The 229,152-nt window shown below is 48.9% G+C and overlaps 1 protein-coding gene across 5 annotated transcripts; it reads left to right on the top strand.

The window, feature by feature from the left end:
- Positions 1-230: 230 nt before the first annotated feature.
- On the top strand, positions 231-127,423 carry LOC122395991 (homeotic protein antennapedia-like). Of its 5 annotated transcripts, none has more exons than XM_043394031.1 (3): positions 231-328; positions 111,956-113,419; positions 126,209-127,423. In XM_043394031.1, exons 2-3 carry the CDS (start codon positions 112,615-112,617, stop codon positions 126,460-126,462), a joined length of 1,059 nt encoding a protein of 352 aa, XP_043249966.1. In that variant the 5' UTR covers positions 231-328; positions 111,956-112,614; the 3' UTR covers positions 126,463-127,423. The 5 variants fall into 5 exon arrangements, with proteins under 5 accessions (XP_043249966.1, XP_043249963.1, XP_043249964.1 ...); XM_043394028.1 differs by lacking the exon at positions 231-328 and adding an exon at positions 79,521-79,635; XM_043394029.1 differs by lacking the exon at positions 231-328 and adding an exon at positions 93,408-93,594.
- The last annotated feature ends 101,729 nt before the right edge of the window (positions 127,424-229,152 follow it).

Genomic DNA, 229,152 nt, shown 5'->3' on the forward strand with positions numbered 1-229,152 from the left:
TCTTTGTACGAGACAAAGTGTGCATCGTTCGCCCCAAAAGTGTTCAACTTTGTCCTTTGCATAGATCGAATACTCGGAACTTCGGAGATTAAATAATCTATCATTTTGCCCTATACTGTGTTTAGATGGCATCGATCGCAGAAGCGTGGAAATGGAACTACATTCAGCGGTTGCCGAAAGTCGGAATTCCAGAGCAATTTGTCAGGACTATCAGCTACGCCCTAATTACGCTGGCTCGTAGTTTCTCGGTTAACATCGTCAAACTCGTTATCAACCTTGTCGACACGTCGTCCAAGCGGCCGATTGTGTACATTGTTTCTTCAGCACGGTACGCTCCACCTGTTCAGGATCTATTAAAAGACTACCCTAATTACTCCTTGTTCCGAGCCTCCTGTTGTCAAACTGTGCACCGCAGGTGTACAATTAACTCACGGGAGTTAAAATTAATTCCTGGGATTGTTATTCGCGTAGAAAATTGATTTGAGTTTCTTGGGTGGTCGCTGGATCGAGGCGCAGCAACGTTGACGCCTTGGTCCAGGTAATACCAGCTCGATTACATCCCGTCCAACGTAGATCATCCCCTTGGCAATGTTCTAATAACCGGAGGAAGAGCATGGTAGGCGCGTGTCGTGCAGCCCGGGCAAGATGCAAAGTAGGCTCTGAACGCGTCCACCTGTTTGAACGCTTGCTATCAACATTAACAACACCCGGTCCGAGTAGTACCAGGCCAATTACATCTCGTCGTTCGTAGATCATTCTTTCAGCAACGTTCTAATAACCAGAACCGTGGTGCACGCGCGTATATAGTCCTGGGAGGACGCAAGGATACATCGGGACCGCGTCCACCTGTCCGCGGAGCGAGCGAGGGACGAATATTAACCGCATCCTCGCGTAGGACAGTGTATCAGCGGCGAGATTATTCGCGAGCTAAGGCACACGTGTACCGTGTAAAGGCGTAAGTGTACCGTACACAGGGACCGGCAATCGGTCGGCTGGTCGCGGTGAGAAAGATAGAAAGAGAGAAAGCGAACGCGCGCGCTGAACGGTCCGGCGGGTTTCTGTTAGCAGTTAGGTTATGTTCACCTGCCTGGACGATCGGTTGGGACTGAGAGTCGGCCCGTAACCGGCTCGGCAGCATGTCACCCTCTTGCGCGGGTGACTCTATGCCTGGTTCCTTTTACTTTGCAGTCTTGTCACGCCTTCCCTTCCATGCCCGCCCGGAGAATACGCCGGAGGATCGAGGCAGAGCGCGACCAAGAGGTACCTTAGGGAACGTTTACACCGACCGTGGCCGTTTTTCGCGTCCGCGAGAATCTCACGCAGCCGCGAGCCGGGCCGGCGACTGATAAGGCAAGATCCCGGATACGAGCATTCCATCTGCGAGTGATTTTTTTCGCGCGTATCCAGCGCGAGTAACTGAATGTAACGGGATCGCTTTAGAGGCGGCCACTTCGGACGTCGTAGATCGTCGGGGACGTTGGCCAAGCGCGCGGCACGAACAGCTGGGGAACTCTCTTCCTAGGTCGACGAGCGCGCCGCTTTCGCGCGCTCGTTCTCTTACCGTGGGATCTTCCGATTGTTTCTCCGGGGGGGGGGCAAATATTTTCAGAAAGAGGTCAGAAAAATGGTAGAACACGATACAAAGTAAAATACAAAAATCTGGTGAGATTAATTAACAATAAAAAGAGCGATCCCATATTTTTGAGCCGCAGCGGGCGTGCAATCGAGTATAATTACCGGGTTTCGATTACGCGGTGTGTGGTCCCCCCTACCCCTGGGACGAAATTATACGAAGGAGGATGAAACGCAAAAAGTCCTCCAACTTTAAACCACAAATTGTTAAGAACCTGAGTCCTTAAATTCGACGCTCTTTGAAGCTCGAAGCCATTTTTCCGGTTACAGCCGGGTTCGTTAGAACTCCGATGACACACTGATACCTGGTACAAAACTTATCGTCTCTTCCCTTTACCGCGATAGAATTTATAACGTAAATTTTGGATCAACGAGGTGGCGATCTCTAACGCAATCACGGCCGTTGATGTCTCGTCGTTCGCGGAAGAACCCCCCCGGCGTGTCCGCCGTCTCGCGGTTATAATTATCCTTTATTTAATTGCGTCCTGCGCGCCCCCTTGTCGCGTGAGAAACGTATTTTTTACTCCTGCCCCGGAGCAGGAAATATGGCGCGCTATTTATGATCGCGAGCCGTGTTCGCGGTAGCGGCGAGCGTCTTCCGCGGCCGGCCGGATGCGCGCGGTTGCTCGCACGAAGCCGCCGCGCGGTACTCGCACCGAAAAGCCGCGATATATCAACCTGCTCCTCCGAGGATACCCGGAGACGAATATTGGCCGGTGGGGCCGTGATAAAATATCGCCTGTGCACCGTCAACTTCCACCAACAAACGCGCTTGGGTCGTTGTACTCGAGCTCTCGACTCTCTCTCTCTTTACTTTGCATTCCTATTTTAATCGTACCGAACAGTCACTTTATAATAATAATTCCTCAATCAGTTCCCCTTTTAACGATGGAGTATCACGAGAGTCTCGAGGACATCCTTTTCTGTTCTTTGTTTCGATTTTCGAACAGTGGGATCGGTTGATCGACGTCCCGATTAATCCAACTTAATTGGATCGGCCCGATAATGTCTATGCGCGCCTGTCGATCCTTTCCCCGTTTATGGAAACATCGTATTTAGAAATTACGCACCGGAGCGTTCACGTGGATGGCGCACGCGGAGCCACGGAGCACACGCGTACCGGTTCCATAACGAGGATTACTTCATCCTCCTCGTCCTTCGAGAAGCCACCGACTCTCGCGCGTCCCAGCTCTCCCAGTCTCTTGGTTAACGTTCCCAGCTGCCGACTATCGGGAAATAATAAACTGGCTTGTATTTTGTTTGCGTTACGTGTCGTCGATCACCGACGGGAGTGCTGTTCGCGTCTCCTCGGAGACCACGATCATGATGCATCGCTCGAAACGGTCACGGACGAAAGAATCCGAAGGAACGAGAACCCATCGGGGATGAAAGAAATGGCGTCCATTTGATATAGCGATGTGTTTACCGGGTGTCTAATTTATACAACGCGTCGGAGCCTTCAACCCCTTAATCTTCACGCCCGTGTCCGACACGGACACGTCCGGCTACTGGGTCGTTACTGATTTGTTTCACCAGTCCGAACGGGCGATTTATTTGGCGGTACTTTGTCTCGCAAAGTATATTTTATCCTATTATACCTTTCGATGTTTATTGGACGGATAAATAATGGCGACTTCGGTGGTCGATCCTCTCGACGTCTCTATCGAAACGCGGTATGTAATTGTTTTAAACGAAATGATCTCGAGGCCTTGAAGATCCGTACAAATAAAATTTCCATGCTAAACGCCTGGAAAAGATTGTCGCGACGAAAGTTCGGTGAGTTTCTTTCGCGCGAAACAAGACGTCCAGCGTCGTTTATCTCTCGAGTAGCCGAGCCAACCCGTTCCACGGCGTACATTCACCGGATCTTGCACACGCGCTCAATGGTCGTGACGAATAGTCCCCGAGGTTCCCGAATTCTTCCCGGTGGACCGTGGTTAGCAGTCGCAGAAGCCAAAGGCTCTCCGGCGACCTGAGAGGACGTAACTCATCGCCACGCCTCTGCAACGTAGCACGTTGCATGAAGCAGTGCTTCCTCCCCGTGCATACGTAACGCTCGCTCCGCTTGCGACAGCTGAGCCTCGCTATTCGCGTGTCCACGCGAGACTTTCTGTATCGACCGACACCCCGACGGCGGTGGTCTGCGTTTCCCACTGGCCGCAGCCAAACCAACGGAATCGACCAACTTTTCTGCCATCGCGCCTTGTAATTCCCGGCTCCTCTGCCGCCGGCCGATTTCACGTCCCGCGTTAATCAAGATAAAGCCCCAAAACCACCCGAGAACCCAAACCTAATTCCACTCGGACCTTGTGTTTCCTTCCAATCGAACTTTCGAACCGGGTCTGCGATGGCCAACAGTCCCAATTTTTGCCTCGGTGCCTCCAAAATTCATTTTGGTGTTGTTGGTACCAGCGATAGGATGAAGGGTTCTGTTATTGAGTATCCATAGCAAAATTTCGATTATCCGGCATACTCGAAACTGGGGCAAAGTCGGATAATTGGACTATTTTTATGGACTTTTTCTCCTTCTTTTCAACTGTTTTAGTATCTCTATATGTTCGTCACCAAAGTATGCGTCGTTTACACTTTGAAACATTAAAATCTTTCAATCCGTCCAGGAATTGTGATTTTTTAAACATACGCATGAAATTTCGGGGAACAATTACTGGTAACGAATTTTTTTCTCGAAAGTGTGTAGGAATTCGGTGATATGTGTATTGACCAAACATGCTTGTAATTAACCCTCGCAACTGAAAATAATTTTTTTAGAACGTTTTGAAATTTTTTAATTTCGTCGAAAATGTCACCACATATTCGAATTTTTTTCTCGGAAGTGCGTAGGAATTCGGTGATATGTGTATTGACCAAAAATGATTATAATTAACCCCCGCAACTAAAAATAATTTTTTTAGAACGATTTGAAATTTTTTAATTTCGTCGAAAATTTCACCACCTATTCGAATTTTTTTCTGGAAAATGGGTAGGATTTCGGGGGTATATGTATTGACCAAAAATGCTTGTAATTGATCCTCGCAACTGAAAATAATTTTTTTAGAACGATTTGAAATTTTTTTTTTCGCCGCAAAATTTAGGCACCTACCCCCTGTCGATTTTTTCTTAAAAATTCATTTTTGATTTTTCATAAATTTGTTTGACGTTTTTGTAGGTACCCATAAGCTCTACTTCAGAAAATAGTTTCATTGAAATATATTCACTATTGTAGGAGTTATGGCTGATTGAAAATTTGACCGTTTTTATGGGGTTTCTCTTGCTTTACGTGATGAAGGAGCAACTTTTCGAATATTTTTTGAATTTCTACATATTCTCCATAAAAATACGCGTAGTTTGCATTTTGAAAAATGAAAATCGTCCAATCCGTTCAGGAATTATGACGTTTTAAAGATTCTCGCCAGAAATTATATTTTCAGTAAGGAATTTTTTTCTCAAAAACGCGTAGGAATTCGGGGGTATGTCTATTCACCAAAAATGATTACAATTGACACCCGCAACTGAAAATAATTTTTTTCAGAACGATTTGAAATTTTTTTTTTGCCGAAAAATTTCGTACCTCCTGTCGATTTTTCTTAAAAATTCGTTTCTGACGTTTGCTAAATTTGTTTGACCGGCTATGGAAATGTTGCGTAAGACATTTCTGTAGGTATCCATGAGCAGTACTTCCTAAATAAATTTCACGTTGCGTCACTGCATTGCGAAAGTCTGCTTCCTCCGTGGCACAACGGACGCTGGAGGATCGTCTCGCGCTATCGTGGCGCAAAAGTTGGGAACGCAAAAAAAAAAAAGAGATGAATTTCGCTTGCAGCAACCTCTGGTACGTTCCCGTCATATTCGTTCGACGCTCGATATTCAGATCACGGCTCAGGAATACCCTCCTTTCTCTTCCATCTCTTTATTCGTTCGGTCGTTTCCGTTCCACCACCGTTGGTTTCCTTCTCCCCGTGCCGTTTCACTGCCCTTCCAAGCCGCTCCGCTCTGGTCTCTTTCGTTCCGAAGGACGACCGCTCCGGGAGAATAAAGCCTATCCATACTCTCAATCTGTCAACCGCCTCCCACCGGCGTACACGGGGCACATCGCGAATCAACCGTTGTTATGTAAATATGGAAAAGGTTGTTGATTCATGCATGAGGAGGGCATGAATCTCGTTGTCTTGTCCGACGAGCCGTGAAACTGATGCATTTGTATCGCTAGGCCCTCGATCCTCCCGCGTATTGTGCCAGCGATACGCGCGCGTTACGCTCGCGTACCTGTTTCCCGCGCGATCCTACACCGGCTTACTCGTGTCGACGCCGATTTTTGCTCCTCGAGCGAAAGAAACGCTAGATTGAAACGCAATCTCGGCAACGAGCTCCAACGAAATCCTTGAAAACATCTCCAGTAACTTCTACACAGAATGTTCCGCTCGAAACGGTTTCGAATCATTACATTCGGACAACAATAATCTCGAGAGTTTTTTTTCGGTGCGATAGAAATCCATAGACAGCGTATATCGAGCCTCGAACTTCCATTTCTGGGTTCAGGAGTTGGGGGCGTTTTATGGAAGCGAACTCGAAGAACTTCCCCCCTCGGCGCCAGCACAAAGAGAGGAACTTCGACATCGCGTTCACGTGCACCTAGAACTCCACACCTCGTGCACACATTTATTTACGATCGTGGCGCGTTTCGGCGCGAGTGTACGCGCTGTTATGTCTTGCAGGATACTTCCAACCAATAGACAGGGCTCCTACGGCCGTGCAAGGATATCCACGGACCCGCAATAAAGCATTTACCCACGCGTTGTGTATGCACATCTATCCTCATCCTCCCCGCGATATCGTTCGCGTATGCTTTCGTGCATACAATTGCATATCGTCCATCTTGGCCGCACATTGCAAATATGTATGAACCTGGCCTGTTACGAGCGCCTCGAAAACGGTTGCTCGTGACGGTCGCTTCATATTCGCCGGAGGCGAAAACCTCGTTTCGGGTAATCTCTGCGGTTAAACGCTTCGCTGCGTTGCCCTCCGTTCGATCCTGGAACGTTTGATGCGCGCAGTAGATTAATCCGACCTACGTCAGACACGGACAGCCTCGATGCACGGGGGCCTTACGAAACCTCCGCGGTCCACTTCGAATTCGCGTCTTCGTAAAGTGGAGAATTTATAAACAAACAGACCCCATCCCTTTCCGCGTATCGCGGTAGTGCAAGGAAAGGAAGAAAAACAGTGATCCCACGTATCGTTTGAATCGCGAAACAGTAGTCTTCCGGTGCCGGCGTAATCTCCGCGCGGAATTTCGCGATCTCCGCGTCCCGGAGTCTGAGGTTCGGGCGTATCTGATCGGAACTCGCGAGTATAATGGAAAAACGTAATATTTGTTCGGCTGATGAGCACGGTGAAATATAGCGTCGGGACTAGGTAACCGTAGGCGTGGGTAAAGCGGGTCGGGGTTCGGGCGGAATGAGACCAACGCGGGCATAAATCAACATTACTCTGCATTAGAGTAGAGTTTCCGGCGTAGGTACCTACTAGAGTTTACCACCGAGGTAAACTCCGGCTAAAGGTGGCCAGGCCGCATTTACGTGTACGTACAAGCGCGCGCGTTCACAACGGCGAACAACGCCGGTCCCCCTCAACATGAGCGCGTGTATCAGCTCTGCGGAGGCGACTCCAACCCCCTAACTTCCAAGTTACTTACCTACTTGCCACTTAGACGCCCCGGCCAGTACCCTACCAGACTCTGCCAGTAATTCACTGTCACGCTTGCCACGCCGGATCGAGACAAAGATGTCTCCCACGTCTTTTTCACGGTTCGTTAATTACCATCGTCTGAAAATCTTAAATATATCGAGATCACTGGGTGCAGAAGTTGAGATTTAACGACAAGTAATCGAGGCACATCAAAATTCATGCAACGTTGCGATTCAATGAGTGTGGTTTTCTTAGGGCGGCGGATGATGTTCGACGGATGGGAACGCGAAAGAAAGTTCGATATCGCGGACGAGGGATAGGTTGCGTCTTCCCCTGGCCGTCTAATTTGCATCCGCCGCGATTAACATAATCTGTATGCCGAATATTTATTTGGAATTAGCCGCGGCTTGCTCGTAACTCATGCAGGAATTAGTTAAGCTCAAGGATTTCGGGCTTACCAATCCCTCCCTCTTTCGCGTCGGTGGTACCTTCGCCTTCGGTTGTGCACCCCCGTTATCGCGCGATCCCTCTCCCGTCCTTTCACCTCCTGTTAACCCTTCGCGGTTCCCACCGGAATGCTGGAACTTCTTTCCGCGACGCGTTTTAAACAATGCTAGATAACTGCTCTCCAAAAACCCCCATGGTATGTTCTATCCGAACAGTACTACTCGAATGAAGTTTGAAATAATAAGTGGTGTAATTATTACGTAATGGAGGATTTATCTATCATAGCCTTGTGTGTCCTGTGACTTTGGCACCAGCCATTTTGGGCGAGCACGATCGCCGGTAAGAATGTCGGTCGGGCCTGATTGGATATGAAATTTCCATGTCGCGAGGGTCAGAAATTCCGGGCGTGGATCGAGGCCGCGTACAGAAATGCGCCCCGGGGCCCGAGCGAGGCGGACCGTGGCGGGAGTAGTCGCGAAACACGGATGATGGATTCCCGTCAATTATGGAGGCAACATCGTATTGTTTTACCGTCCGACGGCAACATTGATTGATCGGTCCCGTAGTCGTGTAGCTACTTGCCTTCTTGCCTTTTTGCCCCGGCTCCGGGGCCAACACATCCTCGTGCACGGTCAGCCTCACCACCACCGTCGTATCCTTTACGTGATCACCAGCGCGACGCTCGCCCGCGGATAAACCCGGGACTCCCAAACTTCTTGCCCACCCGTCCTCTACAAGCCGGACAAGCGCCGCGTCCGATCTCAGCCTCGCGTAAGCCGCGCGAAAACGAATTGCTCCAGCCTCGGTTTCGACCGAATCGATGGAAATCGGAACTCCCATAACTCACCGGGACAAATTTTTACCGGTACACCGGGAGAGGAGGCCTCCGTCTCTCATTTCCACCGAGAGTTAACATCGACCGCTGCGTATTTCTGGTCACGCGAGCACCGCAACGCGTCTTTATTTATTTATTTCATAAACGAGACACACTCTGTTATATTAGAATTACAATATTAGAACGGTCGTCGCAGGCGAGACTAGGAGCGCACAGAATTTTTCTCTGCGCCCAATGACAACGATCCCCGAATTTCTAAATATTTTGATTTCCCGAAAAGGGGCGTCCAACGATCCTCTCGAAAGAAAATCGAGCGGGCTGGCCGACTCTATTTCTGTATGGCAGTCAGAGATGGGCCCCATTCGTCAGCCGACTTGTTAAAGACAGACTCACGGTATTCAGACACAGTTCGCACTTGAAGCAGCTGTCAAGTTGCCAAGGGTTAATAAATATAGTGCCACCCTTGGTAAGAACAGATAGTTGAAATCGCTGACTCGGTCTCGGCCGACACCGAACACGTTGTTGCCCGCCGTATATAACGTAATCATCGGCTGTGACCAGATCTCGAGCTTGTCTTCTTCGATCCGTACAAAGTTTTGAGCATCGACTTTTTCCCCATATTTAAATGGCCTTCCAAAATATTTTACAATTCTTCGAGAATTCCAGGAATGTTACTCGATTGTTCTTTTACCCCTTGCAATTGCGCCACCGGGCGACTTAGCTGGAATTTTCTCTGGTTTGGTAAGGCGTCGTCGCGACGAACACGCGCGAGCTTCGAGCCGATACATTTTGGTCGCGCGCTAACTGAAAATGCGAGGCATTTCGCGTCCGGGCAGCCGCGGTTCATTCTTATTGTTCCCGGTCCCGTTTCCGTGCCAAGTCTCGGTCCCTTCGCCGCCATTCTTCTCCGCGACAACCGCTTCGAGGAATAAACGCAAATTAGGCGTGTCGAGCAATCCCCTCTTTGGTAAAGGACATTCCCTCGCGCCACGATTAGAAATAGATCGAGTTTCGCGCGGAACCACGATGTCGGGTTTATTCTCGTGGTAAAAATGCCATCTCGTCGCTGTCGCCACGGAGAAAAATGCACCGTCGCTTTTAGACCACCGTATATCGTAGAACGTTTTAACGTTTTTCGGGTTCGCAACCGAAATCGACGGGATAAAAGTCTCGCGGTGCCATTGTTTTCGAATTTCTGGGGGACCTTGAAATTCTTGTTCCGACGGTTCGTTTCGGAAGTTTTGTCTGCCGCACCGTTCAGAAGTTTCAACATGCAAAACAGGCGCGGGAACTTTATTAGCACGCTCGCTATGCGCCACGGTGCCAACCGATCTTTCCGTTTACCGTTCCTCCTGCGCATTTTCACATCACACTTCAATCCTAATTGAGCGGATTCGAACACGCGTTTCGTTCCACAGCGTCGTGGCAAAATTGTTCTTTGTTACTAATTCTACCTTTCTTTTTCTGTTTCAGGTAAGTCACGAGCACTTGATACGGACGAAGCCTTATTTACAAAGAAATCGTCGCAGGTATTTCTCACGATCAACTTCCCCTGTCTACCGAACGTTTTAATTTAATCCTCAATTCCGATCGATGAAATTGCTTGGAGCAGTCGAGGCGGAATCGACTTCCGATGGAAATTCTCGTAATGACCGAACACAACGAGACGAAACGCGGTCTCGTTGCTGGTCGATTTCCATAACTTTGCATACGCGTTTTAATAATTCATCTCCGTCTCCGGCCGGCTAGGTACCGGGTGTGGAGGGTGCGTTTACTCGTAAGTAGCGTCGGATAAACATCAAGCGGCCGGTTAATGCAACGGTGAAAAGGATGTTCCCTGCGAGAGACATCAAGCCCCGCGTCGAGTTATTATTCAAGTTCAACGCGATCGCCGCTGACCCGTTTAAGCGGGAGAAAGAAAAACGTGAACGTCGAGCCGGCGCGTTAAAGCCTTTATCGCGCGCGCCGTTCTAAGAAGCGATCTCTCGTTTCTTCGAACGTCATGCTCGACGCGATCCGCCGTTCGTCTTTCCGTTCTAATGACACGGTTTCGACGCTTACGGGAAACGATCCTCTCGTGCGGTAACGGGAGCGCCTATTAAACGCTCTCCCTTTGGCGCCGTTTACAATCGACACCCAATGTCACCCCAGCGATCGTCCATCGTGCGTCACGCGTCTCCGCGACAAAACGGCCGTGCGTTAGCTCGACTTACGCCGCGAGCTATCGCTGCCAAATCTCGAAGAGATACGAGGACGCGGTCGTAAACGTCGGGAATAATGCTCGATCGCGACACCGACGCCGCTCGAAAAACTAGCCAGCGGTTGGGCGGGTGGGTGGTTGGAGGAGGAGGTTGGGTATTAGACGCGGCGGCGGTATCGTGGCATTCGCGTAATAATGCCCGTGATGGACGAGTTTCCAGCGTATTCTTGGCAGAGACTTCGAGGGACCAGAGCCGACCGGCTATCGAACGGAAAGGGGGTAGCTCGGGAGGAAGGGGTGGCACTCGAACTCGACTAAAGCAGCCAGGGTGGTGTGGGTTGTTGGCTGAATCGGCCGCGGATTCGCAGGGCACCGGTAGGAAGCTGCGCGAGCCGTTCTCTCCTCGTCGCGTTTCTGTGCGTGTATATCCGCGCCGAGCCGGAATCAGACACCGCGGTCCCCGACGAGCAAAGCAAATATTTGGAGCCACGCCACTAAAAACTCGAGACGAGCCAACAGACGAGTTGATTTGTTTCCCTGTATCGTCCGCTTTCCTTTGCGTTCTTTTTTCTTCTATCCCCCGTTCGCCTGCCTCCTTCGATCCGCCCCGTCCCCGTCTACGCGCCGGTGCCATCTTCGCGACGCTCGCGGGGCCGAGAGACCGTCTATCCTAAAATGACTCCTATAAGTCAAGTTAAATGTACAAGCGGCCCCCTTTCGCTGTTTATCGGCATACGTCTTTCCCTCCCCGAGGAACTCCTCGCTTCCTGTTGTGCCGCCATCGATCCACGGCCTCGTTTCTTGCCACGTTTTCACGGACTATTATAGACGACGGGGTGAATCCCCATGCCACCTTCGTTAACGCCTCCCAAAAGATCGCTGGGTATATTCAAACCCAGCTCTGATCAGATACACGAACGTTACCAGTTACTTCAACGATAATTAACCCTTGGACTATGCTTCGTGCAAACTCTGGATAAAAATTAAGCGAAATATCTTTCTAACTTTACAACACCTGATATATAATGACACCGTCGTCAATCGCGCGCACCTATGTGATCGACAACCCTAGTAACATTGATCCAGAAGAGATCGACTGGACTTTTTGCGTCCGCAAAAAGATAAACGAAAAGAAAACCAATGACTCAATACATTTATTCGCTTCACTTTCTCGGCGAAACCAGCAAGACCGCGACAACTTTTTCTCAACGTCGAGGCGCAGCAAGTATGGCCGCCAGGCTTACTGCCCGACTTTTTTACGCGCGATAGTTCCTTTTTTCTCGATTCCCTTCAACGACACTTTAGGCGGATTTCTAACGAAGCGGATATCGAGTCCCCCGACAAGCTACGTCTTCGTGACGATGAAACGAACCTTCGAACTATATAAAACGTCAGTCTCCGGTCCCCATTACCAGTGCCTCGCGATACCAGCTTCTCGAACGCTAAAATTGGCTCCCGATCGAGGACTTAAATCGTATTATTCGGAAGCAGGCACGAATCGTCGACGAAAGTTCAAAAGTTCGGCTCGACTTCCGTCAATCCCGTTTACCGGATGTAAATGGCTGAGTTCGACGGGGGTTAATTTCGGTGTACCGTGGCTGGTAGCTGCCTCATTTGCGAGGCGGGTTCGCTTAAAATGTATCCTTTATCTGTAATGAACTAACTTTTTCTCCGCGACGTCCTCCCGGTTCTTTGCACCCTCTGTTCACCCTTCGCGCTCGAGAGGCGTCTTTTCTTTGCCACCGTTAAAAGCTGGAGCCCGTTCGCGTCTCCGCTGGCTCAGCGAATTTTTTCTATTCTTTTTTTTTTTGCGCCAGGCATATGCTTCGCGGGGCGAAAATCTTGCCCGCGTTTTACGCGAGACGGACGCCAGAGGACCGGAAGGACCTCGCGTCGCCGCTCGTTTTCTCTTCAACGCGACACAAAGGTTAGGCGTCCAGCTGTAATTGCAGGAAGCAACCCCGTGCTAAAACTCTGTACCGGCTTAGAGACACGCGGATGTTCATATCGACGATTTATGCGAACTCGTTGATAAACGGCGGCTTCTGCTGGTCCAGCGTCCGGCTGGCCGCTGTGACGAACGGCCACGACCGCTTGAATCGAAACCCGAGACAATCATTTAAATTTAATTAAACCGGAACGAATTTACGCGCGTCGACGGACGGTCGCTTTTAAATTCACACGGACTGTCTGTCTCTTCGCCCGCGGTTATTTACGTTTTCCTACGAACGTTTTCCCTCTTTAAGTTGTTTCGATAATTCGCGCTCGTGTCGTTCGAATAATATACGCGGACTCAAATTCTGAAAGATTTTCTACCTTTAGATGAACCTGGCGATATTTTATCGCACCCTGCTGGTCTTAGAAGTAGCTTTAAATTAAGTAAACGCATCTTGAAAGCATGGAAATCGTCGTCAATGAAATTTTTCATACACTCAGTGTGGTGTGTCCTGTTTACCCGAGCCGAAATGGCGCGTTTTCGGCGCGAGAACACACGATTCCGTAGTCGTGGTCGTTAAACGGAGCCAGACCGACCGAGAGCAGTATCTTTCCGCGTTCGTATCCCGCGTGAAATTAATTAGTTAATTAAGCACCGCGCGATGGTGTCCATCCAATTAAATCCGGCCGGTGAATGCGCAGGCCCGGCAACCGGGAGAAGCTGCTTTACGTCGGCAACTTTCTGGCCACCCTCTTCCGTCTCGTGGCTCGTACGGAGCCCCTCTCTCGTCGTCTTCCGCTTTCATCTTCAGCACACTCCATATCCACGGGTTCGAGTCCCTCATGTGCCGTGCAGTCACGTGAGCCACGTGTCTGCAATACCTTTGCGTGTCCCTTCAACCCTCGACGCCCCGGCTCTCCCGAGACTTCCTCGATTCTCGCGGCGGTGTTCCCCCGTTTACGTGAAAACTTCCGACCTCTGCGAATGCTGGTCGCGTCGGGATCGAGCGCTTAGACATTTTTATGGCATTAATGATCATAAAAGTGATGAATGTAGTTAACACTTTAACAGTCGGCGCGGAAAGACACGCTGGAATTCTTCCTAATTGCGAGGAACGTTTGTGTCACCCTACTTTCCTTGCGTGTTAACCTCAGGTTCTTTTTGTTTCTTTTTTTAAAGCACGAGGTAGCAGAGTTATAACTCAGAATAATTCACCATACACGCGAAAGAACATTGTTGGCGCACATAGCAAAGAAAAATAAATTAACGCAACTTCGGACACGGCGTGTAAAATATGCACGAGGACGGTAGAAGCGTAACTTCGTATCTATGCTTCCTGCGATACGTTCGATGCGCAATCTCCATTACAGAATTTAATTAAATCGAGACAGATCCACGATGCGCTCTGGAAAAGAAAAAATTACGCGGTGTGTCCAGAAATTCGCGTAACCAGGGGACCCGGTTTGTTATTACTTAGGAACGCGTTGTCCGATGCGCGGCATCACAAATCACGCGCACGAACTTTTCCTTCCCCTTTCGAATCCTCTTAATGGAGTGCTCGTCCGTGGCTACGGGCACGGAGATGCATTCCAATTCTCAGCGACGAAGTTGCTTGATTAACGCGCTGTTAATTATTTCTTCCGAAACGTTTTTATGCGAGCCGGTCGGCGGCGTGGCGCGCTCGTCACGCCTCCCGTATTGACGGAAGAGTTATTACTTCATACCATTCCAACCACTTCGAGCACGCTGTACCGCGGGATCGCGATGCTCGCGCGGAATGATCGATCGATGATCCTTAATTATTCCTCTCGACACGGGGGAAAAACGACCACCGTCGCGACGATGAGGTATCCCGCTGAATCGTTCGATAGCCTTCCGGATTTCGATCGCGACGAAGCTGAGGTCTCGCGATGCAACAGTGGCTTTCTAAGTTTTCGAAGGGGTTCTATCCAGAGAATTTAAATGTTCGAATGATCAAAGGTCGCATTAATTGGAAGGATCTTGCTCGTAAAAGCGTGAAGGATCGAAAGTGCGCCCCCGGAGCTGTCAGGGGGGTCTCTTTAAATAACGGAATATTACTCCGAGAGGGATTTAACGGGCAACGAGAAAACGAACGGACGGGCCGGGCGGGGAAAATGATGGGCCCGAATGAAACTCGTGTAAAACAGTGGGTAAATTTTAGCGCGAAGAAACAAAGCGTTTTGCTGCCGGTGGACGAGAAGAGAATGAAGAGCCGGACGAGGGGGGGTGAGGCGGGCCGCGGTAGCGGGAGCGGCACGGGCGGAGAGGTGAATCGGCGGAGCGATTTGTCCCGTCTGTTAATTAGCGAAAAAACGGAGTATGAATCTCGAGCGATCGTATATTACCGCGGCCGTAATGGATGGGATTACAGCTGCTGTGTTAAATTAAACCGACCGGCGGCCGCGACCACGCTACAGTACGTTATGTAGATATAGCTGCACGCTAACCCGTGGCGCAGGGGGGTTAGGTTCCCTTTCTCCGTCCATGTATTACCCATGTACAGCAAGTACAGTTACCTATAGTATTTTCCCCGAGCCCCAACACCCCCTCGCGAACCCCCCTCATCCCTTCTACGCAGAGATACCCTGGTCCGACAGCACCGTGTTCTTCTCCCGACGAATATGATTCTCATTAGAGGGTAGGTGCTCGTATATTCGCCACTGTTTACAATTTCGTCACCCATAAGGAATTCATGAAGCAGAAATGAAATCTGCTGGGGACGGTAAAACGCAGTCTACGAAGAATATAAGAGTTTCTATTTTGAACAGAAGCTTTCGATGCATACATCTATTGTATAGATCCGTAATTAGCAATTTTAAATGTATGCTTGTGTCTTTGTATCCTTTCCAAGAATGGATTTTACGGAACTGTTGCCGTAAATCTTCCGAACCGTAGTTTGGTGGTGTTCGAGACCAGGGGAAATAGTATACGTTAAGATAAAGTTTGCGTATAGGTACGCTCCTATTGATTTACACGCCCCGCATTTTAAACAGCTAATTAACTTTTGCTTCCTAGTTTATGCTTCTTATAGTATTTTTATTTTTATTGCTGTCAACAGGTCAATTATTACTCAACTGTCTTCATTATTCATAATTTTTTTGGAGTATAATTTGATCGTACAAGTTTAACGAACATTGTATACCATTTAAAAACATAACCAAGTTGTGACACAAGATTTATTATTTCCTTGTTTCAAACTAGTGTCAACACTTTTACGTGTTAATTTATTCCAGGAATCAGGTACTGGCTGCGCGTGACGTTTGACAAATTTACTAAACGCGCGGAAGAATCGTAGAAAATTGTAAGAATCGGACTGGCGAAGCACGTGCACCTTATTTGCATTTCTTCCACCACCCTTAGTAGTTTCTTTGTTTGATTACTGCGATGTGGTTTACGATCCTTGTATTTCTTCCCGACTATCCCCCCTTGTTCAGCGTATCCAAAATTTGTGTCTTCGTTACTCTTACCGCTGTCGTAAATTCGACCAGATTACTCCTCTGTTCCAACATTCGGGCTGAATATGCAGCAGAGGTGGATTCTTCGTTTCTGTACAAGGTCCTCCTTTTTAAGTATTGTATTTATTTGCGTTATACCTAACCCAAACTCGTTTAATTTACTCTCCAATTTGTCTACATCTTTCAAGCTTCCTCTTCCTATGCATCTATCTACTATTTCAACATAAAACTCGTTGATTTATCCTTTCCCACGAAGCTGCACTGTTTCCTTTTTTCACAAAGTAACGTTCCAACTTAAACTACAACGATCTTATTCACCGAAACTCGCCCCTTTATCTTGCTTCTATAAGGGCGTTCTGTAAATATGTCACTAACGGTAATGCAGTCATTCTACCGTGAAAAATGCATCGAAAATATAGAGTAGAAATTCTTCGCGCGGGTCTGTTTTCGAGAAATACGACTTCGAATATTTTTCGGCTACACGTGTACACGACTGGCTTGGCACGACGGATTTCGCCGTGGTTTATGGCTGCTCGAGTTTTGTAACAGGTATCGCCACAGAACACACTGTGTTTATAAACACTGTCAACTCGAGTTTGTCACATTTTCAACAATTTATTAATATTGAAATCGAGCTTCGTGTCGAACACGAATCGTCATCGAGCGCCCAATTTTGTAGTGGACTTCGATCCTTGAATTCAGCCAATGAAAATAAATAAATAAATGTATGAAAAGGGGAATAAAATAGCTGAGTTTGCTCGTCGGGCATAATTACTTCCGTCGACGAGTATCGGCGCAGCGGCGCCTCGAAGTTCCAAAGATACGGCGAGATAACGGAGCCGGTAGTGCGGAGGAAATCCGACTCGCTTTCCGGATATCCAGCGGAATTATGCGAACAGAATGAACCCCGGCGCGTTTAGGTAATACCTGTTAACGCGTCCGCGTATTCGGTGGCTGGTTCGTAATTAACGGGTACGAGGCGTACGAGCGGGAAAGACGACGGCGATTCGCGAGAACGAAAAATGGTACCGGTCAGTGGCAGTTTTTCACCCGATAAACTAGTCATAGCGATTCGCCGGTCGGACGGTTTTCCGGTGGAAATGGAACGCGTGAAATATTTCTTCGTCAACGGCGCCGGGAGCGGCGAATTACTTTATTGCAACAATAATGAACGCGGCGCGTTGTTGCGCCGGCCGGCGCGGATATCAGCCATGCATAACGGATGAGAATCCAGTCCCGCGGTGTTCTCTCGCCCGAGAACAATCCGTACGAAGTGGTCTCGCCTCTAGGAGGTCCGATATATTCCGCGTAATTGCGTCCAACGGCGTATCAGTCGTTAGTCACTTGACCGGCTGAAGGATGCGGATGGAAAATGGCGATAAAACAACCCGGCCGAATGGTCCTGGCACTCTTCCGTGCAATTATTGCGCAATAAGAGAGGGTGAAGCACGTGTTGCAGGGTCCCTGCTGTTTTGACCCGTCCGTGATTTACATGCCGCTTACCCGGGAGATATATCCCTCCCAATTAATTAACTAATCAATGGCTTCTACCCCTGCCCGGCCCCTTGTCGCGCGAAAATCTCAACTCGGACGTGCGCCGTCGGGGTCTCTCTTTCCGAAAGGAAACTCGCGGCTCGTTCACGGTTGTTTCGCCGGACATTGATTATTCAGAACCGTAAACTCCGCGACAAGTATGAGAATTTACGGGTCCCCGGAGGCAGAGCCGGAAGTCGTCGCGACTTCGATGCCCTGGAATTCGGAAACCTTTGGCAGCGGATAACGGATCGGTCGCTTATCTCGATAACACAATTAGGCGGCCGCGCGGTAACTCGGACCGGAAGGACAAATCTCTTTTATCTGCGCATGGAAGGGCGGTGGGGGGAGGGGGAGCAGATCGAGGAATTTTCTGGAGGTTCTTCCGGTCCGTGTGGCGCGCGCGCAAGAAGAGGGCTGCTCGAGAGAGGGAACCTGGGAAAAGAAGAGAGAGCCCACGGAGGCAAGGAGAGATAGATTACTCCGCCATTCTTGCAATTTCCCTGTCGTATCGAGGCTCGTAAATTCCCGGTGAAATATGCGAAGGGGCGCCTGGTGCGGGCAGCACGCTGCTGCTCTGCTCTGCTCCGCTCTGCTCCGCTCTCCACTCACCCGCACCACTCGGCCACCCTCCGCCTGCCGCCCTTTACTCCCGCGATAGGGGTTTCCAAGGGGTATGTCTACCGGGGTATAGTCGTGGCCTCGACGTATCACCGGCCCCGGGTGCGAATATATCCGGAATTAGCGTTATCTTCCCGGATCGCCTTGGTGGATCCTGGATTTCGGACGCTTTTATCCCTCGGCCATCGCTGACTATTCGACCAGATAAACGGTCGTTGTTTGCCTCGCCGGGCGTCCGTTTTCGCGCCAAATGTCAGCCTTCCAGCGAATATTGTCAACCATCCAACGCTCGTTCGTCCATCTTAAGAATTATCATTCGTCGATGCCATTTTCACACTAAAATTGATGCTTCGTGGCACAAATTTATTTCCTTCAACGTCTCAACTCGAGAATTAATTGTTTCGGTTCCATAGTGAAGGGGAGAAACCATTCATAATCCACGTATCCACCAGTTTCAATGTCCTCCCGGAAATTTTTAATCTTGATGCATCGAGTCCCTATTGCAAAGGAATGTTCGATTTGCGGTTTCGTCGAAAAGAAATAGCAATTTTTATATTTATGCTATATTCCGAGAGTTCTTCCCTCCGGAGAGTAAATCATTCCGATTGGCTGGATAGCGGATGTTGATACCGGAGGCCCGGTGTTATTGCTTATCCGAAGAGCGGGCTTTTTTTGCGCGCGATAGCGGTTGCCTTCGCCATAGGGCAAGGATCTAAATCGGAGGGTTGGCGAACCGAGTGGCTTTCAGATACAAGGGGGAGGTGTTTGTCAAGACGATAGCAGAGAGGGGAAAGTCTGCGGTGGCAGATAAGGGCGAAAGAAGTAGCGGGAGCGAGCCGAGGGAGTAGAAATGCTAGAACCACTTTTTCCCTGGCGGTGAAGAGCGACGAAGAGGAGCGGTAGCCTATATCACCGCAGCCGCCGCGACTGCAATTCGGCCCCTATATTTAATTTCGCTGGTTTGGGGATCGTGGATGGAATAGGTGGTAGAAACCGGCAGGACGAAGAACCGGGGAGTCGTCGTTTAATCTAACCGCGATCCTATCTTCCTGGAATTTATCATTCGATAAATTGCCTGACCCCACCTCCCACGAAACGTCTTCCAGGCGTTGTTCCGTCGATGCCTCGAAGACTGTCGGTTTGTCTGTCTCGAATCGTCGCGATTTCGTTTTTGGATGGGCCGTTGGTGGCACCGGTCAGGGTATTCGGGGAGCGATGGTCCTTGGAGCACGCCGGGAGGTCCTAGAAAGGGTCAACGGGGTAATTGGCGGTTTATGAATCGTGGTGCGCCACCTCTCGCAGCACCTCTTCCCGTTTCGGCCGTTTCCACCGAGAGCCACGACTATTTCCGTGTAATTCTCACACCCTGCTTTGCTCTTAACTTAATGTTGTTTCCCTCAGTCCATTAAAAGCTACGCCACTCGGCTCGTTTCACTTCCCACACTGCGGTTGCGGCCTTGCGGTCGCACTTGCCCACCTCCTTGCCTTCTCACTCTTTCGCCAGCGCACGAGAAGTCGTGTTCCATTACCCTCTTTGCCAACCTGTTCTTACCTGTTCCTCTTCTTACGATCCGACCAACGAAAGTGTCCTGAACTTTTTGCCCCCGCCGCGCGAACGCTTCTTACACGGGCCGGCTAACTTACGGAGAATAATAGTGTCGTATCACGGAAGGGCTTCCCCCGTTACGCCGCCAGGAATTTAATTAACAGGATTTAATTAAAAAAATTATTCATCGTCGAGCCGGTATCTGATCCAAACGATACTGACTGGGTCCCCATTGTCCACTTCTTCTTAACACTCGCGTTGAACTCCCGTGATAATAACTGAATCTTGAATCCACAACGAATCGCCTGCGGAGGGTCTAGAAAGCTCTTAATTGTGCCTGTTGTTCCATGACGATTCACGCCATGGCCCAGAATTATCAAATCGACGCTTTCCATCTTCATTCCGAGTAGGCTAATTTCAGACGAGATGGCCCACTTTTATTTAAAGTCAGCATATAATCTGGGCCCTCCTTTCCGATCGAGTCTATAATTTAGTAGCAAGGAATCAGGGACGATCGGGAGAGAATTTTATTGCCAGTCTTTGTGCCCCGTCCATCTCGTTATCGTTGGCCCACCCGATAGATCATCGTCGCGTACCGTCGCGCGTACGTTTCAATCACTCAGCGCGATTCGCGATTCTCGCAACCTGTCGGCGAGGTGCGCTCGGGCAATCTGAATCCTCCCAGATCCAGTTCAGAGGCGATGACAGTTATGGATCTCGGCATCGTAGCGCGGTGCCAACCGGTGGACGCCGTTTGTCATCCCCGCCGCCAGCGCCCGCGTCCGCCCCCTCAACACCGCCGCCGATACGGATGTCGGCGGGTAGCAGCGCGCCACCAGCAACCCCCGAAAGCGCGTCAGCATTGTACACGTGCTCGCCTAACCCTGAATACCGAGTTTACCGAGTTTACTGTTACGTAATGCACTGCCACCATATTACCGCTCGGCCAGGTAGGATATCAACCCGACCAACCCCCTTCTGTTTGCCCCGTCCACCTTCCACCTTCTCCCCTCGGCCACCTCAGCCCTGGAACGCTCTCTTCCTCTTCTGCTTGGCCGCGCTACACAGCCGACCAGTCTGACAACCCGACCGGCTACACGGTGTAGTTAATATACTGGTTTCTCGTCGTTAGTCGCAACAACATTACACCCCGGGACCCACGGACGTCGCTGTGTAATTCTAGCCGGGGCCAATCAACCGCTGAGGCGAACCTAGCCGCGAATTCAGATTGATGAGCACGGCTAATTGAGCAGAGGGGTAACTTTGACGCAATATTGCGGTTAATTTCGCGATCCGTCCGGGGAACTGTTCTCGTGCTCGAAAGGGTTCCGAGCGCGCCTCGATTCACGAATTCACGGTTAGGGGGATGATTTTTATTTAACTGGAGAAGCAAAATGAACGAGAAATATCAAACGGGGTGAAATAGTGGGCGAACAAGGTTGCACGGCAATTTAGAGCGCCGAACTCGCAATTTAATTTAAACGCAAGACGAAGGAAAGGAAGCTGTTATTTACAAGTGGAAGAGAGCGTAGGATCATGGGAAACGCGATAGAATAAAGCAACGAACTCGTTTATCATTTTTATTGCGCGTTTCGACCCAGTTTCGGGATCTTCGAGAAAATTACGCGAAATTATGTACGTAACGGAAAATATTGAAATATGGATAAACCGAAAACAAGATAAAATTAAGATTCTGCAACAAAATTGTCGGCGCTTTTTCAACCGGGGCTCGCGCTGCGTTTAATAACCGAGTTTCGTTTTAAAAGTGAAACCATCGGGCGAAATAAGTGATTTATAGCGACGCGGGGAGACGGAGCGAGCGGTTTTACAGAAAATGCAACGCAGTATGGAGCATTAAAAAATTTGCACGCGAGCGTAATCTCGAACTGCGCGCCCTGAGATATATTTTTTACGTCTTCCATTTTTTTTTTTTAAAGTAATACACTCGTGAGAAACCGGGCTTCTCGACGTCCACGTCCCGCTGGTTTCTATCCAAGATGATGATCGGTTGCGCGTAACGATCACTTATCGATTCGATAGTACCGATTCGAAAATTACGGGATTTAGGGGGGCAGCCTTTAACGTGGGAATGCACCAAGTACATAAATTTTGCATTTCACGACACGCGAGCGATCGACTTTCGCTTCTAATGGTAGGAGGTTCACGAACCCTTAGCCCCCGCGGGTCCATCTGGATCAAAAATGTCGGACGTTCAGCGTCTCTCGCGACCTAAATGCGTTCCGTTCGCGTAAAGAAAGGAGGGTGAAAGAATGGACGGTCGAAAGTTCGATTAGACGCGGTCCGATGGCCGAGTAGTTAATTATTCCGTTAATTAAAGTCGGCGAGCGACGGCATTGGAAATCACGGTCTCGTTGCTGAACAGCCATCGGCGCGTTACGAAACCGCGGTGTATTTTAAATAAATTTCTAATAAAACGGTGGAACGATGCCGCTCACGACGAAACTTCGGCTGACAGTGAGTGACGAATGGTGCGCTCGCTGCGCCGACTATGATTGCTTAATTCGCATGCCGATGGCCGAAACCGGCTAGTCAGTTCGTTCTTATCGCGATCTTGCTTCGCAGAATAATAATTAACCGCGACGTTGTATCGACTTCTGGCTGCGGTTCTTATCGTTCTAATAATTTCGGCATGGAGTCGACCGATGGTCGTTCCGTCGAACAACAAAAATTCTCCGCGTGTACGGGGACGTCGCGGAATTCCATTGACCGAAACCTCTCGACGAACCGTTCGTGTGCAAAATGAAGTAGAAGAACTCGAGTCGTGATAAGGTAGTCGCAAAGGTAGACAAAAAAATTTCCTTATTAACGCGCATTAGATACTTGTCAAACATTATATCAGAAGCGAGGAAGGAGCTTTCGTCATCTTCTTGGAACTGTTCTCGCGTTAAGGCTTTGTCGTCCTTACGCGGTGACGCCTCTCAGTCTCCGTCAGAGGATTATCGATTCTAGCCGGTTGTCGATCAATATTAGAGTCATAGAAGTAGGACAATCCGGTGACCAAGTAATAAAGCAGAGTCTGCTAAGAATACCTCATGGCTCGTAGCCCCGATTTACAATACGCGAAAAGTCCGAGAGTAAAGGAGTTCTATTAGAATCTAATATATTATATATCACAGTAAACTGTACAGAAATTGAGACCCCCTCCTGCCAGGAACCCTTCACGCAATCCCACGACGACGAAAACTTAATAATTTACGCCCATTTCACGGGTAAAAAGATCTGTATTATTTGGAACGGTAAATCACAGAACTTCCGATTGATACATGACTGTCCTATTCATCGAATCTCGTCTACTTTTTTGAAATACTGTTCTTAAATTTGTTAACCCTTTTCTCTAGCAACGAATTCGCGTATAGAGAAACGAAACATCCGAGCCTCCGTCTGTTTACAATATGAATTTTCGACCGATTAAGCCCCCATTGTGAACGTTCGAATTAATGCCCCGCAACGAACCGAGACTGGACCGTTTAAAAAACCCTCTGGTAAGAGTTTTGTGAGTGGCGGCTGGGCATATGCGTCGTTTCACTTCGAAGGAAAAGGGTAGCCATCAGTCAGGGACGGCGCTGGCATATAAATGCTATTAATTTACGCAAAGGAGTCCATCGGCCCGTGAAAAGACTGTGCGTGCGGCAGAATAGGAAAAAAAGGAAAATTACGCGACCTTCCTTCTGCTCGCATACCTACGACTGCTCCGTGGGGTTGCACCCCGGGGGCTATTGTCGTCGGATTCCATGGGCCCAGGCACCGGCCATGCAACCATAATCTATTCAGGGGAGGGCTACGAGGTCGTGCCGTGGCCCTAAACTCCGCCCTAACACTTTGGAAAATTGTGAAAAGTGCGCGCCGGGGACGATAAATTTCGTTTCATTAAATATTCTAATACGAGCGTGCCCCTCGCGATCACGACAATATTAAGCTCGGGTTCGAAGAATCCGCGTAATTCAGTCGTCGAATTTAATTCGAAGACGTTGCCCGCCATTGGGGTCCCTTAATAACATACGAAATCGAACGGCGTACAAATATGTCTAAAGTTTCTTTTGTATCCAGGTTTTTATCGAAGTTAAATTGTTCCCACCCTAATAGTGCCGCGAGCAGTATCTTATTACGGCGCTCGGGGTCAGTTAATTGGCGACGAGCATCATCTTTTCGGTAAAATCTTTCCCATGGCTCGCCATAACGTAAGAAATTCCGTATATTGTTATATATTTAATTGGACGGTACGAGGTATACGTACTATTTTATAACGCGACAAAAAGATCGAACGACGCGTCCCGCGTAGAACGGGTAGCTCTAATGGGCTGTTTTCGAGTCGCCGATTTTGCTGTTCTAGACGAGGGCGAACGGTTCTAGGTAAGAGGCGGGAGAAAGAGGAGAGAAACGCCGTCGCGATGCGCCGGATAACGTAATGCAGGAATGTCGCGCTTCTGGTTTTTTTTTCGTCGCCGCTAAGTAAGAATGAAAGCGCGCTGCCAACGTGTAACTATGCCGAGGGAAATGTGGAAGAAGGATTCGCGCTTGCCATTAGAAACGTGCAACACGATAAACGCGAGACTTCGAGCGGAGCTAATTTGCCTATGAGAAATTAGCATAGGCTCACGGAGGAAAAAACGTTTCCACGACGGGATGGAAAATGGGAAGATCTCTGACCTCGAGTGTCGATTATAAACGGGCAATCGGCGCCTCGATTATTCTTAGCGACGAGAAAATATTTAGAAAAGATTTTACTCTTATGTTTCCACGCTGGTTTAACGTGGATGCTTGCCAAGATGCCAGAATCATTTTTTACCGCCTTGTTACAGACGTCATTTTCGCGCTCGACGCGTACGACATATCGCCAGTCACTCCACGCTGAGCACGTCTGACTATTTAATTAGGTTACTCCTGTTTCTTGCTGTTTTAAGTTCACTGTTTTTCCCCCCGAATAACGTCATCGACATTTTTCTCGTATCGTTAGTAAATAAATAAATCACAATGAGATAGGAATAATGTAGTATAGTTTCCAATGTTTTCGAGAATATCCATGGGGGTATTTCGCGTGTTCGATAAATCCTGTTCGAATTTCACGGCGAGGTAGGTTCGACAACAGTTTGGAGGGGAGGACGAAAGAGGGGGGAATAAAAGCGTTCTTATTTACAACGTTGCAATGACGCGTGAAAGACACGAGCGTCGAAATCGCCTCGGGACAATTCCGGTAAGCCCCACCCCGTCAACCCCTACCCCAGTATTCCAACCAGTCCCTCTTTTACCCCCGTCAGAAGATCCCATCATAGGCAGCCGGGTTAGAGCGGGTCCATGGCACGTTGGGTCCACCATAGTAAATCAGGCAGTCGCAGGCGGTCCTTCTGATCCAGCCGAGCGGGCTGCCGTAAGACGCGCGTCAACGTTGGCCCGTCCCACTCAGGACGCCATCCGCCACGGAAAGTAGTGAAATAACTCGTCTAAGTAACTCTATCTACCCCGTGGAATCGCTTATGGCTCATAAACGCCTCGTAACTTAGCCCGGTGGCACGCGCCCTTGAGAAATACGGCCGTACACACGGACTCGTCCTCGGCCCGCGCGCTTTTGCTCAACCAAAACAGAGCCAGTCCGCCTCACGACCGCGCGTACGAAAGTGCATTTTTTTGTTGTGACAAGCCAGTGACCGAGATTTTCGCGAACCGATTCCTTCCGCATGCTGACGCCGAGGATCAACGCTCAGATACCAGGCGATGGAGCGCGCCGTACCGTAATCAGGTAATCAGCGCCATTTTACGACAATCGCGAATCTTTCTTCCAACGTGATGGTTTTGTGTCTTTTTCCCAAATTTTTGTAATCAATAGTACCACTCTTGCGTGCCAGATTTGTATTTTGTCTGTCAAATCGTTTCTCTTTTGTAACGCCTTGAAGATGTGATTTTCACTCTAAGCTCCAAGTTGAATAGATCGACAGAAAAATCGCGCGGATATCCTCGTAACGCAGGTTTAATTAAGCGTGGCACGCACGGAATGATATCTATATGATTACAGGACATACAGGTATGCCTCGTATCGCCGTGTTATGTATAGTCGAGTTGAATTCTGCCGACTGTTCCGTGATTAGCTAAATTTCTTGAGCATTCTTTCCCCCCTCAACGTCTATTTATGCGTTCCATATTGTCGAGGACAAATGGAGTTTAATTTGTACTTTGTCACTCGCAGTTGCGTCACCGAACGTTTGCTGCAGATATTTTTCATTGTTCTCGCTACGTGCGTATCTCTTAATGTGTCTATTTACGACGTCGATGAGTGCCACCATTTTTGGATATTTAACGTCATTTAAAGTGGACACTTTTAAGGACTAATGTCTCGGCTATATCGTCGGGGAGTCTTTTCACTGTTTCCAAATGTGTCGATGACGATGCAATCGTTAGTTCTACTCGTTTTTCATATACGAAGGTAAACAATAAGATGAAACATAAAAAATACGTCACTGGTGCAGACTATCCGGACCGGAAGTCTTCCACTTTCAGTTTCATTCATTGTTAAACGACGGGTGTTTCAAGTATCAAGGTTGCATTTATCGAGGCTTCGCCGTAACCTTTATCCATTAATTTCTTCCACTCATGAAACACTCATTTAGCTGCCATTATAAATCCAGTGTTCCGGGTAAACGCGGCACGCGTGACTCTGCCTTAACGACCGTTCGATTCACGGATTCCAGGCGTAATTCACGAAAGTTCATTTACAATAGATTCGTTAAAAATACGAGGGTAATACCGTTGGCCGAAATTAATCATCGCCGGCTGGCGAACGAAGCCGCTATAGAAATTAATTAAAATTAATGAAGCGTAAACGGAAGTAACGATAACATGACGGACCGGCGCATTTACAAGCAAAACAGCCCCCCTTCCCGCTTCCACCCCCCCCCCTTCGACCGGAATAACGTTAGCGGAGCGGCGCCGAATTTCGCGATAGTTAAATCTCTCTCTATTGACAAAACATCATCGCGGCCCTTCGGGGCGAAAACAAACGTGGCTGTAGACAAACAACCAATTTTTTCGAAACCGTGTCGCCGTCGCTGGCTGCAATTCCAAGTGAAACGAAAACGCATTATTCGTCAATATCGAGACAGAAGGACCGTGGGCAGAGAGTGGGAGTCGTATAGCTCGAGATAAATTCGATTAAAATGGTAGATGGTTCGAGTCAATAGTATGTTCGTTAATAAGTAGAACAAAATTATTGAAAAAAAGATTTAGGAGCCAAATGGGACATGCGAACCTTTTTTATTGTTTTTATGTGCAGAATCCACTGCTGAAGAGGATCCCACGTGCTACGGAACACCCTGTATATCGATGTCATTCAATATTTGAGAATGTATGATAAGCGGAAGAGGAGATATTGAAATAGGGGGTGCCATATTTTGTTTCGTAACGTAGACTCGAGAGGCGGAGTCGGTTTTTCGGCGGGGATGAGCCAACAGGAATGGTTCCGCCTTCGAGGGTCGAGAATCAAATGTATCTGGTTAGAAATTTTCTCTATTAAAATACTCCTGAATTTTTTCCAAACATTCAGAAATCGATTAAACGTTAGGAAGCACATAACCCAGAATATTGCTTTGTCATAGATTAATTGGAATGGCAATAAAAATGAACTTTGCACGTCCAATTTAATGGTCTATAAAAATCAGAAAAGAATCGCGATGGGTACATTTGTCCGCGTTTCGTTGGTAACCCACGTTGGAAGTTTGGAGCGTCAGCCACGAGGGGCGCCCGTGTTCGCGGAGGCACAAACGTCGCGTTTCCGCGTATATAAACGCGATACGTGTCTCGCGTTTACACCGTTGATGTATGTTCTCGGCAGCGATCGATCTCTCTCACACGAACTGCTAATTGTGCGGCATCATAACTCTCTGCGTGTGCCTCATACCTCCACAGTGTCCTGCCTCTCGCCTACTGTCGTAACCCCATGGCACACACGCGACCGTGCGCCATTTTCCGACCCATCTACGCTTTATACATCGTCGCTAGAAACGCGTGTATTATTTCTGCACGTTCGTGCACGCGTACTGTCGAATCTGAATAGAAATTGGGCGAGTTACGCGCGCTATAGTTGCTCTATAATCGACGTACAAAGAGAGATGGGATGACGAACGAGTACTGTATCGTTCCGCGCGGGAGTAAATTACGGTAACGATGTTTCCGAATGTGGCTCGACGGTCTTCCTGTAATCAGTGTCCCGTTTTCCCCTCGAACCCCTTCGAAATAAACTCTTCGTTGGAAACGAACGTTTCGGTAACAATTTGCGTAAGACTCGAGTCGAGTGGAGAACGAAGTCCCGTTTCTTTTCCCGGGGAAAAAGTTCCCGGCGCCTATGAGCGGTCTCAGATAGGAAAAAGAGGGTTGGCTGACAGGAAGAGAGGCAGAAGGAGGTACGCGAATAATAAAAATCGCGCTCGTAACTCAAGCGACGGGTCCTGGCGCGGGATAAGAAAGGGCAGGAGAGGAACGAGCTAGCGAGGAGGGTGCGGGGGAGTTGTGAGCTTCTTATCTCGCCGCGAGGGTGACATTAGCGCTACCACGGTAATTCTCTCTCTCTGGATCGCTTAAAGACGCGCTGCCGCGGCCGTTCGTGCTCGGTCGCGACTTCATCGTCGCTGTACGAGTTCCCATAATTCATGTAATTCGCTCGATGATAGGGTAGCCTAACGGGCGCGATCGCGCTCATTAACGACGCGGAGAAATTGCAGGGACAGATCGAGGGCCTCTCCCTTCGTGTCCTAATCGACAATAGTAACACCGACAGTCCTCGATCGCGTATTAAGAAAGTGGCGCTGCCAATTACCGGCAGATAATCCGGCAATTATTCTCGATCGCCGTGCTTTCCTCATTAACGTTTCCGCGCAAAATTTCAGCGATTTTCCCCGCCGCCGTCGTCGCTGCACGCCGCCCGTCATTACGACGTCCAAGTCGCTTACGTCTTGTTCACAGACCGCTTCTATTGTATTCATAGCAGCGCCGCGACTGAAACGAGCACAATGGATACAGGCAATTGCACAATCGCGCTGTTTATCGACTCCGCGATTCTCCGAAACGATCGAGCCACGTCGAGGAACGGCCAGATTTCGATGTACGCGCGCCCGCGTGTCGGTTCGTCCATCTTCTTTGAGCCGTACTCCAACCGATGATCCTTAAAACGAATCCCAGACGAGACGTCAAAGACGTTTAAAACACGATTTGTACGAAAGACATCCGTCGGCAAAGGATGAGGATTCTTCCTCTTCCCGGTCTTAAGAATCATTATACTTCGACGAAAATTGAGGAAATTGTCTTGCGATTGTATGTAATGAATCCGGAGAGCATCCTCGCGGGTCCACTGGACAATTAAAAGGGACAAACCGTTAAGCAACGCGGCGTCATTTGCGTCGAGTTCTCGCCAGCGGATTTCCAACAAAGAGTTTAAGCATTGCGGTTGACTTGAAAGAGGCCAAATGACGTAACGGCCGGCGGAGCAGTAAATTCTCTGGTGTATTTGTCGCCGGCTGGGAAGAGCGCGTGTGTCTTCCCCGTGGAAAGAGTATCGATGGGCGACCAATGGGCACCCACGAAGTTAGTTCGTGCATCCTCGTAGCCCGACGGACCGCATTCTTCCCCATGACTTTGGGCATTGTTCCTGCTAAAGTTCCCTTCGTTTCCCTTTCCTCTCTTCTCTCTCATTCTCTCTCCGTCCCCCGGAGTCTCCTTTAAGGCCCACCTCACCCCACGGCACGGTCGCCGTCCGGCTAACCGGAGGACCGCTTATAACAAGCCCGGACAGAGCGGACGGAGTTTTTGCCCCGACGCCTCCCTTTTTTCTTCCCTTTCGTTTCTTTTTTTTCCCCTTCTTTTTTGACCTTTTTGGCCTGCCTAGCACAGCCGAAAAACGCCAACCGTTGATTTACGGCCGCAACGATGACCGACTGTTGTCCTCATTCGCTTATGACTACGGGCTCGGCCGACCTTGGCAGGACCACAGGGCCCTCACCTCCCGAAAAAAGTCTTTCGAGATTTGATTATCTCCCATCGCGATAAGTTTACCTGACCCCGGTGCAGCGAAATAATTATCCCGAGGGATATTCGTATCTTATCTCGCGCCGGACTCGTTCATTTCTTTGATTACCGATGCCCACTCGACGAGCCTGATTTATTCCTACGAGCCTGACGCTCCGGAGCGTCGATTTCTAGTCGACCGATAACCGTCCTCAGGAATTCTTCATCGATTCTCCGCCCTTTCCCTTCCGATACAGGACGTCACGGAATCGGAGAATGTTTTTTTTATCCACAAACACTCGGTCCCCGCACAGGACGAGTTAAATCACCCGACAGATATCGTACGACCAAATGCACAAAGCACATTATACGACGTGGTGTTACAAGAGTTAGGCCACTGTTCGCCGTTGCAGCTAGTTCCTGGTTTTAATCATTCCGAGAGGTCGCAGCTCGTATATTTCTGCGCCTTTGAAGCCTTGGATGTTACACTGATTAATCTCAGACGCTGTATTACGCTTATACCCAAGCGAGCATTTAAGCTTCTCGCTTCTTGCCCGTGTATTACTCGACTTGTTGGTAAAATTGAAAAATCGTAGCTCGGTTTAGTTGTCTCGACTCGGGGACTCACGACACTTTTTTCCTCGGGGCCTGGCGCGGTTCTTTCTACCTTTTCGAGCAGGACAAAAGTGCCAAGTGCAGATTTATGGTTTTACAGCGCGCTGCGGTTCATCGTTGCGACTATTGCGTATCCGTTTGACCTTCGAAGCCCCGGTCAACGAGAGGATTTCGAGGGTGGCCCTTTTTAGGCCTCGCTTATCTGCCGTTGCCGGGGTGGGTTTTTTTTTACTGGCCAGTCAGTCCTTTGGCACTTTTTGCGCGTTTACCTGAGGGCAATAAAGTCGACTTCCTCCTTGACTCCTAACGGAGCCAAGGCCTCGCTTATTCAATGCGCTAAAAACCTCGACTTTGGCCCACGATGGTTATTGCCTCTTTTCAAAGGCCTTCGAAATTTATTGTATTGTAGGTAACAAATTTGTACGGGGTTCTGCGTCGAAACTGTCACGATTCGTCCAAATATTACCACGATAATCGTCGTTCTTTCACTGCACTTTATTATTTTAAAGCCATTTCGATGTTTCATTAAATTTAAATGGTACAAAATTACAATGCGTCTGTAAATCGTCCGATCCTGGACCCGCCCCTTGCCTGGAACGTGTTTACTCACGCGTTTTTCGGTGGCATCCGGAGTGCACGTGTGGCTGAGGCTCGCAGCAAAGTGAACCCTTTGCTTTGGAAACAACGAGTCGAACTCAGTGTGAGCTCCTCGCGGCAAAACAAACAATGGCGTGCTGCTAGAAAGTCCAAAGCATTGGACCCGCCTGTAATTCACCGAATACGAACCGACACGTGTTTTCCGTTCGTCCGATCATCGAGAAACTTCAGGAAGAGTTATTCGTTCTTTTCTAATTTGCCATGGAAGGTCACGGGGGGAGGGTGGTGGCACGCGAAATGGAGCACAGGGAAGAACACGGGGCTCTGGTTATCAAGCGGATAAAGATCGTAAAGTGTCCGTAAGTGGAATATTGCCAGCCACTTATCGGCGAACGAATCATTAACGTCGCGAGGGCCCATGAATATACATTATTTTCGCGTCTACGCGCCGGCGAGCGAGTTGTCGGCTTGCACGCGCGGCTACGGTCGTGTTCGACGCGAGTGTTTCTGCTCGACCGGTCGTCGGCGGGAGCGCGGCCGCGCGCGTGCACACACACCGCTCGCAATTAGTCGCAAAAGTTCGTGCTTCGCCTAATAATGGATTTCCTCACGAAGAACAAATTGGTGGAACGATATATCTTTCTGGCGCCCTGGCGAACGTCTGTATTCTTACACGCGAACTGGCTCGGATATTTAATTTGCGTGCACACGAACGCAAACACGTACGGTCGCCGTGGGATGCGCCGTTCGCGATTTCCATGCGGAAACAAGAAAAAAAAGGAGGGGGAGGGGGGGGGGAAGAAAAAAGAACGACGCGATCGAACCCGGGAGTCGCATTTAATTACCCCTTGAGCACTGCATCGATACGCGCACGGATTCCACGGAATTTTTAATCCACGATAAATTTGTAACCGATCCACGGCGTATCCCCGTGTCGCGACGCTCAATCTGGATCGTTACTTGCCCGATCGAGATCAACGATCTCGATCAACCGCGCCGTCGTATTCCTTTTTCGGTTTATTGATGTCTCTGTATCGACGCTGACGCCGCGCTTGTTCCTCCACGTGCCCAACGGGCATCGTTCACTCGGCGTATTTCTGATTCGAATCTTTATTATCCCTTTTCGTCTACTTTCATTAATATTTGCTCCTTTTGTCGTTCGTGTATCGTTTACGGTGAATCAATCGTGAAATATTTGGGGTTCGGTGAAATACAAGTCTAGTTTCCCTAAAATTCGAATTCACTTACAGTTGCATTCGATTTCGATATTTTATAAGAAAAACTAATGATTCTGAACAACATAAAAGTACTAATAATGAAAATATGTTATTTTCTGGCCCTATACTCGAAACGATCGCGTTCGTTGTGTAATGGCGACGCTAAGGCCGTTCAGACACCGTCGGATCAAGCAGTCTGCACCGCACGAGTGTTTAATATACCTTCTGGAATTTCAAATTTCATCCATTTTTCAAGTTAAAAGCCTAGCTTAAATGTACAAAAATTACTTTTGTTACATTTTGGAGCATGAGTACCAAAGTTAAATCTCCCAAGTATTCGGTCTATCGTATGTTTCGGTATGAAGTCATTAAATAAAGGCTAAACGTTTGCATAGAAGTTTTTGACTCGATATATTTCGCCCGGCGAGGCGTACCTACGCGTATTACGGTTCGTTCATCCTAAATGCGTATTTGAGTTATGTGGGCACAAAGCAACGTTGAAACGAGAAGTTACGATCGCGAAGATAGACTCTTCAACGCGTTCGCTCCACGCGTTTCGTTCGCTTTTATACTTATAATTCTCGCTGCTCGTCATAAACACATCCAACACTTTATTTTGGGCACTTGATTACATGACGTATTTCCCGTACCCTCCATTCTCGACGCAAACATATAATTTTTATCGGTGCCAGTCGTTTGGCGAATTAAGTCGTTAAGTAAAAAAAATTTAACCGGTTATTTCGGCGCTCGAATATCCCGAATATCGTACTGCAAGTAGATAAATTGCATACGAACATAGGCAATTGTTTATTTACGCTTCTAATCTCGTTTTGCATAAAAACTGACGATCGTCGTGCTCGATTTTGCTTTCTGCCTCGCCCCCGAGGCCTTTTGTTTTCGATATTGTATTTATTCCGTATGTATGCTCTCTATTAATCCTCTGATTGATTCTACGCCATTCTTCTTGGACCCCGTTTCAAAAGTTATCGGCGGATATTGATGGCGCGTGATATTCGCAATGTAAATTTTTTCGGATAAACTCATAAATATTCGATGGGGATTAAATCGGAGCTTCGGGCACTCCGAAACCTTGAATGCCTGCAAACGCAACGAGCTTCAAACTGATTTTACAGTGTGTTTGGGGTTTCTGTCTTGTTGAAACATTATTTCATCTACAAGACACCGGTAGATTTTCCGCCGTTGTAGAATGTATTTATATGCACGGTGATTCATAATACCATTGTGGCGGCCAAGGCACCACATACGCCTTAGCCGTTCGAAGCCGCTACAATGTATGGTTGCACACGAGACGATGGTTGCACACGAGACGATGGTTGCACACGAGACGACCAGAGCCGCGTGAGCCGAAAAGCCGTTGTCGTCGTCTCTGACCGTCTTTTGTTTTTGAAGGCCTCTTGGTACGGTGGCGATGATCGTACCAGAGAGTCGAGCGTAACCCGCACCACGAGTCACGTCGTTGTACGACAGCAACAATAAAATTGTGCGGAACGGAACAGAGCGGAGTCATTATCTTCCCGATCCCACATTGGTGACCCCGACGTGATCTCGCCGCGCAAGTAAAGTTTTTTTAAGAAAATTTGGACATTTTTCGTATACGGACAATATTAGTTAGTGTAGAGAAATAAGTGTATAGTGTTAAGGACATAAGAAAAGGACACGGTCTGACAAATAGTAAGCGCGGTGTGTGTGTGCGGTGAAACTATTTTTTTTTGTGACCAAGACTGGTAAAATGACTGACCCTAACGTTAACGCAGGGACATCCGCGGGTGTGCCGTTGGCAGTTGATCGCGTCGCTGTACGGATACCCGAGTTTTGTCCGGGAGACCCGGAGATGTGGTTTTCAATGGTAGAGAGAAGTTTTGAGGTATCCAATGTAACGTCGGAGACCACGAAATTCGGGTACATTCTCGGCGCGTTAAGTGCGCGACACGCCGCGGAAGTAAGAGACATTATCATGAATCCCCCGGCCGCGGATCCGTACACGACGCTAAAAAATGAGTTCATTCGCCGGCTTAGTGCGTCGCAGGAACAGAAAACGCGGCGGTTATTGGAACACGAGGAAATCGGGGACAGAAAACCGTCCCAATTTCTTCGTCACCTGCGCGGATTGGCCGGTACGGCTTTTTCGGACGGTGTATTGCGGACGCTTTGGATGGGCCGACTACCTGCTAATATGCAGGTGATTTTAGCCACGCAGCGGGACACCCCGCTGGATAAGGTGGCAGAGTTGGCAGACGCTGTTGCGGATACGATGACACCGCGGGTACACGTCACGGAGGCCGCGATTACGGGCGTATCTGCATCCTGCCAAATACCCCCGCCGGGCCCGAGCATCGAGGCCATGTTAAACATTAAGATGTCACAATTGGCTCTTTCCTTGAGGCAGGAAATTTCTGCCATCCGTGAATCCTTGGTGGACCAGGGGCAATCTTCCCGTCGCAGGTGGACCCACCGAAATCATCCAAACTCGCGCTACCGCAGACGATCTCTATCGCGATCGCGAGAGCGGCCCGCGGGAGGACAAATGGACCATCAAGGGAAATGCTGGTACCATTGGCGGTTCGGTCCGGCCGCGCAGAGGTGCGTTGCACCGTGCAATTGGAACGCCACGGATCAGGGAAACGACCTGGGGAGTCGTTGATGGCGGCCAGCGACACAAATCCAGCATCACGCCGCCTCTTCATCTTAGACAACAGCTCGAAGACGGAATTTTTAGTGGATACCGGGGCCGATTTGTGCGTTTTTCCGCGCCGCCTGCTAGGCGGATTGCGAGAAAGATCGGAGTACCAGCTGGCGGCGGCGAATGGGAGTGTAATTAACACCTACGGGACAGTGTCGTTAAACCTGCACCTCGGCCTACGACGGGATTTCGTGTGGCGATTCGTGGTTGCGGATGTTACAAAACCCATAATCGGGGTAGACTTTCTCGATCACTTCGATCTTATGGTGGACATCCGCAATCGTCGCCTCGTCGATCGGACCACGTCGTTAACGGTCCGCGGAACACGAGCCGAGGATGAAACGCCGTCGGTGAAGACAGTAGCAGGGACTACCGTTTACCACCAGCTCCTGATGCAGATGCCGGAACTTACACGGCCTAGCGGCACCCCGATGAGGACTACGCACCAAACGGTGCATTACATCGAGACAACCCCTGGACCACCCGTTTCCAGCAAGCCGCGGCGGCTTGCACCGGACCGGCTCAGGGCTGCCCAGAAGGAGTTCGACGCGATGGTGAAGATGGGCATCGCTTGTCCTTCGAAGAGCGCGTGGTCAGCACCCCTTCATATGGTTCCGAAGAAGGGCGAAGAAGCTTGGAGGCCTTGCGGTGACTATAGAGCGTTAAACGCACGGACAATTCCCGACCGATACCCCGTGCGTCACATTGAGGATTTTGCGCAACAACTGAGTGGCAAAAAGGTATTTTCCACAATAGATCTCGTCCGAGCTTATAATCAGATTCCGGTTGCGTCGGAAGACGTCGGAAAAACGGCCATTACAACGCCGTTCGGGCTTTTTGAATTCCCGTACATGTCGTTCGGGTTACGAAATGCCGCGCAAACATTTCAGCGCTTTATCGACGAAATTTTACGCGGTTTCGATTTTTGTTACGCGTATATAGACGACATTTTGGTCGCCTCAGAATCCCAAGCCGATCACCTGCGCCATTTAGAATTATTATTTAAACGATTAAAAGATTATGGCATTGTTGTTAATCCGAATAAATGCACGTTCGGACAGGAAGAAGTTAAATTTCTAGGCTATCGGGTAAATGAAAGCGGCACTCAACCTTTGCCCGGCAAGGTACAAGCCATAAAGTCATTTCCCCTTCCGAAAAACGCGAAGGATTTGAGGCAGTACTTGGGAATGCTTAATTTTTACCGCCGTTTTATCCCAGATGCCGCTCGCTTTCAAGCACCCTTGAACGACCTTCTAGCCGGCAATTTAAAGGGCAAGACCCTCGATAGCCTGGACTTCGGAAGCGCGTCAGGCTTTCGAAAATACCAAAAATAGTTTAGCAAACGCAACCCTGCTTTCTCATCCTGCGGTCAACGCTCCATTGTCGGTTACCTGCGATGCTTCTGATTACACCGTAGGAGCTGTTTTACATCAGTGCGTCGGCAACGAACGACAACCATTAGCATTCTTTTCTAAGAAATTAGGATCTGCCGAAAAGAAGTATTCAGCTTACGACCGGGAACTACTTTCTATCTATTTAGCAATAAAACATTTCAAACATATGCTCGAAGGCAGACATTTCACGATTTTTACAGACCATAAACCCATAACTTTCGCTTTCAAACAGAAATTAGATAAATGCTCTCCTCGACAATTCCGATACCTAGATTACATTGCGCAATTCTCTACAGATATTCAACATATTTCCGGTAAAGACAACGTCGTTGCCGATGCACTGTCCAGAGTGGAAACGGTTAACCACTCGATTAATTTCGAAGAATTGGCAAAATCGCAAGCCCAGGATGAGGAGTTGCAGCGGTTGTTGAATAGCGAATCTAGCCTGCGATTACGCAAAGTCTCGTTGCCTGGCACGTCTTCCGAAATTTTTTGCGATATTTCGACTAAGAATGTAAGACCTTATGTCACCCCTCCTTTCCGACGTGCAGTTTTTAATATGTTACATGTATTATCACATCCAGGTATTAACGCGACGATCAAGCTCATAACGCAACGTTATGTTTGGCCGTCGATTAAAAGAGATGTTCGCACGTGGACACGTTGCTGTATACCGTGCCAAAGATCAAAAATTTCCCGTCATGTGACTGCACCATTGGCTACATTTGTTAAACCTTCTGCGCGATTCGAACACATTCATTTAGACATAGTAATTTTACCGGTGTCCGAAGGTTTCAGGTATTGTCTGACCTGTGTAGACAGATATACGCGGTGGCCGGAAGCCTTCCCCATGGTCGATCAGGAGGCCCAAACCGTAGCTCGAACCTTTTATGACGGTTGGGTAGCGCGGTTTGGTGCTCCCGTACGGATTACCACCGATCAGGGTAGGCAGTTCGAATCCAAATTATTTTTTGCGCTGAACAATTTAATTGGATCCACACGCCTTCGCACAACGGCGTATCACCCAGCGGCCAATGGGATGGTAGAGCGTTTTCACCGACAGCTCAAGTCGGCTATAAGGTGCCACGGATCCGACAAGTGGACAGAAATACTTCCGACGGTTCTACTCGGTATTCGTTCCGCCTGGAAAGAAGACCTCGGCGCTACCTCAGCGGAATTAGTTTATGGCGAGCCATTAAGATTACCGGGAGAGTTCTTGTCTTCGCATTCAGCGGAAGGCACAGAAAATGCTTCCGATTTTACTAATAGACTACGCAACCATTTTTCTAAATTGAGTCCCTCTAATGCATCACGCCATTCCGTTAATCGTACATTCGTTTTCAAAGATCTTAGCAGTTCAACACATGTTTTCATCCGAACAGATTCAGCCAAAACTATTTTACAACCCGCTTATGAAGGTCCATACGCCGTAGTGCGCCGAGGCGAAAAAACATTTACAATAAACATTAGAGGTAAGGAAATAAATATATCAATTGAAAGGCTAAAGCCTGCTTATATGCTAGCAGAAAACAGACCGGATCCCGTGAGCATAGAAAATCAGCCGGTCACACAAACAAACGTACCTGACAATGCGCCGGTTATACAGCAACGTGTTACGCGTTCAGGTAGACGCGTACGTTTTCCCGAGCGATTTCAAATTACGCGGTAGTACTTAAGGCTTGCGCATTATTATAATAAGTATCATATACCATTTATTTTTATCCATCACTTTTATGTACTTTCATGTATTTTTAGGTATTACGTATTATATATTAAACTCCATGTAAATTCCTTTTTTTTTCAACTCTGTTCAAATACTGTAATGTAAATCTTAGTTAGGATAACGTATTTTATATAATAGAGTAAATGGTAGTGGTAATGTAGTCGGTCAATTTTTCGTAATTGTGCCAATTACTGGCAGGGGGGTAGTGTGGCGGCCAAGGCACCACATACGCCTTAGCCGTTCGAAGCCGCTACAATGTATGGTTGCACACGAGACGATGGTTGCACACGAGACGATGGTTGCACACGAGACGACCAGAGCCGCGTGAGCCGAAAAGCCGTTGTCGTCGTCTCTGACCGTCTTTTGTTTTTGAAGGCCTCTTGGTACGGTGGCGATGATCGTACCAGAGAGTCGAGCGTAACCCGCACCACGAGTCACGTCGTTGTACGACAGCAACAATAAAATTGTGCGGAACGGAACAGAGCGGAGTCATTATCTTCCCGATCCCACACCATTAATACGATGAATTGCACCTGTCCCATAACGTGTTATACACCCTCGTGTCATGATGGAACCTTCATCATGCTTTAACGTTTGCTTCACATGCTGAGGCTCGAGACCTTCACCCTCCCCTTTCCAGTACCAGGCTCTACCAACCGATGATGTTCGATTGATTTTTGCTTCATTCAACCTTCTATTTATTATAAATTTGACGATACATCAACTCGGTCTATCCTGGCTACCCATCGGTTGCACGCGTCTCGTCCGCGATGCAAAAACGTCAAAGATACAGGAAGTCCTCCTCGGGGCAGGCTGATTAGCAAATTTATAGCGGTCAGAGACAGAAGCGTAAATTAGTGGCGGTTAGGAGCGCGGGGGCGGTCGGGGTGGGGCGGGCAGCGAATCGGAGATCAAAAGCGGAGCTGAAAAGGGCGGTCGCGGGATCTCGATGAAATTTTCACGGGTCAGTTTTCGTTAGTATTTGCCGCAAATAGACGGCGGGTTCTCTATCCGGGCAAATCGACGACAGCGAGACGAGAGGATCGGGCGTAAAGAACGGAGCAGGGGGGGGTGAGGCGGAGGAACGCGCGGCAGAAAGGAGCGCGAAGAGCGTACACGCGCCCGCGGATTAAAGAGTTATTTGAGTCTCGGAGGCGGCCATAACTCTCCCGGGCTATTCCCGTCCCGCGCTCGCTCGCCCACCGGAATATTTTAACATCGGGGGTGGGTGGCTGGCTGGCTGGCGGGTCGGGTTGCTCGTGTGCGCGCGGATGGGTTCAGCTTGGAACACAGAAACCGTGTCCGTAGACGGACTAATACGCGCGCGCGAACCACACACACAACGTCACGTGGAGTAACGGGGAAAGGAGGGTTGGTGGGTGAGACGACAGGGTCCGCAACTCCACGCAGCTGACAGCTGTTTCCTCGGTGGGCCGACCGGTCGGTGGGGAGGATTCAGCCTAGTCGCGCCCCTTCTATAATGGCTCCCTTTTCTTCCTTCCCCTACCTACGCCAGCATGGCTGGCACGAGTTTCTCTCTCTCCTAGGCTCGATTACGTCACAACCACGCCGTCGTTCGTCCCTCTCTATGGGACCGTATGACGTCAGGGTCTCTACGTTTCGTCGGCCCCGTGACGTAGCCGGCGCGGCGTCATCGCCGATACAGACCACTCGTCGATCGAACGCCGACCGCCAGGGGCGCGTCGATCGCCACGCGAAACTGTTACGCCGATCTTGATACTCGATACCGCGCTACCACCGTAAACGCGACACGCTTGATGCATGACCCGGGGATCCCTATTCCTCGGAAGTCTAGATTTTCCACATTTCCGATCGAATCTCTGTGCAAAATGTCCACTATCCATCGAAGAATCTGGGGTACAATAGCGACTTGCTCGAAACAATAAAAATCTATCGATGACCACCAAAACCAGAGGGTTCGGTTAGACACTATAAATCCGACGCGTTGGGTAGAGAAACGTTTTATTTGAAAAATCGAGGGACGCGATTGGTATCGAGAAACGTCGATACCAATTGCACTGTCAACCTCAGCATCCGAGGAAGAGGTGCGAACAGGTTTACGGAAGGCGATAGTACGCAGGGCAGCGATACGGATGGCGGCGTAAGTACTTGCGGCCGCACGGTGGCGGTATCATCAGCGGATAGGCAGCAATCGTAAAACAAGCGTTTTACGATGGTCTATCGTGGTGGGGGCAACTGCCGGTAGAACGGCAAGCGTCGAGTGGGGCTCTCACGGTTTACGAGCGCATAACAGACGCGTTTATGGCCGTGATCACGTGGCCCCCGCATACCTATGGCTATATAACCGGGTCCCATAACCCACTGCGGAGTAAACAAATCGTAAAGCTCGGTTTCGGATTTACTGACCTGGCACAATATACGGAAAGCAATACGGAAAGCCAGCCACTCGGCAAAGATAACCAGTCCCCTACCACGCTTTGCACGACCGAGTGGAGGGGGGACTATCATGAGGTGGCGTGCAATAGAGACATCGTTCGAGGTGCGCGAGGAGAGGGTTATGGCTTCGTAACCGCGACACGTGCGTCAACGATTCCTTCGTATCCGTAAACGTGCATTAAACGCAAGGTCGCGTGCATACGGAATACTATTATTATTTAAAACACTGGTTAAAATAATTGTTACGTTCGTCGAGGAGGTTAAACTTCCAAATTAGTCTCGCAATATAGTCATTTTTATCTACATGATCTCAGATTAAGAGATTATTACCGCCATTTTGTCCTCGTCTATGATTCTTTCTCTAGATAAACTAGATTACAATTATCTGTAGCGTGTATTCGATACACGAGACTGTTTCACATCTTTCCTAATTAAAGTGATCTTAGACACGTATAACCTTAAAACATGAACATCACTTAAAACGTAGCTTCCCTAATCGGTTGGCAACGTGTAAAAATTGTCTTGACCGGCATGTGGGTTAACGAACGAAGAATCAACGGCGTCTAGCGTCGAGTTAACCTTCTTTCGTGCCTAATTGTAATTCTGGTAATCGTGCGTGGTTTACCTTGTATCAATCGACGATTCCGGTTTGCTAGCCTCCGTCGTCGCCATGCAGGAAGAGGGACAGCCGGGTGGATCGTAAAGTTCCTCTTGTAAATCTAAAAATTTGTCTCTGGCCGTTTTTCCACGCTTGCAATATCTTTCGATCAATGGACCATGATGCGCCCGCGCACACAATACTTCGTCTTCCGTGCGTTGTTCCGTTTGTTCTCGCGGATGCCGCCAGATGCCGGCACTGCTTTATGGCTCTCGTAGTGGCCAACAGTTAACGCTTCGATCGTTTTATCTTCCATTTACTCTTCGCCTTTGCAATTGCCGTGACATAATACCCCCCTATTTGCTCGGTGGAAGTTTTGTGAAATATGCGAAATATCATTGGCCCATAAATAAGGAGTATTATTTAGCATTACGTTGTTGTTTTTACACGGATGTTTGCCAAGGCAATTGGCGCGCCCTCCGAAGTATAAAATAAACAGTGAGTACAGAACGGCGTTTAGCCTTAGGTTACACATACTATTGTTTCGAAAAATTAATACCCATTACGACAAATCAAGATAAATGAGAAACGCACGACGATGATTCATCTGTTGCCTCTGCGTACCGTTTACGACTATAAAATAAAAAAAGTAAAAACGTCGATGGTTATAAAATTAATAGAGGTTATAAATTTGCGCGTGATATTTAATTCCGTGCAGCTTCGTATTCTTTCGCGCCGGGTTACGAGTACATCAACGTCGGAGCTTAAGAAACTGAGGCACGGTTTTGCTTTTAATTATAGCCTACCGACACCGCGATCTAACAATTCCCGCGTATCCCCGGCGAATTAGTAGCGCGAACGCAGAGAGCGCTGCACCGTTGTAAAAGAAATTTGAACTCCTTCGAGCGAGGAGACGAGCAACTCTCTGCGTAGCCGTGCAGAGCCACCGAGGTGATTTATTCGAGTTAATTCCAATTCCATTGGAGCCGCGAGGGCAGTCGGTGGGGCGGGCAGGGCGAGAGCGGGTGGGGTAGAGGGTGGATATTCTTATGCAATTTGCCAGAAAGGTTCAAGAACCCGGGAGATCCCGCAATTTATCTTGCCTTATGTTACGCCGAGCCAAGGCAACGGAAGATAGATGGCGTCACTGCTTCCAACCCCTCCTCTCTCGCTCTCTCTCGGTTTCCTCGCCTCTCGGGTCACCCAAACCCCGTACAGACCCCTGCGACCACCCCTTCCCCCAGCCAATGAGGGACGACCGCGGTGGCCATCTTGGATGGAGAGTTATTGAACGAAAAAGATGAGTAAGAAACTTGTTATGGGGGTGCGTTCTCTCTGCGCCGTTGGGACTCTGGAGAGATGGGCGGGGGTGGGCGGCGGCGGGCGGTCGGGCAGACGACGGGGACTGGAAGCTGAAGAAGGGTGGTTACGAGGGGTTGTTGGCGCTATATTGATCAATTGCTTTGCCGTGCTTTGCACTACTTTCGTCCTATAATGTAGAATGCCCCGTGGTGGTGCCACGATACCCAACTGCGTCGTCGAGTGAGACTAATTATATAACGATCGTGTTCTTGGGAATTTCAGTACTTTCAGGCATTCAATCTTCCACGGTCGGCCGTCACTCGCGCTAGATTAATTTCATTCGCACCACGGCTCTGCCGTTTCTTTCGCGACGGCGATTTATCGTTCGCGTTAAGTGTAACAACCGCGCTTCAAAATTCCTTCCTTTTTCCGACGGGTTCTTTCGATTCCTGGCTCTCCTTTCGGTCCGATCGGCGCCCGGAAGCGTACGCGCGCCCCGTTCGGCCGAGAATTTCGATCGTAACGCGGACATCGACGCGCGGGTGGTCCTCCGATCGCATTTCACGAATGCTCGACGCGTCCCCGGTTTATGGACGCGTGTGCGCGAGCTGTCGCGTAACTAAATTTCGCCTTGAGAATTTTAGAAGTCCACCGGGCCGTAGGCACGCATCCCGGCTGCGTTACACTCCGCGCATGCACGACCGCGGATCGTGAGTCGTTTAACAATGCCGCAATTAGGTTGACGAATTGTGACAGGCATTCGCAAGTAATAAACACACGTCGATCGGCCCCCGGCTCGTGTTCCGCCACGCGTTTGTTCGCCCAACATCAGACGGCCACGAAGGAAACCGAAAATTTCAATTTGTATGCAAATAGATTTGTTTGGCGGGGCACGCCGGTCCGCGGAAAACGCGACCGTACCCTCCGTGCGCTCACGCCGCCCGTGCTGAAAGTTTAACAACCTCGGGAATTTGGTCGCGTACCATTACTTATTCATTTTTCAGACTAATCGTCGCCCGTAGTTTACCATCGCGTCCGTTTTCATGCAAAGTTAGAGCCGGCCGACTGCTAATTTCCACTCTCGTTTCATTAATTCAGACGGGGTTTAAACATTCACAAAACGCGCGACGAACAATAGCCCCTCGTAACTCTGTTAGAGTCACGTTTCGCCTCTGTATCGATGCCCCATAAGGAACGGGGAGAATCTGTGTTGCCAACCGATGGAGTTCAAGTGCGAGGTCGCGCCACTTTTCAGATAAAGTCGTCCGCTTCGGACAACTTTAATAAACGAACGCGATCGTCGTCTTAATGCCAGCTACTCGAGTTACAGAATCATAAAATATCACCGCGGCATACGCCAGCGGATTCCCGCCAAACCCTTCATTAACTTCGTTTCGCTAGAGAAACTGCAGCCAATTTTTTACCGACGAGTTTCCTGGCAGCTTCGAGAGATGGCGATGGTGTCATGGCTGTTCGCCGCGCCATCTCTATGGTGCCCATAGAACCTCGTTCGGAGGACCACGTGCGCGCGCCCCACCAGGAGGCGCGAGCCACTGGTCGCTCCGAAGAGCGGGGATTCCCTATGTTGGTGTGCGCGTCGAGCTCACTGGCAAAAGGTAGTGGGGAACGGACACCCATGGCATGCCTGCAACGGCGCAGAATCCCATCGATCATTCGTGCCGTTTCCCCGTGTTTCACGCCGCCGTGTGTTGCACCGTGTAGAGAGAGGAGTCGACCACCGCTGCCCTCCCTCTTCAACCTCCACTCTGCCCCTGACACGTCCACCCATCTCACCCCACCCCCGCGCGAATTCCCCCTACCCATACGACGTGCTGAGTCCGTGACGGTTCGGCGGGCAATGCCGACCAACCATCACGAGGCCTTACCTTCCCTATTATATTTATGTGGCGGCTCGCGGTCGGGAAGGTTTATGCGGTGTCTCCAGTCTGTCTCGTGCCACTCTTTTTTTTCCCGCGTCCTCTTCCTTTTCCTTCTTTCCACGCGTCCTACGTTCCGCGGTGCCATCAATGTTTATCGTTACGTTGCACATCGCTGTCGATGAAATCGTTCCGCCGGCTCTTCTCGGGACCCGAATCTCGATTACGTTCGCCCCCTGTGATCCGATCGTTCTTCGGTGCACCGAGGGTTGCCTGTGATTGTCGGTGGAATCGCGAGAATCCATAGGCGGAACGTTTTCGGGGTGTCGACGCGGCTCGACGCCGGTGTTCTTTTTTGTTCGAATCGCGCGCATAACGAGTAACGTGACAGTGTGTGTCGTGGGCAGACTCCGGTGGCATGTTCGGCGGATCGAAGCCAGCACCACGTGCACAGTGGACCCTGTAAGTGAGAGCGGGTGTCGAACATTGACCAATGAGAATGCAAGGATGCTGGGCCGCGCTACGGATACCGACGAAGATCATTTGCTCCGAAACGTGACCTTACCTTGCGCGCTTTTTAGCGGATTCATTTTCATCCAGCCGGTAACTCTGAACACCATCGCTCCGTTGCTTGGCATCCTCGTGGCATTCTTTACCGAGAGTCCTTAGATAGTGTTCTTAAGAGAAAGTTATAGGTGCATAGATCATTTTGGTAGCTTGTCAAAGCTGGTGTCCATTAATCTCGAGTTAAGATTCTCAAAAATTGTTACAAGTACGAAAATCAGGATCCTCAGGAGTGCGTATTTACGGTAATAATAATATTCGATATCGCGTGATAGGAAGTCTGATCGATAGTGAAATAACCCTTTCCAAAAATCCTGATCGTTATATTTGAATTCCGTCCAGGAGCTTTCTCTCCGGCTGTCCTGTATAAAATAGCAGTCGACGATGCGTGTGGAATACTGTTTCCCGCGCTATGCATATGGCATTCCGTAGAACCCGTTGGATCTTTTGTCTTGTCGCAACGGACGTAATCTCTTTTCCTTTGGCGGAGTTCGTTATGAGAACTAAATTCAGGACAGGCGGATAGACCAGGCAAATCCGCCACTTTGCGCGGGAAGGAAAAGATTCGCGCCCCCCAAGGTGTTCGAGTTGTAAAAGCGAAGGGTTGAGTTTCGTACAATGTATGTTATTTGTGTTAGCTGTAACAAGTTCCATTTACTTGGTGTTGCTAGGTCCCCGTAGCGAAGAGGCTACCAAGGCTTTAAAAGAGACCCGTCGAGCGTCGATGGTTAGTCGAAAACGGGGTCAATCGGTGTTCAGGCGGGCAACAATTGTGCCGATTGCCCCTATAGGTTAGAAAGTTGTACGAAAAGCTATGGAAACTGTTCTCGCGCGTTGATTCGGCGGAAGACATTCACCGGCATTCCCTGTGGTAGGAGTTTCGTAGACACGCGCGTACAGGTGCTCCAGCACACGGGCGGCTGTAAGCACATGTACGCGGGCACGTTACGCAGAGGAGATCGTAAATCAGTCAGTTACCTATATATGCGCATATAATACGTACGCGTAACGTAACGGTATGTAATTTATTGTTTCAGGTAAGTGACGTTGCACCGCCCCAGGCCTCGCGGAGCACATGCGTGCATCTTCCTTTCCCGGCATAATGTAAGCAACCCACTGTATACCTATTACGACCGATGTCAGAGGCGGACGCGGACTCTGGCCGTGGCTCATTCAGGGAAACAATAAACGCTAGACCCGCGGCGGCCTCGTCGACGGCGCGCCGGGACCGCCGATGCCGCGACCCGCTTCCTGCCATTTTTAGTTTTCTCTCTCTCTTTTTTTAACGAAATTTCACCGCCGCGCCGGGAATTTATTGTCCGTCCCGGCACAATGAGTACAGATTTTATCGCGTGGCTATCCGATACACGCGACAACGGTGCTCGCCTCGCGCTCTATCCGCGACGATCGCCGCCGCGACGCGTCCCTTTCGCGTGTCACCGACACGGCCGGACAATTTTTACGCGTCGCGGACGTTGATTGCGCTCTTAATGGACGAAGACCAAGGACATGGCACTTTAGAGACGGGAATAGACCGATGCTACCAAAAGTAGACCTTTCGATAGAGTAACTAGCTAGATATTAATGGATCACAAAGGGTTCCAATTTTGGAACTTGCGTTTCTGGGTGATAAATCGCAGCGAAAACGAGTCGTTTGCGAGCAAAGTGTCGCCGGTTATTAGTCAAGGGGCCCGTAAAGGGGACCGTTCTGGGCTTCCTAATTTTCGAGGCCCCCCCTCCCCAGTGGTGGACTGTCGATACGAAATCCGGTTTCATAGCGATTTCGATTACACCTCCGGCCGATACTCTCGCGGCGATAAGCGGACCATAAAGGCGAGCACCTGTAATACAATATATTACCGTAATGGTGCGTGCTCGGCCGGAATAAGATAAAGGACGCTGGGTACGGTCCTACAGGTGTAAACGGGCCTAAACGAGGTGCGGTTATTAGCGGACACCACGGGAGGGTGGGAGAACAAGAAAATAATAACCCAAAGATGGATGAAAGTGAAAGGACGAGGAACGAGGGGGAGCTGCGGTCGAAGGAGGAGAACCGAGGGACCGAAAGAGGAAGAGAGAGGATCACGGGGGAGTGCTGAGAAATCCTCGTCAACGACGGAGCCGAGATAGGCCACACACCGGCGGCTTGTAAAACACGCGGCGAGATTAAATGCTTCATTAATGTGATTAAAGTAAAAAGCTGCCTGAGTAATGAACCGCGCTGAATCATCCGGCAGTCCTACGGTCTCCGCGACCGGTGCACACGGTTGGCACTCCTGCGTTTTTTGGGAATTACAGGCCCTCTAATAAGAGCACCGTCGACAACTTTTGCTCGAAACCTGGCGGGACCCAAACGCGTTTAAAATATCAATCTTCGTATCAGGAATATGGGAGGATGGTCGCAGGATTTAATAGTTTAGAAGTGTAGAAAATGGAGGATCAAAGCAGCGACGGGAATCCCGACCAATAGCGAAATAATATTTTCCAAAAATTCTGATCACGATATCTGAATTCCATCCGGGGGGCGTCCTCCGCAGCTGTCCAGTATGAAACAGTCGACGATGCGTACGGAATACTCTACCCCTTATTATACACGTACACGGGACATTTTCCGTCCTTGGTCGCATAGAAAATCGAGCACCGAATCGGTAAAAACAAGACGGTGGGAATATATTGAGTTTTAAGTGGCGACAATGAGAGGAGGTATTCGAGATAAAAAAGGGAAGAAACGCTTTGTTGTCGCGGCGATTTCCTCGCTTCTACCTTCGTCGTGGTCCCCCCGGTCGAACAGATTTCGTAAATACTCGTTCGGTAATCCAGCTTGGTCAAATCGATTTCACATGCCGGGGAGGCTGTAGGTTCCTCGGGCCGCTTAGAGGAGAGGCAAGGGCGAGGCGGTCGGACGCGGATACCGGAATATTTTTAAGCCCTCAAAGAAGCGGCTATCTGCTGCCCCGGGAGAATAAAAGTCGCGGCGTTCACAATTGGTAATGCCGATAGAGCTGCCATCGTCTTGCCATACAAACGTCCTCCCGGCCTACATGCACCGGCCTTTCTTCGCTAAACACAACGACCGTTGTGCATTTCTTCGGCACGCGCATCAGAAATGTCCGCCGAGTGACTATAAGATACTTTGTTTCGATCTCGTTCGCCACTGAAAACTGCCACCGGGGCCTCTCGAAGCCGCCCTCATTGTTCCCCGTCATTTTTCCTTCCACGTGTTATCTTCTTCGAAGGCAACTTCGCCATTTAATTCTTTATCGCAATAATTATTTCGAAAACACAGAGGCTATCGGCCAGTAACATGTAAGCCGTATATCAGTAAACACGTGTCCACCATGTCGTTTGCTGTATCGTTCCCAAACGACTTGCAAAAGCAACTGCTGGTCACGGTGTATCATCGAGAGTCGTTTGTCGTAGGGACTGCGATTATTTATGTCCGTCGATACGCAAAAACGAGAAGTACCTAAACGTTGTCGTCAATCTTCACCGACCATCTTCAGGTCCATGGTACAGGATGAATTGCTAGTTCATTGTCGCCAATTTATTTCTCAGTCTACGCGATACGCACCATATAATTATCAGTGTCGTAAAATAACAAGTGCGTTATCGAATATTTGGGAGCATTCTTACGGGGAAGAACGCGATGGAGGAAGGAAAAAGATAAAAATGGACGGGCATCGCGCGGAGACGGGTACAAACGAGCATTACGGTGCGACAAGTAGCGCGGGAAACGGTTGTTTCGTGCTCGGACAGTTGCTGTTTCATAAGTCGTCAATTGGGGTTCTAAAGGCGTCAGCGTTGCGGCAGGCGTGACGCCTCATCGGTGACGGCGTCTCCGCCGACTACACGGGGAACGTCAGGTCGTTACAGCGCAGATACGAGGATCTTTGACGGGGCGGTCGGTCGGTCCGACGTACAAGGTGCTGTGGCTTGACGCAAAGTGCAAGGAGATGCGATCGACGATTATGCACTTACGGTGTTACCGTATATAAACGGGGCCCGTATAAGACTCGCCGGGTATGCACACACCGGCGTACGTATAACGCGGACCAAGCCACGAGAGCAATGTATCTTCCCCGTGACATTGGGGCCCGCACTAATCGCGCGACAATCTTCGCCGCGCTGAGGAGAGAAGGACGAACCCGGAGAACCGGGGACGAAGAGGACGGAGAACGGGCAGGCCGCGCGTACTTCTGTTGGCGACCGCTTCGTGGCGGATAGATACGCGGCAATGGGAGAAATTGGGATTCAAATGGAAGGCGGGAGAAGAATTAACGCCTCGATGCTCCTATACCGGGTGCCTCTACACGCTTTAACCCCTTTTTCCACTCTATGAATCTTTATCGATACGAACAACTAGCAACGCAAATGCAATTTTTGGATTCGACTTCTAAATACCTACAATTCAAATTTTATTCGTATATTTCCTAAATCCAATTTCTGGTACGATGAATTGAAACTTGAATCGAGCTACGGTGATTATGTTTGTCGCCATAGTGGCGCCAGTGGAGTGCACAGGAAGATTTCAATCTCCTGAAAGCTCCCCAACTGTCTTCCCATCCGACATTTTTAAATCGTCTCAGAAAACGTGCGTGTCTTTTCGTTGGGACAAGTTTCCAAATATTGGATTCGACGAACTGTTGCACTACCCCGTAACGCGCTCGAGTAATCTCCAAAATTGTCGCACGCTCGATGGAATTACGCGAAACGGCGATCATCGCGGAAACTTCGGAAATTAGGGGAACCGGAAGAAGGATTAACTTTTAATCGCGGATCGAGACTGTAAATCGAGCAGAACGCGGGAAGTTTCCCGGGGGAAAAAGCTCTTATTCTTTCGCGGTTAGCGAACGGAACGAAGCGCGAAGCGGAGAAAGCAAAATATTGAGAGAGGAAGTGGAAGCGAGCACGCGTGTATCTCGGTCGAGCGAGTATTACTTAAACTGAGGAAGACGGAGTAGGGTGGTTGTCGAGAAGAGGGCAAAAGGAGAACGGCGAACGGCGAGAAGGAAGATAACCGCCCGAGCGAATCGAAAAGACCAGCGAGGAGTTGTAAAGCTGGAAAGGAGAAAGAGGAGAGAGAAGGAGGACGTTCGCGATATCTTGAGGCTCGCGAGGGAACGACAGTCGTATAATTAGGTGTCGTGGCGAACGCCACGCACAATATTGCATTGTACTTATTCAAAAAAGATCTCGAGATCGCGACCGTGGCAACCGTTGACCCTAATTCGGCGTTTCTGGACCTTCGTCGAGTGAAAATAACGCGTCAGAAAATGGCGGAGAGGTCGAAGTCTTAATATCGGTACTTTCCGCGAAGACCGTGCAGGATTATTAGTTGCTTCCCTGGCAGACTTGTCCGCTCCTTCGTTGCCAATTAATCCCAAGTGAACAGGAATCCACATAAATTTTGTTGTATGCGGGTACCGTGTCCGGGTACCTCACATTTGCCAACTTGCATTTTAATTCTCCGTGGTATTTATTTTTGCGAATAACAGTCAAGTCTAAGAGAGTGTTTGCACCGAGTGAATCGGAGCAAGAATTTCTTTTTACCATAGTCGTACGATTCCCTCGAACGTCATGGATGATTGCAAGAGCAATTTGCCCGTGTCAAAGAGAATAGGCTACGACCCACCGCGATAGAGGACGCAAAATGGATGGTCTCGGTGAACGTGTAAGCGTGCGTCTGACCGATTAGAATAGTTGAAAAGGACTATGGTCGTTGCATATGCCGCAGGGACGCGCACAACCATTATTGCGAGACGCTCGCGGCTATCGTCCGGGAATCGGACTGTCCAGCGAGTAATCGATGCTGGAATGCGGGTCGGAATGCTCGAACTGGTCGACAAACGGGATCACCCGGATGCTGGTGTCGCTTTTAACCGCCTCGGAGTACCTAAAAATAAGGCTTTTCGGCGCGTCGTTGTCCGGCAAACGGATATCCTCGCGGATGATCCGCGTCGTCGATCGAACGTCCATTTTCCGCTCAAGGAGCAAGATCGACGTGCTCGACGGGTAAACATCGCGGCGAAATTGAATATTCACGTTGCGTGTCGAAGGCGTAGCGGCTGCGACCCGTCTGAAAATGCTAAGGCTAGATTACATTCGCTGTAATTTTTCCGCACGGCGATACGGATCGGCTGGAAAGTTCACCGACGACCAGATCTAAATGTATTCAGAAAGCTTCTCGAGGACTGCGTGAAGGGTAAAAATGTGACGCACAACCGGAGGTTCCAACATTCGTTGGATACGAGAATTTTTCTTTATCGAAGTTTCAACCCCCTTATCATCGATAATTCAGGGAAGAAATCGAATTACCGTGGAAGTACAGTTATTTTGGCAGATTTATCTATGAGTGAAATAATTCGAGCAGGTTCTCCGATCATCGAGGGCGGCAAAGATGGCGGAGGGCGAGTCGAGCGACGCGCGCGAAATTAGGACAGATAAAAATCGTATAACCGATTGGATTTGGTGACGGGCGACGCGGGTACGGTCGAATTCGGGGTAATCGGTTCGAATTCGGTAGATCGAAACGGTATTCGGGGCCCGATGGCATCGGGGACCTTGAACGAGACGGCGACGGGCGAGGGGGAAAGTGTTTTACCGGTTGCAGCGGTACGCAAATTTATCTCGAGCCGTCGAAAAGTAATTAGCGACGCGTAAACGTATTTATACGAGGCAGGAGTGAAACTCGAGCGTGCCGGGCCACGGTCGTATCGATGACGATAAAAAATTGCGGAAGCCAGCAGCTGCGGTGGCGCTCTCTATCGAACAGAATGCTCAGATACGGATCTATCGAACGAGCCTATGCCGCTATGTGGACTGCACGCACCAAGCAAACCCGTAATTTATTTCCCGGCGGCCGCCTACCTTCCAACTCCAATATAATCATTATAATTATTGTCTCCCCTTCAAATCGAGCTCGATAATCATCGGCTGTATTTGTTACACGCCTCGCATTAACTTGGCACATTCGTATGGCGGCTGTCTATTTCTTCGAACTCCATCTTTCTCGTTCACCGTTTCCATTGTTCGGTGCCCTTTCCGTTTTCGAGACTTGCTCCTCGACGTCTCTGAAACCAACAAATTTCTTTTTTCCCTCCTAAATAGTTTGAAGTCCTCGCGACATTATATTAACCCTCTATTACTAGCTCTCTATCTTCTTCGTATAATACGATTTGTGTTGATATTATACTGTCGATTCAGCATACGTCAACAACCTTTAAGGTCTAAGGGACCAGAAGAGATTCATGTTATAAAAGCCTTGTTCCGACAAAGTTTGTTCAAACTAGGGGACCAGAATGGTCCACAAAGGACGTTGTTGCAAATAAACGGGGCATTTGCTCGATTTTCGCGATCAGTCATTTATCGGGAGTTTTTCGCGCCCGTTTCCGCGATAACCCGCGATGGCGGTCGACCCGCGGTATCGCGTTCTCGTTCGTCGGCCCAGCAACGGCCGCGACATTATAAATTGCGACGATCCATTCACCGTGTTAATTTGTCCGCTTTTCAATTAGCGGCGAACTCGCTCGCTCGGCGGCGGCTGCGAATAAATTGAGCGGCGACGACGTAGGTCGTGAGGCTGTTCGTGACTTTCTAAATTCGCCACGTGCGAGTGTCTCGTGGTCGTGGCCCCCTTCTGGCTAGGGCCACCACTTGTACAATTTTTTCAATTTCAGATTTAAATTCGTTAAATCGTAAAATCTTCCGTGTATTCGAACAGTGGTAACTTGGGCTATAAATCAAGCTAAAGAAATACTAAAAATCCAAGACTATTATTTATACCATTATTTTGTCCCGGAACGTAGGCACTAAATCGTTCAGATGGGTACTAGTTTTGCTCGTTATCGAGGAATGTTTTTAAACAGAGCATTGGATGTCGAAGGGTCACCGGATAATCGAGGCACGTGAAGTTGCGTCGTATTTTTATCGACGTATCCACTCGAAATGGCGTGTTTTCGTGATGGGATTTGATGTATTCGCGGTATTGACACACGTGATAGTAATTTCCATGGTTGTTCGTAATATTCCGTCATTCAAAAACGCAGCGCCGCCACGAAGGGAAAGGTAACTTGGTGCCGGCCACCTGCAGGTAACCTGGGAGCGTCACGACGCCGCCGTCGCGGCGAGTTACGGCCACAAATCACGCAATTCGTAATTGCCGCTACCAACTACGCGATTTCATGCTAGGGGAGGGACGGGCCGCGGGTCTCTGGGTGCACGTGTGGTTGGAAATCCATAAACATCGATTGGCTTCTGCCTTCGCGAAACGTCGAACGTCGACGAAAAGCAATATTTCCGTCTCGTGATCCGGTACAATGAAATCGCGACCAACCTCTTCGAATTTCGTTCCGCGACGCCCCGACGAAAAGTTTCGCGAAACTTGTACGCGGAATAGAGTTGTCAAAAATCTTAAAAACGATACCTCTGGTCCTTCGAGTACTCCTTATAACAAATTTCCGATCGAAGTTTATAGGTTCGAGACGTTGAAAATAGTTTTACCCTCTGTTGCACAATCTCTCCGACCAAGGACCCATTAAAGTTCATGACTTTATGGGCTTTTTATTGGGACATCTTAATAGCTTTACACGATCAGCCACTTACTGTTTAGTTCGAGTATTAATTAATTCATGAATGCATAAATAATCAGGATTTTCTTCTTCAAGTATAAAATAATGTCGTGCAATAAATATTTAAACTGATGCTTCTGGCGATGGCGATGGCGATCGACCGAAGTCGCAGACTGAAAATGGCCGAATTTTATATTTTTCGTCGTCTTATTCTTTACCGCGTATCGTCTTGAAACGGAGTACGATTCAAGATTAGCTTTCAATGGCGAATATTACATTTTACGCGGACTGTTGGGCAGGCGGTCAGGTTTCTAGTTCACAGCATCGCCCCGTTTGTAACACGTGACCCCGGATGGCGTGGGGTGTGAGAGCGCAACATTGTACCAACACACTCCAATTTCCGAGGCGATACATTATGTTCGCGTTCCAAGTGTTACTTCGGCCTCCATCGATGTCGGTAACAACCGACCGTGAGTGGTGAGTTTGATTTCTTGGCACAGCTTCGAAGCCTTTCGCGAGCGCCAGTGTTTTAAAAAAAAGCTGTACGACCACGAAAACCCTATAATTTTGATCCTTCCCCCTCTCCGTGAAACTTCCTCGACTACACGACCGGAAATAAAATCCGAAGAAACATTTGGAAGGTGTAGAAACGTCTGCCGTGGCTCGGGGTTAGGTATATCATGGGGATACACATAATTTTTCGCCGTGCCACGCATAGAAATCGCCGCCGATAATAAGCAACCGTGCGACGCGCGATCACCATTACACGCCATAGATTATTCGTCGTGTTTAACACACCGTAATCAGTAGCTAGTTCGTGTTGTGGCTCTGAATTTACATCGATAAATCTGCTTCGCCGCGCGCGAGACCGAGGCTGAAAACTAAATAAAGATGCTCCTGCGATGGCTGAGTCCTCCAGAATAAAATAAAAGGAATCACAACTTTCGTTTCCCATCAATTATTTGTACAGTAATACGCCACAGTATTCGTAACTTCCAAATTCATCTTCAGAGACTCCGGTACCGCTTCGATTGTCCTAAAGGCTTTCCATCGGACCGTGTCAAGTTTCGTAATTCGCGTTCGCGACCGCTTAGATGCGTACGAAAGTAAAATTCGCGAGGTACAGAAAATTTGAATGTTATCTCGCGTTAGAATCGACTCACACACGTCCACCTTCCCAGCCCACGTCATCGTGCACTATATCACGCACTGCGTCGGAACGTGTTACCATTGTAACACGCTCGTTCCTGGGGCAATACATTATGCTACGTCCACGTCCTCGAGTATTAGCCGGCGTTCCTTTAACACGAGCAGTGGCCCGGTACACCGTTGCTTTTGGCCCCGTCCTCGAAGGCAGGCTAAAAGCTTTCTCCGTTGGTAATTACGGATACGCGACGGTTCCGAAATCGAGAAACGGGGGAACCGACAAACTACAATAGCTACCCAAATCGTCGAACCTTCTGGTCGGAGTAGTCAATGCCAAAAAGAGGAACGATTGCCTAGGAAATCGTAAAAATCAATTTTTTGTTATAAAACGCCTTGAAGGTACAATGACGAGTCTGACTCGTTACAAGTTCTTGATGACAAGTTTCACAATCACGAGGCTACTCATCAAGTCTTATACAGGGTGTTCAGTCACCCCTGGGACAAATTTTCAAGTCAAGAATATCAGTTTGTTGATTGAGGCTTCGTTAAAAAGATATTAACAAAATTAAATTAAAAAGTTTCAAATGATACACGGAAAAATTATTTTCGGTCGCGGGGGTCGATTACAATCATTTTTGGTGAATAGATATACCCCCGAAATTCTACGCACTTTCGAGAAAAAAATTAATTACTGAAAATATGTCTGACCATAACTGTCTGTCACCCTGAAAATTGAAAAGTTTCAAATCATTCTGGAAAAAATTATATCCAGTTGCAGGGATCGACTACAATTATTTTTGGTCAATAGACATACCCTCGAATTCCTACCCAATTTCGAGAAAAAAATTCGAGCAGGTGTGACATTTTTCGACAAAATTAAAAAATTTCAAATCGTTCTAAAAAAATTATTTCTAGATGCAGGGATCAACTACAATTATTTTTGGTCAATAGACACACCCCAGAAATCCTAGCCACTTTCGAAAAAAAAATTCTTTACCGAAAATATTTCTATGACTTTTTAACGAAGCCTCAATCAACAAATTAGTATCCTTGATTTTCGTCTTATTTTGTGTTGTGTGCTTTTCGTGACCATTCCTTGTACGAACAAATTTAAATAGTACACTTTTGACCGCGTTATTTGAAATTAAATCGTACGTCAAGGGGTTAAGACGCTAAAGTTGGAGGATTCGCGTAGCCTCGCAGAAGTCTCGACCGGGATCGTGAGGTTCCCAGAAGATAAACCCTAAAAGGAATGCGGCACGAAACACTGGCGTCTCCGTGAAGGCTACAGAAAACATTGCCTTATTGGTCGTTGCCTTCTCCCAGACATTTGTTCATCCATAATACGCAACTATTAAGTCAAACGTACACACCAGGTTTGCATTGCCCCACGGACAAGTCGAGCATTCCTTTGCTCTCCGCGCTGCCCCACGAGCTCTTTCTTTTCAGAGCCTAACGATACATTCTTCTTCGACTTTAATTATTTTATGCCCCGCAATATACCCTGGTACCAACCGGTAAACGGTCCAGCACCATCGATCGGGTCATCGAAGATTCGAGGAATCGCGCTTTCGATCGTCGCGAATTCTCAAGTCAGAGGCATTGGTACGGTTACATAATTGTCGAAGCATTTTTTCCGAGATTCTCTGAAAGAGGTGGGCGCGTTCGGGCTATCGAGTCAGCCATAGGTGTGTCCGTGCGTTTCCCCGGCGGTTGGTGGAGAGTGTGGGTGCGTCGGTGTGTTTCCCGCGCGCCCTCGCGTTCCTTCCTCCTTCACCGGCGCTGCCTGCCATCGTATCAACATCGCACTTCATAATCCTGGCAGTGTTTCTGCGCGTCTCGATCCGTTACCTCAGCCTGATCGGCTGGTTCCCTGCGCTCCGGTGTTCGAAGCGTACCGATACCGCGTATCGACTAGCTCCTAGTGGCCAATCCCGATGGCTCCGTTCGCGGTGGACCAGCGGTCGTCGAAAGTGCGAATCGGTGCTACGGTTTCCGACAGTGCGGCGTACACGCGACTACCTAGACGGTGCACCGAGGGTATCATTACCTGGCGACCTGCCTCGAGTTTTCAGTAATGGTTGGCTCTCTGTTCGTGCACGAAGTCCTTGCGTTGTCGAGCAGCCGGCCGTAATTGTCAGCGGAGCGCCGATGTCCTGCAGAAACGATCGTGAGATTGCGTTTTCGAAGGTACAGAAGTTCTTGCAAATTTCACGGTGGACGCCACCGGGGGCCCGGGGTGGGGGCAAAAAGTTCGTTAAAGTTTTAGGACGACTTAAAGAGGTTCCCGCCCGAGGGGAGGACCACGACGGTTTTGAGGCGCGCCGAACGTCCAGAATGCTTATCTCGAAATAGATCGCGAGAATTCGGAGGACGAGAGAGGCCTCCGAAGGTACGCGAGCACCGAGGAATGCGCGTCCGACGGTTTTTCCTAGTTGAATCCACTCCCGACGGTTTCTCTCTGCTCGACGGTATATCAAGCGATACGCATTTCTACCGTGCCAAAGTGAAACGCCATTTCTATCCGTCAGGCATCGAGCCAGCGCTCGTCATGCCCCCGGCGCCTCCTCGCTCCGATTTTTTACCACCATCGGTCGATTTCTAGGACCATTTTCGATTTCTAGACGTTCTAGATATCAGATATCTATGAGGCAAGTGTGAAGAAGAATATAATTATTTATTATTATGCTTCTAAGAGCTCGCGGGGCATCTCAAAGAGTAGAGGAATGATCGTGCTACCCGTGGGTTGCAACGATAGTGTAAACACAGCCAGTGGCTGGCTCGAGTAGTGCTGACGTCTGTGTACATTTGTCCGACGTAGTTGCACATTAAGAATGAGCAATATGCTGCGCCCACCAATAGGCAACTCTGTTTGCAGGGGCCCGTTTAGCTGCAGGCGTCACGGAGGCGGCGCTAGTGTACCGCATTCCTCTCAGGATTTTTCTTCCGGAAACCGTACAACGTGCATAATGATTCAACGTCATTAGCACGTTACGTACATACCTGTACACTTATTAAATTACGCAGCGATCGGTAATTATTTACTCAAAGGCCGCACCTTTAAACGATATCATTTTGTATACCCTTTTGGGGCCCTAACATTGGGCCCCCGCGAGTTTCCAAGCCGACCAAGCGAAGAAAATTGAACATTGGACGAAACTTTGTATTCGTAATCGTTCCCGATGAGAAATCGCATCGTCAACAGCAAGGAGGAGGGTAGAAAGGTAGGGTTTGGTGGGAGGCTAGACGCAATTTGCCCTTGGGGCCCTGTGGGTGGTTGCTCGATCCTCGGTTGTGCTGTGCAGGATTGGTCGGACGTCTGACAGTTGACGGATGACGAGGCGGCCTCTCAACTTCTCCCCTTTTACGCCCTCGACGCGCGGCCGTGGTCCCAGGTTCGGTTCCTGGCGCGTCCATTATGCGCCGCGAGGCAAGGCTAAACCGGGCGTAACGGGATTATTAACTGAAATAGGCGTACGAGCCGTGCGTCTTCGTCTTCGTCTTCGTCTTCGTCTTCCCCTGCCCCCGAACTCTCGCCCGTGTCCCTCCGTCTAGCTTTTACACGGTCCGTTCGTGGCAGCCCAGAGGTCTCTTGAAATTAGAGAAATTCCCTGCTCCGCGGCCGCGAGAATTCTCAGCGATGGCCGGCGGATAAGCAACGGCACGCAGCCCCGGAGATGCAAATCTCGTTACCGCTCCGTGAAACATTAAAAATAATTTCTACTTCTCGGTGGGTTTATTCACTCGACGCCGGTCCCCGGGCTCCTCGGCTACACACCGTGCCTCATCTTTCTTATCGCGTCCCGATCGTTATTGCCTATGTACGTACACGGGTAAGTACACGGTGACTTTTCGAGCCGTGAGAAAAGAAAATGACCCTGGTAGCTAGCGGACGCCGCCGGTGGTACTCGACGGGCGATACGTGACGCAAAAGTTAGGTAACGTCGACCCAGACGTCCCGGATCTGACGTGTCCTAGACTCCGAGCATTTCTATTCAGCCACGGTCAATCGACTCTATCGAGCATATAACTACAAGAGAAACACCGTTCTTAATGAAAAAGTGAGCTACCAGACTGTAAAGTAGAATAGGAACAAAACAGTCAGACAATAGCTTCGTTGCAAAGGCGACCACAGGTGAGATAGTAAACAAGGGGTTAACTGGTCGATCGTTAACAGGTGTCAGGGCAACTCAAAGTGAAATAAAGATGGCCCGGTTTAGTGACTTCTTATTCCCACTTAGCTTTCGTTAGGTGATCGCGGGGACGCGGAAGCGGAACGTCGTTCGATCAGTCCCCGGCGTACATCGGGAACATATTTTTCGATAACTGGTGTAAGATCGCTGGCCAGGCGGCGTCCGATAAGCGGTTGTCGGATCGGTATTTTTCGATGCCGTGGCGGCGATAAAACACCTCGGCCGGCGCAATGATGCGGATCTAGAGGCGATGCGCGAAATGTTCAGCAACAGAATCCGCGCTTCGTGGTCGACGTTAAAGCCGCGGTGTGCAAGAGGTACACGCCGGTGTCACGTTTATCAGCACGGCGATCGGTTCGCGCGCAGCGCGATTGCGCGAACCGCTGCGTGGCGCTCAGAAAACCTATACCGAGAGGATACCAGCCGCGCGTGTAACCGGCAAACCGGTTGAACACCTCGCGGTTTCCTGGCGATCTTGTTCCTGGAAAAATACCCCATTTTTCTGCCCCCCGTCGTTGGTTAAAATTCGATTTCTCCACCCGGCCGCGCCCCCGACCGTTCGCCTTGTCCCCGATCGAACACCGGCACCCGGAGATTCGTGCGGAAAATTATACCCTTTCCTCGATGATTTCGTCGTCCGAGATCCCAGATTACGACGATTCCCCCCTCTCCCCCCCGGGGTACCAGCGAACCACCAACTTGGTATCAACGTTTCCAATGCGGCAAATATTCTTTTCGCTCGCGAGCTCTTTTCACGAATCGTTATTGTCGCTAGGATCTCTGCACAGGGCCGTTGCTACTCCTAAAACGAAAGGAGACCTTACAATCACGCGCGTTGATTTATCGATATCGATAATGTATTCATTAGGAAAATAATTTCACTTTTTAAGGGGATTTTTCGAAACCCACGATTTATAGAACCGGTTGCTAAAATTAATTTATTCTTGGGTAAAAAGTTAAACGCGTAACGGGAGGTGTTAAAGATCAAGCCACATATTTTAATATTAATTTCCGGGGGAATTAGCAACGAGATAAGAGACACGAGATTAAATATCTTAAGTGGGTACAATGTTTGCAAATATAATAAGTAGCTATTTTGTTATGACACTATGATTTAGAACGCTTTGCCTTTTAGTAATGTAGTTTTTAACTTAAACGGCGGGACGTGATTCCCTGGAGTACTTTCGCTGATTTTCGTTGACGCTAAAGTTATGTTTTCCTACCAGTTACGATGCGATATTTATCGACCGGGGTTTATCAGATTCCATCGGAGTATTATAGGGTTAATGTACCTACTCGATAAGAAATTTATGTATACGCTTATTAATTTTACCAATAAAACAACACGCTAAATTAATGATAGCTTCGCTGGTATAGATTTAATATTTAGATTCGATATACGTATATCCTCGACTCGTTTAATTCCTGTTGGCTGAGCGGAATGTCATTAGAAGCAAAGTCGAACGAGAACGCCAATGATTGGCGATGCACCGGTTATGCGTTCGCTGTTGTGCGTGCTTCAACTCTGCGTATAAATTTCATGTACTGGGTGTCCCATAGTACACGGTCAAAATGCTCGTATAAAAGTTTGCTCCACTCGACTCGTTCTACTAAACAATTGTACGTCATATCATTCGGAATATAGAATATCACCCGTTTCTATTCCCGGTGAAACAGATCCAGCCATTCTTATTAAGAGATCGCCTCTTCCTTCGGTAGATAATTTCATTATTTTTTACGTTTATGACGTGGAAGCGTCAAGCACGCTAAACACGTTCCGCGAATCGTACGATGTAAATGGGATTACGCGGTAAATGAGAAGCAAATTAATTCCGGTACTCGCGATCGGTGTATATATTTTTTTTTTAACAGGAGGAATGGGCTAACGTGTTTCAACCACTAATTAAGATTATTCCTCGAGTTTATCGCGGTGCTTCGTAAGCGGTGTGTCGACCTCTTATTGTGTAGTTTTGGTGGAAGTTCGTGATGCGTGAGAAAACGGACACGAACCGGCATCCCGGTTCGCGGCGCGATTTAATCTTTCCTTTTCTACGGTTACGTATATATGTACGTACTCGTCGTACTCGTAAAAACGGTTATATGGGCTAATTGGTCGTCGCTCGATCTTTCTTTTTCGCCTTCCTCCGCCTCTTGTTCCACTCGGTATCCGTGGCTCTCCCGCCTTCTTTTTTCCTCCCTCCCCTCTTCGCGTTCGCCTCCGCGGTCGTGTAATCCTTTTTTCTCGTCACATCACAATTTCCTCCCCGCCTCGACGGGGCTTATGAGTTACAGCATCCATGAGGAGTATTACTACCTGTCGAACCCGACTCGTATACTCTGGCCAGGCCTATCATTTATCATCTCATTTTATAGTCAACCGATCGTGCACCTCTCTCCCCGTATAGCCCGTGGCTTTTACGCCCGTGTAAACCTACCAATAATCTTCGGAATCGTGCAACGCGCGTGGAAGGCAACGCGAAAACTCGGTGCGTCTCACGGTTCGCGGTACGCTCGATTTATCGTAGCAAAAAACGTACGCGTCCCCGGTGCGTGTAAAAGTAAAACTAAAAAAAAAATAAAAGAAGTCGTGTTCCGCGTCTCGTAGGACGGGGCGCGCGAAAGCTACGCCCACGTTCCTAAAAATACAATCGAACGATGGACGGTTTAAGTCGTCGTTTCGATGCGCGGCGAGCTGGTTTCGTGGATCGTCTAATCGTTATTCGATCGATGATGCGACACTCGGTCGTCCACGGTGGATGGGGGAAGTCAGGGAGGCTACTCGACGCCAAAACCGGCGTGCCTTCACGCGCGCTCTATTCCAGCCGATCTCTAATAATATACTTTAACACCTCGCTGCTTCCACGGCTGCCAGACCACCCAAATAATCGCTGGCTCTCGCCAACGGTGGGCCTGATTGGCATTGCAAGGAACAACGAGCGCGAACGAACAGTAGGTCGAGCTAGGTGATTGATAGGCAGCGCCACGCGCCGCTCGACGGACAAATACGATCGTTCGCCAGGCGACAGGACCGCCCGCGGACTCCGCTTACTAGTCGCTTACATGGTTCGAGCCTTAATTTTCCCCTAGGGGCTGACTCTAGGGAGGTTTTCAGATACCTACCGGATTTAAAAGCAGAAAAACGTGGTAGTTACAACGTTCGTAACGTCGAAACGATAATTATCGTCGGGAAAAAGAGGCGCGCGTGTGGGTACAATCGGTGGATGACCGGCTACCAGAGCGTACACTATCGCAGAAAAGGCGGCAAGACCGCCCGCGGTGATTCCACGGCCGTACAACGTACGCGACGAACAAGAAAGATCGCGTTTTTCGCATTCTGCGCACGACAACGTGCACCGCTGCTGAAAATATCGCGATCGTTGATTTATCGTTGTCTCGGGAATCCCAGAAATGCGTTCGGCCATCTTTTTGCGAACGCGCGGGGAATCGTTCCGCGGTTCAACGACGAGAATCGTAAAGTTTCGAATTTCGAAATCGTTCGGTCGCGTCTCGAGATCCCCGTTTGTACGGGCGTAGCCTTAATTAACATTTCGTACTAAACGTATGCACAATTTGTCCGATATTTCATGTAAATAACGAACGCCAGAGGCGGCCGCGCGTACGGTGATTTGCATACATGAATATTGAGACACCGATATCGGATTAAGTGACAACTATCCGAGATAGGTAATTGCCTAAAAAAAATAACCGATACAGAGCGCCGCGGTTCGTTCAACGGGCGTAGGGGAAAAGGAAACTTATCGCGAATCACCGTGTTGGCGATTCTTTGTGTCCACGTACATTATGCAAATCGTCGCGGAGCCCGGGGATAGATATTACGGAGGCGCGATCGATCCTCGGAAGATACGAAACGACCACGTGGCGCTCCCTTCCACTCGTGGCTTTCCAAACTTTTCTCCAATTTCCCGCCAAACGCCACCCGGCCACCTATCGAATCCGGAAGGTACCGCGAGGAAACGGATCGTTCCGGAAAAGCATCAGAGATGGCGTGCAGTGTCGTTCGAGGTCGAAACGCCTCCGTTTCCGTGCTGCCACCTTCCGTGGCCCGCGCAAAATGGTGCCGGCACTGACCTGCGCGTGTCCCGCACCATCATAACACAGCCCGAACGCCATGCTGCTCGAAGATTTATGGCCCCGTATCATGGCGCGGCATCTAAACGATTATTTGCTGTTAAACGTAAACGGCTTATAAAAACGAGCCTGCATAATAGAGTAAATATAGGCTCGATGTTCGGCCCCGGTAAATTTATAGATCCACTTAAGACGATCTCGTATCGACGTGCTGACCAATAACCCTTAACCCTGAACAGGAACTGATGCGCGTTCCCAAGGAGTACGCGCAGTACCAACGTACTCGGGAACTTTTGTAATCGAGAAACAGTCCATGTTTCTCTAGTTTAGCCCCGCAATATTGTACATTTGTATAGGGTACCGACGGGAACTTTGCATTTAAATAAAATGAAAATAATAACCGATAATCCGGTGCATTATATATGGAATACAATATCGTTTAAACGACCACCACGATCGCGATACGATAAACCAAATTTTCGATGACTCTGCCACCATAAATCAGTATCTCGCCAATGGCGTCTATGATGTTTGAATTATATCGTAAATGCAACTGATTTCTTTACTTAACTCGTTTAAAACTACACGCGCGTGTTGTAGGAAGGGGAACTAAGAGTTTTGGGAAAGTATGAAAGTGAAATTATCGCTGCATATCTGATGTATCGGAACCAGGACGCGTGGGGTACCCGAGTACCCCGGTTGCTCAAGAACCGTGAACATTTTGGTTACCCACGCGAAGCTCGAGCTGAAATATATCATGTTGACTTTTTAACGGGAAACGTATTCTTCGACGTGGATGAATTGTTGCACTCGTATCGACATCGAATCAATTAATGACAATGGGTCGAGATTTTCTTGTCAGGGAACTGCACGTCGAAGAAAATCGATGACTTTCTAATTGCAAACGTTTCGACATTCGTGGAACCCATATTTAGTGATGTTAAAAGTCAGTGCTCGTTATTTAAATATTATTCCACGTTGTCTGTGGGAGTAACGTATAAATTTGATGCACGACGACGAAATTGACGTCGATGTTGATGGCTGGTAGTTTGATGTAAGGTCAGTGGTTGAAAAGCGACGAGCAAATCTGACGGTCGGCCCGATTAAATATTCAGACGCCTCGATCGTCCCGCTCGTATATTAGACGCGTGTTTAGAAACGCAATCGGGCACCTCCTATGAAGAACAATAATTTATTAAACGGATACGTCATCGCCCTGTTGCGATGCTTCTGCGTTTCCCTCATTGAGAGTCGGAGGAGTGAATCGCGGCATTTGAATAACAAACGGTATGCAAATTCGTTTGCCCTGCAGTCGTTTAGTCCTCGTACGAATTTATCTTTCGCAGGATCCGAAAATATACCGTGTCCATTTTCGAACGGAATCGCGGCAACACGCATCCTCGATCATTCCGCCGTAGCAATTTAATTCCCCATTATTCCGTCACCTCGGAATTTCGGTTAAATTATTCCTTTCGTACGGTCGATAGAAAATTGAAAAATTCGCGACGCGAAATAAAAATCAAGCAAGGTCAATGCGTGCGATTTAATTGCCCGAATGAAATATGTATCCTTGCCTCGCGCTGTGATTAATTTCATGCGTTCTCTGTTTCTTTAAACGGATAAAAATTTGGATAAATCACGATAGCCTGGTAATTACACGCGAATCTGATTAACGGGGGGAACAGGATGATCCCCGAATATATCGAGGCGCAGGAACGCGGAGATTCATCGAGAATTCATCGAAATCGTCGGTACCTTGGTCGGTGTAACAACAATACGGAATAAATTACCATATAAATAGGTTCGCCGTTACACCGTGCCTCCTCGTAGAAACCGGCGCTCTACTCTTCGTTAATCCGGGCGGACTACTCAGAAATACCATCGGCAGGGAAACCTCTTAATGTTCTATTCTTACATCGCGCAGCATCTCCGGGGCCGAGAGTCTGATAGCCTGCCTCCGAGAAGATTTTAATTAAGCCCGCCCTTCCAGTGTTTCGTCTGATTGGACGAGCTAATCCCGTTCGTAGAAAATTTAGGGTTTCCCTCCGCGAGAGAGACAACCCCGGGGCCACCGATGCCCGTTAACATTTTTTCGCGGCCCGCTAAGAAAATTATAATGATTTATGTGCCGATAAATATGCCCAACCAACCCCCCCTTTCACCCGTGGAAACGCGGCATTCATCTTGGCCGGCGACGTTACCGCGTCTTTCGGACAACTTGGTATTTTTAACGACCGCGCTTTGATTCGATTTTAACGGTCGAACGTTTTCTGCTCGAAAACTAGGGCGACCATCGCGCACGGCGCCACTTGTACAGCCCTACGCCGGAGGATCGTTTAATTCGAAGGGAGAACGATGGTCAGCTTCGCTGGGAGGTTACATCATCCCACAAACTGCTTTCGAAGATTCCTGTTCACAAAAATTGTTGGACCGCCGTTGTAGACACGTCGGAATATTTTTAGTCGCTGGATAAATTGATAAACTATTGAAATTTCGATGCAGGCGTCTTCGTATAAATTTTAGTGCGAGTCAGAAACACTGTCATCGTAAAAGATTCCGTCGATAATAACACAATTCGTGATCCGGGTTTACAATTTACGATCTAAAAAAGGAAGGGCCCCTGGACGGCTTCATCGGGTCTGTATTTTTCATCCTGAAGCATCCCCTTTGCGGGCGGCTCGTCCCGTGATGAGTCTTCCAGACGCCTGGTCGGCATTTTTGTCCATCATCGCGGAAGAGCATTTGGGCCCGCCAGTGGGAGGAAAAGTTTGTCCGTGGCTGGAGGGGGGGGGGTGAAAGGAAAGTAGCACGTCAGGGGATGACATCTAAATCTCCCTTTTCGTTTCACGCTGACTGCCCGCCCTTTCGCTGGCTACGCTTGCATCCCTCCCTTTCCTCTTCCTTTCTGTCTTCGGAGGGGTGGGTTCTTTCGGTACATTCGCTCTCAAAAGCTTCCACCTACCCTTCGCGACTCCGATCGATCGATCGAAAGGCCTCGAAATTTATTATACGCTGTTTACTGACAATTTAAAAGGAAAATATTATTAACTATCACTTGCTTGTTGCTAGCAATTAAACCTTAAACGTATAAAAAAAAAAATGTGAATATTTAGAATTTTATATATTATTTTATAATATCATTTCCACTTCAACTTAATGCATCGAAATCGTTAAATAAAGTAAACCACCGATTTTTTCTGTGTTTTTCACCAAAATTGTACGCGACGTTCGCCGCGTAAACAAGGCCGTAACATTGTTCGGGGTCGAAGCAGAGCACGCTCGGACGCAAATTATCGTCGGGGAACGAAAGTGAAATTCTTCGCAGTTTCCAGGCAGCCATAGTGACGACAACATCGCGAACAGCGTCCCGTTCGTAAACAAGAGCACGAAACTCGCATACAGGGTTCATTCTCGAAGGTTCGCCAGCGGCGTCGGTACAGTTTTACGCAGCGACGGGGCTCTTTTATATTTTTATGGCGGTGAAAGTCGACTCGGGGGTTCGTGGAGGCATCTCGCGACCCTAAGTTTCGCCCGGGTGCCGGAAAAACGAGGACAATACGGCCGACGAGTTTCACTTTTGCCCCAACGAGACCCGGGGCCCAGGAAAAACCATTCAAAGAGCGAATCTTCGAGAAAACTGAAGGCTCCAACCACGCTCCGCCACGATCAGTTTCGCTGGATCTTCGAACGTGGATTCCGGGAGGGAATCTCACCGTGTTCAGTGCATAGTGTGCTAGCAATGCTGTTGGATCATTGCAAAAATGGGTATTAGAGAAGTTGTGCTAACCTTTCAACTGGGAAGTCAATTTGTCATGAAGTGGGGAACTTTGAAACACACCTGATCTTCTTTTTACCATGTGGTATGTTTGACATTTATGGACGTACGATTATTTAACGACCGGATAACTCCGAAGATACAAACTCAGGATGATTGCAACGCTGATTTAATAAGAAAGTAATTGGTCTTTTATGCTCGAGGAATAAAGCAGCTGATAGGGAGGAACAGGTGTCTCGCTATCGAGTAAATTTATCCAGAGATCTAGCCTACCGGGTAGATATTTAAAATTAATGTTTCCCGGTTAACGGGGCAACGGTGTCTTCGTTCAGCGAACGATCCTCGTAATTCGGTCGTTCGTTAAAGCGACAGGTGGAAGAGGAAGCGAAAGGATCACGAACGATTACTATCGATGAACACGGAATCCCGTAAACGGTTAATTCGTATTTTATTGACAAGAAACGGTAGTGCTAACGGCCTTGTGTGCCCGCCGGCGAGGAGTTGGACGATGCATTCTGATGGGAAACTCCAGGATCGACTGTCCTTCTGCAACTCGAAAGCGACAAGACGAAGAATTCAATTTCGTTTAAAACAAAAAGTTTAATCCGTGCGTTTGACCTCCGTTCTCCTACGGGAAAAATCAATCGATTCGAACCGTGTCGCCCTCGAATTCAACTTTTATCCGAAATATATTTCGGTGTCATCGGGAACAACCGTGATATTTCAAGCGATAAAGATAGGCGTCCTGTATAAACGTCGACTACAAAAATATCGGACTCCATGAACCGAAACAAAAATTGAATATAATCGATCGTGACAAGTGTCGGTTAACAATTTCCAAAAATAAACATTGCCGGCTTGTTTCGAACGGTCAACGCTATTCCCAAACGGGACTTACTCTCGCGTGTGAAAGTTCAGAATTTTCGACAAATATCGGGAACAATTTCCGTCCCAAAATTCGCTTTATCATATATTGGAATACTTGTTGTACTAACTATTTTGAAGCGTTTGTTAGAGATTCTTAGGAGATCTGAGATTGTAATAGAACAAGTTAATATTTAGATTTTCCTCTTCAGAAGCGATAATGTACGTATGGGACTAAACCGTGTTTTTTACAGCAAAATAGTTTCACCCTCTGTACGAGTAAAACTCGATGTTTGTATAATACTTCTTACACTAACTATTTTGAAGCGTTTGTTAGAGATTCTTAGGAGATCTGAGATTGTAATAGAACAAGTTAATATTTAGATTTTCCTCTTCAGAAGCGATAATGTACGTACGGGGCTAAACCCTGTTTTTTACAGCAAAATAGTTTCACCCTATGTACGAGTAAAACTCGATGTTTGTATAATACTTCTTACACTAACTATTTTGAAGCGTTTGTTAGAGATTCTTAGGAGATCTGAGATTGTAATAGAACAAGTTAATATTTAGATTAACCTCTTCAGAAGCGATAATGTACGTATGGGGCTAAACCCTGTTTTTTACAGCAAAATAGTTTCACCCTATGTACGAGTAAAACTCGATGTTTGTATAATACTTCTTACACTAACTATTTTGAAGCGTTTGTTAGAGATTCTTAGGAGATCTGAGATTGTAATGATACAAGTTAATATTTAGATTTTCCTCTTTAAAAGGGATGCAATTTCGATAATGTACATATGGGACTGAACCCTATATGTTATACCAAAACAGTTTTATCCCCTGTACGAGTAAAATTGGATGTTTGACGCGGGATTCTGTGGCCCTTCGAGAGGGCATAGATCGCGAGAAAACCGCGAAATCGGGTCTAAGCAGATTCGGCGTTTAGTGAATACGCGCGTGAGTCCATAAAACTAGACAGTTAGGGGGAGGTATGGTAAAGGGGGTACGGTATCTTTCCGCTGGAAATGGAAAAAGAAAGGGGAATGGCGAGCGTGGAGCGAGGTGGAATCGCGAAGGGATGGGAAAAAGCGTTGCTGACGGCAGGCTCGGCCGATACGGGCGAAAAGGAGTGGAAGAGGGTGAGACAGAGTAAAAAGGGAGGAAAGGACGGAGCTACCGCGTGGACTGGAAATGAAAGAGCCCAACCCCGAACGGGCGATAATTCATTCGTGAACCGAACGAGGCAGCTGAATCCGGCGTTGCACACGTGCACGATTTCGTAGAATGGGCGGCGCGTTACGTGGAAACTCGCGGCCGGCGTGTTTCGCGAATTTATCCCTCGCAGGCGACTATTTTTTTATTTTTTTTTTTGTCGAATTATCATTTTCGTTCGTTGGCCCGACGACTCGAGCACCCGGAACCGACGTCGGATGCAACTTGAATCGTCCACGAGGGATACAGAGAATCCTAGACTTGCCTCGTGGGTCCAATTGTTTAATTTCGATAAATATTTTTGCATCTGTAAGCGTCCGATTGATCATGTTCGATTAAATTAGCAAGAAATTCGATTGTTCGTTGTTTCCCCGCGTTTGACGAATTTGTTTACCGGATGATAATTTCGAACTTTGAGAAATGGCGTCCGAAAGTTTCGTTCGGGAGGATCTTCGACGAAGAGGGGGAGAACTGGGTCTCGGAACCTCTTTCGGGAGGGCAAACACCCGTCACAACAGCTGCTCCGCTCCGAAGAGCTGAGCGTTTCCAAACTCTTCGCCTGGAACAGTCTACTCCATAAAATTCTCGGTTTCGTCCTTCTTTGTTACGATCAGAGAGTAATCATTTAATATTAGAGGCATTGCTGTTAAAAGATCGAATTATATTTGGTCGAAGATCCAGAGAAAGCGAGTATTTGTTTTGAACGCATTGAGGTTCTCATTGTTGGTGGTTTCTGGGCAAACGTCGAAGGTTGCGTCCCTTCTCCGGAGACGGAGGGTCAGAAACGCGAGGTAGGAGTCAAAGGGAGAAACGCAATCAATCGAGTGTGTTTTCCTTCTGAACAATGGGTTGCAAACTAAGAGGGAGAGAGGGGACGAACTCGAGGGTAAATTGAAATTCCGTGACACGGAAGGAACTTTGATTGGACGAGGGACAGGTCTTGGCAAAATGCAAAGAAACAAAATGATTACTTCCAACTCGTACGTTTCGATTTCATCTTATCAACTACTTCGGTACACTACATAGCACCTAACCCCCTTGACGTACGATTTAATTCCAAATAATTTGTCAAACCTATACTATTTAATTTTGTTCGTACAAGGAATAGCCACGAAAAAGAATAGCTTATAAATATAAAAATGTGTTGATTTTAATATAACGAGTAGCTTCATAATTGTATGCTTGAAAAGGGCTACTTTTCCCCCCCAGTTACCCTCCTCGAAGGAACCTGTATCGATAAAAAAAACTTTATAAATAGCAAAGGTTCAACGTAAACCGACGTTCGGTAAACAATTCTGCGGGGGGGTGTAAAATAAAATTACGCCCTCGAGGTGGAATCAGGCATCGGTTACGGGACCGCAAAGGGCGACCTAAACAAAAAGACAGGAAGAAACAAATTGTCGATCGAAGTAACGAGCGCGACACCCTCGAGCCAGGGGGGGGGTAGGGGGTGGGTCGGGGATGGAAGTTTAATCGAGTAGGAGAGAAGAATAATGGCGGGAAGGAGCGAGGACGCCATCAATTGAATGTTTTCGTTTTGAAGCGTGAGCGCGCGGTCCGATCGAGCAGGAAGAGGAGGGGGAGTCCCGGCCGAAGAGGGTAAATTGGAATTCCGCGACGCGAAGAGTGCCTCGGTTAGCTGCACGGGGCCAAACAGGGGGGTCAGTGGGGTGAAGACGAGGGCAGGAAACCGGGGAAAACGCCGCGAGGAGGTGGAGAAGGAGCGGAGAGAGCACCCAAGGAATATTTACTGCCATCTTCTCTACCACTTACCCACAGAGATTCCCTGCCCGAAGTTGTAAACACCTCTTAACTATATAGAGATAGTATCTCGGTTTCCCTTCTCGTGTAACCTAAGCAGTTACGCGGGCGTTATAACCGAAGGATTATTAATTAGATCGCCGTGCGATTACAACGCGATCCTTTTTTTTTTTTTCAACCCCTGTCCTGTCTTCCTTTTTTTTCTTCCTGTTTTATTTTTTTCCCCCCCCCGTCAGCGATCGCGCACGAGCAAATGCTTCCGTTTCTCGTTCTCCGTCTCCGTCGCGCGTACGCGCACTCGTTGTTTCTCTCTCTGTCGCTCGTTCTGCCGCCGAGAGGTTTAATTGATTCGAACTGCCGCGACTATCGGATTATTAATTGCGCTGTTAATCGGGGACGACGGTAATTAAGCTGTCGACGATTCAGTTTTATGATGCCCCGCCGCCCTCCGCGCTGTACTTCTGTCCTTTGTACGCTCGGGATCGCGGTTCAGTGAAATTCGCTTTGCACGCGCGCTAGAATTTTTACTTTTCTTTCCCCGGCGGGGAAATTGCGATCGTGAAAATTGAAGGTGAAAAGTAAATAATAATTATACGCGTGATGATATACAAATCGGAGTCGATCAAACTGTAATGCGATCCAATTTACCGCGATACGATTACAAGCGATCATACTCCGATTGCGAGAGAAAGTACACGACAATTATACATCATTGCACGTTTTGAAGATTTACAATATGATTACACCGCAATTGGACGATAATTATAGTGTGATTACAGTACGAACACGTGTAATCGATTATACTTTCCCCAACTATATTGCAAACATCACGTAGCAGATTGCTTAAATAATCCTCTCTTACGATGTTATCAAATATTACATGCGTAAGAACTTTCCTCGCGTTTTTATTTCATTTTATCACGTATCGTTTATCTAGCCCGGAACTATTACATTTTCTGCATTCATCGAAAGGCCGTTCTAATATGTTGCAATAGATTTCTATCGCGACGAAAAATTCCTTCGATTCTAGAGTTTTGAAGACTTAGTGTTGCCAGACCTCGTATCGAAGGACTGAAACAACTGTTGGGAATGTTTACGTTAAAAATAAACTGCGCGATAAAATGGCACGATTAGCCTATTTTGTTGTTCGATAAGGAAATGGAAATTGTCCGGGGCTTGTTAACGAGTCGCGGAACGGAATCGGTCGATTCGCGACGCGTAACGATCGCGATTAGCTGTGTCGTCAGCTGTGGCGGCATCGTTCGAATCGAAAGTAAAATTCCCTACAGGACGGCCGGAAAGAGCAAAACCACGCGGAAGCGTCTGGAATTTGTTGGGAATAACGGTAAAACTCGGCCTGGCGATAGCGATGGTCGTTCGACGCGCCGATAATTGCTCGAATTCAATGGAATCGGTACACGCTTCCGACGAACCTATTTGCCGCCGGTCGATTTGCATATCGTTCAGCGTTGTTTTGCAACTCGTTCGCGCACGGAACCGTCGATAGGCGATCCATTTTTCTTCGACGATTCACCTGAACAAACCGACTCGGTTTATTTGTCAACGATAGAGCAAATATTTGACGCCTTCTCGCGAAGAAATTTCACATGCAACGACTTTGCGATTGAAAAATCGAGCCTCCTGCCGTTGGATCTGACCGATCGAGGGGGTTGCGAGCGAAACGATCTCACCCCCTCTGCGCCACACCCATTGTTTGACGTTTAAAAATTTTTAGGGTCGATTACCGATTTAAATTGCAACGAGTCGGTAAAATATTTATCCGACTTTCCGTGGAAACAACTCGATCGCTGGCGATGTCAACACGGAAATCCGCCGGCTTCTATTTTATTCACGGAGAGAGTCAAAGCGAAGAACGTTGTTCGCGTACGTGTGCTGAAAGCGGAAACGCGGAGGATTCGCGAGGACGAGCCGGATGCTCGATGCCTCCAAAGTACTTTATTGCTCGTTCTGTCGCGTGAAAAATGTCGAATGAATTAGTCGCTGGGAAATATCCGCAACCTCGATACGGGTTTCTATAATATTAATAAGAGAAACTTCGTGGGCGAGGACCGTCTCTAGGCAATTTCTGTTACGAAATATTCAATAACACTTCAGTGGTATCGTGTGTTTGCCAGATGCGATAGCAATTGGTATTGCAGGGCATTTTTAGGGGCTGGATGTACCGAATTTCGAGATTGAGTACAATATAGAATCGAGGGTGGCAGAAGATATATTTCAAAATATGAAATTCATCACGAGGCTACTTATTCGCGATCGAGTCTTACATGTTAAAATCAACATATTGTTAAAATTATTTTAATTTAGTTAAATACCTTTACGAGGATTGGTTCCACCCTTAGTAGATTAATCTGGTAATATTTGGGGTATCCATAGTACGATGTTGCCCTCTGGCCCGAAATGTTGGGGAATAAAGAAAGCAGGAGGTAGGAATTGAGATTTAGGTAGATATATTCGGAGTGACGCGAGGCGTCTTGAGGGCATCGGGGCGGCAGAGCGCGAAAGCCAAGAAATCGAAGCCCGGCAACAACGAGCGAGCCGATGCGCCCTCGCAGCCCGTGCAGAGAGACGCCGGAGACGTGGAGGAGATGTAGAACGAGAGAGACAAATAGAAGGAGACGGTGAAACCCACTAAATCAATACTCTGCCATCGCTCCAACTCTGGCTCATCCCCTCGCCACCCCCTTAGCCACCATTTTCCTCGCGCTCTCCGCTGGCTCCGTCCTCCTTCAGCGTCGCTCCTCCGTTCCGTTCTGTTCGTAGCATGCCACCCTTCGTTTCACCCCCGTCACGCTCTCCGGGCGAAACTTCTCTGGCTTCGCTTCCAACGGCTACTCCCGCAGAGAGTTCGCTTCTGCCGGGGTTGGATATTCCCCTTTTACGTCCGACAGCGGCTCGCGAGACGCTCGACGATGAGCAGGAAACAAACCGCGATCCCGCGGCGTCTTTTGCGATTCCCCCGCGTTCTTCCGGCCACGAAGAACCACGGAGCCCGACAGACCGTGTCCAGCCAAAGGGGATTCTTCGCGGTAGGTTCGATTTCAGGATCCGCTCTTTCGAGTCCGTGGCTTGTTACGCGGTCCCTGTTGGTCGTGTCTTTGATGTCCGGCGATGTCCTCGCCCGAGCAATCAGGATGAAAGGCTACGGCGCTGGGGAGCCCCGACGATTAAACGGCCTCTCGATCGATGCCTTCGAGGATTGCCTACAACTATTCTCCGTAGTAGTAAAGTTCGAAATCTCACGATATTAAATCGTACGGATCGCGTTCGAACATTACTTGGAAAAAACAGGCCGAAAGAACTTCTCTGAAACTGCTCGCGTCACGTTGACCAGCGGTATTCAACGCGTTATCTTCGAACAAAACGGTATTACACAATGTATCTAATACGCTATTAAATACGAGCGAGCACATTTCCATCAGATTTCAGATTACAATTAATAATTTCTAATTTATTTCCCTGCTGCCTTTGGAAAATCTTGATAAAAGAGACGCGGTGATTCTATTAATATTATAATATAATTATGCACATGGGGAAAATGAACGTTCGCTATTAAATCTTTTCCGACGATAATTATTTTTTTATGCTGAATATTCTTTCTAACATTACTGTTTCATTAGAGTTTGTTGTATACGTGCTCTATCGCAGAAAATTATTTTCAATTTTAGAAGCGATCGAAACGTTTAATTTATAATAAACTGTACTTACGAGCGCTGCAATTAGCGTATTTTGCGCTAAGATGCCTGGGGCTTTCGCAGCCCGGGTCCTGACAGTTGATATTGGTTGGGGCTTCCAGGGTGTAAGCCGTGTCCTTGGAGGAAATTGCTCCAAAGTTTCGTCAGGACACGGCTTCACCCGAATGCCTCAAATATCAATTAGCTCTATATTCGTAACTATTAATATTTGTTCTGTGCAAAGAATCGTGACACGAGACCCATAGATCATCGAGCTCCAAAATTTTATACTTTCACAAAATAAACATGTCCTAACCTCAGAGCTATAGATCATTGTGCTCCAAATTTTTATCGAATCAAGGTTTCCAAACGGTTGCCATGTGGAGGGATACTTTGATAAAATAAACAGTCGAGTATCCGAATTCGAGGACCATTTCGCTCGCAAGGATGGTTCAAAGGTCTCGAGGCGGCGAATGGTCCACGCGGATATCACGCGCTTCATCAAGAAACTGGGTCACGTAGCTCTGGTGGCACACGCTCGCGCAACCGTCTACCATTTGCGGACCACTGCCGATTCTACGATCGTGAGATACGACCGGCCTCCGAAGAAGTAGGAGGAAGAGGTCACTGATTGCCGGAGGGGCCCTCTTCGAGCCGAGCGTCTCGCCGACGATCGAGCTAAGCTCGTTGGCCCTGCTCCGTAATCGACGAATGAACGGTCAGCTGCCGTTTTGACGGTCACCGGCGCCATTTGCCTCCACATCGTCTCCCTTTTCCTCGCTCAATCTATCCGTGAATCCCCAGACATTGACTCGTCGCTTCAGACGTTTCGTCCAAAAAGAGTTATTCAATTACATACACACAATATCTCACGTGTTCTTTACCTTGCATCTCCTTGCATTTTCCTTGTATTTAATCAAGTGAATAAATAAATAAACATAGCTTATTAAAAACGATACAGTCGCACCGATAAGACAATTTAGAGAGCTTCGTGAGAAAAAGGTTGCTTCTCAGGGTGTTTTGGGGGTAAAATCTCGGTAAAATTTGCAAGGACGGCGAAGTATGGCCGCTAAACGCGACGCAGGGGAGTCGAAGCGCGCCAGCGCGCACGCAACCGATTAAAAGTCTGGATTAGCAAGTAAAAAGGAACGGATCCGCGCCAGTCTGGCAGGTTCTTAAAGGGAGCATCGGAGTCCCGGCGAGTCCAATTACACGGGCAGCGGCTTCTGCTTTGTTTCACGGCCGGTGCCCGTTGTCTGATGCCTTTCCTCGGTCTCTCCTTTTTCCCGTGGCCTCGGCTGCGGACCGCGGCCGTGCTCGAACTTCCGTTGCCGTGAAGTTGCGATCCCGACGATGCCCCGCGCGGGGTCGCAACCACGGTCCTCTGACTTCGCGGCCCCTATCGTTAACTTCGTCGCGATCCACGGCCAGGAGCCGCTCCGAAAATGTAGCACTTTTGGGTTACGCTGTAAATCTTGCCCGTTCGCGATCCTCCCCCCTGCTCGCCGGAAATAGCGTACTCGCCGTCGCGTTAGCGGCACCTAATACGCTCCTTGCGCCCGGCTTATTTATTGGCCTTATTAACTTCGTCCCGTTCAGACGGCCGCAACAGCTAATTAAAAGCGATCGTCGCGCAATTTGCCCGTTTGACGCGGTCCCGGATCTAATCGCGCGGCCATCGCTTCGAAAACTCACTCACAGACCTCCGCCAAAACCAATTTGGTATTACCTCGCGTGAATCCTCGGCTGACAGTAGCAAAAGATATTTACAAATGTTGCATCGTGTGGCCCCCCCCAAAACTAACCCCTCAAGTTTCTCGATGACCAGATTGCAGCGGAGATTGGTTTCTCGAGGCGTTTAAAAAATTTCTAGTTCTTCCGCGGCTCGGTTATTCCCGGCCGAGCGAATCACAGCTCCGCAGGAGAACCGCATACGGTGTTTACGTTTTCCAATTACGCGCTCGAGGATACGCTTTCGCGAGAAACCGCGAGCGCAGTCACGCATTTTACGATCAATTAACGGAACGCCGTGGAGAGATAAGGGTTCGGTTTTTCAAGCAAGCAATTAGAGCCGTAGTAACGTGACGTAACGTGCGTGCACGCGTGCACGCACACGTACCGACGGCGTACGCGGAATCTCGCTAAGCGTGGAGACCTCCGCGAATTAATATCTATAACGTGTAACGCACTCTTTAATAGCGCGTTCCGCGTACGCTGCCCCCGTGTCTGCGATATCCTCGTAATTAATTTCCTCGTTGCATGGCAAACCGCACGGCACTAATTAATCAAATTCCTCTAACTGTTTCAGGTAAGAGCGCTTTGATGTTTCCCCTACGCCTATGCAGTTGAGAGTCATGTCGGTAAGTGTTGATTCCGACGCGCGGTCCTCGCCTCTTGTAAACCGCGATCGGGAATGCGTCGAATCGCAAGAATTTTACGGCTCGCGCGGCGATTTCAAAAAGAAACGTTCGGGACCCGGGGATATTCTATAGTCAGGACGAAGCAGCTTGGTCGCTCAAGGCCGTTTTCCCCGCTGCACTAGCGCGTCTCACGGGACACGGTGAGTAGAATAGAACCACCATTATACGATCGAATAAGGATTTACCAAACTCGTCAGTTTGATGGTTCCGTATTTAGGGTGATAGAACTCGTAAATATTGTTCGTTTGCAATTTATGCTATGAAAGTGACATTTTAATGTGAGTGGTGGGTTTCTTAGAAAGAGAGTTAAAATTCCTAGAGCAATTACCGTCGCACAGATTGTTAGTTGCCTAACATTTACATAGTGATACACAAGTTTGCATCTCGATGATGCAAGAACTGTCAGGAAACAATTAGAAATGATTTTGAGCCCTAAAGAATTCATTGAAATTGACTCGATCGTAGGTATCTGGCTGCAGCATGCGTTTATACTCGACGCAGGTGAATCGAGCGCGCATTCCTCGATCAACATCCGTGCGCGTCTGCGACGTGGTTGCCTATTTATATCATTTCCTGCCTAGTGGGGCGTTTAGAGTTAGATACATCGAGCTCTATTCGCGGCGAGGGCGCTGCCGCCTGAACAAAAGTGAATCCTTACAAAGTGTCACGATTATTCCCTCCCGTAATGTCACCAAGTCATCCCCTCCAATTCCTGAAACCACAGAGCCTCCGGCGTTCGAGGTTGTTCTTCAAAATGTCGATATTCTCGAAATGAACAGGTCCTAATCATGATCATTCGAGTTTCACACGTCTCCCTTTCGTAGTGTCGCAGTTCAAGCACGATCCAGCGACAGTTTGAAAGTTCGCCCGCGTTTGGGCTTCGTTGGGCCTAGTGTCGCGGATCTGTCGATAGGTTTGCGATACTCTGGTGAAAGATTGACGCCCCGTGGACGGGTCTGAGATTTTCTGCAATTTTCCTCGCGATCTGCGCTCGCGCGCTCGTAGGCCGTGCACGTCTCGCCGAGGTTCGAGAGCCTCGCATTCAATTCGATTCGCGTACGCGTACGTTTCTTCGAGGCTCGAACCGCAGACACGTGGCGAGCTCGCACGCGAACCGATCACTCTTCGCCTTTTCGCCGCACTCGAAACCCTCTCTATGCAACGTTCCCCTGACTAACTTTTCCTTTGCATCTATTATGCTGTGAAACAGCAGGTTGGCAATTGAATCAGGTAGATTTTGAGATCTAGGCGGTCGAAGTAAAATTCGGGAATAAATCCAGCCAGCGTCGTCGCGGTCGGGGAAAACATCGGGTGGGTAGACAAGTATTCCGTCGCCGCGTCGCTCGTCGACTGACCAATTTATTTTCACTCCTCCGTTGCGGAACGAACGTCCAATACGGGCACCGAGACGTCCAATACGGGCAATCAAACGCTATCGAGCGTACGCCTCCCTTTGTTGACGCAGAAAGGAACAGCGTGACAGCGCTCCTCCGCCGGCAACCCTCGATCCTTCGTAGCACACGCGGGGGAGAGAAAACAGAAGCGGGAGAAGGAGGCCAGGAGGGAAACCGTGCGACGGATAGAGAAGGACGGGGGGATAAAAGGAGGGAGGACAGGCTGTACGCAACCACCATCGTGCTGGATCACGGGGGCGTAAAGAGAGGAGCCCGAGAAGGTGGCGCGGGGTACGCGGGTGTCGGGGCAGATACAGAGAGAGAGAAAGATAGACTACGAGAGGGAAAGAGAGAGAGAGAGCGCGAAGCTCAACGCATGTGCACAGGGCGCCTCGCGTCGCGGCGCTCTGGTCCCGCCGGTCGGAGGCTGCGAAACCGAGCGGCCGGAATTCGCGGATCAGAGTGGTCGCATCTCTCGCTTCAGATATACGCTCAGCGCAGCCTAGGATCCGCGGTTTTCCATGAAAATCGAGGAACGCGCGGCCTTACCGACGCTGGCCAACGATACCGTACCAGCCGACGCGCGTCCCGATCGTAGACAGGATGCTGCCGCGAGCACGGTTCCATCGGTGACGAACAACGAGGACGACGACGACGACGACGGTGTCCAGGGTTCACGGTCCGATCGCGGCCGCGGAGTGCACGTGCGACATGATCCCACGGATGGGAAGCGTCTAACTCGAGACCCGTGTCCACTGTCCACGTTACGTGCCTCCAGTTAACAAAGACGGTTGCGAGCAATTTCCCTGAACGACACCGGAGGTCCCAGGAGACGCGAATCTTGGTCGCGATGCCGGCTTGAGGCGTCCAAGAGCGAGGACACGGAGCGCGCGTTCGCCGATCTGGGCCCGACAGTAACGCGGAGGACAATCGTATATGACCCACGCGGGTTCATGACTCGCTAAGCCAATCGCTCGCTTATTTTTTATTGTTCTTCATCGGCAGACGGGGCTTGGCCGTGGCTGGCTCTGCTTCGGGCGAACCGTGCGCGTCACAGTGAACCGTTTTCGACTACGCTCGTACCTGAAACGTGGGAACAGTGAGACCGAGCTACGCACGGAGGTGCTTGATCGTCAGAGGGACAACCGAGAGTAACGGAGTGCTGTGGTGAAACGTTGCCGAGCAGGCTCGTACGAGAGAAGGGTGATGGTGATTGGACTCGCATGGTCGCGTCGTCTCGCAGAGCAGAGTAAGTTCCCGCGAAGGACACATGTTTCGTGGAGGGTGTCGGATCGTGTTCATTCCACGGGGAGTCTGGTGCTGGCTGGCCCGGTGACTGTCCGCGATCACGCACGGACGACCAGGAGGCTGCTCGAGGAGGTGGTGGCGCGTGGAGGGAAGAACCAGCCACGACGGGGCCCGGCGCCGGGGCACGGACAAGGCCCCCGGTGCAGGGAAGAAGCCAGGCAGAAGGGGAAACCGGGGCCGGCGTAGCAGCAACGGCCCTGAAACTACGGGGGAACCTAGCTACCCCCTTGCACAGGGGGGAAACCAGGAGGAGACCGCGCCGACGGAGGCGACGGAAAAAGAAGCGACGGAGGTGAGCAACCGTCTTCCCTTTCGACGATCAAACGGACCGTTCTCTATCGTTCTTCTCTCCGCTCTATTCCTGTACGCGTCCCTCTGTTTCTGTCACCTCCGGTCCCTCGGGGCTGACCGCGATCGTTGCATGTTTCCTGGAGGTGTCAAACTTCCAGACCTGTGATGTTTCGGATACTACGTTACGTCTTCCCCTCTGTTACGAGTCCTTTTGTTTCTGTCAGAATCTTCTCAACACTCTATGCAGAGTGTAATCGCTCCAAGTAGCCACGAAAAATATTGTTATGCGTGTGTGTGACGTTTGGAAACATCGATTCGACGACGAGACCCTTTGTTTTTTTCGTAAGGCTCGCGTGGATAGAAGTTGTTGCATGTTTGGTACAAGTATCGATACCAAGAGTCTACTAGATGAAACTTAGGATTACTAGAGTCGTGAATTTGGAAACACCGGTGTCAACGTTAAGAAGAATCGCCTTGGCGTTGAAATTCCGTCTCCGGGGGGGTCTTTTATTTTTATTAGGGTTCCCAAGACCGTAACCGTTGCATGGTCGGTGGAACTGTCTGAATTGTAGCTTCTGTGATGTTACATTTAGAAACTGTGTTTCAACATCGTGACTTCCCGTCTATTACACGCCTCATTATTTCTGTTAGGGTCCTATGTGTTGAGCGTAGACTCTACGTGTAGCTTGCTAACATCGAAACGGACCAGCAACGTGCACCAGTGGATTGACGTTTGGAAACTGCATTCTGTCACTATTCTCTAGCTCGTAAATTTACATTTTTATTTCCATCTCTCACCCGTTCTTTTATTTTTCTCCCACGTCAAACGTTGTATATTTAGCAGACCTGTCAAAGTTGCAATTCGATTTCCCCCGGCAGGATCGAGTGTTTTCTCTCCGCGAACGCGGAAACCGGTGTCCGCGGGTTCTCGGAATTAAAGAAAATGAAGTTCTGCCACGTGCACGCGAAAAATACGGTTGGAAGTGTGTTTCGACGACCAGTTCTTGCACTCTGACGGCCAAGATATCCGGTAGGACGAGTAATAAAACGATGAGTAACGAGTGGAATAGCCGCGATAACACGGTCGACCGGTAGGAAAATAAGGTTGCACGACGGTCGCTGGATTCGACACAATATTCGAGGAATGCATCCGCGATATCGCGGCGACGAACACGCGGAAAAAAAACGCTCGTCGCAGCGAACGAAATTCGTGCGTTTGGTCTTCTCGTGGAGTACGCGAAACGTCCTGCGAATGGAATTCGATGCTCGCGATAACAATGTGCGCCGCGCGTTTATGCGAATTATAATTCGCGGCTCTGATTCACCGGACAATTAGTTCACCGTCTGCCAGCGTGTAATTCAGCGATTCAACTTGGATCCAACGATGATTTCGATTCTATAAAAAATGGGGAAAACGACTTTGCTTCGACGTTAAATTTCCGTACCCGGTGTTCGTGCGTGTTTTTTTTTTTATTTCCAGTGACTTTTATATAAAAAAGAGGTAATCCCGGACGAGACGGTCCGCACGCGTGTCATTTTAATCCTTCGCGGACGGACATTTTGGCGCACGAACATTGCGGAAACGCAAAACGCTAACGCGTATCCGAACGTTATACGACGTACAAATTTTGTTTCAGTTCAGCGAATCGTTGCGTATGTGATACAATTGTATCTAAAGTTGGTTTTCCGATGGAAATAATGCTAAACCATCGTAGATCGCGCGAGTTCCACCCCCTCGGCCCCCGGCGTCCGGTCTTTTACAATTCAAAGTGGTCGAAAGTTTCGTGGAAATTTGAAACTAAATTCCGTTTCGCTGGTCAAATTGTAATTTAAAAGCAGCGTTCCTTAATCACGGATCGTAGTTTATCGGGACCGGGAGGGTCGTGGGGGAGGGAAAAGACGACAAAGCACGGCGAAGTAGCGCGCGTGCGACATAAATCGAAGGGAAACCGAAAGCAGACAGGCACGTCTACGTACAACAGGTCACTCGTTGAATAATTTACCATCGGGAAACGTTCAAATGCAAATGCCAGCCTTTGAATGTCGCCAAGGAGCGACACGAATTTCGCGCGGATCCTGCGCCCGCCTCGCGGTCGGAGGTTTATGATAAAACGTGCGACGTACGAGAGATAACGTGACGTTTAAATTAACGCCGGACCCGCAACGCACGACACGCTTCGAATGTCGCATTACGATACCTCCCCCTGTAACGGTTGATCAACGCTCCCGCCAAAATTCGTTACCGAGTTCCCGCTTATTCATCAAAATTCCCGTATCGATGAAACGTTCCAACGCCGACGAAGTTATCTGATTTTTCCTTTTTTTTCTCTCGCCCGGTTCGTTCGCGTTCTCGAACTGTTCCCGATGAGATCGAGAGCCCGCGCAAAAATAAATGGTGAAATTATTTTACCGAGCAACGGGAATAATAAATTCCAGTTCCTTGGAAACACAAATATGCTCCCAAAACTCCGGGTCGAACTCGTCGATGACGAAATTCATTCACGAATCGACGTCGTGCTACATACCGTGATGGATGGCCCTCCAATTTCTGCACGGTATTTACATATTTTTTTTTTATTCGCTGAACAACGATGGCTGTGTTTACTATTAAAATATTTTCGGAGCATCGTTCCTCAAATAAATGCTTCCTTTTACAAGAATCAGTGGAATAGAAAGATCGTTAGGGACATAGGAAATTCGTAAATACCGGCGAATTTCTGCACAGTATTTACATATTTTTTATTCACCCGGATAACGAACGCAGCGTTTACCGCTATAAATTTCGATCTCTCTTACAAATAAGTAGCTTCTTTTTGCAAGAACTAGTGCCCTCGAATGGCTGGTGCAATGGAAAATTGTAGGTACGCTTTCCCGTGTCGGCACCGTCCAACGACGGGGAATTGCGGTTTCGAAGAAAAGCGCGTAGTCCGCGAGCGATCGGTCCGCGCGCCGCGTGCCTGGGCCATTCGGTAATTCGCTAACCGCTCTTAATTGTAATTGTTCACCGCGGCGGATTCCAGGTCGGGCCCTCGGGTCCCTGTGCAAAAACGCACGGGATTCCAGTGTTAACCTGCAATTCGTTCGAGGTTCTTGCTCCTGTTTCGCGGCGGTCGTCCGACGACGCGTCACAATCCCGTTTTTCGTTCGTCGCGTCAACAAATTTCATCGACGTGCCGATCGGATGCCGAGGACCGCTTTCGATCACCGTCGGTGGCCGCGGAACACGCTTCCCTGGAAGCATTCCATCGGCTCGTTTGTCCCGGCCGCCTAGATCGCTTACCTAGATACCTTTAATGGCCGCTCGTTTTGATTAAATGCCGATAATTGCCGCTGGAAGAAATTCGCCCCGCCGCTACCGGCCAAGCGTTGACGTCCCGGACGCGTTTAGGTTCGCGCCGTGCGAGCCTAACTCTCCCCTCCTCCCTCTGTAATCGCCCGTGTCCGCGATGAAATCGATGGCGCGCGCTCGTAGCTTCGCGGTGAAACCTCTCGCCGCGGCGGAACTTCCCTTTTACGGTATCGTTTCTTCGAGTTTGGACGATCGCGGGGCCTAATGCACGCTCCCAACAATCGAAAGTGTTCCGTGAGAACGAATGATAGCGGTCGCGGCTATGCAAACTGGTTCGCAAGTCGTTCCAGTCAAGAAACTGTTAGCATCGGTTGGAAATATCGAAAATGACCGAATAACTTAAATAAAAGCCTGGCTATTAATGATTTCTAGGTATCGATATTAACGAGACAGGGGTGGAATTATTTGGAATATTATGAAAATTTGAAATTTAGCGTATTAGCTGCCCTAAACATGCAATTAGTTCTAACGACAGTTCCATTGGACATTAGGCTCTAATAATGATATAATAATTTATCGTATGTATGCGCCTGTGACCCCCTAAACGTAGTTCGCGTTTGCTATAAATGTTCGCTAATTGGCGCATCCAGTTCACAAATCTAATTACACGTATCATCTAATGCAGGATGAAAAATTAAAGTAACTCACGGTCGGACATTTTGGAGCACGAACATTAGATAATGGCGGATCTAAAAACAATTTATTCAACGAATCATAGATAGACTAAGCAACCACTTATCCTCCTAAACGAGTGGCCATCAAAGCTTACGCATCGTGCAACAATATTTGTAAGGGAGTCTAGATTCTTGCGACTGACTGTACGTCAATTGCCCATAGCTTCGAGCATCGTCGATGCAACCCTAACACTCGTCGTTCCGTGCACACGGACACCGCGTCGCAATTTTAAACTCGAACTCGTACCGCGATCAAAGTCGCCGAGGCCCCAGTTTCCGAACTTGGACGCGACCCACTGACGGTACTCACCTCGCAATGCATCCTCCGCTGTCGTTTTCTCTCGCGGAGCCCGGCGGAACCATCTGCCCTCTTCGTCGAGGTTTTTCAAAAAACGTCATGGTGGTTTTTTTCCCCCCTCCGTGGAAAGCGACGGGGCCCCTGGGCGCGGCTCGCGCAGAATTCTTAAGCTGAAAGACCGCGACGCTGGTTGGCTGAGGCTCCCCTCGTTCGTATTACGTCCCTTCCGTTCGTGACAGACCGACAACGGCGGAAGGGGGGGATCGGGGGGAGGATTACGAAGGCAGGAAATGAAGGGAACGGCCAGAGGGAGGAGGGGAGGGGGAGGGGGGTGTGATAGGAAAATTTGATGGAGGGTGGCCGCCGGGAGGGGAAACGGCGGGCAAAAGAGGCGGACAAGGAGAGAGCTAGCCGATCAAGGGGAAACAGGAGGAACGGAGGGCTATCAATGACGCGTTAGAGCACGTCACGTCGCGCAACACATCTGCCGCCATGCCCCGTCATATATATTATCTTGACGATACGTCAATTCGGCCACTGATCATTATACTGATTACCTTGGCACGCAAACTGCCCCGCATGTGCGCCCTTTCTCATGACTCGGTTATTAATAAGCGAGGTCGTTGGGATTTTCACGGGATCCTCCGTTTAAAAGGATCTGCAGGCAATCGATGCACCTCTGATCGTATAAAACGTGTCGAGTCACGATCTCAACGGTTGGAAGTCTCGAACGATACAGGAAGGAGTCGACGACGGAAGAAGAAGAATAAAAGAGGAACCAGAGGTAGTAGGCGCTGAAGAGAAGAAGCTCTGGCTGGACTGTGGCAAGGACCCGGTGCGGTCGCCGCCATAAATTTTGATATTATACGCGAGGCCTCGCCGGCTCGAGGAGAAAGAAGAGAAAAGGGGGGAGGGTCGGAGGAATAGTCCGCCGGTGACGCAACCAACAATGGTCTCACGAGGTTTTAACTTTCTTTTTTCGCTCCCTCGGCCCACAATGGCCCGCACGCTCTTGCGCAAACTTTCCCCGATTTCCCCCGAACCCTGGACCGTTCCCTACAAAGGACACCGAGGCCACCGAGAGGATCCTCCGTGGTACTCGTGGTGTTTCGACCTTTTTTTTCCACCCTCCCCTCCCATCCCCCTGTCGCTCATTTCCGCTCACGGCACCTCGTATTCAAGGTCGGGACGTGAAAACGAATTTGCTCTTTTCTTCGACGCGTTGACAATTTCACTCGCCTGGTTACGATTTCTCTTACCGTTCTTCGTTCGAGAAATCGCGTGGACAGTCAACAATTTATTTAACAAAATCATACGTAACTTTATCCTCAACGGCAATTCACGCCCACTGCTTCCGTATCCATTTTCCACGCATGGAACGGAATTTTTTGCTAGCTTTATCTTGAACCCTCCCACGTGCGTAGCATCTTCATCCTGACCCTGTTCTGGATGGTTTCGAGTGGGTGTGAAGGTTCTTCGATCGCAAAGACACGTTCGAAGAGACTTTCACGTAAATAAATGTACCTTTGCGCTACTGTAAAATAACGAACGAATTCGTGATCGTTGTTTCCCTTTGCTGCGGCGGCTTCCGAAGAAGGTAACGCGGCTTTCGCGGCTTGCAATAGAATTCACTAAAATTAGATTACGGTTCAGGCATTGAGTAGGTGCATATGGGATAGCGTGGCTGCTTGCAGTCAATTCTTACATTAATTACTCCGAAAGTGTATATACGCGCGAATGGCGTACGGAAAACCGAGGCCTGGTGGGACTCACGCTCGAATTTAGCGTGGCAGTACAGACGTGCATTGGTCGAAGCTTTAAACGAAAGCAGAGATGGTCAAAATTATTTTCGTCTCGGCGTTTAAACCAAATTGTTACACGTTGGTTTTGCTCCTCGATTTTGCTGGAACGAAGCTTCGTCCATTTTTAACCGGACGAACAATGCTCGCGTGAACGGTAGAATGCGCAGGATGTAAATGGGTACGAGCTACGGGGGTTGATAGAATAGATTAGAAAGGTTGCGGGAAGGCTTGATAAACGTGTGTTTGAGAATTAATAGCGTCGGAGTTAATTACCGGCTTAATTTGTATTTCAGCAGTTCTCTGTTGAATGATTGATATCTCGAGGGTTTATTGGTCGAGAAGATGCGCGGGAGCTTACACTTCGAACCCACCAGGCTTCCTACGAATTAATTGCGTCTGTGTGCGTACGATCTAAATGGATTTTATTGGGAAATAACCAGGCAAGCTATTTTCAACCCTGTCGCACGCTCGGTTCAACCCCCCAGCGCGAATCAATTCGAATCCTCGGCTGGTTTCTCGCTCGGATCGGTCGTCGAGATTAGTCCTCTGGCAAAGATACGGGAAAAACGGTTCGTTAAAGCGTTCCGTCGTAAATCGAAAGCTATTTGTCCCGCGTCGGAGCGTCGAGGCGTCCGCGCGACGGTCGCGTTCGCGCGATCTTTCGGGAGCCCATTTTTATTTCGGGAACGAGCGTGGCGTGCAACGTGCCCCCGGGATCCCTCTTGTTATTTCTCGTACTTTCCATTGCGATAAATCACGGGGCCGCCGACGGAAGGGCTGAGGAAGTAAGACCGACAGAAGAGGGCAACGGTTGTTGCCAGGCGGAAAACCGAAACCGCGCCGTCGCCGCGCAGGAAGTCACCGTGTTCGATAATTTATCGACGCTTGCCCGCGAAATTACCAGCCACGACCGCGTTTTTCAACCCCCCCCCCCGGATTTTAACCGTCGCGGTTTTTAAACGCGAATAAATTTATCCCGGGCGATCTCGTTCGGTCGAAAACCGACGATAAATACGCCCGGGACCGCACAATGGCTACGAAATGGGCGCGCGTTACACGCTCGAGATGTATCTTTAATAGGTTAACGGGGCGCATCGATATCTATTGGAAGAGCGGGCGCCGATGCTGCGTTTTCGTTGCTCCGTCGCGCGGCTGGAAAAACCCTGGAAAAATCGATGGAATTCCCGAACCGTGACTTCTCGATTTCTATTGTCCACCAATCCGCGTTAATCTCCTCTCTCCACCGAATGAAATTTCCACGTTCGATCGTCCGCCGTTCTATTCTTTCCCTCGAAAATATTCCGGCGCGTTTAACGCCATTATTTTATGATCACCCCCCCCCCCCCCCGAACAAATAAAATTGCACATCGTGCCGGAAATCGATGAACTTTTATATCGAAAAACAAAACACTTCATTTACGTGTTTAATTTCCGAGTAATTAATCGTTTCGATGACGGAGCACCCGAAGCAGATTAGTTTTTAACTTTCGCAGTTGGTCGAAAAAGGTCTCCTGGGCGACTGGGTCAAAGGAAGGAGCCTTAATTCGATTTCCCTCCGTTCTGGCGAGGAGGAACGCGGAACGACCGTCGTTAATTTCCCGAAAAACGATAGAGCCATTACGCAACCGGTGAAAACCCGCCCCGTATTGTTTTCGAGCGCGAGCTTCTTAAATTCGAGTTATTTTCGTCTAGCGCGCGGCAAGATGGATGGCGCGTGGGGTTTCTGGCAACATCGTTGCTCCACGCGATGGCAACTGCTAGACAGCGTCGAAGAAGAGGAGGAAGACGAAGAGAGAGTTCGTTCTCCGTTGTAAGTTCTTCTCTCGGCGAACGTCGCGCAGTTGGCGAACGGGAACGCCAACCGCCCCCGTACGTCGACGACGGCTCTTCTTCTGCCCTCGGCCTCCGTCCTCCTCTCCCTTTACTCCGGGCTGCTTTCGTCTCCTGGTACGAGAGAACACCGTGTGACGCCTTCGGGGCGCCGTGTCTCGTTATCCCCGTGATTTACTCCGCGCTAATTGCACCGCGGTGAACAATAACCGAGGTGGTCCGCGTCCACCGATTGTCAAGGCCGGTTCACGCTGGACACTTTTTTTCACCTCTCGCTCTTGGCAGCCTTTCCGCCCGTTTCGAAAATTATTCCTCCTCGTTTTACATTTTTACAAACGTTGGACGACGTGACAGAATGGCGCAAAATTGCCTTAGCAAGCTTAACCACTTGCACTCCAACAACTAATCTTAATAAAAGCAACTACTCGAAGGCAATTTTCTGATGCCATTTTAAAGTATATTAACATTGCCCTTTTTCCTCGGAGAAATTTATAAATGTTTCCAAAGGATTCGAACGCAAAGGCACTTTGTAGTCGAAATACGTGAAGCAAGACCCACCGAAATCGTCAATAACACATGCATATTCAATGATCGAATTTAGAGGAGCGGTGGGGCAAAAGTTGGAATTTCCAGGGGCGTAAAAAAGTCGTCGGGATGAGCGGGGAAATTACGTCGGAGTGATAACGGGCAGTCCGTGCCACGTGGTCCGAATCGGGAAGCGCAGGTATCCACACCTGGTCGGTTCTCATGAATCCTCCGCCATTCCTCGTACGGACGCGGCTTACACGTGTAGCCAGAAACGTTTTACGCGGTGCTTCTGTGTGCACCGGCACGCCGGGTCGTCTGGTTGGTTATGCAAATGACGTCCGCGTATATATTCACACGTAGGCACGCATTCACCGTCGTCGGGCCGAGGCTCGACGCGAGAGCCACAATGGCCTGCCGATTTATTATTGTAAAAGTCAAAAAGCGTGACGCGACGGCGCGTTAAAGAGCGGCCTCGATGTCTCAATACGCGTCCCAGGGGGGGCCGGACGGGCAGCTAAGAGAAAAGAGATCCGTGGCGGGGTCGCGATCTTAATTCCGCCGCGTGGACGCAAATCACCGACGGACCGGGGCTTTTTTCCGTGCGGGCCCGTAATTTATGGCGTGCCGGGGGATGTTTGTTTCGTCTGTTCGCGCGAGCGCGTCACGCTGTAAAATATTTCACCGGTTTGTAACGAGTGTAACGAGCCTCGTCGCGTTTCAGCGTTACATAATCAGCGTTTTTCGACGAGCAACCGACGATATCCGACCGGGCGGTGCACCTCTTTTGCTTTTCGACAATTTATCACGACGCGTTGGAATCCTGTACTCTGCGCGACTCAAGATTGCCCACCAGTGTGAAATTTATCAGGATACTTTCCGATATTCCGTGAAATTTTCTTGGGAGATATAGCGAAAGAGTGCTTAATCGCCGGTAATGATACGGTTCGTTTTTGGTGCACGCGACGGTCAGTCATTAGTTCAGTCAATTTGATCCGCTCACGGGGTCGTTAAAGAAATACTTAGATGATTGTGGCTTGCAGGGGAATCAGCGTAATAAGTGGTCCACGGGGAGTAGTAAAGAAACTACCGTAGCCCTTCGCCCCGATATTTACGACCGCCATTGTCGGGAAGCTCGGGAGTAGGGATTTTCACGAATACGTTGCTTTACGAGGGCTACGAGTCTTCCTTTTGTTTTCTCGCTCCTTCAGCGACTCTGGAAATTGTTTCTTTATTTCACTGAAAGAATCCTCTTCGACGCGTTCGATGATTGTCTCGTGTTTTGCTCTTCGAACGACATTTCTGTGTCGTTAAAAAACGCAAGGAGTTCCATTGCTCGTTAATTTGATTATCGGTTTAATATAAAAATGACCCCTGTCGAGGGAGTAAAATATCCTTGGCAACGAGCGGCGTTAATATCGCCCGGAGAGCTAGAAAAGTTTGAGGGGGAAGATCCTCTGTCTCGAACATCCGTTACCCCGGGTGCCCATCCTGCGTCCGAAGACAAAAAATCAGGATGTTCGGTAGCACAGGCGTCGCGAGGTACCGTAATCGTCACCAGATGGCGGGAATTTCGCGCGTTCGTGATTCGTTCCTCGCAATTTTTCTTCTTCCGCGGCAATTTCGAGGAGGGTCGGAACCCATACTTGGCCGCACTCCCGGAATATCAAAGCGTATCAAAGCGATCGAGGCAATCAAGAGGAACGGGCAACCGATGCTCGGTCGGGCACAGCCTGCTGGCACGTTGTTGTTCGCTGGTCAGCAGGCAGGCAGGATATCATCTACCGATCCTCTCTCGTTCCTTTCGTGCGACGTGCAGGAGGAGGCGGCCATAGGGCAGCATATAATTATCAGGACCGTAATGGCGGTCATAAATCATAGGCGCTTCTCGTCCCCCCTCCTTGGTCGACCAGTTCGTTTCTTTCTTCCCTGGCCTGAGCTCGAATACGCGGCTCTGCCCACGGCTAGACGATGAATACGGATGAGAAATCGGCCGAGTCGATTGGATAGAGTCATCACTCCGCTGCCCCGGACACCGGGTCCAACTCCATTTTCTTTGGAAACGCTTCTGAGGACCCTGCAACCTATCCTCCACAGCCATGGTATCGCTAAGCTCAGCGTTGGAGATGGAATCCAAAAAAGAAGCTAATATGGTTGATCGATAAGGTAGTCAGAGGATAGGTCTAACATCTGTTTTGATACGTTCGACGAGGGGAGAGGTAAATTTAGTTTTTTTTATTAAACCCTAACAAAACTAGGACGAAATTAATTTCTGAATAAAAGTTATAGTCTGACATTTGCCCCATCCTCATCGAGTATAGAAATATCAAATGTAATTTCTGAAGATAATCCGGAGGTTTTAATACGTAAGCCGAGAGCAGGGAGCCAAAACGAAAAGTAGAAAGGTCCGTTTCAGCGACACCCACGTCTCCATTACGTGAAATAGCCCGCGAAGGAAGAGAACGAGGGACAAACGATGGCGTCGTTCGAGTGTAATGAAGTCGTAACGCCGCGGGCCCCATTTTCCTCGTCAGGCAGCGATCTTCGTGCGAAACAATAAGGGGAAACAAAGACCGTGACGGGCGTAATATTTGCACGATCGGTTTAATACGTCCGCGGCGAGTTTCTCGACAAAGAAGCTGCCCCTTCGTCCACGAGGACAAAGGGATCCGTTTCGCTAGTAATCAGGACCCTACGGTTCTCGCCTCCCCAAAGGTCAGCCTCCGGTTGTTCCGCCAATGGCGGACCGTTCAATCGTCTCCCGGGACAAGTTTCTTGGATCCGAGAGTGGTCTGCTCGCACACACTCTCGTGCACGCGTGCACGTATTCGTTCCCAGACGATGGGTATCCGTGAGCTAGGCTCGCGAAGCCAACCCTCCAACCGTCGACTGACATTCCCTGCCCGTGACGACGGGGTGGGCCATGGTCACGGTTCGATAGTGGGGGATGAACAAGAAACCGGGGGAAAACGGAACAGGAAATGGAACTGTACGTCGAACAATAAGTACGGATATATACTGGTCCGCTGTTGAGTTTCGTGGGCGAAGGTTGAAGCCATTATCGGGACGCGGAATTATTTGGCTAAGCTTTTAACGAACGTCTCGCGCCAAAAAGTCGACGTCGGACGCGGAAGAAACGCAAAAACCGACGAGTTCTATTTTGGAGCGGTTCCGGAAAAATTTCAACTCGCCGCGAGACTACTCGATGGAAGCACGCGATGATGTTTTTAATTATTTTCGGAGCGGCGAAAGGCTGCTGTCCTTGGGCAACGGTATGCTGCATCGACGTTTCGCGCGCTCTGCGGCGCAAAAATTTCCATGACTCGTTTGCTCGTTGAAAATGGAAAAATAAAGACGGAGTCGATCGTCCGTTGGATGACAAAGTAAATAGAAATGGCTTCTTTAAACATTTTTTCGGCTTGATGTCTCGCAGTTGGATAGAATTTGGCGGGCGATTTTTACGATCGGTGATTTACAACTTTTCGAACAATTACGGGGGACGCGTCCATCGCGCTCAGGCGACGCGACTACGCCGTCAGTGAGCTGACATTTTATCATGATTATGGGGTGGGTTCCGGTCACGGTCCGTTGCCACGACGAGGGAGGATACGGGCGAAAGTCGAAACCGAAGTAGAAGGGCGAAATGTGGCGGCGGAGACGTGGATGAGGGGAGGAGGATCGGTTGCAACCGCGAGGTAAGCAAGAATTATGATCCATCTACGTCGATGCAAGCGCCAGAGGGTCGCAAATGCTTCGTATTTTGTTCGTAAAGAAGAACATTTACAGTGCGCGTTATTTTCAAAATTCGTGGAAATTACTTTGAAACGACGTCGAGCCGCCGCTTCTCGACGAAGATGACGGCGACTTTCTCCAGAAGTATTTCCGCAAAAGCTCTCAGAACGAGGTCGAATAATATACACGTTGCTCGGGGTAGTCTCGAACCGTAAAAAAAAAGAAAAAAAATTCCCAGCGTTTCCCGTTTCATTCGGTTTTCTTCGATGTCGGTCCGCAGCGGCGGAGGGTTGCAAGGGGCGACGAACGAGCGAGGGAGAGAAAGGAGGGAGGGGGTGAGGCAAGCATAGTCGAGGGAAAGCTCGAACGTGGGGAGGGGGTTCGTGACGGTAGGAGGGGTTGGTTTCGAGGGGGGATTTCGGGGTGGGGTGCGCTGACAGCTCGACGCTCTCGTCCGCTCCACGCTCGACAGGAGGATACGCTTCTCTGCACACATTCTCTCTTGCACGCACACGCGTCAGCGCTCGCGCGAACATACACACGCACACACACGCACACACAGCCACAGACACACGCGTCTCGTCCTTTTTTTCCCTCGTACGCGCGTTTGGCTCGTCTTCGTCTCCTACACGCGCGTACACGCACACTTCCACGCCCGTCACGAGCCTTTCTCTATCTCTTTCTCTCTCTCTCTCCGGCTCTCTCGTTCTCCGCGCGAGTTGGCCACCTCGTGTGCGCGCGTTAGCCGTCACGTTGCGTAGTTTCGTTTCTGTCTGTACTTCTGCCGAGTCAGAAGCTCCGACACGGACGCGGAGTCGCGCTGGCTGCGTCGCTCGCAACCGACACCGAGACGCGGTCTCGTCGCCGATGACAGTTGTGCCACGAAGTGGGATACACGAGCCTAACAGCGATCATGATCGTGCCCGTACTCGCGAACCGTTCGTTCCACGGTGAACCTCGGACACGTGACTCGGAACGTGACGTTCGCCAGCTCCCACGTGTCGTCGCGTGAACCGATGGATCGTTTTCGGTGGCCCGGTGCTCGTCGAAGACACCTTCTGGAGGACTACGAAGGTACCGTTTGGTTTCTCCGCCGCGTACGAGTGCTACGAGATCGCGATTCGATCCTCGATGCGTTTGGACGATAATTAAAAATTCAAGTGAGATCGGTGGCTCGCGCTGTTAAACGCGGAAGCATCGATGCGTTATCGGGACGCGTGCACGCGACTAATTACCGTGGTCTGGCGCGCTTACCGCGGCGGATTTCGAACGGGGCCGCGAAAATTATTCCGCTCTCGACGCGAGGTTCCTCCTGGAGCGCGTGCACCCGGTGAGATCGCGGCTGGCCGACGAGTTCGTTACGTCTCCGCGCGTATCGATAGGTGTTGTCCGCGTGTATACGTAATTGGCGGCGTGTTTGCACAGTCTGGCTGCTGCAGCGGCAGCGGCGTCGTCGGTTTTCGCGGTTGACAACGCGCCGCGATAACGCCGCGACTCGACCTGTCCCGCCGCGCGTAATTGCCATCGGCCTCTCTCTCTTCTAAGCGATTCCAACACGCTGGCTGCCCGTCTGGTTTCGCGTTAATCGTCCGATAGCCACCGCGAAGAAAATCGCGTATCACGCGCGGACGCGCGCGAGTGATCGTTAGTGCCGCGATTCCTGGCTGCGCGGGAATCACCAAGGACGCATCATGGCGGAGACAGGTACGTGCGTTTCACGAAACCACCTCCATTAATCGATCATCCAAAAGTAAGTCGAACGGTCGATAGCAACATGGCGCACGATTTTTCTTACGGTCGAGTTCTGCGATTGTGATAGGAGTTATCGGTTCCTTATTATGAGTACTTAAGGTTATCAGCGTCGGGGAAGCTCGAACAGACGTCTGAAACAGAAGTCTGAGAAGTCTAGATACTAAACTAGTTCTAGTATCGATTACTTAAAGCAGAGTTGGGTGCATTTTTATCCAGATAGCTGGCAACGGGTACGAATAACGTTCTATCCGGATAGACCTCCTGTCATTTCACACTGTGTAAACAAAAAAACCGATATAATTGCAACATTGAAGATTTCTTAAAATAAATTTGGTCGCGCGAGTTGGAGACATGCACTTTGCGTTATCGGTGACGGGGAACCTCTAACAGATGTGAAACACAAGTTTTATTTTGGGATATTACACTAAATTTAGTTTCTAGTTTAACGTCGAACTACTTAAAGATTGTTGCTGAAAGAAATATCGCTGTACGCGTAGAATGACGATTTTTTATCAAACGAGCAGTTTTTCATCATTTCTTAAACCCCAAAGACCATATAGTAAAGTGCAAATCGTAACATGTAGACCACAACAAAGAGCGTCAACGCCAAAGCATCAAAGAGTGTACCTAGGCTATTAAATTCCCCGATTCGAAGATCATAAATATCTCAGGGGGTTTTGGACTCGGAATAACGAGTCCTCTTGTAATAAAGAAACGAGTTTAAGAGTCCCAGACGCAAGGAAGTCCACTCTCCCTTTCGGTGGCACAGAGTTAATTTACATCGACCATATCAAATGCATACTAAATCCACTGGTCACAGTGATTCCTACCCTTTTGGGCAAAGTCACTTAAAAGGGCAAGAATCTGTGGCTACGCGTTTGATACACTCGGTGTGAGAGTCCAATACAGCTCCCCTGGGGACAGGACCCTTGCTAGATTGCAACCTTGATTCTTGATTTGCGTACGCCGGAAGTTCCCCGTATCCACCATTATTAAACCAGCCTTCTCTTTGTTGCGTCCACAAGTAGATCGACATTTTCTACCCCCCCAGATAGAAAAAAAAAATTCGTTTGGAGTGGCTGGTCGGTTCTAAACGGTTATCTTCCCAAACCTGGTGCAACGCGAAGACAAATGTCCCGCTAAGCGCGGCGCCCCCGCGTTATCTCGGATTAAAATCTTAAATGCGGGTCAAACGGTTCGGCGGCCACGTGGCACGGAGGGCTCATTAACGCACGGTAGCAAAAGGACACGCACCGGCTCGCCTCCTTTTACCTGGAACAGATAACAGACTCGTCTTGCATAATCGTCCAGCCCGGACCCGCCATCCTTCTTCGGCTATTTTTAAATCCCCGGCCAGCACGCGACATCTTGCTACCCGGATACGCGAGTCACGGAAAAAACCGCGGATCTTGTTTACTGCTCGACGAAGTCGCGAAAAATTTCCTCGATGTCCTCTATACATATTTTAAAGTTGCATTAACTAATTCAACTTTGTTCTCCGTAATAAGCTATCACTGTACACCATTCATGGAACAGTGCTGGTTCGGAAGCTTACTTTCTCGATAGAGAAGAAGACCGATCGAGCGAAGGGTGGGACCGTTTCGATACGGTATCGCGACTCCATAAATATTTAATGAACCTCCGCAACCCTTCGATCTGACGAGGGTGCGCGGATTAATTCTCCCGAGGATAATCGGCTGCGCGCGTTTCCATTGCGATTAACTCGTGTTAAGTAATGTTTATACCTGTTTCTACGAACTACTTGAGCAGCGTAACTTCAGGATTCTCGTCAGTGCAAGAATGCAACGAAGAATTCTTTCGTGACGATAAACCCGGTTATTCTTAACACCGTCGTCGAAAATAAATGCAGATCAAATTTGAATGCTTCGAACCACCGGGACAGAAATCGCCGGTTACGTAATATTTTTTACAGGAAAAAGTTTACGGTGCACGAATGATAAAAATAGTCGACGACGCCGGGCAACAGGTTCCGCGGGGGAACGCGAAGGCGTAGTATTTTTCTAACGCGTCGAGGCGTTCAATTATGAATTTGTTAAGAGAATACGGGTCTATTACAATGTCTCGTAGAAAGAACACGTTTCGAGCGACCGACGCGCAAATATTCCATTCCATCGGGCGCCGTTTGCAACGTGCAAACAGTCCTCGACTAATCGACCGACACGACTTCTCTTTACACACGCGTGCATGTAACATTACCATTTAAAGTATATGCATCGCCCGCGTTGCAAAGTTACTCCTCCACGTCCCCCCCCCCCCCTCCGCCTATCGTAACGCGTGTTTCGACGTTATTGGTCGACTGACATTTCCCGGACGCATTGTTTGCAACAGCTGGTTCCGCGGCGCAAACTTTGCCGCGTCGAACATTAATAACGTAGACGTTTCTTTTTAATTTTCAATCGTAGTAAATGGTGCTGTGCGCGACGTAACGGGAACGGTATTCGCCGGAAATGCCTCTGAGTGTACCAAACTTCAAACAGTACGTACGAAAAGTAGTGTAGGGAAGTGTCTCTCGAGTTTCATCGACCCTCGAGCGAAACTTTTTACGAATGTCCAGGGTTAAACTAAATTATTATTCTCTTAGTATATTTAAAAATTTCTGTTTTATAAATTGAGGAACCTTATACGACAAATGGAACAAAATTTGCTATTTTTTGTTACTTGGTGAGGCAAGGGGTTAGGGTCTGGGTTAGGTACTGCAACGAGGCATTGGAACGTTGACCTTTCGCTAGTTACCACTTTGTAGACATTGTCGACCAGAGTTTGAACTTTGCCTCACCTTCAGGTGGCAACTACTGCGAAACCCGAATTCGAGGGTGATCCGTGACTACTTCGGGGTGAAGACGCTTCGCTGCGCTTCTGATTTAGTGGATTCGTAGCCACGAGGTCGGTGTTGGGGTGTCTGGTAGCTTAGAGAAGCTTACATCGGGGATGAGGAATGACGGGGAAGCGCGAAGGTCTCGCCAGGTCTGGATGAATTAAAGATTGATAATCCGATCGAGCGTCGAATGCGTTCGATCGCTTCCTACTCTTCCAAACTGTTGATTATGAAAAGTTAGTTGCGGTCACCCTCTGCTGGAGATGATTATTCCACTTCGCGAGGAATTCTCAGAGTTCTGCACGAACTCCCGTGGCGAATATAATTACGTGGATTCGAAGAAATTAATTAAACAACGTTTAATTCGATAAAGTCCGAGTCCGCATATTGAACGCGTCTTTACGGTGTTTACACAAAGTATCTCAGACGCGATCGCGATCTAATTATCTTAATTGCCGGTGGCTGCGATCGCCGGAGCATGGATTGAAATCGTTGCACCGTGGAAATCGATGGAAAACGAATCGCCGGACGTGGCGATTTTCACGGAAGCTTCCCATTTCCTTTCCAGCGACTATTTTCGCGGAGTCGTTCCAGTTTTCCTCGAAACGTTTCCGTTCCGCCTCGACCAAACAAGTTTTTCCAGAAACTGTCATATTCGATGGAACTCGCGCGAGAAAACACGGACCGTTACCGGAAGTCCAGCAACTTCCATGGCGCGCTTAATTCTTTCCCCCTCGATGGTTTCGCTTTCTTGTTTCTCGCTCCAGTAGGATAGCAGTTTGTATAGTCCCGGTAAAACTTTCGTTGTTCGTTTTCTACGTTCACCTCCCGATCCTCCGATACTCCAATAGATTTAGATTCCGTGCTTCCTCGCTGGCAAGGGGGTTATTAGGCACTCGATCGTGTTTTAATGACAGCTGTAATCCGGAGATGGTTCTCGGAACGATCGAGATTGGCGAGGGTTGCTTTAATTCCAGGCCACGGGCGTGTTATTTCGCTGGTTTCTCTTAATTTCGGGGTCTCGGGTACTTCGACAGGAATTCTCCAACCGGTGCCTATAAATTGACACTCCTACGCGCAGCTTCCTCCGCAATACATAACTATTAAAATACTTTTCGCCCACGAGGTCGACTTAAAAAGTTAAAAGCACCTTCCTTTCGATCGATGCTATACCAACAATGAGTAATATTTGCAAAATGCGATGTGGTTCGATGCATTCAGAAGCACGTCATCGCCAAAGTCAACATTCCGCGACAGTTGAGCTCCGATTCCAACGAAGGCGGATCCAGAACTTTAAAATCAACCCTCGTAGGCAGAAACTTTGTTTATCAAAAACACGCAACTAAAAAACAACGAGCTGGGAATGTCTGGTGACGGGGGAGACTGTGGAAGAGGATAGACAGGCGGGATAAAAAAAAAGGTGGGAATAATAGGAACCGTGGCCGTGAACAACTCGAACGATTTTCCACAATGGCATACCGCCGACGGCCGATACCCGTTCGAAGGGCAATAAATATTTCAGCTAACCACCTTGTATAAGGCGTGCTCCGCAAAAGCGTTCCATTCATACCGCGGCATAACTTCGCAGCGATGTACAGACTCTTTCCGCCTTCCCCCTCCACGTCGCTGTTCCCGCCCCCCCCTTCTCCGCTCGCGTGTCCGCATTGATACATATACCCGGGGCCCCCTTACGGTTTACGAGCTGCTAGCATGATTTATCGCGATCGAGAACGCCGCGAGGATCATTAGAAACATCGTTCGAACCGCGGAACGTCGAACCGGGATCGGCGATCGCACGCATTGTACTCTATCGATTCCCTCCGTTCGACACGGTTTGCTCCGGATCCCGCGGATTCATTCATCGCTGGGTCAGGGGGTGGCTTTTAACGAGCAGTAAATTGCAGAGTACGAAAACGGGACGCGCCGAAGATTTGTGGGTATTTTATTAGGTCGCTGAAAGAGGTTTATCGTTTTTACACGAACATCTGCTTTAAATAGACAACCATTTAACGACGATCTAATACCCTGTAGATCCAGGGTGGTTTCACCATATACGCTGGTGTCTTCGCCAATCAGCTTGCATCCAACTACATTCTAAGAATTTTGTTCGCCAAATCAGAGTCCATTAACGGGTCTGTTAAATCGATAAGCTAAGATTTCCGATTCCCTGTTCATCGATTGAATTACGGTACGTATCGGCGTTTACAGCAAAACCAGGCTGGTTACGTCACGTTTACTCTTTTTCCGCCACCCGTACGTGCGAGTTTACCATCGATGAATTGCTCAATCTACAGGTTAAACGTGATTTCGAACGCGACGGCCTAATTTCTGCGCGTTCGTCAAACTTCAATCGGTTCTCTGCGCTGGTTCGCGGTGAAAGCAACAAACGGTGGGTCGAGATAAGGTACGAACCGTTCCGCGATCGCATTCTGTCGGTCTGTTTCGACAAAAATATATTTTCCAACGAATATGCGCGTTCATTTTGCAGCGTCGAATCGCGCCCGTGGTACCGTGTTTTCCAGACGTTCGATGGGAGGGTCGCCGGTTATCTCTCACGGTCTTCCGATTTAATTAAGCACGGTCTCTGCCCGAGCCAGGAACTTTCGATATTAGGCCCGGCCCCGTATCTATCGAGTCGAGCAAGCAAACTCCAACTCGCACACGCACACGCACACGGGGTCCACGGTGGTATGGGTGATCCCGTTTCCAAAGTCCGAGAGAGGCGAGGCGGGGTGAAGCCTTTGTTCACGACGTTGGATCTGCCGGGCTTTCATCCCCCCTGGCCTCACCCTCCCCCTCCCCTGTTCCCGGTAACCCTCCGTCGGACGGTGAGCGTCGCGACGCCTCCTCTACCCACTCTCTCACCGTTTCTCCGTTCCTCTCTGATTCTCCCTCTCGTCTCGCCTTTCCGCCCCTTCCCCTCCTGCGGCTCCGCCGCGGCCTTTGTGCTCTTGTCAACTTGTCAAACTACCCCTACCGTGAGCTTCGCCGAGGCAGCATCCAATACCAACCCCGAACCAACCGCTCCACGCCGCTAGCTAGCCGAATCCTCGCTTCTCACCCTGCCGCCCCGGTCTACTCCACCCAATTTCCTCCTTTTCTCCCTGATCCTACGTCGACCACCCTTTCTCTGCGAGCTCTTTTCTGTCTGTCACGCGACTTCCAACGACAGCCGGCCAACTACCGGAAACGTATTTCCTACGGAGAGGTGGACCCACCGAGGGACGATTCTGTCCCAGACTCTAGGTTCGATCTTACTTCGATCATCGCCCCATCGGAATCGGTAGCTTATTCGTCGCGTTTAACAGAAAAAAACAATCGCCTCCCCCCCCCAGGAAGGAATTTCTGGCTTGGATGGTCGGCTGTGCGCGAAACGTTTCCACTCGTTCGCGGCTTTTGTGCCGCGTATCGGCATCCGATCTATTCGAAATATTCCCATAATATCCTTCACGCACCGCGATCCCGCCTAGGAAATATACCACGGGGGCAAAGAACGGTGTTTCCTCTCGATAAACGATATTAGCATTGAAACGCGCGACGTGCACCGATCCCAGATAATCGACTTCCCATTTAATAATCATATCTGCTAATTGTATAATATCTGCTGAACGCGCGACATGTGTCCCGGCTAAACGTTCCCCCCTCGTACCAACCATTTCCGCGATTATCGCGACGCGATATCAGCTACTCGCCCACGAACGGCCACGTCTTTCGCTCGTTTTGTTTCGCAATCGACCCCCTTTTCCCTTTTTACGCCTCCCGGCGTTTCCTCGAAAGGTCGATTCATAGATCAACGAGAACCGGCGAAGCAAAATTCACTCGATAGGAAATTCGAACGACTGTACACTGAAAGAATAAAATAATTATTATCATATCGATTTCGAAGATGAGATCCTCGAGCGCCAACACGATCCTCGACAACACGAGCCAACCTACCTCCCTGTTCTCGCAGTTTCGCCCCCGGAGGGGGTCGCGATTCACCCTCCGGGCAGCTATCAGCCGAACAGAATTTTTTCACGAGGGTGTCGCGCGTTAATTCGGAAAAAGCGCGTCCCCGTTCCCCCGACGGCGACGGGCCGCAGTCGCGACATAAATTAACTCCGGGGGTAATTATTTCAAAGTCGTGGCGGCCGGGGGGGAACGGGGGGGGGGCGGGGACGACGGAACTGTTGGAATTTTTGACTCACCTTGTACAAGCTGTCTGTGCCGAGAGCGAAGGAGACATACGGTGAGCGAAACTCTCGAGCCGGGGTGAGCCCGTACAACGTTCCGGCCGAGCGAGCCTGGAGCTTGATTTATAGGGTGGCGTCAAAACTTTCCACTCTCCGGCGTGTCTCGACGGTCTTATAGGCAACCCCTCCTCGCCCTCGCGACGAAATAAAGGCTCACCTTCCGTAATTTTAGGTCCGCCATCGGCGTTACCAGCTAAGACGCGAACCCCCCTCGCGTTCCACCCCTTTTCTACCCCCGTGGACCACCGGCTGGGGGAGCGGTTTCACCTTGGAAGGACATCGAAACGGTCACCCTTCGCGTTTAGAGAATTTTAACTTCTGCTTGCACGCAAATTTATTTCGGTAATTATCGAGCCAATGAATATACAATATAAATTGTTGGCGAATAATATTTGTGAGTTCTCGAACTCGGGGGTTAAAAATTGCGATCTTTAATTCGAATCTGTATAATTTATGAACGAAGAAGAGTAGGACAAAACTAAGCGATAAGGAGTGGAACTGGTTATCGGTCATGCTCGGTAAAAACAGGATTACTGTTGGAAACCTGTACCTGCAATCAGTGGTTCTGCATAGACGGGTCCGATCAGACCCGCGGTAAATTTCTCGCTGTCCGCGACAAATTATTTTATTGCACAGTTGGAATTATTCGAGCACCGTTAACTTTCGCAAAATGGCGAGGTTTAAGATCTACGGCACATGGACGTAGCGTAAGGATAGGAAAGATTTATGTATCTTTTCCGATGAGAGTGCTCGAATGCTCAGATCTGTAGGTACATTTGCATGAAAAGTAACGAGACAGGTTATAGAAACATAACGTACTGGTAATTTTATGGCGGTTCCAATGTTTTGCTCGAAGATACCAGCGTAGATCACTTGTGTTCGATATGGGGGCGAACGTGTAAGCGTCGTACATCGAAGATAAATGTCGCCACGTGACACTTTATTTGCTCATAAGTCGTTTGCAATTAATCGATACAATCAATCAAAACAGTTCTTAATTCAATGCTCCGTATTCCCAATCTGTCTTTATTTTTTAAAGAACCCACCCAGGTGTCGAAACCATAAATTTTTTTCACGAACGCGTTTTGATTGCTCAATGTTATGTCTTTTACTTTTACCCTGAAAATACCATAAAATTTCGAGCAGCAGCTAAACACGTACAACCAAGTCGCTCTCGAATTAGGGCCTCGAGGGTTGTTAGTCGCAACGAATGAGCCTTAAGGCATAACGAAGGGTACCCTAGTGTTTTAGGGTACGCGTATAGGTCTCGTCTCATCGGTCAGCCACGCATCCATAAATTATGAATTATACCGCAGCCCTAACCCTTTCAGCCTGTCCCTCTGGAAAGCAACCAGCTTGCATCATGAATTCTAATTACCCTCTTTAAATCGCGAGGCACGCCGTCAAGGTCTCGTTACGAGCGAACCCAGAATCCTATTTCTCGTTTCTTATTCCGCCATCGCAACACCCTCCGCGAGGAACTTGATTTCTCTATCTACGCGCGACTTCTAAAGTGCCTTTAGAAAATTTTTCATTGCCCCTCGATGGCAAGGCGAGATACGACGGTCCTCTTTGGACGGCTATTAACGAAGTAGAATCTAGATTTCGTGGAAACCCGGTGTACGACTTTTAACCTCGTTGCTCGAGTGAAACTCGACGGTTCTCAGGGAATGGGCTAGCCGTGTTTTATATGCACCGGTATGTACGCAATACTCGACCGACTCGAGATCGTATCTGGCCTAGCTTTGTTGCGCTACGAACGCGCATCCGCGTGCCTTCGTTAAAACTTTTACGCATCGAATGTGCTACAACTTCGAAACACTTTCGTCGTGTGGAAGCTCCTCTGGGCAAACGATTGCAATCAAATTGTTGCACGGTCCTCGAAACACTTGGAATCTCAATTTTAAAACGTTTTCTGGCACAAAGAAAGTCTACACTGGTGCACACACCTTGAATAAATCCTCTTGACTTAAGATAGAGAATCATCAGAAGTTTAAAAACATATATTAAAACGTGATAAACGAAACGTGGTCGATTCACCTTGATAAATTATGCAACCCGCATGCTAGTGCCATGTAGGCTAAGTACAGGTACCGGAAAATAATTCCAAGGATATTAGAGACCATCAGGAATTACTGTCAAAGATTAATAAAAATTCCACGACTGTTAAGTGTCGTATTTATGTATTAAAAAACAGTTATACGCGGTGCGGGTTGTATTTTGCTGACTCGAACATGCTGAACCCTGACCCACACAGGTCGGACACGACTATTACGTATAGGGGTCAATAAAATTGATCGGTTGCTACTAAGAACAAAAGCAGTATAGATAACGATAGATGTTACCGAGTGTAAATAAATCGAAGTCGAAACTGGATTCGTTTTCCGAGGGACCGTTTCGACCTTCGAGAACCGTGGGCCCCAAAAGAGAAAGCTGACCGCCCTAAATTTCCGCACAGACCAGGTCCTAGACAAAAAAGTTTTCCCGAAAAAATGTGAAAGTTAGGTAAGATTCCGTGATCCTTGGCTTTTCATGCGAAACCGGCGAAAGTCGAGGAACAGAAGTCAGCCCGGAGCCCTTGTGTTAGGTGTTGGACGTCCCGCTGCGAGGGAGTAGCGCAAAATTCGAGCAGCTCATTTAGGTCAACGAGCGAATTCTCGGGGTTTGCTTTTCCCTGTTCCCAGGTTTCTCTTTCCTCTGTTTACGGTTCCCGAAATCGATCCACGGGTCCGAGTTTTGCGTTCAAGGCTCACTTTTGGCACGCGTCTATAAACTAGTCGCGTGACTCTATCGATTCGTACATGCGATAGAACGTGTACAAGGTACCGTACAATGGATACCTCGATAGTTGCACGCGAGCCTCGTCCGTTACACTGTGTTGACAAGTGGAATGGTCACTTGGCAACAAGTGAAATTGGAAGCAGAAGCGCTCGGGTCGAGATCGATGACGAGGACGGGTCAATTATTACCCCGATTCTGTCTCTAGGTTACGAGTGCTATAACGACGATGAGAAGCTGCTCGACCTGTCAAATAATCTAAGAATCCTCGCTTTTACTAATTTATTAACGCGCGGTATTGTTTTACGCACGATGGCTAGTATCCTTTGAGATCTACAGGATAATTGCACACGTTGTATAGAATAGTTGGCTGCGATGCAATCATTTTCTCCCATTCGTTGTTGCAATTTACGATTAATTACCGTGTTCAGTTATCTCGTTAGAATAAAAAGAGTTTAGCTGTCTTTTAGTTTGACGCGTCTCGTCAGGGTGATTTCCATAAATTATGCGCGAAAATCCAGTATATTCATGCGCCTGTCCGAGGCGTCGTTGTCCTGTCGTACATATTAATGCGATCGTTCGTGGAAGAAACATAACTCATTGCATCGAGCTTGATCCGTGCTCGCGATAATTTCCACACTTCGAACGAGATATGAAAACGTCATACGTTACCTGTCGCCTGATGAAAATTGTTTCGTATTTCTACATCCAATTTATCTCGAAGTGGAGACGGTTTACCGAAATCTGCGGAAGTTATTTTAATAAAAGTGGGGAAAAAGGACGTTTCAATGGCGAGGAACGTCGAGGAGGATGTCCCTTAACGGATTCGAAAAACGGTGAAAAAGGTCGACCGCGCTCGGACCGATAAAGGTTTCATTGAAACGACTATATCCACGAGAACAAAACGTGTTATCGAGCGCGACTGCCTTCGATTCGCGGGCGGAAAACACGGGGAAAAAGCACCGGGGGGTTGAAACCCGTTGAAAAATACGAGCGTTGATAATCTCGAACGCAGAATTGAGAGACGACGAGAAGCAAAAAAAAGTAAATAGAAAACAGAGGTGGTAACTGACGCCGCGGCCGAAGTAAGTTGAAAACGAACAGGGGTGGGAGGGGGTGGGGAAAAAAATACGGTCGTAGAGGGTAGAAAAAAAGGGCCGAGGGTGTAATACATATCGTCGGATAGCAGAACGTCGGTGGAATTTATCTGCGACGTTCATGGCCGACTGTTTCGACCCTCTTCATCCCCCTCCAGACCGTGGCTCCCTCTAAACAGAAATGCTCCGGTTCCCAGAGGTCCGCGAGAACCGCAGAGCGTCTCTGTTTATTAAATACGACGACGCCGTTTTCAGCGCGGCTGTTTACTCCGCCGGCGAAATAATCAACGCCGTCATAATTCTGGAGCTTTTTTGAGAGATCACCGCGAGAAAGTTCGAGAGATTTACACGGCAATTCTCGCCTTCGAGGGATAAAGTCCGGGGACGGTCTTGAAAGCGGGGTGGGAAGCGATTTTTATCTTGAACCGAGGCCGACCGCGTATGGTTCGACGTGGGGAGCTAATGGGATACGTTGTAACTTCAAAGCGACGGCGCTCGAGCCTCGATGCGTATATTGATGCCCTCGACGAGGTTCTTTCGATGAAAATGAGGGCACAATCTTGTTGGAAGACACTTGTATTTTCGAAACTCAAGAATGTTACGGTTTTCGTTGTTGGTAACTTCAAAGCGACGGTGCTCGAGCGTCGATGCGTATATACGATGTACATGCACGATGATGTATACCGTTTTCGATAGATTTGTGGTCGCTGAAATTGAATCTGGCCTTAGAAATGGCGTAACATTAAATCTTCAACGAAATGTTATTAAATTAAAGAGAGTAGCGACATTGGTTTCACGTGTGGATGGTCAATAAGAGAGAACGGGCGTCGAAAAGGAGCAAAAGAGGCGAGCGCGGGATTCCTAGCGGGGCACGTCGTTCCGGTAGATTTCGCAATCAGCCGCGAGAGGCGCGGGGAGCGGTTGGAACACGGTCCTGTTCGGTGTCTTCTCGCGGTCAGCTGACGCGAGGCGACGCTCGCGCCGCGACGGTGGGGGGAAATGGAATTACGGATGCGGCGTGCGTGCCGGTCCGCGGAGAGCGGCATAAGCTATTGGGCGGCCGGCTTTTGAGCGGCCTTGCAAACTGGTTTCCTGCAGGCCGACTCGATTATGCTAATCGCATATGCATGTTAGCATTTGGCTGATCCGCTGGCGTGTCGGTTCTCCGTTCACCGGGCGCTAGTGCGTGCGTGCACGTACACCACGACCACCAGGATAGACGCAGGATATATTGCGTGGAGCGCGATCCTTTTCGATGGAGCAGTCCAGCTCGAAACCTTGATCGCGGTCACCCTTTAATGCCGAGTCGACCTTCCGCCAGCTGGACACCTTCCACCGCGCGTAACGGTATCCCCACGTTGATTTCCCTCGTCGCTGTGCTCCCGCGCTATTCTCCGTTACTCCTCCGATCCTTTTTTTCCTGGATGGCTCCTTGGACTACTTGCTCGCGCCGCGTTCGGATTGTTCCCGCATTCACCGGCTCCCTCGGCGATCCTCCGCACTCCTGACACACAGAAACACACCGTCCACGTACCACGTTCCCTCCAACGAACCGGCCTTTTCTCACAATTCAGATTTCCCGCCTTTGTGAACTTGATTTATACATTAAGGATTATATCCCGTTCGCGTCACACGCGGTGGTCGATTAAAAATTATTCCGGAATAGGAGAGATTTCAATGCGTGCAGGTTGTAGTAAACTATGCATTACCGAAATACAGAAACGGCTGTAATACGAGACCTAAGGCCAACCATTTTCCACCGTTTTTGTATCCTCGATCGCTCAAGTGGGTTTCACACGTCCAATACGCTGAATCTCAATAAGGGCCTTTCTATCGACGGTCCTCCATCGATCTTTTTCAAGTGCTCCGACATAATGCCGTCCTCTTTGCGCAATTTTCAATGCTACCTTCAGAACAGGAGTTTTTTTCCCCCCTCATAGCGGAGAACTACTCTCACAGTTGATTCTATTTTTAAATGGTACGTGAAAAACTACGGGCCTAAAGAAACACGATCCAATGGGTTTCCAGCATAACATGTGGTCAGGATGGTTTCGTATCCGGCCGATTCGAGATATCAGCACGCTCGAAGACGCAAAGAAATGGCGTTCCCCGTTACTCCCGAGAGCTACGCGTTCGCGGTTCTTGAACAACTTGTTTACCGATTACTAAGGTAGTCTGGCTGCACCGTGCGCAATTCTGATTCCTTGGAGTCTCCGTGGAGGCGGGGTAAACTCCTCGAGATATACTCGAGCGTTATGAAACTCGATAACCTTGTTTCGGGTACGGAAACACGGAGAAGTTGACGTCAGTTAACGGGCTCTTAGCGCCCGTGGTGTCTTGGTCACTTTAATCCGACTCCGGGACAGGGTTAATTCGATTCGAGATCGCGTTCTCGGAAAGATTTCGTCTACGTTTACGACGCGCGAAACACTCGCGCCGATAACATCGTTCAGCATTCCATTCTGCTTGTGTCTTCTCGCGTGTACCCGTGGTTTTGTAGATTTATGGGCTCCGTCGAGGTGGCAAGGCATCGCTGCAATGAAGGGATGCAACGATAAGGCAGCCAGCGACTCGCGGTTATCTCGTTCCATTTAATCTCAATTCACCGCAATTCGCGAGCCTATTTCGGTCCGCCTCGCCACGAATCATCGAGACTCTCGCTACGCTCGGATAAACTTCACTCCGTTACCAACGAAAGCCCTAGACATCTCAAGATCACGCGGAGAAGTTGATATTCTTTCTCGCGATGTAAAACGGCGCGAAATGTTGTTTACGATCGGAACTCGCGGAGCTCGAACGCTGAAAATAATCAAAGCTCGACGCGGAGAGGGAATAGATCGTCGAATTAAAATTCCACCGTGTCCTGCCGATTGTCACGATATGCGCGATCGTGTTGCAAACCGGCAATGCATGTTACTTTTTTTGTTCCAACGATTATCGTTTACTCGGTAGCTCCGTGTCGCGAACGCCGTCGAGCAAATGCCTGTGTCAAAGAGGATGGAGGCGAGCTTGATTTCATATCGCGATAACGCGCAGCTGAGCAGCTAATTTGCTACTAATAAAGGCGGTTATTAAGAAACAAAAAACGTCCGGTAATTATTCCCGTTCGAATTGGGTCGCGGCTCGAAACGACGACGAGAATTCTACGGTCATTGCGAGTCACCTCTCCGAACCGGTCTCGCGTAACATTGCATGGTTATTGTAACGCGTATTTTCAATTAGCGACCTACAATTAATTCAGTCGAATACAACCGACGATTAGCTTCTAATTAGATTAAGGATACCGGTTTGCACGCGGGAATTAGTATAAATATTCATCATCTTCGACTCTCTTGTGCTACGCGCTTGTTTACGGTGCGCTATTTGCCACTGGCAGACACTTTTCTTCATGTGCGTCAGCGACATTAATTATCAAACTAAAAAAAAAAAACTGCTACAGTAGGTGTTTAAGACTTTCGAAGTCGAGGGTGCAATCTGACTCAGAAACGTAAACGAAAATTAAGGAAATATAAGGACAGTTTTCTGACGTCTCCTGGAACCTCGATGCCATAGGTGGCCCATTCGAGGGTCCCCGTTTTACGAGCTCCTTCAGTTTTACGACCGTTTTACGGCGTGCAAACGACTGCCACGAGTTACGGGCCCCATAACTGTCAAATCCCGCCACCGTTCGCGGGTGACAATCTTTAGTGGACCAGTCCATCCGCGCGATATCGCGTCGTTTATTTAATCGGCCAGTTTCGTCTGCCTACCGCCTGGACGACTTTGTTATCCCGATTGGCGGCCATTAGTTTATCGCGCCGGGACCTGGAATTTGATCGAGCGTACAAATGTTTCCCCAATCGCGGATCCAACGTTTAAGATAAAGAACAACCGAGAATTCCTCCGTATACGCGTACGCAACGTCGAATAGAAAGTGATCTCTGCTTGTAAAATTCCTGTTTCTTAAGGGAGGTCCAAGAATTTCTAAACTGCTCCGTTTTCCGTCCGCTTGTCTTCGATTCGAACAAGTAGTTTTAATTGCCATTAAACGGGAACCGCTATTATACAGGCTGGGCAGTTCGAGAAACGTTTGTGCAATTGATCGAGAGCAATTGGATCGACGAGTAGACGGAACGAACTCCGCGACAGCCGCTGTTTACGGAAATCGGAGCAACAACGTGCCCCCGGGGCCGCGATAACGGCTACTACGAGGGACAAAGAAATTCCCCGGCGGGAGCCATTTTGTTAACTAGAGGCCATCATAGCTGCCTGACGTCACTTCCATATCCAACTATGGCGTCACGTGACGCTCCACCCTGTTTTCAATCACCTTGGCCCCGAACCCACCCAGCTGTCAGACACGCTCCACCCCGTTTTTTCCAGTTCTTTCTGCTATCGCCGTCGCCATCTGTCGGCTATCACACGAACTCCTTAGACCTTTTAAACGGCTAGCTGGTTTATGCCTCTTCCGGTCGGTGTCACCACCGAACGCCGCCCGATGACCCCGTTTGCCCTCGACCTTGAAGAAACTCTCAACCTCCCGCCGATCGGTCCGCGCGACCCGTCGTTATCGTTTTCCCCGAACGTTTCCCATCGGCAGGAAACGGCTTTCCGTCAGGAGCCAGTTGCCGTGTAATTAAACGCGGGGGGAAAAGGCGGAAAAACGGAACGTTTCGCGGAGGAAAACAATGAAACACGGGACACGTACCCGATAATACCGGGGCGTGACGTTTTCCCATTCCGAGCTGTTTATTACACGGCCGGCGTAACACCGATCGCGTTTATAATCGCGACGGAGTGGTCGGGACGCGGGGTCAACGAGAAAAAAAAAGTTACGAGGGAGGAAGGGTTGCGTCCCAATGGAAACGAGACGCGAGCCCTCTCTATCTCCATCGGTGCAGGAAGGAAGTGAATAAATAAGAAGAAACATACGTTACGTGGAATAGGGCTGTTTCGGGGGAAAGAATACGGTGAAGGCGAGCCCCGTAAAGCGGGAATTGAGTTAAAATCCTGCGAGAGAATTTATACGCGATCCGGGATAGCGGGGAACAAACGGGGGAGGGAGGGGGAGTACGGAGCGCATGGAATCGCTATCGGCGGCCATTCATCAATCCGGGGAATCAATACGCTGGAATTAATGAAAGCGCCGCGCGAACAGCGAGCTAGCGGCCGGAATGTTAATCGCGATCGTCCCGCGTCCGACCCATTCTCGTGTACAGCGAACTCCCAAGGGCCCCACCTCCGCCCGAACCCTTCAACCTGCCGCCCCCCCCCCAACCCTCCCCTGCCTAGCGTTCGATCCCTTGTACATCCGCCCCCGCGACCCTACCCACACTCTCCACCATCACCAACACGACCACCGGGCTGCCCACAATACCGTACGCGCCCGTACATTCTATTCCCTCGTTTCGTAGCCACCTTTTTGCTTTTATCGCTGTCGATAGCCACGGACTTTTGTTCGATCCTCCCTCCCTCTCTCTCTCTCTCTCCCTCACTCGCCATTTTTGAGAAGGACGCCCCGTAATTCGTGACGTTCTCCCTAAAATAACGAGAATATAGCTCGAAATATTATAGAGATTTGGGGAACATCAGGGGTGGTATACCTACAGTGGAACATGATCAAATTATTGTTTTGAAATATTCATAGTCTTGCGCGTGTGTCGAAAATTTGTATACCAAGACGGTTCAAGGAAATTGATCGGACTCGAAAGTTTCGAAAGTTACGGAAAGTTTCGGAGCACTATTCTAAACGACTCGAAAGTTTAGCGGACCAAGCTGATTCGAGTCGGGCTCAGGCCTTCGCTACTTGCTAACAGAGGGAGTGGGGACGGTTTCACGGCCAATTTACCGAATACTATCTCCACCAACTTTCTTCAGTTCCACGGAGTGGTACGAAACAATCGGTACACAGACTCCCGCCTCTTCGCGGAACGCGAGTCAGGCGGCTAACTTTAAACCGACGTTGCTGGACAGACGAGGTACACGAGTAGACCTTACACCATATGGAGTTTCGTCGCCCCATATGACTGCCATACCGACCTGAAAATTCGGAGGTGATTTTAGCGTCCTCTTCTCACGAATGGCGGTCGGATGAGAAACTATTCACTGAGTTAGTATTGCTGGACAGAAAGCTGTGTGTGGGAGGGATTGAAAAAGGCAATCAAGTATTATCGGACCAGTGCCCGAAGGAAACGGCCCCTCCACTCACACATACTAACGCATAGCCACCTTGTATATGAATTCAGACGCTTCGTATAGCTTCGGGGATTCGAGGAAGAAGTATTTGATTCTGATAATCTCCTAGAATAGTGAATATATTCTATAGAAATTTATTTATGGAACAAAACTCATTTAGAAATTTTTGGACGAAATTAAAACATTTCAAATTGTGCTAAAAAAAATATTTTCAGTTGCGGGGGCCAATTATAATCATTTTTTGTGAATACACATACGCCCGAATTTCTACTCACTTTCGAGAAAAAAATTCATTACCGAAAATATGGAATAGAAATGTTTCCCCGTTCCGAAAATATTATTTTTGATTCCGTATACTTCGTCTGTGGTTGCTGCGTGACACACGGTCGGTATGGAAGGGTTCCGGGCGAGGATCGAGAGATCGGTTCTGAAGGTTCGACGAGATGCCGCCCGATAAAGGACCGACGCGTCCTTAATGGAGCTCTTGGATCCACGAACTCCGCGCGAACTTTGAATCATCGAGTATTTTTAAAGCTCTCTCTTACCTCAAAAACTATCCTTAAATCTTTGAATCATTATTATACGTTCTAATATCGATGGTATACGAAAAACTGAGTTGGACTTCGGTCTAAGTAGAAACAGTAAGCGATGGGCAGACACGCTCGAACAATTTTACTCTCAATTTTCGTTTTGTTTCGTCCCCTTCTCGTCTCGACGTTCGACTACCCGGAATTCAAAACGATCGTGCGTTTCTAGTTACGCACTAACGAGACGCGCGAACCCCCCCGGCGGCGGGAGCAACAAAAAAATTAGTAGGTCGCGGGGAATCTCGGCGAAGCGTTCAGTAGCCATGCTGCTTAATGGACGGGAATTTTTCCAAATTTAACGATCGTTTAGCCCGCCCACACAGAAGGCCCCGGGGCAAGTTCGGCGTCTGGGCGATGGCCGTCACCGTGACGAGCACGTGTGTAACTCGCCTTCTGTCACTCAGAGTCAAACTCCGCTCGGTTCGCCCGGTTCGTCGGGCAAAGATCATCGCGCGGAGCTGTCGCTGGTCTCCGCGTCGTGGACTCCGTGTAAAACGTTTCGCGACTACTCGTTCGCTCGAGGTACGGCCAACGGACAAATTCGACACCTTTTTCTTCTGTCCCGTCGTTCCTTCGGCGGAATATCGCGCGTCGCGATCAACGAACGTGCCACGGCAGGAAATTAAAACGCGTCGCCTGTTGTTTGGTGTTGCAGGTGCGGCGCAACTTCGTTAGCAGGGTGGACAGAGGAACGGAACGTGTCTGGTGCGGCTTGGCGCTTTGAACGAAGGTACCACACCGAAGAAGACGAAGAACTCTGATTACCATCTTCCCCCCCTCGTGTACAAGTTTAAACTTCCCCCCCCCCTCTTCCCCCTAAACCCCCTTTATTCCCCCCTATCAAGCCCGCAGCTTGATAACTTACGGTTCTGTAGTGCTCCAGTTTCTGGTTTTTCTTTCTTCGTTGGTGAGCCCCAGTGTGATAGCGGGAGTAAAGGAGAAAGGAATCCGATGATACGCGAGTGATTCGCGACGATGGTGGTGTGATAAAAAAAAAAGAGAAAAAAAAAGAAGGAAAGAGTGTGCCGCGCGTGTCGTCCGAGAGTGCGCGGAGGAGAGTAAACCGAGAGGAATCGCGACCAGGAGGAGGTGATATTGTATGTATAAATAGAATAGGTATACATATATTAATATATATATATGTAAGGACGTGTGACAGTGTGTGTCCGTACGCAGAGAGTACAAAAATAATAGACAGAAAGGAAAAGGAAGTAACGCGGGAGGATTAACCGATCGAGGAGAAAGAGGACGGAGTGTGAGAGTACGCAAAAAGACCGAGGTGGCATTAGCAGGTGGGACAGGTGGGACAGTAGCATGAGTTCGTACTTCGCGAATTCGTACATCCCGGACCTGCGTAATGGCGGGGTGGAACACCCGCATCAGCATCAGCAGCACTACGGTGCCGCCGTCCAGGTGCCCCAGCAAACGCAGTCGGTTCAGCAGCAGTCTCAGCAAGCCGGGGACCCTTGCGACCCTACTCTCCTACGTCAGGGAGTGCCTGGGCACCATTATGGGGCCGCGGGCAGCCAGCAAGATATGCCTTATCCGAGGTTTCCGCCGTACAATCGGATGGATATGCGTAACGCGACCTATTATCAGCATCAGCAGGAGCACGGGAACATCGACGGGATGGGCGGTTACAGGTCGACGTCCCCCAGCCCCGGCATGGGTCACATGGGACACACGCCGACCCCGAACGGACATCCGTCCACTCCTATTGTCTACGCGAGTTGCAAGCTTCAAGCGGCCGCGGTCGATCATCAGGGTAGCGTGCTCGATGGACCGGATAGCCCGCCTCTCGTCGAGTCCCAGATGCACCACCAGATGCACTCCCAGCATCCTCACATGCAGCCGCAGCAACCTCCGCATCAGCAGCAACAGCAGCCCCATCAGCATCTTCAAGCCCAGCAGCAGCACATGATGTACCAGCAGCAACAGCAGACGCAGACGGCGACGCAACAGACCCAACCCGGTATGCATCCCCAGCAACAGCAACCGGCCCCCCAACACCAAGGGGTGGTCGCCTCGCCCCTCAGTCAGCAACAACAGGGTGCTCCTCAAGGCGCGGCAAGCGCCAACCTACCGAGTCCGCTCTATCCCTGGATGAGAAGTCAATTCGGTAAGCAACCCTCTAAAACACCCCTTCTCAACACGTTGACTTGTTACCCTTAATTAGCTCAAGACAGTTCTTGTGCATTACTTTGCAACCCAGAGTGATTAGGAGCTGCTTAACCTGGCGTTTTTAGGACACTCCAGCCTGTGCATTTAGATTAGGATCACTGTGAAATCGTGCAGTTCCCAAATATCCTTTATCTGTTGGACTGTAGCAAAACGCCGATCGGAAATCGCTATCGAGTAAAACTTTTCAAACGCATCGACGCGAGACCGGAATCGCGCTTAACCGGTTCCCGCTTCCCACGGGGAGTAAATTAAATTCAGGAAGAAACTGCGCGGTTTATTAATGCTCGCGCTTGAACGTTATCGACCGTCGAACGAGTTACCGAAAACGACTGTTTACATAAATTAAAAGGAAAAAGAGCTAGAAAGCTGGTCGCGGTAGCGGAGGCCGCGTCGAAACGCGTGCAAGTTATTCCGCGCGCGTTTCTTCGTTCCGCCTCCCGGTGGCGGCCTCCGGAGCCACGCGGAAGACATCAATTTACTTTTAAAAACGAAATCCTTGTATCAGAAAGAGAGGAGGCGGAGGGGGGAAAAATGGGGGAATTATATATTCGCGAGCACGGTAATCGGAACACGTGACGTGGTTCTCGAAAATAGGCTCAAGGCTTCCTCCGGTGCGATCAAAAATGTTTCGTAGAAAGCAAGGTTTCTAGAGAGGACGCCAGGTAGCCGGCCGCTTTCAGATTTATGCAACACAGTAGGTAAAACTAGACCACATTTGTACGGTTCGCAAGCCAAGATTGGCATAATGTCTCCAGTTTCTAGGTATACCGACGTCCCGAGTTATTTATTGCCCTGACCTTTTAGCCCGGTAGTTTCACCACACCGTACACCGTCCTCTGCCCCCCTCCTCCTCACCCCCCCATAAAAGTTATCTTGCTGGCTGCGTTCGCGTTGGCTCCGCAGCTTGGCAGAGCCTCTGCTCATCCACTTTTATTCCCATGATATCTCGTGGTCGCTCGTTTCCGCTCGATGTTGCGTTGAACTAGTTCCCCCGTTTTCACTTTCGGAGGATCCAGCGTCTTTCGACGGTTTCCAGCCACCTTGGACCGTCCTGGACTGGTCGCTCGAACGGGCCACCTGCTCGCTGATCCACAGCACCGGGGGAAAAAGGTTTACCGAAATTTCCTCGAGTCGTGACTGCGAAGAATCGCAGGGGTAATTCCGGTGTAACGAGTTGGAAATTTATGACGGCAATAACGAACCGATAATGGCCGTTCCCCCGTTAACTCCGAGGTATCTGTCCCTGGGTTAGGTAAGAGCACAGGTTTCACCATCCCCCGTTGCCTTTGCTCTTATTTCCTTTCACTCGTGGGTCGTCGTTCTTCAAATCCGAAGCGAGCTTGCAAGGTCGGCTTACGATCGTTTCCTGGATCACCGTTTACCTTGCCACCCTTGCTCTCTCAGTTGTTCAACGAAGTTCGCGAAGACGAGTCGTCTCTTCCAGCCGCGACAAGTTGTTAATTTTCTCGTTAATCTTCGCGAAATAGTGCTCTCGGACATCTCCTCGAACCCTCCCGTAAGTCTTTTTTAATATTCTCTTGCAATCTTGAGTTTATATCGTAGTTAAGTTAACAAATTTAATTAGCAACGATATTTACTTCTCGTATGTTTATATTTAGCCCATAGATATAAAACGGGTATAAAAAAATATGTATTGATTTAACAAGTATAGGTGTAAAGTAGGTTAATTAAATATCTGAGGCTCGTAAAATTTTGGTGATCGATCTCGAAGCTTCAAAGTACGATTTTGCAAGAAAAAAGATTCGTTAAAGGTATTTTCCTATCGAGTATTGTTTAAACTACGAGCCAGATCGCGACCATCTCTCGGTTAGGTTCGGAAGCTGGTACCAAAGCTCTCCGATTCGCCGATAAAAGGTCCAGTTCAGGATGACGATACTGGTCCGTGGAGTGCTGCCAGTCAAAGGAAGAAAGAGGCTCGAGTGCCTGAATCTGCTCACAGATGTCGGCACGTTTAAGTCTTTTCTCGCATCATCAAACAGCATATATTTCTCGCGCTTCTGGCATACGTATCGATCCCTCGCTGTCTGCTTCGTGCTTTTCCCTGCGAGAATGTTAAACAGGAAAAACGATTTCCTTCAATTTTCCCACCCCTAATAACTCTCGAACTCTATAGGGAATCTTCGATCGTTCTAGGGCTACTCAGACATTTTTGTCCTGACCCCGCCGCCATTTTAATATCAGTTCTGGTCTACAGCATCGCCTCTGCTAAATATTTTTTATCCCCGTTTGATTTTCTTTTATGTTATTTTTATTCTATTTCGTACATTCCTATCATCCTCGTTCCAGGTTTCGATGTTAGTTTGATTGTTCATCGATGTAGAACCACTCAACCATCGCTAGTTTATTGTTATATTACTAGTGTACAGCTCTATTTTGAAGTTAGGAACTACCAGATGCTCGATAATTGATCGTACTAAATTTCTCAGTAATTAATTACAATTTATAAGTTGTATATTTATATTTCGACATTCATTTTGAGATCAAACGCCTATGAACATAAAGATGGACGATAAATAGCTGTTAATCTTATCCACCTTGTTCGAAATTTGTACCCAGATAAAAACGTTCGTTCGGAAGGGGTCGATCAGGTGAAATTTATTGCACGCCGTTTCCGTGCGTGCAGTATAATACCCAGTGGAAGCCTATTCGATCGCGTTCCACGTCGGAATAATTCGATTCTCCGCGAACATCCATCGGACCTGGTCTTCGATAATCACCCGATTCTCGATTTTCTTTGGTCCGTTCGCCGGCGTTCTCCTCCAGTTTCCCGCGCTAGCCTCTTTTAACAGTGTCTATTAGTTCCCACTCGATCCTATTACCCTTACCGGGCAACCAATCATGATAAACTTCATATCAATTTATCTGCCTATCCATTCCAGGCCGCGGCTGCCCGTTTCTTTCTACGTTGCAAAACACCCAGCTGAGCTAAGCGCGCTATAAGCAGGACTTCATGAATAATGCATGGCTCAATTTTATAGATGCAGGTGCTCTCCGGGGCATTTGCTCGGTGAAACCGGCGAGATTCCCTGCCACCTTTTGCGGGACATTGGCGTTACATAGGTTAGGAAATTCCGGCGTAGTTGGCTTGGCCCGCGAAACGCCGCGCGTCGGTTCTCTCGTTTTAACGGCGAACGTCACGAGACGCGGTTTCTAATGTCGAGGCCTCTTCTGACGTCTCCTCGATCCGCCATTAACCGACGATCCTCGTTACGCGATCGCGTGCAATATCGGATGCGAATGTTCCCGATATGGCCTAGCAAAATTCGAGTCAAAATATATATTTTTTTTTCCAATTTAATTCGAATCGAACGCACAATCGTCCCGGTTCCGTGCAGAATGGGTTGTCCGGAAGGGAATTTAAACGGTAGTTTGAAATTTGGTGAAAGATTTCGCGAACGAGGCAACAGGGACGAGGTATTCGTCTCTGCCTTGTATTCAGCCAGCCAGAATGCTGCGACAGAGGAGTAATGTGGTCGAATTTACGGGAACAGTAGGAATAACGAAGGACACGAATTTTGGATAGTCGAGAAGAAGGATGGTGGCCGTAAACCGCATCGCAATAATCAAACAAGGAAACCGCCCAGGATCGAGAAAGTATGAGCTTCGAGTGAGTTGACAAAACACGAGGAAAAGGAAATAAACGTGGCGGTTAAAACAACAAGTTGGATCAAACGGTACAGGAACATTTTTTAAAACGGGTTACGCGGTATAGAAATACGAATAAAACTGTCCTGGTGAAGGGGAAATAAAATTAATTAAATCATCTTGAACCGAGTCGAAGTGGAATCATGAAATACCTCTTTTTTGGCTAGTAAAAATTGGGTTAGGTTGTAAAGCAGCCTTATTTGGCGTTCAGAGTACCAAGGATAAATTATGCTTTCACGCTGGTTGAAGCGGTGCAGTTCTCGTAACGTATACTTTGCTCCTTTCTGTTGCTTTTATTTCGTTTATATTCGGTGAATAAAGTCATTAAATAAATTAAATGAAAATAATAACCACACGTGAGCGGTAATAATCGTGTACGCGAGACTGTTACGTCACACGAGATACACACGAAGTACCAGTGCAGAACTGTAAATCTTGCGAGGAAATCTTAATATACGCGGATTAATGATTAACCGATCAAAACTGGGGGCCTCGAAGGCAGATCGTGTTTACTGTTGGAGACTTTCGCAACGCTATTCGTATTACTCATTTATCCCTCGTTAGTCGCTCGAACTAAATAGAATCAATTTCATGCCTACTGACAATTTCGGATATGAATCAGACGACCGCGGTAAATAATTCTGCCAACGCGTTTCAATTTTATTTAAATAATAGAACTATCGAAATATCAAAATATCCGAACAGTTCACTGTTCCAGCCGCTGAAACTCTGTTCCAAGCTCGAGAAAACGGCCACCCAGCGGCTTGAAACGACGGGGGAAGTTAATGGCGGTAATTGTACGTCCCCTTCGCAAGCATTTTAATAGTATGAATGCCTCAAAGGCTACCGATTGCTCTTGAACGGCGACCAACGACCAGTTCGTCCGAACTTGGCGAACGGAAAGTGCGCTGTAATCGGTCGGAACGCGACACCGTGAATTGTTGCGATTTTATCAGTCGGATTTCCAAACGGAAAGAAACCGGAGAGACAATGTGAACGCGTGGTCTTGCATCGAGGCAACGAAAGACAGGAAAAAGGTGCGTATCAACGCGGAGGGAACCATATTTCGTAGGTGAAAAAACGAGGATATATTCCAGCATCGCGGGCATTGTTTTAGTTTTTTTTACATCGTCGGTGCGGTTATTTATCAGACAGACCGCGTACAACCGCGGAGATTAGCATTCTTTTTACTTGATCAGCCGAGCGGATAAGGCTCGTATGAATCTCGGAGAAACGTCCTGGGCATCAGCTCTTCCGGACCGTGATCAAGCCAATTAACTTAATACGAGAAACAGCGTCGAAATTATCTCGCGCGCGAACACAGTCGGTAGCCTCGTCCCGTCAAATGTAATTACAAAGTCGCGGCCGCCAGAGCGAACGCGCGTTATCTCGCGTCGACGTATCGTCCCGAAACGCATTATCATACGAAAAAACCTGTAATATTTCTCGTAGTCAGGACGCATGAAAAGTAACGCGCGATAGGGTTATAATTCTAATGTTCGAGCAGCGTGACGCGTTCGAAGGAATGTCCATCGGACTCCGCTAAAGGGAAGATACGAATAGTTGCGGTGAACTAGCCTTAAAATCTAGGGCACCATGAATTCGAACGGATCCCAGAATATCAGCCGTCTTCGTACGGTATAAATTAAAATCCGATCCGACGCATCGGAAAGTAAAATTAAAACGCGTTAGGAAATTCAAGCAGTTTCTTTCGTAACCAGCGATTTATAAATAATGCAACGGAATTAGGACCATTTATGGTTTGCATTTCCATAAAACAATACACGCTACCACCCTGCGCGAGCATTGACAGCCACATGGCAAGACCGCTGGTCACGTGACGATACCAGTTCATCTGCTTCGAATTTAACGATCTCTTAGATCCGTAGCGGTTAATTAAAAACTCCGAATTTAGTCTTAATGTAAATATCAAGCGAGGCAATAAAGTTTTTTGCGCATAGAGCCGTGCGATTGTTTGATACGTCTCTGTCGCGCCTTTTAATCCTTTTTCTCGACCCTCGATCGTCGGCGTTGAGCCGCGCTCGCAATCAGTCAGTCGGTGGAAAGAGATCCCATCGACACTGGCGATGCATTTAATGCGCAAGATAATTGCGATCCCCTTTGCGCGAAAAGATTTATGATATCGGGTTCTCCACCAGCCCGTCCCCGCCTCGGCGGCAAATAAGCGTGCAGCGGTGCAGTTACATAGGCGCGAGGCTTCCGTTATTGCGTACACGTGTACACGGGCAACGCGTTTCTTATGTAATCCGAGCACAGACACGAACGCCCGGACGGACCGACGCGCGGCAAAGGAGCAGATTACCGGCGAATTAATCGCGCGAATATCCACGTAAATGGCCAATAACCCGTGGACGTAACGAGGAATTAAAGTGGCCCTCGCTGCTCCCTGGCTAGCTTCATTTTTTTCTTCCCCCGATTAATGGCGGGACGCGGATTTATAGGCCCGGGATACCCCGTTCGCTCGTTGCTCGAATCGGGCTCGCGTGGCTCCCAGCACGTGGGCGTGTTTATTTGCCAAAAGACGCTCGGTATCGGGACAGTAATATACTTATTTCTCTCAAATTAAAATTTATTTTCGATTAAACAAACAATATATAATCAAGGAGTCGTATAATCAATAGGAACTGCTGGAACTTTATGTAGCGTCAAAGTAAATTGCAAAATAAACATAGAAGAGAAAATAAATTATAAATGCTGTTAGGTTCATTGGATAGAGGGTGAAATGCCTTTTAATATGAGTGGTCGAACTTGTCGATAGCATAATTAGTTCCGGAGATATAGCGATTTTAGTTTCAAGTCGATGCGGTGGCCAGTTTCGTAGATAGGGTTTGTTTACGTTTCGTTGTTGCGCTCGCGAGTGCATTGATCTCGCGCGCGCATCGATAGTAAACAGTGTGCAGTAAATTCTTGGAAACACTGCGCCGAAACTAGGTCACGAGAGTCACGTTCGTGGGGTAGGTCAGCACGACTCACGTGCGACAAAGAGGTTCGACGCGACGCGTCAGACGGAGACAGAGATAGTCAAATTAAGAAAAATACTCTTTTACATTAATTACGATATCTCGAATACGGAAAGCGGGAGGTTGGCGCTTCTAACAATGGCTTAATAATTAATAAAACCATTAAATATTTTTAATACACATTGTTAAACCGTTTTAAGTGAAAACTGAAGATTCTCTCCTTTCATCTCTGCTATAGATTTCATTGTATGTTAGAAATTCTAAACGAACTTGTAGAAACGGTCATTGGACCGGTCGTGGTAGCTTCAGCGTTAATACCTGTGACGTTTTTTTTTTCTGGAAAGCAAGTCCCTCGGTGCCATGTGGCGGGCGTACGGTTTTAACCTGTGGGCGAAGCTGGCAAGGGTCGCGGGGATCGAGATTCCCATCTCGAAACGCGTTTCGTTCTAGTCCGCGTTGCCAGACGCGAGATTGGTGTCCGTAACGATGGCGGCTTCGTGAGATATTCAAAAAGAGGACGGAGCCCCAGAGGGTCGGGAGAGGAGGAGCGTCGAGGAAACGACGCGGGAGCGAACGAGACAGGGAAGAGAGCGAGCAAAGGAGGGCGGAGGGTGAGAAAGAGGGGAAGTCGGTCGGAGGAGGGCGTAGGGACGGATGACGATGATGGATGGGTCCACGGAAATCCTATGTCCGTTTGCTTTTTGGGCCGCCGCCATGAACTCCCGAGACAACCATGGACGATACGGGCGGCGGGATATGGGCCTCTGATGGACCTGCATGTATAAATTAAACCACGAGATTGGGGGAAACTGGAGCGAAAGCGAGAACGATTCTCTTTGTGCACGGATCAGGGACTCCCGTAACTCCGAAGACGCTCACAAAAAATTCTGGAAACGGATCGCTGGGATCGGACACCTATATTAGGAACAATTTTCTGGCGGTCGAATCTGGTTAACAGGCGATCCTCCTTTCGACATTCACCGAAAGCGATATTTTTCCAAGGCTCTATACTGTTCTCATCTCGATCAGCTTTCGAATATTTCTATTCGAAAAGCTACCAGCGAGCGTTCGCAAATTTCGTGCGTCCGTTTGGCGCGTCGTTTCTCACATCCGCCCACGGAGGCGCGACAAGCAGGTGTAAATGAAAAGGAACGATGGCGGACAAAGTAGGACATCGGATAAGCCGAGTGATATCCCCCGTACAAATGCATACGTCGTGCCGGGCCATTCTCGCTGCTCATTATCTCGACCTTCCAGCTCTCCTCCGGGCTTTCGGGCTCCGTCTTCTTGTCCGGTTGTCTGCTCGTCTGGCCGCGGGACAAAAAAAGGAAACCGAGGGCTTCTTCCTATCGGGTACACCGCTCTCCCCGGGGTTCTCTAAGTCCCCTCTATGAGTGTCGGAGGACTCTTCGTTCTTCTTACTCCGTCGCGGCGACTTCTGTCGAATTCCATCCCCGCGTCGTCGTCTACGGTTCGTGTCCAGGTGGCTGCTCACGGGAGGAGAGCCCGTCCGCGAGAGTAATCGCGGCCAGCTGTTCGATTACCGGGGGGGGAAACGAACGGAAGACGGGTCGTTCCGATCGCCGGGAGGCGTTAATAATTTTTTCGACGGCGGATCGAGGAAGTTCGCGAGGGCAGGAATGCGACCCTCCTCGCGGTGCCGCGCATAAACAACCGGCGAAATTCCTGAACGAAGGTTATCTTGTCGGCGTGGTGCGACCCCTGCGCGGAGGGGCCCGTGGTGTCTCCGTTCGGCTGGCAAAAACCGTAGGGTCCCCCGGCGAAGAAAGTTCGAACGAAAACAACGTGACATAAAGCAGCCCGGAACGGAAATACAAAAAGCAAGACGGATAGCCGCGCTTAAAATATATGGTGGCTCGGACGGATGCGGACCGTAGAACCGGAGGAAGTTCGATCGCTTGTTCGTGGTCGGGATTAAAGGGATGCCGGTCGGAACCGTTATTTCCACGTAGTTTCGGAAAGCTCGCGAGATCGTTACCTGGGCAGGTGTTAAAATAATCGTCGTCGCCGAGGTTAGGTGGGGGTATGGTCAGAGATCCCCCGAAATATCCGTCGCGTTCGCCAGGGCGGTTCAACGGATTCCTCGCGATTAATCTGAACCTCTGTCAGCGACGTCGACCGGTCATATAATCCCGACGGGCTCGAAACGGTCCAGAAGAAGGATAGAGGGCGAGCGATAAAATTAATGGGATATCTAGGGTATCTAATCGAAGAGCGTTTCAAGGCCTGGCCTTAAGGTGCCCACGTAAAGCTTAGCTTAATTGGGCAGCGAGTGGTGGCCGCGCCTTATTAGCGGGTTACAACATCCGGCTAGCTGTTCGTCTGAAAAGTCCTGCGTGTATCCTGCGGCGGGTCTGAAAGAGACCAGTCGGCTGGAGGAGAAGCGGAGAAGCGGAGCAACTAGCCTATAATAAGCCCGCACGGTTGTGTACGTTCTGTTCTGTTCCGTTCCGTTCCTTCATGCTGCGCCAGTGAAGGCAGACCCATAAATCTCTCGGGCATACTCCAGGGGACATTTGATCCTTGCGTAACCCAACGCCGTTAATTTATTGCCCCGCGTTTAAAGTCACCTCCGTCCGCGAGAGCACCGGCAACGCCGGTTCAGCATAAACCGAGGCTACCCCAGGACCAGGTTTTCTTGTTATCGACCTCTTTAACACGCTCCGTGCGCCTCGCGCCGTCGATGATCCGTCCTCCGCGCGATGCTGAAAAAAACTACTTCTTCGCGTTGCTCGGGGGTTTCCGGACCGAGGTGAATTCCCAGAGCGAACCGTTTTTCCTGATCGCGATCCTCCCAGCCTCCCTCGGGCGACGTTGTTTCAGCTGTTCCGCGCCTCCACGCGTCTTGGATTAGCGGTCAACCGGCGAAAGAAAGCCGCGCACACCCCAGCCTTCGTTTCCCACGACGTGTTCGCACGATGAAAACACACCATTAAATTCTTTCCAGCCTGGAAGGCTGCGCGGCGGTGATTAATTTGCCAGAGATCGCGCGCGCGGATAACGCTTTCGCACCGTCTCAAGGACTCTGGAGCGCCTAGGATCCAAACTAATATCGCTGCCTCCAGTCCTGGCGCCTTTCTTTCTGAAAAAATTCCCAATTGCCTCGTATACTGCGAACTCCGTTGCGTGCAACTCGTTAACTTTCGACGCTGTCCATTTTCCTTCTTCGGCTGTGTTCGTCAAATAATTTCTAGGTGCAGGATATTTTTCCTTTAATAGTTAAATGGAATGGTTGAACATTGGTTCAAGAAACTCGACTGACTGAATAAATAACTTTTACTCTGCAATGCCTTCAGTCGATAATGTCACTTAACTGCAGGGATTAGAAACCTATAGGCTGCTTACATAGGATCGTGAAAGAATATATAATATAATAATAAAGATAACGAGACAATAGATTAACTCTATTTCTACCTAAGGCAAAGTAGTTTCTTTGAGTTCTCTGTGACTTTTGAATCCAGGGGGATGTCCACGTAACCCCCAAACTCGATCACGCGTACCTTCCCTAGGCGATTTCATTTATTTTCGCTAAAACGAGGTCGAAGCGGCGTTCTCTCTTTTTCGATCGATTCCGGTTCGCGTCCTCCGTAGTCTGCATAATCATACATGCGGCCGTTTTCCGCACGCATTACTGTTACGAGCGTGTTGTCGGGCACAGAACGCCTCTTTAATTAAGCCCGCATGCTCGGCCAACGAGAAAAAGCGGACCGACCAATGTCTAATTCAGCCGGCAGACGAGGCTAATCAAGATTCGAGTCCTCGCCGGCGGAATCGATCGACTTCGAATCGCGAACCGTGCATATTTAAACCGGTAGGATATTGCTAATATCCTTCGGCCACCATGTTATTAGGGTAATAGTTATCCGAGGGCGGAGTCGACACGGAGGATCCCCATTCCCGACGCCAGGAAAAATGTAACGACTTGGAATTATTTTGGAGTTTGTAGCAGCTTGATCGCGACGCGTCTCGCGATGATACCATCTTCGTTCTCGGTACGACAAACGAACTTTAATAGGAAGCAGTTGCACGCGTCGGGTACTGGGAATCAGTCAACGACCGCTTTTGAGGCGCCATCGTTATTAGGAATCTCTTTGACCGGTCCGCTGCCCGTTGGTTGGCCGTTTCAAAGCCTGTGCAATTTTCGTACCCCGATGGTACACGTAAATCCTTCGTTCGCGAATCGTTTAAAATTTCTGTAATAAGACTGTTATCGATAAAGAGGCATAAACTAATCGGTGCACGGCAGCTCGAGCACGTCAGCCCGTACGTTAATTCCGCGAACGCTTTGACGATCTTCTGGGTCAGTGTGTAGCCGGTGTTTCAAGAGGTGCCTTCATTAACCGTCTGACGAATGAATATTAATAAGCTCGGCCATACGAGTTGTAACGCGCGTGAAAGCCTCTTTGACGAAACGAGGGATCTATGTTTATCTCGGGGATCCTTTGATTGGTCGAGCAGGACTCCAGCTTCGCGACAAACATCGTCGACATCGTATTTCGGTCTCGAGGTTCGCCGCGTGGTCGTTTGAAACCGTGCAGACGAATCGGGCACTCGTTAGAGGATCAATATTATTAGAAGTATCAAAGCAGGCTTGGTCCAGAGATTCTAGAATCACAATACTTGTAGCGATCTTCGAAGCTCCGTTCCAGTCTTGTCGAGACAATGGCGGCCGAGGCGGGAGATAACTCTTTCCTTGGTCGAGCTAGCCAAATCGTTAAAAGTTATAAGTAAAGAGATTGGTATGTTGTTAATTTGAGAGCGTAGCCCGAGGGAGGGAACAAGAGGGCATCTTCCCAGAGTTTCTCCCTCTCCCTCGGGCCTCTATCTCCGTCCGGTCGAGCGACGCAGAACCCTCCAAGAATTCTCCCTCTCTCGCTCCGGAGGAGAATCGCCATCCGTCTTCATCGGCCGACAGCGCGACGGGCGGCGTTTGCCTCGAATGCTCACCAAGGAGTTTTCTTCTTCTTCTTCTTCGTCTTCTCCGACCACCTCCTCCTCCTCCTCCTCCTCCTCGTTCTCCTCCTCTGCACGTCCACCGCGCCCCCTCTTCGTTTTTTCCCTCCCTCGTACCACTCTGAAATATCCTCGTTTTGCCCTCTTGCGCTCGTGTGGCAAGCGGCTAACCTAACCCTTTGAGATTATGTCTGGGACGAGGCGGTGTGCGGACCCTCACGGACGCGTTTGCTCGCCCGCGCGCCGGTACCAGCTGGTTCTCTCTGTCCGTTCGCCTCTTGTCTCCCTTTCCCTTGCTCCCTTGGCAAGCACAATTAATATTCTTGTACGGGATTCGTGTACCGCCACACCGAGCGCAGATCATGTCACGGATATCTGTAAGGTATCTATCATACGCGGAACTGCGCCTACGAACCGGCGGCCACGAGCTTTTTCTTCGGCCGGACAGGTATTTTTGTTTCGACGGGGGCCGCGGTAAAAACTTTCCCGCGTGCCGGGGCAGGTTGCCCGGCGTTCATTAAATATCCCGGATAGCGGGCCAGGCGTTCCACCGGGAGGCGTACGGACCGGCTAACGAAGCGCTCGCGTACGGGTCCACTCGCCGATCGCGCCGGGTATTTCGCCTGGATGTTGATGAATAAGAATCCCGGGGATTCGTAAAGATTTTATAAACGATTTCCAAGGGAAAAATGGCGATACCTTTTGTAACTTACACGACACGGTAGAAATATGTTAGGATTCCAGGGACGTTGTTGCCGAAGGAGCCGATCCTTCAACGTGTCCCCGATTTATTTAACCAAGAATACCTCTTCAAGAGATAGACTGTAGTTATTAGCATCGTTTGCTCAGATTCTGGATTGACTCTTGCTGTAAACCATATATACCTAACTCTGTATGTGCACATAACTCCTGTGGAACATCGCCAGGAATCGTAGCAAAGTAAAAAGAGAGCAGGGGTCAATCGCGATGAAGGTCACGGCGTTGGGTTCGTTTTGCGCGGTGGACGCGTTAACCCCGATTCGCGGTCGCGTTCCTTTCGATAAGCAGGCGAGAACGTGTAGAAAACGCGACACTAACGAGAATCCGTTGGCCTTTCCATGTTTCAGAGAGGAAACGAGGACGACAAACGTACACCCGATACCAAACCCTGGAGCTGGAGAAGGAGTTCCACTTCAACCGATACCTGACCAGGCGGCGGCGCATCGAGATCGCGCACGCGCTATGCCTGACGGAGCGGCAAATCAAAATCTGGTTTCAAAACAGACGGATGAAGTGGAAGAAGGAGAACAAGACGAAGGGCGAGCCAGGCTCGGGCGACGGCGACACCGAGATCTCGCCGCAGACGTCGCCGCAGGGTTGAGAGAGTCCCGAGGAGTGGAACTTCCAAAGAGGTCTCATCTCTCTCAGGGTCGTTAATACCTTGTTTCCAGCACTACCTCCTCCCCACCCCTAACCCCGAAACCCCGCCAGACCTGCAACCCCCGACGACCTCCAAACCCCCCCCCCCCCCCCCCCACATCTCCTGCAAAACCACCAACCCCACCTCGTATATATACACGCAGACACACACACATACACCTCCCCCAGCCCTCCCCCCAAAAAACAGCAATGACGCTTATTTTGTCGTGTTAATCAAGTTGCTCGTACCAAAAAAAGGAGAAGAGAGAAGGGATGACGGATATAAGGGACGAACGGAGAACGAGAAACGAACGCGGCCGACAGACAGTGCGGAGATATGGAAGTGAAGACGTGAACGGGACGATGACAAAGGGACGAAAAGAGAGAGAGGGTGAGAGTGAGAGAGAGAGAGAGAGAGAGAGAGAGAGGGAAGGGAATGCGAGATAAGAGGAATGGAAGGACGAGGGACACGAGGGAATACAGAAAAGAGAGAGGAAATGGAACGGGACACACGGAACGAGTCGGATGAAGATTTATAGGGACGCGCGATCTTCTAATAACAATGTAGCGGAACGTCGAGGAAACCGAAGAAGAGGGATCGGATCGTAAGAAAACTGGATCACATGCTAATCAGAACCGCGTTAACCTCTATTACATTTAACCGAATGTAATTGTACTAAAGCCTATAATAATTATAATAATTATAGAGATAACGGAGAGAAACGAAATATACGTACTTTAATGTCGCGAGAGAACGTGGGAGTTGCGCGCGCGAATGCTCGGATCTATGTAATTGTAAGTAGAGAATGAATGAGCCCGTGTAAAGTGATATATACATACAAATATATGTGTGGTTATATATGCATATACATATATGTGTATATGTATAAAGATGAGCGAGAATGTTGCGCCGCGACGACGAGGAGAGAAAGGTTTTGAGCGAATGTGACGTCGTGTTGCGGATCGTGGTACGAGAGTGTATGTGGAAAATACCGCGCGAATATACCTTAGGAAAGCGTTTTATTATTTATTCTCTTACGTCGTACACGCGTAGTGTCGTAGAGCGGTTAGTTAAAATAGCGGAAACGAGGACGGTCGTCCGTCGTGTCTCTGTTTAGCGAGTAGATGAACGGTTTAGTGTTCTTAGAGGATCGTTTAGATAGGTTTTTCTCTACAATACCGCGGTGGCTCAGCGAGGGTATTTAGGAATCGCGAACGTGCCAAGTGTGATCTTCGAATGTGTTTCTCCAGTGCCGGGAGGATTCGACGTGGAAAACAAAACGAGAAAAATCGAGGAAATTCCGGGGAACATCTGCACACCTATTTAGAGAGAAAGACGAAGCAGCGGAGGAGCTAAAAAAAAAGAGAGGAAAAGAAATGATAACGACGAGAGATATCGTGGAACCAGTGAAGTATCAGTGTCTGTCTGTGTGCTGTAATTGGTTGAATTCCAGTGATTTTTTGGTGATCGATCGATCGGGGATCCGTCGACGCCAGTATTTTTGGCCAATCGCGTACGCGACAACGGGAATGTTAACCCGTAGTGTGCTGAAACGAACGAAAACAGTGTTTGAGGGAGCGGTGGCCTCCGGCGGAGCAGAATCGAATACCGACTTTGACAATTCTTCATCGGTGTCGTCGCAAGGTCAGTCCCACAAAAATTGATATTCGCTTGTTCTTCAACGCTCGTGTGCGTTTTTTTTTTCTATTTTTTAATTTCTATTCATTTTCGGCGGCATACCGCTTGAAGGGCACGTCGAAACAGACCTTAATTAAGAGATCCGAATCGTTAATTTATTCTCGTCGAGCGTACAATTCGAAAATTACGGGTAACGCGTCGTCGTAGGAAAAAGGTGTTTGCAACGTACGCTAACTTTATAGTATTCCAAAAATTGAACGAATCCAAATATCTCGACACTCGTTGTCAAATCGAAACATATTCTATAGCTTGGTACTCCCCCGAACGTTTGTCGATTCTGTTGGGAACGCCATTTTTCTCGACGCGCGAGATCGCGCCGCGTTTATCGTTTTCCCCTGTAAATATTCAAAACAATGAACGGTAGAAAAATTGAAAAGGCGACCTAGGAAGGATCCTCGATACGACCAAAACTCGAGAGGTCCTCGCGAGCGAGTGGTCGCCGAAAATTTACTGCTGCTCCGCGCGACACGAGGCCAAGTTACCAAGTGATGTAATTCGTAGCGTATTTTTGGAATAGGATGCTTTCGGCATGAAACCGCTTGGCACCTTAATGGCGACTCTAGAGAGCAAAGCCGCCGACAGAAAACTCTATTTCGCCGTCCGTCGCGAAATGATTCAGAATACCCGCTCGAACGCTCGGATAAAATGGCGTTAGAATTCACCGCGATAGAACGATCGTCCAGTTTCAGCGACTGAATGCTTAACAAACGCCAGAATGTTCCTCTGAAAAACCGTACTCCGATTAGAGACGTCGCGTTGACCGGTCAACGCTCCAAATCGTCCGCCCTGTTGCTTCATTCGAGCCTTCTGAATATTTCTTTTGTCCTTATAGGACGTGGCGTGATAATAAATTAAATATTACTCGATATTTTTACTGTCATCTTGAAATGACGATTGAAGGGGTCGAAAATGAATTTCAAAACCTTACTTGATAGATCATTTGTATATTACTTGTTCCCCAGTGTTTGATTAATTTAAAAGACAGTGGAAAGGAGTGAAAAATTATTCCAGAGGTGTCGAAGAGCCTTCTAGTTTTGATTTGCCTGAAAAATATTTCTTTAGTCCTCGTAGAACGTGGCGTACTAATAAATTAAATATTACTCGATATTTTCACGTAGCATGCGATGCATCTTTAGTACAAGACCCTAAGAGGGTCCGCCATCTTGGAATGACAGTAAAAGCGTGATAAATAATTATTCGGAGTTAAAAATGAATTTCAAAGCCTTACTTGATAGATCATTTGTATATTATTCGTTTGCCCAGTGCTTGATTAATTTAAAAGATAGTAGAAAGGGGTGAAAAATAATTCCAGGGTAGTCGAGGAGGCTCGAGGGGGCCAACAGGGCGAAACAACCCCTTCGTTTGAATCGCTAGTCACATTGCTCGGTGTAGATCGTGATCCGTTTTGTTTCCCATTTGCTCGCTGCCAGTCAAAACATTCTGTTTTCGTGTGTGAGCGGCCATCGAACGCGTTAAGCGTGCCAAGCAGTACCAAACACCATCTATCGGCTCGATCGTCGAAACTCGCGATCGACGACGCCGACGCCGTGCACGATCCGGCGTCGCAGCGTCCGCGGGCCGACGCCAGAGTCGGGAAAAATTTTATTTTCGAACGAGTCGAAATTTTAAATTCCACTCCCTCCCTCCCCCCCCCTCTAAAAACCAAGGCGTCGATCCAAAAGAATAAAACGGGAAACCAGTTTTGCGAACGGATATAAAATTTCGATCGATCGGAGATAAAATTTACACGTCGGAGAACTCCGCCGCGGCGAATTCTTGTGCTGTGTTGTAAACTTAGATCGACATAATTTAGTTTATACCTTGTATACACGCAATTTACGATACACGTAATAAACGATAATTAACGAATACGTAATATGTATAGACGACGACGAAAAGACGGTATTTAAATGAGAAAACGACAAAAAAAAATAAAATGTGAAAAAATATTAGAACGAGGAGCGATACGATCGCGGGATCGAGGGATCGTCCGGGGGCGCGAAACGGTGTCCCGCGAACTTCCCTTTCGTACCGTTCGCGCGTCAACGAGGGGGAAAAAAAACAAAAAAAAGGAAAAGCGATCGAGGGGGAGAAAATAAGGGAGATACACGGAACTGATATACGTAATACATGGTCCAGCTCGCGCACGCGCATCGATTGAGCACCGGCCGGCCTTTCTTTCTCGAGAGATTTATTTATGTATAACTTTTTGTCCTTGAGGAGCAACGAACTGTGAAAAACGGAATATCTTCGACGATCGCTCGCTGTCCCTTGCGGGCGGCTCTCTTTTTCGTTGGGAGGAGTGACGAGGGGGGCGCCGAAACGTACGTTTACGGTCAGGGGTCGCGATCCTAAATTGCTCGGGCAAATTGGCGCCAATTAAACTCGATAGCCCGTCGAGGGGCTTCGTATCGTTGCCGGTATGGGTTTTCGTGAAAGTTTCGTGGAAAGAGAAACACCGGCGATAAACGATCGACGTTCAATTTTCATATTAAATTACTTCCGCGAAACTACTTGGATACGTACTGCTCGAAGATAGCGGCGTGCAAAGGTTACGTTTGACCCACCATTGCCAAGGACATTCCAGCTGAAATTTATTTAGTCGTAACGAATCGTACCCAAAATCATACACCATTAATTACAGGATGAGTTCTGGTTTCGAAAATACTCGTAATTTAATCTTCTATTGTCCCCAAATTTTTTCATAAAAGGTACTTTCACGGGTGGCGTACGATTTTGGCAATGATTCGGTGGACGTCGGCCATTAGTGGTTGGTTTTTCGCGCGATCGATAGATCGAACAATAAACCGCAAACGTGTTTTCGATCGTATATCACGTCGATTAGCAAATTTCCTCCCGTTTGCCGGTCACCGTGGTCCCCAACGCGGTGTATCGATTACGATTTATAACCCTCGCGATAAATCGATTAACCTCACACGATTCGGGACCGATTTTTTCGCATTTCGCGGTAGGTAAGTGAGACACGCGTTAATTCTGGGTACATTAATCAGCGATAGGATCTATGTAGGCCAGGTAATGGCCGGCATTGAAGCGTAGGGTGCGGCTTTCGAGACAAAGGAAGTATTTATTGCCCTTGCGTCACGGTATCAACTGTTACGACACAGTGGTCAACAGCGCGGGCTAAATTTCACGCATAAATGCCTGCCTGACAAACCGTTTTCTGCGACTTTTCGCGGTCGTCGGTCTCGCCGACATTAATCCTCGTCGAACGTTTTAGCCGATTGGACGAAGGCACGGGGGTACGTCGTTGTGTCTCAATTCATAAACGCGCGGTGAAATCGACGATTGGAAATACTCTTTCGTGGGTTCTTTATCTGCGGGAACGAAAAGATCGTACGGGGTCTTTATTGGCGAATTTATCGCCGGTATTTCTCTGGCCGGCAATCCGTTCGCGACACGCGGGAAAAAAGTGAATTGTGCAATAATCACGCGGCGTTGCTCCGCGACAAATCGCGCGTTCCATTCGATATTCCGTTTAGACGATCGTTCGTCCCTGACACGGAATGCAATTTTCGGAACGGAGAAGACGGAAAAAAATAGTGGGTGGGAAAAAAAAGAACGTTTAGAAGGTCGCGAAGGGATAATTATCCGGCGAGCGATCGTCGCGAACAGCCAGTTTTAGCTTAAAGTGAAAAATTTTTGTATCCATTGGATAGCGAACTAACTACTTATATATAGAGTAAATATATATATATATAAATGCGGCGAAATGAAGCGGGAAATGAACGAGATTTCCTAGCGTTGAACGGAAACGTGTAAAATGCAAATTATATATTTTATCTTTACTCTTATATAGTCGCGTAAAAATTACCGATATACGTAATTTAAAAAACAGAGGAATAAAGAGCGAGAGAGAGAGAGTGAGAAAGAGAGAGAGAGAAAAGGGAAACGAAGTAGCGAATCGAGTGTCGTGATTGTGTGTAGAGTTAAAGCGAAGAGGCAAAAGACAGAAGGCTTACGCGAAAAGGGAATAAGGTAACGGGGGTTTAATGGTAACAACAGTGTGTACGTACGAAGTGAGTCACTAAGCTAGCGCTTAATCGTTTAAGGTTAACGTCTAAAGCCTAAGTCTTAAGATGATAATTAAATAGAATTAAGGAAACGGGCATGTCGGTTGCAGCGAGCGGGGGCGGTGGTCATGGACGCAGGAAATAAATCTCGGATCGAAGATGATGTTCGTTCGATCGCCGTTCTATGTACCGTGGGCAATGCGCAATTAAGTAACTAGGCAATTCGTGGGGTTTGCGATCGTGTACATAAATCGATGTGTCTATTCGGGGTGCTCGCAGACGCCACCAATGAGATTTTGAGCAAAGAACGGAAGAGGATTAAAAAAAGAAAAAAAAAAAATGCTTGACAAGAATAAGCAGCTTTCGCCCCTTTATATTAATGTAGTTCCGCGTAATATTTATTGACGCCGTGTTGCGCGCAGCAAGGCGTGTTCTTTCCTTCTGTTTTCATTAATTGTCCAATAAATATTTTTTACAACGTGAACCGAGTGGTCGGAGGTATTTATGTGCATACCAGAATCAAACCTTTCAGCGTGACTGCATAAATTCCAGCGAGTTCGTACTAATTTTTCGAAGGATCCTCCACGTAATCGTTGCCTCGTCCACTTTGTTATCCGAATGTGGTGCATTTAAATATGGGTCCTCTTAAGTTTTCCAACGATCACAGTGGTCTTTTTAAATCGTTTAACGAACGCTATTGGCAAATAGGAAAGCCACGTCCTCGCACGCCCATGCGCCGAAGAGTTCCTGACCGCCTGTCGCTCTCCAGACAGGTGTTGCTAGTTTCGTACACCTTTCTAGGTACTTGTATATCTATCCGAATACGTAAAGAACAAAAAAAAAAAAAAGAAAGAAACGGAGGTCCGTTCGCCTCTCCGCTTCAGGCGATGCGAGAATCCATGCGCTGTAAAACTCGAACGCATTCGTCATCCCCGAACGACTCGACAGAGCTTTGTTTTCTACAATGAGAACGCGCGAGAGAGGATCCGTGATTCCATATCGGTAAAATAGAGAAGAGAGGTCCGCTACGCTAAAATCCACACGTGCCGCAACAATATCCGAAACTTCTATCGCGCGACGTAATCGCGCGCATCGTTTTCTATCGGCTTTATTTTTCGACGAACGGCTTTCGAGATGTACCCAAGACGCTACCCCATCGTCCCACCCCCAGCATTTGTACATACCAATTAATCCGAAAAAAAAAAAATACAGTAACGCGTAATTGCTTTCTCGACCGCGTTTGGAAACGTCGTTATCGTCGCAGAGAAATCGTTTCCAATCCGACAAACGTTTCGTAAAACGCGCGGTCTCGTCGATAGGGTTCCGCTCCGTGAAGACTGATAGATTCCCCCCCCTGGTAACACGCGACGAAAACAGTAATTATTCGTACTTGGACGTCGATTTAGCGGATCGGTGATCCCCCTTTTTACTTTAGAGGTCGGTATCGCGGACGAAGAACAGTACTTATCGAGAATCCTCCGATTTACTTTGTCACGTGGTCGTCGAAGGCCGCCACGGACCATGTAATAGCAAGAGTGATGCTGTAAATATAATTCCGAGCGATGAGAAATGGCGGTCGCGCATCGAGGACGTATTATTTTTTTTTTTCTTTATCGGCGGGGCAATGTGGAGGGCGACGTCTGACGTCGCGGCGTCGAATCGCGAACCGCGACCACTGTATACGATACCGCGTAGGTAAAGTAGGTACCTGTTTAATAGACTAAAAGAATTACAAAGTAACGGTAGCAGAGGACTAATTAATTACTATTTATTGATAACGGTTAACGATATACGAGCAACGTCGTGGATTACGGACGACGCGAGTGAAATTTCGACGTGCGGTCTGTAACCGCGACGAATAAAATAGAGTAAAAGGATGACAATATTATTAAGAGCCGCCACGTTGTCGTCCCCCCCCCCGATGTTAATTATGATCGCTCCAGTGTGCGGCACTCTTGCGTTCTCGTTTTCACAGAACGACGCCTTTTACTTTTCATTTTCCAGCCGCAGAAACAAGCAACTGACCGTACACCTAAGTTAGGCTTCTCGAATTTATTATTTTTTTATGGTCGTACGCAACTCTAGTCGTTATCTAGTTTTGGGCAACTGGCCATGGGCGATCACGGTATCCGTAGAAGCGTTATGTACAAATATTTGCGTCTACGGATACACGTGAATCTCTGCGAGCATTTATGACGGTGTCTATGTGTGTATATACATATATGCCAGTATCTACAGGCACCCACGTTTTCAGATATACGCCTGAACGATGTTCTTAGAATAATGGAATCTCAACAAAATATTGTTTTTCTTTTTCGACTCGTCGAACGGAGCTTAGGTCTCGGTGAAACCAAAAATGTCGGGTAGATTGATTCTTTTTCCCCAACGTCGGCCGCACACTCGAGTAATCGGCGTTACATGGACACATTGCTCCGTCCGAACCGGTGGAACATCTATGTACATGTTATATTATACACGAGAACATTCACACGCATACACACACAGCCGCGCACGAACGTACGCGCGCGCGTACACACACACACACACACGAACACATGCATGCGCGCAGCAATACATGCTCAGCCACACGAGAAGACCGGGTACAACGCATTCGTTCGAAACGGTTACGCGATGCGGAAGAAAAGAAAAAAAATGAAATATTAGTTAGGGGTGTGTGCCCACAGGCCGAAAAATATTGTGGGCCGCACCATTTACCGAAGTATAAGTGGAAAAGAAGATATAAATAAATGAATCTATATATATATATATATATATATAAATATATAAATTATATATATTTAAATATAAATATGAATATAAATATAAATATAAATATAAATACAAATATAATAGTATTACGAATTATGATAAACGTATATAATTATTTTGTAGTGTCCCGCATTATGTAAACTAAATGTACACATGGAGATAAAAGAAAAAAAAAAAAAATTGAAGTATGTCAGCGAACGATGTTGATGACGCGGACGATGACGACGATGATGGCGGGTGATGGTGATGACGAATACGATAATAACGATACGATTGCAATGACGGAACGATATGCACGCGGATGAGCTATGTATTATGAGTAACGACGACGACAATGACGATGAGAAACGATAATAGTATTATTATACGCTATCATGTCGACAAGTCTAAACCGTATTGTATTATATTATATAAGAGTCTGTCCATATTAATAATAATTATATTAATTATAATAGCTGTGTTTGAAAACGAGAAATAAATTGTGGTTGAATATGAAAACGAACCAAGTTGTCACACACGTGGTGCGGTTGGGAGGAGGATGGGGAGGAGGGGGGGAATAAAAAAAAAATTCCTTCGACCCGCGTCTCGGTGTCGGGCCAAACTTTATCGATTCGAGCGCGAACAACAGGGATACGCGACCGAAAACCGGTCACGTGGACCGGTCGGGTGCCTTCGACCTCGATTCGCAAGATCGATCGAGCCTCTACCTTGTTGCTTCTTCCCCTTCGGTCAATTAATTAATCGGTAATTCGCGTGGACCCGTTGGGTCGTTCGTTTCGCCGTTAACGATCCTTTCCTGAGACGACTTTAAAATTGCGTTTGTCAAATTACGCGAATAAAACGTTAAAAGATTCGAGAGCGTGCAGAAGCGATTCCTTCGTAAAATGTTTTGGTCGCGTAAGGGTTGCTCCAATTTGGTTGCACCGGGGACGCGTAGCGAGAACGGGATCGATCCGCGCGATCAACGACGTCTTTCACGCTCGAACGAAAATATCGCCGGGCGTACGCCACTGGGACCCTTCGAAAAGGTTGCCCGGTAACCCGAAGGTTGCATTTATACGAATTGTGGCGGAAGGAACCATTGTATAATCCAAGATGGCCTCCACCTCGGAGAGGATTATTATTGGCTAATACGAGGCAAGAGGCTCCGCCTTGGCTCACGGCTCGTGACGGGATGATTTATTGGGATTTCTGTCTGTTCGCCCCTGCGCTGCAACGAGCATACCGTGTGCCTAGCTTCTAGGCGGACGGTATGCCTGGAACACTGCCGTTATTGGATTTCGACGTTTCGCCAAACTGCAGCTGCCAACGGTTTCTTCCTGGCCGGGGACGTCTCCATTATCCGCGTCCACGTGGAATTCCATGCGTCTTTGGCTGACCTAATTTCCGGAAAGTCCCTGTATCTCGTCTCCTGTGCGCCGCGAGCCGTGATTCCTTTGTTAGAAATTCGACCAGGCTCCCAAGGAACGCCTTAACCGAGCTACTTTCCGTGATTCGGGACTCGAATACGTCAGGGCTCGGCTCCCACGGAGGGGAACTCGTGTTTGTCTTACGCACGGGGTCGCCTCGAATGTTTTCTCTGGGAAAAGACCGGGGGCTGGATGATCCGTGGATTCTTTAAACCCGTTTAATATGTTGTCACCGAGGCGATCTTTCGAACAGAGAATATTCCAGATAGAGTAGATCAGTTTTATGCATCGTCCGGGACGTCTGTTGGATCAATTGACCGGCGTCTCGAGGTCCACGGCCAAGGACGTTCCGCAGAATTGATTTTAACTAGTACGATAGGAGAACGTTCTCGTTTCTTTCGTATACTTCCATTCTACTTAATTATCACGTAATGCGATCCGAAGAAGGTAAGTATTCGTTCGTCCAAACGGGTTCCATTCCGCCTTATTGTCGAAACGGGGCGACGACAATAAATTTCGAGTTAACCTACGGACCCGACGAGTCCAAACATCGCGTTACCCCGCTGGCCATTCAAACGTTGGAACGATTATCTCTTCCTCGGTCTCGATCATCGAGGAGATCCGTCATCGGCGTAAGTATCGAGAGCAGCCGCGGGTTTAAAGCAACGAAACGTGCGCTGACCTTTGCCAATTCCGTTGTTGCAGGTGCATCCCAGGTTGCAAAGGCGGCCGACGAGGAGGAAGACGGAGCAAATGGAAAAGGAAGAGGGAAAGGGCGAGGAAGAGGCGGCGGAGCGGAGAGCATGGGAAGATAGAGGGGCTCGGCGGGAGGATGGCGGTCAGAATTTATGGCCGCTTTATCACTTTACCGGCCTTGCCGCGTCTCCGTGAGGAGGGCAGGATCTCACGATGAACTTTGGCACTCGACTCCGCTGCACTCGACGAACGGTGAGCCCTCTAACTTTCTTGTTTACTCGCGTTTCGCCGGAGAGAGATTACGCTTACACCTGTTTCCTCTTTCTCCTTTTTCCATCGCTTTCGGGGCTCTCGACGCCGAACGAGACGCGTTCTGGGAATGGGAATTAGGTTGAATTACGGTCCCAGTCGAACGGAGTTGTCAACACTCGGAAAATCGCCGCGCGAAACCCGCTACGACGCATTTGTTTCTTGCTTCGACCATCGTACGATGCAATTTTCATTCTACCGTGCAAATGGCCCTCGCGATCCATTCGAGTTTTCAAGATTTGTAAACATTTGCGCAACGTGTATCGTCTCGGGACCAAATTTTTCCAACCTCCTTGGTTATCGAACGCTAATGGTGTAAAGCAGAGAGGCTCGAATTGGCGGGTGGTGTCCCACGCGTATCCCCCCCCCTCGCCGAGGAAGAATCAGCGCGGGGTCTCGGAAAATTTACGCGACGCTGGCCGACGTCGTGACGCGTACGACTGCATAACGCATAAAGTAACCCCCATTAACAGACCATAAATTCAATCCCCGCGGCACCGTTGTTATGTATGAGCGTCGTTAGTGTTAATAGAGTGTTAATTGCTCCTATACCGCTCTCGATTCTGTTCAGGTGACGGAGCCGCTGATGGTGGTAGAAGGCGAGACGAGGAGAGAGCGCGAGAGAGAGTCGGTGGCCATAGAGGATTCCCGGTTGCGTGCTGTCCAGCTACTACTAGCGCCGTGCTTCTGCTGTTTTGCATAGGGAATACATCAATTTTCGGCGCTTCCTCTCTCTCTCTCTCTCTCTCTCTCTCTGTTGCTCTTTGCCACCCTTCTTCCTGCCCCTATCTTCGCGCTACGTTCCCCCACCCGTGCTCATCCCTGGCTTAACTTCCGGCACGCATAACACCCCAGCAAACCCCCGTCGTCGGTGAACAGAGAGCTTCGTGTAACCGTAATTCGTATCGAAGATAATTGATATCGAGGGGGAGGGTCGGGAGGGGCTCCATGATCGCGGCTGGCTTCCGTGACGCGTGTCCACCGATGATCGGTTTCGATTTGCTGACCACGAGCTGCCCGTAATCGAGACAATTGTCGCGGATTCGCGGTTGTTTAGTGCCCCGAACCTGTCCACGTTTCGCCCCCGCAGCACTCGGGGTTGTTACTAGGTCGACGCAGGGGAAACGTCGATACTTCGAAGCTCGATTCTTGAGTTACTTTAAACGATTAATACTCGTTCGTAGACGTTAGAACAGCGGGGGTTCATAGATAATAGCCTAATAGTCCGGTGTTTGCTAGGTTCGCTAGGCAAGAAGCATAGACGGGGGATACTTCTTGTTCGAGAGCTAATGGCACTAGTCTATGGGAGAACTTGCTCCCTAACACTATGATTTAAGCGCCGAAGATCTATAAAATGTTCACATAATTCTTTCTGCGCCCTGTTGATATCTTCGAACATTACCCTCTTGAAAAGAACGTATAAAAGGGGGTAGGTATTTCTTTGAAGAAATAAATAATATGCCCATCTTGATGTCTGTAGCTTCGCTGTCTCGTCGCGGGGTCGCGGAAATCAGGGGTGGCGTCGAAATATTCAGAGTCGAAGCTTAAACCGAGGAGAACGTTGCATTTTCGGTGGGATCATTCGGCACCGTTGTGGAGGAGCTAGAATACATAACGTAGAACGGGACATAAATCAATAATATCGCCGCTCCCTCTCCTTCCTTTCCTCCCCCGCGACACCCCCCCAGGTCCGCTCCGAGCACCGTCTCTCCTCTGCAAACCACCGACCGACGCCGGCGTCTCTCTCGTAATCAATGTTCGCGTCTAAAGCGTCACAAACAATATATGGCCTCCGGCGTTCGGCGATTAATACGTGCTGTCGCGTGCGTGCAAAAGTATTTCCACGACTTAATTAACAAATCAATCGGACGCTGAGCGTCGACCCGGGGCCGCCGTGCGTCGCGAGAATTATTCGACGATTCGACGACGATAAGATCGTGCACAAAATTATTGGTAGCCTTTGCGTTTGCTCGCGAGGATCGCTGTTGTTTTTTAGACAACTTTATCTCGAATGGGGTGGCACCGGTGCTTGGGGGGTGGGACGCTCGTAGGTGTCGATTTTGGTCATTAATACGTTGCAAAAATGCATTGAACATGATTATACTACTCGCCTTATCTGCTGTAAATAATATTTATAATAAAATAAAAAATTCTTGTTGGTGACATGGGCAAATCACGTAAAATGCTCGCGGCAGCCAACGTGTTAATATCGTGGAATTTATGTAGGAAAGCTCGAAGAAGAGAAAGGGTTAACAAAATGAGATCTTCGTAAGGGTTGGGGAACCGACGCATCGTTCTGTCGTTTGAGGAATTAAGAAATAGAAAGCTGGATAGTCAAATAATTATCAACCCCCCAAAGTAGCTAGTTTCGTGGGTCACCGATGAGTAGCTTCTTTTCTCGATCTCTCCATCGACGACTATTCGCCCCGTCAGTCGAAACTCGGAACTTCCCGTGGAGGTGGACAGGGTCGTCTATTAACGCGGTGAAACGAAGTTGGTCGAGCAGGGGCAGTCGAGGGAGGGAAACTTCGCGGAGTTTCGTGCTGTACGTGTCGTCGATACGGAAAGGCTAAATGCAAAACCTTGTAAGGGTAGATGGTCTCGAGTTCCGGACAGGCCAACAAAACATCCTCGCAATTAGCCGTATATTCCGATGACACTGGTGCACCGTCCCCCGGGGTGACCGTCGGGGACGGAAGGGAGCCACCTCTCAACCCCTTTCTCCTTGACCCATCGAACGTTTGACGGCGGTCCCCTGTCGGGCCGACGACGCTGTTGCGGCCGGAAACGCAGGAAAACGTTAAATAATAAAAACCGTGCGGATTTATGTTCCGTAGAATTGGACGTGTAGATTGGGCGACGAGGCGCGACGCGCGCGGGGGGGTGGGAGAGTGGAAATTCGTCGGACGAAATTGAAAAGTGGCCGGGAGATATGCCCCCGGACGAATATCGCTAGGCAGATGGATGAGGAGAGGGGTCGTGCAGGGGATTGAAACGGGCAAACGGACAGGAAAAAATACCAGGCCCGATCGACTGAAAAGTGCTCCTACCCGGGCCACCGATGCGTTTTCTTTCTCTCTTTCGCGTTTTTTTCCACTCCCGAGCGGGGGCGTTTTGTTTTCGCCCCGTCGTTCTCCGCTCTAAGGGCGAAGTTATTGAAACGAATTATGTCTGGGTGCGCGTTTTGTTGATTTTTCGCGCCGGGGGGGACCGAGGCGACGGGATTTCCCCGTGTTTGACGAACTTCGACAGCTACGTCACTCCTCGAGGATGAATTTATTTAACTTGAGAGAGCGTCGGCGCGTAATCTCTTGATCTGACGATAAATCTTTTCGCGACTCCGCGAAACGAACTGGCTGTTTCGCGCTATGTAGGCCATCGTATTTTGCATTAAGGACTATTTTTCGTTTAACAACGTCCGACGCTTTGAATAACGAATGTCTCGCTTGTTCCAGGTGATGGAGTGCAGCGACAGTTAGGATCGAGATCGGGATTGAACGTGCATCGTCCATCTGACTCGGTTGACGAAGATCGAAACTTCCAAGCGCAGATCCTCCAGGATTCGATCGGATTTTCGGGCGATGTTACTTCATCGGAAAACATCGATACTCTTGGAAATTAAAACGTTGCTTCGTGGCACTCGGAACGGAGTAAACATGGAGTCACTTAAAAGCGACGAGTCTCGTTGAATTTTGTACAGATGACGGAGGGTAACGAGCGAGTGACACGTGACATATGGATACACTCGAGCCGGAGACTTTAACATTAGTGCCATCTCGAAGTACTCATGACGACCCTTAACCTACTCCATTAACTTTCGATTCGAAATCCTACCGGATGCTGCTTGTTTCGGAGCACAAACGCACTTTTTTCGCTCCGAATCACAGGACTCTCTTGGATGCTCCGAAGCATTGATCAGCACATATTTGACGGATGAAAAGTGCTCCAAGATGATTGAACCATCGCATTTAACACCGATAGATGATTATATTGTATTCAATGTACCTTTGAAGGGTCCAAGAGCGTCCCATTATAATGAGATTGTTTTCCATCTGCTTCCGACATCGAACCTACTTAAGATTGTACTCCAACGTGTTATCGCTCCGTATTGTTCGACTGTAAGCTCCAATTCGATGGGCGAATGTTGTTCCTATTCGTGAATAAATTTTTAATAAGACTAGACGGGTTCCCGGTACCATTGGCTACACGTTCGACGCGGTTGGCAAAGTATCGGAGCACGTGGGCCAGCGGAGCAACACTCGAATCGACCAGGTCGACGCTGGCTCCTTTCGAAATTGGCGCGGTTTTCGAGGTGGCTGGCAGCCATTCGGTTGCCCCCGTGACATTCGAGGGAGAGGATGATGGGTTCCATCGAGTAGGTAGTGCCTAGACGGGGCTCCACCCAGCACTTAGTTCACGTCGTGACTGTGGCCCGGGGCACGGCCGTTTCCAGGGTACAGTCACGCCCCTGCCGTGCCGGCACTGTACTCCGATTCGCTGGCCCATATCTCATCTGGTCCATCGCATTAGCCTAATCTGCCAACTACGAGAGGAATAGAGGGACGGGGAAAAACACACACACGTACACACGCAACCGTTGAAAAAAAAAGAACAAAAATGCGGCCATCGACGGTTACCCCCGCCGACGCGAAATCGCGCGGAGAGGTGCTGCCACCTTTGCGGCCGAACCGCGAACGCCGCCGATCGATGTTCTCCTTTTTTTCCGCTCTCTTTTTTGCAGAACGTTACCTGGAAACGTTTCACGCGCCATCGTTCGATGATTCCGTAGCTACCAGAGACACGGTTCCTCGAACGAACCCCCTTTTTGGCGACTCGATGACTCGAATCGGTCGTCTCGAGTCATCGAACGAGAGGTATCCGGTTTTGGGGCAGAGTCTGGACCCAATTGGACCGGTCGAGGTACCTTTAAGGTCGATCGGTATTCGCGGTGCTTTGAAACGGAGCAGAAGGCTATCGGTAAGTTTTTGGAGCATGCGAGTGCTTCCGCTTCTGCTTCTGTGGCCTCTAGAACGATTCCACGATCTGGGCCTAATTCTGATACCCTGTAGATGTCTAGAGAAGCTTTCGATGGTGTATTTGTTAAACATGCAATCGTAGGCCATCATGGTGTCGCAAGAACCTCGTTCAAATCACTCGATTGTTATATTTCGTGGTCTGATGCATGTTTTGGAAGCTTCAAGTAGTTCGAGTATCTCAAAAGACGTTAACCCTTAAAGCATTTAAAAAATAATGAACTAATAGAATAGATTACACATATTTTCAGTCCCAATAATCCACTTAGGGGTTGAAAATATTCGCGTTCCTTTAAATGCAGAGGTCCCAAGACCCAAAAGATGACATAGAATCCTCGAAATTTCGAGTCGCGAGGCTATTGCAACGAGTTTCGAGGCTCCTTGAATTTCCAGTTTCCGGAGCAAGGCGCTACGAATCCCATTGCTGCCCGAAACGCGTCATTGTTTCGATGTCTTTCGCCGCGTAACAGTGACACGGTGGTTCCCCGTCGTCTCTATGTTCGCAAACAACGTTTACATCGCGTTCGAGCAATAAACTGTTTCCAGAGCACCTTCAGAAACACGGTATCCGTGCGTCTGCGAGTCAGTTTACGTCTCACGTCGGTCGAGGAAGCAACGTTCCCGTGACGCAGCCCGGACTTTCCGCCCTGTTCTGCCCGTTTTCGGAGGAATCGGTGAGTAAAACACCCTCTCTGCGTCGCATGCAATTTTCTTTCGTTGTCCCGGAGCGAAAGTTGGCGAAAGAACAACAATTTCGGGCATGGACGCATCCGGCTCCCCGTTTCTATCAACGTAATGCGAACAATCTCGTGGAATCTCGATGCGAATAAATATAAATGACGAGAAATGTAAAGCAACGTTCGCGCGATAGAGAGCCAAACGCGAGCAAAATCGTCGAGCAGCTTGAAACGAAGCGGTAATTCGTGTAACGCGCCATTCGTAATTTAATCGGACAATATCGACGCGATCGATCGCCATTTGCCGGGATTAAAGCGTGATTATCAACCACTGGGAAGCATTACGAGCGACGTTGTTTCACATTGTACCTGAAAGAGGTGCAAACTTTTCCATTTTATGGCACCTGTGGCGATTTTCTAAGACTAGGGGCTGGCAAACTTTCCTCGAGGAGGGTTCAACGATAGAAATAATTTATAAAATGGAGAATATAGGTCTTACGAGTTTTCCATGAACGTTGTATCGGATATAATCGCAAACGAGAATGTTAGGAATAGAAGAAACGTGGGATACCTCGTGGACTATTTTATTTTTATTATCGAATTGCGACCAGCAGCGTCGTAAAACCATAAACCACGAGGACACCGTAACAGCACGCAATTATCGTTCGACGTACACGTTTGTCGAATCGCTATGCGCGATTCTAAACGAAATTTGCTTCATCGCGACGCAAATTGCCCCGACATAAATCCTCGTTTCCCTGTCGAGCATGCGAGCCGTGCTACACAAAGACGCTTCATCGAGTCGAGCAGACCTTCGAGAAAAAAGCCAGATGTCGGCGTCGCGACGATGGGGCCCCATAAACTGCTCCAGTTTCGAAAATGCACGTGTGCACTCGTCCTGGAACAATGAGCGGCCTCTTCGTCGCGTAGCCCGGAAACGGACCTGGCGAAAGGACCCATCGAATCGGCCGGGGAAGGTCAAATTATGGTGCCTCTCTCGAGAGGCCAACCTAACAAGTAGTTCGACTGATTTATGAAGCTGCAATTTTTCAGCGTATCGCTATTTTAACTATGTGCTTCGTTACAACGAAGCCTCTAAACGCGAATCGTTAAATCTCGTTTCGTTTCGCGAGACGCAACATTTCGCCAAAGACTATACTTAGCTTCCAATCGAGAGCTTGAAAACGCGGGGAATATTTTTCTAACGCGAACCCAGGAAGCCTCGAGCGTTATTAATTGCAACCGATCGTGTCGATATTCTCCGCGAGATGAAAACGAACCGCGACGATGGGGATACCGATGGAGCTAATCGAAAATTAGCCGAGGAAACACCGGGGGCCTTAATTACTTCGGTAGAATAGCGTTTATTAACGAGTCTGCAGATTTTTATTGCGGTTCCGTTTGCAACCATGTCGGGGAAGAAGTTCGGTGGGCTCTCTGTCTCGCGCGCAAATTGAATATCCAGGGTAAAATTGAAGCGACGATGGATGATAGGGCGCGAGAAGGCTTAAGCGTTCGTTTAAATTAATTCACGAGACTGTTGAGCGTTAAGTGTGGTGTTAGTTATTAGCACGGTGTTAATTATTAGATGAAATGGAGTAAATAGTGTATTGTGTGAAAATGAGCTTGCGGCGTTCGTTATGGTTCCGGGGCTCTCGAATAAATATCTCGTTTCATCAAGTATGCATGTAATTTGTTAGAAACGATACGCGTGACTTGTACGCGACGCATAAATTCCGCCGCAGGTGCGCGCCCGGTTTTCCAGTTTCTTTTTTCTTTAAAGTAAAGTAACGACTTATCGCGCATAAACGCCGCGGGTCCCTCTTCTTATCGTTCGCCTTTCTTTTATTTCACTTCGAGCCGCTACGTTTTTCCACGTTCGAGGTACTCGAAAATAAAATTTTGTTATCAAACGTCAAGTTTCCAGTGTCGTTTATCACCGCGACCGCGAAAAGAGCAATTACAATTACGTCTGATGGTCGGTTTTGATAGTTAAATATACATTTTACTGTAATTGTAAATCAGAATGTATATTTAATCCTTAATGAAGTATCTTACTCATCGTCCTGTCGTATTATTATCCATTGACCTTTAAGTTGTGTGACTACAGGTAACATTCATCTTGCGAAATTACACAGTGCTCGCTATCGCACACAGTTTCGAGACTATAATTTTCATTTGTATTAATTAGAAACGTCATTAAAGCTACCTAGTTTATCTTGATCACACCGCCGGACGAAATTCAGCCTCGACGATCGCTATTTTCTCGGGTTCTATCGCAAAAAACGTGTCCTTTAGTTGCTGATGCAATTTTAATAACGAAACCATGCCCATTTCTATCCGCTGAATTTTTGTTACGCGTGAAAGACAACGCTAGAAACATTAGGGTGGGTTGGGATTCGCGAAGACTCCACCTGTCGATTTGTCATCGGTATGTCGATCGCTGGTCCCATTCGTCCGTGGTTTCACGGGTGCCATAAAGCGGTTTATTTGTGCTTCGAAGCACGGCGTTTATCGCGCATCTGCGGATTCCTCGCGACGGCAGAAGTTAAACAGACGTCCGCGAGACATTGAGTCGTCTCGCTGACAAATGGCGGCCGTTTACGTTTCTTACCGAATATATTTTCGGCGTTTCTTCATCCGGACGCGCGTCCCTTTCGTTTCGGTCGCATCCACGAACAATGGAAACGAATCCCCGTGAAAAGAGCCGAAAATGGAAACGAAATCGTACCACGGATGGGTACAGAATATATGAATTCGTTCGCGGCTAGTCGAAACTATTTAACGAGAAACAAATGGTTTCAATCATGGTCAGTGTTTTATTTTATTATCCAGATATCGTCGTTTCTAAAAAGCGTAATATTTCATGGTCGACTCGCGGTAACGTTAAGTTGTAATAATTTTTTACGAACCCCCTTGCCCTTTAATAAAAGAACGACGTACGCTGAAAGAAGCTCTCCACTCATATTTATTATAAAAATGTGTGATACATGCTCGCGGAATTTTTTTTCTCCCCGTGTAATTCTTAGTAGCCCTATGGTAGATTCCGAAGCATAAAGTACACAGTCCCCCATTACAGCCTTGACGGTAATATATTGTGTCCACCGTTGCTCTTTCTCTGCCAACAAGTCGAGGAGACTACGCACTGTTTTTGTGCATTTCCGTGTGCGTTTGTTGATGGGAGGATGTCTACGAAGTACCTTTCTGTCAGACGCGACGGCTTTGATGTTGCTCAAGCTCCCACCGGCCCTGTTGGTTCCTGAAATAGAGTGAAATAATATTTTGACATTAATATGTTACTTTCGTCGTAAGTAATACGGCGTGATTTTATAAGAAAATATTGCACCGGTCAACTTATCTTGATTCATCGCGTATCAACGACTCTAAAGAAAAGAGTGTAGTTACCAAATTGTTGGTAACAGCTTTGAAAACCTTTCGTCTTGAAATAAATTTACGAAATAGCTGCACTAGGAACTATCGCGTTAAAAAGATCACTTTCTGTTCGGCTGTAGTTGGAGGATATTCATTATTTCCCCGAAATCTCGCGCAAAAAGGATTCCTCTGTCGTCAAACGTTCGGTCGTTAAGCAAAATTGCGCGAATATTTTTCTGTTCCTCTCTCGAGCCTGGCTAATTGCTGCCACCGTGAATGCCACGATCTGTTCCCGTTCCCGTCGAGATTCCTATCATCGATTCCTTTATTCCGCGGAACACCAAATCCGTTTATTCGCCTAATGATCCTGGCCACTTCGGAAGTAGCACCTGTTCCAACAATGACTCCGTTGTCGCGCGTAACGGAGGGCAAGATTAATGATGCCTTAATGACTACATAAATGGTTCTGAGAGCCGTCAAAGTATAACTCAATCCTGTCTCGGAAAATATTCCTGCTCGTGTGAAACGTAATTACGTAACCGCTGATAAGCCTTTCGGACGTCTGGGAGATTGAGAGCATTCCCATGTTCTTTTCGGATGCTCGTGTTTTTGGGAAACGTCCACGTCGGGCCCAGAAATACTCGGTTCAAGCCAACAGGGCGTTATAATAATATCCCTATCTGCCTTATATCTTCCTTCAAATATTTTTTACTAATTCCTTTCAGGATTAGACAGTCTCGAGTACTCCGATATGGTGCTATTTGTGTACCAGAAAAGAGTTTGATTGAATAAAATAAATATCTAGAGAGCAAAAAGTAATGGCAGATAACAGATAGGTTGAGGTAAAGAAAGTGAGAAGATGGCGACACGAATAACAGCGTAACAAGACAGAGGAAGTTTAAACGAGGTGTGTGGAAATTTCATACACCAAGGTGCGAGGGAACTATAGCGAGCAATGATCGGTGACAGGAGCATTAACGCCTCGAGCTGATGATAAGTAGAAGACGTATCGGTATCAGACTGTCATCGTACCCTTAATGAGGGTAGCCCCGACACGGGCGAAACGTCAGGAGGCTTTTTCGAAATAGCAGAACCTGCACAGTATCGAGTGGAATACGTAAACCCCGGTTACCCCGAAACTTCTCGCGAGTTGGAATTTTGAGGGAAATCCAACGACGAGATAAGGAAGTTGCGGGATCCTGCGGAACAGATCCTGGCGCACCGACGTTTCCGCGGCGACTTCGGCGTAATAGCTGGAAAAGAGAAACGATGCGCGTTAGCCAGTAATTAGCGTACCACCGATAATCGCAACGCGCGCAATTATCTTCGAGAATTTTAGAAAGCTCGTTAGCCCGTCCTCCCAATTACTACGAATACCCTTTTAATTACATAATCGGCCAGGTAGTTAATTTTTAATCGCGGACACGGCTCGTCACCGTGGACGAAATTCGTTTCGGTGTAGGCGGACGGATTCGTACGACCGAATTAAAAACGAATATCTTCCGCACGATCGACGCGATCCTTTCGCGTCTTCCGCGTTCGTCAACTCCTCGACACTATATCGATTTAATTAGATCGATCGAATCCGAAGTTTCGACGGGTCTCTCGGGGGTTAAAAACGGTGATCCGATACATAAATTACTATTCCCCAAGTCGCGTAGGAAACAGTTGATCGCAGATAGAAGGGGGCAGAAGCAAGAAAAATGGCGGTGGCTCGAACAACCACTTTTTACCCATTATCCAGCGTACCGAGACGGTTAGTAATGTATTTTTATCGCGCGGAAGATCGCGCTTCGCGCGTTCAGCTCGTCGCGCGGAACCGTCGCGTCCGGCGTATTTACCTGACACTGCTAATTCCGCGCTTTAATTTCATCCGGATTACAGTTCTGACGTTTGTTGGCCGTTGCGTGGGCAGAAACAGCGGCAGCTGGATCCTGTTGTTTGTCGTTCCGTGCAACCCGGGGCCCCGGAGCGTAACAACCATCGAGAATTGTCTTACACACGTGGTCCTTGTTAAACGCTCACGACAGCTACAAGTTCCCTTCTCCGCGCTACGGGTAATTGAAGGAAATTTCAGGAACTTCTAGGAGGGTCCGTTTCGGTGCCAAAACGCCTGGCGCATTCCCGTCGAGAGCCGCGCTCCGCAAAATAGAACCGTCGCCTTTCGGTTCCATCTCGCCACTTCGCGAACTTTGTCGTACATTTTGTCGAAACTTTACGCGGGAATCGATACCATCGAATTATTCCGTCATCGACTCTGGGATACAGGGACGGGGGAATTTAATTATTTTCGGTTCGATTTGTCGAAGGAGAAAAGATTTGGCGCGCAAGCAAATGGGTGTAGTACGCTTAATGGCACGAGTTTCCTCCGCGGTGAGAAACGGAGGGAAGAAATAGAAGCTAGGGGGAGCAGAATGATCGGGCATGGTGTCCGCATCAATATGGAACGATAACGCGGGGCCTCGTGCTGAGGCGATATTTATATCTGACATTTTGTCGGCCCTTGTAACATCGAGTACGTCTAATAATTACAATACACGTAGGGGGAGTGCGTTGACTCTCGCGTTCAGAAATATTGCTGAACGCTTCCGACGTTCTGTGACGTATTACAGTCGCGGGGAACACGACGTCTGCTTTCTTTGTTCCTGGTCTTCGACGGGAAGCTCGTACGAATATAATATTAACCGGTACGTGATTTTACGTGAATTACTTTAAGTAGAGAAACAGTACGGTACAAGCGACTTTCTTACTGATTTATCGCTCGTCCTTCTTGCCGAGCACACGATTCCTTATTTCCACTATCGTTTCCGTATCAGAAATAGCATTAATTCTAAAGTCCTCCCTTGTAAACGATATTCCTAAGTTTCTTTTAATTACACACGTAACAGTGGTTCTGCTTGTGGCGAAAATAATCGCGGCGAAGATTAATATTACGGATACGCGACGCGAGTAACGCAGTGACAGGAGTTTTAATCGTTCCATTTCCACTATTTTTCTCGGGTAGACGCGAGTACGCGGCCCTTGGTGCGCACGCGAATTGTTAGGAACAAATAACCGTTATTTGCGGGCAACGTTAACGAGCAGGCGATTATTAATTTCCATTATTGCGATTAGTACGACGGAATGCGCGTTAATACAACAAAAAGGTTAATACGGCGGGTCAGCTAGGCCGTGAGTCGAGACCTCTAACGAATATTAATAACGCGGCAGAATTAAAAACATTTCCTGTGCATTACGTCTAATGTGATACCGGCGAGCATGTCCGGCCGCGTAATTGAAAGCGCACGTACGATATCGCGTTACACGAATTAATATCAATTACATCGTTTGCTCGGTTCGGAGGTCCTCTCGTTAAGTGCGCGAAATCGAATCGAAATATCGTCCGATCAGATCGTTGGAAAATTTCATTCGACCTTCGTGTCGTTAAGAGTGTCTGTCGCTATTGAGAATTCAGGTCCTCGTCTTCTGAACAGCAAAAGGGTTGATTCGAAGCTCGCGGATTTCCCGCGGTCCTCCCGCGATTCGGCAAATTGATTAACAAAAACGCAGAACGCGATACGTAGGTAGAAAAAAACGAGAAGGAGGAGAGGTTCCCGGGGCGCAACGAATATTAATAACGTGGCAAAGTTAAAAATGTTTACCGTGCGTTACGTTTGATACGAGGGCCACGAACGTGGCAGCAGGGTCCCTCGTGATTGATTGCACGTCTCTGCGTCTCTCCCTCTGACACGGGGTGTTCCTATGGATATTGCTTTGGTACGGTGCTGCGCGCCGCCATCTCCCCCGTGTGTGCGTCGAGGCAGACACCATACCCGATCCGTTCTATCCCCCTACGAATCAAATCTAGCCACCCCCCTTCGCCCCTTGCGCTTCGCCGGTCGGTTCGCCATGTGCAGGAACGAAAATCATCGTTCAGGAATGCGACGACGACGAACGCGTCCTAGGAACCTTCGCTCGTGTAATCTCTGTCGGACGTTTTCACCGTATTCCGATATGTCGCGCGGAGATTCGAGGGGAAACGACCACCGCCGCGCACCGGATTGAATAATAAATTAACTTTGGGGGAGGGGAGATCGAGGTTGGCTTTATTATTTCAAGACAGTGGACCCCTCTCTGTCCATTACAGGGAACTCTAAACTGTTTGTGTACGGTCCATTTTTAACGTCGGATAAGAGGAACCATCCCCTTTCCGAGAGATCGAGACGATATTAGGTCGATCCATCTTGAGCACCTAGCTCTTACGTCAAAAATTGTCTTAGAAACGTAGTCTAAACTTCTGGACTCATCCTGCAAAAATAAACAAACCCATACACACCCCGCTAACATTTTAATTAACAGTCGACTTCCTCGCGCAAAAAAAGGGTACTTTGCGAGGTTTTTCTTCGCCCGATAAATTCTCCACCCGATACCAATCATAGTCTGTTCGAATCATCTTTCTGTTAATCTATCAGAAGCAGCTCGAGCACCTCGGCGATCGATTCACGACTCATCCCGTATAATAAACAAACCTCTCTCTCTCACTCTCTCCCTCCGTTGGCGTTATTGGTCGTTAACCGCAGACTGGATGCACCGAAAAGGAATAATCCAACGTCGTCGTAATTAATTCCGTCCCTCGGCGTATCGCAATTTATCCGACGTTGGCAACGGTGTCACAACGGTGGCGATCGAAGAGCCGTCCTGGTCGAATTAGTCGCGGTCGCGAAAAAGTGGAGCGCGCGACCCCCCGGCCGTTTCCCGTGGCGTATAATTAGCCGTTTCTCAAATTGGACGGCGCGTTGTTGTTAGTTACGCTTAGTCGGCTGATAATCTCTTCTTTCGTTCGCTCGTTAATGAGCGCCCTAGCGAGCAGAGCGCCTCGTTGTAATCTCGCAAATGGCTACCGTGCGAACGTGACTGGACGATGACTGAGGGAGAACGATGGGAGGGAATGACGCTCAAATGAGACGGAAGACGAACGACCTTCGCGCGGAAGACGGACGCGCGCGCGTCGGTACCGCTTCTCCATGGTGTTCGTTTCCAAAACGGAACGATTGTCGCGGCCACGACCCACGATCGACGTAAAAATTTCCCTTTTCCTGCGGTCGAACGCGGTTACACCGGCCCCTTTTATTCCGATCGAATCGGGAACGCCAGATTTCGCGCGGAGAGGGTTGGGCGAGACTTTGTTCTCGGAACTGGTCGAACTAATGGGTTTTTAATTACACAGCTGCCGGCCATTCGGGTCGAAGGAACATAAACAACGGCGGGGGTGATTCGTTGCAAGCATTCTTAACGCAGATTGATGCAAAAACCGAGCCACCGCCGGGGCTATTGCGCGTAGCTGGAAAGTTGACACTTGGGCGGAGCCCATCAGTGTCCCGAGACCCCCACCTTTTGCCTCTTGACGTCTCACTCGATCTTAATTCTTCTTGTTTCTTTTATCAGTCGCGTTGACCAGGTCGTCTGTGATTTAGTTGCAAATATTAAAAAATGTGTAAATCTCGGTAACGGCAGGCGGTTCCTTAACCTTTCCGCGACTCCAGGGGTACGCGTTTAGTAGCAACTGGTTGCAGTAGCAAGAATTAGCAATTAATCTTTTAGTTGGTGTTGCGACGAATGAGCGGGGAAGGGGGAGGGACGCCGATAGGACGCGGTGGATGCGAGGAAGAGGTACGCGGTGAGGACGCTAAAGAGGATTCTGGTAGGAGAGAGAATCGGAGTGGAGATCGTGAGCAGGGAGGCAAAGAGAAGAGAGTAGTTACAGACCAGGCATTATGCAAACGACGCAACAATTAGACCGTGGTCTTCCACCGGTTATTTAGTATTTAATGTAATTTACCCCGACTCGGCCGCGTAATGGCTATCTTCACACATTCCACCAAGACTTTCGAATATCCAACAGGTACGATCCAGTTGGTCGCCTCGACGCTGGAACAATGTTTACCTAATGAAAGATACAGTTCTTCGTTGGGATTTATAACATATATCCGAGTCAATGCAGATGATCAATTCTCCCTGCAATCTCTCCTCTCCTGATAATCGAACAATCGCGAGGACTTTGGTTATCGACAAAAGGGTTAAAGACTGTTCTCGCGAAGAAGATGAAACGGCGGTCCGTAACAAAAGCGTATCCGCGACGGTGGCCCCGGGTCGTCCGATAAATCCCGGGGTGGAGAAAAAAGAATCGACGGAGGCTTCGATTTCCACGTCGAGAGGCGGCGCGGGCCAACAAAAGCATTCCGCTCGGATAAATTTCTACGGCGGCCGCTTTTCGCGTCAGCCCTTCGACAACCTTCGGGTTCCTCGTTCACAAAGAAGAGGACCAGCGATGGCGGTGGGCAGCCGAAGCGGTAGGCAGGTCCCTCGGGATTCATCGTCTCTTTCTCTCGCCCCCCACTCCTCCCGGGGGCTCTGTCCCTTTCTCCTGGAGGCGAGAGAGAGAGAGAGAGCGGTCAGGGGGGGCTTGGCATCTTGCTCGCAGGACTCTCGCTCTCGCCACCGGCGCCCCCGCTATTTATTTTCCAGGATTTCAGAGTCCGAAGCCATTAATCTCCGGTCCGCAGCGTCAGTGGAGCGCGTCAGGGCGACGTCGGGGTGCGTGGCGTCGCCGGCGTCGCTCCGCTCTTAGCCCGCAGCCTCGTGTACAGCGTCGCGGCAGCTCTCCCTGGTGAAGAGCAGAGAAAACGGGGAACGAGAGACGAGGTGTCGGTCCTGGAGGTCGAGAGGGGCGGAGGGGGCCAGGACGGAGGAGCTCGGTGGCCGGTCGGGTGGGGTGGCGGTGGTAAGACGCGGGACACGGCGAGTCATTGGCTCTGGGAGGGGGTGCTGATGGCGGCGACGAGAGGGGAACGATCCTGCGGGCAAGTTATGCGAAAAACCTCTATTCGTGAAAGGATGCTGCGTGGAAGGTGGAAGGCATTAGTATCTTCGGATACGGAGCCCCTTCCTGGGCCAGCTCTGATGGCTTTTCGATGTCCGCCTCGAGTTCCGCGCCGACTCGGCCAATGTCGGTCGCCGGCCAAACGGTTTTCGGGTCACCCGAACCACGCAGCCCGGACGGCGACTCTCCGCGTTGTTTGGTCGAGTTTCGCGTATGCACCGAGCACTTGGCCGGTTTGGAAAAGACTTCTCGCGAAATTAGCTCCAGAAACCCATTGGTAGAGCGTTTGTACCCTCTCCCGAGAGCCCGTGTATGTACAAATTCCTGTAATAAGACGAACCACGCAACTCCGTCAGGGTCGCCTCGATGGCGCAAGGTCGAGCCCCTCGGACCGCAATTTACCGGTAAACGGCGCTCGTTGAAGATCGACGTAAATCGCTCGATTCGATCATCGACGAAGGAACATCTCCCGGAGACGCGAATCGGCTTCTAAATCCGCCGCAAAGTGGAGCCGTTAACATTCGACTGCGGGAATAAACACGAATACGAACTGGTCTTTAATTCGGCGCCGACTGTAATTTGATCTTATAGGTAAAATTACGCCGCCTCGTGTTATCAATCATCCTCCGCGGGATCGAGAGCGTAATTTTCAGCCTGGCCGCGGTCCGTAGTCGGTACGAATTCGATAGCGCCGATAAGATTGCGCCTCGGTGAAATTATCATTATCCTACGCGTCCCTCGTACGGAGATGATGATGTACACAGGATGTTACGCGCTGGCTGATCCGTGTTTGCCAATTAGTCGCGTTAATTGCGTACTCGCCGGCTGCCTTTCGTAATGAAATTCATCGGGCCCCCCCGGGGGCTCGAACTTAGCGACCATCTTGCAATTGCCAAAACCTATCGAGATCGATACTGTTTAGCATACGGATAATCGTAGAAGCGATCCAGGGTTCGAAAACGCAGGCGCGGGACGTTGCAGATGTGCTAATCAGGTTTCCCCCCCGGTTAGATTCCGTGATACCAAGTCCCGGAGTAGATCATTTCGGGAAACGCGTTCTAGATTCGGTCGTTTCGACGGAGTTAATTACTCGCGACTGTAGCGAGAAGTCGCTGCTGGGAAAATTGCACGAAGAGATTGAGGTTAGGAATCAGGTTAACCCGTCGCCTCGGCTGGGACAATCGTTCGTGACCGATTTTCTTGGATTTTGGTTTCAAATATATCGCGATTCCCATAGGGTCGACTCGTGTTTACGTACGAAACGAGGTTTACAACGATGCAAACTTCCAACAATAAAAAATTTTAATCACGTTTACGTGGCTGTCGCGAAGGAGAAGAAAATCCCCGGGACCCTTTCGCTTCGATTAGCAAATAACGCTCCGGAGACAGTGAAAAACCGTCTCGCGGAGGCGTCCCGATGCTTTCGTTCATTAAACGTTCTATACTTAGTTTGCATAACTCTGGTGGCGGGTTGGCGCGGGAAGATGGTGGGGGATGCTCATGAATACCATCGTTGATTGAGAATCGTGAACGCGGCCGGGATTCTCCGGCTCTCCTGTCGTTAATTAACATTGTGCTCCGCGGGCGTGGAGGAAGACGTCAAAGCTCCGTCGGCTCGGACCCTGAACCCCTTTTGTCCCGGGGCGTCGGGGGCAGCAACCCTCCGCTCCTCTCTTTCGACCCCTTTTATTGTTTACCCCGGTCGCTTATTATGCCGGCGAAGCTTGTTACTCGCCTCTTGATATTCTAATCAGCCGGCGCTCGGCCGTGTTCTCTCGTCGTCCTCTTTCACCATCCTCCGACGCCATCGTCCTCGGGTCTGAGGGCTTCCTGGAATTCCGAGCGGCGGGCGATAACTCTTGGATTCCTCCAGGATGAAAGGAGCGCGACGTGCGCCGCGCCGTCGGCGGAAACTCCTCGGAGAAACGATGTTCCGTTCGCTGGGAAGCCGATTCTTTCGCAAGGGGGTTGAAAGGAAATTCCTTTTCCGGACGATCGGCAACGATGATCGGTGGTTCTCGCGTCACCGCGTTCTTTTCAGTATTTTTACACGCGACCCCGTTTCTCTAGATTTAATTTACACTTTGCAGTAGATACGAAAGACCAAAGCTTTCAAAATATCGCTTTTGTTCGATATCAGACGGGTGATTTGAAATTATTCCCAAGAACATAACGCTGGTCTGTTTTCTTTGACTCCCACGTTTCGAGGGGTCAGAAGTTTGGTAAGAATTTGATGTTCCTGAAATAACGATCCGAATCTGCACGGGGGGATGTCGGGGAAGGGGTGTGCGCGGTGTAATGACGGCACCGGGTAGTCGGCGCGTATTAGGAAACAAGTTTAAGACCGGGTGGTGCAGACTCGAAGCTTCGGAGCCGTGGTGCAGCTCAGCGTCCCGATATTATTACTATGTAAATCACCCCTTCTCCATGGTACGCTGACGCCCACGGTGACAGCCCCCTGAGTGCCCCACCGTACGATGGATGAGCTCCAGGTTCTTATTAGATATTCCTATGCGCCACCCCTCCGATCTGCAAACACGTTCCTTCATTTTGCGTCGATATACGCTACACCCTTATCGTCGAGACTCTCGACGTGGGCGTCGTGTAACGCTCGAACGGAAAACGCATTTGAATTTAAAGTCTCTTCGATTCGCTATCAGTTTCGTCCCCGACGACACGGAAAGTCTTCCGAGGTCGAGTTTGCTCGAGTTACCCGTGATCCGTAATTGATACGCGATCTTAGCCACGTATATATCGATGGAATTTTTCAATTACAAATATCAATTATCCACCGGAGCATCGGAGACTGAATTTTTCGGTCGGCTACTTGGCGCGTATCGTTCGAAATCGAGCCGGAACGATTTCCCCGGAGAAAGTCGAGGGAAAGGATACGTTTAAACTTTCGCGACGGGAACGTTCCGCCGAAATAATCTCTTTCGAAAACCGCGATGGGTTGGGGCGAAATGGAATTTTGAATATCCCGTACAGCTGTGGCGACGGTTCGAGCGAAATTAATGTAAAGGTTCCGTGACCGAGGGAATGGAAAAGAGCTAGGGCTCGAGGAGAAAGTTATATTTAGAGCATTAGAGCGCTGCTTTAATGCGTTTCGGTAACGAAAGTAATTACCGCCGAAGGGAAATCGTTCCTAATCTCCTCGTCGAACGGGAACCCTGCTCTCTCGATCGTATGAAAACGTTACGTCGCCCCGGTAGCTTGTACGATTTCCTGGATCCTTCCGTACATGATTCGAAAAGGAACGCGGGTCAAAATAATTCCCCGTCCTCCGTAGGATACCAGGATACTCGGGTTCGGGGCATTCCTTTGCCCGTCTCTGCGCGAGACACGCGATAAGACCCGGTAATTTAGTCGGAAGGAGGAAGGTATCGGGCAAGGAGCAACGGAAAACGATTGAAGCAACGGGGGAGGGTTGAAATACCTCGATAGGACGTCGGCTGATGCCGCCACCCCTTCCGCCCAGCCAGCGAGTGACTGCCGACATTAGTCCACCGACACCATTGACACTTTTATTAATGACATCGATGCCTGAAGCAGCTCGATCCCCTCCAGACCGCGGCCCGATTCACCCTCGAGGAACACGGAGGGCTGATTTTCAGCCGCGGCGGCGGATGCAGTCGCGGTAACCTCGAGATTCGTTCCTTTCCATCTCTTAGGGACCTTTTTCCCCCCAGCGTTATTGTATTCCCCGGCTAAGAAGAACAGGAACTGGTCTTCCTCTCTTCCCGCGTCTACGTCTCTCTTCCACGGCCATTCTATCGTTCCGCTACGACCTCTTTTTCTTCCGTGGACCCTCTCTCTCCGCTGTCTCCGGTGTTCTTGTCGCCCTGACCCCCGGTTGCCACCCTTCTTCGCCGCCTGTTCATCCATTCCTCTGTCCTGGGACCTCGCGAGGGAGCGGCTCTCAAGTTACATTGAAAAATCTGGCGGACGGCTGAAAAATTGACGATACCTGTGTCATCCATTGTGCTTCGCGCGCCCCTTTACGCGGACCCCGTTTCCCGCAAAAAACCGTGTATTTAACGGATGGCTCCGGGTGTCCGGGGCTCCGGTGGCTCCTTCCCGACGACGCGCCCTCTCGTATCGATCGCTAATTAGGAATTATGGACCGGGTCTAATCCGTTTGCAAACGTTGCAACGAGTCCGGGGGGACGATGCCCGCGGAGGACGTCGCTGAGGGCCACGGGAAAATTGGGGTGGGTTTTTGCGGAGTCGATGAATCACGGAAACGGAGCCAACCTAAACTTAATATGCGCTGCATGACGCTTGTTGCCCGCGTCTAAGGTTCTTACAACCCCCGTAACTTGCTCGAGCCTGCCTCTCTCCTTTTCAAAATATTTAGCAAATTTTAATAATTTTACTTAGCTACTTGAAATGAAGATTCGAAGCATTTCGTTCGAGTAAGCTTCGTATTCCACATCGTGGGTTCCATTACGTCTCAATGGACGATCGTATGATCAAGGAACGTGAAACCCTTTGGCGAGGGGAGGGTCGGAGAATGGGAGAGGGTTACTTGAACGGACGAAGAAATAAATCTTATAAGTAGGCAGTTCACGATACTCGGATCGGTGGTCCACAAATCCGTGGATAAGCCGTCGAGAACAAAAGTCCGGGAACGACGTCGCCGGGGATGCAGTGCACATTCGAGCCGGGATAAAAGCGAGGGCGCGAGGGGTGGATCGGAGAAAGGCGAAACGATCCGATCGAATCGTCATTACAAACGACGTGACAATTTCGAGCGACCGTCGGTGTATATATATTGGCTGTTACATCGATTGCTGGCACCTGGCAAGTTTTAGGTAGCATCGGCCCACCCTCCCCCGCCAACTGGCTCTCGGTTTTCATAAATTACCCCGATCACGTCCTGCGACCCCGGCTCGCTACAACCCCCCGGTGTGATTCTAATTTATTTTAAAATGACGAGGACTCGTGCCGCGTATCGAAGACCAAGTTCGAGACGTCGAAATTTAAAGAATTTACCACAGAAATTCGAGGCATGCAACTTTAATGTTTTAAACAAATTGTTCGCTAGCATCGCTACAGATTTTCCGTCTTGCAAATCAATCAATTACCAAATCATAATTGTATAATACCGTGCAGTGGATGGTAATTTCGAATATTACCACTGCTTTCGACATTTGATTCGCTTGGTCGATTCTCCAGCGATCCAGCTTCTCCCCTTTGGTAAACATTCACCCTCGCGAGGACCGAAAGTCAACGGAACGCTCCCAAACGGCGATAAATCGTATTTCCACAAGTGTCGGTCGATCATCCGAGATAAAGAAATCCGTCCACGGTTCGATCTACTGCTGTCGAGGATCCTGCGCGAAAGACGTCGGCTCTTCTCCGTTTACGTCCTGCGCGAAAACCGAAGCGTCGACGCAACGTTCCCGAGCCGGTAATCCGAGTCGGTGATCTCCTTTGTGGAAGCCTCTCGAACAGTGTTTTCCCCGAACGTCCCCACGTGTCGGGGGTGAACGCAGAAGGAAGACAGGCATCGGGAGGGAATAAGATAAGAAGCATAGAATCGGTCTAGGCTGGGTCAGGGCCTGGCGTCCTATCTCGCCGGGCTAGAAGCGTGTGCTGATGGATGACAAATGGCTCCTCCACGACGCGTCACTCTAGGCGCTGCTAGGGGCTCCTCCTATACGTGATCAACCATAGCTCTGGCTGACGTAGGGGGAGTAGGAGGGGCGGAGAGCGTTGGGGTAGAAAACCGAGGCGCAACGGGGGTTGCGGCAGGATAGAGCGCGGCTTGAAGAGGGGTAGAACCGACATGGGATACGGGGCCGTCGCGGCGAGGGGCGAGGAGGGCGGGGAGAGGGGGCTTGAACGGGTCGGCGGAGATAAAGTGGGACGTCTGATCCTCCGTCGAGGCGAGCAAAAAGATCCTCGCGCTTCGCGTCCCAGGAGACGGAAGCCGGGAACGAGAAAAACTCCCCCAAGCCACGTCGACCATCCCTTCCTCGTCTCTCCGCGTCCTCCGCCCCCGCTCGTCCCCCCCTAGCCCCCTCGCTCCTCCTGCTCCCTCCTTCTTTCGGCTCGTACCGCCATCAGCCGACGTAGCCGACGCTTTCATCCACCTTTTCCACCACGGCGAGCCACCCCTCCGGCACGAAGAAAGAAACTTCGAAGGGAAAGAATCTGCGCTATACCTCATCCCGTAGCGGTCGCCCATTAATTAGTTCGGAAGAATCGGCTGCTACGCGAACGATATCGCGGCTACAAGCTCGCTTTCTCGAATTTATAATTGATAAGCAAGACCGGACACTGGACGCATCGTTCGAAATGCGCGATTTATAACAAACCTGGAAGCTATCGATCGCTAACGATGGACAAATTCAGTTAGAATTTGACTTTTTCCACGGGTTTTAAGCTGCGATGCGTCCAGGTCTCGATAACCCCCGTGGAATATTTATCGACGCGGCGTCTCCGGGAACGTTTTCCCATCAGTTTTCGCACGCGAGACGCTCCTCGGTCGGACGGAAAGCGCAAAGGAGCGGGTCGTTGCGTCAGGCTCGGATAAAGCAAACACTCGGAAGAGTGCGAAAGATGGATGACTACGTGGCTCGGGCCTCCATCATGAGCGACACGTCAGGCGGTTCGTATGAATTCTTCTTGATTGCTGGGCCGGCTGTAAGCATAACGAGCCACCCGCTACGTCCATCAACCACGCACCGGTCAATTCATTTCGGATACGAACACACCGTACCGTCCGGGCCACTCACGCACACCGTTCCTCCCTGTTCCCGACACGCGTGTCTCTCTCTTCCTCTAGGTGCACGGACATGCCCGCAGCGTGTACTTACGCGCCAGATATTCCCGCTGGGTTGACGCCTAACCTGCCTACCTACGGTATGCGGTGGTTCGTTTTGCTTCGTTTCTCGATTTCAATCTTCGTCCAGTTCTGGCCGCCGGAGACGGACACGCCGGGCGACTGATGAGCTGCTTTGTAAGCGAAATGTCAAACCGGGGCCGGGCCCCTTCCTCGACCGGATAGAAAAATGCACGAGCGGTATCGAGACGGGGCTGTACAAACACGCTTCCTTCGGGGCATCGCGAGAGAACCCGAGGAATCTCGTCTCGCGATTCGGCGAGCTAGGTCACCGTTAAGCCACGTTCCCACGTGCATTTCCATCGAATGGACGATCAAAAGTTCGTTTCGAATCTTACTCTAAGAAACAATGCAACGATTTGACACGTAGGAACGATGGGGTTTTGACGAACGGGGTGGAAACGCTGGCAGGATTCGAGAGCCGAGCGATTAAAAGTCGCCGGAAATTAACGCGGGAACGTCAGGCTGGTCGGTACGAGAATGAAGCCTTTACTGGGATGGTTATTAAATACCTGTCTGTCCTTTTAGCGCGAGTACAGCGCGTGTAATTTGCGGACAAGTCGTGGTCCGCGCGCGATTCGCCCTTAGGTTTGCTCGTATCAATTACCGTATATAGCATGATAGGCCCAGAAACGCAATAAAGACATTTAACATCGTGGTTTATTACAGGCGACCAGTACATAAAAGGCTCGCGTCCGCGTCTATAGGGAGCGTTTAATATTTCACCCGTCTCATTTTCGCTGCTCGTAAACTATTCATTTATCCGCGCCTATAATCTTCATCGAAACCACGGATTATTATCCTTCTTGTACCATCATTCTCCCCCTCGCCGCCTGCCTCGAGTCGTTCCTCTCCTGTTCCCTTTCCTCGTTCTTCGGCCTGAAAGGGCTCTGCCAATCTTTACGCACGTCGCGATCGTTTCGTTTTTCTCTCCAGGGGTGAACGATTCAAAATGGAAATTGCTCGAATAAAAATGATGCGCCGCGGACACGCCTTGCGGTAGCAAACTCCAAGAACTTCGACGTCGACGTTCAGGGCTGAACTCGTATTTGCTCAGGGGCCAATTTGCATTTTGCAAACCTATTTTTCGTCCGGTCCGTATCTCGCGCGGACTGAACAGGGATTAAAAACGGTCGACCGGTTCCGATGAATTTTCCTAGTATGCAGAGGTAAAGGCGAAGGCGTGTTCCCCGCGCGATAAACGAATTTTCCACGTTTCAGCGGCGCTGAATTTATCGATCGACCGTCGTTTGACGCGAGCGCGGCGTCGTTGTTGCGTCGTTGCATTATGCATTATCGCGAGGAGCGCAGAAAATAATTATATAATGGCGGAAATTCTCTTTTTTTTCTCTCTCTCTCTCCCGCGCGTTAAGACGACCAGGGCGTATTGGTAAACGTCGTTGCACCGCGACTGTTGCACCCATAGGCGTAGACGCTGACCGGTGCGCGGCCCGCCAATCTGCATAATATGTATTAAAGTTTATTATCGTGACCGGCCATGGATCGATACTTTGCGGTCTTTACTTACCGGGGCTGGTTTTTGTCTAAATTATACACGTACCCTAATGTCTTAACTGAAAACGGCTCCGAATCATTATCATAATTTTGGCATTTCTCGGGGTTCTTGTTTTCGCGGCGCACGATGCAATCATCTTTCTGGGTGGCGTCGCAAGTTATTGCCCGTTTTTGTACGGAGATTGAGATATCGGTGATACCCCACCCTCCCCCGGGTTATTCTTTCGTTTCCTTTTATTTTTCTTACTCTTTCCCCCCACTCCGACCGCATCGACGTTGCCCCCAAAATGGCGTCGTGCGAAACTAATTACAAAACAAACTATAGAGATCACCATCCCCCTGGTTAACTTATTCTGTTGGTTGATAAAGCAATCGTGACAAAAGGGACAACGTAAGTCTGTCGACTGCAACAGTGGAACTATGAAGAGCACCACGATCTGGGATATATTCTTCCGATGAATAGAACACAGGCGAGGCTGGTGAACATCGGAGCCCCGACTATGCAAATTCCACCCCGTCTGACTGTCCCCTCACTCGGTCAGACATGATTAAACACAGAATGTCGTTGTTTCAACCCCCTTCCAAGGTCCACAGAGGATACCTCGAGAGGATCCCACGGCCCACTACGTCGGATCCCTAGGATTCATCCCTCAGTTTAATCACTGGTCCTCCCTTCCTACCGAAAACTCAGTGGCCTCTCCTTTCGTGGCATTCAATAACGCCGGGGAGCCACCCCTCGACGATGTCCCGGCCTTTATCGGGGCCTCCTTGTTTCGCTTAAACCCACCCCCCCCCCTCCCTCCTCCACGAATTTATCTCGTTACGTTTTGATTCTGTCCCGACAGGCCGCGACGCACCCTCTAATTGCTATTCATCCCCGTCCATTGATAAACTCTTCGCCTTAATTGGAATCATTGCTGCGGGAAATTTCGGTGTCGCCGTTAATGTCGCGAAAACCGACTGCCGGTGAGTCGCTCGTTTTCTTTATTAATTTTCCTCGGAGAGGGTTGACGTTCGCCTATCCTATCTCCGCGATACGATTCCTACTGCATAATCTGTCTTGTCGTGCGTTCGATGCTCGTTCCACCCCCATTTCGGTCCTCCGTCTTGGAAGGGTAGTCTATACAATAGCTGTCCAAAAACAATTTCTCAACTCTTCGGTACAATCGTCCACGTAACGAAAACTATAAATAGAATGCACACAATGGCGCGGAGCGATGGAGTAAATAACAAGTTATTGCGTAAGATCTAAAATGCCAGTGAAATCTGTAAAGATTTCATATTCGAGCGGAAGAGGACGATCTGTTTAATCGCCATCATCCGTTGGGTCGTGGATTTTTGCAGAAAATGTAAAAATTTATCATTTAACCCAGCTGACTCGTTCGTTATCTACGATCTTCAAGTCTCTTTCAATCTCATCATCAATACATATCCATTCGTGGCAAAAGTATAGGCAACGAGCAATCTGTTTAGAGCATCTATTTTTATTAAAAGGCTTTTAACGCGCGTCCCGTTATTAGCGTCGGTAGTCTCGTCGTGTAATTTATTCGGAAGCCAAATCCAATTTGAGTTATAGAGGGTTAAATTGACTCCTGTCACGCAGGATCGTTAATTTCTCAGGAGATCGGGCGCGAGTCGCGAAGAATGCAGTGGAAAAAAAAAATTCCCTAACCACGGGGACAATCTGTCTCGGGGCGTGGTTTGATATCTCGCGGAGGGCTAGACAGAACGCGGCAGATTGTTTCGTTGTGTACGGGGATGTAACGACCGCGTTTAAACCGCTAAATGGATCGTCTTTCTCTCTATGTGTATCTCTTTAACTGTTATGTTATGGCGACTCTCCGGCTGCGCCGTTCTACATCCCCTTATAGCATCGCGTTTACGTTTACGAGCACCACCGCTGACGTTTACGAGCCACCGGCTGACGTACGAGCCACTTGCTGCTCTCTTGCTTTCATTGCTCGCGCTCGCACGTTAGCGTTTTGCCACCGTCGCCGACGATCTCTCTGCCCCGAACACGTATTTTAAATGTTATTTTTGTCCCGTACCCCCTCCGCCCTATGAATCTACTCGATTCTCGCCAAATTTCTTCTCTGTGAATTCTTACTCCGGAACGGGGAACTGTTAGGGCCGCCAACAAGTTTGATAGAAGTCTCCTATTAAAGGATTTCACTCACGAAAATGTGACACTAGAAAGTCATTTCTCGGGGGATCAATGATACCCTCGAAATCCTACTTTTGAGAAAAAGATTCGAGTAGGTGCTGAAATTTTTCGGTGAAAAAAAAAAATTTCAAAACGTTCTAAAAAAATTATTTTTAGCTAGAAGGGTCAATTACAATCATTTTTGGTGAGTGGACATACCCCCGAAATCCTACTCAGTTTCGAGGAAAAAAATTCTTTATCTAAAATACAATGTCTGACCATGAGTGAATGATTCTCCTGTCGGATTCCCCTGAAATATCATGCGTATGTTTAAAAAATCATAACTTCCGAACGGATTGGACGATTTTAATATTTAAAATATCAAACGACACGTATTTTAGTGAAGAATATGTAGAAATTCTAAAAAGTGAAAAAAACCCATGAAAGTGATCCAATATTCAAACAACTATAACTTTTACAATAGTTAATATATTTCATTGAAATTTTGGGATGAAAATGTACTAAACAAATTTTCTGTACAGCGCCAAACAAAATTACTAAAAATCAAAAACGAATTTTTAAGAAATATCGACAGGGGGTAGGTGCCTAAAATTTTCGGCGAAAAAAAAAATTTTCAAATCGTTCTAAAGAAATTATTTTTAGCTAGGGGGGTCAATTACAATTATTTTTGGTGAATTCGTATAGCTCCGAAATAGGAAGATAAGAAATAGGATTCTGAAAAGTGGAACCTCGACGCGTCAACATGGACATAAATGGCTCATTGATTAAAGAAAACGGGTTTACGCGATCTATTCGTCGACGGAGAGAGTTCCCTTTATTTAAGGCAGGAATTATTAACTTTTTGCAGTGCGGTGGCTACCTCGGGTAATCACTTAAAAGATGTCCATTTAAGCACAGTGGTTAGCATCACTGACACTTGCCTGACCACCTTGCAACAGCACGACATTCCAATGGCGGTTATCCTTGCCCAACGCTGCTTTTTTCAGAGCGCAAACCAATTTCTTTAACCCACCCCGTGCTCACGAGAGGTTTCAAAATTGCTCAAATTTATATGCAATAAAGAGTTAATAGCGAGTGCCATGGATATATTGTTACGCGCGGTAAAATTGCACGCGAACGTTTAAACGTGTTTTTCAGGAAAGCATGTTTTTCAAATTGGCTATCATGAGCGAGCGAATCGATCAAATTCATAAAGTGCATTTATGCTAGAAGTTTACTGACGATGTATTTAATAATTAACGAACGAATCTGATATTTTGGTCGAACCTTTTCGATCGTATCGCGAAACAAGGTGGTGGCCGGGGTGGAAACCGCGGGAGGGTCCGAATATCAATTCGCGATAGAAAATCCCACGACGGGGGAAGCGCCACGTTTCAGAAATATGGCCGTCGGCCAAGCCCGAGTCCTTGATCCTAGGTACTTATCGCCCCTCCTCGCTCCCTTGCCGCCTGTACGAGTGTGTACACAATTTTGAACAACTTTCTTCCTTTTGCCGCGTACAGCTACCGGCGATAAATTTTCCCGCGGAGCTTTTAAAAGAAAAGAGAAGACGAGGAGGACGTAGCGGGGAGGACCACCAGAGGAGAAAGAGAAAGAGGACGGGGGAGGGTGTCGGTTGTAGGTCGTGCCAGGTTAGGACGCATTTAGTTAGGCGCAAGATCAGCCCCCGGGGTTCCGCATCCGACTTGTCAGTTGCGTCACGTCACGTCACGTCGCGTCACGGTGCGTCACGACGCGCGGCACGTACAGATACAATGCGGTTCCCTCGGCCATAAATCCCTCAAACGCCGCTACGGCAATGGACGCCGGTTACGTGGACGAAATGCAAAACCAATTGCACCCGAATTCTGCCGCCTCCACCTTGCGGGCCCACCCTCTGCGCCATACCTGAATGATTTCTCTTGACAGCTTTCTCGTGTCGCCCTTCGGTATCCCCGAAACACCCGAGAGTTTGCCCGAATTCTGGCCACGCACCGCATGATTCAAACGAGGACCATTTTCCCTCCGCGAGTTTCACCGATCGTCGACAGCTGTTTCTTTGCAGGTTTAATTTTTAACAGGGGAATCGAAGCGGGAACAAAGGTTTCTGGATCGATTAAAATAACGTAGGATCGGGGCCCCCCCCCCGAGAGAGGTCAAAGACCTCGTATCCTGTTCGTGCTCCGTGCAGCGAAAACTGAAAAACAGATTCCTCCCTCGCCGCGTAATTGCCATCGTCATTAGCGCCCGGGCGTTCTTGAATTAATAATGACGTCACAACACGAGGCACTTCTGTTTGGCTTTAATAAGGAGACGACAGGTCGCGTTCGCCGACAGCGCGCACTGCGGAGGGGTTGCTTTCTCGACTGATTAACTATCCCCGACGCTAATTATCCCCCGGTTGTTAGCCACCCTACACGTGACGTCGTCGTTCTCGTCGCGAACGGGCGAAGACGTCGTTCGCCCTCGCGAAAACTGCCGCTGCCGTCGTTAACGGGCGAAACGTGGAAGTCGCCCCCGCGTGTCCCGAAAGAGTATCTACTTCCCCGTCCAGGTCGCGTTTCAACGCTCTGGGTCACGCTTCGTCCTCGTTCCAGGCTTATGGTCGTTTCGTAAAACGCTGTCGCTGGCATCGTGTGCCTGTATTCATTAAGAACTCCGCTGTTCTTTGCATCGCAATGATAACGAGCGCGGTCGATCGGAGATATAGAAAAACAGACGACGCGGGGCAACTTGATAGAGTCGTAAGGCGGATATCCTCGACAGCGGAGAAGAATGACTCCGCGGCGGGGGCGGACTAAATTCACGTTCGAAAGAAAACGTAAAGGACAAACCAAATTGAAATTTTTAGACTAATATTTAGATTCATTGGACCGCACAGAATGTAATTTAATTCTAGAATTGCCTGTTCCTCGCGAGTTCCCCCGAGTATAACCATCGGAGGCATTCCTCTGAGCTGATGCCTGAAAACAGGCTCCTCCGGGAAAAGTGGAATAATAGGAACACAGGTCGGTTCTCCGTCGAAGGTCGAATTTTTGGAGGTTGTTGGACCTCGGTCTTTCCAAGGGAAATTAACATTCAGAGGGTTGATATTAGCAGATAAATCTTTCGGACATTTTGTGCTTCGAACTGAAAGAAATAGCTTGCTTAAATACGTAGCATTTTTGGAACATCTGTGGAAATACCAACAAATTTTATTTTCTGTGTTCGATGCTGGGTTTATCTTCGTTTGATCAAACACGCGGGGATGTATCCAAGAACGTACTATTCTCTTGTGACTTTAGAAGCAAACGACCACCTTAATTTTATTACAGTTTAGTGGGAATAAAAGAGTGTCTAAAGTTTACTTCACGATTCGTCCTGGTTACTAATTTTATATTTCGCTGACGCTCGAGCGATCATTGGATACGCAGAGTCCACGGAGCGAATATACATTACGTTCGGAGACAGAGGAACGATCCACCCCTCGTAAACTCGTTCAACCCCTCGGTACGCAGCCACGCGAGGGCTCGAGCGACAAAACCAAACAATGGAGCCGACGTTGCGGTCGGTTTTATTTTTTGAAAAATGGAGGAACGGGCGACGCCGCGCCAGGCGGACTTCCGGAGGCCTCACCGACAGCCAGCGTTTCCCTGCCTCCCCCCATTATGCTTCCATTCTCTCCTCCATTCCGCTTCATACCTCCCTGTTTACTCTGTTCTGTCTCTCCTGGCTTTTTACCCACTGCATCGCACCGTGTTTCTTTATCGATCCTTTCGTCGTTCCATCCTTTCTTGTCCGTCTCTGCGTTACGCGTCTCTCTTGCTCGCCGGCGCGTAAGAATTTCTGATGGCACCCTCTAGTTACACTCGATCTTCCTAGCTGACGTTTATCCCTTTCTCTCCCGATCTTTCCACTTTTTCTTGCTCTCTCATCTCCGGTCGGTTCTTCGCCGAGCTGCCCTAGCACTCTCTCATGATTCATTGCCGCCACGATGGATTATCCATCTCCTCCTGCCTCCCCCCGCCCCTCCTGACGCACCCTCGAAGGGCCAGAGGCTTGACCAGATCGGACACGAGGCAAACGTGGCAACCATCGACCTGTATCATAGCACGGATAGTCCGAGTCTCGTTTCCTACTCTATTCACGAGTGTTCGCGTTCCTAACATCGATTCTTGCGGTCTCATCGACTCTCCAAGAAGGTATATCAGGTATTGTTCCTCGCAAATTCGTTAATTTCTTTTATTCGTAGTAATTGAGTTAGCGGTCCAACGCGTCCCACATTCTCTAAGCCAGATCTACACGACTAATTAATAGATCGCACGATTAAAAATTTACTCGTCGGAATTAATCGCGATTAAGATTGGTCGATTACCGAAATAAATCGTTTACGGTGATCGCCGATCGACGATCGAGTCCGACCGTAAATTGCTCACGACTAACGATCAAAATAAATCGTAAATCGCTCGCGATTATGGACAATTAAATTAATTATCAATTTCTTCGATGTTGCATTGTTCTTGTTAAAGGATCATCGGACCGATCTACTTTTTGGTTAATTAAATTAATCGTTGGTCGCTAGCGAACGTCGTTTATTAAATTAATGGGTTAATTCATCAGTGGTGCGAGCTGTTAATAACAGCGTACGCTCCTCGGTTTTGTGTCCTTTCTTCTTTTTAATTGGCTCTGATTCGTTGATATTTACAAGTCTGATAGAAACCTTTGCAGGTTGAGAATTAATTTCCATAGTGGAAAGTCCTGTCGCGTATATAAGGGCGACGTTGGCAGTTAAAGTGGTAGATAAACGCGAAAAGCGAAAGCACGGCGGGGTCCATTAAAAGTACAATATCTTTGAGAGGCATTACGAGGATCTCTGTCGAGGAAGAAGGTCGATCGTCGTCGGGCATTTTTGTCTGTTGCAATGGCGGCGTTTATTCCTTGCTCGTAGTTTGGAAAGCAACGGAGATAATCGGGCGCCCCCCCCCGTCCCCACGTAGTTGGAGGCAGTGCATACCAGGGTAATCGTAAAAAAATGTGCCCGAACGGGGGAACGGTTCCCCGATAACGCACACGCATCGAGGGTAAACTCGAGGGCGCAGGCAAGGTGCCCGCGACCGTGGTACGCGAAACCGGAAATTACGCTCGATACGTATATGAAATATTCTAGATACGCGGCTCGCTGCGGGTAATGGCTCGCGATCGGGCCCCGGACATAATGCCCGAAGGTGCTTATAATAATCTCGGCTAATAATATATTTAAATATGAAAGTGAAGCGGTCTGTCCATGGCCGGTCGGGATTAAAGGACGCTGATGACGACGTGGCGTACCGAGCGGATGGATCGCGCGCGGAACTCGTTGTACGCGCGCGTGCAAACTGGTCGCGCTGGATATAAGGCCGGTAGATATTCCGGTCTTCGCTTGTTGCTCGATTTTCGTTTCGCCGACCGCCCGAAGCTTCCACGGCCCTCCCTCGGCCCGGCCCCGTTTTAAAAGTGCAACGTATTACGTGTTGCGAAATGTAATTTCGTTTCGCCGGCCGCCGGGGCAATCTCGAGTGGCGCTGCATCCGCACTTTCTACACGGCCCCCCGTTAATTGCGTCTTTCGCGCTGAAAGTCCGCTCGTCTTCCGTTCGTTGCTCTCCTTATCCGCGCCGGAGCACTCGACGTGTCTTCTGCGGCGTATCGAAACCTCGACTCGAAGTTTTTTCCTACTTTTTTTTTTAATTCGAAACTCGATATTTTATTCTAACATCCATCTCGAGGGAGGATCTATAACTCGAGGATGATCGTATTAGGTTGCTCGAAGACATCGATGCTCGTGTCGCTGATCGGCGATCACCAATCATAGTCTTTAATTGGGTGCCCGATTGATTGGCTCTCATTGGCTTTTCAATACATTAGTTTTCAATCGCTCGGATAATCAATTAAAATGGTTGGTGATCAACGATCCGCGATCCGAGCGTGGATAACTTAAGTAGATGACAACCGCGAGACGTTCGTTATATATCAACGCTGAAGCAGTGTTTCCCAACGTTGGCTTGTTGGGAGACAGGGACACAAGGAGACTATTTTAAATAATTATACAAAAACCACCGATGTTTTCTATGTTAACAGTCATTTTATTGCACCCATTACAAATTGACAATACAGAGTGTTTTGTAACATCAGCTACTGTGCAGAGCTGAAAAGTTGACACTCCCCATGGAAAAATAAAGATCTACATAATGTCTCGATCGAAGCACCTGAGACACCCCGCAACCCTGTTTACGTACACCGTGTAGAGGATGATAGACGGTTACTTTTGCGAATCCTTTTGTTCCTGTGGGTTTTGCTCTCCATTCCCGATGCTCCTCCATCTTCATTAATGCTTCTTTGATGGAAGTAGTCCGGCGGTTCGAAACCAGTTGCTCGAAACGCTTCATTTCATGAAGATGTTGCGCTACTTGCGGTCGTAGGAAAATTATTGCCATTTGCGATTGATCGATCGAGCCTGTGGGCCCTCGCGTTTAATGGCAATTTATCATTTTCAGTTATGGTTTTCGATTCCCGATAAACACGGCCGCTACCATCCTGTCGTTTTGTATCACACTCGATTGTGGCCGATACGAACCCGCCTGGTTTTCGCTTTTTGCGGGCCCCGTCGGTCGTTAACGTGTCTGTCCTACAGATTCCGAGAACGTCGGGACGATTCAGACCTCTCGAGAGTCCCATTATTTCTCCGTCGCGCGACGTTTCGTCATCCCCCCGGCGCGATTCGCGAGCAGTTACGGAGACAGAGAGGCCCGAACGAATCTCGTTTCGATGGGAGAACGCCGTGTTATAAACGACTACGCGCGCGTACACGAAACGTCATCGCCCGAGATATTAAACGCGAACTGGCCGGGAATCGCAACCCGTGAATCGGTAAACGAGTTCCTACCGGATACTCCGCGCAAGATCGACCGTCTCGAATCGTTTCTTCGAGTAGCTCGGGATGCAAATTGCACGGTGTGACGCCGTACGTACATTGTTGCAAAAGCTAGATCGCGAAAAAGGAACGAACACCTCGAGTAATCGTATCTTTTACAATGTCTTGCAACCTAGTCTCTTTTTAGTCTCGTTCGAACCGTTTGCCGGAAATTGTAGGTTGAGAGTAGCTGCTCGAATTCGTCGTTTTACCTCGCGATCGCCTCTACGCGCTACCTGCACGCGATTGGTCAGCAGATCGGTCGCAAACTCTGTTCGAATTTCGATGATTAATCTCGCGCCAGGTCCCGGGCTACAGATATCGTTACACGGTTGTTCTAAGGCCCGGTCATGGTAGCAGAAGGTACTTATTAACACATCGAATGCCGAATGCTTTGTTTATCTTGCCCACTAATGCGTTTTTGAACGCTGGGTTGCGATGCGGGCTCTCGTGGGCCCCGGGCTCTGCAACCTTTCGCGTACTTCGGCGATTATCTTCTTTATTCGTGCACCAAACGGTCTCCAACGATGTTAAATAAGTGAGTCTAGCCTTTTCGTAGACTCGAGGTGGTAGCACTTTATTCGAATATTATATTAAATATAGATAGTAATAATAATTCGTTGCAGGTGTAATAGCATATAATTTTGGTATGGAACCACGGGATCCAGTTTTTAAAATCGAAGATGGTTTTAAAATCGCGGGGGTTGAGAAATTATGAGGAAGTTTGGAAGTTTCGATCATCGATGGCCATCGTTCAACGCGTCGAGCAGACATTTATGCTTTCGGCCTTCGCGTTGGCTCGAGAGGGAGGGTATATTGCGCGCGGGCGCGTCCTTTCGCTTTGAGAAATATCGCACGCTGATTCCTTGGAGATGATCTCGCCGGGGCTGACGCTTCTGGGCGTTAAAGAATGGCCGATACGTCTATGGAAAGTTATCTGTAAACATCTTCATCGGACGACCGGCTATTGGTAAAGGCTTGTTCCTCGTACAAAGCGAGGTGCGCGGGCGTGATATACGGGGTGTTCCGTAATCCTTTTTCAACTGCCTCGTTGCGTCTTGCTCTCGCGGTGGTTGCAGCCCAGCCACCAAACGAATTTAGTAGCGCAGAGAATATAATATTTTAATACGTGTCTCCCCAGAACAGTGGAAATTAAATAAGAGTAAGTTTACAACCATTATTTATTTTTCCGTCGACAGAGTTTCTCGAACATTGGTAAAGTGTCATGAATAAAGCGTAAAAAAGAACGATGGACTCGTAGAATTTGATTAATAGTCTGCATCAGTGTTTTCCAACCTCCTTTGGCTCGTGGCCCCCTTCTGAGTTCCATTTACCGCCTTGGCCCTCACCTGTCGTGATTGATACTCGTCGGTAAAAATAACAATACCCTAATTGCTTATTTGTGATACGTAATATCGCGTAACAGGGTACGCTTTTACGAGACGAATATTTAAACAACGGATGAAATTCGGTTAACGAGATGTAAAACGATGGACTTGGCGGTGAATGGAACTCGAACAGGTTGTCCTGGTGGTTCCCCGATCAACGTGCAAACAATTTACTCGTCGTAGTGGACGTTTGCTTGGGAAACTACCGCGAGGCGGACGGCGTAAATCAGTCGCGAGAGACAATGCGCCATTTTTTATCGGTTGCTCACGGTCTCGAGTCCAGCGGGACGATTTCAGCGACTATCGGTGGCCCCGTAATGATCGACGACGGTTTAGAACTCGGCGCTAACAAGATTTCGAAAACGAGACGATCCGTTAAATATCGCAGCCGCAACGGAACGAGAGCGTCCGATCCGAGAGACGCCGCGCGTCTCTTTTTTTTTTTTCCGTTCCGCCGCGAACAGCGGGGGCCATTAATCAATGTATACTATACAGTGTCGCAGTGGACGGGCCACGTCTGACACGGAGGATGATTATCCGAAATAAAATATCGCGCGACAGATCGTACTCCCTTGCCAAGAGTCATTTAACCGGTTGTATAAAATTACCAGTCGCGTTTTACGCTCGGCCCGGCGTGCACAAGTCGCACGAAAAGCGAAACGCGCGACGCCGTCGTTAAATATTCTAAACGACGCGTATTAATAGGTCGTGAAATTTTTCTTCGCTCGTGAAAGTGCGTTACGGGAAACGTGACGATCTGGAGCTAGCCAGGTACCACATTTTTATTTAATAAAGCGTGTTTTGGCAATATTGCGGGAAACACGATCGAAACAAATCATTTCCAAAGCGTCGGCGGATTTTCGGGGACGTCGAGAGCGGCGGTGGGGCCCCGTTAAACGCGCGAGAATTCGCGTCGCATTTTACCGCGGCCCGTTCGCGTAAATCACGCCGTAAACTCCGCCATTTCTCCTACGGACGATATAAATTCTTTTCTTCATTTTCATGCAAACGACGACAACACCGCCGTCATATTCTCGATCGCTCGGCGAGATATTTCTCCGGAGGGACTTTTTGTCCGAGGGGGGGACGCGTTCGGCACCGTTCATGGCGTACTGAGTGCTCAAAAATTTACCAACGCGTTCTATCAACCCCCTGTTTTCATATTGTCCACGAATATTGTAGGATATTATTCTTTTTAAATAAATTAAATTAATAATATTGGGGGTCTCTTCGTTAAAATCTGGCGTCGTACGGTTTCGATCTTTGGTCTGGGTTAGGTCTAGAGTACAGTTTAAAAGCCGCGTGCGTGCGTTTATTCGCCTAAAACGAAACTTTTGGTCGGAGCACACCGTGTGTAAACGGTGTATTACACGCGTTACAGGCGTCGGGTACGCGTACACATGTATTTATTATTATGTCCCTTTTTTCTCCCCTTGGTGCCGAAGCACGGAGCCGTCAGACGCAGGGACGCCATTCGTCCTGGCCGTGCATGTGAAAATACGACGGAAATATTTCACTTTTCGTGGCGCTCGCGCGCCCCGACGACAGCGTCGCGGTGCCACGTCACGAGGCATTCATTTCGAAATACGTACACCGGTACGTACGTCCAGGCTCCGGGGAGTAGCCTTAATAAATGTAGAAGCATTTATAAAGGCAGCAAGATGCGAATGTTCCTGCGCTCCGTCTCTTTCCTGCTTTCTCCCGTTTCCCCCTCCGGTGACTGATGGAAATAAGCGGCAGGAAAGTTTGTCGAAAAATGTCAATAACGCGGAACGCTGCCGGTTAAAAGCGCGAGATCGCCTGTCACGGAGCTTCCGTCGTCGCAAGCCGTTTCGACCAAATGGCAGCTGGAACGCGCCAATTCCACCTACTGGGAATTTCGACATAATCGAACCTCTCGTTAATCATTTCTCCTTCTTCCAAATACCTAACGAACGAAGAAAACAAACACGACGTAACTAATTATAGTTCGGTTCGTTCGTGCAGCTTCGCAGGTCTCGTCAGCATATAAGACTTAAAACAGTCATTTTTTTCATATAGAATCAACCACCACTTTCAGAATACTCTGTATGTACAATTCTATAATCGTTTTTCCTTGTTCCGCAGAAGGCAGAAGTTCGAAAGCGCGAACGATTAGAACACTTGTTGCGACAACAAGTACCTCGGTCCTTGCTCCGTAATTGCAACCGAGCCGGCTCATTAATCTCCGCGCGTTTTAGGGTCCCGGATCCCGTGATCGATGTTTTTTTCCGTGCATAAAACAAAACCGTTCGGTGCACCGTGGAATCGATAAAATTGCCCGTGTCGATTTTTCAAGCCGCACAAGTTGCCAGCTGCGTGACTAATGGCCCCGGGGCAACTTTTGTTCTCGCGATCGCCTCGAAATCCGACAATGTGTCGTCGCAACGAGTCTTACGCAACACGTTCGTTCTGTGATCGAGCATTGTATCGGGAGCGCATACAAATTGTGCTCGAGCACACCGAGCGCGAAACAATGTCGCGAGAGCTTATTGCAGCGAACAATTGAACGTCGGTGGTTGACACGTTATTTAACACTGACTCGACCACCGCTAGAAATCCGTTATTTCACGATAAGTGTCTGTCTCCCATCGAACCAACGGAAGTTTATTTAAATAAAACGCGAAACGAAACCTTTTATTCGACGGTTTTCAGATTCCATTCTAAAGATTATTCACTGGAAGTATTTCTCCTAATTAAAAGAAGCCCCCCATTTTGATATTCCAGGAATCTCGGGTAAAAATTGCAAATCCATCGGCTTGTTTACTTTCCTTCCGTTGTTGACGGTTGCCATTCGGACGTTTGACGGAAAGTTCTTTTCCTCCAGACCGTGCACCCTATAACCTGTACTCTCCATTTATATTCTTTGCGCGCTATTTTTCTCTACTCTCTTTTCCGTACACTATTTGTCTTTACTCTTTCCCCCCCGTGTTCTATTTTCCTCGAACTTTGTTTCTCCGAGCACAATTTTTCTCAGATCCGGTGGTTTTTCGCCCACTTTTTCTCCGCGATACTTTTCTCCGTACGTTATTTGCCTGTACTCACTTTTCCAACTATTTTTCCCCCATGCTCCATTCCTCGATGTACTATTTTTCTGTCCAGTATTTACACTGTTACACTGCGCACCGTTGTCCCCGAATCTCAGAACTTTTCATTTGCGCTCAGATTCCCTGTACATTTTCCCCCCATTTTCCTTTCCCTATATTAATGTCCCGCGCTTCTTCGATCCTTGGACAGAGCAGACGTTCCGCGCGACTGAATTTTCGTCTTATTGTGGTCGCCTAATGACGACAAACCGACGCGAGAAGTCCGTCTCGCGACGAGGACGAATTTCGAGCGACTGAAACTAATGTGGGCGCATTTCTAACTGTAGCGAGACGCGAGGGCCTCTTCGCGCCGCGTCCGACGGACGTGCTTTTGATCGAACTTCCGGCAAACTTGAACCTTTGGGAAGCGGCGCGATGAAAAATGGCCGCCTTCGCTCCGTCGCGAATTTAATCACGCTGATTGCACTCGTCCAAGAAAAGATCTATCGGGAAAACTTCCAAATTCCTTCGTTAACGAATAATTGTCTCTACGGTCGAGCGAGCAATCGTTTTCGATTTATCGTTCTCGAACAAAAACTGTAGGTTCGATATCTAACTGTAAAATTCGATAGAAATTCGAGACATATCTGTTCGATATTTTACAACCTCGAACAATTAAGCATCGCCGTGTGTTTCTGTTGGAACTAGGAAGCATCTAATCGGGGCGAGCCGCTGGAAAGCGTAATTTCGTTGGCTGCGCTGATATCGATATCAATTTTGCGTTATTAGCAACGGCGCGCTAATCTCTATAAATATTTACACGTGCGCGCGCAGCTAGATCGCGAACGAAACATCTGTTCCCGGGCCGAGAAAGAATGGTCGTTCGTTTTCCGCGCGCGAATCGCCGTCTATTAATAGCGCCGATCTCGCAACATTCAGAGCTTATCCGTGCCTTATCCGAACCGTTTAACTTTCCATTAAACGAATCGAAAAATTACGAAACACGTTCCACGAGCGCAGAAGGTCGCCCCGGATACTATCTCGCCGCGCACTGTACCGCGATACTAATTCAATTCCACCGAGATTCGTTGAATCGGCGCCCGGTGATCCGCGGTTTGTTTGTCGGCGCCATTTTTCCGGCCTCGATGAGAGGAAAACGCTGTCGCGGGCATCCGAGCGTCCAGATGAACGGGAAAACAGAAAATCAGGATATCATAAAACGTCAAACCGTTCGCCATGCTTTTTAACGGAAGCCAGACAGTCGTCACAAAAGATGCATAAACGAATAAATATAATATCGTGGTTCGCGTTAGTTCCAACCCACGGCAAGCACGAGGAGGCTAAATTACGCTGGACATTTTACGACACTGATATTTCATTCCTCGGGAATACATTCACCGCGATTCGATAAATTCGTGTTATCGATGATCTCGAGTTCCGCCTTTCAGTTGCTTCGATGGCGTTTAAAACACTGCTCCACTATTCGCTCGAGCATGAAATTTATTCAATTTTAATGGAAGGATGTCTCTATTAGAAGACTCTGTTTAATTAGACAGGTAGATAAATGAATGTGGAAACAGTGCTGCAATTACTTCGTACCAGCAAAGTTCTCGAGTCCATTTCTTCATCCACGTTTTTCAAATATAATGTACCGTTAAAATAGTTATTTAAAAGACAACTTGCTTGAAAATCTATCGTTCGAAATAGTTTCATTGTTTTCCTCAAGCACCCATTGTCTCCGGTTCTATTCTCAGTTCTATAGACTATTATAAAACAAAAGAATTATACGTGATTTACAGCCAATGAATTGATTTTAAGCAGCTAAGTAATTCAGTTCGATCTGTTTATAGTCCACGCTGGACAATGAATATATTATCCAACCCCCAACGTTGCTGAATTTTCTCGTCGTTGTACGGACCTTAAATAAATTAAAGAACACCGTTCAATCAATAACACCGTTCGGAATAAATTAATCATTTGTACTTTCTACGTCAGCTCTTTGAACACCAAACGACTTTGATAATTCCACGTTTCGTTCTACGCTTCTGAATTAAATTTTATTTGGCGGAGGTGATCGGGGAAAAATATTGGTCCCGGGACAGCTGTTCCACACGCGAAGATTTTGGCACGATGTCCGCTCGAAAACTAAAGAAAATGCTCTCGAGCGTGCGACGCGAAGTTGCCACTATTAATTTTCAGCCAGTTAAATCCCGCGTCGGTCGAAAGTGCGTCGAAAATATTGTGCGGTGCTTCGACAAAGATCCAGAGCCCTTTGTAATTAATTTTTCTACGTAAGAAAAATTGGAGCCGGGTAAAATAGTCGTGAAAATGGATGAAATTTTGGAGCAGACTACGATGGACGTTGCGTTCGAATTTTGTAGGTGGTCGGGTCTAGCCATAGCGTTGCAAAGAGTTAATTCAGCCGCGTGAACCAGCGCCATAGTGTTCGTTGGATGTACACACACACTCGAGGACTCGCGAGAGACGTATTAATAGAAGCGTGCTTGGGACACGGCGTGTCGTTGTTGCCGACTGTCAAGCGATATTCTAACGAGCCGTGACCGTTGAAACGCGACGATTTTTCAAAACCAATCCGCCGAATAACACACGCCGGAATCCTGTAACGAGAGGCCGGTCCCGAGGCCGCAGACAGGCGTCCAGTCGCCATGTTCCGACGGCCGTCGCACCGCCATGTTGCCCTAACTCAGCCTCTCCCGCTCCGCCAGCCCGATCGACGATGATCTTTTTTTATTCTTTGCCCGATATTACTGAATTTTCGGGATTCGATCGCACGATCAACAAATTACTCGCATTTCCAATCAATTCAACGAACCTAGCAACGAGTATTTTTTAAAATATCGAGAGTATTTAAGACAATTTAACCCTTTTGACTCCCATTTTGTGGATCACAGTTGCCCAAATTGCACTCAAGAACTATCGAATGTCTAAGAGATTCTAATTTAAGAATAAATTTATGAACGATGCCCGAAAGGAATCCAAAATCTTAACCGTTGCTCGTGAATAAATTTCCCCAAACTATTATAAATGAATATGCAAGAGATCCGTAGGGGACTCGTGGAATTTTTATGTTTTAAAGTCGGAGTCGTCTGTACTCCATTATTTGTACGCGTTAAAGAATTCGTAATAAACGAGTCTTCTTTATTTACAGCTCCGCCGAATTAATAAAGGGAAGTCTTCGTGGCGACTCGTTGTCTTTTTTTTCGCATAGTTTCGATATGAATTCAATATGCGATCGTAAATAATTCTGCCTGTTTATACGCGCCGGGCGAGTCCATTCGTAGACTGAATTTTTGGTGTAAATGTATTCGTTCGTTAAGTTGTCGGTATCCCTTTCGGCTTTTACACGAAAATGATTTTAGCCAGTTATAGCCGCCATTGCGTTTTTGCAGGGAATTTTTTTTTTTCGTTAACGCATTCAACATAATATCGCAAATGCGTTGTTATTTTTCTGCGTTTCGCGCGGATGCGTCGTATCCATATTTGCAATTGTTTTTAATTACTTTGCAGAAGCAGACACATTCGTAAGAGTAGTTACGGAAAAATGGCGTACTTTCATGATACAATTTAACTTCCAAATTGAAGTTAATGAAGATCGTTGTTTAGGATCAATACTTCTTACTTCAACCCTTGAATTTATACATTTTAATCGAACAAAAGACAGAAAAGCGACGCTAATCGAATTTAATCGTGTTTGCTGTATAAAAATATTATAATATAGTATAATTATTTCCAAACGAAGAAGAAGAGGCTTCAATTTCGGTCTGTTGCGCCATGTTCCGACGGCCGACGGCCTCCCAGCGACATTTCATATATTCTTCGAGTTACTTTATTATATAGAAAGTTTATTGATGAAAAGCGAAGAAAAATATATTTTGCAAATCGAAACAAATGTTCTTCGAAGAATTTAGACGCCATCGTCCCTACTCCGATTCGAAAGGAACACTAAAAATAAATGAAAACCCCGTGTGTTCTTTGATGTCTGCGAACTTGTTTCAAGTGTCATTATTAAATACGTGTCAGCACTTTAGAGACTAATTCTAGAGCACGGTACAAGAAAAAAGACACGTGTTATCCAGGTTTCATTTTTTTATGTGTGATAAATGAACGGAAATTATGAAAGTACGTCGAGACGACGAGTCTAGTTTTCCACCAATGTCGTAGTTTCAAATATCAGAGCTTTCAAACTGTTTTAACGCGGACTGAGATATATTTCTTGGCAAATACGAAGCTACGAAAACAGTAAATAGCACTAATAGCCATTTTCATTCAAATAAATCGTATTGTATTAGGATCTTTTGGAGAATATTTCAAATTTCAAGGCGGTAATTTATCGAATGATAACTGCAACGCGAAGCAAGTTCAGGATACGTCGTTCCGAAAGCAATTTTATCCTTCCGCCATACTATGATGCTTCTTCGAGCGCAAAAACAACCGTACAACCATATTTGACGTTGTCATGATTGTAGAATCGCTTCTTGATCGGAACCACGCTTGCAAATACCGGGTACAAAAACATTTAAACGGCCCATATAGATAAAAGTTTGACAGGTAAGAATTTTTACCTATGTTTCATCGTAGATTACGTATCTGAAAAGAGTGCAACGATGGTTGACGCTCGTGTAGACTAATTTACAGCCATAGATAAATAGCCAAGCGACAAACACGGAGGTGTGCACCGTGTAATTAGTTTCACAATTAAGAAGTTAAGGATCTCTCGTCACCGGGCAACAGAAATTCGTGTAAACGTGCCCGATAAGTGTCGTACGCGGTTAAAAATAATTGAAATCGCGTTTTAAGCGTTCCTGCACGACGAACAGGATGAAATTCGAACGCACGAAAGACCGAGCGAGGATCGCTCGGTGAAACTTACAAGATGGCGCCGCGGCTACGACGAAACGGACGTCACCGATCATAATTTATCGACGCCGGGGATCGTTAAAACGCGGGGGAACCTTCGATTATTTTATTATTCGTACGCGCGATCGTTAAAAATCATTAATCGAGATCGGGCCGGCCCGCGAAAACGCGTCCACGAAAAGAAAGGGGACGAACACGAGGACCGTATTTACGAAAGCAGCTTCGAGTACCACGTGTGCGTCGTAAATCATTTGGCTGACTCCTCTAATTATAAGTATGACTATCGCCGGCTATCGCATCGTCGCGCTTATAATGCCCGAAGGCGGACTGGTAACAGTGAACTTCTTCGCGATAAAACCGTCCACTCTTTTCTCAGCGCGACGAGGGGAAAGAAAGCCGGGCAAAAAGGGCCGACAGACGAATTCCGCGTTGCAAGGAATCGGTACCCGTTTACCGGGAACCAGCCAAACGGGGCTGCTTTTAATTATCTTTCTCCCCCTGTGCCCTTTCGGCTTCCTCTGAAAAACGCAATTTGGTTACTCCGTTCCGGCGTCGCTGGCCAGCCATCATTGTGCCCCTTTGTTCGTAAAGAGCTATTGATAGAAAACTAGGGAACAAATATTATGGAGAAACTAACATACTTTCAAATTCTCTGCACTCTGTAAACTAGTCTTCAAGAAAGCTGATCAATTGTCGTTCATAACTATAATCGATCTCTGCTGTTCCCCGCTTCTATTTGCAACTCGATTTCCGTTCCGTCGGGGCTGGAGTTTACAACAATTCTATACAAAACTAAGCACCACGTGAAAATTTTAATTGGACATAGCGAAAAATATGTATTGGCAATGATCTTTGATCTTTGGAAAGTTGCACGGGTGGATTTAATAAATTTTAATGGAACGAAACCGCGAGGAAGGGTTCGAACGGAGGGACATCGATGACGAAACCGTCCGTGGAATACCAGGGCGTTGTCATTCGCGAATTTAAAAATATTTTCGATAACCGATATCGGTGAACGCATCGCGAGGCCGCTGTCCGCTGCCGGCAGATATATCGCGCGTCCGAAAATATTACTTCCCGTACGTCATGCGTGTACTCGTGGCGGGGCCGCAGATATCGCGGCCCATTATCGTTCCCGCGTCAATACCTAAACGCATCAAATTCTAATCGTCGGCCGCCGCCATTTTACCCCACGTTGATCAGACCAAAAGGGTCCAATTCGGAGCCCGAACGATTTCGTCGATATTTTCGAATTTTGTTTCGGGCAAACTGTTCCATACATCGATCTCAAACTTTGTGGACATATTTGCACATAACTTAGTAAGATACAGAAATTTTTTCAGCCATGAATAGTTGAGATCGTTGAATTCACGCGCGTGCGAAGAGAAACATCGAATTGGTTCTTATTCTTGTGGATACTTCCATGTTGATCACTATTTATAACCCTACGCGGAGCTGCTCAAGGCTGACCACTGCCCTAGGCAGATACACATCGATATACTTTGGCCTTGAGATTTATTAATCGCGATTGGAAATATCAATTTTACTGGAAACTGCTTCCGACGCGAGACGAAGGAGACGTCGAGGTCGCTGGGGGCTGAGTTTATTCTGGGAATCATTTTTTTTAGCTCGCATTCTCGACACTTTTTAAAGTTCTTTTAGTTTTTGGATGTTTCCTATTATCCATGCACGCCTAAAAAACTCCACTCCGAGTTTCAACAGTGTAGCATATCGAAAAGTACAAAAAGAACCTCCGGAAGGACGAGCAGACGAGCTCAGGGACTTTATTACATAGATTAGTCGAGCTGGTGATTGTAGCTAAAACAGTACCTTGCGAAGAAGGAGTAACCGATGAATTAGGCGAATAGCGGCCACGAAAGAAACAGGGAAACGACTTGGAAACGAGTATCATGTTTCCAAGAAATGCCTCAAAGTATCAGTAATTCTTTATTATTATTCCCAAAGAGCAGTTTTTATTTTACTCCATCGTGTACACGTCGAAACGACCATTCAACTTGGTAACTTTTGTGGAAGTATATGTTCAATATTGACGTGTTTCAGTTTCATGATACACACTTGCGATAATTGATAAACCTGGAGATAAGTGCAAGGCGATATAAGGCTATCAAAGGTGGCCATTTTGCTACCCAATGAACTTTAACCCTTTAAACCTACGTTGCAGTAAACATTCTCCTTTTCTTTAAATCCTCATCGGTCTGTTTTGCACAAATATTACGAAATTACCGAGTTGTGTATCAATCTTGGTAAATAATTCATGAAAACATATAATATTGTAATAAGAATAAAATGAAAATTATAGGAACGTAGGGTTAATTGTGTCGCAACGTTGCACCGCTATTACGATTACATTCTACGTGCACGTTGATTTTATTTTGAAACGATCGCATTAGATTTCTACGATTTATTCCGATTATTTTTTTTTCGCGTACCAGATGCAGGCACATCGATACTTGTCCATCTTGGGACGCACATACATAATTATTTTCTTGTTACATAAACCAGACGAGAACCGTAATCCGAGCGGCCAGAAACATTGTTGCAATCGACTTAATAAATCGCGGGAATCGTTACAACTTTGCCTCGTTTCCAATTTCGCCTCGATATCGAGTGGCCAGAGCAAACACGGACGCGTCGAAGTACGGAATACTTTATTAAGCAACGGAGTCGCGCGACGATCGAATTATTTCTAGCGTCGTAATTATATCGTGGAAACCACGGTCCTCCGTTTGCACGGTTTATCAAACTCGATCGGGCGCGGCCATCGACGAATTAATTTCCATCGTTCCTCGCGCGAGACAGATGTTCCCAATATAATTTCAATCGCGGGCGAATCGAACGTACCGCTCTCGAATAAAACGCCAGGCATCGTAAGGGCAAAATCAACCTTAAAATTAACCCAAGACTTAGCGACGATCGAACGTCCATTCGTTTACCTCAATGTCTCCGCGATGGCTGACATCGTCGTGGGGAACCACCGATGACACAAAATCGTAAATCATCTCGAGCACTCCGACTCACTGTATCGCGATTTTCGATCGACGATTCGTTTACCGCGAAAAGAAATAAGAAAAATATTAAAATAACCGGCGGAGGATCGCGATCGATGGACCGGACGTCCGGTCGTCGAGGAATTTTAAGCAGAACTGAGGCTGCCGGGCGATTTTCTCACCGCTGGTCCGAAATGAAACCCTTGAACCGCCGCGACCTTGAATCTCGCAATTTGCTTATTCAAAACGAATATTGCGGGGTGCGGCGAGGCAAGCCTTTGGGTTGTCCGGCAGTAAATCAAACCGTGAACGGATCCGTTCGGCTGTTCCCCCGGCCTGTGGCGCGGGAAAGGATGAGACCCGATGCTTCGACAGGTGAAGCGAGAATCTAATTTAAACGATCCTAGGAGAAGCTAGCTTCTACGCCATATCGCGCCACTCGGCCTCTCGCGAATCCTAGTCTTGTTACGGATCCGGCCTGGAATTTTAATCGAACCATCGTTGCAAAATGGCGGTTCCTCGACGCCGAGCTACACGCAACGGAACCTCACGCCCGTGTTCCGACGTTGCAGAAACTTGTCTCGACGATTACAGGTCCAATTATCCGCAAATCTTGGCGAGCTATTACTTCGCTCTCTGTAGAGTTTTCGATCTTGGCAGAAAAGGGGGTTGAAATTCGTAGGGGTAGATCGTTGATACTCCTATACTAGAGATCCAACAATATTTAGAATTTTTTAATAAAAGTAATTGTAGTTTCTCGAGCGCAGGGAAACGCTATGCAATGCAGCATGATGGTAATTTTTCTGCTCGCGCAACCTGTTCAAACAGCTGCTTTTATATTCCTACAAAATATCGCGCGTTAGAACTCTTCATTGCATCGTCAGGCCTTACACGTCACGAACGGTTTGCGTTCTCCCTCCTAATCATTGTTTCGATTAAATCTACATACGTCTATGTGCTCGGGCCGTCGGGGAATAACGCAATATAGTCGTCGTTTTTCCTGCAGCAGTTGCGAATACGAGCGTATAGCAGTGTCCCATCGCCTTTACAGATGGTGTTTGAACACGAGACGTCGGATTCTTCATCTGTGTTTGCAAAGTCCTCTCAGGCACGGGATATTTGCGCAATTTACTTAATAATCCAGTTTCTCTTCCGTGGGTTTGTGTTACCATTTTTCTCCGATCCACCAGACTTTTCAACCTTTTCCGCGCTGGTATTTATTACCAGAAGCATTTACTTGCTTAATCCTCCGTCTACGGAGTCGACGAGAGTTTCGCGAAAATCTTTGGTCCACTTTTTCCGGTAGACAATAACTTTCCTACATGATTCTTGGACGCCTCCGTTGGTCCAGGACCGCGATTTTCTAGGAATCTTCACCGATTAAGGATCGTGTAACGATAAAAGCGCGAAGCGCGTTAAGCAAGATTATTAAAATAACGCGTCCACCTGCTACGGAGACACTGACGGGGCAAAACAGTGCGAAATAGCGTTGCTATGTTCCACTAGCGCTACTCGTGTGTTACGTTTGGAGCATAATCTGTACCACGTCATTATAAGGCAACGAGGTAATGAAGCTTCTACTTATTCCTTTTTGCAATCTTATATGTAATAATGACACCGTAACAGTAATGATACTCCGGTAGCATGGCTCGATGGTTTTCTCTTTCTCTCGTTTTTCGTCGCGAGAAACCGGAATGCTTTATCGCAGAAGCAGCGGTGGGTCCGGGTGATAGCGCAACGAACCTAGAACTTTTTAATCCGAGTATTTCGTAATATGCTGATAAGCTTTCGAAACATCGGCGCTTTTGGGTTTAACTGACGCCTCTTGGTCGCTTTTTAGGTCAGGCTTGGGCCAGATAAATCGTCTTACGGCGCTCGAGAACTTCTCGAGAAATACTATTAATAGTCCAGAAGATTATTTACTTTATTTTGGATAACAATTTTTCTAATTTCCTCGACCACGTTCGATCTCTCGTGACTTCCCAATGCCTTCGAGAGCTTCCAAAGATTACAAGCGCCGTGCAAACTGTTTCCGGACGTTCGTCACGTATCGGATCCGCTCCCAAAGTCCCTAGATCCCGTCCAGGGTATCGCTTTACGCGGTTCCCCGTTCGTCAGCGACCTCCGAGACGAATTTCCAAACCGAACGCGACCTTGTATCCGTCAGCGTGGTTATTCCAAGGCATGTCCACGCAAGGGCAAGCCTTTCACGAGCGTACCGCAGTAAATCACCTCAGATCGGTCCACTTTTCACGAATATCGAGGCGGAAACGCAGCGACCTGACCTCGTTGCGCTTTCCAGGGTACTGAAAGGGGGCCCCAGGTATATATCTGCCCGGTTTTCGTTTGCATAACTTCGCTAACCCCTTGTAACCAAGAACCCCTCGAGAACCGGGGCACCGTTCTTCCCCGTTTCGGACAATTCGCTGCGAGAAGAAAGGACTCCGTAAACAGAGCGGCTCCCTACGGGTGTCCTCGTAAAACCCGATCGCGCGATTCGCTCTGCTTCAGTTACGATGAATGCCGGACGCCCTCGGAACTCTTTGCGGATTTTCGGTGCCAGACGGACCGAAAGGAGGTTTGCGGATGTGGCGACCGACGGAATTTCGCGTGGACACGCCTGGAGTTAGCTACGAGCCCCATTCGTAGTTTGCACGCTCGGTTTCTAGGATCTATCGTTAATTCTACTTCGACTCGATGCCAATTGCATTTATAATAAGAACAGCGAGCTTTGTTCGCGGGTACAGGAAGTACAAATTGGGTGTTTGAACAACGAAAGTAGGAGTTTCCAACACGAATTTTTGCGATGATTATTAGCACGAAATGTTTTCGAGCGTGCTCGTACGAAACGAAAGCTCGCACTTCGCGAGGGGTAACAAGATGTACCCGCGATTGTGGTATATTATAATCAGCACGGAATTACAGCGTCGAAGCGCATAATTAATAACTTCCTCCCGATTTTTCGAGATACTTTCACGATCTCACGCGCCTGAAGACGCGTTCTCAACCCATCCAGCGATCAACGACTCCTTCGTATCGTCGGTTTGTTCTTGCGCTTCGAAGAAATACGAAACTTTCGGTGAACGGAGGAAACGAACGCGCGGGGGTGGGGTGAACAGCGATAGGGGTTGGGCGCGTGAGGGAGGAAGCGGGCAATCGACGCGTCGTGGAAACGAGGACCGGGCAGTTATCGGTCGCTGGGAGGATGGCGGAAAAATTGCGTGCGGGAGCGAGCAGCTAGCGGAAAAATTGCGTGTTGTCGGGTAGACGGATTATTTTCGCGCCGTTTCGAGCGACGCCTACGGCTTAATTCGCGAAGACACGCGAAAGCGCGCCAGACGGTGCATAATTCGCGCGCAACGGGAGGAGAGGGCCCCGCTGAATATGTACATTTTTATAATGGATATCGCGGCAACGATTCGGCTCGAATCCTCGCCAGCCGCGTCGCTCTGACGGCGGGAAACAACGAAAAAAAAACACCACGGGGCTAGGGAAATATTTAACGACGTCAGCGTTGATTTATTCGAGCGTTAATGCCCGAGATCCTTTATCGAGTGGATTACCGCGCGGAGTAATGTCGAGGAACGCTTTAAACGCGCCTCCATTTTGTAATCTTAGCGGTTCTCTAAACGCCAAGAAACGTCGCGTGTCCCCCGTCCTCCATCATTCTCGAAATACGCCGAAACCTCGTTAATCTATTCTCCAACAGATACTTGTATCTCACAAGATACAATGTGAGAATTTACCAACGATATTTGCACTCGGTACGTCTTCGTCTAAGCTAGTAAATTTACTATCTAAGGTTATCGAGAGTGTCACGTTATTTTTAGCAACTTTTCTAGGTCTCATTAATAGTATTAACGGTAATTGCAGCTTAGATACAGATAGGATGTAAACTGTACATTCCTATATCGCAGTATTACCGCTTCGTGAGTTTTAAATAAGGCTTATATAACATTTTTTTATTTATAAATATCACCGAACAGCCCAAGGATCTCGTTTAGGAGTTGCGTTCGCGGCGGCGTGAACGCCGCGACGCGTCACCCTTATTGATGGACGCGTATCGCAATCATTGATAAGGAAACGGCGAATAAAACAATTTGTACGAGTTAGCTGGTTGATGAATGAAGGTAAACTGCTCGAGACACGAGGTGGGAGGTTTCGCAGCGGACGCAACGCCGCGCCTCTAATAATGATAAATGAATAAGTAGCCAAATCGGCCCTCACAAAGGGCTCATTGATTCGATTTGATTGATGATTCTCATAGTCTTTGTGTTTCGGTACCTGATGGAAACCACAGCCGCGGTACGCCCCCCTTGTTGTGAAACGCAACGTTATTGTAATGGTCGCGTCCATTACGACGTTGACGGTCGATGCTCCGCGCGAATCGTCCGTAACGGAATTATCGATAATTTATGGAAAAAGCATCTGTTGTCCCACCGACGCATCTCGATGGAAACTAAAACCCCCACAAAATTTAATTTTCCTCCCGTTGATGTTTTTGCTTCTGGTGAAACTCGTTAACTACGCTTCAACGGCGCATTTATTTGACGCAATTACGATCCAAAGGTCCGTGTTTACCTTGTCCCGTTACGGGAAAAGATGTCATCGGGGCCAATTATTGTTAGCGCAAAGCACGACAAACAAGGGACTGTTATCCAATGTTAATCTCCTTCGTAGAAGCCCGTGCACGTTCATCGTTCGGTCCGTGGCCCGTTATTTTCGCACCGATAAGACGCGTACGCCATCTTGGCACGCTTCACCTGTCGCGAGGCGGTAACCAGCCATTCCGATGCGGTTCGTTTCGAAGAGAAATGATCCGAGTACCGTCAAAAGCGACGTCCCTTAATTAATTCGCGCGGAGGAATAAATTCTCCCCGGCGCGAAAATCAGTCGGTAATTAGCGTCGATTCTCGATGACTAACGCGAACGTGACGTCGTTAATTTTTCCCGTATCGCAAACAGGACGGATATAAATTAACGGATCTCCGTTGAAGTTCGAAATTAACACCGTTTACTGACTAGACCGGTAGATGTTCCCGGCTGTATTTAAACGCAGCATCGAATACCGCCGCGCGATATTTTTATCCCCGCCTCGCCATATTTACGCGGCGGATTAATTTCGGTTTGTTGAAACACCCCCTGGAATCGCATCGCAGTCAGCTAATAGAACATATTGTTTTTATTAATGGAATCGTTGTATCTAGCTACCGTGCAAAGCATTGCGTTGGGAATAATAGAGTACAATTTAAATAAATCAGCTTTCGATGAAAGAAAAATTCCCAAAAAGGGGCAACGACAACGTTAGCGTTACCTATTAACGCCTCTCTTACCATAAATTTCTATAATCCCCGAGATATCTCGGGTTCATCGCGTGGCAAATTCACCAGACACTCGAAATCTATTATCCGCAACAAACGAGGAACTACCCCCGAAACGAAGATCCACCCCTGGAACCAGCATCCTCATGTAACTAATGCCCGAAGAGTCGCGGAGGACGCGATCGCAGTTTTTCCGGGCCGTTTCCTGCGAGCCGGAGGATCCTGTCGACGTCGCGCGATTCGTCGTCGCGAGGGGGGTTGGCTCGTGGAAGAAAAGTGTGTCAAGGATGACGGCAAGAAACGCGGAGGAAACGTAGGAACGTGAAAAAAAATGGACGTTCGATGGATGGCGGAGCGTCGATTCCGAACTGGCTGGAGAAGATCAGAGGGTTTTCGTGGCAGAGTGATCGGTGGCAGCCGTTAGCTTAATCATCGCGCATTAGCCGAACTACCCCTTAGCCCCGGGGCCTCGCCCACTTTCACCCTCGAGTTCCGCGCGGTTCGTACCCGCTCGCCCGGCTCTGTCAGCTTTGTTCAATTCTCATTTGTTTTATTCACCGTTCGCGATACGCGGCGCCGTTTGTCACCGGCCACTCTTCTCGCGTTTCCGGTCGCCCGCTTTGACCAATCGCGCGCGCCGACCACCCCCGCCGACGCTCGTGATTTTCGTGTTTTCGAGTGCCGTCCGGGCCAAACACGCTCTCGCGAAATTTGCCGGATTTTTATCTGTGCGCGAAACGAATTCTGTCTGCACGTGGTTTCGGGCGTGGAATTGACGTTCCGAACGGGGATGTTCGATTTCGAAGCGATTTTCCAGAAAATCGATCTCCCCCAGGCCATTTTCGAACCCCCGAATCGATGAGAGCATTTACTCGCGACAAGTAACGAATAAATCTTGTTTCCGTCGGGTCTTTGACTTCGTTAAAAAGTTTTTTCTTGCGCTTCGGCAGCCTTAATGAAGATCGTATGACCCGGGTAATCTACGAGCAGACATAATAATTCAAACGAAATACCTGGACCACTTATAAATGGCCGACGAAACGGACAAGGGATCGCACGCGAAAGAAAGATATCGAGGGTCGCGATTTCGAGGACTGGCGGAATTAATCGTCCGCGGGAATTAACGCAGATCGCGAGGAATTCCTCGACCCGGAACGTTTTCGGAGTCCCGCGATTTTTATAAAACCAGCATACGTCCAGGAGGGGTGAGGGGTGCCTTGGTACCGGTCGAAAATCCACGGGAATCATTTTTCTCCGCGCCAAGTCCAACGGATGACGCTCTTTCTTTCGTTCCTCCGCATTCTCATTCCCTTCCTACGTGTCGTAGAAATACTCGTGTGCAAAAAGGCCCTCGAGAATTCTGGCGTACAACTTAATCATCGATTCGATAAATAAATGAAGCTCAGCAGCTTCGCAACGTCAGAATCCGATCCTCTGCGTGTTTTCTCTTTATTGTCGTAAGTGAATCGGTTCGATAAGACTAAATAACGGGACGGGGGCGTAATTACACGCGCGATAAAGAAAAATCTCGACACAGATGTAGTCACGAGGAAAACTTCTCCGTGAAACTTTCCCCCGGGGATCCCGGAGTTCGTCGCATTCATCATTGTTCTTGTCGCTGGACTTTCTTTCCCGCCACGTCCCTTCGATTTCTTTTGATACGCGACGCGTCGTCGTGCGACGTCGTAAATTCGAAAATGCACGAAACGTTCCGCTTAACCGCGAAACAAAAAGGAGAAACAGGAAACCCGCGGATGCTGTTTTAAGTTCTACGACGTAGCAGCGTTCCTTTCTTTCCGAAACCGAGCAAGAACTTCCGCGATGTTTATCAGAATCCAAAGACAAGCTCATCCCCTCCAACGCCGCAACTTCCGTGGAAAACGAAAATAAAAGAGACACGGGGCTCGCGATTCCTCGTTTCGCGTCGAAATCTGACGCGGATAAAAATTAGTTTTTAAAATTTCGATTGCAAATTACATCTTGCTTAGAGGTGGAAACGGTGTAAGGGTTGCGAAGGAGAATCGAGAATTACAGTGTATGGTGTAAAAATTGGAGGGCCAAAGAGTCGTTACCTAAACGCTCGTGAGACGAAGCACCGAGTTCTCTCGACAATGTCGAGAGAGCTCTCCGGGGCGAAAGCAGCGGGGAAAAAAGGTTGCCAAAGAAAAATACGTTGAGAGCATGCTAGAGGAAAGAATATTCTCGGGGTGGTTTCTCCCCCGTGTCGAAGCTCGCAAAGTGGCGCATCCAACGTAGCAGCGGCGAAAGAAGCAGACAAAGGGGTTGAGAGGGGGGTGGGGAGGGATTGAGCGAGAGCAAGACGAGGGCAGAAGCTGGCCCCGGTTTGCTCGCTCGCTCGCTCCGCTCGCGTCCCGACGCCCAACAAAAGCGTGATAAATCGAGTACATTAATTCGCATTTTACCTTTGTTTGCGTTATGGAATACAATATTAAATGGAATGGGCGCACAATAGATAATGTTGGGCGCCATCATTTACGCGGCAGCGCCGCGCGGACGAGAGCGAGACGTTGCTCGTGGAATTGTTCGCCATCATCCTCGCTGGAATCCGCTTTCGCGGTCCCCTCCCCACCGCCCTTCAAATTCTCCTGATCGTCGTTTTCGGAACGGGCCGCTGCCATTAACCGGGAACCTGCCGAGAACCTGCTCCCATCGCGATTGATCCCCCGGTACGTTCTGGCGAATTTCTCGGAAAGATTGATCGATTATCGGGAACGAGCGCCGGTCGATGTTGGTTTTGACCGCATGGGATAGAACACACGGGCGCATGCGTGGCGAGATTTACATTAACAAAAATTTCCAGTAGCCGATTAAGAAGAGCCTAAAATAGTAGCTATTCCGTTGTTCGAAGATTGTCGTGTATTCCGGACGAAAGAATTTAAAACACGGACCGAGCCGTAATAGCCGGGTATCCAGACCGAGGCTCTTGATAACCGAGTAACCGGTTCGAGTTAGGTCTAATGCCCCGGTATACGGGTAATGCGATTATCGTTCCCCGAATATAGCTCAGTGTTAGAAATAAATATTTCACGCAAAGAAAATAATTGGGTCTGTTCGATTAGCTGGACGACTACTTCAGTCGTCCACGCATTTTTCAATATCCATTTAACGGTAGCGTCGAGCTTTCAAAAACAGTCTCTGGTTCTCGCAACTATTCTCGCGGAGAAGACAGAGATCTTTAATCCAACCCGGAGGGCGCTTCCGGTAGACGTCTGCCCCCGGAACTTAAGGTCCGTGGAACTTGGTAGCTGCAAATGGTGTTGGCAGGCCCGGGTGACGCATGGATTCGATTCCTGGGAGCTCGTGATTCCGCTCGGTTAGCCCCGCGTCACTCCCAGCGAACCCCATTACCCTCTTCCACCCCCCGCCCCCGGGCATCGCTGCGCTTCCATTCCGCTGGCTGTCGTGGAATCTGGACTACGACGTAGCTTACCTACACGTCTGTACGTAACCACGGTCGCACACATATGGAACCGGCGTACTCGCCAACCCGGGACGCTCGAAAGGATCACGGGAACGCTGACACTATTGTGTTGCGTTCGACTGTGGAACGACGATCGCTGATAGGACAATTCAGCGCTGGTGTCCACCGAATGCGACACCACTTGATCGACGAACCGTGCTTTCCTTTCTTGGGGCTGTTAATTGCACGGAAATTGATCGAGCCACGATCACACGTTCCTAAACTTCACACCCTCCTCTTCCTTTCTTTTTGTTCCTTCGAAGGATATCGCTAAAACCACTTAAAAAAAAAAAATATTGGTCGCAGAAGCGAACGCTAGGTATTTCTCGCGGAACATTTCCATTCCAGCAATTTCAGGGCAGCTAAGATGGCTGCTGGTGGATCGACTCCCGCGAACGAACTCAACTTTCGAGAGCTATCGATTATCAGGCCCGCTCCCTACCGTTCTCTGTCCTTCAGGAACCTCCGCCTCTTCCGGTGCCACCCTACCGACATTCATTAGCCCCGGCGAATGGCGAAGTAATTTAATTTGTTGCAGGATTTGTGGAATGTTAATGAAAACAGGACAGGCATCCCGGTATCAATTTCTGATTAAAGTTGGCACGGCTGGCCCGCCGGTTCGTTCTATCCGATGCACCCCCTCGTTCCACCCTCTGCTGTCCGTTTCGCGTTTCGATAGCTTCCGCCGTAGACGCGCGGAGAAATTTATTTATCCGTTCGTTTATTTAAACTTTATTGTCCTTTGATGCACCGTAAGCGAAATGTAGAAACGGAGGAAGTGATAATGGATTATTAAACTGGACTGTATTTACATACGATTCCCGTTGCAGGGACGCGATTGTGTGACAAAAGATCCGCGTTTCTAAAGTTCTACCAATCCTGCTCAAGATCTGTAGTACAAATGATCGTGGGACGGGGTGCAACGATGGAAATAAAGTCTGCGTTTCCAATTTACACTCTGGTTGGATGCTCATCAACAGCTGTAGTCGCATTTGGAACGATGTCCGACGGTCTGTCCAGCGGACAGAAGGGTTGAGATATCGGTTTGCACGTCGATGCACAGAGCGTGAACCGGGGAACGGCGGACGGCTCTCGATGCTGAATGTTTGGAGAGGGTGGAACAGGAATGAGGGTACCAGCTCACCCCGGTAATGGAATACCTTCGCCGGAGGAACGCAATCACGCTGATGTTTCAGAACCCCAAGGCTGCCACGAGGGATTTCCACGCTCATGAGCAGATCAGGCTTGCGTGTTGCTGCTCCTCTGTCTCTCTTATTCCGAGCTCTCTGTTCCTCTGTTCCGTCTCGTTCCTCCAATTTCTGCTCCCTCCTCCGTCCGACCGACCTGTCAATCAACGATATCGCGCCGGCGAAATTCTTTTTTCGAGGGGCTCGCTCGCCTCGATTACACGGCGAGCGGACACCAGTCCTCGAATATCGATGCAAGCTGTACTCTTTGAAAGAGTTTCGAAATTAAAGCCCTCCGGCTCAATTAGCCTAAATATTATTTCCATCGTTGGAAAATCCCGGTAAAGTCGTCCTCTCGATCACGCGACCAGCGACGCCCGGCAATTCTTTCCTCCCTCGAAAGTCCTCCCCCAATCTTTTTTATACATTCCCGCGAACGAGCCGACATCCCGGACGAATTCCGCATTCCGGAAATCGCGAAACGTTATTCCAGGTCCCGGGCGGGTCGTCGAAACCCCCCAGAGCGACATAACCTTCGCTCGCCCCCGCGGCGAGCGACCCTCGAGCCCGAGGAATCTTCCCGGCTAAGTCTCCTCCGGGCAAAGTTATGAATTCTTTCGAAAATCTTGCCGGTGATCCTTCGAAGTTGAGCGGTCGACGGGGATCAAAGAAGTTGGCGTGACGCGACCGGGATGCCGGCGGTGGAAAGGGGTGGATCAAGTTGGCCTTAGAACGAAGCCGGAGGCTTCGCCTCGCGAAGAGCCACGAGGACGACGACGACGACGACGACGAAGGAGAGGGATGAGAACGGATAGGCGATGCTCGAGGATTTTTGGCGAGAGGAGACCGAGGGGGTAGGCGGGGGCGAGACGTAGATCGACGGAAGGGGAGAATCGCGGAGTTTGAGACGGCTACGAAGGAGGAACGGGGGGAGCAAGCAACGCGGAATACAAAGCAGCGACCGAATGATAGGCGTCGGTGGAGGGATGAGCGGTCGGAGGGGGTTAAGAAGCGGAGAGAGAGAAAAAAAAGAGACCCCCTGCCGTCTATTCAAACCGCGCATGAGTTATCGCCACGGATAATCTGTAAATATATTTATTTGGATTTTCTACGGAACGTCGTGGTTTTATTTCGTGGACCCGTCGCGCGCGTCCCCCCCTCGTCCTCCCTGGACTTTTTGGAATCGGGCCGCCCTCGTGCCCCAACCCGACACCGCGGGCCCGATCGCGCGTCTAGTTTCGGGATTATAAACGAGCGCGGCACATGTTTCCAGAGGTAAACCAGAAAAATGACTGTCCACCGCGCGCTTCTGTCGCTTTATCGCGGCGCGGGATTCCGCTTACCGCGGGATACGCGCGTTCGTGAAAGAATGTCGGGACATTTTTAACGGCCACGCCGGGACGCTCGTTTGCCAGGGAAAGAAGTGCAGGCGGTCGTAAGCTTCCGAACAAATATATTTCAATTAAACGTGGGAGAAGCGTATTCGAATTCGATTTTTCGAGTCCTCGAGCCGGATGCCCGGATATTCGGATGTCCGCGCGACTCTACGTGTCTGTTTGACAGTCGCCATATATCACACACGCGCACACGCGCAAGACGAAATCTATCGGTTTTGGGGGGCACGGTCGCTTCACGTGCAGCGACCTAATACGTGATCTCGAATCGCGTGTCCGAGGCAGAGGCCTGCTAGCAAACCTAGGACAAAGTATACTTCTTTTCTCGACGTCGGTTACTCCCGCATGCTCTTGCAAATTAGACCGTCGTTCCCAGGACCCAAGTCTCATCGTCGATAGAACGAACGATTCCGGTAGGATTGCCGTAATCCCGTGGAAGCCCCGGGATGTCCTAACTCCTAATATCAATGATCGAGAAGGGAGGCCCCGAAGGTGTCGTCCCCATGGAAGAGGATTCCTCGATCATTGATATCGGTGAAAGAAACGGCGGGTCTATCGGTGACGGCGTGTTCGGGCCGTGTTTGGACACGAGGACTGGTCGAAGTTTTGCCCGGGGTAGCGGCTGAACCGCGGGAGAAGGTCGAGGCGGTGGACGAAGGGATGCTCGGGGACGGGGACCACGAGGGAATAGCGGCGTCCGGGGGAGGAAGGGAGAAAGGAGACGCTGAGCGGGCCGAAGGAGAGAAGAGAGGAACGAAGCCCGCCATATCAGTCTTGCTTGCGCCGACAGTTCGTCATTTGTCACTGTCGCGGCCATTAATAACTCCGCCATCCTGTCACTGTGGATAATACGAGTAGGTCTCCGCGCTCGGGCTGTTGTAGCTGCTCGCTTCGGTAGGGGTGGCGTTCCGTTCAATTCAGTTCGGTTTAAGGGGTCGCTACAACGGATTGGAAGAGCATGCCTTTCAGGGGATGTGTCATTCGTCGCCCGGGGAACATGGCGTGCTGTCTTGTCGTCCATCTTGGGGGAAGTTGAATTTTTTAGTATTCCGTGCTTTACCGGCGCGTGTAATTACCGATCCGGTATCGAAATGGTATTTCATTTACCATCCTTCGTGGTAATTACGACGTTGAGCGAAAACGTTTCGTCGGGCCATGCGGAACTTCGCAGGAGCCGGGCAAAACGGAATCTGATTACGCTTGGTCACGATTACATGCAATTACGCTCGTAATTGCGCTCTAATCAAAATGGTAATTGACGTTTAATTGCGGCGTAATCGTAATCGTAATCGTAAATCTTTAAATCGCGCCACAACCGACCAATAATCTTGTAATTACCGTGCGATCGTCACAGCGTAATTACGCGTAATCGCGGCGTGGCGAACGTGATAAGATCACATCTCGCCTCGTTCCTCGAATCTACTCCAAAGGATACCATTTACATCGTTCCCGTTTCATTGATCGGAAAGTGCTGCCTCCACCTCGCGACTCGGGTAAGTGAAAATCATCGGAGGCGGCTCTCGAACAAGTGTAACTCAGCGCGATTAACGCTTCGAGACTGTTAACGGTGAAACTCTTGTATTTTTCATCGACGCGCGGCAATTCTTGCTGAAATTCGACGAAACGGGAATGATACTTTGATGAAGGGGTCGCGGTGGTGCAGGATGTCAGGTGCCGGTGCGATGCCGGCTCTAATTAAAAAGCCGTGTTGGCGTCGGCCAGCGCTCGGGACGTAACCTCTTTTTCCCCGTGCCTTTTTTTCACCCTCCGCCCTCTCGGCATCCACCCATTTTTGAAATGGCCTCGCGTCGAGCAACGCTTACGTAATACCAACAAGCCGGACCGCGTCCATCCCCCGCAGCAACCCCCTTCCGCCCTCGGTACGCGACCAAACGAGCTCTCGCGGTGTTAACGTCCACATGTTCGGTGCTTTCACAATAACTCTCCCCCGTAGCTCTCGCAATTCGGACACAATAAAAACTCCAGCGAGACAGTTTGGCGGGCAAGTGTGATGAAAGGGCTTTCGCGAAAATTTTTTCACCCGCGCCGCAATGCGACCAGCTTCTGTCTCTTCTTTTATTTCGCTTTCTCCGCTTTTTTCCCAGGCTTTTTTTACCTTTTTTCGATGCTTCGAATATATATATATTTTTTTTCTGTTTTTAATCGCGACCGGAATACTTGAAACACGGGACCCCGGTATTACTTGCCGCGGGCAGATACGCGGTGATGGACGGCGTCGATGACGAGGCGTCCTCGATGTTTGAAATCGCGCTTTTTATATCACCGTTTAGGGCGCATACGACCGGTAAACGTCAACGAAAAATAACCCACGTGAAATCGCAGACCTCGAGGTCCACAGGGCCCACCGAAGCACGCATCCCCGGGGGTAAACGTTAGAGATTGTTGGTTCGCCGCGAGAACGGAGACGCAGGGTAGAATACAAAGTAGCACAATGGGCATACAAGACTTTTGGCGAGCCAAAGCTTCTAACCCGATTCTTCTGGCGGCCAACAAAAGGGCTCGCTAACGATTGTGCAGCACTGTATCGGGGATCAAGGACAGTTTTAAATTCTGGAAGGATTTCAACTTCACGCTGCGACCGAGGGATTCTTCCACGCGGGGACGACCTTCGGTTTCCTGCGTCACGAATAGCTAAAAGGACTGCCATAAATCCCGCCAAGGTCACTGACTTTCCGAGATCCTTTCAGTTTCCTCTTCCTCTTCCTCCGGCGCTCGTGAGATCTTCGCGCGTATCTGGTTCAAAGTAACCCGGCCAACGAGCACTCATCCTATTTCCTTTTTCCCTTTATCCTGCCCGGGCGACGCCATTACGTCCAAGGACCCGTCGAAGATTATTCCCTCGGATATTCGCAGCTTCTTTCGCTCGCGTAACGAATTCGTCGCGCGTCCGGCATACTCGATGAATCCGGGAAGCTCGCATTTCGATACTTTCGTGTAATTGTCGCGACGAAGCGAGTTTATAGATCGCCGCAGGAAGGGTGAACGAAACGAGACGTAATAAATTTCCTATTTAAAAGTTCTCGCGCGAAGCGGAATTGAAATTTCTCGCGGCGCAAGAGCGTGGGAAGGACAACAGGAAGCATGGCTGAAGAAATCATGGAGCTCACGAGCGCGGCAGGGGGGGTTGAGGATTGAGGGCGAACGGGGGCTGGGGAAACGGCGCGAGAGCGCATTCTGCAAGACGAACGAGGGGAGAGTTGAAAAAAAATATCGAGTACGATTTATCAAAGGCGTTTCTTGGGCTGCTGACTCGGTGCGAATTTTCGCCGTATTCGGGCGATGGCGAAAAATGTTGACCCCTTGTCCCTGTCTATTCGGAACGTCCGTCAGAATACGCTACAAGCGATTACGACGCAAGCATGAAACTCTATTTTTCAATATTATCACGGACAAGGTATACAAGTAGACTTTACACCTCATCAGAAAATTTGGCGAAGAAAAAAATTTTCGAATCGTTCTAGAAAAATTATATTCAGTTTCGGGGGTCAATTACAATCATTTTTGGTCGGTAGACATATCCCAGAAATCCTACTCACTTTCGAGAAAAAAATTAATTACTGAGAATATAATGTCTGACCATAACTGTCTGTCACCCTGAAAATTGAAAAGTTTCAAATCATTCTGGAAAAATTATTTTCAGTTGTGGGGGTCAATTACAGTCATTTTTGGTGTATACACATACCCCCGAAATCCTACTCACTTTCGAGAAAAAAATTCTTTATTATGATTCGATCAAAGATAATTTTCCATTTGCGAGTCGCTGCATCCTCGAAAGCGAAATTTTAACAAACGGCGGAACATCGGGACCTAAACCCGCGAATCCCTACGAATTGAAACACGTCCGTAGCAGCCACAGGGTATCGGTGGCCGAAGGGAAACCTGGCGACGTCGACGGCGAATTACCAAAGCGTGAAAATCATTTCGAGTCGATCTGTTGAACCATTCAGCCCGGTCTTGCAAGCTTCTCCGCGCCCGATAAACGTGATTTATACGGGGCTGCGATATTCTCGAAATTTTCACTGGTCTTCTAAGGGGCGATGTTGAGGACGGCAGACGAGGCGGGGGGTGGAGGGTGGCGGCGGTGGTCGATGGAGGATAGGTTCATCGGGCCGTGTTCCACGGACCACCCCCCGTCGATCCGACGTTTCGTACGGCCGCGACGCGGAAGCGAAGGGAAATAAATTACACGGCAGCGTCCAACGGCTACGTCTAGTCCGCTTCACCCTCCGAAGGCCTCGAGGAACTCTTCCCCCGTCTCCACCCCGTTCGTCCTTCCTCCTCGCGGCTCATCCGGCCCCCCTCCATGACAACCACCCACCCGTGGATCCGTGGATCGTCTCTTCTTCGTCTTCCCTCCGGCCTCGATCTCACCTTTTCCCCCGGGCGTCGCTTCCATCGACTGAAAGCTCGACCAATCCTGTTTTTATTAATGCCTTTTTGTTCCCGGTCGATCCTACCGTTTCTTCTCTTAACAATGGACGCGTTTGCAAATTGCGCAGTTAGAATGGATCCACGGGAATTTGGCTAGGCGCGATCGCCATTAGCGTAAGATTACCGTTTGGTGAACTACCGATACGTCGGTTTTGAAACGCCATTACCCAGGTACAACAATATTGCTATTTTTTTTATGTTGCGTCGTTATCAGTGCCAAACAGCAGCGTTTGGAAAAAAACGAATATTGCGTTGAAACGGAAGGATTGCTGCAGCGGTGTTTAATTTAAACAGAAACGAGTTTGCACAAACGAGTGGCAATCAGTCATCGAAGTACTATTACCGTCTTTGCGTAACTACCGTCTGACGCGATTAAGGCCGCTCTCCCACCAAAGCGACACGACCGCAACGCGATCGAAAAGATGACAATCGTCTGCACGTACACCGAACCTTTACTTTGTATTTATCACTCATCGATCAATACGACGCGATATTTAGGCAACAGTTGCTTATTAATCGCTCGAGAATTGAGGTAAAGACGTGAATTATCGCCACTCTGTGCACGGTGAAACCCGTAAACAATATTTTTAATATAAATAAATAAAATCGTGTCACGTTTCGAGCAGCGTGAGGTAGAAAGCAGCGTTAACGTGATTGCAAAAGCGAATTATCATCTGTCTATACCTGATGACACTCCGTTAAACTCTGTAAACATTCAACTTCCACTTTGATCATTCTTTGGAAACGTCGTTGCTGCTTCGAGCTTTCGAACCACGGATAAAAATCGTCTAGATTAAACTCGTCCGGGCGGATTCAACGAGGACGTTGATCCTTCTAGGAAACGTCTTCTTCGATCCTCTCTCGATGTGCCTTTTTTCTCGGTTCCGCTAACAGTTCGTCTCTGGTAGACGCATCCCCGAGATTCGGCAGCGCGAAACACCAAAGCGTGGAACGTCTTACAGGAAGGACTATTAATTACTGTCCGCGATGGCTCCGCGCGCCGCCGAGGAAAGTAATTATGTGTCGTAGGCCGCCACTTGGGACTTGAGACGTACGAGCCTCGCAACAAACGTAATTTTTTAATGCCGCTCCCAGACGACCGTGGATCTTCCGCTCCGGAGGAAGATTTCGCGACACCTGGCTTACCATTCCGCGATCGAAAGCTGCCGGGAATAGGAATTAGAGTCTTCTATATTTAACCTTTAAACCAGCCGGTTCTAAAACGAGAAGCATCCCTAGGAGGGACGTCTCACGATTTAAAATTTTTAACGCAGAAAAATGTGGTGCTTGGAACATTTGTATATATTATCCAACAAGATTGATAATTCAGACTACACCTTGAGATTGTTCGCTATAGAAACACAATCGTGTCTGACCAATTTTAATCGTGACTCCTGGGTTTCAAACGTCGATATAATTCCCAGTCAAGGCTGGGACTGGAATAAAAGAAAAAACTGTCGTGCGTTTTTGAATAAAAATCGATCGTGGCGACTCCGACGCCTGGAGACATTTGAAATCGTAGCATCCGGTCGTTATCCAAGATCGAGAGCGAAGTTTAAAACGTAATAGAGGACTCGTCGGCTCGTTCGAAGCATGACAAATGAAATCAGAAAATAACTCAATCTGTCGTCACGCCCGTACCACAATAATTTCGCGCGTTTCACGGGCTCCGCGAGGCGTACATAGCTTCGCTTAGTAACTTCATTCGAACAGGCTGACCAACGGCCTCGAGCACACGCTCTCTTTTACCACTGATAACACGAATTTGCTAGCCGGTCGTTTTGCTCGCGCCTGCCGGGGCCCCGTCGAAGAAAATGGCCTCTTTTCACATTACGCATATTACGTAGCGAAAGCAGCCCTTACCTGGCCATCCGCGCGGCGGCAAGCCGGTCATCATCATTACGTTGCCGGGAATCGCGATATTATGCTTTATCTCCGGCAGCCGAGTCGCGTATAGTGGTTACATGCGCGGCCACGATTAAGTATGCAAAGGTCTCGAATTTGAATAATGAGATCTTAATGATAACGTTCCGAACCGCCGAAAGTTTCTCCGGGGGGGCCGGCAAATTGACCGTGCGAGTGACACTATCGGTACCCGCCAACGAATTTATCACCCGATGATGCAAGCGCGACGATCGAGTGTCAGAAAACGATGCAAGCCGGGGGGATCTTGATAACTCGGGGAAAATGGGAACGGAGAGTTCATGCAAATACCGAGACTCGATTATCGAGGAATAACGAGGCGATCCAAGATGGATAAATCCGCCGTTTCGAGTTAGAAAGATTCTAAATTAGACAATCTCGTGATTTTTTATTCCGGCCTCGATCTGCCCTGGAACCGCTCGGAGGGAGCTCTTTGATCTCGTCGAGGCGATCAAAGACCGCTAGAGGAGCCCCAGAGACAATACAGGACTTACTTTCGGTCTCCCGACGAGCGTAGCCGGTGCTCTCGCGCGCATCCATCAGCGTTGATGTCTTTGTTCCTCTCCCCTCGTGCTCCTCCTCGGAGGGCGAGAGAAAAAAAATAAAGAGCGTCTTTCCGTTCCGGGGCATCCTGGTCGCGATCCATCAAACGTCAGCGATCGGTTTTTTCTCCGAAAAGTGTGTCCGCGATAATCACCGGCGGATCGGGTCTCGGAGGCGAGAAACTCCAGCTGTCGTCTGGCTGGCGGCGGGTAGGGCCTCGAATTCGACCGGGGGCGAAGACAAACACGTCCTCCGGCGTCTTTCTCGAGGCTTTTCCAGTCACGATTTTTCAAAACACGGTCGCCGTCGTCCCGTGACGGTCGCAGAGCGCGGTTATACGGGGCCCCCGACGATCGCGATGGGGGATGGGTTTTCGACACGGTCGGGACACGGTAAACACGGGCTGGGAATATGAGCGGAACACGTCTCGACGCTGTACTCGAGATAACTAAGCGCGCGGGAACATGTCGGCCTGCCCGTTGCTACTCGGTGAGAATGGACGTCCTGGATTTTTAGGTATTAATTAAAGGTGCGCCGGGGACGCGTGATGAATCGGGCTCGCTGTTGCGTGTGAACCCCTTCGATGATGCACCGCGTAACGCTGTTCGAGCTGTACGCGTCCGGATGGGAGCTGTGTTTACCAGAACTAGCTTGTTTATTAATTCGTACTACTTGGCGTACCAGACGCCTCCGTAACGTGTTTATCAATAACCGGGAGAAAAAGGACCCAAGCTAGTCGCTTGCGTCCGGGAACATCGGCGCTAAGCGACCCCCCAGACGTCCAGCCTCGATATTTATGACGACTGTCGCAGGAGAACGAAAATGGACGAGTGTTTAGGGTTACGAAAAGCCGCTCGAGACTGCAGAATTTGACAGAGATTCGTATAATGGTCCATAACGAAAGGCAACTCGTTACAGTTTGCTGGAATTTCTTTTCACGCTCGATAGTTGGTTGCCTCGAGTGTGTTGCGAGTTCATGAACACGGCCTGGCACGTGTCCGCCATAAATATTAGTTTTTGTCGTCTTAATTGCGAACCGCGTGTTGTACATGCGGTTAACAAAGGCTTAAATTGTTAATTACGCAAATATATGTATATCGGAGTCCGCGGAACAACAGAAAGCAGCAGATTCGAGCGTTGAGCTCGTTAAAACTGTCCGACAACGATTTATAAATTGCGCGTTCAAAATTTTTTTTCACGCTTCTGGCCGAAGAACGATTACAACTGCGCGTCTGACCAAGACGGAAGTCATCGATTATCTCCAGAACGTATCCGGCCGCAAAAATGTATTATTAATGACGATACGTAACAACGCGTCGTCGAAATAACTCGAACAATACTTTATAATTTCCCGTGTAAATACTCGGGAAAACCAATGTCCGTCGGGTAAGTAAATTTTTCATTCGTTAATGGTTAACCGTGCCTCGGAGGAAACTCGCGTCACCCGTCAGCCAGACACGACGAGACACAAATTGCTCCGCGAGGCCATTAAAGGAGTCAATGAAAAGGAACACTTTCGAACGTTGCACTTGTTAAAACTGGCGTGCAACGATTTATAAATTGCCTGTTTAGATTCTTTTTTCACACTTGGGGCGCACCGAGAAACGATTAGGACCGTACGTCTGTACCGAGACGGAAGGCATCGATTAACCGTCGGTACGTATCGGTCAGCGAAGCCTACCGGTGGCAAAAATCTCGTTATTAATACGCGGGTATAGAGAGCGACGTCGTGTCGTTTCAAACGGACGTGTCTAATGTATAATAATGCGCCCCGATCGCCGGGGCTGGTAATCCAATTTCGATGTTTGCTTTTTTTCGCGACACGCGCGATAAAGCAGTGTATCCGAGCGTGGACATGAAAAATCGCGGCCATATCGTATACGTGTGCCTGTGACTGACTGCCTACTTCACCGTCTTGCAATCCATACGACGAGATTAATCAACGACGGCCACTGGAGGAATGTCTTCGGCTTTGTATTTGTCACTGGCACGGTTCCTTTGAGACCGCTCTCTATAGAAGGACCGGGTAAATGGAAAACGACAAAGAAGACGGAATCGATTTCGCGACGACGTATATCTTCCAAGGAAAATTTTTGATGGAACTGTTTAATCAGCCAATTCGATTTTTAAACGATCACCGAACGTCCATTATCGCGCTAATAGCGTGTCTTCTAACGAGACCGGCTTAGAATCGAATCTGTAGCAAAAGAATTATTGCCAGATGTGTACGTTAATTAATAACCGATAACCCACGTTATTATTTAAGATATTAATATTTTTGATATATCAGGATCGAGTGTTTGTTTTTCCTGTTTGAACGTTTGGGTTTCAAGAGTGCACGCTAATAAACAGTACAGCGTGGAAGTAGGAAAAAACACAACCGGTCTCACTTCCTAGCATACACTGTTGCGTGGTTCTATGCTGTACTTATGGTACTTACGGTACAGTAGAAATAAAAGACTCAACCGGTCTTACAAATACAAAGAAGCTTATGACCTTAATCTGCGAAAGTACCGCAAATCCGGACTTTCACGATCCTTGCTAAAATGCTCCCGCGGAAAGGATGTCGAGACGAGATAATTAGATTATTTATAATTATTATTGTTTTTAAACCACGCGGAGATCCTGCATTACGGATCGGTATTTACCGAACGAGAACAGGTTAAACGACAGGGTAGCACCAGGTGGCCATTAAAGTTCACGTCTTACTATGTTCGAACGATCACCCAATTCATTAGTTAGCAAACCTGGCTCCAGCTACAAATACCGCAAATGAAATTGAGCGTAATGAATCTTGTTATTTTTGACAACGAATAGTATTCATGTTTCCGCGTAGCGACGATCGTCGCGGCAATTAAAGCAGCGTAAATTTGCGATAACTGGCGAGACAGAGGCGTTACAATGTTTTCAACGGGACGAAAAAGCTGCATGGCGGCACTTAACCGCTTCGAACATCCTTCGTGCCACCGCAACGAGCACCTCGTGCATGCTGCATGCGATGATGCATCCTATTGTCCTACCTTGCGGCTTCTATTTGGCACGAGTGTGCTTCAGGAGCACTCGACGCAAGTTCGCGTAAACGAGACTGCTGGTGTCAGCCGAAAAATAGAATATACAAGGCGATCCTACAAACTGGAACAAGCTCTTTTGCGTATTTTATGTATTTCGTACACCCAACTGCGATTCATTATCGCGGGGACTTTATTACGAAAATATAAACGTACGAAATATTTGCGCAATTATCAGGACCGTTAATCATCGCTGGTAATAGAAAAGAATAGAAAACATTTTGAAAAGTTTCAGGATTAAATACATTTTAAAAAAATGATTAATTCCTGATACGTTTCTGTATAAATGCCTGGACTGGAAATAAAATTAAAGTGTGTACGCGGAGTTGCCTTAACCACTCGGGTTGGCAATTAATCGGCGGCCGCACGCTGCCGACCCGTCCGTAACATTTCACAGCGAACTACGACGCACCGAAGTATTTCTACTAAAAAAGGCAAATAAGAGAGACGTATAGCTGCTGCAAATCGCTCAAATGCGTTGGTGAAACTGACGTGGCAATGCTATGGCGGACGCGCGAGTTTATTGCGAAGTGGAAAAGACAACACACCTGCTGTTTCGATGCGAGTACTTTATTGGACCGTCGCGAAGTGATCAATTTGTCTGAATTTAGTTCAACGGCGAAGAAGAAAATATTACGTAATATTAACGCGCGACTCGTTTCATTAATTCTTTTGGTCGCGAAACAAATGTCGTGCTATCGTTAATTTCTGGAACCTGACTCCGTGTCAAAGGGAATAACAATCGATTGACGTTAACGTTCTTCTGCTGTTCTCCGCAAAATTCGCGTGAAAACAGGGATGAAGGTAGGAAGGGCCGTGTACACCCTTCGTTCCTCGTGATCCGCGGGCGGTAACGGCGCTCCCCTCGCGGCCGCCCTGTCGGCGTCGCGGCGAAAAATTAATATTCGCGAACGTGGCGCGGCAGCGGAAAGGAAGCAGTCACGTTCCACGCTCGCGTCGTCCTCGGACGACGTATTTGTCAGGCGCAAGAATGCTTTAGAAAGACTGCTCCGCGGAGTTCCGGGTGCGGGCGGGGTGGAGCGAGATGGCGCGGGGGGTCGGAAGCGACGGGGTTGTCGGCAGCAACGCGGGACAGAGCCGCCGCATGGCAGCGGAATACGTAATACGGGGAATAGCCCTGGTTCACGTGGCGTTGGAGGGCTTTCGGAGGGTGGTTCGCCGGGAAATGCTGGGCGTAGGGGACCAGAGGGGGGTGGATGTGGAGCGGCAGCCCACCAGGGGGAAGGGCCGGAGAGGGTAACGAGCCGCGGCAATTAATATCGCCGGGTTTCCACAATGCGCTTGCAAATGAAAGGCCTTTGTGACGTATGATTGCGTTACCGAGTGAATAGTTGAGTAATGGCGGTTCGTGGCGCCGCCATCCGAATCGCGCTAACCGTGCAAAAGCTCAGTCTCGGCTACCGCCCGATAGTACCTGCCAGACGACCCCCCCTCGTCACCCCGCCTCTTCGCCAGCCACTTCTGACGCCGACAGTTTTCGTATTGAAGCGCATGGCTAGATGAATCGCTTCTGATGTCTCGCGTATTAGAATCTGGCGAACGAACCCGCTCGCTCGGAAAACTTGCCCCCTCGGGCTGCCTGGCTAGATGTCGATACCACTCCGCAGAGTCTGCACGCTGTTTACGAATCGATGAGTACCACCTGTGATCTACGTTTAAAAAAAGTGTTGCTGAAACTTTATGAGATCCTTGGGAGTCCGCAACCTCCTCGATCGAATCCCTTCCTGATCAGTGTTTTATTTCTTGGCCACGATTCGCGGGTCGACCGAGAAAAAGGTCAGTCCTCGAGAGTGATGTGTAATTTCCAACCGATGCCCCGTTGACCAATCACCGGCTCGGCAAACGTGTCAGAGGCCTGACAGGTATCCGCTGCAACGCAAGCTTATAATTTATCGGATCAAAAAAGGTGGATGCAAAACGTATGGGTTTTGCATCAGACATAACAAATAAATATACGGATTTGTTGGTGAGTCCTTGCCTAACAGATTTAGCCGTGAAACACCGTCGAAATTGCGACGCGCGCGCAACCCCGCCGAAAGTACAATATTTACCGAAAATATCTACGCACTGTCAATACGTCTCATAACTAAATGCACAGGTCCGGCCGAGCAAATTGTTTTACTTTTACGTCACGAATCGGCGCGCTGATTTACATATCATAAATTTGTCACGCGTAAATACTCCGCGATTTCATACACCGATTGGTCCATTTTAATGTATAAACGGCTTTATCCCGGAAAGTAACTTCGATCGAAGCTGCGGGCATTTAACAATTTCCAATAGATCTAACAAACGTTGACGTGTCGCGGCGAATGGAATTGACACACGTTTTTAGCCACTTGTGTTTTATAAATATCAAATCAGCTACTCGGTTCTGTCTTGCTTGCAACCGATAACTGTCCATCTAAAATTATCATCGACGCTTCGTTGTCGTAGCGTCCAACAGCAACCGGAAACTGCAACGATAAACCTCCTCCAACCTGCCCTAGCGGGGGTTCGCAAAAAGGGCGGTTACTTTCTGAAGATCGAGTATGAATAAATAATTCTCCTGTAGCTGTTTCTGCAGGGTGAAGTCGAGAATGGTTAGAGGCACGGCGAGCGCAACGAGTAGCGATGGCTACAAGTCGCTTTAAAAAATTCCGAATCTTCTAAAACTTCGTTTTGAAAAATTGCTCCGTCGTAGAGAGATCGAGCCACTAGCTAAGGGGGATCAAAACGACCTGTTCCGTCATTCGTTGCAATGCTTTCCCATTTTGAGTATACCCAAATTTTTGGTTTCTACTATTCCTTCTGACTTTTGATTTAAGTGACTTCGATGTCGCATTATTCTCGAGTCCCTCGAGTTCCCTGTTCGACAAAGGGTTGCACGAGATTCGAAGCATCTTCTGACCGAAATGCCGTGGGTCGTGGCGATTCAATCTCCCGGGCGGCCAAATCGCCCTAAAAACCGCAAGACGGAGAATCGAATGGCCATCGTTGGAGCAGCTGAGTACTGCGCAGCGAGAGAGCAACGTCGACGGAGAGACGGACACGGAAAAGAAAAGCGGACTGGGGGATGAAAGCGTAGAAACGGAAGAGGAGGAAAATAGAAAGTGGGAGAGAGGGTAGAACGAGGCCCACGGACTATGAGTAATATTGCGGGGCTTTTCCACCCCTGGGAGCGCGAACCTGAACGTGGAGGGTGGCTGACGGGGGGAGCAGGGGGGTGGGTGGAAGCCCGGAGAGGGTCGGGCGTGAGAGAGCCGCGAGAGGGTGCAGCGGAGGGAGGAGCGCCGATCCATCAGCGTCCCTCCACCCTCGCCTTTCCGCCACTCTCATTTTTCTCCACGGTCCGCGCTCCATCATTCCGCGTCACATCCGCCCTCTTTCATCCCTCTTTCCTCCCTCTGTTCTGATACGGTGCCGTGGTTCTGACTCTCCTTGTTCCGCGGCCCCCGCGCCCCCGCAGTCCAACCGAGAGTTTCACCAGCTCCACGACCCCGATGTCACCCCTCCCCCTCCCGCCCTTAGGGCTGCGATACTGATTGCACTTTCCAAATTCATTACCGTGGCCCTTGTCGGAGGTTTGCTCGAGTTCGACTACGAGGAACTAAAACGTCGTGTCGACCGCGCGCTCGGACGAGAGCAATCGCGCGAAGGGTTGCCCCGTTTTCGTGTACTCGTCGTTATGGTTGTTCGATGAGCTGTTTCCCCGGCTGACGAGCTTTCGTTTTGTTTATGAGGGTGTATCGGGGCCGTCGATGATCGAGTAATTAATATTCGGTGGAATATACAGGGTGAGGAATTCGAGACAGGTCTTTACTTTAAAAATAATAGAGCAGAATATCAATTGTAAATCCTAGGAACGTGATCACTGGGGCGTCGAGGTGGCAGTTAAGGGTTTAGAGAGTTATAAAAACGATATTTGCCGAAAGAGTCGCGACGGCTAGTGGCAGGACGCTGGTCACGTGGCGTGGCGTTCGAAACAGCGGCCACGAGGGTCGGCGTATTCGTTTTCGTTCAAGTTTAATTAGCTATGCATTGCTTGTAATGGCTGGCAATTAAATTAATAAGCGGAGGTATCTGTTAGTATATCCGAAATAATGGCGGCCATCCGTCTTGCCGGCTGCTACCGTCTTGGATCGCCGAGGCATCCCGCGTATAACCGATTTCGCGAAACGCGACGTCCCTCCCCCTTCGACTGGTTTCCACCTTCGATTCGGTCCCGGGGACCGTTCGTTCTTGTTTCGCGGGGGAACGGACCGATTACACGGCCGTCGGGGTCCGGGTTACGGCGACACCGCGAGGCAAGAGGGACTCGTCCGGATTCGAGGTACGATTTACCTGCTAATGGCCGACCATCCTTTACACGTCCAAGGGAATATGTTTGGGAATGCATGTTGATGCGCGGTAATTCACTTTCGTACGTGTTAATATCGGCAGCCCCGACGACGCAGAGGAATACCGTCGGTTAATGCGCCCATAAATCCCACGGCTGGCAATCTAAAAATATTTTGTAACGCGTTTGTCATTGGGCTGGTGCGGCCCCGCGGATAGAGCCGGGGCCCCGGGGGTAAAATATTTGATTTCGCGCGATCAATCTCGAATACGCGACCCCTCTGGGCGTCCTCTTTCGATGCGCTGCTGCTCGGGCAGCGCCGCGGGTTTCCTTTTTTCGAGACACGGTGGCGAAAGAACCTGGGAAAGGGGCGGTTCGCTTCCGTGGTAATGACCGTCAAACGTCATCATCATTATCGCCGTTGCTCGCGGTCCCATTTCTGCGCGATCTCGTAGCGAAACTATCCTCTCTATGATGTATTCCGAGCCACGTACGTATCCGAACCGTCCCGCCAACAATGAATAGGGAAGATGGCGGATGCGCGATTGGCTTCGCTCGCCCGGCGATTAACTCGCGCAGCAAGATCGCGGACAACCGACGCTCGAGAATGATGTTTGCTCGGTTAAATAGGGAAATTGGACACGCGTCCGACCTCCAGCATGAGTTTTGCAATCTCTGCGGTTATTTGATTGGAGCGTAACTCGCGTCTCTTGTTTCGCGAAGACGCTGAAACGTTCGGTAGCTGGCAGATGTTGGGCTTAGGATCCGGAGAATGCGTTCGTTGCTTCATCCGGATGTCTCCCACTCCAAATTAATTAGAATTAACGAGGTTCTAGCGTATTATGAGTATCAATCTGTGCCATCAAAATGGCCGCGAAACGGTATAAACAGGCTCCATTCATACGTACTAGAACCCAGATAATTCTGATCCTATCGTCTTGTGTTTTGGGGGGGAAATTAGTTACAAAAATGTAGAAAATCACGCGGCTATTTTCTATGCCATTGCGAGGAGAGCGAGGGTTAAATTCACGGTGTAAACGGGAACAGAGTCTTCGGTGGTCGTAATCAAATACGCATTACGCGGATATCTTGTGCGCGTCGCGTGTCCGCGCGACCCCCCCGCTTTCAATCGCTCGTCGTTGTCTCGGCGTACGTGGCCAGGTAGATGAGTATTCCTTGAGCACCGCTTCCATACATCTGCCTACCGATATGACGTGTTTCGGTGGGTCGGCGCCACGTACCGATAGGTAATAACGTGTCTGCGGCACATTTATCTTGGCACGCGAGGCGACCATCATGCTCATGAACCCGAATCAGTGGCGGAGATCTGCCGGGGAAAAAGAATACGTGCCTCGGATTTGTTGCCGCGAGAACGCACAGGGGAAGATTTAGGGGGCGCGACGTAACCGGAATACACGCCGCGCTTTCGATCTCCATTGCGCTCGATCGCGCCACTTCACCGCTAATTGTCACCAGGAGTGCGTTAACGAGCCACTTAAACTCCCTCGGACTCGAATCGTATCGAACGAATCATTGGAGGGGGCCTCGAGCGAGGTGTCGGTCGATTTTTGAAACGAAGAATCATTACGGAGTTATAAAAGTGGCGAGGGTAGATCGAGGCGGGCACGTGATCGCGTGAAAAGTTATTCGGTAATTATACCGCGGTAAAAATTTGTGGAACGCTCACGGGGATAAGGCTCGAGCCTGGCGAGAACGATTGCAATATCCTCTCCGTACAGAGTTTCTTGTGTAACGCGAGACTTTCCGCGATTTTTCACCGCTGATAAGGGAATTCGGGGTTCACCATTGCTCAAATACCATGAATACAGAGGAGGATAACTTTTTCACCCAGTTCATGGCGAACTTATATCAACTGACTTGTTTTGGGGTTGAATCACACAACAGGTTCGCCCCTGAATCGCCCTAGAATTCTCGAATCGTGAAACTTGGCTAGGTCCCTGAGCCTTTGGTCCAGATTCTCTCGCGGTTCAGCACGAAAGGCAACAAATAACAGGTTGGCCATCGCGATATGAAATACGATTACTCCTATTCGGCGTACGAGTGGCATCGGTCAGCCGCGGCGGAGTTTTCAGCGCATCGGTTTGTCAGGGCGTGCCGGGGTACGTCCAGCGTGTGCACGGATGGATCGGTAACACGGTCAGAATTTTCAAGCGTGTCGCGCATCCGTCGCGCGGAAAGGGTAGAGGAGAGAAAAGGGACGAAAAGGGAAGGAGCCCCGGAGCAGCGAGCGCGCGCGAGGAGCCAAGGGCAACAGGGAGGCGAGAGAAGAGAAGCGATACGAGACAGGCATCGCGAGCACGGCGCACAGAGTCTACACACAGCACGAACTTGTTCGGCTTGGGATAGAATAGGATAGGTGGGGCCGTTATTAATCTGGTGTCGAGTTGAGCACAAAGTTATATAGGAGCTCAGGAAATGAAACACGAGAAACCTCCCCCTCCCTATGCCAGCCGGTGGCTCCCTCCTGGTTCGCCTCTTCTGCGTCCACCTACTCGCGCCACCCTCTGCCTCTCCTGCTCCCGTCCACGGGGCTAGCCGAGACTTCCATCCCCCTTTCTGTCCCTGCACTCCCTATATCCAACTTTGAATGTATTACCGGACCACCGACGAAACCCCTGCCTCTTCCAGTCCCCGGTCAGATGGAGATATAACGATCACCGGCACATGAACCATGGGTCCGCGGAGACATGCATATTTATGTCGGCTGCCCATAGTCTCAGCCTGCCTCCGACACTCCGGCTGTCCTCTCCAGGAACGTCTACCGGCTTCGTTTCCTTTTTACGCCCCGCGTTTTTGTCGCCGGTGCCGCCGGGCCCAACGCCGCGCCCGTTCGAACGAATTTACATCTCGCGGTCGCCGAGACCCGTTTCCGGTGCACTTTCAACGCGGACGATGCGTTCCAAGTCTCGCTAGCCGACACCTTCGTGACACTTAAACTTACTCATTCTTCGTACAAAGGAACGAACGCTAGACACGTCAGGTTACCGATGAGTTCACCAACGCAGAAAGGTATATAGTCATAGCTGCAAGAAGGAAAGAGCTCGAGGGGGATGAATCCGTGGTGCAACGCGGAGGTGCTCTTAAACGCTTGACAACTACATAGTTGTTATCGGGGTGATCTGCCCCGACCCCGGAGCTCCGGGGTTATCCAAAAATCTTGGACCTCCGGGGCCCTCGGGTTTCGTGGTTCCCGCGGACCTCGAGAGTTAATTGCCTCGCGGTCTGCTCGCGACGGACGGGAACGAGATTCGAACGGACGACAATGGCAGGAAGGCATGAATTACGCACGGGAGGCCGGTTGTCGCCGGCCACTCGTTAGATTCCTTCGATACCAGCCGCGGGGTCCGAGGGGGCACCCGGGAATTAATCGGTTTTACACCGGGTTTGCCGGCTAGGGGTTGGTCCGGTCGAGCCGGTCGGGAGTCCGAAGCCTTTGGCGGCGGGCGGAGAAAAAGCAGGAGGGGTAGCCGCGATTAAAATCGCATCAGACCGACTTTGATGCACGAAATGCCCGCGTTACCGGTCTGCGCGCCTCGAGTAGCCACCATGTTGCGTGTACGTGTGCCCGGCTCGCACCGTTCGAAGCGTTGTCTTCCATGCTCGCCAGTCCGTTCGGTTCGCCGTCAGAAAAACGCGAAGCTTCCTCGTTGATGGGCTTATAATTGACGGGAGTATTGCTCGGCGGAACGGGAACAGCGAAGAAGGGGATGCAGCGATGGCGTACCCTGGACCGTGGGCCCTTCAGCCTCGACGTACACGAGTGTTTACGCTCGCTTTGCATAAAGATAGACCCCGGTTGCCGCTTATTGAGCCGTCCGGGCTGTCTGCGCTGATATTTATTTAGAGTAAGCGTTCATTCTCGACGGAGACGTTTCAATCGAATCAGTTTATAACAACTCCAACGGCGTCCTTTACTTTTGCAACGAGTTACGTATTTGCGTTGTCGTTCGTTTGTCGGAGACCACGCGAGTTTAAGGTGGACGTCGGGGAAAAAGACACGGACCGATTAGAAAGAAATAAGTGGAAGCGGGGGGGTAGGTGGTCCCAGGGAGTGCACGAGTGCTCGATTACCGTCCCTCGGAGGTCGTCGAGATGGGGGTAAAAGGCGCGTGTTCGGAGACCGAAAGAGGGAGGACGAGGAAGGAACAGAGGGAAGACAAATGCCGGGGCCATCAGTGCGCCGAGCCATTTCTGCCTCATTGTGGACTCCATTTGCGACTCTTAGATTGCCGGTGAAATATCTCGCCGCGGTGATGGAAAAATCGCTAACGTAGGGAACTGGCAAAATAAAAGTAGCGGCATTTCTCACCCGGAGGGGGCAACTACGAGTGGTTGCGCTAGCACGGCGCCCGGTAAAGAGACCGGCGCCCGGGCAAAAACCGAAAAGCGATAGAACACCGACGCTACGCGCCACCGAATACAACCGTAGCCGGGGCAACACCCGAAAGAAACTTCGGGGACGTTGATGGAGTCCCGAGTGTTTGCTCTACTCGCGACAAATGTCCTGCCCTGTCGTCTTCGCTCCTCTTGTCGGCCCGCGTCTTGCCCGTCCCTGGACCGTTACGCTTTTTACCCCTTTCTTCCGTCGCCTGGCCAGCTCCCATCTGGTCGATACGTTTGTTGCTTAACGATCGAGAAATATCGGCCTGTCTCTTACGGGCTTTACAAAGGACGTCCTGATCGGCGTCCGGACACCGCCGAGATTATGAGACCCGTCAGGACAAATTGCCATCGCGATGATGTTGCCTGACGCTTGTTACGAGAAATCTCGTTCCGAGGATTCCCTCTTCTTCCTCCAAATCGAAAGCATTTTATCGCCAATGAAATCTAGCAACGGACTATTCCTCCCAGAGTCCTAAGCGATGACAATTAATTAATAAAGAATTTAACGTTCCGAACAATCTTCGTGCTTCGGATTCACGGTAAGTATCGCTTGCATGCGCGGAATTCTTCACAGTAGTGTAATGACTATAAATTACGAGCGGAGGATGACAGTGATCCAACGGCAAGATCGGATCAGTGAAAGGATCGACTTCTGTAAGATTATCGTAGCTGAATATTAAATCATGCAAAGTGTTACGCGAGTTACGAACCAAGTTTTCCCGAGTTATATTACAATAGTTAACATTTTCTCGAACACGATCAATCAGCAATTGTTTAATGGTTCCTTTGCGGGCAAGCTGGAACGCACAGAGCAAGACATCGTATACTGATTTACAAACCAGTCACCGTACGGTAGATCGTAATTGACGGCATTCGTCATAATTTAAGGTTATATTTGACAGCAACCTTTACCTGCACCTTGTTTTTACGTAATACCGTGTTTTATTCCGTGTGCCCCGTGTTCGCGTTCTTTATTAACGTAATAAAGCCGTCATAACGGTGATAACATATAATTTTTCGATTCACAGAAAATGCATACAAAGGTTAATTGCGAGCTAGTAGAGTCTGTCGCGGTGGATGGTACCGATTCGGGTCATCGGTAATCCATCATCGAGAGACGTAACCCAAAGGCAAGAGTGTAACAATGCAACTTTCTTTAAAAGTAAAATCGCCACGTTGGATAACGGAGCCCGTCGTTTGGACGTGGCGAGACTCGCCGCGCGAAGGCGTGTAAGCAAGAAAGAAGAGGGGCGATAATAGACAATAGAAACGGAGGAAAGCGACGGACGAGGATAGAGCGCGCGATATAAGGAGCCGAGTGTTTTTTCGCGGCGGTGATAGATGGGCCACGGACCGAACCGGTAACAGAAAGCAGCGAGAAAGAAATCACGAGCCGAGGAACCCTATGGGGACGCAGTGGCGTCATTAGGCTGCTCCGACGAGAGCTAATGCACCACCGTTCGTCGGATTTCGCCGCAGGCCTTTGGAAAAACCGAGCGAGGTCAGCATGTGAGCCGAGCACGAAGAACGACCACGGCCGCGTAAATGGCGTCTGCGAAAGTTGCCACGGTTTCTGATTCCTCGCGAGCAACGCGTTCTCTCGAGGGGGGCTGCCCCCGTCGACGGCCGGGAGAAATTCCTAGGGTTCGCGAAAAGAAACGTATCCGCGGCTCGGACTCGGTGAAAACGTCCGAGCGTAACGAGACGATCGTGTCTGATGCACCGATCGCATGCGCCCGGATTGAATAGTTCCCTCGGAGATTGTTTCGCCGTTAGGGGTATTCTTTGGATCGCTAGCGTGACGACGTTAAACCTTTCGGGGATTGCGTATATTTAAATTTACTAAAATTATATCTCTCGCGTACTCATCGAAGTCATCCACATTTTTACATTCACGAGGTATTCGTAAAATAAATCTATTAAATCGTACGTCAAGGGGTTAAAGCAGTGGGCCCTCCAGTATTGAGATTCCAAACAGACAAAGGATCTATCGATTGTCTACGATTATTAGAGATAGAGTAGGTTCAGGAATACTGTTTGACCAGTAAGGAAGGGTGGCCTGATCGAAGGTGGGAACGATGGTTGTCCGGGGGAAGAAGATCGTAACGAGAGCACCCCGGAACAAGGTCTCCCAGGAAGCGTGGAAAAAGGAAGACGCGAGGCAAGAAACGAGGAAGAGCCCGGGTCGAAGGGATGGCGATGGAGGGTTAAGCGCCGGAGGGATCCGGCAGGAGAGGAAAGTGTAATCCCAGACGATCAGCGTGCGGCAGATTCGGCCTTAATGAGCTCCAGCAATGATAAATGACGCCGTGGGCCGCGCCTCTCTCTTACCGCGTTTATCCTCCGCTCGGAATAAGGTGTATCCTTGTACGAGGAACGGGGCCCGGTCGGCGTACCTGGTCTCCGCGCGGCTGTACGGCCGTACGACGGCATCCATCCTGGACGGCGACGAGCCTTCCATCTCTCGTCGTTCGTTCCGCGGTGTAAAAGCTTCATCTCCGCCTACGATCCCTCAAACTCGGCCCAGGGATCGAGGGGAATTCAAAATGGCAACCGCGGCCGGACCTCCCTCGAGCTAGTGACAGCCATCCATCCTTCGTCCCGAGACGTTTCAATCGGGTGTCCTTCGCACGCGTCCTGCGGCGCTCATCCGGCGTTCCGGAATAGCGAGTCTTGTCGCGTACGGCTGCCGAAGACCTCTCCGCTGACCAATGGCGGTTCATCGAGGTTTTTTTCTTCCCCCAATCTGTACACGACCAAGACGATGCTCGTCGAGGAATTGGAAGGATGTTCCCGCGATGACGAAACGATGGGGTGCTTCCGGGGTTTTGGGACTTTCGAGTACAGCCGTAGCGATTCAATTTTGCTTCGGTACGTTTTGATTGATGACTGTGGGCAATTGGTTCCTCCGGACAGGATAACCAACCATGTAAAATGTCTATATCGGATATGTTGGCTAAGCGATTAAGTTAATAACAGCGTATAAGCTGTCATTTGTTTTTGCACCTCGTGATACAGATCTGTATTTTTAACGAGCATGTTCGAGCAACTGGAGGATGTGTAGGTTCACGATCACGGAACTAAAAATTACGACAATAGAGTATTTAAGTAATCCGTTAGTAAGTGACTTAATCAGGTCGTTGGAGGCGTGCAACTAGCGTGAACCACCCTGTATATAAATAAATTTCTGTGACTGATCGAGCGTCTATTAATAACGGCGCAACGACTGAGATTTTTACGGCAATAATCCACTTAATAATCGTCAGAATAATAACAAACTGAGATACGTGGAACGTATCATAATTGTGCAATATCCAAGAGCAATGTCCTGGAACGGAGCTTCCAATTGCAACAGTGCATCGAGAAACGATAAATTATTGGGCCTGCTCTATTAGTAGAGCATGATACGGAATTACTTTTGAAGACAGTAAGGGTTCCAGAGCCTATCAAAACCCCGGTGTCTCGTTTCGAATATCTTTAATAGCTTCAGCGTCCGAATTGACAAGAACCAATTTGTTCTCGTGACGTTTCAATTGTGAAGCTGTTTTCAACCTGTTCGGAGATTCGAGACAGAAATTGATCGACCGTTCCTTCGATATTTTGAATCCCCAAGATGGTGAGATCCCGGAGATGGGAAACAAATGCTCGAAACTACCTGAACCGTTTATCGACGAATCGCTTTATTAATGAGGGTACAGAATTCTCGGGGAGCTGAGAATTCCGAAACAGAAACCATCCTTTCGCAATCAGGTGGCCTTCTATTAATTTTGCAACATTTACTTACAATTAGTACGCGTACCGAAAATTACGGCGGCAATTATTTTATGTGTACGTAGCTACCGTAAACGGTTCTGAGATATTTTAAAATTAATAACGAGGCTCGCGGTATGGGATCTCGACTCATCCTAAAATGGCCTCTTCTTCTCGACTCCATATTTCAAGTATTATTCGTAGTTCCGTTGCTGGTGGTTGAACAAAATATTTATTTTTCAATCCTCAAAAACCCTTGTATCCGCCACGAAGATTTCTTAAATATTTAAAGTTTGCTCCGTCCACGTTATATTTTTCACCGTATCGCGTAGTATATTTGCCACGCGGTTTTCAAGAATACTTTTTATCGACTCGCGAAGCCGCTATTCTTTCAGGCGATGCAACGAATAAATCGTAATATTTCACCGTCGTTAGTCGACGTCGTCCGTGGGTCCGGTATCGTGAAGGAAGTCATTTTCCCGCGCGCCATTAATCGAGGCCAAAGAGTGCCTCTATATTAACTCCGATCAGGCCTTTGCAGGTGCAGACGGCTATCGACGCCATACTGACAGGTGATCTGCTCTCGATGGAAGATGGTGATCCTTCGTTAATGAGCTCGTTATCCCAAGTATGTACGAACGACCGATTCTCCGCGGCTCCGTCGACAACGACCTCCGCATTCGCTATTCCGCCGACAGAAATTGCTTAATAAACCGGCCAAATTACCGATAATTCGATACAGAGGGGGGAAAAACGCTGTTTACATTACGGTGGCGGCGTTGTCGCGAAAATTTCGCGAATTTACATGATCGCCCGGTCGATTACTTTAATCTCAATCTCGGGACCGGGGATACGATTAAAAACGGTGTATTTGCGAAGAAAGACAGGAAATAGCAGCGCTTTATTCCTTGGGAGAACATGGACGCTTCGAAGGATTCTCGTAATCATAATAATTAAAGATATCGACGTCACAAAAACAAGCAACGGTCAGAAATTTAACACTGAATTCGGTATTGGCGAAGGCTAGCCAATAATGAAACGTCCCTCGGTTCGAAACTTGTTGCGGATAAATAATCTGAAAACTTGGAAACGAAGTTGCGAACAGACATTAACAAGTAGCAAAAAATGATTCGTTGATGCAACCCCAGATATCGTTGCTCTTTTAATGATAAAGTAAAAACTTGAAGGAGATTTCGAGGAGCAATTATAATTTATAAACTTTCCATTCGTGATTCTTTGAACTATAATTTGTCGCGTATGCCCGGATATCGTCGATTGTGCAACAGGCGTATAATTATGATCGAGGCTCGTTTATTCAATATTGTTAGCTTACATTTTTTCTCACGGAAAATTGAAGCGAAATTAAAGCAGTTTTGCGATATTTCAAGAACACACGAAGTTATTAAGAGAACCATTTTTGAAGTTTCAATGCTACAAAGAATACTATTATATCGCAGAATGCTATGCATTATTTATGGATACAGATAAATATGAAGCACACGACGTGATTGAATGTTTGTTTATATCCTACGATCCGTAGAGTAATTACGAGAGCGATAAATCAACAATTAGAGAAGACACGAAAGTAAATTACTTTCCATCGTAGTTGATCTTCAACGACCTTCGATGACCTTCAACTATAAGTCATTGTACGTTTCTTAAAACGCTCTATTGGAAGATGAGTCAAGAAATATTTACTATTCTAAGAAACCAAGCTAATCTACAAACTTCTTCTACCTGTCACATCAGTACGTGTTTTCTAAGAAACCAAGCAAGACGTTTCTTCCACGAGTCTCTTCATTTTCTACGCGGAGATAATAGTGTACGATTTTGTATACTTTGACCTTTCACACTTCTGAGGCCAACTATAATGCTCAAGCACTTAGGCGTGCTACTCCTACGATCTCTGTTACTGCCCACATCTAATCATTCATAGATAAAAGTGTTTATAACCGCTTATTCATCAACGTCATTCGTACTCTAGTCATGGTCATTGTGTAACTTGGAAATCTATGAAAAATCTCCTTGGAGTTAACGCGTAATCTAATTGCTCGTAGCGCAAAGGGTGAAAAAATGATAGTTACTCCGCAACGCTAACAAGCTACCCCGACCGACTTCAATTTCATCCAGCTTTTACGAGTCGATGGCACACAGGTTCCTAATGATATGTGTGAAATACTAGGCACGGTTACTTGATAGTTTCAACGATACACACAATTAAAGTTACGTACCTCTTGAGGTGTGACGAGTGGCTTATGAATGCACAGCTCCTGGGTACGATTCTCGTTAAATATAGTTTTGTTCCTCGCGATTTTATTGTGGGAATATCGCGCGGGGTAATTATGTACAGAAAAAACACGAATACATGGACCATTAACACATAATAAAACCTTGTTCATCGTACGAGCATTTCTTAGTTTCCATTTCGAAAATATAATTTCCGATAGTATCTCTTTCAGGCCATTACTTAAAGAAATAAGTATCGGTTATTATTTATTATTTGTGTTATTTTGTTTCCATTTTGCACGACGTTCCCACAGTTAGTACGTTTATTTAATGGGAATCGATCTCAAAGCCTGCGATTTACGAGCCATCAATTTGCCATCGCAATTCCAGTAACGTGTATTTATACTTATAGTAAACTTGGTTGTTCCTTTCTTTAATACTGTGCCCAATATCTCACATACATTGGTAGTAAAACAACTGGGGGGTCTTTTTCATGTAACTCCATTAAAAGATCACAAGCGTGTTATCTACCCCCTGTTAACATCGAGGAAGAATACGGACACCCTCTGAGTCCAACTGTTGCAAGTAAGGATGTTTACCCTCAGGTTTCATTTGGTATCCAAGCATATATTATTGCAGAGCTTAGACTTCAAGTGCAAAGGAGTCGAACTTTATAATATTGCACAGTGTCTCTGTGCATCCGTGTTCGCTGGCAACGCGTCCTCGAGTCGAGGATTCGAAGCATTGTGCCGCGAGGTATCCCGAACAGCGGTAACGGGGAGAACGGAACGATCCAGGTGCACAATGAGGCCCCGGAGTCGCTGGTCTATTCGTTACGCGTCCGCTAGAAAAACGTCGAGCGCGGTTCCACGGCGTAGTCGAGGCTCGCGCGAGATGATCCCGCGAAGCGAGCTCAGGATCTTTTCGTTGCCATGAATGCGGTGCATTAATCAAGCGCCGCGGGCGCCTGACGTCTTAATCCTCGCTGGCCTACGCACCGTCCTTTCTACGCCCACGCCCTCTGTGTACCCATTAAACGGCCGCTACGTCAGCGATCCGCGGCCCTTGCGCGCGGGGCCTCAACAGCATTGTCGTGGGACCGTGGGTCCGGGGCTTCTTTTTCGCGGGCCGACCTAACGGGACTCGCTCGGGCCGCGTCGCGACGCTCGATCGCGCCGACGATATCGATATTCGCCGGGAATGGAAACGCTTGCACGCTCCGACGACGGTTATTCATCGCACGGGAAACGGGGAACAGTTATGTTGAAGATGCCGCGGGTAAAAAAACCACCGTGAGGTTTCGTTCGGTTCGCTGGGCTCGATGGCCGTGCTCCGACTCGGAGAACGCGTTCCACGCGCATGCGTCCTGCCTGGCGCGGGGATTCCCTCATTTTTAATCGCCCAACCCGATTCCATCTTCGATCGTTCAATTTTTCGAGCATAACTTGAGATATCAATGTCACCACGTGAGCCACCGATACCACCGAGACGCCCAGCTTCTCATTAACGACATCGTCGTGAAGGTTGGGTCCTAGTCGATGACCAGGTAGCCAAACCGAATCGCGGTGGGGGGGATAGAAGGCAGAGAAAAGGGAAAAAGTAGCGAATGCGACCTAATCTCACGAAGCCAGGCATCGTTTCGTTGGTGTCATGCTTTCACTTCGGTTCAGGTTGACTGCAGAAAGCGATTGGTTCTCGCTGGGCTCCTCCCAGAATCCATTAAGAGCCGAAACGAAGAAACACAGCATTAATTTTAAAACCAATCCCGGAGGAGAAATCGGGCATTGGCCGCCATTCGTGCGAGTTGCTCCATGCCGTGGAGAAAATCCGTCGAAAAAAAGCCGCCTTAATTGCTCGACCCCTCTCCCCTCCGCGGATCAGAAACACGCGAGCTGGTTCACCTCGGGGGATCGAGCGGGCCCCTGTTCCGTCCTTCGAACGATGCTGTCGATCATCGATCAACCGGTGGCACGCTGATGAGACGTTCCTTAGGAAACTGTGCGATTTCGTGATCCTGATTGAGCGGTAATTCCTTCTGCTCTAACGCTCAAATTGCAACCGATGGCGAGGGAAGAAGAAATTTTTAAATCACTGGTAATGGCGAACGAGGACAGTGATCCCCTTTTGAAAACGCGATCGCGACCTTTTAAATCAATCGAGGCTTGTACCGGGGATCTGCGCGGAGCCAGCCCTTATCGGGGGTGTTCGAGATCCATGGAGCATCGTTAACCCTTGCTCGCAGGGCTGGCTGACTGGGCGATAGGGCCGAAATCGGGGAAATATCGAAAGATAAACGGGGAAAGGCGCGAGGCCGGACAGAGAAAGGCCAAAATGAGAAACGTAGCGAGATGGGGGATGGGGGTAAGGTCGAAATCGAGCACAAAAGAGATGAGGAAGGATAAGGAACAGAGAGCCGGGGAATAAGAAGAGAGTAAGGTTTAGGTAGCTACTCTCGCTCAGGTTGAAACGAAGGGAGCCGCCCTGTGTTTGTGCTCTCGCCGGGGAGCACAAAGAGAAATGGCGTGGTATTTATCAGTGCTCACCCCCTCTCCCTCTTTTGTCCCCTTTCCAGCGTCTACCGTTCCTCTCCAACGTTCCAACGGCATACCTCTGTCTTTGTCTAACGCTTCCACCGCTGCCTTGCTTCCATTCCACATCCAAATCCATTCGCCTGGCTGCCAAACCCTCCCTCTCCCCCGGCGGCCCTCTCCTCTAAGCTCTCTTGATGCCCTTTCGCGCACCACATATATGGCCACTCGATCTTCTCCTCCGCGGGACTTTGACAGCTGTCTAATTCACGTTGCGCGCCCGTTCACCTGTGTACGTGGATTTCCTCGCGCGTCGTTCAATAGACGACCGCCGAACACCGTCGAGGGTTGGAGGGAGAACGGGTTGCGTTCGAAAAAATGAAAGGGCCGCGATCCTCTCGATCGTCGGAACCGCGAACACGCGTTGCGTTCTTCTACCCCCCCCTTTTCTGTCGATTCGTTTCGTATTTTACTGGAAATCCACCCTCTATTCGCGATTTGATATAGCGCCGTTATAACACACCCAAGAGAAAATTCTCGGACTTAATAAAGAAATTACGCGAACACGCGGCAAAAACTCCGTAACTACCAAGTTGATCAAACCGAGGCGCACTCGGTTGCTCGTATTGAACCGGTTCCTCAACATGTTTCAATGGATTTCAATGTGTTCGAGGCGTACCTTCGCGTGGAATATTTACGAGGAAGAACCGCAAATGATACAGAATGTGGATGTCCGATTTTGTCGCGGACCGCAAAACGACCGTGACCGATGATAAATATATGAAAATGTTTTATATAAAATTGCACGCGTCTCGAGGCCATCGCTGTTTCCGCGGGCGTCGCACCTGATCATCGCGAAAACGACCGGAAGAAAATAAAATCGCAAAACGGCGAAAATTCGGACGGGTCGCGGCGCTTATTTGCAGAAACATTAGCGGCGGCGGGTCGCGAGTCAAAACATTACGTAAGGTTTTTAGAAGAGGAGGAGAAGACTAATAATCTCGAAATAATGTAAGCATAATAAATGGCCGAGCATTAGCGGGGCGCTCGGCAGCCGGCTCATATTTTCGGTGGCGCTGGCTTTGACGTAGCATTACTCCAAAGTGCGTTACATATTACTACCATATATACACACACGCTGGAGGTTTACAGGCGTGGTGGTGTGCACGTGCAGGCGTGTATTTTTACGGGTACGGTGGTGTGCCCGTGCGCGTAATATATTCTTCCAGCGAGTTGTCCCAACAGAACGCATTCCATTCCGTTTCCTGTTTTCTTCGCGGCCATACGTCGGGGAGGCTCCCGGACTCGGCCTTAACGATCGTGGATCATAAAATACAGTACTTGTTAATTAAATGACAAATACGCCCGGGCCGCGTATTATTTAAGCGTGAACGTATGAGCCACGACGCGCGGATTACGATCGCGGACGTTCCGTTCCGTACAAATTGCTGGCCGGGCCCGGTGGACAAAAAGGGGGATAATAATTCGCGATCACCGCGGAGAAAATTATTATTAAGAGCGATTGTCGGCCAGCCCGGTGCCTGTCTTTTACGTTTTCCTTTTTTCCTTCCAATAATCCAACAACCTACGCTAACTCCTCGACCAGCGAGAGTCATTAAGGGTTTTCTAATCAAGCATGCAAATTTACTCCGCAATCTCATCGTCGGGGGAAGATTCCATAAGAGTTTCTAAATTTTCTTCTTGGAACTTTCCGTGTAAAGACGAGGCAATCTTGTTACAATTTATTGTTTGTTCGAGGCGCAAAACAAAACCCCACTGTCGAAATGTTAAATATCGGTGACGTCTCGAGAACCGTGTTACAAGAAAGTTTATCGGTGAAGAGAAAGGTTCGTTCGATGAAAAATTGAACGGGGAAAAGTGAAACGCGAGCGGCAAAATTGTAAGTGGACCGAGTACACGAAGAATTCTCGCGCGTCGAACTTCGTAAGGGATTAAGGACGCACCGTTATCGTTCGCAGGCGTGAAAAATGGTACGAAAATTACGCGGTACGCGTGGAATCGATCTTCCCGCCGATATTAATTAACGAGACTTTTTTGGAATACGGGAACTTACGAAGTTTCACGCTAACGATGCTAAGTGTTTTCTCATTCGAGCGACTTGGGGGAAACACGCGCATTCCTTGCATGGTCGTTTTTTCAAATTACAATAAAATTTATACGTTTTCCTAGTCTTGCTAAAAAATATACAAATATACGAAGTATTTGAAATCTTCGCGAATCCCTTAGAGTTCTATCGCCCAATCACCAACGGAAGTCACTTCGAGTGGTTCTTTTTACCGGATAGAACGGGGGACCATGGTCGCTGGGAAGCACAAGCAGAGAAATTTGCACGCGAGACGCGACCAAAGAATATTCTTTCCTCTGCTCGAAGGGCCATGTTCGTGGTATGCACGCGACTCACGCGAAGACGACTCGAAGTAACCGGCGGGCAACGAGAAGGAGAAGAAGAAGAAGAAGAAGAAGAAGAAGAAGAAGAAGAAGACGACGACGACGAAGAAGATGAGGACGAGGATGGGGCTGAAGAAGAAGAAGAAGAAGAAGAAGAAGGGAAGGCAAGACTGCGCGCAGTCAACGGGTACAGAGACTATCCGAGGTGCCGGTTGACAGCAACAAATGCCTCGGTGCGGGCAAGACGGGGAGCTCGCGCCCGGGACGCCGGTTGCAGGACCAGCTTGAGATATTACCAGGCAGATGCGGTCGCGCGCTGATCAAAGAAACGCTCCTCACTGAGAGAGATTAAATGGATGCTGGTGCGCGTCGGCAAACCACCACGCTGCGGCTACAAATAATAAGTCGAGAGAGAAAGAGAGAGAAACGGCCAGAAGGCGAGAGAGACGGGGGGATTGCGAGGCACAGGCTGCTGGCCGGGGCCCTAACTCGGATTTGATACATTCCCATCTTGAGGAGTATTGCTCCCGCCGCCGTAGCTCCCTCGAAATCTCGTAACGCGATTGTACTTCTGTTAGGAAACGGGTCAGCGCGATCGACTTTTCACGAGGAAACTTGACGCCCCGAGCAGGCAGCACGTTTCTGGCGGTATTGCATATCGTTCGGGGCGTTAGATTCTGTTTTCGCCATCTTGCATAGGTAAACAATCGACCCTATTAACCCCAACGTCTCACTGTGGCCCGGCGTAACCGTAACCGAAACCGTAACCGACCCCTCGTTTCGTGTTATTACCGATCGACGAGCATGAAAGTCGGAGCAGTATCCAAAGGGGCAACCTGGCTGCAATAAGGCAACACGGAACCGATGGTCAGCAATAGCAGGCTGTAATTGGATCGCCGTTTAAGGATCATGTGAAACGTGGCGGGGGTGGGGAGGGATATCGGAACGCGGTATTAATCGGGACGAATGGAAACCGCTCTGTAAGGTACTACGCCTGTCTCCCGAGCTCGGTGGGCGTTCGTCTTGAAATTCAATTAATCCGCCGACGATGAGTATCTAGTAGAATAATGAGAGTGCGTCTCGACAAGCGTTATCATCGCCGGATTGGCCCGGCATCCCGCTTATTTAGTAGATAACGACGCCTGTTCGCTAAAACTCACTCTCCTTGAATGGTGTTGTCATTCGTCGCGTACCTCCTACCCTCCGGAGGCTTCGTGAAGGGTCTAGACTCCGAGTGAAACTAGCCAATGAGAGAGACCCTCGTCTCCTTTCTGTCGTTCTCTTTCTCGTTCTCGTCCTTGCCGTTTCCTTTCACCGTCCCTCCAACGTCACGCCGCCCGCCCCCTCGTTCCTCCTACGCCTCGTTTCCCCTCCCCCTCGTCCCTCTACCTGCCTCCTACCTTCTCGCTCGGGTTCTCGCGATGAGATATGACTGCCACATTATCACCTGATTATGTTATCACTTTGCATCGCCCGTTCCTTTGCCGCGCCGGCTGAAACTACCGTTTATCACGACCGTGAAGATCTGCCGGCGGTGAACGGCCGCCGGAACGTTCCGCTTGCCAAGATGGTCTAATAATTCGAGCTCGGGGTCAGCGGAACGCCTATCCCGCGTGCCTGCTTAGATCGGTCCCGAAGTTGTTTGTTTTCAGTCGGCCCTATACCACCGGACAGAGAATTTGATACCGCGGTGAAGGTAAACTTCGAGGAGGGATGAAAAGGGAAAGTAGTACAATACCGCCTCCCACTCGGGGAGAAACTTAAACGAGATTTCCCTAAACTGGTAGACTTTTCTTTTAGGAGTGCTTAAAATTTGCTTAGAGATATTGCTGAATATGATTTCCTTTTATGGAAGATGTTTAGGAGGAATTCTTGGGGCTGTATTTCCGAAGTATTTAGTATAGGGGCCTCTAAGCGTAGAAAAACTCTCCGAGGATACAACGGCAGCCATGTTTGAGAATAAGCCTCGTGCGCCGCCTGGACGGTATCTAAAGCAGCGTTTCTCAACCTAGGAACTGTGGTTCGGTATTAGGCAGCGAAGTGGTAGTTGTTTGAATAATTATCAAAAGAAATTATGGTTTCAACTTCATTTGAGGGGATACCTATCAGCGAACCACCTATCTACAGCCTTATGAACACGTAACACTCCACTGTTCTCACATATCGCACTCTTAGAGCTTAATTTATTGTTAGGAAGAAGGCCCCCAGGCGCTTCCGACACCCCAGGGCACGAGACAACTTGCACTCCCTAAGTGCAGAGCGTAAGTATGTAGCATTAAAACTATCATTGTATCAAGACAGTGATACTTAAGAATCGTGCCACGGGCACATTACTATTACGTGATGTCAACCGTACTATAAATGTTTGGAAATACAAACTTACAAATTCTCCTCTATTGGTTGGAACCATCGTACTAAACATTCTGTCTCTGTATATTTATTGAGTCATTTCCCTATCTACGGATCATTTCTAACGCTGAATCATTGCCAATTTGTTGCTCTATCAACATTGTATAACCGTTCGGTCATCGAATCGTTGCCAGCGGAATTTCGACACTGCCTCTATATTTATGATACATCGTGCGTTACAGAACGAAATTCATCTTCTTAAATTACCCGCGATGTGGCAACTTCTGTCGTGCACCTTTCCACTTATTTCTGGACGCGTGTAACACAAGATTCGCAACAATTCTGCAACATCCGTTCGAACGTTATTCCCTTCCCTAGCTAAAGCAAAACGCTTCCTCCCCGTTCTCGAACGATAGGGGTTGATACCGAGAAACCGATCGCATCGAATCGTACGGATATCCAAGAGTAATTTTAAAAAGCTGGGAAGGAGCCGCGCCCTAACCATCCTCGGTCTCTGTACAAGATTAAAAACCAGGCAAACATCCATCAAGACCCGATACGCCTCTCCCCGAAGCGTATTCGATCCAAGCGTTCCGTCTCCACCTCCAATTTCGAACTTTTTTCCAGCTCGCCTCGGTGGAATCGTGCCGGTTTCGCGGCCGAATGGAGATTCGGGGGAAAAAAGAGATTACGCGGGACAAGCATAGGCGGTAACTGGATCTGGTATAAATGCAGTCGAGCAGACTGCGAGTTCAGGCGAGCATGGTGGAGCGCTGCGGGACCATCAGGTCGCCCACAGCTCATCGCCAAGCGATCACATCTCATCGCCTCGTACCATCGCAGACTATTACAAACAGAGCGTCCCCGTCGCGCCCACCCCCCCAAACCCTCTCTGACACCCCCCCCTCACGCCCACGCTGAAACCGTATCGCTCCCTTTCTCTCCGGTGAGCCCTCTAGCCCGCCCGCTTTTCAACCCCATCGCGATTCCCACCTCCAGTCGTACGTATCACTGCCGCTCTATCAGCATATCCGACCGCTTAGCACCTACTTCCCAGGAGTGCGATACCGCTCGTAACTCATTTGAATTACACATTTCCCCGGGTCCCGCGAAATAATACGCGCGAGGATCCGCGAGGACGCAAATTGCGCCGCCGTTGCCACGCACACCGTCGACGGCCCCGACGCCGATCACCGAACCGACGCGATTTTAAGCGGGCCCAGGTGAGCACCTCCGTACGGCACGCTTGGGTCTGATCGGATTGCGCGACGGTTCCTTCCGTGAGCCGCGGAATAATCCGAAATTCGCTCCTTGCGCCGTTGGAAACGTCGAGTTTCGGGCTGATGGGGTCTCTGCGACCGGGGGTTCGCGCAGAGGATGTTTAATTAAACCGCGATTCGCGAGTTCTTTGCTCGTGTGGATCACCTGGAGGAGTCGCTGAAATACAGTGGATGTCAAGAAGATGTCACTTAACTACCCTTGAAGGTGGAACGACCAGGGAGTAGAAATTGTATGCTCGAACGTTACTTGTACCCCCTGAATAACTAGCCTTTTCTTCGTTAGTAGACTCGAGTATAGTAATTCTTTGCAAGGATGTTTTCTCTAAAGTCTATTTATTCATCAACTCCCCTAGGGATGAGATCCTTAACTCGGGGCATTGATTGTTGTTCCATGTGGTGACTGGAGTTGTGACTATTTTTACCCTCTGAAAATCCAAATTTCTCTCAAACCACCTTCGCATGTACTATCCTTAAGTGAAAAGCGCTGTTCGAAAAATGACGCGAGACCTTGTCGACGCAAAAAGCGAATTCAAGAGTCCGCAAATCGTTGCGCGAAACTTCCGCGTGTTCATCGACCGGTTCCTGGGGAACGCTCGAAGTGGGGGAGGGACGTAAAAAGATTAGAACTCCGTAACTGCGCGGGAAAGTAGCTGTTCCGGTCTCGAGAGTATCGGCAACGTTTCGAGAAAGAAACAAGAACGCGGGCGATGCGCGAAAAGTGGCTGCTCATGGTTCTCCGCTGTCTACGGGTCCCTGGCGCCTAGCTTCGCTAATCGTAGCCCATTAAAACGCCCTACCGGCGCGCTCCTGGATCGCGAGTTTGCCCCGCAAATTTTCTCACTCCGATCTTCCCGGTAATGTCCTAACTTTGGAAACCTCCAAGACCCGGGCAGAAGTGGTTCTTAACTCCGAGTATCGGTAAGGTCGAGTCGAACGCCTGGCGCCTCTGGCGTCTCCGAGATTCCGCCAGCTTCTTTCGCCACTTCGATAATTAGACGCTCGATCACAGACGAAAGCAAAAAAAGGCTTCAGAAATTCTTAAAGTACGTAGATTTTTAACGCTCTCGAAAGTCTCACCACTCATCGAAACACACTTCCGCGCCATGTAACACGACTCGACGAAATAATCAACAGCGATATTGACCGCAGTGGGGCGAAACGACCCGCGCAAATAAATTAAAACCCCGTCGGATGGTCCTTATCTCGTCGATTTCGTCCTTTCCTCGGTTTCCCGGCGTACGAACGTAGAGACGACGATCGCAAGGGTTGAAGTAGCCATCGATGCGACAAGATACCACCCGCGTTGCTATTTATTATCAGAACGACGTGCACGCGCGACTCGAGCACGCGTGGCTGACGGTCGGTCATCGATATCGCGTGATTCTTTCTAC

This window comes from Colletes gigas, unplaced genomic scaffold (genome assembly GCF_013123115.1).
Source record: "Colletes gigas isolate AHSC1104 unplaced genomic scaffold, ASM1312311v1 Colletes_gigas_Sc00006, whole genome shotgun sequence".
NCBI lineage: Eukaryota > Metazoa > Arthropoda > Insecta > Hymenoptera > Colletidae > Colletes > Colletes gigas.

What these genes read in the sequence shown, in the direction of transcription:
- LOC122395991 (XM_043394031.1), top strand. Translation starts at nt 112,615, where the DNA reads ATGAGTTCGTACTTCGCGAATTCGTACATCCCGGACCTGCGTAATGGC. An exon ending in CTGGATGAGAAGTCAATTCG is followed by an intron (nt 113,420 to 126,208) that starts GTAAGCAACCCT and finishes TCCATGTTTCAG; the next exon opens with AGAGGAAACGAGGACGACAA.